Below are 259615 nucleotides of genomic sequence, written 5' to 3'. Positions count from 1 at the left end.
TGCCTCAGAAGGCAGTGGAGGCCAATTCTCTGAATGCATTCAAGAGAGAGCTAGATAGAGCTCTTAAGGATAACGGAGTCAGGGGGTATGGGGAGAAGGCAGGAATGGGGTACTGATTGAGAATGATCAGCCATGATCACATTGAATGGCGGTGCTGGCTCAAAGGGCCGAATGGCCTCCTCCTGCGTCTATTGTCTATTGTCTATTGTATCTAAAGGAACAGGCAACTGATCGACGATCGGTCAAACTGGTCAAAACGTTGCTGGGCTTTTGGACGTTCATTGACTTTCCTTAGGGTGGTTATTTTCAGCATCTGCCTCATTCCAAAACAAAGGCAGAAACCTGAACTTCCCTCATCTCCTCTCGTCCAACTGAGAGCTTGGCAGCTGCCCAATCTCCTTCCAATAACTCACCTCTTTCTATTACTTTGGCGGAAGCGCAGAAGCAAAACCCATTGTTATTAAAAGTGAAATCATAAAAATAACAAATTAATCCTATTTGTACAAGGCTGTGGGGAAGGAACAGTGGGGGGAGGGGGGGGAGTGGGGAGTGGGGGGGACTACATAGATAGTCTATTCAAAGGAAGAAATGCAGGGTTCCATCTGCACCCTGTGAGTTTTTTAAGAAGATAACTGCAGATGCTGGTACAAATCGAAGGCTTTTATTCACAAAATGCTGGAGTAACTCAGCAGGTCAGGCAGCATCTCGGGAGAGAAGGAATGGGTGACGTTTCGGGTCGAGACCCTTCTTCAGACTGATGAGATTTTTGATTGATTAATTTGGGCGGCACGGTGGCGCAGCAGTAGAGTTGCCGCCTTACAGCGAATGCAGCGCCGGAGACTCAGGTTCCATCCCGACTACGGGCGCCGTCTGTACGGAGTTTGTACGTTCTCCCCGTGACCTGCGTTGGGTTTTCTCCGAGATCTTCGGTTTCCTCCCACACTCCAAAGACGTGCAGGTTTGTAGGTTAATTGACTGGGTAAATGTAAAAATTGTCCCTCGTGGGTGTAGGATAGTGTTAGTGTACGGGGATCGCTGGGCGGCGCGGACTCGGTGGGCCGAAGGGCCTGTTTCGGCGCTGTATCTCTAAATCTAAAATCTAAAAAAAATCTAATTTGATTGATAAATAGAGCATGGAAACAGGCCCTTCTGCCCCCTGAGTCCATACTTTCATAAGTTACAGGAGCATAATTTTGGCCTATTTTGCTGCATGACCATTTCAGAAGATAGACACAAAATGCTGGAGTATCTCAGCAAGTCAGGCAGCATCTCTGGAGAGAAGGAATGGGTGACGTTTCGGGTCGAGACCCCTCCTCGGACTTCATGTGTAGGAGGGGACTGCAGATGCTGATTTACAACAAAGATGGCATTGTGTGTCTATCTTCCTCAGTCTTCCTCAGTCTTCCTCAGTTTTCCTCAGGCTTCCGTGCTGGTTGTTTTCTAGATGCTAGGGTAAATCATATGGTAATTACTCACATATTAGCTTCTGCAAAAAATCATAAGTTGACAAATTCATAAGTTACAGGGACAGAATGAGGCCATTTGGGGCCCATTATAACTACTCCGCCATTCAATCATGGCTGATCTATCTGCCCCTCTCATTCTCCTGCCTTCTACCCACTAAAGCCCACGCCGATCAACAATCACCCATTCATAACAGTTCCTTGTTAGTTCCATGTAATCCCACTTTCCCATCCACTCCCTACACTCCAGGGGTAATTTACAAAGGGCCGATTAACCTACAAACCCGCAAGGCCTTTGTGGATGTGGGAGGGAAACCGGAGCACCCGCGGGGGAAACCCACGAGGTCATGGGGAGAATGTGCAAACTCTACACAGACAACACCCGAATTAGGAGGGAGGGGGGAGGGGAAGGGGGATTGTGGGGGATGGAGTGGGGGGGAGGGGAAGGGGGAGGGGAAGGGGCGAGGGGGAGGGGAGGGGGAGGGGGTGGAGGGAGGGGGAGGGGGGGAGGGGGGAGGGAGGAGGGAGGGAGGGGAGAGGAGAGAGGGAGTGGGAGGGGAGGGGGGATGGGTGGGGGAGGGGGAGGAGGGCTGGGGGGGGAGGGTGGGGGGAGAAGGGAGGGGGATGGAGGGAGGGGGAGTGGAGGAGGGAGGAGGGAGGGAGGGGAGGAGAGAGGGATGGGGGAGGGGAGAGGGGGGAGTGGAGGGAGGGGGGAGGAGGGCTGGGGGGGAGGGGAGGGGGAGGGGGTGGAGGGAGGGGATGGGGAAGGGGAGGAGGAGGGAGGGAGGGAGGGGAGAGGAGAGAGGGAGGGGGAGGGGTGGGGGAGGGGGAGGAGGGCTGAGGGGGAGGGTGGGAGGGGAGGGTGCTACACCAATACAGGAGAGGTTTGAGCCGAACAGGTCCACTTGATCTAGTTGTAAATAAAGTCATAGAGTCAAACGGCATGGAAACAGCCCCTTCAGCCCAACATGCCCATACTATCCACAAAGCCCCATCTGGCCCACATCCCTCTAAATTTGGCCCATATCCCTCTAAACCTTTCCCATCCATGTACCTGTCCAAATGTCTTTTAAATGTTGTTATAGCACCTGCCTCAACTACCTCCTCCAGCAGCTCGTTCCATTAACCCACCACCTTTTGTGTGAAAAAGTTGCCTCCCAGGTTCCGACCAAATCTTTCCCTTCTCACCTTAAACCTATGTCCCCTGGTTCTTGATTCCCCAACTCTGGGTATACTTCTGGGTAAAAGCCTCTGTGCATTCACCTTATCTATTCCCCTCGTAGACTTATACACTTTTAAAATATCGCCCTTGATCCTCCTGTGCTTTAAGGAATAAAGTCCCAAGCCTGACCAAACTCTCCCTTTAGCTCAGGCCCTCAAGTCCTGGCAACGTCCTTGTGAACGTTCTCTGAACCCTGTCCAGTTTTGCAATATCCTTCCTATAGCTAAAACTGAACACAATACTCCAAATGCTACCTCACCAACATCTTGCACAACTGTAACATTCTACACTCAATACACTGAAGGACGAAGGCCAATGTATCGAGAGCCTTATTGGCCACACTATCCACCTGTGACACCACTTTCATTGAACTATGCACCTGCACTCCTAGATCCCCCTGCTCTACAACATTTCCCAGGGCCCTGTCATTAACTGTGAAGGTCCTGCCCTTGTTTGACTTCCAAAAATGCAACACCTCGAACTTATCTGTATTAAACTCCATTAGAAACATAGAAAATAGGTGCAGGAGTAGGCCATTCGGCTCTTTGAGCCAGCACCGCCATTCAATATGATCATGGCTGATCATCCAGAATCAGTACCCCGTTCCTGCTTTCTCCCCATATCCCTTGATTCCGTTAGCCCTAAGAGCTCTATCCAACTCTCTTTTGAAAACGTCCAGTGAATTGGCCTCCACTGCCTTCTGTGCCAGAGAATTCCACAGATTCACAACTCTCTGGGTGGAAAAAGTTCCATCCGACAACCCATTTGCCCAGCTGATCAATACTCTGCTGTAATTTTTTAACTCGCTTACCACAAAACCACCGACTTTAGTGTCAACTGCAAACTTAGTAATCATGGACACAAAAATGCTGGAGTAACTCAGCGGGTCAGGCAGCATCTCTGGAGAGAAGGAATGGGATGACGTTTCGGGTCAAGACCCTTCTTCAGACCCATTCCTTCTGTCCAGAGATGCTGCCTGTCCCGCTGAGTTACTCCAGCATTTTTCTGTCTATCTTGGATGTAAACCAGCATCTGCAGTTCATAACATAACATAACATAACATAACATAACATAACATAACAACACTTTATTGTCACTCGGCTTTTTACACCGAACGAAATTTCAGCAGTCACACAAAACACAGCGAAAAAGAAAAGAACACAGGGACACTCGACCCCAACACAAACATCCATCACAGTGACTCCAAACACCCCCTCACTGTGATGGAGGCAACAAAACTTCCCCTCTCTTCCCCCCGCTACATTTGCTAATCAAGCCTTCTGCATTCTCATGCCAGTAGTTGATGGAATCTGGAGGAAAAAAAACAGACAGCCCGAGGTCAGGCAGCATCTGTGAGCGAAAATAAGTGCAGGAGTAGGCCATTCGGCCCTTCGAGCCAGCAGCGCCATTCAGAGGGCAGTGGAGGCCAGTTCTCTGAATACATTCAAGAGAGAGCTAGATAGAGCGCTTAAGGATAGCGGAGTCAGGGGGTATGGGGAGAAGGCAGGAACGGGGTACTGATTGAGAATGATCAGCCATGGTCACGTTGAATGGCAGTGCTGGCTCGAAGGGCCGAATGGCCTTCTCCTGCACCTATTTTCTATTGTCTATTGTCTACAATATGATCATGGCTGATCATCCAGAATCAGTGCCCCGTGAATGTGAATGTGGAACATCTGTACAATCAATGCCACACATTTTAAGATGCCCACTTCTTGGTGAACCATGCTACCTGGAAGATCTAGCCGTGGCAAACGAGAAGGCTGTCCACCGTGCAAGAGCCTGGCCGAACATTTGAAACCTAGATGGTTTGCCCCCTCCCCTGACATCAGTCTGAAGAAGGGTCCCGACCCGAAATGTCACCCATTCCTTCTCTCCTGAGATGCTGCCTGACCCGCTGAGTTACTCCAGAATTTTGTGATACCTTCGATTTGTACCAGCATCTGCAGTTATTTTCCTACTTCATGGGGAACTCTTTTCTTTTGCTAAAATCAGTGCCTTGGCTTGTGTGTATCAGCGAGCAAAGCTGCAAACAAGTCTCTGCATGCTCTGAAGATGCATGTAGGCAATTAAAATAGATGGCTATGTAAACAATGGTCTTTGTTTGTAAGCCAGTGCTGATTTTTATTAAGTTAACTTGTGAAGGGCTTCGTGATAGGATAAACACAATGCCCAGTTAGACATGGGACTACCGGAGATGTCGAAAGTTGTCACCTAATTCCTCGGTGATAATGGGATTAGTCTTTAATTGAATGGAATGGATTTGAAAGATTCATCATGGGAACAGGACCTTGGCCCACTGAGGTCCAGGCTAGATATCGTTACTTTAACTTGAGAGGTACAGTGCAGAAACAGGCCCTTTGGCCCACCGAGCCATAACCGACCAACAATCTCCCTGTACACCAACGATATCCGACACGCGAGGGACAATTTTATCCAAGCCAATTAACCTACAAACACGCACATCTTTGTGATTGGGAGAAAACCAGAGCACCAGAAGAAAACCCACGTGGTCCCAGGGAGAACGTACACACAGACAGCACCCAAGGTCAGGATCGAACCGGGGTCTCTGGCACTGTAAGGCAGAAGCTTGATTTATCCAGAGTAGGTGAATCAGGAACCAGCTTTAAGACAATAGACAACAGACAATAGGTGCAGGAGGAGGCCATTCGGCCCTTCGAGCCAGCACCGCCATTCAATGTGATCATGGTTGATCATTCTCAATCAGTACCCCGTTCCTGCCTTCTCCCCATACCCCCTGACTCCGCTATCCTTAAGAGCTCTATCCAGCTCTCTCTTGAATGCATTCAGAGAATTGGCCTCCATTGCCTTCTGAGGCAGAGAATTCCACAGATTCACAACTCTCTGACTGAAAAAGTTTTTCCTCATCTCAGTTCTAAATGGCCTACCCCTTATTCTTAAACTGCGGCCCCTTAAGGTGAGAGGGGAGAGATTTAATAGGAACCTGAGGGGCAACGTTTTGACATAAAGAATGGTGGGTGTGTGGAACCAGCCACCGGAGGTGGTGGTTGAGGCTGGGACTATTGCAACGTTTAAGAAAACATTAGGCAGGTACACGGATAGGACAGGTTTAGACTTGGGATATGGGCTGGTGGGACTAGTGTAGATGGGGCATGTTGGTCGGTGCAGGGAAGTTTGGTCGAAGGGCCTGTTTCCGCGCTGTACCACTCTATGACTCTCCACTCCACTATCATGATGGCCTCAACAACGGGTCCTTGTACACAGTCTGCACATCGAAACTAACTAAGAAATGGCCTTTACAGTAAATAGCCAGTGGTTCTTTCACTGTTTAGCACTCTTCCCCCCACCCCCACCCCCCCACCCCCCCCCCCCCTCTCCAATAGATATTACCCCCCTCTCCCCTCCAATATCCTTTGTGTAGGAATGCTGGTTCAAACCCAAGATAAACAAATTGTGCGGCACGGTGGCGCAGCGGTAGAGTTGCCGCCTTACAGCGAATGCAGCGCCGGAGACCCGGGTTCGATCCCAACTACGGGCGCCGTCTGTACGGAGTTTGTACGTTCTCCCCGTGACCGTGTGGGTTTTCTCCGAGATCTTCGGTTTCCTCCCACACTCCAAAGACGTACAGGTTTGTATGTTAATTGGCTTGGTGAATGTTTTTAAAAAATTCGTCCCTAGTGGGTGTAGGATAGTGTTAGTGTGCGGGGCTCGCTGGTCGGCGCGGACCCGGTGGGCCGAAGGGCCTGTTTCCGCGCTGTATCTCTAAACTACATCATGCTGGAGTAACTCAGCTGGTCAGGGAGCATCTCTGGAGAAAAGGAATAGGTTTGAGGGACCTGATGAGACCCTGAAAAATATGAGGTCCTTCCCATGTGTGGGGAACGGCTCCTCAATGCAGGTCGGCATCGATGATCAAATTCACCATCGCTTTCAACAACAGCTCCGGCTGTCTCAATGATAGCGTGCCAACCCGAAGCCGGTGTTTCCGGGGCTACGCCGCGCCCGGGCGGCACTAGAAAGGGGCTACACGCTGTCCACGGGCGACTTGGGTGATTTCCGGGACTGCTGGGCGCCGTCAGGGGGGGGGGGTGAATCCTTACCTTGCCTGAGATGCAATTGCGAGTTTGTGGAGTGTCTCCAAGATGGATTCTTACAACAGCTTGTACTGGAGCCTACCAGGGAGAAGGCAATTCTGGATTTAGTGTTGTGTAATATAGAAACATAGAAACATCGAAAATAGGTGCAGGAGTAGGCCATTCGGCCCTTCGAGCCTGCACCGCCATTCAATATAATCATGGCTGATCATGCAACTCAGTATCCCGTACCTGCCTTCTCTCCATACCCCCTGATCCCTTTAGCCACAAGGGCCACATCTAACTCCCTCTTAAATATAGCCAGTGAACTGGCCTCAACTACCCTCTGTGGCAGAGAATTCCACAGATTCACCACTCTCTGTGTGAAAAAAAACGTTCTCATCTCGGTCCTAAAACACTTCCCCCTTATCCTTAAACTGTGACCCCTTGTTCTGGACTTCCCCAACAGCGGGAACAATCTTCCTGCATCTAGCCTGTCCAACCCCTTAAGAATTTTGTAAGTTTCTATAAGATCCCCCCTCAATCTTCTAAATTCCAGCGAGTACAAGCCGACCTTGATCTGATAAGGGGACTCGAGGTAAAAGAGCCATTAGGAGGCAGTGATCACAACATGATAAGTTTTACTCTACAAATTGAGAGGGAGAAGGAAAAATCGGAAGTGTCGGTATTACAGTATAGCAAAGGGGATTACAGAGGCATGAGGCAGGAGCTGGTCAGATTTGACCGGAAGGAGACCCTAGCAGGGAAGATGGTGGAACAGCAATGGCAGGTATTCCTGGGAATAATGCAGAAGTTGAAGGATCAATTTATCCCAAAGAGGAGGAAAGATTTTAAGGGGAGTAAGAGGCACCTGTGGCTGACAAGGGAAGTCAAGGACAGCATAAAAATAAAAGGGAAGAAGTATAACATAGCAAAGAAGAGTGGGAAGCCAGAGGATTGGAACTCTTTTAAAGAGCAACAGAAGATAACTAAAAAGGCAATACGGGGAGAAAAGATGAGGTACGAGGGTAAGCCAGCCAATAATATAAAGGAGGATAGTAAAAGCTTTTTTAGGTACGTGAAGAGGAAAAAAATAGTCAAGGCAAATGTGGGTCCCTTGAAGTCAGAAGCAGGGGAATTTTTAATGGGGATCAAGGAAATGGCAGGCGAGTTGAACCGGTACTTTGGATCTGTCTTCACTAAGGAAGATACAAACAATCTCCCAGATGTTCTAGTGGCCAGAGATCCTAGGGTGATGGAGGAACTGAAGGAAATTCACATTAGGCAGAAAATGGTTTTGGGTAGACTGATGGGAATGAAGGCTGATAAATCCCCAGGGCCTGATGGTTTGCATCCCAGAGTACTTAAGGAGGTGGCTCTAGAAATCGTGGACGCATTGGTGATCATTTTTCAATGTTCTATAGATTCAGGGTCAGTTCCTGTGGATTGGAGGGTAGCTAATGTTATCCCACTTTTTAAGAAAGGAGGGAGAGAGAAAACGGGAAATTATAGACCAGTTAGTCTGACATCAGTGGTGGGGAAGATGCTGGAATCAATTATAAAAGACAAAATTGCAGAGCATTTGGATAGCAGTAACAGGATCGTTCCAAGTCAGCATGGATTTACGAAGAGGAAATCATGCTTGACTAATCTTGTGGAATTTTTTGAGGATGTAACTAGGAAAATTGACAGGGGAGAGCCAGTGGATGTGGTGTACCTTAACTTTCAGAAAGCCTTTGACAAGGTCCCACATAGGAGATTAGTGGGCAAAATTAGAGCACATGGTATTGGGGGTAGGGTACTGACATGGATAGAAAATTGGTTGGCAAACAGAAAGCAAAGAGTGGGGATAAATGGGTCCCTTTCAGAATGGCAGGCAGTGACTAGTGGGGTACCGCAAGGCTCGGTGCTGGGACCGCAGCTATTTACAATATATATTAATGATTTGGATGAAGGGGTTAAAAGTACCATTAGCAAATTTGCAGATAATACAAAGCTGGGTGGTAGTGTCAACTGTGAGGAAGATGCTATGAGGTTGCAGGGTGACTTGGACAGGTTGTGTGAGTGGGCGGCTGCATGGCAGATGCAGTTTAATGTGGATAAGTGTGAGGTTATCCACTTTGGTGGTAAGAATAGGAAGGCAGATTATTATCTGAATGGTGTCAAGTTAGGAAATGGGGACGTACAATGTGATCTGGGTGTCCTAGTGAATCAGTCACTGAAAGGAAGCATGCAGGTACAGCAGGCAGTGAAGAAAGCCAATGGAATGTTGGCCATCATAACAGAGGAGTTGAGTATAGGAGCAAAGAGGGCCTTCTGCAGTTGGAGCGACTGGGCTTGTTTACACTGGAATTTAGAAGGATGAGAGGAGATCTTATTCAAACATATAAGATTATTAAGGGATGGGACACGCTAAAGGCAGGCAACATGTTCCCAATGTTGGGGGAGTCCAGAACCAGGGGCCACACAGTTTAAGAATAAGGGGTAAGCCATTTAGAACGGAGATGAGGAAAAACCTTTTCACTCAGAGAGTTGTGAATCTGTGGATTTCTCTGCCTCAGAAGGCAGTGGAGGCCAAGTCTCTGGATGCTTTCAAGAGAGAGCTAGATAGAGCTCTTAAGGATAGCGGAGTCAGGGGGTATGGGGAGAAGGTAGGAACGGGGTACTGATTGAGAATGATCAGCCATGATCACATTGAATGGCGGAGCTGGCTCGAAGGGCCAAATGGCCTCCTCCTGCACCTATTGTCTATTGTCTATGATTAATAAGGACAGTGAGACACAGTAGTTGTATAATAGTTTATTTAGTATATTTGTTTCAAGTCAAGTTTATTTGTCACGTACACATAAGTGTGCAGTGAAATGATAGATTACCCACAGTCCAACAATAAGGGCAATAAAAATAAGCAATAACACACACAATCACACAAGAAGAAACATCCATCACAGTGAGTCTCCTCCAGTCACCTCCTCACTGTGATGGAAGGCCAGAATGTCTTTTCTCTTCCCTGCCGTCTTCTCCCGCGGTCAGGTTGTGTTGTGGTGGTGGGTTTGTTTTGGTTTATTTCGTACTGTACAGATTGTTGCAAATCGGTGAATAAATTATTTGTGGTAAAAAAACAAAAACAGGATCTTGAGCGGGATTTGAACCCTCGAAGCCCGAGGATCAGAAACCTCACGCGCTGCGCCACGCCCTGAGTACTGTACTGAGAATCAGCGCCAGCGGTCTTCGGAGAAAGGCGGATGGTGTCCAGAAATAATGAGTCTCTGAACTCTGCAAATCAAGTTGTTTTTTCTACCCCCCAGTTTCACATCTCCGTTCGTTGCCCGAGATGTTAAAAAACGTGTGAGAGCGAGCCAGCAAAACGCAGCAGGGAAATAACCCGCACCAACACAGAGAAAGGACAGCCCGAGGCAAGCTCGGCTGGCGAGCTCTCCAAACACGGGCTGAATAGCAGGAAGTATCTGAGTCCTAATTATTTTTTGATTTGCTTTGCCGAACCCGACTCTCAGCATCCACAGGGGCTGGTGGCTCTGCGGTACATTAGGACTCAGAACATTTCCCTGCAAACAGAAAGTGGTCCACAAACAGCCGGCCTGTTTTCATCTGCATTCAGGCACACTGTTCCTGGCATTCAATACAATACAATACAATATATCTTTATTGTCATTGTACAGGGGTACAACGAGATTGGGAATGCGCCTCCCATACGATGCAATAATTTAATTAGCGGATCAGTGTTATTTTAAACAACCCAATGAAACAAATTGGAAACAGTTTTAAAACAGAATAAAGTGCAAGTAGATCTGTGCTGGTTCACTGTACGAAGTGCCCATCCGGCTCAGCAGGACCAGTTCATGGCAACTATGGCCCTGGGGATGAAGCTGTTCCTGAGTCTGGAGGTGCGGGCGTAGAAGGCCTTGTATCGTCTGCCCAATGGTAGAAGTTCGAACTGACTGTTGCAGGGGTGTGAAGAGTCTTTGTGGATGCTGGTGGCTTTTCTGAGGCATCGTGTGTTGTAGATGCCCTCCAAGGCTGCTAGCTGTGTTCCAATGGTCCTCTGAGCTCTATGGACTACCCGCTGAAGAGCACTCCTCTCTGCCTCCGTGCAGCTGAGGAACCACACAGGGATGCCATGCGTTAGGATGCTCTCAATGGTGCAGCGGTAGAATGTCGTCAGCAGCTGTTGGGGTAGACCATGTCTCACTTTATGGCGCGGCAGTAGAGTTGCTGCCTCAAGGCGCCAGGGACCCGGGTTCCATCCCGACTACGGGCGCTGTCTGTCCGGAGTTTGTACGTTCTCCCCGTGACCTGCGTGGGTTTTCTTCGAGATCTTCGGTTTCCTCCCACACCCCAAAGAAGTACAGGTTTATAGGTTAATTGGCTTGGTATAAATGTAAAGATGTAAAAAAACCCTAGTGTGTGCAGGATAGTGTTAATGTGCGGGGATCGCTGGTCGGTGCGGACTCAGTGGGACTGTTTCCATGAGGTATCTCTAAACGAAACTAAACCGTCTCCACAAACCCCAGGCAGTGCCACTCTGAGGCCCAACCTGCTGTTTTAACCACGTTTGAACGGAGAATAGATTCACTGCAATGGGCTTGGGGAGATCCATCTCAAGATGAATAGGAAGCTGTTTGACATACTCCAGAACCAAGGTCATCTCTGGGATGGCGCTATAACCATCAGGCCTTGAGAGACAGAGTTTCAAATCAACATCAACTGACTCGCTGAGGCAGAGAAGCAGATTGGCCTTAGATCTAACATCTGCAAAACAGCACGGTGGCGCAGCAGTCGAGTTACTGCCTTACAGCGCCAGATCCTGGCCACGGAGTTTGTACCTTCTCCCCGTGACCTGCATGGGCTTTCTCCGAGATCTTCCAGCCACACTACCACTGCGCCATTGCGTTACGCCCTGAACATCTTTTTTGATCACATTCACCACGTTTTGCATTTGATACAAATCACCATCAGCATCGTGTGCATCAATAATAGACAATATCCCGTTTCTGGGCAGGACATTCATATTCTTACCTTTTACACACAACAGCTGGTCCTGCTTTCTCACCAGAACGACCCGGCTCACAACTCTTGCCCCGGACTCATCCCCCAGAGATACCTGTGTAGGAAAAGGGGACGTACAACGAGATCTGGGTGTTCTAGTGCATCAGTCACTGAAAGGAAGCATGCAGGTACAGCAGGCAGTGAAGAAAGCCAATGGAATGTTGGCCTTCATAACAAGAGGAGTTGAGTATAGGAGCAAAGAGGTCCTTCTGCAGTTGTACAGGGCCCTAGTGAGACCGCACCTGGAGTACTGTGTGCAGTTTTGGTCTCCAAATTTGAGGAAGGATATTCTTGCTATTGAGGGCGTGCAGCGTAGGTTTACTAGGTTAATTCCCGGAATGGTGGGACTGTCATATGTTGAAAGACTGGATCGACTAGGCTTGTATACACTGAAATTTAGAAGGATAAGAGGAGATCTTATCTAAACGTATAAGATTATTAAGGGGTTGGACACGTTAGAGGCAGGAAACATGTTCCCAACGAGTCCAGAACAAGGGGCCACAGTTTAAGAATAAGGGGTAGGCCATTTAGAACTGAGATGAGGAACAACTTTTTCAGTCAGAGAGTTGTGAATCTGTGGAATTCTCTGCCTCAGAAGGCAGTGGAGGCCAATTCTCTGAATGCATTCAAGAGAGAGCTAGATAGAGCTCGAGGATAGCGGAGTCAGGGGGTATGGGGAGAAGGCAGGAACGGGGTACTGATTGAGAATGATCAGCCATGATCACATTGAATGGCGGTGCTGGCTCGAAGGGCCGAATGGCCTCCTCCTGCACCTATTGTCTATTGTCTATTGAAAGAACAGCAAACGCTGGTTTAAATCAAAGATAAGCACAAAACGCTGGAGTAACTCAACGGGACAGGCAGCATCTCTGGAGAGAAGGAATGGGCGACGTTTCGGGTCGAGACCCATCAGTTTGAAGAAGGGTCTCGACCTAAAACGTCACCCATTCCTTCTCTCCAGAGATGCTGCATCTTGTGGGTACACCAGAGAAACCTGCCAGGTCAAACATCCCTTGTCAGAAGGGAGGGAGAGAGAGAAAAGTTACCTTAAATATCAGATATTCCCCTTGCCTGATCAATCCCTTCTCAAAATTCTCTGCAACTTAAAACTAAACTTTTTCTCACTCCACGTTCTGATGAAGGGTCTTCAACCTAAAATATTAACTATAAATATTAACATGGATAGGACAGGTTTAGGATACTAGACCAAGTGGACCCGTTGGGCCCAAACCTCTCCTGCATTGGTGCAGCACCCTTTCCCCCTCCCCTCCCCCCTCCCTCCCACCTCCCCCCCACCTCCCCCCCCCCCACCTCCCCCTCCCTCTCCCCATCCCCCTTCCCCTCCCCCCACTCTATCCCCCTCAACCCCCCTAATCCTCCCCCTCCCCTCCCTCCCCCTCCCCCCCTCCCCTCCCCTCCCCTCCCCCCACCCCCCCCACTCTATCCCCCTCAACCCCCCTTATCCTCCCTCCTCCCCCCCTCCCCCTCCCCCCTCCCCTTCCCCTCCCCCCATTCCATCCCCCTCAACCTCCTTATCCTCCTCCCTCCCTTCCCCCCCCTCTACCCCCCTCCCTCCCTCCCTCCCTCCCTCCCTAGGAGATAGATTTAAACTTTAAAATGTGAATAACTTTTAAAATATAACACTGATTTCCTTCTCTCCCGAGATGCTGCCTGACCCGCTGAGTTGCTCCAGCATTTTGTGTCTACCATCGATTTGAACCAGCATCTGAAGTTTTTTTTCCTAAACTAAACGCTTCCTAGATTGCCCAAGGCTTTTGGGTGTCTTGACGTTGTGAGAAATGCCACTTCTTTCTCAGTCTCTTGGTATCCCCTCCCCTCCAAGCACTCGTTTCCTATGCGTTTCCCCACACATACACCCCAACTGCCTGCAGTTTGCAACCCAGATTAGAAACTCTTATCAAGTGCGGTCGGAAATCAGACATAACCTCTGGAGCGCAAAGAGACTGTCAGTTCCCCACTTGTGTTTAGCCATGCAAAAACACTTGAAAAAATGTAACTCCGTTTATTTATTTACAGAACTGCATGTTGCTTTGTTTAAACGGAGTCTGATTTTCAGCACAATGGTACATTATCGAGCAGAACAATTCATGGGTTTCAAGTACAAATGGAAACAATGCTAACCATTACAGTGAGAGGAAGCTACACTCATCTGATGACCTAATGCCCAGTTAAGGGCCTGTGTAGCTGGGATTCTAAGACGTTAGCACCATTGAACAATCTTCTGCGGCAAAATTATATATTTATGAGAAACTGGGTTCATCATTCATCAGATGGATTTATGACCAGATGAGCCAAACATTATGGCCACCTGCCTAATATGCTATTGGCCCTCCGTGTGCAGCCCCATACACAGCAGGGTGCGATGCACTGTGTATTGTGACACATTCCTCCCGTGACCACCATTACTATTTTCCGTGACTTGTGCCACAGTTGACCTTCTGTCGGTTCGGACCAGACGGGATAGCCTTCGTTGCCCTCGCGCATCGATGAGCCTTGGGCGCCCAACACCCTGTCTGTCGCCGGTTTGTGGTTTGTCCCTCCTCGGACCACTGTCAGTCGGTACTCACCACTGCTGACCGGGAGCACCCCACAAGCCTTGCCGTTTCAGAGATGCTCTGACCCAGTCATCTGGCCATAACAATTTGGCCCTTGTCAAAGTCGCTCAGGTCTTTACTCCTGCCCATTTCTCCTGCATCCAACACGTCAACTTCAAGAACTGACTGTTCACTTGCTGCCTAATATATCCCACCCCTTGACAGGTGCCATTGTAACAAGATAATCAATGTTATTCACTTCGCCTGTCAGTGATCATAATGTTTTGGCTGATCAGTGTATACAGTGGAGCACCGGGTCCTTTGGCCCATCAAGTCTGCTCATTCACCCTAATCCTACACTAATTCCATTATTTATTACTGAGATGCAAAATATGATGGACGTTGGAATTTTGAGCGGAAAATAAACTGCTGGAGGAACTCAGCGGGCCAGGCGGCATCTGAGGGAATGGACCGAAGAGCGACACGGTGGCGCAGCGGTAGAGTTGCTGCCTCACGGCGCCAGAAACCAGGGTTCGATTCCGACTACGGGCGCCGTCTGTACGGAGTTTGTACGTTCTCCCCGTGACCTGCGTGGGTTTTCTCCGAGATCGTCGGTTTCCTCCCACACTCCAAAGACGTACAGGTTTGTAGGTTAATTAGCTTGGTGTAAATGTAAAACTACACTTAACTAAACACTGTCTGTCCATTTCCCTCCACAGACGCTGCCTGACCTGCTCAGTTCATCCAGCAGTGTGCTTTGTGTTCCTGTTTTTATTCCCTCCACATTCCCATTAACTCTTCCAGGCAGTGAAGAAAGCAAATGGCATGTTGGCCTTCATAACGAGAGGATTTGAGTACAGGAGCAAAGAAGTCCTTCTGCAATTGTATACGGCCCTGGTGAGACCACATCTGGAGTATTTTGTGTGCAGTTTTGATCTCCTAATTTGAGGAATGACGTCCTTGCTATTGAGGCAGTGCAGCATAGGTTCACCAGGTTAAGCTCTGGGATGGAGGGACTGTCATATGAGGAAAGATTAGAAAGACTAGGCTTGTATTCACTGGAGTTTAGAAGGATGAGAGGGGATCTTATAGAAACATATAAAATTATAAAAGGACTGGACAAGCAAGATGCAGGAAAAATGTTCCCAATGTTGGGGGAGTCCAGAAACATGGGACACAGTCTAAGAATAAAGGGGAGGCCATTTAAAACTGAGGTGAGAAGAAACATTTTCCTCCAGAGACAATAGACAATAGGTGCAGGAGGAGGCCATTCGGCCCTTCCAGCCAGCCAGATTCAATGTGATCATGGCTGATCATTCTCAATCAGTAGCCCTTACCTGCCTTCTCCCCATACCCCCGACTCCGCTATCCTTAAGAGTTCTATCTAGCTCTCTCTTGAATGCATTCCGAGAATTGGCCTCCACTGCCTTCTGAGGCAGAGAATTCCACAGAGTTTTGAATTTGTGGAATTCTCTGCCACAGAGGGTAGTGGAGGCCAATTCACTGGATGAATTTAAAAGAGAGTTAGATAGAGCTCGAGGGGCTAGTGGAATCAAGGGATATGGGGAGAAGGCAGGCACAGGTTACTGATTGTGGATGATCAGCCATGATCACAATGAATGGTGGTGCTGGCACGAAGGGCCGAATGGCCTCCTCCTGCACCTATGTTCTATGTTTCTATGTTTCTATGACATAGGTTTGCGCTGCCAGTTACTCCAGCATTGTGTGCCTATCTTCAGTGTAACCAGCATCTGCAGTTTCTTCTTACATAGTTGGTTTTTGGCTTGGAATAACCTGTAAATAAGGTGATCTGGTCAATCACTGAATGGTCGTGAGAAAGTGGAACCATGGACAAGAAGACAATACCGAGTGGGAAGGAAATTCAGAAGCACCTCCACTCCCTGATTACAAATAGGAAGGTTTAAAAGAAAAGAAAATGGAGCTAATATTACAGATGATGCCCGATCTAGACTGAGAAACCAAGTTAAGTGAAGTTGTACATTCGATACAAAGTCCGGAAGTCTGCAACATGCCCGGATGGAACATGGGATGGTGTTTCTCAAGGGTGCATTGGGCCAGACCGTGATGGTGAGCAGACTCTGGGGTCATTCAGCACGGAAACAGGCCCACTGAGTCCATGCCAACTGTCTAACGCCCATTCACGCCAACTCCAAACTAATCCCATCTTATTCTCAAGAGGAAGCATCTTCAAATGTCAAGGCACTCAGAATCTTACAGTCACTGCTCGTGCTACTAAAGTTTCGCCCATCCAATGTTTCCTCACAAGAAAATCCAAGGCAGAAGACAGACACAAAAAGCTGGAGTAACTCAGCGGGACAGGCAGCAACTCTGGAGAGAAGGAATGGGTAAAGGGATGGTTTCGGGTCGAGGCCCTTCTTCAGACTTCTACAACTTCAGGTAACCTGGTTTCTCAGTCTATATCAGGCATCATCTGTAATATTAGCTTAATTTTCTTTACTTTTAAACCTTCCTATTTTTAAACAGTCCTGGAGTGGAGGTGCTTCTGTGTTCATCCTCTGTCTCTGCATTGTCTTTTTGTCCATGGTCCCACTCTCTAACTGACCAGAAACGTCACCCATTCCTTCTCCCCAGAGATGCTGCCTGTTCCGCTGAGTTACTCCAGCATTTTGTGCCTATCTCCAGTTTAAACCAGCATCTGCAGTTCCTTCCTACACAAAATCCAAGATGGACCTGGTAAACATTGCCCAACATTGGAAACATTTTTCCTGCATCTAGCTTGTCCAGTCCTTTTATAATTTTATATGTTTCTATAAGATCCCCTCTCATCCTTCTAAACTCCAGTGAATACAAGCCTAGTCTTTTCCAATCTTTCCTCATATGACAGTCCCGCCATCCCAGGGATCAATCTCGTGAACCTACGCTGCACTGCCTCACTTACAAGGTCCCTGTCTCAATGTCCCTGCCTTGTACACCAATATTTGGCTTCTACATTCTCGCAGAGTCATAGAGAGTCACATCAGGGACCTCCAACCCACTGAGTCTGTGCCAACCATCAACAGTTACTTACACTAATCCTAACGCTGATCCAATTTCATTAGCCCCCCCCCCATGATCTTCAGTCTTGAAGACTGAAGACCAACACGGTTGAAGTAACATGTTGGAAGGAATTGCAGATGCTGGTTTAAACCCAAGATAGACACAAAAATCTGGAGTAACTCAGCGGGACAGGCAGCATCTCTGGAGAGAAGGAATGGGCGACGTTTCGGGTCGAGACCCTTCTTCAGAAACGTCACCCGTTCCTTCTCTCCAGAGATGCTGCTTGACCCGCTGAGTTCCCCCAGCAACAGGCAACAAATTACTGGAGTAGCTCAGCAGGTCGGGCAGCATCCGTGGAGGTAAATGGACAGACGATGCTTTGGGTTGGGACACCTCTTCATCATTCTTTAAATGGGCACCTGACAGGCAAAGCCGGTGACATTATCGTACATGGCTCCCACTGAACGATTACTTTCCCACACTCAGTCCCGGTGTAAAATGCAGGAGTTATTGGTAATCGCGGAGTGATTTATGCTTTTCCCTAGAAGCAGCAATGTTCTAAAGAGCTCCCTTGGGTGCCAAGGTCTTGCCTCATTGTTTCCTGTCTTTTGGTTTCAATGAAGCAATTTCCTTCAGTGGCCTTACCTCACTCGGACAAAATGCAGGACGTTATTGTGGTCCCAACGTGGGACCAAAATGGAGGGTTTTGTCAAAAACAATAGGCGGTTTTTTCACTTCATTTCCAGTTGTGACAATCATCGTTTGCTGCCTCCAGTCTCTGCTGCCCTCTTGGCTGAATCCCCTCTCTGCACTCTCTGCAACCCTGACCTCATCTCACCCTCTGCTTCCTCCCTGTCCATCCACACTCCTATTCAGAGTCAGGGGGTATGGGGAGAAGGCAGGAACGGGGTACTGATTGAGAATGATCAGCCATGATCACATTGAATGGCGATGCTGGCTCGAAGGGCCGAATGGCCTGCCCCTGCACCTATTGTCTATTGTCTATCTTCAGTGACAAATAACTGGAGTAACTCAGCGGGTCAGGCAGCATCTCTGGAGAAAAGGAATGGGTGACGTTTCGGGTCGAGACCCCCCTTCAACCCTGAATGGCCAAATATCCATCAGATAATGTCCATCAAAAACTACATTAAAAAAGATGAACAATCACTGACCTGAAACGTTAACCCTGTTAATCTTCTCCCCGCAGATGCTGCCTGACAGTGGATGTGGTTACTTCTACCGTAGATAGACACAAATAGCTGGAGTAACTCAGCGGGACAGGCAGCATCTATGGAGAGAAGGAATGGGTGACGTTTAGGGTCGAGATCCTTCTTCACCCATTCTTTCTCTCCAGAGATGCTGCCTGTCCCGCTGAGTTACTCCAGCACTTTGTGTCTATCTTCGGTTTAAGCCAGCACCTGCAGTTCCTTCCTACCCATTTCGGCTGCCACCATCTCTCCGTCTCGCTGTCTTAGACTGGCTCCTTAGCTGCGACAGTCTTGATTTTAAAATTCTAGTCTTTGTCTAAGAAAAAACTATTTTAGCCCCCTCTCTCTCTCTCTCTGTAACCTCCTTCAGCGCTGGACATTCAAGCACAGTCTGAAGAAGGGTCTCCACCCAAAACATCACCCATTCCTTCTCTCCAGAGATGCTGCCTGTCCCGCTGAGTTACTCCAGCTATTTGTGTCTATCTACGGTTGAAGTAACCACACCTTCTGTCAGACAGCATCTGCAGAGAGAAGATTTACAGAGTTAACGATTCAGATCAGTGATTGTTCATCTTTTTTTAATGTAGTTTTTGATGGAGATTATCTGCAGGATATTTGGCTAATCAGGGTTGAAGAGGGGTCTCGATCCGAAACGTCACCCATTCCTTCTCTTCAGAGATGCTGCCTGTCCCGCTGAGTTACTCCAGCACTCTGTGTCCATGTACTCCAGAGATGCTGCCTGTCCCGCTGAGTTACTCCAGCACTCTGTGTCCATGTTCTCCAGAGATGCTGCCTGTCCCACTGAGTTAATCCAGCACTCTGTGTCCATGTTCTCCAGAGATGCTGCCTGTCCCGCTGAGTTACTCCAGCACTCTGTGTCCATGTACTCCAGAGATGCTGCCTGACCCGCTGAGTTACTCCAGCACTCTGTGTCCATGTACTCCAGAGATGCTGCCTGTCCCACTGAGTTACTCCAGCACTCTGTGTCCATGTTCTCCAGAGATGCTGCCTGACCCGCTGAGTTACTCCAGCACTCTGTGTCCATGTACTCCAGAGATGCTGCCTGTCCCACTGAGTTACTCCAGCATTTTGTGTGTGTCTATCTTCGGTTTAAACCAGCATCCCAGTTCCTCCCTACACATTACTTCAACCATGTCGGTCTTCAGTCTTCAGTCTTCAAGACTGAAGGCCACTGTGGGGGCGAGTGACATTGGATTAGCGATGGATTAGTGTAAGTAACTGTTGATGGTTGGCACAGACTCGCTGGGCTGAAGGTCCGTGATGTGACTCTCTATGAGAATGTAGGAGCCGGGATTGGAATGGGGAAATGTAGGTGCATAAGGCAGGGACATAACTTCAGCAGCCAAGGGGCGAGGCAGGTGTGTAATGGGGGTGAGAGAGGGTTTTTTTTATTTCAAAAAATAATCTTTGCATAAGAATAAAAAATATATACAAACCGAGAACAACGCAACAACTCTTTCGACATTCTCAGCGCCTGCACATTAATTGGTGATATATTCGGTAGTTTAGTCTAGTTTTAGTTTAGAGATACAGCGCAGATACAGGCCATTCGGCCCACCGGGTCCATGCCGCCCAGCGATCCCCGCACATTAACACTATCTTACACACAATAGACAATAGACAATAGACAATAGGTGCAGGAGTAGGCCATTCAGCCCTTCGAGCCAGCACCGCCATTCAATGCGATCATGGCTGATCACTATCAATCAGTACCCCGTTCCTGCCTTCTCCCCATACCCCCTCACTCCGCTATCCTTAAGAGCTCTATCCAGCTCTCTCTTGAAAGCATCCAACGAACTGGCCTCCACTGCCTTCTGAGGCAGAGAATTCCACACCTTCACCACCCTCTGACTGAAAAAGTTCTTCCTCATCTCCGTTCTAAATGGCCTACCCCTTATTCTCAAACTGTGGCCCCTTGTTCTGGACTCCCCCAACATTGGGAACATGTTATCTGCCTCTAATGTGTCCAATCCCCTAATTATCTTATATGTTTCAATAAGATCCCCCCTCATCCTTCTAAATTCCAGTGTATACAAGCCCAATCGCTCCAGCCTTTCAACATACGACAGTCCCGCCATTCCGGGAATTAATCTAGTGAACCTACGCTGCACGCCCTCCATAGCAAGAATATCCTTCCTCAAATTTGGAGACCAAAACTGCACACAGTACTCCAGGTGCGGTCTCACCAGGGCCCGGTACAACTGTAGAAGGACCTCTTTGCTCCTATACTCAACTCCTCTTGTTACGAAGGCCAACATTCCATTGGCTTTCTTCACTGCCTGCTGAACCTGCATGCTTCCTTTCATTGACTGATGCACTAGGACACCCAGATCTCGTTGAACTCCCCCTCCTCCTAACTTGACACCATTCATATAATAATCTGCCTTTCTATTCTTACTTCCAAAGTGAATAACCTCACACTTATCTACATTAAACTGCATCTGCCATGTATCCGCCCACTCACACAACCTGTCCAGGTCACCCTGCAGCCTTATTGCATCTTCCTCACAATTCACACTACCCCCCAACTTAGTATCATCTGCAAATTTGCTAATGGTACTTTTAATCCCTTCGTCTAAGTCATTAATGTATATCGTAAATAGCTGGGGTCCCAGCACCGAACCTTGCGGTACCCCACTGGTCACTGCCTGCCATTCCGAAAGGGACCCATTTATCCCCACACACTAGGGACAATTTACACACACACCAAGCCAATTTACCTACATACCTGTACGTCTTTGGTAGGAAAATAACTGCTGGTACAAATCGAAGGTATCACAAAATGCTGGAGTAACGCAACGTCTTTGGAGTGTGGGAGGAAACCGAAGATCTCAGGGAAAACCCACGCAGGTCACGGGGAGAACGTACAAACTCCGTACAGACGGCGCCTGGAGTCGGGATGGAACCCGGGTCTCCGGCGCTGCATTCGCTGTAAGGCGGCAACTCTACCGCTGCGCCACCGTGACCGCCGTTCGCAACAATCCTTAAACTAAGCACCCGTTGCCACTCATGTGGCCCCCTGCGGTGATATCCCTTACCTTGTTTGAGGGGTCCCCGGACCCCTAGGCTCGGCTTGTATACACTGGAATTTAGAAGGATGAGAGGGGATCTTATCGAAACGCATAAGATTATTAAGGGGTTGGACACGTTAGAGGCAGGAAACATGTTCCCAATGTTGGGGGAGTCCAGAACCAGGGGCCGCAGTTTAAGAATAAGGGGTAGGCCGTTTAGAACGGAGATGAGGAAAAACCTTTTTCAGTCAGAGAGTTGTGAATCTGTGGAATTCTCTGCCTCAGACGGCAGTGGAGGCCGATTCTCTGAATGCATTCAAGAGAGAGCTGGATAGAGTTCTTAAGGATAGCGGAGTCAGGGGGTATGGGGAGAAGGCAGGAACGGGGTACTGATTGAGAATGATCAGCCATGATCACATTGAATGGCGGTGCTGGCTCGAAGGGCCGATTGGCCTCCTCCTGCACCTATTGTCTATTGTCTATTGTCTATTGAGTCAGGGGAGAGGGAAACTAGGGACGTGAAGAGAATGGTCACCCATTCCCTCTCCCCAGAGACGCTGCCTGTCCCGCTGAGTTACTCCAGCTTTTTGTGTCGATCTTGTCTCGTGTTATTGTAATGGTTCTGACGCGACTTCCTGCTAATCTTTTTCTCACAGACTCTTTCAAATAATTGAGAGCAGCATTGAATCCAGATTCTGCAGGGAGGGAGATTGTGAAATCAGAGCGCACGCACACGGGCAACACGCCAGCATGCACAGAGCCACTCGTACACTCTCACACGCATGCTCCCCGCATATACTATCCTGTTCCCACTCACATGCATACAAACACACACTCACATTGGTACACTCAGAGACACACTTGCAGTGGAAACGCTCTCAAACACATGTAGTCATGAACACAAGATGATGTACACACACACACACACACACACACACACAGGCACACACACACACACACACACACACACACACAGGCACACACACACACACACACACACACACATACACACACACACACACACACACAGGCACACACACACACACACACACACACACAGGCACACACACACACACACACACACACACACACACACACACACACACACAGGCACACACACACACACACACACACACACAGGCACACAAACACAAACACACAGACGCACACACATACACAGCCACACACAACCACACACACACACACACACAAAAACACACACACACACACACACACACACACACACACACATACACACACACACACACACACAGAGACACACACACACACACACACAGAGACACACACACACACACACACAGAGACACACACACACACACACACACACACACACACACACACACACACACACACACACACACACACACACACACACACACAGAGACACACACACAAACACACACAGACACATACAGATAGACACACTGTGGAACAGCTAGCAAAGCACTGGAGACTGGAGAAATGTAGTCTCTGTTTACATCAGTGATACAACATGGAAATAGGCCCTTCGGCCCACCGAGTCGGCCCTGACCAACAATCATCCATACACTAGTTCCACCCTACACACTGGGGACAATTTACAGAATCCAATGATCTTTCCGCTGACGGGTTAGCGTGCAATAAAAGCTGTTCACTGTACCTCAGTACACGTGACAATAAACTAAACTGAATGAGAACAGTGCAGGAGGGAACTACAGACGCTGGTTTAAACCGAAGATAGACACACAATGCTGGAGTAACTCAGCGGGACAGGCAGCGTCTCTGGAGAGAAGGAATGGGTGATGTTTCGAAAGAAGGGTCTCGACCCGAAACGTCACCCATTCCTTTTCTCCAGAGCTGCTGCCTGTCCCGCTGAGTTACTCCAGCATGGTGCGTCTGTCTTTGAATGAGAACAGGCTGGAGTTGGCAAGCCCGCACAGTTTGGGCTGAAGGCCAGTTTCCTTGCTGCAAATTCCATGCAATTAATTCCATGTAATTCCAGCAAATCTCCCCTGCACCTTCTTCAAGGTCTTGGTATCCTTCCTCAGTGTGGCAAGCTGAATGTGGCACATTTCTCTCAGCTGAGGCCTGGCCAGTGATTTATAAACGTTCAGCACCACTTCCTTGTCTTTGTGCTCTATGACTCTATTTATAAAGTCAAGGCTCCTGTGTGCCTTTTTTAGCAAGCTTAAATTACCCAACCAGCTTGACAGATGTACGTACGTACGTATGTAAACTCCGGTTCTCTCTGCTCCCGGTCTCCCTTCGAAATGGTTTCATATCTGTTACCCCCTCCCATTCCTCCTGACTAACGTGACGCTGAATCTTTGGAAACCTTTGACTCAGGGGCTATTCAGCCCATTGTGTTCGTGATTCATAGCAAGAGGATTTGAGTATAGGAGCAGGGAGGTTCTGCTGCAGTTGTACAGGGCCTTGGTGAGACCACACCTGGAGTATTGTGTACAGTTTTGGTCTCCTAATCTGAGGAAAGACATTCTAGCCTTAGAGGGAGTACAGAGAAGGTTCACCAGATTGATTCCTGGGATGGCAGGACTTTCATATGAAGAAAGACTGGATAGACTGGGCTTGTACTCGCTGGAATTTAGAAGACTGAGGGGGGATCTTATAGAAACATATAAAATTCTTAAGGGGTTGGAGAGGCTAGATGCGGGAAGATTGTTCCCGATGTTGGGGAAGTCCAGAACCAGGGGTCACAGCTTAAGGATAAGGGGGAAGTCTTTTAGGACCGAAACATTTCTTCACACAGAGAGTGGTGAGTCTGTGGAATTCTCTGCCACAGAAGGTAGTTGAGGCCAGTTCATTGGCTATATTTAAGAGGGAGTGAGATGTGGCCCTTGTGGCTAAAGGGATCAGGGGGTATGGAGAGAAGGCAGGTACGGGATACTGAGTTGGATGATCAGCCATGATCATATTGAATGGCGGTGCTGGCTCGGAGGGCCGAATAGCCTCCTCCTGAACCTATTGTCTATTGTCTATTGAAAGCTACCCACCTGAGCCAGGACCTGTAATTAAACAAGTCCTCATACCTCAGAAAGCAGTCAACCTCAGAAAGCAGCCAACATAATCAAAGACATGATCAAAGGTCCGTACAGTGGCCCAGCGGTAGAGTTGCTACCTCACAACTCCAGAGACCCGGGTTCGATCCTGACTACGGGTGCCGTCCACACAGAGTTTGTACGTGACCTGCGTGGGTTTTCTCCGAGATCTTCATTCTCCTCCCGCACTCCAAAGACGTACAGGTGTGTCGGTTAATTGGCTTGGTATAAGAGTAAATTGTCCCCAGTGGGTGTTGGATGGTGCTAGTGTGTGGGGATCGCAGGTCGGCAGGGACTTGGTGGGCCGAAGGGCCTGTTTACGCGCGGTGTCTCTGAACTAAACTGGACAGCAAAGGAAGTAGCTTTCACAAAACAATGAAAGGTGGTGAATTTTTACTTTCGGTATGATTTCTCTCCCCTCCATTTGAATGCCCTTCTGCACAACAACATAAATGAATGCCCTTTCTCTGACTGCAGGAAGGTAAAGGTTCAAACAGAAGCAACTCTGCTGTTCAGGACCAGCTGAGTTCATTCTGCTCACGTGATCTGCTGCACACTAAGCAGGGCCTCTATTCTTTTCCTTTGTATGAAACATAAAATAAAACAACAATCATACTTCCTTCCCTTCTCTTCCCAGCTCCAGCTCCCAGAGAAGAGTCTAAATCCAGACCTCTGCTGCCCTCTTAGATCTGCTGACTCCTTGCGGGAACTTTTACGGTTTTCCTCTATTCCTTACTGCCAAGGCTAACGTGGGAGTCTGCATGATGAGGGTTGGCAAAACGGGGCACTCTGGCAGCCGAGACACAAATTGTTGAAGTAGCTCAACGGGACAGGCAGCATCTCCGGAGAGAAGGAATGGGCGACGTTTTGGATCGAGACCCTTCTTCAGATCCTCCTCAGTCTGGAGAAGGGTCTCGATCCGAAACGCCACCCATTCCTTCTCTCCAGAGATGCTGCCTGGCCTGCTGAGTAGGCCATTCGGCCCTTTGAGCCAGCACCGCCATTCAATGTGATCGTGGCTGATCATTCTCAATCAGTACCCCGTTCCTGCCTTCTCCCCATACCCCCTGACTCCGCTATCCTTAAGAGTATCTAACTCTCTCTTGAATGCATTCAGAGAATTGGCCTCCACTGCCTTCTGAGGGAGGGGAGGGAGGGAGGGAGGGAGGGAGGGAGGGAGGGAGGGAGGGAGGGAGGGAGGGAGGGAGGGAGGGAGGGAGGGAGGGAGGGAGGGAGGGAGGGAGGGAGGGAGGGAGGGAGGGAGGGAGGGAGGGAGGGAGGGAGGGAGGGAGGGAGGGAGGGAGGGAGGGAAGGAGGGAGGGAGGGAGGGAGGATGGAGTGGGGGAAGGGGAAGGGGAGAGGAGGAGGGGGAGGGGGAGGGGGAGGAGAGGGGAGAAGGGGGAGGGGAGGGAGGAGGGGGGATGGTGGGGGAGGGGGGAGAGGGAGGGGAGGGGGGAGAGGGAGGGGAGGGATGGGAGGGAGGGGAGGGAGGGGAGGGGGAGGGGGAAGGAGGTGGGGGGGGCAGGGGGGAGGGGGGGAGAGGGTGCTGCACCAATGCAGGAGAGGTTTGGGCCCAACTTGATGATAACATTTGCAGTGCACGCCACACACTTGGCCCTCTGAGGAAAAGAATGTTTGAAGATCTTGGCACAAATCTCACCGTCTACCAGGCAGCTGTGATCCCTGCGTGTCCTGTGTGTTTCTGAGCCTCCCCCCGCAAGGATACAACATCTGAGGAATAAACTGGGAGGCGGGAAAGGAGTCCATTCTGAAATAACCTGTCACACCATTTATTTGTGACAATCTTAATATTTTGTTGGTGATTTGGATCTCATATTGGTGCTGGCTCGAAGGGCCGAATGGCCTACTCCTGCACCTATTGTCTATTGTCTAAACCGCAGGGAGAACATGCGAACTCCACACAGACAGCATCTGGTCAGGGTCCAACCCGGGCTCCCCAGCTGGGAGGGTCGAGTAGCTGAGCCACTGTGCTGCGTTATCTGGTGAGTGTTGGATATAATGGGTGTGGGACATTACTGTGCTGTGGGACGTTTGGACAGGTACATGGATCAGACAGGGTTCAAGGCTTATGGGTCAAATGTCCTGCCATTTGCTGTAAAGTGCAGGAAACAACTGCAGATGCTGGTTTAAATGGTCTACTCCGCCATTCAATCATGGCTGATCTAACTCTCCCTCCTAACCCCATTCTCCTGCCTTCTCCCCGTAACCTATCTCTAAACTAAGCTAAACACAAAGTGGTGGCGTAACTCAGCGGGACAGGCAGCATCTCTGAAAGACATGGATAGGTGAGGTTTCGGGTCAGAACCCTTCTTCAGAAATGTGTGGGAAGGAAGTGCAAATGCTGGTTTAAACCGAGGATAGACACACAACGCTGGAGTAATCCCTGGGATGGCAGGACTTTCATATGAAGAAAGACTGGATAGACTAGGCTTGTACTCGCTGGAATTTAGAAGACTGAGGGGGGATCTTATAGAAACATATAAAATTCTTAAAGGGTTGGAGAGGCTAGATGCGGGAAGATTGTTCCCGATGTTGGGGAAGTCCAGAACCAGGGGTCACAGCTTAAGGATAAGGGGGAAGTGTTTTAGGACCGAGATGAGAAAACATTTCTTCACACAGAGAGTGGTGAGTCTGTGGAATTCTCTGCCACAGAAGGTAGTTGAGGCCAGTTCATTGGCTATATTTAAGAGGGAGTTAGATGTGGCCCTTGTGGCTAAAGGGATCAGGGGGTATGGAGAGAAGACAGGTACAGGTTACTGAGCTGGATGATCAGCCATGATCATATTGAATGGCGGTGCAGGCTCGAAGGGCCGAATGGCCTGCACCTATTTTTTATGTTTCTATGTTTCTATGTAACTCAGTGGGACAGGCAGCATCTCTGGAGAGAAGGAATGGGTGACGTTTCGGGCCGAGATTGGGTTTGAAGAAGGGTCTCGACCCGAGACGTCACCCATTCCTTCCCTCCAGGGATGATGCCTGGCCGGCTGAGTTACTCTCCAGCATTTTTGTGTCTAACTTTCATCAGAAACGGTACCTAGACTTGCCCATGGCATAATTGGTCAAGCCCTCGTGCGCTTTTGCTCTGTCTGCTCTCCTCAAGTTAGGTCTGATGGAGGGTCTCGACCCAAAACGTCACCCATTCCTTTTCTCCGTAGAATGCTGCCTGACCCGCTGGGTTACTCCAGCACTTTGTGTCTACCTTTGCTGTAAAGTGCTTTGCAACAGACCTAGGCCAGTGAGGGGCACCGCGGCAAAGCAAATCCCCCGTCACTTGGAATCAGATTAATTGGTCTTCCGCTCGCTCGCTCGCTCGCTGTTTGTGGAAGCTTTGCTGTGCGGACAGATTCAGCGAGGAGCAGAATCGAACCGTCAGCAGACCAGCAAGCTCCTCCTGTCTGTGGGAAGCAAACAATAATAACAAGGCTCCTGGGCTACTACTGTAAACATGTAAAGGAACAAACAATTTTAACAAGCAGAAATCTCCAAACAAAGCTTCAGGGGGGGAAACAAAACCTGTTAATTCATATTTAGTTATGATGTTGCCTGTGATACATCTCTTGCCTGTGGTGAGCGCCAAGCTGATTGTAGCCCCGGCGTCCTGACAATTAGAGGAAATAGCTGCCCTTCAACTGAGGGCGGCTGAGGCTTTGATGTTGCGGGAACAAACAGGTTGTCAGGCTGAATGAGTGGCCAACACTCCCGGCTTGTCACATTCACGAGGGCCGGCGAGCAGAGGCAGCCAATCGCCTGCTGCAGCGGCCCTCCAAAATAAAAGCCTCTGCTCTCTCATTCATCCGCCAAAAGCAACTTGGACCGAGTTCAAATCTCCCTGTGGTTACACCGCACTTACCCCACCAAAGTACTGAACAAAAGGGGAAGTGCTGGTGGCTGTTTAAACCCTGAGTGGTGGCTCGTGTCCTCTGTTCATCTTCACTCTCAGTTCCAGTACAGCTCCACTCTCCTGGAAAAGCCAGACCCCCCTCCCCCCCCCCCCCCCCACCACCACCACCATCCCCCTCCCCATCTCTCACAGTGGCTTGTTTTCTTTGTCTACGACTTTCCTCCTCTCGCTTGAACTCTTGCCCTCCGAGACAGGCCCCTGGTCTTTTCAGATCAGCTCAAGAGCCTGCTGTTCATATCCTCCATTCACCCACCCGCCGCCAACCACATACAGGGCCGGCCGACCGACCGACTTGCTACCCCCACATCGATCGGTTCCTCTTCTGGCAAAGCATCCGCTGTCACTTCAGGGCACAAAGTAACTCAGCGGGACGGGCGGCATCCCTGGAGAACGGGGACAGGTGACTTTTCAGGTCCCGACCCAAAACATCACCTGTCCACGTTCTCCAGGGATGCTGCCAAATGTGCCATTTTATTCTCCTCATGTTGCCATCAACGTCTGTAGATTTTACCACTCAGCTACACACTGGGGTCAATTTAGTGTGACCTGTTAACTTTCTAGTGCTATAGACAATAGACAATGGGTGCAGGAGGAGGCCATTCGGCCCTTCGTGCCAGCACCGCCATTCAATGTGATCATGGCTGATCATTCTCAATCAGTACCCCGTTCCTGCCCTCTCCCCATACCCCCTGACTCCGCTATCCTTAAGGGCTCTACCTAGCTCTCTCTTGAATGCATTCAAAGAATTGGCCTCCACTGCCTTCTGAGGCAGAGAATTCTACAGATTCACAACTCTGACTGAAAAAGTTTTTCCTCATCTCCGTTCTAAATGGCATACCCCTTATTCTTAAACTGTGGCCCCTGGTTCTGGACTCCCCCAACATTTGGAACATGTTTCCTGCCTCTAACGTGTCCAACCCCTTAATAATCTTATACGTTTCGATAAGATCTCCCTCCTCTCATCCTTCTAAATTCCAGTGTATACAAGCCCAGTCGCTCCAGTCTTTCAGCATATGACAGTCCCGCCATTCCGGGAATTAACCTAGTAAACGTACGCTGCATGCCGTCAATAGCAAGAATATCCTTCCTCAAATTTGGAGACCAAAACTGCACACAGTACTCCAGGTGCGGTCTCACTAGGGCCCTGTACAACTGCACACAGTACTCCAGGTGCGGTATCACTAGGGCCCTGTACAACTGCACACAGTACTCCAGGTGCTGGTGGACAGGGATCGCTGGTTGGCAAAACTCTCCCGGGTGGGCTAAAAGGCCTGTTTCCGTATTCATAAGATCATAAGGGATAGGTGTAGAATTAGGCCATTCGGCCCATCAAGACAACTCCGCCATTCAATCATGGCTGATCTAACTCTCCCTCCTGACTCCTCTCCTGCCTTCTCCCCGTAACCTATCTCTAAACTAAGCTAAACACAAAGTGGTGGCGTAACTCAGCGGGACAGGCAGCATTTCTGAAAGACATGGATAGGTCAGGTTTCAGGGCAGAACCCTTCTTCAGAGATGTGTGGGAAGGAACTTCAGATGCTGGTTTAAAACGAAGATAGACACACAACGCTGGAGCAACTCAGTGGGACAGGCAGCATCTCTGGAGAGAAGGAACGGGTGACGTTTCGGGCCGAGATCGGGTTCGAAGAAGGGTCTCGACCCGAGACGTCACCCATTCCTTCTCTCCAAGGATGATACCTTGTCCCGCTGAGTTACTCTCCAGCATTTTGTGTCTACCCTTCTTCAGAAACGGTACCTAGACTTGCCCATGGCATAATTGGTCAAGCCCTTGTGTATTCTCGCTCAGTCTCCTCTCCTCAAGTTAGGTCTGATGGAGGGTCTCGACCCACAACGTCACCCATTCCTTTTCTCCGTAGAATGCTGCCTGACCCGCTGAGTTTTTTTTAAATAAAAAAAATACTCTATTCAAGAAATAAATATATACAAAACATGTTCCTTCCAAAACTCCATCTGTCATTCTCGGAGGCTTTACACACATTCAAGACAGATATTCAATGCACTAATTACACAAAATGACCCCCCCACCCATGAAACTCATGTGGCCCACTGGAGTGGAATCCCTTCCCTTATTTGGAGGGTTGTCTCCACCACACCCTGCCCCCATGTCCAGCAGAGGAAGGACCCTAGATTGTGCACTTGGCTCCTCAGGTTAGGGCAGCTTTATTTCAAGCGTGTTGAGGGAATTATACACCACTGTATCACATCACCCAAGGTGAGTGCATTCAGGAAGATAATCTGATGAGCAAGCACTTGGTGCGACATGGTGCAAGCCTTGCCTGAAAGCTGGCGGTGGTGCAGCCAATGGCGGCCGCCATTGGTGGAGCGGGAGCACGTGGGTGAGGTCACGTGGGGCGCGGGGCGGCGACGTCACCCTTTGCCCCTTATTTGGGAGTGAGGAAGTTGGCAACCCTACTAATACGGGACAAGGGCGGTCCCGTACGGGACAAACCAATTTAGCCCAAATTACGGGATGTCCCGGTGGCGCAGCGGTAGAATTGCTGCCTTACAGCGAATGCAGAGCCGGAGACCCGGGTTCAATCCTGACACTGTACGGAGTTTGTACGTTCTCCCCGTGACCTGCGTGGGTTTTCTCCGAGATCTTCGGTTTCCTCCCACACTCCAAAGACGTACAGGTATGTAGGTTAATTGGCTGGGCAAATGTAAAAAATTGTCCCTAGTGGGTGTAGGATAGTGTTAGTGTGCGGGGATCGCTGGGCGGCGCGGACCCGGTGGGCCGAAGGGCCTGTTTCCGCGCTATATCTCTAAATCTAAAAAAAATCTAAATCTAAATCTAATACGGGACAGTTGGCAAACCCCTGAGTTAGAGGTGCAGTGAACGAGCTGGACCATTGGTAGCCAGCTCCTAGCCAGAGGTGAGGTACCAGAATAGTCATTCGTTGACTCCAGTGTCTATTTCCTATTCTAAACATAGAAACATAGAAGTCTGAAGAAGGGTCTCGACCCGAAACGTCACCCATTCCTTCTCTCCTGAGATGCTGCCTGACCTGCTGAGTTACTCCAGCATTTTGTGTCTCCCTTCAATTTGAACCAGCATCTGCAGTTATTTTCCTAGAAACATAGAAAATAGGTGCAGGAGGAGGCCTTTTGGCCCTTCGAGCCAGCACCGCCATTCATTGTGATCATGGCTGATCGTCCACAATCAGTAACCCATGCCTGCCTTCTCCCCATATCCCATGATTCCACTAGCCCCTAGAGTTCTATCTAACTCTCTCTTAAATTCATCCAGTGAATTGGCCTCCACTGCCCTCTGTGGCAGAGAATTCCACAGATTCACAACTCTTATGCTCGGGAGAGTTTTGACATTTTCAGCCAGTCTGTATTTAGCCTTGAACATCCTACAGGATGTAGCCAGATCTGCACGGTCCTGGCGTTGGATTCAACGTTGGGGTGACTCAGTCAAAAGATGCTGCAAGGCCGACGAAGGTGACAATTAATTTAACAATGAGTATGAACCATTTTAAACCATAAATCCCCACTTATTATCATACATCATCTCACTACTTTTTCTCAGTGCACTGCATATAGGAAGAGGAGATTGGATTAACCTGGGATCATGTTCGGCATGGATTCAGTGGGCTGAAGGGCCTGTTCCTATTCTGTACTGTGTAGGAAGGAACTGCAATGCTTTTTTTTTAACCGAAGATAGATACAATAGACAATAGGTGCAGGAGGAGGCCATTCGGCCCTTCGAGCCTGTACGCACCGCCATTCAATGTGATCATGGCTGATCATTCTCAATCAGTACCCCGTTCCTGCCTTCTCCCCATACCCCCTGACTCCGCTATCCTTAAGAGCTCTATCTAGCTCTCTCTTGAATGCATTCAGAGAATTGGCCTCCACTGCCTTCTGAGGCAGAGAATTCCACAGATTTACAACTGTCTGACTGAAAAAGGTTTTTCCTCATCTCCGTTCTAAATGGCCTACCCCTTATTCTTAAACTGTGGCCGCTGGTTCTGGAGGCCACAAAATGCTAGAGTAGGTCAGCGAGGCAGGTGGCATCTCTGGAGAGAAGGAATGGGCGACCCTTCGTCAGAGTGAGCTGTTTTATGTTCTTGCAGTGATCCACAGGAAGCAAGAAAGTGGTTCGGTTCCCTGAGTCTTCAGCCATTTCCATTAATCTTCATCTTCCTCCCCTTGTTGTTACATCTCTGAGTTTGAAACCTTAGGGAAGGTTCAGGTTTAGGTTTAGCTTTAGCTGTAGGTTTAGTCAGTTTGAAGAAGGGTCTCGGCCCAAAACATCACCCATTCCTTCTCTCCAGAGATGCTGCCTGACCCGCTGAGTTACTCCAGCTTTTTGTGTCTTTTCATTTTTGATTTTGATTTTAGATACAGCGCAGAAACAGGCCCTTCGGCCCATCGGCCCTTCGGCCCAGCGATCCCCGCACGCTAACACTATCCTACACACACTAGGGACACTTTTTGCATTTACCCAGTCAATTAACCTACACACCTGCACGTCTTTGGAGTGTGGGAGGAAACCGAAGATCTCGGAGAAAACCCACGCAGGTCACGGGGAGAACTTACAAACTCCGTACAGACGGCGCCCATAGTCAGGATCGAACCCGAGTCTCCGGCGCTGCATTCGCTGTAAGGCGGCAACTCTACCGCTGCGCCACCGTCTGTCTTTGATTTTCACATGTTTAAGTTATAATGTTTTATTTTTTAATTGTCTGCTATATATCGTGTTTTTATCCCTTTGTGAGCAAAGCACCAAGGCAAATTCCTGGTATGTGTACATACTTGGCCAATAAAATTCAATTCAATTCAATTCGATTCCCCCATCCTTGAAAGCCATCTCTGGGAGAGAGGTCCAGAGGTGTGGAGGAACGCTCTCAGCATCACCAGTCTACCACATGGCTCCAGCCTAAGGATAACACTTCCTTGTTCCAAACATCCGCATTAAAGAAAGTACAGTAAAATTCCCACAATGTTCGGAAATCCTGAAAATCTAGCATCAGGCCTCTCCAGTCATCTGCCATTAGCTTTCCTCACTGCCTGCTGTACCTGCATGCGTACTTTCAGTGACTGATGTACAAGCACACCCAGGTCTCGTTGCACCTCCCCTTCTCCTAATCTGACACCATTCAGACAATAATTTGCCTTCCTGTTCTTGCCACCAAAGTGGATAACCTCACATTGATCCACATTATACTGCATCTGCCCACTCACCTAACCTGTCCAAGTCACCCTGCAGCCTCATAGCATCCTCCTCGCAGCTCACGCTGCCACCGAGCTTTGTGTCATCCGCAAACCTGGAGGTTACATTTAATTCCCTCGTGCCTATGTTGAAAGACTGGAGCGACTAGGCTTGTATACACTGGAATTTAGAAGAATGAGAGGAGATCTTATCGAAACGTATAAGATTATTAAGGGGTTGGACACGTTAGAGGCAGGAAACATGTTCCCAATGTTGGGGGAGTCCAGAACAAGGGGCCACAGTTTAAGAATAAGGGGTAGGCCATTTAGAACGGAGATGAGGAAAACCTTTTTCAGTCAGAGAGTTGTGAATCTGTGGAATTCTCTGCCTCAGAAGGCAGTGGAGGCCAATTCTCTGAATGCGTTCAAGAGAGAGCTAGATAGAGCTCTTAAGGATAGCGGAGTCAGGGGGTACGGGGAGAAGGCAGGAACTGGGTACTGATTGAGAATGATCAGCCATGATCACATTGAATGGCGGTGCTGGCTCGAAGGGCCGAATGGCCTCCTCCTGCACCTATTGTCTATTGTCTATTGCCTATCTTCAGTGTAAACCAGCATCTGCAGTTCCTTCCTACACCCTTTACCTTGGGCCTTGGCTCCCTAGTTATAAAGACTTTTGCTAGGGGGGCAGGTATCTCACCATCTACTCAATTGATGTCCCTCCTAATTCCCAAAACGTGCAGGTTGGTAGGTTAATGTGTCGCTGCAAATGGTCCCTGGTTTCATGTGTAGAGATACAGCGCAGAAACAGGCCCTTCGGCCCACCGAGTCCACGCCGACCAACGATCCCCGCACACTAACACCATCCTACACCCACTAGGGACAATTTACACACACACACCACGCCATTTAACCTACAAACATGCACGTCTTTGGAGTGTGGGAGGAAACCGAAGATCTCGGGGAAACCCCACGCAGGTCACGGGGAGAACGTACAAACTCCGTACAGACGGCGCCCGTAGTCAGGATCGAACCTGAGTCTCCGGCGCTGCATTCGCTGTAAGGCAGCAACTCTACCGCTGCGCCACCGTGCCGCCTTGTGTGGGTGAGCGATATAATCAGGGAGGTGTTGATGTGAATGAAAGGAGAATAAAAGGGGTTAAGGTATAATCAGTGTAAATAAATAGGTGAATGGTGGTCAGCACGGACTCTATGGGCCGAAGGGCTGTATATCTCCTTGACAGTACATTCAAAGTTTTAACACAAACCGGCATCACAATGGTGAATTTATAGGTTTGCCTCCTGGAAAGTAAACCACCGGTGAGAGAATCTACCAACTTGTTGATTACTGAGCCTCTGTTCAAAGATAACACATCGTGGATTAGCGTGGATAGGATTTAGAAATGGGAGGAGTTGAAGGAGAAGTTGTTGAGGGTGAGGACTAGCTCACAGTGGCGCAGCGGTAGAGTTGCTGCCTTACAGCGAATGCAGCGCCGGAGATTCAGGTTCGATCCTGACTACGGGCGCCGTCTGTACGGAGTTTGTACGTTCTCCCCGTGACCTGCGTGGGTTTTCTCCGAGATCTTCGGTTTCCTCCCACACTCCAAAGACGTACAGGTGTGTAGGTTAATTGACTGGGTAAACTGTTTTTTAAAAATTGTCCCTAGTGTGTGTAGGATAGTGTCAGTGTGCGGGGATCGCTGGGCGGCGCAGACCCGGTGGGCCGAAGGGCCTGTTTCCGCACTGTATCTCTAAATCTAAAAAATCTTTTAAAAAATCGAAATCTAAAAGCTCCGCTAGGCGGAGGAAATTGTCTGGTTCTACCGTCGAGGTAGAAACGAAGGGCTTTAAGGCCTTCCTCGTGGGGATGGAGGTGTAGTGACTGAACGTCCGTCTGAAGAAGGGTCTCGACTTGAAACGTCACCCATTCCTTCTCTCCAGAGATGCCGCCTGACCCGCTGAGTTACTCCAGCATTCTGTGTCTAACATCGTGGATAAGCCTATTTTATTTTAACCAGGGGGATCAAACAGGTGGCTTCCTCCTCAAAACAAATCGCACTGTTGGGAAACAAAGGCCAGAAAGATTAACTAAAGAATCTTTAATAGGGCATTATGTGAATTTCCCCTGTCATGCTTTCTTTGAAAAAAAAACTTTTTCTTAATGCATTCAACCATACAAGCTAATCAATATAATCAAAGAAGTTCTTTGAAGCAAGAATTGATTTTGCATTTCGACTGAAATAAAAGTTCTATTTAAGAACGTTGCAATAGAACGGAGGAGCAAATGTGTCTTGTCTAACGAACACGCTGTATCCCAAATTTCTATTTGAACTCCTAGTTAAACGGAATATACTGAGTAAATCTATAAAAGTGGATTTATCTCCCTATCTGAACATGCTCCAGTAATTGCCTTTGTGTGTTAGATCCTTGCACCTGCTGTCCAGCTGTCATGCACTGGGAACGTGCTCTCCCCCCTTCTATCGATGGACAATGGGGAAATTATTAGTAAATGGAACTCAATCACGATTTCACTGACACAGGAGAGTGTGGAAAGAGGGGAAGGGGGGAATCAGCCAGGAATTACTCTGTTAACGAGTCTTAACAAAGTTTTGTTTAACTCTGCTGAAAGGTCACTTTCATTTGTTCCAGTATTTGTGTGGGGTGCGTGCATGCGTGCGTGTTTGCGTAAGGGTGTGTAGGAACAGGAGTGATGCCTAGAAGGAAAAAAACCATTGTATTGATCAGGAGAGGAATAGATCGGGTAAACACACCGAGTCGCTTGCCCGGAGTAGGGGAGTTGAGAACCAGAGGACTGGGGGAAAGATTTAATGGGAATCTGAGGGGGTAACTTTATTTACACAAAGGGTGGTGGGTGTATGGAACAAGCTGCCGGAGGAGGTAGTTGGGGGGGGTACTATCGCAACGTTTAAGAAACACTAGTCGGGTGTGGACACGTCTTCACGGCCCATATATGTCATATGTCATATGTTGAAAGACTGGAGCGACTAGGCTTGTACACACTGGAATTTAGAAGGATGAGAGGAGATCTTATCGAAACATATAAGATTATTAAGGGGTTGGACACGTCAGAGGCAGGAAACATGTTCCCAATGTTGGGGGAGTCCAGAACAAGGGGCCACAGTTTAAGAATAAGGGGTAGGCCATTTAGAACTGAGATGAGGAAAAACTTTTTCAGTCAGAGAGTTGTGAATCTGTGGAATTCTCTGCCTCAGAAGGCAGTGGAGGCCAATTCTCTGAATGCATTCAAGAGAGAGCTAGATAGAGCTCTTAAGGATAGCGGAGTCAGGGGGTATGGGGAGAAGGCAGGAACGGGGTACTGATTGAGAATGATCAGTCATGATCACATTGAATGGCGGTGCTGGCTCGAAGGGCCGAATGGCCTCCTCCTGCACCTATTGTCTGTTGTCTATTGTCTAAACCTTTCAGGCAACGCTCCCCCAAATGACGACCCGTGGAGCCGTTGCCGGACGGGGTGTCTCTCCCGGGGCCGGGAGCGGGCAAGGGGGGAGAGGAAAGGGGAGCGGGAGACACTCATCCCGGCCCCAGGTGGCCAGCAGCAGGAGAGCTGTCCTCACCCCTCCCCCCTCATTGGCTGCCACTCCCGTTACTCGTTACTCGGGTGGGTCCCGCCCCCCTCCAAGCGGCAACCCTCCCCCAACTGCGCACGTGCGGATCTGGCAGCCATCTTAGCGTTGTGACACAAGGTGCCATTTTCACCATCACAGAGTCGAAATATCGTAAGTCAAAGTTTCTTAAGTCGGGGAGCATCTGTATTAGATCAACGGGCCCCAACTGCACAGGCGTTGTGTTCCCATTGTGACGTCGGACACGGCTGATGGGCAGGGAAAGTGGAAAAGGGATTTATTAAAGTTTAAAAAGTGAATAACTTAAAAAATATAACAACCATTTGAACTGCAGGCCAATGGTGAGTAAGGTGGGGCTAAAATTGTTGCGCTATCGTGTACTGTTTTGGCTGGATTTCGGGTACGTACAAACAAATATATATACAAGATGAGAGTTTTAGTAATATACAGATTTTCACAGGTACATGGATGGGTTAGGTGTAGAGGGATATGGACCAAACGCAGGCAGGTGGGACTAGTGTAGAATGCGGTGTGGGCATGTTGGTCGGTATGGGCAAGTCGGGTCGAAGGCCTGTTTCCATGCTGTAAAACTCTAGGAAGCGTCACAGAGCAGAGGTGAAACGACTTCTATTTCTAAAGGAAGAAAACATTTTGGCATATGAAAAGTGATAGCAAAATCCAACTAAGAAGAGCAAAGTCGCACTTTTACTTAGATTCATGAGGGCGGCACGATGGCGCAGCGGTAGAGCTACTGCCTTACACGACCCAGGTTCGATCCTGACCACGGGTGCTGTCTGCGCGGAGTTTGTACGCTCACCCCGTGACCTGCGTGGGTTTTCTCCGAGATCTTCGGTTTCCTCCCACACTCCAAAGACGTGCAGGTTTACAGGTTAATTAGCGGGGCAAAATTGTAAAATGTCCCTAATGTGCTTAGGGTGGTGTTAATATGTGGGTATTGCTGGTCTGTGTTGACGCAGTGGGCCGAAGGGCTTGTTTCCGCGCTATATCTCTAAACTAAACTAAAGTAAAAAGGGTAGGAAGGAACTGCAGATGCCGGTTTACATCGAAGGTAGACACAAAGCGCTGGAGTAACTCAGCGGGTCAGGCAGCATCTCTGCAGAGAAGGAATGGATGACGTTTCGGGTTGAGACCCTTCTTCAGACTAATCGAAAAATTGTTACTGTGGCACAGGGACATACAAGGATCGCAGGTTTCAGGCCACTCTTTGCTCTGAGAGATGAACGGTGGGTAATCTTGGACTCCTGTTCCCATTTTCTATTTGGTAACCCAGCTAATTCTACAGGAAAACACAACGTTTTTCATACACCCATACACTTGTTAGAGGCAGCAAACATGTTCCCAATGTTGGGGGAGTCCAGAACAAGGGGCCACATTTTAAGAATAAGGGGTAGGCCATTTAGAACGGAGATGAGGAAAAACATTTTCAGTCAGAGAGTTGTGAATCTGTGGAATTCACTGCCTCAGAGGGCAGTGGAGGCGAATTCCCTGGATGCTTTCAAGAGAGAGTTAGATAGAGCTCTTAATGATACCGGAGTCAAGGGGTATGGGGAGAAGGCAGGAACGGGGTACTGATTGCGGATGATCAGCCATGATCACGGTGAATGGCGGTGCTGGCTCGAAGGGCCGAATGGCCTACTCCTGCACCTATTGTCTATCATCAAAGCAGCTTGTTTCATACACCCATCACCCTTTGTGTAAAAAACAGTCACCCCTCAGATTCCCATTAAAACACAAACTCAATGGGTCAGGCAGCATCTGTGAAGGGAACGGACAGGTGACATTTTGGGTCGGGACTGCAATCTGCCTGGTACTTCTAGCACTGTCTGGTCTGATACCTTCTGTCTGGTGACTGGTAGGTATTTGTCTCCTGGACAGTTATATCCTTCATAATTCCACAGACATGAGGATAAGAGAAATCAATGAGCTTTATTAGGTTCAACACTCTTTGGTATTTTGATAGTTTGCTCAGCAGTTCCCAGTTTGAGCAAGATTACCTTCAAAACAAATGCTTAATCTAGGCCATACAGGATTGGTAGGACTTTGCACTGTTGAAGTTGCAATCTTTCTAATAAAATCTTCACAGTTGCAAGTGCAAGATCCGATGCCTCTGTTCAAAAGTGATTAAGGGCTTATTTGTCCTAGAAACATAGAAACATAGAAAATAGGTGCAGGAGGATGCCATTTGGCCCTCAGGACAGCACCACCATTCATTGTGATCATGGCTGATCATCCACAATCAGTAACCCGTGCCTGCCTTCTCCCCATATCCCTTGATTCCACTAGAGCTCTATCTAACTCTCTCTTAAATCCATCCAGTGATTCGGCCTCCACTGCCCTCTGTGGCAGAGAATTCCACAAATTCACAACTCTCTGGGTGAAAAAGTTCCTTCTCACCTCAGTTTTAAATGGCCTCCCCTTTATTCTAAGACTGTGGCCCCTGGTTCTGAACTCGCCCAACATTGGGAACATTTTTCCTGCATCTAGCTTGTCCAGTCCTTTTATAATTTTATATGTTTCTATAAGATCCCCTCTCATCCTTCTAAGCTCCAGTGAATACAAGCCTAGTCTTTTCATTCTTTCCTCATATGACAGTCTCGCCATACCAGGGATCAATCTCGTGAACCTACGCTGCACTGCCTCAATTACAAGGATGTCCTTCCTCAAATTAGGAGACCATTAGCACACAAATTAGGAGACCATTAGCACACAATACTCCAGATGTGGTCTTACCAGGGCCCTATACAACTGCAGAAGAACCTCTTTACTCCTATACTGAAATCCTCTCGTTATGAAGGCCAACATGCCATTTGCTTTCCTAGTTTCCTATTTTCCTCGTCATTTTGGTTTTCTATAATGAAATGGCCTGAGAACATGAAGGATGCTTCATAAATACAGGAAGTTCCATAACCTTTTCGCAGTTGACCACAAAGAAATGCCTCACAATCATTCTCAAGACACAGAAGCCTAACTATCAGAGTAGCTGGCAAACAACTCCAGTGTGTTATGTTCAATCCTGACCTTTAATGTTGCCTGTGTGGAATTTGTATGTCCTTCCGAAGACAGACACAAAAAGCTGGAGTAACTCAGCGGGACAGGCAGCATCTCGGGAGGGAAGGAATGGGTGACGTTTCGGGTCGAGACCATTCTTCAAGGCTGTATGTTCTTCCTGTGATCATATAGGTTTCCTCTGGATGCTCCAGCTATTTCCCACATCGCAAAGATGTGCAGGATGATAGGTTCATAGATCCGCAAATATACAGCCCACATAGACAGGCCCACCTCATCTATGTCGATTGTGATGTCTTTCTGCGCTAATCCCATTTGCTCACATTTGTCATATCCGCTTTCCCGAACTACCTGTCCAAAAGCCTTTTAAAAAGGCCTTCTGCAGTTGTACAGGGCCCTAGTGAGACCGCACCTGGAGTACTGTGTGCAGTTGTACAGGGCCCTAGTGAGACCGCACCTGGAGTACTGTGTGCAGTTTTGGTCTCCAAATTTGAGGAAGGATATTCTTGCCATTGAGGGCGTAGGTTTACTAGGTTAATTCCCGGAATGGCGGGACTGTCATATGTTGAAAGACTGGAGCGACTAGGCTTGTATACACTGGAATTTAAAAGGATGAGAGGAGATCTTATTGAAACATATAAGATTATTAAGGGGTTGTACACGTTAGAGGCAGGAAACATGTTCCCAATGTTGGGGGAGTCCAGAACAAGGGGCCACAGTTTAAGAATAAGGGGTAGACCATTTAGAACGGAGATGAGGAAAAACTTTTTCAGTCAGAGAGTTGTGAACCTGTGGAATTCTCTGCCTCAGAAGGCAGTGTAGGCCAATTCTCTGAATGCATTCAAGAGAAAGCTAGATAGAGCTCTTAAGGATAGCGGAGTCAGGGGGTATGGGGCGAAGGAAGGAATGGGGTACTGATTGAGAATGATCAGCCATGATCACATTGAATGGCGGTGCTGGCTCGAAGGGCTGAATGGCCTACTCCTGCACCTATTGTCTATTGTCTAATTTGTGACTGATATAGAAACATAATGACCAACAATGGGCCATTATGGGCTCCACCCATTCTTGGTCATGTTGCCGGCCCCGATATGCTCTGGCCTTCTCCTACCTCCAGTTCCCTCCCCTCTACTTTCGGACTGAAGAAGCGTTCTGACCCAAAACGTCACCCATCCTTTTTCTCCAGAGAAGACAAGCTGAGTTACTCCAGCGCTTTGTGTCTATCTTCTTCATGAGATTCAACACTCACTAGAGATTAGACAGACTTGGCCTAGTGGTTCCCTTGCATTGGAATCACATTACTATTACCATGTGTGTACAGCCACTGCCTCCACCTGTAGTGAAACAGCTCTGTATGGAGCTTTGACGAATGGCGGACACAAAATGCTGGAGTAACTCAGCGGGACAGGCAGCATCTCGGGAGAGAAGGAATGGGTGACGTTTCAGGTCGAGACCCTTCTTCAGACAAATGCCAAGTGATTTGCAGTTCATAGCAACAGAAATTCTGCGGCACGGTGGCGCAGCGGTAGAGGCCTGGGTTCAATCCTGACTACGGGTGCTGTCTGTACGGAGTTTGTAAGTTCTCCCCGTGACCTGCATGGGTTTTCTCCGGAAGCTTCAGTCTCCTCCCACACACCAAAGACACACAGGTTTATTGGCTTGGTAAAACTGTAAATTTTACAGATGTAGAATACTTAGCTCACGACCAAGATCCAATATGATCAGTCTGAAGAAGGGTCTCGACCCGAAACGTCACCCATTCCTTTTCTCCTGAGATGCTGCCTGACCTGCTGAGTTACTCCAGCATTTTGTGAAATGAATACCTTTGATTTGTACCAGCGTCTGCAGTTATTTACTTACAATATCCAGAGAGGAACTTTGCTGGATCTTTCAGCACATTGAGGCTGTTCTGTGACTCCATTAGATCATAACTGACCATTGAAGTGAAGCCCGCCTGGGCCAATGGAGTCACAGTGGCGATGGTGGTGGTAGAGCCTGGGCGGTGGTGATGGAGCCTCAGCAGCAGTGATGGTGGCGCCTGGGTGGTGGTGGTGGAGACTGGGTGGTGGTGGTGGAGCCTGGGTGGTGGTGGACCCTCAGCAGAAGTGGTGGAGCCTGGGCAGTGGTGGAGTCTCGGCAGAGGTGATGGAGCCTCAGTGGCAGTGATGGAGTCTCGGTGGCGATGGGTGTGGAGCCTCGGTAGTGGTGGTGGAGCCTGGGTGATAGTGGTGGAGCCTCGGTGGCAGTGATGGAGTCTCGGCGGTGGTGGTGGAGTCTGGGGAGTGGTGGTGGAGCCTGGGCGGCGGTTGTTGGGCCTCAGCGGTGATGGTGGAGCCTCGGTGGCGGTGGTAGTGGAGTCTGGGCGCTGGTGGTGGAGCCACAGTGGTGGTGATGGAGTCTGGGCGATGGTGGTGAAGCTTGGGTGGTGGTGGAGCCTGGGTAGTGGTGGAGCCTCGGTAGTGGCGGTGGAGCCATTCAATATGATCATGGCTGATCAACCAACTCAGTATCCCGTACCTGCCTTCTCTCCATACCCCCTGATCCCTTTAGCAAAAAGGGCCGCATCTAACTCCCTCTTAAATATAGCCAATGAACTGGCCTCAACTACCTTCTGTGGCAGAGAATTCCACAGACTCACCACTCTCTGTGTGAAGAAATGTTTTCTCATCTCGGTCCTGAAAGACTTCCTCCTTATCCTTAAGCTGTGACCCCTGGTTCTGGACTCCCCCAACATCGGGAACAATCTTCCCGCATCTAGCCTCTCCAACCCCTTAAGAATTTTATATGTTTCTATAAGATCCCTCCTCAGTCTTCTAAATTCCAGCGAGTACAAGCCCAGTCTATCCAGTCTTTCTTCATATGAAAGTCCTGCCATCCCAGGAATCAATCTGGTGAACCTTCTCTGTACTCCCTCTATGGCAAGAATATCTTTCCTCAGATTAGGAGACCAAAACTGTACGCAATACTCCAGGTGTGGTCTCACCATTGGTCTGTAGATTGAATGGCGGAGTAGAATTGACGGGCCGAATGGCCTAATTCTGATCCTATCAGTTATGAACTTCGGGCCCTAACAGTACAAGATATCCATATCAGGAGGAGTGAGCGAACAGTCCATATGGTGAGCATACCCTGGAATTTATGCTTGAGATTGAGTTCCATGATATCGCAATGGTCCATAAAAGGGTTCTGTAATGAGTCATATTTACAACGAAAAAAGATTGTCAGTTGGACTAAATGAGGAAATCTGTGAGGAGGCTGCCAGACAATGTACACCTGCCCAGATTCTATCGCTGTGTTGTAAACGACAGATGTTGATGAGACTAGATATGCTGAAGGCCATTCCTGACATTTCCAAAGGCAGGATTTAACATTGTGGACACATGTTACCAGGTATTTCTTTCCTGAATTCTGGATGAGAACAGAACTCTGTTCGAAGAACCAGCCATTGATTTTGCTGTGACTGCCAGGATATCACAGTCAAACCCTTTACAAAGCTCGGGTGAACACAGAATGCTGGAGTAACTCAGCGGGTCAGGCAGCATCTCAGGAGAGAAGGAATGGGTGATGTTTCGGGTCGAGACCCTTACAAAAGGAAAATCTTTTTTAGTCAGAGTTGTGAATCTGTGGAATTCTCTGCCTCAGAGGGCAGTGGAGGCCAATTCTCTGAATACATTCAAGAGAGAGCTAGATAGAGCTCTTAAGGATAGCGGAGTCAGGGGGTATGGGGAGAAGGCAGGAACGGGGTACTGATTGAGAATGATCAGCCATGATCACATTGAATGGCGGTGCTGGCTCGAAGGGCCGAATGGCCTTCTCCTGCACCTATTTTCTATTGTCTAAAACACCCCAGCATAAAGAGTATAAGAAAATAACTGCAGATGCTGGTACAAATCGAAGGTATTTATTCACAAAATGCTGGAGTAACTCAGCAGGTCAGGCAGCATCTCAGGAGAGAAGGAATGGGTGACGTTTCGGGTCGAGACCCTTACAAAGCACCCCAGCATAAAGAGTAGTTACCAATTAGGTAATTCCATGCAGAAAACAAAACTAGCAACACTAACATCATTCCCAATCTACTGGCTGTACTTCAGAAACACGAGTACCTTTAATTTTCCAAATAATCATCATTTTACTTTGGGATCATCCCCATGACCACAGCAGTTGAAGGTCGACATCACCAGTCTACTGCTCTGATGCAATAGGACACCAAAGGCGTCAGTACAATCACAATTGTTAAGTACTGCAAAAGAAAAAGAAATAAATCAATAAATCGGAACCTGCCCGAAGGCTCGCTGTTGGCGTGAGATGGAGACGTGGGACGTGGGGAGCAAGGGCCGGTGGGAGGAGGGTGAACCGGGGCAATACCTCCAGCTGCAGGCTTCAAGGTTGGCTGCAGGAGGCGCCACTAGGACACCAAGATGGAGGGGAGGCGAGGGGAGGGGAGGAGGGAGGGAGAGGGGAGGGGAGGGGAGGGGAGGGGAGGGGAGGGGAGGGGAGGGGAGGGGAGGGGAGGGGAGGGGAGGGGAGGGGAGGGGAGGGGAGGGGAGGGGAGGGGAGGGGAGGGGAGGGGAGGGGAGAGGAGGGGAGAGGAGAGGAGAGGAGAGGAGAGGAGAGGAGAGGAGAGGAGAGGAGAGGAGAGGAGAGGAGAGGAGAGGAGAGGAGAGGAGAGGAGAGGAGAGGAGAGGAGAGGAGAGGAGAGGAGAGGAGAGGAGAGGAGAGGAGAGGAGAGGAGAGGAGGACGTTGGTTGGCGGGAACCGCTCCAGTATATTGAGCGCACGGGCCGACTGGACTTTGGACTTTGAATAATGGCGCCAAAACATGGCGGCCCCCACATGTGTGACATACGCAGAAAGAATTTCCCTGTGCGGTTGCATATGTGACAAACACAACACCATTGATCCATTGAACCATTCAAATTAACCCCAGTGATGTTCGCAAATTTACTCCCTGCTCAGTCTCTTACGTAAGGTCTTACACATGGATCTAACAACTCTGTAGTGTTAAAGGCCAATAAATAAATACCGGAAGCACACAGCAGGTAAAGCAGCATTTGTGAAGTGAGAACTGGACCTAGTATTCCAGGTTGATGTGTTTTCATCAAAATAATGCAACGGTAACTCATAGAAACATAGAAAATAGGTGCAGGGGGCCATTCGGCCCTTCGAGCCAGCACCGCCATTCATTGTGATCATGGCTGTGCCTGCATTCTCCCATATCCCCTGAGTCAGGATCGAACCTGAGTCTCCGGTGCTGCATTCGCTGTAAGGCAGCAACTCTACTGCTGCGCCACCGTGCCGCCTTTTGATGCGATGGAGCTTTATTTATACCAGGAGGGGAAAATGGTCAAAATTGGCCATTTGAGAAACTTCAACTAAATGGCTATTGCTGTCACTGCAGCCAGCTATACACTAAAACTCTCGTTTGTTTGTTTGTTCTGACCTACAGCCAAAACGGTACACGATAGCGCGACAATTTTAGGCCCACTTTACTCACCGTCGTCACCTTTGGTGCTAATGGAAGAAGTTCATTGAAATTGGTGTTATATTTGGCCCATGGAGAGTGAAAAACGCCAGGCATAATGCGGAGTATGACATGAAGAAAGACTTGATAGACTCGGCTTGTACTCGCCGGAATTTAGAAGATTGAGGGGGGATCTTATAGAAACTTACAAAATTCTTAAGGGGTTGGACAGGCTAGATGCAGGAAGATTGTTCCCGATGTTGGGGAAATCCAGAACAAGGGGTCACAGTTTAAGGATAAGGGGGAAGTCTTTTAGGACCGAGATGAGAACTTTTTTTTTCCACACAGAGAGGAGGTGATCTGTGGAATTCTCTGCCACAGAAGGTAGTTGAGGCCAGTTCATTGGTTATATTTAAGAGGGAGTTAGATGTGGCCCCTTGTGGCTAAAGGGATCAGGGGGTATGGAGAGAAGGCAGGTACAGGATACTGAGTTGGATGATCAGCCATGATCATATTGATGGCGGTGCAGGATCGAAGGGCCGAATGGCCTACTCCTGCACCTATTTTCTATGTCTATGTTTCTATCATTTAGTGCACACTGTCAATGTGATACCAGTGCTGTAATCTGTAATTTAATGATTTAGTTGGACAAGTATTCAGTGGCAGGATCAGCACTGAGGATGTTACCAACCAGTTGTAGGTTGTTGCTGGCTTTTGTTTTTGCGAGCTTATTGTTAGAATTTTACAAGTGGTTAGTGTGTTTTATTCCCACCATGCCACTCCCTGCCGGAGTTTACAAGGAGTGGTGTCACAGGTGCTGAGAAATGTTTGCTCAGTCAAGCGCTCTGTGTAATCCAATTGTTCACGATATCAGGCAACTCCCTTGCAATGCAGCGCAAGTGTGGCATTGAGCACACGAGGCCAGCCAGGAGTTTTAAAGAGAGGCGAAGGAGAGAAAAGTTCTCAACAGGAGGCCATATCCATCCAGGATTTCAGAGATCAATTCAGAGAGGAACAATGTGTGGTACTGCTGTCCAATAAGGAATCCTAATTGAAATATACCATCTGCTGCGGCTACAATTGACTGCTTTGCAAGTAGCTGGCTAAGATTGCTTGTAGTAATGAACTTTTATGCATCTGGCTCCTTCCCTGCTGCAGCTGGAGTTAATTGTAATCTCTCCCTGTTTGTTGCCCGCTGTTGTACAGGGGAGATCGCTGGCAGTGTATGCCAGAATATTAGCTACATTTGAGTCTTTGGTGCGAGGTTATCGGGCAGGGTGGAATGCTCACCCTTATGGCACAGGTTACCATTCACTGTAAGCATAAGAAAATAACTGCAGATGCTGGTACAAATCGAAGGTATTTATTCACAAAATGCTGGAGTAACTCAGCAGGTCAGGCAGCATCTCAGGAGAGAAGGAATGGGCGGCGTTTCGGGTCGAGACCCTTCTTCGCTTTGTGGGCTCAAAGATTACCTCTGTCTTTTGCCAGAGTTTTAAAGGAAACTAGACCAAGTGGACCCGTTGGGCCCAAACCTCTCCTGCATTGGTGCAGCACCCTCTCCCCCCCCCCTCCCCTCCCCTCCCCTCCCCTCCCCTCCCCCTCCACTCCCCCCCATCCCCTCCATCCCCCCTCCCCCTCCCCCTCCCTCTACCTCCCCACTCCATTGAAAGGCTGGAGCGATTGGGCTTGTATACACTGGAATTTAGAAGGATGAGGGGGGATCTTATTGAAACATATAAGATAATTAGGGGATTGGACACATTAGAGGCAGGAAACATGTTCCCAATGTTGGGGGAGTCCAGAACAAGGGGCCACAGTTTAAGAATAAGGGGTAGGCCATTTAGAACGGAGATGAGGAAGATCTTTTTCAGTTAGAGAGTGGTGAAGGTGTGGAATTCTCTGCCTCAGAAGGCAGTGGAGGCCAGTTCGTTGGATGCTTTCAAGAGAGAGCTGGATAGAGCTCTTAAGGATAGCGGAGTGAGGGGGTATGGGGAGAAGGCAGGAACGGGGTACTGATTGAGAGTGATCAGCCATGATCGCATTGAATGGCGGTGCTGGCTCGAAGGGCTGAATGGCCTACTCCTGCACCTATTGTCTATTGTCTATTGTCTATCCCCTCAACCCCTTATCCCCCTCCCTCCCCCCTCCCTCCCGAGGAGATAGATTTAAACTTTAAAATGTGAATAACTTTAAAAATATAACACCGATTTCAATTAAACTTCTTCCATTAGCACCAAAGGGACGACGGTGAGTAAGGTGGGCCTAAAATTGTCGTGCCATCGTGTACCGTTTTGGCTGTAGTTCAGGAACAAACAAACAAACAAAAGAGAGTTTTAGTATATAACTGGCTGCAGTGACAGCAATAGCCATTTAGTTGAAGTTTCTCAAATGGCCAATTTTGACCATTTTCCCTCCTGGTATAAATAAAGTTCCATCGCATCAAAAGGCGGCACGGTGGCGCAGCAGTAGAGTTGCTGCCTTACAGCGAATGCAGCGGGTTCGATCCTGACTACGGGCGCCGTCTGTACGGAGTTTGTATGTTCTCCCCGTGACCTGCGTGGGTTTTCTCCAAGATCTTCGGTTTCCTCCCACACTCCAAAGACGTACAGGTTTGTAGGTTAATTGACTGGGCAAATGTAAAAATTGTCCCTAGTGTGTGTAGGATAGTGTTAATGTGCGGGGATCGCTGCGCGGCGCAGACCCGGTGGGCCGAAGGGCCTGTTTCCGCGCTGTATCTCTAAATCTAAAAAAAAAACTCACTGAGTGCAGGAAGGGTACTTACTGGTAGAGGATCAGCAAACAGTGAGAATGAGGTCATTCAAGGAGGGAAAAATCAGGAAACGGGCCCTGGTAGCTTAACATCCATTGTTGGCAAGATGTTGGAGTCTAAACTGGAAGGAATAGCTAATCATTGAGAAAACAATATAGATTTTATGAGTGGGAAGTCGTTATTGACAATGTTGTTAGAATTATAGACAATAGACAATAGGTGCAGGAGGAGGCCATTCGGCCCTTCGAGCCAGCACCGCCATTCAATGTGATCATGGCTGATCATTCCCAATCAGTACCCTGTTTCTGCCTTCTCCCCATACCCCCTGACTCCGCTATCCTTAAGAGCTCTATCTAGCTCTCTCTTGAATGCATTCAGAGAATTGAGGCAGAGAATTCCACAGATTCACAACTCTCTGACTGAAAAAGTTTTTCCTCATCTCAGTTCTAAATGGCCTACCCCTTATTCTTAAACTGTGGCCCCTTGTTCTGGACTCCCCCAACATTGGGAACATGTTTCCTGCCTCTAACATGTCCAACCCCTTAATAATCTTATACGTTTCGATAAGATCTCCTCTCATCCTTCTAAATTCCAGTGTATACAAGTCTAGTCGCTCCAGTCTTTCAACATACGACAGTCCCGCCATTCTTTGAAGATATAAATAAATGTGATAGAGGGGAACCTGTAAATGTGATGTTTAGTTTAGTTTAGAGATACAGCGCGGAAACAGTCCCCTCGGCCCACCAAGTCCGCACCGACCACTGATCCCTGTACTCTAGCACTCTCCTACACACACACACATTTACAATTTTTACCAAAGCCAATTAACATACAAACCTGTACGTCTTTGGGGTAAGGGGGAAATTGGAGCATCCGATGCGGCCACAGGGAGAATGTACAATCTCCGTACAGTCAGGATCGAACCCGGATATCTGGCACTGTAAGGTAGCCACTCTACCGCTGTGCCACCGTGATGTATTCTTGCGAGACAATCATTCACGTGTCTCACAAAGGTACACGAGTTCTTGATAACGACTGGTTATAACATAGAAGGCAGAGTTGGAGAAAATTAGGCAACAAAAAAAATAACCAGCTGGAGGAACTCAGCGGGTCAGGCAAAGGGATAGTCGACCTTTTGGATCAAGACCCTGCATTAGGACTGGGAGCGTAGGGGGGAGATAGCCAGCTTAAAGAGTGAGAGGGAGGGGTGAAGCAAGGGATGGCAGGAGATAGGTGGGACAAAGCGAGGAGGGAGATAAAGAGCAGATGAAGCCAAATGGGGCAAGGGAGGGGTGGCGTTCTGAGGAATGGGTGATAGGTGGAAACATATCAGCAGAACAAAAAAAGGGGGCAGATGGAGCCAGGTAGGGGGGAAGTGAGGATGGAGAAAGAAACAGTGGCTCTGAGCTAATACACCGATCAACCAAAACATTACGACCTGATGAGCCAAAACATTATGACCACCTGCCTACCAAAACATTACGACCTGTTGGTCCTCCGTGTGCAGCCCCATACGCAGCAGGGTGCGATGCACTGTGTATTGTGACACATTCCTCCCTTGACCACCATTAAAAGTTTCTGAGACTTGTGCCACAGTCGACCTTCTGTCGGTTCAGACCAGACGGGATAGCCTTCGTTGCCCTCGCGCATCGATGAGCCTTGGGCGCCCAACACCCTGCCTGTCGCTGGTTTGTGGTTTGTCCCTCCTCGGACCACTGTCGGAAGGTACTCACCACTGCTGACCGGGAGCACCCCACAAGCCTTGCCGTTTCAGAGATGCTCTGACCCAGTCGTCTGGCCATAACAATTTGGCCCTTGTCAAAGTCGCTCAAGTCTTTGCTCCTGCCCATTTCTCCTGCATCCAACACGTCAACTTGAAGAACTGACTGTTCACCTGCTGCCTCATATATCCCACCCCTTGACAGGTGCCATTGTAACGAGACAATCAATGTTATTCACTTCACCTGTCAGTGGTCATAATGTTTTGGCTCATGGAGACACAAGAGGCTACACCTGTTGTAATCTGATTTCTAAGGAATGGGGCGCCAAGAATGGGCTGGAATAAATGGGGCTCTTCACATATTGGAAGGACATAACTAAGAGAGCCCAAGGATTTCAATTATTTATATATCTATATTAATGCCTTGGCGGAGGGGACAGTATAAGTCATCCACATTTACTGATCAGATTAAAATAGGTGAGAGGGCATTTAAGCAATAATGATATATGCACAGACACAAGAAGCTGGAGTAACTCCCAGCATCTCTGGAGAAAAGGAATAGGTGAAGTTTTGGGTCGAGACCCTTCTTCAGGCTGATATATGGATTCAGTAAAAGGGCATGTGGAAGGTGAAAAAAAATTAGTCAGTGGCGTTTAATGCTGGAAAATGTGAGGACTTGTATTTCATCAGAAGGAATCAAATGGAGTTGACTGTAAATGAGTGGGTACAGAGGGCTCTATGTCCTCTTGCACACAAAAACATCAGCTGCAGGTGCAGTAAGTAATTAAGAAAGCAAATAGCATATTAGACTTTATTGCAAGGGCGTTGGAGTTTAAAAATAGGGAACCGTTGTTGTAGTTGTACAGGGTGTTGGTGAGGCTGCACCTGGAGTACTGTGCACACTTCTGGTCCACCTATCGATGCATTAGCATTGGAAGCAGCACAGAAGCAAGTTATTAATTCCTGAGATAACGAATTGTCTTATCTAAATGTGTAAAAACAGTAGACATGGACTTAACAAGAACAGGGGGTGTTCTTATTGAAGTATGCGGACTGCTTTATCGAATTTCACATCTTGTACAATTAGTGTGCCTCAATGTCTTAGCAACCCCTCCTCTGGCCTCTGTTTACGGGGATCTAAGTCGTTGGTGAAGTCACACTAATTGTTCAAGACATTGGTGAGGCTGCACTAGGAGTATTGTGTTCAGTTTTGGTCACCCTTCTCCAGGGACGATGCCATTAAGCTGGAAAGAGTGCAGAGTAGATTTATGAGGATGTTGCCAGGACTCAAAAGGCCTGAGCTATAGGGAGAGGTTGGCCAAGTGTGGATTTTATTCCTTGCAGTGCCAGATACTGAGGGGTGATCATATGAAGCCGTGAGGGGAATAATAGGATGAATGCACACAGTCTCTTTCGCAGGATAGGGTTAGTGTTAGCATAGGTTTAGAGTGAGAAGGTAAAGATTTAGTAGGAACCTGAGGAGCAAATTTTTCACACAGTGGTGGGTAAATGGAATGAGCTGCCAATGACGTAGTTGAGGCAGGTACAATAACATTTAAAAGACATTTGGACAGGTAAATAGATAGGAAAGGCTTAGAGGAAAACGGACCAGGGTGTGTGCAAATGGGACTAGCTTGGATGGCATCTGTATTGTAGGACACTAAGGTGTTTCCCTTCATGGGAAGATTTCAGATGAAAGGACATACAAGTTTAAAGTCAGCCATTTAATGCTTGGCTGTAGAAGAATCTATTCTCACAGAGGATGGCGTATCTTTTGATTCTCTACCCCTGAAAGTGGTGGAGGCTAGGACATTGGAGGCATGTAAAATGATGGTAAACACATTTTTGAAGATCAGGGAATTGAGGGGACTGATGCATGAAGAGTTGAGGCCTGGACTAGATCAGTCATGATCAGCTGGAGCGGTGGTGCAGGTCCATTTTCTTGCGTTTTTGTGTTCCTCACATGGGCAGCGGTAGAGTTCCTCACACGGTGGCGCAGCGGTAGAGTTGCCGCCTTACAGCGAACGCAGCGCCGGAGACCCGGGTTCCATCCCGACTACGGGTGCTGTCTGTACGGAGTTTGTACGTTCACCCCGTGACCTGCGTGGGTTTTCTCCGAGATCTTCGGTTTCCTCCCACACTCCAAAGACATGCAGGTATGTAGGTTAATTGGCTTGGTAAATGTAAAAATTGGCCCTGGTGGGTTAATGTGCGGGGATCGCTGGTCGGCGCGGACCTGTGGGCCGAAAGACTGTTTCCACGCTGTATCTCTAAACATATCAAGTGACCATAACCAGTGCAACTTGCTGGATAATGTCACGTAGTGTGTGGCACAACCATAAGGGCGGCACGGTGGCGCAACAGTAGAGTTGCTGCATTGCAGCGCCGGAGACACGGGTTCTACTACGGGTGGCGCCTGTACGGAGTTTGTACGTTCTCCCCGTGACCTGCGTGGGTTTTCTCCGAGATCTTCAGCTTCCTCCCACACTCCAAAGACGTATAGGTGTGTAGGTTAATTGGCTTGGTATAAATGTAAATTGTCCCTAGTGTGTGCAGGATAGTGTTAGTGTGCGGGGATCGCTGGTCGGTGTGGACTCGGTGGGCCGAAGGGCCGGTTTCCGCGCTGAATCTCTAAAGAAAACAGCATACCCCAGTTTTGTGACACTCCACTATGCAAACTGCATTTAGCAGCCGAAACAGCAGACACACACGATGGGCACAATACAACAAAACTACTCTATTAATGAAATGGCTGAGGACTCTTATGCTTCCCCAGCACCCTTGCAAAGGAGAGCCTTGCTCTGATGTAAAATATGGTAAAGCAGTCCTTGCCCTGAAATAACTGCTCCACAGCCTGGAGCTTTTTGGAGGACATGTAGGAAGGAACTGCAGATGCTGGTTTAAACCGAAGACACAAAATGCTGGAGTAACTCAGCGGGACAGGCAGCATCTCTGGAGAAAAGGAATGGGTGAGATTTTGGGTCAAGACCCTTCTTCAGCCTGGTTAGGGAAAGACTGGAGCGGCTAGGCTTGTATACACTGGAATTTAGAAGGATGAGAGGGGGTCTTAAGATTATTAAGGGGTTGGACACGTTAGAGGTAGGAAACATGTTCCCAATGTTGGGGGAGTCCAGAACCAGGGGCCACAGTTTAAGAATAAGGGGTAGGCCATTTAGAACGGAGATGAGGAAAACCTTTTTCAGTCAGAGAGTTGTGAATCTGTGGAATTCTCTGCCTCAGAAGGCAGTGGAGGCCAATTCTCTGAATGCATTCAAGAGAGAGCTAGATAGAGCTCTTAAGAAAAGAGGAATCAGGGGGTATGGGGAGAAGGCAGGAACGGGGTACTGATTGAGAATGATCAGCCATGATCACATTGAATGGTGGTGCTGGCTTGAAGGGCCGAATGGCCTATAGACAATAGACAATAGACAATAGGTGCAGGAGTAGGCCATTCAGCCCTTCGAGCCAGCACCGCCATTCAATGCGATCATGGCTGATCACTCTCAATCAGTACCCCGTTCCTGCCTTCTCCCCATACCCCCTCACTCCGCTATCCTTAAGAGCTCTATCTAGCTCTCTCTTGAAAGCATCCAACGAACTGGCCTCCACTGCCTTCTGAGGCAGAGAATTCCACACCTTCAACACTCTGACTGAAAAAGTTCTTCCTCATCTCCGTTCTAATTGGCCTATCCCTTATTCTTAAACTGTGGCCCCTTGTTCTGGACTCCCCCAACATTGGGAACATGTTTCCTGCCTCTAATGTGTCCAATCCCCTAATTATCTTATATGTTTCAATAAGATCCCCCCTCATCCTTCTAAATTCCAGTGTATACAAGCCTAATTGCTCCAGCCTTTCAACATGCGACAGTCCCGCCATTCCGGGAATTAACCTAGTGAACCTACGCTGCACGCCCTCAATAGCAAGAATATCCTTCCACAAATTTGGAGACCAAAACTGCACACAGTACTCCAGGTGCGGTCTCACCAGGGCCCGGTACAACTGTAGAAGGACCTCTTTGCTCCTGCACCTATTGTCTATTGAAAGGGAAACGAGAGATACAGACAGTGTCTCACCGTCTATATCTCTTATTTCTCTTTTCCCTATATGGAGGAGCCTTGCAATGAGCAGTGGACCAAGCAATAACCTGCAGCATGCTGTATGACCTCGTCAGCATGCCGGGCCTGTTCTTGCTATCAATTGTAGGTCAGGCATCAACAGAACCCGAGTATGCAGAGCAGGCAGAGGTGAACGGCAAGGACTTGCCTTGGGCCCAGATGTGTTGATATGCTATCCGCATGTGAGTCATTGCAAACCTGGTCCCTCATCCTTCAACAACTCCCACACACTTTCCCTCTGTTACATATCAAGCGCATTATCCACTGTAAAAAGAAAAGCAACCACTAAATAAACAATTCCAACCACATTTGTCAACATATATATTTTTTAAAAGTCATCATTCATTCAACATGAATAGCACATCAACACATCTGGGCCCAAACATCTATTGCAAGTCAACAGGCTCCCACTATTTTAACTTTTATTCATCTTACCTCCTGTTAAGACTTATTTTAATTTTCCTTATCTTCCATCTCCATTGTATCTGCTCTTATGATGAAACTGTCGACATAGGTGCCTCAGTCCTGAACTACTATCTACCTCATTGGTGACCCTCAGGCTCTCCTTGCTAGGACTTTGCTGGCTTTACCTTACACTAAATGGGCGGCACGGCGGTAGAGTTGCTGCCTTACAGCGAATGCAGCGCTGGAGACCCAGGTTCAATCCCGACTACGGGGGCTGTCTGTACGAAGTTTGTACGTTCTCCCCTTGACCTGCTTGGGTTTTCTCCGAGATCTTCGGTTTCCCCCCACACTCCAAAGACAGAGGTTTGTAGGTTAATTGGCTTGGTAAATGTAAAAAGAGATTGTCCCTAGTGGGTATCGCATAGTGTTAGTGTGCGGGGATCGCTGGGCTGCACGGACTCGGTGGGCCAAAAGGCCTGTTTCCGCGCTGTGTCTCTAAACTAAACGTTATTCCTTTATCATGTATCTCTACACTGTAAATGGTTCGATTGTAATCATGTATTGTCTTTCAGCTGACTGGATAGCACGCAGCAAAAGCTTTCCACTGTACCTCGCTCGGTACACGTGACAATAAACTAAACGGAAACTGTAGCTCTGCTCTCTTCCTGTCTTATCCTGCTGAGAGCAAAGGTAGTTTCTCCGGTGCTCAGTTCCCACATTCTTTTCCAATTTCCATCAACTTCAATGAGATTCCACCACCTGACACATCTTCCCCTTTCCTCCTATTTCAGCATTTCGAAGGGTTCATTCCCATCATGTTATACGAGCAGAATTAGGCCATTCGGCCCATTAAGTCTACTCCGCCATTCAATCATGGCTGATCTATCTTTCCCTCTCAACCCCCTTCAGAACCCGTGATACCCGTACTAATCAAGAATCTGTCAATCCAATTAGCCCCATTCCTCGTTTCCCTGTAAACCTACAACTTATTCTCTCTCGCACATGCCCATCAGTTTTTCTTACATTCTTTTCCCTTTAACCTACATGATGGGGCAATTTTCTGCAACCCATTAACCTATTAGTAGGTATCACAAAATGCTGGAGTAACTCAGCGGGTCAGGCAGCATCTCTGGAGAGAAGGAATGGGTGCGTTCTGGGTCGAGACCCTTCTTCAGACTGACCATTAGTATATCTTTAGGACATGGAAGAACATCAGAGCATCCGTAGAAATCCAATCACATTACTGGAAGAGTGTAGGAACTCCACAGACATTGTCTGTCAGGGCAAATCTAGTCCCTGGAGCCATGAGGCAGCAGTGCACACATTAACGCCATTGTGTACAATTGCTGCAATGCTCTTTTCCCATTCATGACCATTGCCTTTAGTTTTACAAGGTCCCCTTGATGCCAGTTGGAGAAATGGTGAACAAGTTATTGGAGAGCAAGTGTTGCTTCAACCTTCCACCATCAGAATCTTCCATGACTTTGTATCGTGGAGTTCTCCAGCGCACGAACAAGCCTTTGGACCTACCATGTCCATGCCGACCATTACATCCCTCTGCTCTAGTCCCATTTACGCACAATTGCTAGGTTAATTCCCGGAATGGCGGGACTATCATATGTTGAAAGACTGGAGCGACTAGGCTTGTATACACTGAAATTTAGAAGGATGAGAGGAGATCTTATCGAAACGTATAAGATTATTAAGGGGTTGGACACGTTAGAGGCAGGAAACATGTTCCCAATGTTGGGGGAGTCCAGAACCAGGGGCCGCAGTTTAAGAATAAGGGGTAGGCCATTTAGAACCGAGATGTGGAAAAACCTTTTCAGTCAGAGAGTTGTGAATCTGTGGAATTCTCTGCCTCAGAAGGCAGTGTAGGCCAATTCTCTGAATGCATTCAAGAGAGTGCTAGATAGAGCTCTTAAGGATAGCGGAGTCAGGGGGTATGGGGAGAAGGCAGGAACGGGGTACTGATTGAGAATGATCAGCCATGATCACATTGAATGGCGGTGCTGGCTCAATGGGCCGAATGGCCTCCTCCTGCATCTATTGTTTATTGTCTATAATTGGGAGTCGAATGATTGAACAGTAATTATCCAAATTTGATTTGTCCTGGACAGATAGAACTGAGCATTGTTCCACAAGGGAGTTAGTTAGATTTCGCTCTTAGGATTAAAGGAATCAAGGGATATGGGGAAAAAGCCAGAACGGGGTACTGATTTTGGATGGTCATATTATCATATCATCATATCATATATATACAGCCGGAAACAGGCCTTTTCGGCCCTCCAAGTCCGTGCCGCCCAGCGATCCCCGTACATTAACACTATCCTACACCCACTAGGGACAATTTTTACATTTTACATTTACCCAGCCAATGGCGGTGCTGGCTCGAAGGGCCGAATGGCCTACCCCTGCACCTATTTTCTATGTTTCTATGCCAATGTTGTAACTGGTCTGAAACAGCTTGGCTAAAGTTGTGGTTCTTGTAAACAGAAGATGTTAACTTCCGAGGCTCTGAGGAACAGATTGTGAAGGCAAAAAATCTTAAACCCTTTGATGTAGGTCGAAATATGAAGATGCCTGGCCACATTAAATGCAGTGCAGATATAGGCCAAATCACCCATTTTGATAATTAAGCATAAATTAAGCAAAGAATAAAATAAATAAATAATGAGGCTCAGTGGGTGTACATATAGTTACCAAGATAGGCGAACTAAAAAAAAAGCTGTAGATGGAAATTTGGAATAAAACAGAAAATGCTCTTTCGCGGTTCTGACAAAGGTTCTTAGAGCATAAACATGAACTGTTTTTATCCACAGATCCTGCTTGCCCTGCTGAGTGTTTCCAGCTTTTTCTTAAATAAGAGAATTAGTGAGATCTTTCACCTGGGATCCAATGTGCCGAATATCCTCCTCCTGCGTTGTGATAAGGAAAGTTCATTGGCTGTGCAGTTGTGAATGGAATCGAATATTGTGCATTGTTGTTCATTGGGAACATTTCCTACTGATCTCTTAAAGGAATTTGATGATGAAGAAGTTTGAGTTTGGTTGTTCCTCGGGCTATTGTGGTTGTGTCCTGGGGATGGGGCAATTGACTTTCGACCACCACAACCATCTCCATTCTGCCAGACAACTCCAACAACTATTTCAGTTTCCCCTTGAATGATACACTTTGTCAAGTGTTGCCTTGATGACAGGGGACAGTCACTCCCGCCTTACCTTTGGAGTTCAACACTTTGGTCCATGACTGTGATGAGGTCTGGAACAAAATCCAAACTCAGAGGCATGAGTAAATTCCACTTAAAATCATCAAAACCTTTTATCCCAAGAGAAGATTTGGGTGATAATTCACTGGGTTGGATTTGTCCTGCTAGATGCGGGAAGATTGTTCCCGATGTTGGGGAAGTCCAGAACCAGGAGTCACAGCTTAAGGATAAGGGGGAAGTCTTTTAGGACCGAGATGAGAAAACATTTCTTCACACAGAGAGTGGTGAGTCTGTGGAATTCTCTGCCACAGAAGGTAGTTGAGGCCAGTTCATTGGCTATATTTAAGAGGGAGTTAGATGTGGCCCTTGTGGCTAAAGGGATCAGGGGGTATGGAGAGAAGGCAGGTACAGGTTACTGAGTTGGATGATCAGCCATGATCATATTGAGTGGCGGTGCAGGCTCGAAGGGCCGAATGGCCTACTCCTGCACCTATTTTCTATGTTTCTATGCTTCTTGGAAACAGGTCATTCTGCTGCACATGTGCAGGTTGATAACAATAGTGAAACTGCACTGAATATTTGGATAGAGATGCAGTTTAAAAAGTTCAGGTCTTCGGCAATGTAGCAGTGTGTCGTCTGGTTCCGTGACTTTTGAAGTATTCAGTGCTCAAAAGTATTCAGTAAGCCTCTTTTAATGATCGCATGGAGTGAACTGAATTGACTGAAGACTAGCTTCTGCAACGCTGAAATCTCAGGCCGAAGCTGAAAGGAAGCATCTGCCTGTCACTTTTGCCACAAAGGCTTGAGTTTTAAATCAAACACAGCATATTCAAATTGTAAAGATCAGTGCAGTCTCTCAGTTAGATTAAAGCTGGTTTATTTCTCAACCCATTTTAGCTGCTTCTGACTGGTATCCTTTCATACAGGCTCAGTTCTCTCCAACTCTTTTTGAGTTCCAGAGTTCCTAAACTTGATGGGTCTAATTTTCTACCACCCTTTTCAGTTCTGAACTATCTCAGAGCAAGCAGTTTCTTAAAATATTCAAAACACTAAAATATCAAGACAAATGTTGCTTCCTTCTCCATACTTTTTTTGCTTGTTTCTTCAATCAAGCACTTTTTATCCAATGTACGTATCAATAAATGTAGGTTTGATGTCTAGGTGGACTCGAAGGGCTGAATGGCCTTTTTTCCCGAGCTGTTATCACTCTTTGACTCTATTGACAATCCCTTCAGAAATTTAAGTAGCTTTCCTCACTGAATGATCTTGCTTTCCTCACTGATAATCATAGGTGTGCGATATTGATTCCTGAACAGCAGAAAGAAAGGAATTACATGGCAAATCAAACTAGAAGGGATCCATGAAATTAAGATCATTCCTTTAAAAGTATAGACGAAAAAAATGTGGTAAGTTCTTCAAGCAAATTTCACTTGCCCGATATAGCATATGCTAAACATTAGTCAGTACAAACATAGGCAGTGTGTGTAATAAAATTGTTTAACGGCAAAATTAGGGCTGTTCGAAGCCACGTGAATATGGGACAGGTTCCATACAGACATGCCATTGTCTTAACTGCAATGAAATTTATCTGGAATATAAATTCCCATTTTTGCCTTCATAATTTTATTAAACATTTCACTGAACACACTCTGTTTCATATGCACATCATTCACAGAATGCTCGGGACACATCAACCTGTATTGATTGTACAAAAAACAAAAAGAAAGCTATATTTTGGATGCCATCTTGTAGGCACTGGCTAAAAACCTGTGTGTAGATGTAATACTTGGTAGAGTACAGTCACAATGTTAAGACAATTGGATTTCCCTCTTCCCAGTCCCAGAGTAACGTTTCCACGATTTAACAGTTGGCATATAAAAAATATGAATGCAAAACAAAGTAATGATAGGCGATTGAATCCGACTTTTCTGTTGCATTCCGATTGTGTTGGTACATCCAAAATGGTGGTCAATATCAAGGCATGTAATGGGAGTTAATTATCAGTGCACCATCTCTGTGCTATCTTTCACATCTAACCTTGCCAACTCAAGGCATTGGGTAGTATGAAACTAACTGGACCTCATCTGGTAGTAGCTTTTACTATAGCACAACCCAGGGTGAAGAGGCCATTGCTCACTCCAGCTTGCAGCAATATGCCAGGCTTCTCTGGGTAACTCCGTAACACAGCAAGAGGGTAGGCCTAGATATTTAATCGGCTGATGTTACTGTGGTTTGGACCGATTCCATAGTTTGCTCGTCAAGGATCCAAGGGAGAGGGCAGAGGATTTCTGCTGCAATAGATCACTTATCCGCTGTTTTTCTTCCTGCATTTTGAGAAACAGAAAGCAAATGTTAGTGCTGACACAAACTCTCACTGGCATGACTTAGTCTTCCAGTGAAATCATTATTTAACACACAAAATGGGTCAGACAACTTGCATAAACAAAACTGCTGCAAACAATAATGACAGCAGGGTCAAAGTTTGGTTCGCTGAGTTTTGGACAAATATGCGGAATGTTTTATGTTCACAAATGGACAGACGTGGTCTTAGTTTAACACTACATGCAAAAGGTCAGCTTTGCCAACTAGGTGCCATTTCCTCAGTATTGCCGAGGCGATTCTCAGCCTTCTGACCCACAGGTAAAGAGCTCCACCACTGAGCTCCAGTTGACAACCGCCCACGATGAAACAGAATTCACTGACACCATTGTAAGTTAAAATAAACCTGACAAGCAATCACATAATGTGTAGGAAGGAACTGTAGATGTTGGTTTAAACCATAGACACAAAATGCTGGAGTAACTCAGCTGGACAGGCAGCATCTCTGGAGAGAAGGAACGGGTGACGTTTCGGGTCGAGACTCTTCAGATTGAAGTCTGAAGTAGGGTCTCCACCCGAAAGGTCACCCATTCCTTCTCTCCAGAGATGCTGCCTGTCCTGCTTTTTTCCTCCAGCATTTTGCAATCACACAGCATCTCTGTAATCAAATATATTTATTTTACACAATGTTGTAATGCAAATACATTTCTTAAAATGTATGACATTGGATTGCAATACGATGTGAGAAAAGCTGTTTTACATTCCATGACAATTATCAAACCCATTAATTTGCCAAGTCTTTGACAACGAAACAAAAATAATTTTGACATTTAAAAATATAACTTTTTCACAGTATTTGGGTAAATATTACTCTGCACAAAAAAAACAAATAAATATCTTAGATTAATGACTATGTAACATGTCATAAGTTCCAGTTCAACTTCAACCGAGGGGTTAGAGCAGAATATGCTCGACAGAGCTTGCTCTATTCCTTATTGCTTTATAAAAAAATATGATGTTTGTTGCTTTGATATACACTCTGCACTGAACGAGAGAACCTACAAAAGGAATATCTGGTTAAAGAGGATAAAGACTAGATAAACACTATAAAGGGAAAAGATTTATTTGTCTGAAGAAGGGTCTCGACCCAAAACGTCACCTATTCCTTTTCTCCAGAGATGCTGCCTGTCCCGCTGTTACTCCAGCTCTTTATGTCTATCTTCAGTTTTAATCAGCATCTGGAGTTCCTTTCTATACACAGGATTTATTTTAGGTTGCTCCAGTGAAGTTATTAGAAACTACTTCAATCATTCCCTTTTGATGAATTTATTTAAAGACTGTTGATACAAAGGAATGAGGAATATGAGGGGAAAGGTCAGGAAAGGAACTAAAGGTTTTGGTTTAATCCTGGGAGTTTGTGATGGACTTGTTCTCTGCCAGGTAATGGAGATAGGATGTTATATAATTGGTATTTAAACCTCCAGATTAAGATTTAGTTACGTTTAGTTCGGAGATACAGCAAGGAAATAGGCCCAATGGCCCACCGAGTCCACACCGACCATCGATCACCCTTTCACACTAGTTCTTAGTTATCCCACTTTCTCATCCATTTCCTACAAACAAGGGACAACCTTTACAGAGGCCAATTAATCTACAAGCCCACACATCATCGGAATGTGGGAGGAAACTGGAGGACACCCAGATGGTCACAGGGAGAAGGTGCAAACTCCACACAGACAGCACCAGAGATCAGGATTGAATCCGGGCCTATGGTGCTGTAAGGTAGCAGCTCCACCAGCTCCAAGTGTGGAGGGAGGTATTCAGTAATTATTCAGCGTCTTGTATTTTTATTGGGTCAGGGGTGTACATATCATAGATGGTTAGTGGTGAGTCAGACTCTGGTTGTGAGTCGCTCACAATCAGAAAACCAGCATTCAGTGCTCAACCTCAATTGTATAAGATCACCTTGTGAATGATGAACTCCTGGGGATCCTTCCAAAGACAAACAAAAATCTTCTCAAAGCAGCCCTGTGGTTTATCATAATAGCATCAACAGGGATGCCAGCATAATGGTCACAGTGAAGCTAACAAGGCAGGTACAAGAATGGATGGAACCTTTCCTCGTCGGAGAAAAGAGGTCATATCTGTATGGATGACCCCTCCCAATGTATTGAGAATAGTTGTGACAACAGTGTAACCTTTCAACTGACACATGAAGCAAAGGAAACCAGGGGGAAACAAAAATAAGTGCCGTGAGGATTTCGGAGAAATCTGCTTGAAGTATATAAAATAATGAAGGGTCTGGACAAGAGTGGACAGTGGGAGGCTATACTCGTTGGTGGATGAGGACTATAAGTCACAGGCATAAAGGGGAAGAGAACTAAGAGTGAAATAAGGAAAATAAAATTCCTGAAGCCTGCGGTTGGAATAGGCACAAGGAATACATTGCTGTGAGATGTGGTGAGGTAGGTTCCACTGTGGCCTTCAAGAAGGAAATTAATATATGGTAAGAAAAACATTACAAGGTTACAGAGAAAGTAGTGAGGACCAGACATGATAGTCCAAATGGCCACCCTCTGCTGGAACCACTTTATGATTCCACCTGGAGTGACACAAGTGATTGATAACAAAAGGGTAGCGAGTTGGTAAAGATGAGGGAGTGAGGGCCTGGAAACCGGAAGTTATCGAGGAGATGGAAACCAAACGCAGGCTCGGCGATCGTTTTGCTCAATACCTTTGCTCAGTCCACCTTAACCAACCTGATCTCCCGGTGGCTGAGCACTTCAACTCCCCCTCCCACTCCCAGTCTGACCTTTCTGTCATGGGCCTCCTCCAGTGCCATGGTGAGGCCCACCGGAAATTGGAGGAACAGCACCTCATATTTCACTTGGGCAGCTTGCAGCCCAGCGGTATGAACATTGACTTCTCCAACTTTAGATAGTTCCTCTGTCCCTCTCTTCCCCTCCCCCTTCCCAGTTCTCCCTCTATCTTCCTGTCTCCACCTATATCCTTCCTTTGTCCCGCCCCCCTGACATCAGTCTGAAGAAGGGTCTCGACCCGAAACGTCATCCATTCCTTCTCTCTTGAGATGCTGCCTGACCTGCTGAGTTACTCCAGCATTCTTTGAAATAGATAACAAAGGGGTGATCATCATCATCATCATTCATAATCATACTTTATTAGCCAAGTATGTTTTGCAACATACGAGAAATCTCATTTAGTTTAGTTTAGAGATACAGCGGGGAAACCGGCTCATCGGCCCACCGAGTCCGCACCGACCGGCAATCACTCGTACACGAGTTGTATCATGCACACGAGGGACAATTTACAGAAGCCAATTAACCTACAAATCTGCATGTGGTTGGAATGTGGGAGGAAACCGGAGCACCTGAAGGAAACCCACACGGTCACAGGGAGAACCTTTAAACTCGGTACAGACAGCACCCGTAGTCGGGATCGAACCCGGGTCTCTGGCGCTGTGAGGCAGCGACTCTACCGCTGCGTCGCTGTCAGATTGCTGGTCACAAAAACGTGAGAAACACTATTAATATGAAAAACTCTGTTCACTTTTCACTGTAACATTTAAGTAGGCTGATTTACTGTCAGGAGCAGCTGAACTCTCACCTGCGCTAGTAGTTCTTGCCTTTTTTTAAACGCTTCAATCGGATCATCTTCAAGAGCATAATTCTCCAGGACGGATCGGACATCTTCAACTCCACTCACCGCGATTGCTGCAACACAAAACAATCAGTGAAGTGAAATCATTTATACAATTAGAACAGTAGGACAAAAACTGCAGATGCTGGTTTAAATCGAAGGTAGACACAAAATGCTGGAGTAACTCAGCGGGTCAGGCAGCATCTCTGGAGAGAAGGAATGGATGACGTTTCAGGTCGAGACCCTTCTTCAGACTGATGTCAGGGGAGGGGGTGGGACACAAACCTCTCCTGCCTGTTTACATGCTCCATGGCTCTATGACTATGACAGTTATCGTTGAACTATGGAAGAACAAGAACAGTGGGGAAGTCATTACTCTTCCTTTTACCACAAACAGCCATGTGTACTACATGTGAATATTAACCATACTTAATTTCCTGCAGTGAAAAGTATAATTTACAAATACTTCTGGTCTGCTGCCAACGGCTTTACTTTCAAATAAGTTATGTGCGATAATAATTTTCCAACAATCTTTAAGAACCAAGATTATAAGCTGCAACAATACCAAGAATCCCTCCAACACAGATTCACTCCACAAAACTGCTCCCAACAATTTTCCAGTTTAAATTTGTGTTTTTGTCAAATTGTGTTTCCAAATTAAGGGAAAGAACAAAGGACGGTAAAAGAATGGCGATATGTTTCCAAATGAGCATGGGGGCTGTAAAGTAGAAAAAAATATGTAGATGGTGGTGTTTCCATGAAGTTTTAGAGGTGCTAATTTGAATAGCCGAGGTGAATAACTACAGGGTATTTAGTGGATGGTATGTACTGCAAAGTCAATGTGGCATTCATAGAAGCGATTAACGAACAGTGAACTCCTACAAAGATAGGCACAAAGAGCTGAAGTAATTCAGTAGTTCAGGCAGTATCTCTGGAGCAAAAGGATAGGTGACATTTCGGGTCGGTACCCTTCTTCAGACTGAATTCAAATACAGTCCTGACGTAAACATATAGGACAGTCCTGACCTCTCCTCGGGATTTTAATTCTTTTGTCCACGTTTGATCATGGAGGAATCCAAAATGACTGTGACTGTAGATTTATTGTATAAGAAAATAACGGCAGATGCTGGTACAAATCGAAGGTATTTATTCACAAAATGCTGGAGTAACTCAGCAGGTCAGGCAGCATCTCAGGACAGAAGGAATGGGTGACGTTTCGGGTCGAGACCCTTCTTCAGACTGATGTCAGGGGGGCGGGACAAAGGAAGGATATAGGTGGAGACAGGAAGATAGAGGGAGATCTGGGAAGGAGGAGGTGAAGAGAGGGACAGAGGAACTATCTAAAGTTGGAGAAGTCGATGTTCATACCACTGGGCTGCAAGCTGCCCAGGCGATTTATTATTGTTCAACAGCTTACATCTCTCAGTTGGTTATTGAGAGTAGGTTAATTGGGCGTTAATGAGCTAAATTGGATTCAGCCAGATTTTTGTGAACAATATATTCCTGGGCAAATTCTTCTTCCAAATATTGTCAGTATGGAGTTTATATGTTCTCTCCGTGACCTGCGTGGGTTTTCTCTGAGATCTTGTGAGAGCAGTGACAGGATCGGTCAAAGTCAGCATGGATTTATGAAGGGGAAATCACGGTTGACTAATCTTCTGGAATTTTTTGAGGATGTAACAAGTAGAATGGATAAGGGAGAGCCAGTGGGTGTGGTGTATCTGGACTTTCAAAAAGCCTTTGACAAGGCCCCACACAAGAGAAATGTTCTCGATGTTGGGGGAGTCCAGAACCAGGAGTCAAAGGAACAAGAATAAGGGGTCGGCCATTTAGGAGTGAGATGAGGAAAAACTTCTTCACCCAGAGTGTTGTGAATCTGAGGAATTCTCTGCCACAGGAGGCTGTGGAGGCCAATTCACTGGATGTTTTCAGGAGAGAGTTAGATTTAGCTTTTTGGGCTAAAGGAATTAAGGGATATGGGGGAAAAGCATGAATGGGGTACTGATTTTAGATGATCATATTGAATGGCGGTGCTGGCTTGAAGGACCGAATGGCCTACTCATGCACCTATTTTTCTATGTTTCCTCCCACACTCCAAAGACGTATAGGTTTGTAGGTTAATTGGCTTGGTATAAATGTAAAAACTTGTCCCTGGTATGCGTGTAGGGTAGTGTTGATGTGCTGGGATCGTTGGTCGCTGCGGACTCGGTGGGCCGAAGAGCACGTTTCCATGCTGTATCTCTAAACTAAACTAAACTTGCTGATTATGACCTGGCTTCCGAGATGTAGCTGGTGTGTTAAGAGCTGCTTATTGATTCTTACAGAGGCTTGTACCAGACAATCTCTGGAAGCTCACATCTCCAGATAATGCTACAAGTAAATGCAGGTATAGGAACAGTCAACATGGAGATCTTCCTGTGCTGGGGCAACTGGAACAATACCATGGCCAGAGGCATTGTGCATCACGGGGAGTAAATGCATGTCTAGACAGGAAAGGATAGGCCATAGTGTTTGCAGAGGTTTCTGCAAATTGATGAGGTCAGTGCATGAAGGTCTTTGTCTTTCCTTCATAAAAAGTGCAGCTGCATAGCACCACATTTCCCCCCATTTTAAGTGTAAACAAGTTTGCTTTGCTTTGTGCAATGCACATGGTGTCAGAGTAACTCTTATATATTCCGCTACAGAAGGTATTTGGCTTTGGCAATGAATGTCCATTTTTATAAGCGTTTGTTTTTCCGGAGTGCCACGATTCGGTCTCATCATTTCTATTGAGGACGAGCTATTGATTATCGTTAATTCAAGCTTTTGGTTTAAAATCCACATCTTTAAATTGGACACCAGACACCAATTTAATCCAACTGAAAGCAATTACACTAAACACAACTGAGACCAGTGCATCTACCATCAATAATGTACATTTCCTGCATGAAAGTTTAAAGAAAAGCATCACCTATCCATTGCAAATTAAAGCTGCAATGTGGCAAAGACATTTAAAGTTCTGCCAATACAGAGTATTGGAGGGTAATGACCACGCAGGTGCTGAACAACTCTCCAGTGCTTCAGGCTAGTTGTTATTCGGAATTTAGAAGGATGAGAGGAGATCTTATCGAAACGTATAAGATTATTAAGGGGTTGGACTCGTTAGAGGTAGGAAACATGTTCCCAATGTTGGGGGAGTCCAGAACAAGGGGCCACAGTTTAAGAATAAGGAGTAGGCCATTTAGAACTGAGATGAGGAAAAACTTTTTCAGTCAGAGAGTTGTGAATCTGTGGAATTCTCTGCCTCAGAAGGCAGTGGAGTCCGGTTCTCTGAATGCATTCAAGAGAGAGCTAGATAGAGCTCTTAAGGATAGCGGAGTCAGGGGGTATGGGGAGAACGCAGGAACGGGGTACTGATTGAGAATGATCAGCCATGATCACATTGAATGGCGGTGCTGGCTCGAAAGGCCGAATAGCCTCCTCCTGCACCTATTGTCTATTGTAAGACATTAAATTGCAGCAGAGTATTTGAGGATGGAGAGTATGAGATTAGAGTCCAACGCTGTTTTCTTCCCACAACCACATAGATATTATTTAGGGATCAGAAATGGCTAATCAGCATTATTTTTCATCTCCCTCGTCTAATTTAAATTGGGCGACTGCAGTTTGTTTATGACACCGAACACAGGTAAAGTGTGTCCCACTTTCTGACTCAAGTGCTCCCCGGCTTACGATGCTTTGACTTGCGATATTTCGACTTTGCGAAGGTGTAAACGGCAGTGGCCCTTAGCGAGCCGCAGATCGCTTCCAGCCACGTGATCAGGTGCACTAAATGCATTTCAGGTGTATTAAATGACTTACAATATTTTCGGTTTGCGATGGGTTTCTTGGAACGGAACCCCATCGTTAGCTGAGGAGCACCGTTATAATACATGCAGGGAGGAAAACTGCAGATGCTGGTTTAAATTGAAGGTCGACACAAAATGCTGGAGTAACTCAGCAGGTCAGGCAGCATCTCTGGAGAGAAGGAATGGGTGACGTTTTGGGTCGAGACCCTTCTTCAGACTGATGTCAGGGGAGGGGGCGAGACAAAGATAGGATGTAGTAGGAGACAGGAAGACTAGTGGGAGAACTGGGAAGGGGGAGGGGAAAGAGAGGGACAGGAACTATCTGAAGTTAGAGAACTCCACCCCAGTGGTATGAACATTGACTTCTCTAACTTCATAGTTCCTCTGTCCCTTTCTTTCTCCTCCCCCTTCCCAGTTCTCCCACTAGTCTTCCTGTCTCCTACTACTTCCTATCTTTGTCCCGCCCCCTCCCCTGACATCAGCCTGAAGAGGGGTCGCGGCCCGAAACGTCACCCATTCCTTCTCTCCAGAGATGCTGCCTGACCCACTGAGTTACTCCTGTATAATACATGGTACTTTGGCTTCATTCTCAGCTCTAAATAATAAGTTGTTAAATTTAAGCAAACTCCAGGACTTCAAACATTCTGGGGTGAAACTTCAATGTAGTAGGTGGGGATTGCTGCATTGTCTTCCTGTCTGTTCAGGTGACTGCAAAAAAAATCGAGACACTGCTTGAACAAGAGTAGAAGTTTCTACTATTGTCTAGGCCAACATTTTGTTCTCAACCAAAAAGCAATCAACAGGTAAATTCTCATATTACCTTTTTGAGGGGATATTAATGTGCACAAATTTGTCTCAATCATGGAGCCGTACAGCATAGAAAAAGACTCTTCAGCATTACGAGCCTGCATCAACCATGATGCACTCATTTACACTAGTCCCATTTTTATACTAAAAACAGACCCAAAATGCTGGAGCAACTCAGCAGGACAGAGAGCATCTTTGGACAGAAGGAATGGGTGACGTTTCGGGTCGAGACCTGAAGAAGGGTCTCGACCTGAAACGTCGCCCATTCCTTCTCTCCATAGATGCTGCCTGTCCCGCTGTTACTCCAGCATTTTGTGTCTATCTTCGGTTTAAACCAGCCTCTGCTGTTCCTTCTCCATTGTTATTCTACCTACATTCCCATCTATTTCGTCCAGATTCCACCGCTCACCTACACACTAGGTGCAATACGCAATGGCCAATCAGCCTACAATTTCCAGGTGCTTGGCATGCCTGGAGCACTCACAATGTCACAGGGAGAGCTGGAAACTCCACTGGAAGTCAGACTTTAACCCAGATCACTGGAGTTGTAAGGCAACAGCTCTACTTAGTTGCACCACAGTGCCGCCCATCACTGGTTACACCATTGTGCCACCCGATAATTATCTGTGCCGGCATAATAATAGTAGTTAGATCATAAGCGTAATTCTTTGGCTGTGAAGCATTTTGATACATCCCCAAGACAGGAATGGTACCAGGTAATTGTAGATTTTGCCTTTACATGCTAAGCCATCAAGGAGTTAGCGACATAATTATAATTTCTTTTCTCCAACATTACTGTGATTGTTAAATAAAGTTCCAAAGTTTGGTGAGTTACCAAGGAACGGTGAGAAGAGCATTCGCAATTTGATAATTGCACGAAGGTCTTGGATAGTTAACAGACTGGAGCCAGGCCTCCTCATATTAAATTCAAAGTGAAACTTTAGATTACTCTTGCAGTAATTAATGAAATCCAAGCAGACATTTACATCTCTACAGGGCATACTACTTTAAAAGAGTGTTTCAGTCAGAGGTTGCTTCCACATCTCGTAAGCCACATTTCACGAGAACATTCCAATACAAATTCCTGTAGCAGACCACAGGCATTTCTGTTCTATAGCCACACTTGTAGGTATTCCGTAGCAGCTCATTGTTTCCTGTTCCTGGTTTAATAGCTGAGAGCACCAACCTGTTTGAGGCTGGGAGAACTGCAAAGAATAGTGACCTCAATCAATGCAGGTTCTGTAACCTCTGGTGCTGATATTCCATCATGTACTTCATCAGAAAAGCAGTGTCAATCCATTTACCTGTCACAACCTTTGCAAACAATACCTGATGCCTGTTGGTTCTCCCTTTTTGAGTCAAGAGGCAAATGTCAACGGGAGGGAAGTAATAAAATCGGGCAGGCTCTTCCTTCAATTCTATTAGGGCGTTGGGAGTCCAATGTGTGTGACCCAGAGCCTCACACCTTTTAAAATGGACAGGCTAATATGGGTCTAGCTTTACAATACAATATGATAGAACCTAATTATTCCTGGAGCGAAATTGGTCTACCAATAGCCATGGGGTGGCACGGTGGCGCAGCAGTAGAGTTGCTGCCTTACAGCGAATGCAGCGCCGGAGACTCAGGTTCGATCCTGACTAAGGGGGCCGTCTGTACGGAGTTTGTACGTTCTCCCCGTGACCTGCGTGGGTTTTCTCCGAGATCTTCGGTTTCCTCCCACACTCCAAAGACGTACAGGTATGTAGATTAATTGACTGGGTAAATGTAAAATTTGTCCCTAGTGTGTGTAGGATAGTGTTAATGTGCGGGGATCGCTGGGCGGCACGGACACGTTGGGCCGAAGGGCCTGTTTCCGCGCTGTATCTCTAAATCTAAATCTAAAACACAACAAGACACATGAAACATGAAATTACAGTGTGACGAGTGGAAAGTCCAGGATTGGGGACGTTCAAAGATTGGGGGGGGGGGGAGAGGGAGTCAGTGTACACCATGACAGAAGGGGGAGGAGTTGTACAGTTTGATAGCCACAGGGAAGAAGGATCTCCTGTGGCGTTCTGTGCTGCATCTTGGTGGAGCCAGTCAGTTGCTGGAGGTGCTCCTCAGTTTGACCAGTGTGTCATGGAGGGGGTGAGCTCGTCTGCAGTTTGAGGAGCACCCTGCCCTCCAAGACCACCTCCAATGAATCCAACTGCACTCCCAGGACGGAGCCAGCCTTCCCGATGAGCTTGTTGATTCTTGCACTAAACATTATTCACATTATTCCCTTTCTTATGCATCTGCACATCTGTGGATGCCTTGATTGTAATCATGTATTGTCTTTCTGTTGACTGGTTAGCATGCAACAAAAGCATTTCACAGTACCTCGGTATATGTGGCAATAAAGTAAACTCAACTAAGTTATACATACTTAGAAACAGGCATTCAGCCCACTGCATCTGTGAAGATCATCAAACATTCATCGGCATTAATCTCATTTCTCCACTTGTTCTCTGACGTCCCCCACATTCCAGTTCTGTTATCGGCCCACCTGCACCAGAAGCAAGTTACAATACCAATTCACAAAATGCTGGAGTAACTCAGCAGGTCAGGCAGCATCTCAGGAGAGAAGGAATGGGCGACGTTTCGGCCTATTCCTTCTCTCCTGAGATGCTGCCTGACCTGCTGAGTTACTCCAGCATTTTGTGAATAAATACCTTCGATTTGTATCAGCATCTGCTGTTATTTTCTTACAATACCAATTGATCCATCAAGCCTTTGGTACGTGAGAGGAAACACAGTGCTCCCCAGGAAACCCATGCAGTAACAGGGAGATTGAGCAAACATCATACAGACAGCACAGCAAGATCAAGATCAAATCCAGGTAGCCAGAGTTGTGGCATGCTGCCAGCTGCTTTCTCAATGCCAATCCACTTTAATCTTTGTGAGTGCCTAACACCTTGGCAACTGACAGGAAAGAACATTGCCTTGCCAACCAGCTCTGCCACCTTTCTCCAATGCCTCTTGTCACCCAGTTCACTGGAACAAACCCGACTGTACGGATGTTGTTAATCTAATCTCAAAAATGGATTAACAGACAATAGACAATAGGTGCAGGAGGAGGCCATTCGGCCCTTCGAGCCAGCACCGCCATTCAATGTGATCATGGCTGATCATTCTCAATCAGTACCCCGTTCCTGCCTTCTCCCCATACCCCCTGACTCCGCTATCCTTAAGAGCTCTATCTAGCTCTCTCTTGAATGCATTCAGAGAATCGGCCTCCACTCCCTTCTGAGGCAGAGAATTCCACAGATTCACAACTCTCTGACTGAAAACGTTTTTCCTCATCTCAGTTCTAAATAGCCTACCCCTTATTCTTAAACTGTGGCCCCTGGTTCTGGACTCCCCCAACATTTGGAACATGTTTCCTGCCTCTAACGTGTCCAACCCCTTAATAATCTTATACGTTTCGATAAGATCTCCTCTCATCCTTCTAAATTCCAGTGTATACAAGCCTAGTCGCTCCAGTCTTTCAACATATGACAGTCCCGCCATTCCGGGAATTAACCTAGTAAACCTACGCTGCACGCCCTCAATAGCAAACCATGCTGGTTGTTGCTACAAATGACAGGTAGAAGGGTCTCGACCCGAAATGTCACCCATTCCTTCTCTCCATAGATGCTGCCCGTCCCGCTGAGTTACTCCAGCTTTTTGTGTCTATCTTCGGTTTAAACCAGAATCTGCAGTTCCTTCTTACACATTTCACCAGAGATGGGTAGTACCTGTATTTACAAAATGGAGATTAATCTGCCCATGGGCATCATCAACGCAGATAATTGCAGCAAACGACACACATTTAGTTCTGATACTTTTAGCAAATGGCTTCTTAGAAGGCTTTTGGTGCAAGGCCATCAAGATAGTTCACAACACAGGGTTACATCCAATGGTACATTTTCCAATACAGGCAATAGTTTGATAGAAAAGGACGTAACGGTGCAGTTAAGCTTCCTGACATTAAATTTAACAATATAATGTAGGCCCTCACAATGCAATTTTAAACATGCTCCGAGTCCTTTTCAAACCTTGTGTCACAGCTACTCTTTAGCCCCTGTGACCTTCTAACCTCAGTTCATTCAAAGGCACAACAAATATTTAACTTGTTCATAACTAAAAGGAACCATTTGGCATTGTTCCCCCATGGACCTTGGTCCTAGGAAGATGCCAGATGGCATCTCTGCAGCTGCTAGCAGCAATATGAGCTATAGTAAGTGGCATCACAATGGCAGTGCATGGTGAATGAGTTAATCTACATCAATAGTGAAAAGAGGAGGAAAAAAATACATTAATAAAACACAAAGGACAAATAACCAGATTGTCATAATTGACCCAAAGGTCTCGGACACATATGCCTCTTGGAGCTTTCCTATGATTAACTGTTAACGTACCAGTTCCAGCACTTGTTATGGAAACTTTAAGCTCATATTTGTTCAAGCAGAGAGAGAGAGGCCAGCCATGGTTTGGGGAAGGGTTAAGTTTTAGAGTTACAAAAAAAAAAAGGTGACCCACGCAATTTTAATTAGTGTCACAATGGCTTTGACGGAATCTCTCTCTTTGGGATCCAGCGAACAAAACACGTCACGAGACAGCAGGCAGATGGGAACTTACTTTTCAGGAATGCCGCAAGTTCATATAAGGTTCGGTCATCAGAATTTCCATCCCATTTCCTCAGTGCGATGCCGTTGAATGGCTGGAGACGGAAAGCTTCTTTTTTACAATCTACAATAATAACTTTGGAAGGGTCCCTGTTCAGGCAAGACACGTCCTGTGGGAATGGAAAGAAAGAGTATTCGCATTACACAGATTCATTGACTGTTACAGGTGGCTAGACCATATTAACATTTGATTCACGGTCTATCCGTTCAGACAGTATTGGATGTCAGTAACAAATAGAAATATTGGTGTCAGTAACAAACAGCAAATCAGGCCGCTCTATTGTGCTTCTCCAACACCCCATAAAAATGTTTGCCATCCAAGGGTGGTAAGAACTGGGCTGAATTTTTACATGATTGGCCAACATTCGGTCTACGACAGAACGAACAGCCACATTCGGCAGGGATCGGGCCGAATGCAGTGCCTCTAGCTGCCAGACTTGGAAACATCATGCAGAGGACGAGAGAAAAATTAATCATGAAGAGACCAGAGTAAATTGATTAAAATTTAAAAGAAAATCCAAAACAGTCAGCATCAATTTCATATTAATAAAAATATTAATATTGAAGAGACTGCTGCCACCATCTGTGGATTTAGAATTGCCATATTGTTTAATCTAATTATTGCAAATCCATCTGCTCTCGAGTGGAGTAAATCAGTCATTATTTAACCAGACACAAATACTAATAAAGCTGTTAAGCGTCACCCCTTCATAGTAGCATAACCTTCTAGTTAATTACAATTAAATCTACACTCACTACATGTACACATCCTCCCATATTAAAGGAACAGTTTGATGACTTGCAAGGAAACCTGTCGAAGTTTAACGTTCCAATTTTGCAGATATCTGATATTAAACCACGTTATTATGGCTTGAATGAGAGGGAAACATTAGAGCGCAAAAATAACACTGGGGGATGTCTTTAATAATATTTGCATGGTGCAATAAAAAAAGCAACAGGTTACAGTTATTATCATATTATGAAAACATGAAGTATTCAATAGACAATAGGTGCAGGAGGAGGCCATTCGGCCCTTCGAGCCAGCACCGCCATTCAATGTGATCATGGCTGATCATTCTCAATCAGTACCCCGTTCCTGCTTCTCCAGCTTATTTGTTGACATTTAGTCTGGAAATGAGAGATGTGCAGTTCTTGACTTTATATGTCACACAAGATAGACACACAAAGCTAGAGCAACTCAGCGGGTCAGGCAACATCTCTGGAAAAAAGGAACAGGCAATGTTTCGGGTCGAGACCCTTCTTCAGACTGAGTCTGGGTCTCGACCCAAAACGCTGCCTATTCCTTTACTCCAGAGATGCTGCCTGACCCGCTGAGTTACATTGCACACAAACGCTGCTTGTCCAAGGCCAAAAATATAATTAAAGACCCCACCCATCTCCATCATGGACTGTTCACCCTGCTGCCCTCATGTCAAAGGTACTGCAGCATACGGAGCAGAACAGTCAGGTTCTGCAATACAAAGCTTCTTCCCCCGAGCCATCAGACTCTTGAATTCACAATGATCCGCCACCATCATTTTATGTGCGAGTTACTTATTTATTTATTTTTGTTCAATCAAATTTTATTATTTGGTGTTACATTGAAGCCAGTTGCAACGGAATTTCGTTCAAATGTGCACTCGTCTGTATAGTTTTGAATGACAATAAAGTTATTTTCGTGTCTATCTTCGGTGTAAACCAGCATCTGCAGTTCCTTCCAACACACTTTATATATCACAGGTTATATATTTGGCATGTTATGAATTGGCAAATCAAAGCAGGAATAGCTGTAGCAATGATGCTTCATTTTATCCAAATTACCTGTCTAGTTCTCCCTTTTGCATTCTTTGCAACAGGCGCCTGTCCCACAAATCTGTTGCGGGTAAAATCGCATCACGGGTACCACCAGGACCTGGTGCCTTCACCTTTTTTAATCTTAGCAACCTTTGAACACATTCGCTCGCATTGTGTACTTATCAGTTTTGTTTATTAACCTAACTGTACTCCACAAAATATCAATCCAGTCTCTGACTCCCATCTACTCTATCATGCCTCTTGGAGACATCATCCAGCTTCCACATGTCAGCAAATATTTCCCAGTTTTACCCTCAACCATCATCTCTGATTCCCCAAGAATGGCCACACCTTTCTAACAAAAAGTTCAAAGTAAAGTTGTGTATCAGCTTGAAGCTCCTACATTCATTGGCAAAGATTAAACCTATCTTGTTTAAACCTCAACAGAAATCCCATGTTCATACCCAATTCCTCTAATTTCAAAGGGAGACTTAAATCTGACATCGGAACAAACTCAGCCCATCAAGACTGACCACCACCGCATCTGTCCCAATGTCAATCCTGCAACAACCTTCGTTGAGTCCATGAGGCTCAACGGGAATCTCATTTGCCCCAGAATTCCACCAACAATTTTCCATTTACAGCTTACTCCTGGTGTCCTCGTCAGTCATTTATTGCCCATCTCTCAACAGTGAGTTCAATATGTGCATCTACTCTAATGTAGTACGCTCACTCCACTTTCTTTGCAGCCTCAACCAACGCTATATCCTCATCTAGCTCCGCACCCCAATTCATGTCTTTCTGCTCCTCTGAAACTAGAGAATGTAGAATAATTCTCCATTCAGGTATAATTACAACATGTAAGAGGTATTTAGACATTTAATAGGTATACCTAAGAAGCGTGCCATCCTAATGTGCAAAATAGGATTTACATAGATGGGCCAAACAGTCGGCATGATGTGATGGACTGAACAGCCTGTTTATGAGCTGTACAATTTTCTGACTATGAATCTAAAAGGATGCAAAAATTGCAACAAACATAATTTTGCTTGAGATATTCGAAAATTCACTCCATTGATAAAAAAAAATCATTGCTAACATTGCCCGAGGTCATATGACCTGAATTTTTCCCCTAATTCCTGCTCATTCCTATTCCCAGCTCACCTTGTGAATAATTTTGATTCCTTTGCTTTGGTTAAAGAACATCTTTCAAGAGGGTAGACACAAAAAACTGGAGTAACACAGCGGGACAGGCAGCATCTCTGGAGAGAAGGAATGGATGATGTTCGGGTCAAGACCCTTCTTCACGTCCATCCACACAAAGCATTCTGCCAAAACAGCAGACCCGGACAATTACCAGAGACCTGCGCAAATTGGTTGGAGAATTCAGCGAAATATTTAATCTCTTGCTTCTGTAGTCTGAGGTTCTCCTACCTGTTTCAAAAGGACATCCATCGTTCCATCGTGCTTAAGAGTATGGTGAGCTGCCTCATTATCTGTGAGCATTTACATCCACCACAGTGAAGTGCTTTGAGAGGTTTATTACGGCACAATTCAACTCCAGCCTCACAAGTGACCTGGATTCGCTCCAATTTGCCTTTCGCCACAAACATCAACAGCAGATACTATCTCACTGGCTCTCCGCTCTACTCTGGACCACCTGGATAACAGGAAATCATACGCCAGGCTGCTTGTTCATCGACTACAGCTCACTGTTGAACACATTCATCCCCTCTAAGCTCATCACCGAGCTCCAAGACCTGGGTATCTGCTCCTCCCTTTGTAACTGGATATTTGACTTCCTCATCAGTGTGGATCGGTAACAATACCTCCTCCTCATCGACTATCAATGTAGATACACCTCAAGGTTGTGTAGTTAGCACTCTGCTTACTCTCTATACACCCATGACCGTATGGCTAAGCCCAACTCCAATGCCATCTGGAAATTTGCCAGTGCCAGTAGTTGAATCACAGGTCAACATACAGAAGCGAGATGGAACACCTGGCTAAGTGGTGCGGCAACAACAATCACTCTAGATAATAATATTAAGCAACATTTATCACTGACGCCCAAATCTATACTCATCCAAAATCCATGCAGTCATCATTGGCAAGCAATCTAAGCTGAAACATGGGTGATTTTACAAGCTTTTTTGGCAACACCACCAACTGCTGTGCCATCGTCTGGACTGCCAATGGAGTTTTCCTCTCCTGACATTAACGAATCAATCAAAGCTGGTAAATATGGATAGGGATAGAAGAAGGACAATGAAAATGAAAAAAAACTGCAGATGCTGGAAATCTTGAAATAAAATAAAAAATCTGGAAACAGTCAGGTCAGGCGATACGTGTGGAAAGAGAAAGATAACATTTCAGAGCAAAGACGTTTCTGTAGAATGTCAATTGTTCCCCTTTCTACAGATGCTGCCTGACCTGCTGACTACATCCTGCATTTTCTGATTTTGTGGAAGAACATGTCAGGTTGTTTAGTTCAGAGCTGCAGCATGGAAACATGTCCTTCGACCCATCGAGTTCACTCCAACCATCTTTCAAGTTATCCCACATTCGCATTCACTTCCTACAACGGAGGGTAGTTTTACAGATACCAATTAACTTACAAACCTAAACGTTTTGGGGATGTGGGGGGGAACTGGAGCACCCAAAGGAAACCCACGCGGTCACAAGGAGAATGTGCAAAAAAACTGATGGCGTCCGATGTACTGATGGCGTCCGAGGTCAGGATCGAACCCGGGTCTCTGGCGCTGCGAGGCAATAGCTCTACCAGCTGCGCCACGGTGTTGATACCCGATTGGAGAAAACTCTCTAACGCATGATGCTAAATATGCTCATGACTCCTGAAAATTCTGGCACTGTTAAGAGGTAAAGAAACCGAATTTCAGAAGGTGAGCAACTATTACTGCGGGTGCACTTTAAAGAGTAAGTGACCAGCGCTGAAAAATCTACCTTCAATATCAATGCTGTCATTCACAAAGAATGTCTACTCAGATGACACTATTAAAAAATGAGAGCACGAGTCATTGTGAGGAAAAGGTAGAGGATGGAATGAGGAAACATACCTTAAAGCAATAGAAAATAACTTTACAAAGACGTTGCCAGGACCCGAGGGTGTGAGCTATAGGGAGAGGTCGAGTAGGCTGGAACTCTATTCCTTGCAGCACAGAAAGATGAGGGGTAATCTTATCTATATACTAAAACTCTTGTTTGTTTGTTTGTTTGTTCGTGAACTACAGCCAAAACGGTACACAATAGCACGACAATTTTAGGGCCATCATACTCACCGTCGTCCCTTAGGTGCTAATGGAAGAAGTTTCATTGAAATCGGTGTTATATTTTTAAAGTTATTCCCATTTTAAATCTATCTCCTAGGGAGGGAGGGGGAGGGAGGGGGGAGGGAGGGAGGGGGGTGGAGGGAGGGGGGGAGGATAAGGGGGGTTGAGGGGGATGGAGTGGGGAGAGGAGAGAGGGAGGGAGGAGGGAGGGGGAGGGGGGAGAGGAGGAAGGGGGAGGGGGGAGGAGAGAGGACGGGAGGGGGGAGGAGAGAGGACGGGAGGGGGGAGGAGAGGGTGCTGCACCAATGCAGGAGAAGTTTGGGCCCAACGAGTCCACTTGGTCTAGTAGGAGTATAAAATCATGAGAGGAATAGATCGGGTAGATGCACAGAGTCTCTTGCCCAGAGTAGGTGAATCAAGGATCAGAGGACATATGTTTAAGATGAAGGGGAAAAGATTTAATAGGTATCTGAAGGGTAACTTTTTCACGCAAAGGGTGGTGGGTGTATGGAACATGCTGTCAGAGAAGGTTGAGGCTGGGACTATCCCAACGTTTAAGAAACAGTCAGACAGGTACATGGATAGGACAGGTTTGAAGGGATATGGACCAAATGCAGGCTGGTGGGACCAGTGTAGCTGGAACATGTTGGCCGGTGTGGGCAAGTTGGGCCTGTTTCCACACAGTATCACTTTATGACACTAAATGACCAATGTGCAAAATCTACCTTCAAATCTATGCTGTCATTCATGAAGAATGTTTACTCAGATGACATTGTTTGAAAATGAGAGCATGTCATTATGTGAGAAAAGTCGAGGTTGGATGGAATGATGAAGTAGAGTGAATTCACGTGATATAGCCAGACAGCCAGTCTTTGCGTGTGCGTGTGCGTGTGTGGTTGTGCTGTGGCCAGGAAGAGATTCTAATATCTCAAGCTTGTCCCGGCCACTCTTAGCTTCAGCAGAGGTGCTGGGTGTCTCGGGTTTCTTCCCAGCAACCCAGTCTTGACCACACAGTAGTGCTGGCGATCTTGGGTTTGTCCCAGTGCCTCAGTCTTCCTCAAACCTACGACAGGAGAGCACATCTAGCAGGGAGGCGCTCCACTACCTCCCTCCCCTCTCTTCCTTCTTCCCCTTTCTTCAGTCTTTCTCTTCTGCTTCTTCTCTCATCTTCTCCCTTCTCCCCCTAGCTAGAATGCCTGGACTTCTCCCTTCTCCTCCTAGCTAGAATGCCTGGATATCATAGGGAGTAGACTGACGAGGTTCAAGTGGCCAACTGATATAGGCTAATTATACCGACGTTACCAATAATGCTGAGGATTGGCCTCTCCTGGCCTGTCAGCAATTAAAGGGATCAGAGCAGCATCCAAGGGAGAGAGTGCTGTCTCAACCCTACATCCCTGATGTAACTTGCATTCATCTGGATCTTTCAATTTCATATCATATTGCAAGTTAATTTGGTGACCATAGTTATATATTTTTTAAATTAGTAAACCTAATGGAAGATTCAGATCTGATCAATGCGACTGAAAGCAATAAAACACAGAATCCCACCTGGTAGTTGGTTTGCATTTTGTTCCTGATGTCAGGCAAGCCAGAGGGGGGGAGTGGTGGACATCTCACAGCTGACAACTAAAGCCCACTTTAGTAAGGGTGTAAGATTAGTTAGGGTGTCAAGGGTTATGGGGAGAAGGCAGGAGAATGGGGCTGAGAGGGAAAGATAATCAGCCATAATTGAATGACAGAGTAGACTTGATGGGCCGAATGCCCTAATTCTGCTCCGAGAACTTATGAACTCATCTTTTCATTTTGCAATCAGATCAGTAGAGAGGGAGGAACAAATTCAAAGCTGCATGAACATCAATCCAAAGTATAGTTAAAGAATCATTTGTAAATGTTATTTCCAATTAAATTCTTGTCTTGGCTTTATGATACTAAGCAAGCAATAAAAGTCAGAGTTAAATAGCACGCAGGTGCCATAAAAAAGAGCATGGACTTTACATTAAATATATTTATACAACATTTGATTAAATTATCCTATTTTCAGCTACTATTAAATATAATTTAAAATTCACTGAAGATATTTTTTTCCAGTTAGATGTGGTCAGAAATGATACAATGTAGTAAGATTATGGGTGGCATTTCAAAATTACTATGCAAATGGCCAAGTTTACATGTTAGCCAACACACATGAAAAATTAATCTTCAAAAATGTTTTAAAAGCAATATGCACTTTAAAAAAAAGGTAAATTGAGGCAAATCAAAATATAATCTGTATACGCACACTCCTGGAAGCCTGTCGCTCTCTGACCAAGGGTACAGTCAGCATACAGTCTGTTCATTTGCGTCTCGACAGTGTGGCTTCTTGTTTGATGATTTTATTGGTGCAGGTTGACTTCTGACAGTGCCAGAAAAAAGGTGACAGATTGCGCAGGGCCAGATGCTGCACAGAGAAGGCAGCAGAGCAGCATTTTGTCAGGCGGCAGATGGGCGATGAGATGTTTGAGAAGCCACTGTCGCCTTGTCCCGGATCTAATGAGGGCTTCAGACTATAGCTGTTGAATGCTAGGATTCATAAATGTCAACAACTTTGTTCACGTTATCTGTAGCCTGCAGATAATGGGTGATGTACTATATAAATATATGACCATGTAGATGAAGGTACATGTTTTCAACTATCTTGCTTATGTCAACAGCAAGGATCATAAATCCTGCCTTATGACCAATATACTTAGTCATAATACCAATATAACTTTATACACTTGATCCACACTTCTTACCATCTTACAGTAGAGCACCCAAATGTGTACACATTTGTAAACAGACCCTAGTTGTAAATGCTTTACAAGCAATCATAGTGAGCAAACAAAGCCAAAATGGATCTTTCCCTCATTCAAAGAGCACAAATGCACCTCCTAATGGAGTTCTCTGAATAATGCACATGGCCAGAACTAACTTGAGTTCAAGGCACAACTGTACTACCTTTCTGGTATCAGGGACCAAACCTGGAATCCTTCAGGCCTGCATACCCCTTTCAAGCACTGGGCAGTGCTTTTATTAGTCATACCGATCAAAAACAGTAGAGAAGAAACAAATCTTTGATTAGTGCTGGATTTGTTTCCTTTTTTTCCAAAGTAAATGGTTCAATCTATTCTATATATATTGACTTTTATTTTCTAAAACTTACAGATACCAAAAAAAAATTGACTAATAATTTTTTTAAACAAATTGTTAAAATGTACTGATTATCAGCAAGGTAATGGATTCAACAAAGCGTGCCTGCCAAGAGCCAGTTATACATCAGCCAAAACATTATGACCTGATGAGCCAAACATTATGGCCACCTGCCTAATATGCTGTTGGTCCTCCGTGTGCTGCCCCATACGCAGCAGGGTGCGATGCACTGTGTATTGTGACACATTCCTCCCGTGACCACCATTAACATTTTCTGAGACTTGTGCCACAGTAGACCTTCTGTCGGTTCGGACCAGACGGGATAGCCTTCGTTGCCCTCGCGCATCGATGAGCCTTGGGCGCCCAACACCCTGTCTGTCGCCGGTTTGTGGTTTGTCCCTCCTCGGACCACTGTCGGTCGGTACTCACCACTGCTGACCGGGAGCACCCCACAAGCCTTGCCGTTTCAGAGATGCTCTGACCCAGTCATCTGGCCATAACAATTTGGCCGATGTCAAAGTCGCTCAGATCTTTATTCCTGCCCATTTCCCCTGCATCCAACACATCAACTTCAAGAACTGACTGTTCATCTGCTGCCTAATATATCCCACCCCTTGACAGGTGCCATTGTATCAAGATAATCAATGTTATTCACTCTGCATGTCAGTGGTCATAATGTTTTGGCTGATCGGTCGGTATATGGCTGAAAAAATTGGTTCCATTGTACAAAATGTAAAACCTTAAACTTTGCTACACCCAGTAGTTTTAAAACATAGATGTAAAAAATGAAGCAGTCAATTTGTACATTGTAAGGTCTTGCCAAAAAACAATGTAACAATAAGCAGGAGATTTGTTTAGTTGTGTTGGGTGAGAAATAAATATTGGGCAAGACTCCAAGGAGAAATTTGATGCTCTCCTTCACGTCATGCCATGGGACTTTTGTTTTCATCCTTCTAAGAGGATACTGGGCCTTGATTTAGTATCTCGTTGAATACGTGGCACGTTTGAAGGTACAGCATTCTCTCAGTACTGTCTCAGAGGCTTGTGGATAACCCATTCAAAGACAAAGATATGTCTGGCTTCTCAGTTCCACAATAAGGACATTTTCAAAGCCTCACGAAATGTCAAATAACATTTGACACAAAGCAACAGCGAGACATTAGAATATATGACCAAAAATATGATAGGGTTTCAAGAAAAAGGAAATTGTCTAAGCACATAAGAAAGAATAAATTGCAGAGTTATGGGAGTGGAATTGACGGGATTGCTCTAATAAGACCCAGTTTAAATTCAGCAGAACAATTATTTTCCACTGTGCCATAATAATTTAATGATTCTAAAAACAGAGACAAGAAGGCTGACAGGTTTAGGAAGAAAATTCCAGACTTGAGAACCCAGGCAGCTGACATTAATGGAGCAATTAAAAAATTGGAACAGGCGGGAAATCAGAATTAGAGGAATGCAGAGTCTATCTCAATAATAAGGTAGCACATAGGAAGCGGGGAGAAAGTGAGTGATGGGGGAATAGTGAGAATTGAGAGGGAGTAAAACTGGTTCTGTATTCCAGATCTGTATTAAATTTCCATTCACTGCTGCACTCAGTTGAACCTGATCATTTCTGTTACACTTCAATGAAGATATAACTTCTTGCTTCACGCCACAACCTCTGCATGCATACATCTGCAAGCCACCTCCTCTGCCAGACAAATATATCATATTTTGTTTAAGATGGTGGAAATGTTTGTTAAAATGCAAAAATAATCTGCAAAATGAAATTTCTGTGCAGGCCACCTTACTATTAAACCATTCTGACAGAAAGTGTGTATTTATTACAGGGAATATGAAAAAAATACACATGAGGTAGGACAAAATAAATAGCAAGAGCGCAATCAAGATCAAGGTAAAGACACAGAGGGTGCGATATGTACAACAGAATTTGCCCCAGTCTACATAATTTTCTTAAATGCCACAAACAGTTGTACTGAAGAGACATTGATATGTAATTAAGCACTTGTGGCTATAACTACCCATGTCTTTCATCTGGAAATGAAAAGGTCCTTTGGGGAATCAGTCCCTAACACTGTGGTTATAGTACCAGCAGTCTTTAAACTATCGTAATCTTAAGTGCACAGCAGGTCTGTCACTGCTGTTGCTCTCGGCAAGCCCCAGTCTTTTTCAGGAGGGGATGTTGTGTCCTCAGAAAGGCTCCCTGGGTGCCACAGGCCAACAGATGGGAGGTGGGAAGCGAAGGCAGAAGGCTCGCAATAATGCAGGCCACACATACTATTGTAGAGACATGGTCATTTCAGGGGAGCTCAGATTACGGAACATGGGGCAACCCACAGGCTCCCCTGCCCCCAACACACCCCCTGCCCCCATTCCACCGACAACCCTTTGCTTTGTAAATATTGTGGAACTGAAGCTAGTGGCAACAGACAGATGGGATGCAGAGGATTACTGAGGTCTTTAACCCTTTAAAGACTACTGTAGGTTATAAGAAAAAACAAGATTCTACTTCTCTATTTTCTCATCTCTCCTAATGGTGCTGCCTGTTGCTGCAGTGGCCGATCTTCATGTCTGCATGAGAAAGTCCTTCATCCACATAAATAGCTAGTTTAGAATCAGAAACACAAGTCTACGGGTTTGCTGTTTGCTTAAAATCTTCTGATTCGGAATAAGTTCCCTGGGCTTTTACAGTGTAAGCTTTTACAAAGTGCACGTGATCACCAAAGTAAAATGAAAAAGAGAATTAGCTGTCCCTGAAGGGGAGATAAAAACAAACCAAAAGCACATTTAATTTTTAGTTTAGTTTAGAGATACAGCTTGGAAACGGGCCCTTCGGCCCACCGGGTCCACACCGACCAGCGATCCCCGCACATTAACACCGTCCTACACCCAGTAGAGACATTTTTTACATTCACAAAGCCAATTAACCTACAAACCTGTACGTCTTTGGAGTGTGGGAGGAAACCGAAGATCTCGGAATGAAATGAACTGAAATGTCTCTTTAAAAAAATCTCAAATTAGTTTTAAAATATCTGCAAAGTTTCTCTGCCATCACTCAAAGACAGCAAAGTTCCAATAATCTAGTTCCCTCGGGACTGTAGTAGTGCTCGACTAGCAGTTTTTCTGGACTATGGGATATTATTCTGATTAATAATACACCACACTTTTAATTCACTTAAAGTTACATAGGAGTATAAAAAGTTTCCCAAAGAACCTGGGAGTGTGCAGGAAATGGACAGTTTACAGGGAATGGGATAAGAATGGCCCAGTGACTTTCAATGGAGCATGGAAAATGGGGCTGAGTTTTTAAAAATTGAACAGAGGTATCAGACTACCAGTGAGTTTAAAGGGACTACTGTGTTTAAAATGAACTGGGGAAACAGAGCTCTGGAAAGTATAAAAGAAGTGCAGGAATCAGGAACATGGGAAACATCACCCATTGAGTCAGATGCCAAATCATTTGGAGTTCTGAATATTGGGTGAGCAGATTATTATAATTTACTAGACCAAGTGGACCCGTTGGGCCCAAACCTCTCCTGCATTGGTGCAGCACCCTGTCCTCCCCCACTCCCCTCTCTCCTCAAACCCCCCCCCCTTCTCCCCCACTCCCCCCTCCCTCCCTCCCTCCTCCCCTCCCCTCCCCTCCTTTTAAACTTTAAAATGTGAATAACTTAAAAAATATAAGACCGATTTCAATAAAACTACTTGCATTATCACCAAAGTGACAATGGTGAGTAAGGTGGGCCTAAAATTGTTGCGCTGTCGTGTACCGTTTTGACTGAAGTTCAGTCGCAAACAAGATAACAAACGAGAGTTTTAGTATATAGGTTTGAATCTGTTTATACAACTTTCTAGTTTGATGAATTTTGAGAACGGCTGTGTTGAGGTGGAAGAGCTGTGCTTCGAGTCTAAGTGTGGAGACCCTGATGCATTAAGGCTTTAGTGAGGACGCTGAGTGGTGACAAGGTACGGCAAGCCAAGGTAAGATCTAGTGTGTAGGATAGTGCTGGTGTGCAGGGGTGATCACTGGTTGGTGTGGCTCAGTGGGCCGAAGGGCCTGTTTCCGTGCTATATCTCGAAAGTCTAAAGAGGCAAGTGGGATTGTGACATTATAGCAAGGTGGTGAGCAAGGTATATGGCATGTTGGCCCTCAGCAACCGAGAGAATGAGTGCAGGAAGTGGGATGTCACATCATAGTTATACAAATGTTGGTGAGGCTGCACTTGGAGAATTATGTGCAGTTCTGGTCACCACATTATGGGAACGGTGTAATTAAGCTAGAGATGATGCAGAAAATATATGAACGTTGGACCTGAAGCAAGGCTTTTGGCATAGTAAACTGGTCTGAAGATTAGATCACATCGGATCCAGGGTGAACTAGCGAAGAAAGGTTTGAGTCATAAGAACAGATCGGATAGGCTGGGCCTGTTTTCTCTGAAGCAAAGAAGACTAAGAAATGACGACAGAGGTATATAAAATAATGAGAGGCGTAGACAATATAGAGAGCCATGATAGGGGTGGCCAGAGACCGTAAGGTTGGAGGAGGTTGAAAGGGGATCTATGGAATAACTTTTTCCACACAGAGAAAAGTTGGTGTCCAGAATGGGCTGTCAAATGAGGTGGTGGAGGAACAGGAACAATATTTAAGAGGCATCTGGACAGGTACTTGAATAAACAATGAACAGTGGGATTAATATAGGCAAGTGAGATTAATATAGATAAGCATAATGGTATAGACATGGTGGGCTGAAGGGCCTCTTTCTATGCTGTAAAACTCTGTGGCTTTAATTGGTCTTCTGTTCTTTTACTGAAAAGTAAACCTGCAGGTTAAACAAAAGAACAGAAAATAATAGGTGTAATAAGGGGCCACTTGGACCCTCAATCCTACCCTGTCTTTCAATATAATCATGAGCCAACTCCTCATCCTTCTGAATTCAAGAATAAGATCTAATTCCTTTAGCAGCTTATGATAGGACAACATTTTCACTCCACGAATTAGCTTTAAGCCAAGTGAATATACTTTCAATGCCAGTATATCCTTTCTTAAATAAGGGGATGAAATTAGTGTCCAGTTCTCCAGGTGCAACTTCACCAGTACTCTGTACAATGGTAACAATGCTTCTCTATTTCCCTGTAACATATCTTCAGTCTGAAGAAGGGTCTCGACCCGAAACGTCACCCATTCCCTCTCTCCTAGATGCTGCCTGATCTGCTGAGTTACTCCAGCATTTTGTGAAACCTTCCCTATAACATATGATGAGCGTTTGTCGGCACTGGGCCTGTACTCGCTGGAGTTTAGAAGAATGAGGGGGGGGCCTCATTGAAACTTACAGAATCGTGAAAGGCTTGGATAGAGTAGATGTGGAGAGGATGTTTCCACTAGTGGGAGAGTCTCGGACTAGAGGTCACAGCCTCAGAATTAAAGGAAGTTCTTTTAAGGAGATGAGGAGGAATTTCTTTAGTGGTGAATCTGTGGAATTCTTTGCTACAGAAGGCTGTAGAGGCAAAGTCAGTGGATATATTTAAAGCAGAGATAGATTCTTGATTAGTACGGGTGTCAGAGGCTATGGGGAGAAGGCAGGTGAATGGGGTCAGGAGGGAGAGATAAATCAGTCATGATTGAATTGAGGAGTAGACTTGATGGGCCGAATGGCCCAATGCTGCTCCTATCTCTTATGATCTTATTTCAAAACTCCAACACTCTTGCATAAAAGCCAATATACATTTGCCTTCCCACCCCGTTTCACCTAGCTGCTAACTTTGTGATTTGCTCATCTGCAACCTTTCTCCATTTTGAAAGCTATTCCTTTACACCCCTCTTACCAAAGTGCATGATCACGTTCCTTCCCCATATTTCATGATACTTGCCAGGTTCCCGCCCTCTTGCTTCAACGATCTATATCCTGTTGCAGAGTCCAAATATCTTTGTTGCAACATGCTTTCTTATCAACTTTATGTCATCGGAAACGTGGATACCTCACAATGTGTCCCTTCCGCCAGGGATTGTAAATGATTGAGGGTTGAGAACTGATCCGGGGGGCATTCCGCTTGTTGCATCCTTTCAGATGCAAAGGGCCCACTTGTACTAACTCTCTATTTTCCATGCCATAATCAGTTTTAAATCCATGCTCACACATTTACTCCAATGCCATGAGGATTTGTGCATTATGGAGTCAGAACAACCACCTTGCCCTCAATGTCAGCAAGACAAAATATTTGGCTGTTAACCTGAGGAGTGGGGGATGAACACTATAAATGGTGCCAAAATATGGTGACTTTTGCATGTGTGATCTATGCCAAAAGAATTTCACTGTGCAGTGCACACGTGACCATAAAGAACCATTGAAGCAGTGGAGATGCTGTAAAGATGGGTGACAGCTTTGAGTTCAGATGCATCCATATCACCAGCATCCGAACCCTGTCGCTTCAGACTGATGCTGTGATCAAGAAAGTGCATTAGCATTTTTTACTTTTTTCAATTCCTGGGAAGATTCAGCATGTCCATGAAGATTCTCTTGAACTTCTAAAGATGCACCACAGAAGGCATTCTGAATAGATGCATCTCAGCCTGGTGTGACAACGTCTCTGCTCTGGACCTCCTGAGCCTGCAGAGAGTGGCGGATACAGCCCAGTCCATCACAGGCTCATCACTTCCTTCCATCCAGTCCATCTTCACGGTGAATGGCATCAGGAAAGCTGAAAGTATCGTTAAGGATGCCAGCCACCCTAGCGATTCTCTTTTTCTCTTTTCTACCTTCTGGGAGAAGATACAGGAGCTTGAAAGCTCAGACATCCAGAATGAAGAAAAGTTTCATCCTCACTTCGATTAGACTGCCGAACTAATCACCTCATTCACACGCCCTTTCCCGAGGTGCTGCCATTAACTTTTAACTCTCCCTTTTTTGGTTATTCTGTTACTACACTTCAGTTTGTCATTGCACTACAATCTTTACATCATTCTGTTGTTTTGCTTTCTTCATACTGTTTACTGCATGAACTTCGCGCGAACAAGGAATTTCACTGCACTGTGTGTGTGTGTGTTACTACAAACCAATCTGAAACTCTCTTGCCAAATGCCTTCTGGCAATCCAGATTCACTTTATGCACAGCTTACCCTCTATCAACTCTGTGTCTTACATCCTTCACGAACAGTCTAGAGAAGCGTCACGACCCAAAATGTCACCCATTCCTTTTCTCCAGAGATGCTGCCTGACCCGCTGAGTTACTCCAGCTTTTTGTGTCTGTCTTCAATTTTTCTAAACACGATTTACCTTCCATAAAACCATGTTAACTTGCATTGAAATCATTTTGCTTCTTTAAATGACTAGCGAGTTCTTCCTTAAGTAAAGGCTCCAGCTTCTTTCCAATTGCAGATTTTAAGCTTACGGGCCTAAAGTTACCACCTTTTTGTCTTGTTCCCTTCTTCAACAATGGAGGCACATCTGTGGTTTCTAATCCACTGACACTTCTTGCAAATCAGTGTGTTTAGAAACAAATCCAACTACTGACTCTGCAGCTGCTTCTTCTAAAATCATTGGGTGCTGGCCATCGGGATCTGGTAACGAGGGCCATTAGTCCCATTTCTTACACCTTGCTTCACCACAATCCTCTTCATCCACCTCTATTAGCAATACATGTAATCATGAACAGATGCTCCTCGACTTACGATGCGTCGACTTACGATATTTCAACTTTACAATGGTGCGCAGGGGTAGAGTTGCTGCCTTACAGCGAATGCAGCGCCGGAGACCCGGGTTCGATCCTGACTACAGGCGCTGTCTGTACGGAGTTTGTACGTTCTCCCTGTGACCTGCGTGGGTTTTCTCCGAGATCTTCGGTTTCCTCCCACACTCCAAAGATGTACAGGTATGTAGGTTAATTGGCTTGGTGTATGTGTAAATTGTCCCTAGTGGGTATAGGATAGTGTTAATGTGCGGGGATCGCTGGTCGGTGCGGACCCGGTGGGCCGAAAGGGCCGGTTTCCACACTGTATCTCTAAACTAAACTAAACGGCAGCGAGACACAACTCCCAATGCAGCCACCCGATCAGGTGTGTTAAATGCATTTTTGACTTACGATATTTTCGATTTACGATGGGTTTATCGAAACGTAACCCCATCGTAAGTCGAGGAGCATCTAGTTAGCACGCAACAAAAGCTTTTCATTGTTCCTCAGTACACGTGACAATAAACTAAACTCAACTCCTGTATTCCTTTCTCAAATGCATATCTATTTTCCTTTTAAGTATATCTACACGGTCAGTTTCCAGCACACCTTCTGGTAGAGTGTTTCACACTAACCCATTTACAAGATGAGTGTCTTTTAAATTCCCTAAAATGAACAGAACACGCTGGAAGCACTCAGCAGATCAGGAAGCAATGATGGAGCGAGAAACAGATTTAAAATTGCAGATCAAAGAGGCTTTATCCAATGTTGATGGGGATTTGAGGGGGAAGAGACTGCAGGGAGATAAGCAGGAGAATGGGATTGATGGGTGTGGTCTGAGTGCTGGCACAAACCCTAACGGGCCAAATGGCCTCTTCCTATGTCACAAGAAAATATAAATAAGCGGCTGCCTGAAGTGCAGAATGCTCTGGCGTTCTCTATTTTGTTGTCAGATTTCCAGCTTCTACAATTTTTTGATGTTCAATTTCTTTTGAAATTGAGTACTACTGCATGAGTGGTTATCACATAACAATGGACTGTGATTGATATATATCCCTCTGCCTCACTCTCAACACAGTAGAGTTTCTTCAATGTAAGAAATGGGAATATTCCTTTATTCAAATAGAGAGGTAATAGAGAACATGTTCTTTCACCAGCTAAAGTGCGTTACTTTGTCTCAGCTCTCATGCCAAAATGGCAAGGGGATTCTTGCTTATTGATAAATTAAATGTTTCACACCATCACCTGATAATGACCGAAGACCGGATGCTGGTTTACAAAAATGACACAAAGTGCTGGAGTAGCTCAGCGGATTGAGCAGCATCTCTGGAGAATAGATAATAGACAATAGACGATAGGTGCAGTAGGCCATTTGGCCCTTCGAGCCAGCACCGACCACTCAATGTGATCATGGCTGATCATTCTCAATCAGTACCCCGTTCCTGCCTTCTCCCCATACCCCCTGACTCCGCTATCCTTAAGAGCTCTATCTAGCTCTCTCTTGAATGCACTCAGAGAATTGGCCTCCACTGCCTTCTGAGGCAGTGAATTCCACAGATTCACAACTCTCTGACTGAAAAAGTTTTTCCTCATCTCCGTTCTAAATGGCCTACCCCTTATTCTTAAACTGTGGCCCCTTCTTCTGGTCTCCCCCAACATTGGGAACATGTTTCCTGCCTCTAACGTGTCCAACCCCTTAAGAATGGAGAATGTAGATGATGTTTCGGGGGTCGGGACCCCTTTTCAAGCCGATTGTTGGTGGGAGAAACCTCACTCTCTTTCCACCTTCAGACTTTTCTACTCCCTGGGCCTACCCACCCCGCTCCCTCCACAATCAGTCTGACGAAGGAGCCCGACATGAAACGTGACCTATCTATGTTCTCCAGAGAATGCTGCCTGACTTGCTGAGTTACTCCAGCAGTTTGATTCGTTTCCTGGAAATGACACCTGCTGTACCGACCGGCACGATTAATATTCTACTTAGACAGATTATAAAAGCAGGAATGGGCCAAATACCTTTACATGGTGACCTTCCATATATCGTGTTGCGTCTCTGAACAAACGGTACATGATGAACCCATGTGGATCCACGCTGTCAATGAGTGGATATGCAGTCTGTAAAAGATAAATTTGAAGAGATGTCAACAGTTATCCTAAACATAGATTTAAGTTCAAGTCACATATAAGTCAGAAGTGCGTCAACACGACAATCCCAACACATGTACGCAATCCAACCTGAAACGTAGATGCAGTTCAGATACACACAAAAAGCTGGAGCAACTCAGCGGGTCAGGCAGCATCTCTGGAGAAAAGGAATAGGTGACATTTCAGGTCAAGACTCTTCTTCAGACCGAGAGTCAGGGGAGAGGGAATCTAGAGGTGTGATGACCTCTAGACAAATCGGGACCGATGACCAAGGAAAGGTGGAGCATACAATGCTCCATTGTTGGCTGTGGAAGAGGCGGTAACGCAGGGATATATGGATGTGAACAGTGGAACCAGCAGGACAACTATGCTGGGGGAGGAGTGGACAGAGAGGGAATGCAGGGGCGATCTAAAATTAGAGGAATCAGCAATACCTTTGGGTTATTAGCTGCCCAAGCAACATATGAAGTGCAGTTGCTGGACACAAAGGAATGAAGGTGAGGGAATAGAGTTTGGTATGGAGGAAGTTGTGAATGTCGGTGAAGAGTCAATGCATCAAGTGTCATCACTGTTCGGGAGTTGGGAACATTGGGAGAAAAGGGTGATTGTTAGTTAGGGATGATGTCACTGAATTGGATGGAGATTGATGATGATAAGTGTGGTAACCAGACCTGCACATGGTATTCCAGATGTGAACTAACTGATAATGTGTATATTTGCACCATAACCTTACTGATCTTATATTCAATACCCCAGCTAATACATGTGAATGTCCCTTTTGCTTTAAATGATCAGGAAATCATCCTTAGGTAAGCAGGTAGAAACTTGCCATTAAACATTCATTTTTATCTATTCCAGAGTAAGTGAATCAGTTTTGCATCATTTCATTTGCATTCTTGCCTTGATGAACACAGTTGAAAGTTTAGCAGTGAGCATAGCGAGATTGAATCTGCTGCAAAAGCAGTTTTGTTATTTTTTACTTATCAGTCACATCTCCCATATAATGGTGGCGTGCCAAGCAATGCCAGTCCACAGATCAGTGAACACGACAAAAGACTTACATCTCCCCTTCCAGGACATTACGTAGAGCAGTTCAACACAGGACAGGCCCTTGGCCCATGTCTGTGCCAAACATGATGCCATGTTAAACTAATCTCCTCTGCCTGCATGTAATCTATATCCCTCCATTCCCTGCAGATCCATGTGCCTATCTAAAATCCTCTTAAATGCCACTTGTGTATCTGCCTCTAGCACCACCCCTAGTTTAAAAAAAAAATCCCCTACAGAAGGGTCTCGACCCGAAACATCACCTATTGCTTTTCTCAGGAGAAGCTGTCTGACCGCTGAGTTACTCCAGCTTTTTGTGTCTATCTTTAACTGTTGCTCCTCTCATCTTACAGTTCTGCCTGCTAGTCTTTGATATTTTCACCCTGGGGAAAAAGGCTCTGACTGTCTACCTATCAATGCCTCACATAATTTAATATATTTTTATCAGGTCTCTCATTAACCTCCAAAATTCCAGAGAAAATAATGCAAGTTTGTCCCACCTCTCCTTATACCTAATACTCTCCAATCCAGAGTTCTGGTAAACCTCATCTGCACCCGCTCTAAAGTCTCCCCATCTTTCCTGTAGTCAGAAGTCAATCAGAACTGCACACAATCTTCCAAACTCCTATAAATCTGCAATATGAAACATGTACAAAGATGTACAGGTTTGTAGGTTAATTGGCCCGGGGTAAACGTAAAAAAATGTCCCTCGTGGGTGTAGGATAGTGCTAATATGCGGACCCGGTGGGCCGAAAGGGCCTGTTTCCGCGCTGCATCTCTAAACTAAACTAAACTTCTCAAAAGTAATAAAATCAGAAAATGTCGAGGTTACTCAGCAGGATATGCAGCATCCAGAGGAAGAAACGGGAGTTGATGATTTGGGTCACTGATCTTCCATCAGAAGTAGAAAATTGAAAAAACAGGAATGTTTCAAGTTGCAGAGCACGGGAGGGGCAGGGAAAACACGGGAAACTTCTGACAGGGCAGAGACCAAGACTGACCAGCTCATGCCTTTGCTTTAGTTGCAATCCAAGAGAGGAAAATGACTCACAGCTGATCTGTCTGGAGGATTGTAAATAAAGGAAGATGAAATTGTGAGCTGCAGAACTCAGTGGATATTGGAAATCTAAAATAAAAACAAATGCTGGAACTATTCAACAGATCAAGTTGTATCTGTGGATGACGGAAAGGTGGTTGACCTGTATCAGAACTGACATAAATGTAATGGTTGGATGTCTGAAATTGTGGAATGCAATGAGCTTTGTGGAATTGTGGAATGCATTGGGCTTTGCTGCCAGATGTCAAAACCAGACATCGATAAAGCAAGACCAAGTGAGCTAGAACGGGAACAATAACAGAGAGCGACAATCTGCTGGGCAATTGGAGATATGGATCACTCCTGCAGACTGATGGAGCTATTTAGCAAAGCGGTACAGTCTGCATTATGGTCCTCTATCATAGAGGAGACCAGATCATAAGCCTCAAGTGCAATACACTGAACTGGAATTAGTACAAGGGCAGGACTGTCAGGGCCCCTGAATGGTGGAAAGGGACCCGTTGATCAAACGATGTAAAAAATGCACCCAATTCCTTCCCATCATCATAACCATAAAAATGAAATAATAGCTTTCCAATGTAATCTGCCCGAGAAGATGGTGAAGGAAGGTACTCTGATAACAACTGATTCACTACGATGTAGAAAGCTAGTCCACTCTAGACGACGCTGTACACGTCACAAGATGGGAATCACACCCCATTCTAAAAATTAATCATAAATACTTTTTTTTGTACACAGCCAATTTACCCCTCCAGATCCTAGCTGAGAATAGATCCTGTTCCCTGCATGTTTCTTTAGTTATTCACTGCCTTAAGCAAGGAATAAGGTTTGAGAAAGCACAGAACAGTGCAGCGCAAGAACAGGTGCTTTGGCCCACAATGCCTGTGCTGACATGAATTCTTCACTACCTGTACATAATCCATATCCCCCCATTCCCTGTATATTTATATGCCTATCCAAAAGCCTCTTAAATGTCAGCAACATATCTGTCTCCATGTTCAAGGCACTCACCATTCTCTGTGTAAAAACAATCCTATCTCTGCATATTTTTTTAATCTTTGCTCCAGTCACCATAAAGCTATGCCCTCTAGTATTTGATTTTTTCATCCTTGGGGAAAAAAAGGTTCTGACTGTCTACCTTATCTATGCTTGTCATAATTTTATATACTTTTAATCAGGTGTTCCTGCAACCTCCGGCGTTCCTGAAAAACAATCCAAGTCTCTCCAACCTCTCCCTGTAGCTAATATGGCCGATTCCAGGTATCATTCTGGTAAACCTCCTCTGCACCCTTAAAAAATCTCAACATCCTTCCTGTAATGGGGAAAAAGGTGAACACCAGAATAAAACTAGTTTGAAGGATTATTAACTATGTGCAGTGAATTCACAAATACATGACAAACTCACCATTCCCGTCTCTGTGGTGAAGATAACAATTTCGTACAATGGTGCCAATTGCTGGAAAAGGTAGTCTATTCCTGGCCTCTTCTTAAACCGCCAACCTGTGACTAACTTGAAAAAAAGATAAAAAGAGTGAGTCAATTAAAACACCGCAGCTTAAAAATGTTGAGGTCAAGACCCCATATTCAGTCAGCTAAGAAACCTAATGGTACAATATTGAGACATTTATGGAAGCTTTCCTGGTAACCAGGTCGATATCTCTCAACCCAAAAGAAACATTCTTGATTAGTAAGGGTGTCTAGGGTTCTAGGGAGAAGGCAGGAGAAAGGGGTTGAGACGGAAAGATAAATCAGCCATTGTTGAATGGTGGAGTAGACTCAAATGGCCTACTTCTGCTCCTATGACTTATGAACATCACTAACCTTGCAAAGTTTTAAATAAGAGTTATTTTTTCTTTTAAAATATTGGCATATAGCCATATGATTCAGGAATAATTAATTATACACTTTCAGTTGACTGCTTTACAGTACAGTACAGTACTAGTATCTCCTATAAACTAAGATCCAGGGTCATAAATACCATTACAACACAGAGTCTCAAAGATCTCGGCCTTGACAATGGATCACAAAAGGACAGAAAGTGCTGGAGTAACTCAGCAGGTCAGGCAGCATCTCTGGAGAACATGGACAGCTAACGTTTCGGGATTGCTAACCTTTTCCAACTCGACTTGAAACATCCCCTATTCATTTTCTCCAGAAATGCTGCCTGACCTGGAGTTACTCCAGCACTTTGTGTCCTTTTGTGTAAACCAGCATCTGCAGTTCCTTGTTTCTAGAAATTGATCAAGGCCTGGTGCCATGTTTTATTTATTTTTCTCAGCATGCCACCAGATAATGATTCGGACCAGAAACTTTCTTTTTATTACATATTCCACACTAGGGAGCCACCATCCAAGCAAAGATCAAGTAAAGCTGGACATTTATTGTACTGTTTCCAATATGGAACATAATTAATGGAATAGAATGGAATTGTCTTCATTGGAATACTACAGCAACACTCAGATCTTATTCCATTAAAAAAAAACTCACAGGCATCCGATATTGGATGTATAATGTGTGATGCTCAACTGTTAAAATGATGCACAGAAAACATGCTGAGATTTTTATACTTAGATTCATTTATACTTAATGTTTAATATGTAGGATCAACTCAGCTCTTTAGATAGTATTAAGCTACTGCGTGAAGAGAATTAATCTGAACACTGATGGCACCACCTACTCAAAACTGTTTGTGTTTCTAGAAAGTAATGAAGGGAACCCACAACAACTTTTACAATCTGCAAACTCAGAGACAATACAATAAAGCAGCACTTCCAAGAATATTGAATAAGTTCTCATCAACTAGCCGGAGGACAAGTGCTTTCATTATACCTCCACATTGTTAAAAGGTACGTAATAAATATCACTGCAGTCTCTCCGCACTGAACAGAAGCATACGGGGAATCCACACCTCCCTGCAACCACCTGCTTCATATTCAGGTGCTCATGTTACATCGGACTGCCCACTCAACAGGTGTGGGTTTCAGCAGATACAATGAAACACTTAGGCACACTGACACAAGTAGCCGCTACGCAGTCTGTGAAGTCCGCTGATCCCTGGTTCAACATGGGTTGGTATCAGGGATATGGCAACTCTGCTCAGTACTTTTGTAATCGGGTTTGGAGGAACAAAATCAGGGCGGCACGGTGGCGCAGCGGTAGAGTTGCTGCCTTTACAGCGAATGCAGCGCCGGAGACTCAGGTTCGATCCTGATTACGGGTGCTGTACTGTAGGGAGTTTGTACGTTCTCCCCGTGACCTGCGTGGGTTTTCTCCGAGATCTTCAGTTTCCTCCCACACTCCAAAGACGTACAGGTTTGTAGGTTAATTGGCTGGGCAAATGTAAAAATTGTCCCCAGTGAGTGTAGGATAGTGTTAATGTGCGGGGATCGCTGGGCGGCGCGGAACCGGTGGGCCGAAGGGCCTGTTTCTGCGCTGTATCTCTAAATCTAAATCTAAAATCCTGATTGAAGCCTGTTTCACCGTGTGAAGGTATACATGCACTCGAAAAGGAGGGAAGCATCCTCAACACTGATGTCCTCAACGGCCAACAGACTGGATATATAGAGTGAATAGCTGAACACACAAAGAATCATTCTTGGGGTAATCAGGGATGGTCGAGGATGATAAATGAGTGAAATAATACTTCAGGCTGAAGGCCCAATGAACTGCAGATGTGGAATCTTGTGTAGAACACACAATGTTCTATTGCTGGTCTACCCCAACAGCTGCTGACGACCTTCTACCGCTGCACCATAGAGAGCATCCTAACGCATGGCATCCCTGTGTGGTACCTCAGCTGCACGGAGGCAGAAAGGAAAGCTCTACAGCGGGTAGTCAATAGAGCTCAGAGGGCCATCGGAACACAGCTACCAGACTTGGAGGGCATCTACAACACACGATGCCTCAGAAAAGCCACCAGCATCCACAAAGACTCTTCACACCCCTGCAACAGTCTGTTCGAACTCCTTCCATCGGGCAGACGATACAAGGCCTTCTACGCCCGCACCTCCAGACTCAGGAACAGCTTCATCCCCAGGGCCATAGCTGCTATGAACCGGTCCTGCTGAGCCGGATGGCCACAACGCATAGATCAACTTGCACTTTACCCTGTCTAAAAACTGTTACAATTGTTTCGTTTCGTTGGGTTGCTGTTAATTACTTAAATTGTTGCATCGTATGGGAGGCGCATTCCCAATCTCGTTGTACCCCTGGGTACAATGACAATAAAGATATATTGTATTGTATTGTATTGTATTGTATGTGTTGGAATAACTCAGAGAGTCAGGCAACATTTCTAGAGGACATGGATGTTCAACGTTGCCTGACCCGCTGAGTTACTCCAGCACTGTGTGTTCGACACACTAGGCTGGGAAAGAAAACTGGAAAAGATTACTGTAGACCCTATGCCTATATTTATTTACTCGTTCATGGGCTGTGGATGCTGTTGATGCCAGCATTTATCACCCACCTCTAAATGCATGTGGCTTACTAGGATATTTCAGAGGGCAGTGAAGAGTCAACCTATTTCCTATGGGTCTGGATTCATGTCAGGGTGGGATGCAGGATTCCTTCCCATAAGACATAGGAAAGTGGAGGTCAAGCTCAGAGAACCATCATCCCACTGAATGATAATGCAGCCTCGAGAGCCCAAGTGGTCTATTCTGGTTCCCATTTCTTACATTCATATATGATGGGATTCAAATTCATGTTTCCAAATATATAATTATAGAAATCATAGAATTGAAATAGGAAGCCATTTGGTCTGGTGTGCTTGTGCCAGTCAAGAAACAGCTACCTCAAAGGAACCCGCCTTGTGCATTAGGTCAACATCCCTGCAAACCTTTCCAATACATCCAGAAACATTTTAAAAGCAGTGAAGAATTGCCCTTACTATTCTCTCATATAGTGAGCTCCGCATCTCTCATATCCAAGGGTGAGAGCTTTTTAACTCGTCCCCCCACTATTCTCACCAATTACTTCAAATCAAAGATACTAGAGGAACAAGATTGACCACTCCGTTGAAATCACCTATACTGAAGTGTAGTACGCAAGGGAGCCATTTTAGTAGGCAAAACCCGCCGTCCATTATGCCTCTCGCAGTGTAATCAGTGTTTTGGGGAACAGTATGTGTGATGATACCATTAAAATGCAGAATAAATCTCATCTATCAATTCACAGATTTTTGTTATTTTTCTTTTAAATGTTTCTGCAAGTTTTTGCCTACTAAAATGGCGCCATGGCGTACTACGGTTTTTAAGGTTGAGTGGTCTATGTTCCGCTAGTATCTTTGCTTCAAATCTACATCTCCAAATTTTTGACCCTATTGCTAAGGTAAATAATTAGTTCTGTCTCAGCCCCTGATAAGTTCATAATATTCAACAAAGTTCTCCTCAGCCATCTATGTTTCAAAGAAACATAGTTTCTTTATCTAAAAACAAAGTTTATCTTTATCTAAGATAAACTCATAGCTACAGTGCTTTCCCGTAACGCGGCCCAGGCTTCTGGTTACTAATTGTGCATCCAATTTGCTACAATCCACTTCGTGGATTTTCCCAGCATCTCTCCTTCAACGCTAAATAAATACTCAAAGTAAGAACCAACATCGACACGATGTTTTAATCTGAAAAATAAAAGTAAATGAAAATGGTTCCAAATGTAACTAGATAACCAACAATAAAGTGTTGCAGTGATGGTGGTCAAAGGGGTTTAATAAAAAGGATTTTTTTTAAACTTATATAATGAAACTTTAGTTTAAACAATTTAAACAAAATATTCCATTTGATTTTCCTTCCCCTTTCTTCAACTCGCCAACCATTGCCTGGAGGTGTTGTACAATCAGGTGCTGAGAGACTTACCGACCATTCTGGGTGCAGTAACACATCTGTTAGTTCTAACACAACAGTATACGGTGGCTGGTAATATGGTTCTTTAAGGGGGTCTGGCAGCAGCTTCTGACTGGTGGGCTCAATTATCATCTGGGAAAAAAAGAAATGAAAGAAAAAGGGCAGGATCAAAGAAACGTGCAACAGCTTATGTTACAAGGGCAAATTTGTAAAAAAAAAACAATACTTTGATCAGTCTGAAGAGGCAGGGAAAGGAAAGTTTCTTTTCAGAGCATCCCTCCCATCTATTGATGACAATCTCAATGCTGCTCGTTTTCTATTGTTGCATTCACAGATCTGCTGTGTGAGTCAGCTCCCAGCTGTCAGGGGATTACTACACACCTGAACATTGACGCGTACCACAGGACAATCCACCACAGCATCCACTGACGGTAACACAAGTACTCTTAAAAACCCATTTATTGCAGTTGTGTGTCAGGAACACCACTCAGTCAGCTGGCTTTGCCCGCTGCCCCAAGAGACAGCTGTTCACATTCAGTCGGAGTGGCTGCTCTTTCGCTGGCCTGAGAGGCCAACTTTCAGCACAGCTGCAGTGAACAATCTGATTTCACACAATCTGATTTCATGTACCTTTGCCGGCCCAACATCAGAGAAGCAACGTTATTAGCAGTATTTTGTTTCAATGCTGTAATCAGTGGAATAAGTTATGCAGCAATCATCAAGTTTTAATACCCTTTCAAAGGGCTCCACTATAGATTGCAAATATTATTGCTGAATAATGAATTAAAAGGTTGTGGCCAGCACCTTTCCTTATTTTTAAACAGGAGAGCGTAATAGACATCACAAATATTCATTTCACAAAATGCTGGAGTAACTCAGCCGGTCAGGCAGCATCTCAGGAGAGAAGGAATGGGTGACGTCTCGACCCGAAACTTCACCCATTCCTTCTCTCCTGAGATGCTGCCTGACCTGCTGAGTTACTCCAGCATTTTGTGAAATAAATACCTTTGATTTGTACCAGCATCTGCAGTTATTTTCTTACATCACAAATATTCACCTCATCAGTTCTCTCCCTAATCTAAAAGGACTTCTTGTGCAAGGAGAAATGAGATTTCCAGGTTTCAGCGAAAGGGCTTACTGAAGATGAAAATGGATAGAGGAAAATGACGAGACTCCACAAATGTTAAGGTTGCAGGATGCAATGATTAACAACAGCAGAATTTGAAAGTCTGAGTGTTGTCTGATGTTCCTTTAATTCAGAGAACTGCAAAGCCCAACGGTCCACTACCCTGGTGGCCCGTGGGTGTTCAGTCACAGCATCTATTCAAACGGAGACCAAATGATTTTTTGGGTACTAAAGCATACAGGGATCAGAAAGGAAAAACTAGAGGTGGGGATTTTGTTGAGTTTCAGAGCAGGTCAAACAGAACATATGGCCTAATCCTCCTTCTATTTCTTTTGATCTGACGAGTCCATTTTCCATGTGGCAAATATTTAAAGTAAAGCCTGAAAGTATACAAGTCAATGGCACACATCATCTACAGTTTTTGTTATTTGCTGTTTACTTGCAAGGAACCTAGTCATAGATATACCATCAATTGCACCCAAGTTTACTGAATACATGTTGTACGTTCAGCTTGATGGGACAAGGATCTTTTGCATGTTGTTAATACACCCACCTGTCTGTAATCTTTGAAGTAACGATATGTTCTTCGTAACTGCTGTACCACTGGGGGATCTGCAAGATATAATAGCACTCTTTAAACCAATAATTTCTTATTCACTACCACCATTAAATGGATGCAACGCTCCCACTAAGTGACTTGCAAATGATTTCCCAATAAAGATCGAGAAAAGAATGAACAAGCTATACCTTGAGAAAATGGCACATTCAAATCATGATATAAACGTGCACATAATTTAAAATTAACCACTTTATTTGCTCCACTTGGTGCTTTGTGTTAAGCTATTTAAACTATTTTACATGAAGAGCAGTTGAGGCAAACAAACATAGAAATGAATAATGGAACCCGATAAACACACAGGGGAGAAAATAACAGAAGGGTATACTGCAAAAAGTTTAGTTTAGTTTAGAGATACGGTGCAAAATAGGCCCTTCGTCCCACTGATTCAGTGCCAACCAGCGATCACCTGTTCACTAGCACTATCCTACATGAGGGACAATTTACAATTCTTACTAAAGCTAATTGACGTATAAACCTGCACTTCTTTGGAATGTGAGAGGAAACCGGAGCTTCCGGAGAAAACCCACGCAGAGAATGTACTAACTCCGTACAGACATCACCCGGAGTGCCATTTTTGATTTTTTTTTTTTGCCTTTATTCATTTCTACCATATATTTTATATATATATATATATTACTACCATATATATATATACACACATTTCGGGTCGAGACCCCTCTTCAGACTGAGGGTTCTCGACCCGAAACGTCGCTCATTCCTTCTCTCCAGAGATACTGCCTGTCCCGCTGAGTTGCTCCAGTATTTTGTGTCTACCTTCGATTTAATAATAATAATAATAATAATGCATTACATTTATATAGCGCTTTTCAAACACTCAAAGACGCTTTACAGGGATTACTAGGACATAGAGAAGAAAATAAATAGATAAATAAGTAAACGAACAGAAAAAGGAGACAGAAGGTGAGGTGACGGTCAGTGGTTGAAGGCAGTGCTGAACAGTGATTTAAACTATCATCTGCAGTTCTTTCCTACACATAAAAGGATTCAAACTAGTTTATTTAGATAATGAGTCCGTCTATGAATTCTAGTATGTTAAATAACAATTATATTACCACAACCTTGTTTGGCCTCAAAATGTAAGCATTTGGAATGTTCCAAGGCTCTGACAGGTATTATGTGATGTGCTTTAAGACTTTAAGTTCATTCTTTTATAACAATGAGCCACAGACCAATTGGGCTTAAATGATATTTCTGTTTGTTTTGTATGTGAAGATATTGGTGAACACAGAAATAGCTAGTGAATATTCTTCACAGCTGACTTAATGGACCTGCGAACCTTATTTCAGGGTTTTCAATGGCTGTATGGCTTATTAGAGGCTCATAGCACTAGGTATTCACCATTGGCAATTGCCATTTCAGTAGAACATGGGACAGGGCGGCAGTTAAACTTGACAAGATGAAAATCAAAATTAAGTGACTGTTATGCACTGGAATGTACAACAATTTGGAGAAAGATTGGTATATATGATCAATGTGTAATTATTGGTGTCGTGCATTTCTTATACATATGTCCATGAAGTAAAGGCTGAGTAACTATGTTACTCCTAGAACCTCTTACTACCATTTTTTTTTAAAAATTAAATTTCAAAGTATACTTTATTCGAGAAATAAATATATACAAAACATGTTCCTTCCAAAACTCCATCCGACATTCTCAGAGGCTGTTGTTGTTGTTGTTGTTCGTCCTTCGGGTTCGAAGATGACCATGACTTCACTTTCAGTTGGAGGATTGGTGACTGTGGGTCCGAAAGTGACTGGTGAGGCCAAGGTGTTGAATGAGGCGGTTGAGCAGGATGAGAGCCAAGATCTTCCCAGCTATGGACAGGAGGGAGATGCCTCGATGATTGTCGCAAGACTGGCGGTTGCCTTTCCTCTTGTAGATGTGGACTATGCTGGCATCTTTCAGCTGTTGTGGGACCTTCCCTTCATTCCACATGGACTGGAAGAGTTCAGTCAGCTTCTGCATCATGACAGGGCCTCCTGCTTTGTACACTTCAGCTGGAATTGCATCTGATCCTGGTGCTTTGCCACAGGAAAGTTGCTTGATGGCCTTTGTGACTTCTTATTCTGTCGGGAGGTTATCAAGGTCCTGGTTGATCTCCATCTGAGGTAGGCGAGTGATGGCCTTGTCGTTGATACTAGCAGGGCGATTGAGGACCTGGATGAAATGTTCAGCCCATCTCTCCAGAATCTGCTTCTTCTCTGTCAGCAACCTGGGTCCCGTCTGCACTGAGGAGGGGAGAGGAGCCAGAGGACTGGGGTCCATACACAGCCTTCAATGCGTCGTAGAAACGCTTGGTGTCGTGACTGTCTGCGTAGCCCTGGATTTCATCGGCCTTCTTGCATCCTGCATCTCACGGAGTTTCTTCTGCACTTTTTCTCTTGTGCTGGCAAAGGCATCTTCCTTCGCTTGTGACGTGAGGTCGTTCTGGTGTGCTCTGAACAGTTGGTGTTTCTCTAATAGCAGTGTCTGTATCTCTTCATGGTTCTCGTCGAACCAGTCCTGGTTTCTGCGGGATGCTGGCCCGAGGTGTTCGAGGGCGATGGAGTAGACTGCATCTCTAAAGGCCACCCACTGTTCGTCAGTGCTGTCCTGGTCATCATGGGGTGTGTCCACCAGCTTGCCATCAAGGTCTCTGGAGATTTCTTCTGCAACTTTGCTGCTCTTCAGCTTGGAGACGTTGAGCCTCTTTGCAGTCTTCTGACCTTGGGGTCTTCTCATGGGCACGATGCGAAGCTTGAGTTTGGACACGATGAGGCGATGATCAGTCCAGCAATCGGCACCACACATGGCCTTTGTCACTCTCACGTCCTGCCTGTCCCTCTTCCTGGTGATGACATAATCAATCAGATGCCATTGCCTGGAGCGTGGGTGCATCCAAGATGTCTTTTTACGGGTGGGGAGGTGGAAGAGTGTGTTGGTGATGACTAGGTCATGTGAGGCACACATCTTCAGGAGTAGAACGCCGTTGCTGTTGCACTTGCCAGTGCCGTGTCTTCCAATGATCCCTTCCCAAGTCTGGTGATCTGTCCCCACTCTGGCGTTGAAGTCCCCGAGGACAATAAGCTTCTCTGACTGTGGGACTGCTGTAATGAGGGCGTCAAGATCTTCACACATACATTCAATACACCAATTACATAAAATTACCCTCCACCCATGCCACTCATGTGGCCCACTGGCGTGGAATCCCTTCCCCTATTTGAAGGGGCGTCTCCACCACACCCTGCCCCCATGTGCAGCAGCGGAAGGACCCTAGACTCTGGTCCTCCCCCACAGAGCCTTGGCGTTGGCTGAACCAAGCTTCAGTGCGTCCCTCAGCACGTACTCCTGCAGTGTGCAGTGGTTCACAAAGGCAAACACCACCATTGGAAACTAATAGTAGACTGTAGCCCAAGGCAGTTTTAAGAGTTTAAAATAATTATGCAGTACTTATACTAATGAGACCATAACGAATTAGTGCCCAACTTGAATGCAGGTGAGAAAGGCAGCTGATCCCAAACACGACCAATGTGTCACATCACTGGAGCTGGAGCTTAGACAACAGTTCAATAAAAAGTTATTCATTTTAACAAGCACCTGAACATTCTGTTTACTCTAATAGCCCATTCTCATTTTTAAAAAAAGGTATAATTTCCAGTATCAAGCTTTGTACAGCTTTAACTCATTTACACCAAATGTGTAATCATCCACTTCTATGCATCAGTCTGAAGAGGGGTCTCGACCCGAAACGTCACCCATTCCTTCTCTCCAGAGATGCTGCCTGTCCCCGCTGAGTTCCTCCAGCATTTTGTGTCCGCCTTCTATGCATCAATCTCCATAATAGTGCATTTAGGAAATCAAATCCAGTGCAAAGTAGTAATACACTAAATCTCAGATACCATTTCTGAATCATCAACTACTTCTCTGACATGCTGTGACATGATCTACTATCCTTGTTTAGAAAGAGCTTCCAATAACTATTATAGGCCTGTCTTTAGGTGAATGAAGACATCTTGAACTTGTAATATTTAAATGCTGTCCAACCTTCTACAACCCATTAAAATTGGAAGTATTTCTCAGTTTCACTCATGAACGGCCCAGTTTCAATTTTTGGCTAATGCTCACTCACCTGGTCCTAAACTAGTCAGCAGATAGCGGCACGGTGAAACAGCGATAGAGTTGCTGCTTTACAGCGCCAGAGACCTAGGTTTAATCCTGACTAAGGGGGATGTCTGTACGTAGTTTGCACGTTCTCCCTGTGACCGTGTGGGTTTTCCCCGGGTGCTCCGGTTTCCTCCCACACACCAAAGACGTACAGGCTTGTAGGTTAATTATGGTAAATGTTATAAATCGCCGAGAGTGTGTAGGATAGCGGTAGTGTACGGTGATCGCTGATCGGTGCTGACTCGGTGGACCGAAGTGCCTGTTTCTGCGCTGTATCCCTAAACAAAACTAAAGAAAAAGTTTCCTCTCATCACCTCATGCATTCTATACAGTACCTTAAAAACTTTCAAAAAAAGAGGCTCCTTAGACTAAATTTCAGAAGTTACAATATTTGTTTTTATTTTACTTTCAAAATTAGAGGAAAACAAAGCAGGTTTGTGTGAGCATTTCAATAGACAATAGATAGACAATAGACAATAGACAATAGGTGCAGGAGGAGGCCATTCGGCCCTTAGAGCCAGCACCGCCATTCAATGTGATCATGGCTGATCATTCTCAATCAGTACCTCGTTCCTGCCTTCTCCCCATACCCCCTGACTCCGTTATCCTTAAGAGCTCTATCTAGCTCTCTCTTGAATGCATTCAGAGAATTGGCCTCCACTGCCTTCTGAGGCAGAGAATTCCACAGATTCACAACTCTCAGACTGAGAAAGTTTTTCCTCATCTCCGTTCTAAATGGCCTACCCCTTATTCTTAAACTGTGGCCCCTGGTTCTGGACTCCCCCAACATTGGGAACATGTTTCCTGTCTCTAACGTGTCCAACCCCTTAATAATCTTATACGTTTCGATAAGATCCCCTCTCATCCTTCTCAAGAGTGGGAGTGAATGATTAGCCTCGTGCAAAGTAGCAAATCTGATGCCCAAGTGAGAGAGAGGCTGGCCAGAATGGCAGAGAAATTTTAAGTGAATTCAATCAGTGGATGAAGTTAGAATAGATTATTTGGAGAGGGTGAAAGTGGACCTTGTTGATTACTAGATAAGAGAAAGACCAAGTTTTGAATGACAGATACCTTAGTTATTACCAGTTGTGCTAGCAAAGTTCATAGAAGTGATTGGTCAGCTAATTTCTTCAGATGAATATTGGGAATGCAGTGATAAACAGGGCACAAGATTTAATTTGAGTTGTGGTTTGAGTTAAATGAGAATGCTAACAGATATCGGCAAATGTGCTGGAGTAACTAGTGGGTTAGGCAGCATCTCTAGAGAACATGGATAGGTGATGTTTTGGGTTGGGACCCTTCTTCAAACACATATATGTGGCAAATGTACACGTGTGTAACTATTTTCAACAGTGAAGCATTCTTGATTAAACAGTCAGCTATCAATCACATATCGGAATAGAATACAATGGATAGCCAGATTTAAAAAAAAATCTACCAGGAATGCCAGCATCCCTGGAAAATTAGCTCAATCCTGGTTACCATCATCGATAGATAAGGAAAGAAAATTGTTTTCAGACAAAGACGTACAGGTATGTAGGTAAATTGGCTTGGTTAATGTAAAAATTGTCCCTAGTGTGTCTAGGATAGTGTTAATATGCGGGGATCTCTGGTCGGCGCGGACCCGGTGGGCCGAAGGGCCTGTTTCTGCGCTGTATCTCTAACCTAAACTAAAAAAACTAAGCAAGGAAATACGGAGGGGGTTCAAGGCACAAGTTAAGGGTTAAACTGTCTGGGCAAATGGGACTGAATTTTATTTGATTGTTTACGTCAGACAATAGAGAACAGTATACTGCTAATCTAGGTACAGCTGGCGACTCATGTGCCATTCTCTTCCTCCATGTGCGGCTGGGAGGAGGAGCCAGTTTGGCAGTGCTGACTGCGCAGTGATTACTAAACGCTCCTCTGAGAGAGAGTATTAGCATTTTGGTGCCTGATATTCAAACAAAAAAGGAGTGTTAATCAATCGTTCGGAGTCCTGCTGAATGATCCCCGATTTGTTTTTTATTCTGATGTTAATGCAGAGGAACAGCTGAAACAGATGACTGCTTAATGATTTCAAATGTGCTTTCAGGTGTTAACCTGGGTGAAGGAGTGAGGGAAAGCATGTGAAAGTACGAGATTGGGAGCACGAGTGGAGGGAGGGGAAAAAAATCCACATCGGATGCACATGATGGCATGTATTGGAACATAGATCATAATGACGTCCAGCACAGAAACCCACCCTTCGGCCCACGTCTGTGCTGAATATGATGCCAAATTAAACTAATCCCTTTTGCCTGCACATGATCTTTATCCCCATATTCATGTGCCTATCTAAAAGCCTCTTAAATGCTTTATCTTAACTCCTTCCACCATCACCCCAGGATTCTAGGGACCCATCTCTCTATATATAAAAACACCCCGCTCTTCTCCTTTAAACCTTCCTCATCTCACCTTATAACTATGCCATCATGTATTTAACATTTGCACCCTGGGAAAAATATTCTAACTGTCTGCCGTATCAATGCCCCTCAGTTTTATAAACTTCTATCAGGTCTCTCCTCAGTCTCCGATGCTCCACATAAAACAATCTCATTTTGTCCAACCTCTCCTTATGGTTTATATTCTCAAATCCAGGCAGCAAGATCCATCAGTCTGAAGAAGGGTCTCGACCCAAAACGTCACCCATTCCTTCTCCCCGAGATGCTGCCTGACATGCTGAGTTACTCCAGCATTTTGTGAATAAAAACCCATCTACCTTTTATCTCCCTGTTATTTATTATTATCACAAACTGATTTCTGCATAACAGTGCTGGTCAGACCAAAAAGGGACGGGTCGATGGCACAAATCGAAGCTAAAGGAAATGAGAATGCGAGGGACAAGGGAAATGCAAAGTAGAAAAATAAGAAGTAATTTGCACAGGAAAGAAAAAGATGAACAAAGTGAAAGGCAAAATTGTGATCAAGAGTATATTGGAGACTGAGTGTAAAATTCCAGTTCTGGACACAGGCTTTCTGAGCTTTTAACCAAACTATGCTTCACCTGAAGAAAATATACAGACGGAATGATACCGCAGTTATAATACTGCAATTACCAATAAATCAGGAAATACACCAAGTTTTGAAGTTAACATAATTGCGAGGTATCTTTTTTTAAGAGTGTGTCACATACCCAGCAGAATATGACTATGTAAAGGTGATATTTTGGCACAGGTCAGAATATGGGCAATGGGATTGATCAGGTTTTGGTGTGGAGGAGAGAAAATACAAAATACAAATTTGTTGGAAAAAATGTAAATGCTGTATACACTACCCAACTTAAATGACGTTTCTAAACTTGACCTAATATTAACAAAGATGCTAAAACCAGAAAATACAGATAACATTTTGCAGCAGATCATTCAAGAAATAAAGGGCGAATGCTTGAATGGACAGCGCACAATGATTCATTAATGCCTCATGGTCAGTGCAACATATGCTGACCTTGTCATACTTAGCAGGTAAAGCAACTCCCTTTCATACTTCAAACATTCACAAAACAGCCTTAGATCACTCCACTCTGCAAAACCAGTTGCTTTTACATCTCTAATGCCTTTAGTGCAGCCTCGGAGCCCAGTTCTATACAGCGTTTGGACTCCTGTGGGAGAATGTTTCAAAATTTGCGTTTCTGCTGTGCAATATGTTGCGGCAAAGCAGCTGGGAGGCCTGAGCTCTGAGTCCTTGGGGACAGCCATTTTATCTCAGCCCCCAAAGGTCCTCATTATGCTTCATTACACCATTTGCCACCATGCTCCCTGTAGCCATGCCTAAAGGGCAATGTGGAGCCACGGTAGGCCTATCCTCTCACCCTGACCTGCTGTCCTTACACAGGGTCAAGCGCTGGTAATGCAGAACTACAGCTGTTCCCTCAGCCCAGTGCAAACAGCTCCTTTATCCAATGTTTCGCAAATCTTATTAGAATTGTAAAGCGCATTTCTCTGCTCTGGCTCTCTTGTGCTGGTTACTTACCATGAGAAAGCCTTTGAACACATACACCAGAAGGTTCATTTAAGCATGGAAGGTATTTTGCATTTACAGTGCATGCTCAAACTAGACAGTGAATTATCTTCAGAATGAATTCTAATGTTCCTTGAATAAAAATTAAGTTTTCTTGAAACATTTAAAATGCATAAGAAAAACCTCCTGCACACCTCCTGTTACACATCAGATGTCCAAGGGTCACAGGTTCACATCGTAGTTAACAGGTACGGAAACCCAGTGTGTTTGTTATCAGAGCTTTGTTTATATCCTCATACCTGTTTGGACATCAACACTAGTTACCTGAAGTTTTATCACTTGAGTCCTTAGCTTCTCCCGTTTACTGAGACTGGTGAATTAAGCTTTCTGCTGTTCTGCTGGAAATGGGATTAAAGACTGCCTTCACCCCCTGTGTAAATACCATAAATCGAACCCGGGACCCCTGCAGTGAGTTTTTGTCCATTTCACAAAAGAATATAATGGGATGGTTATATCGAGACCAGGAGGTGTAATGCAGACCCAGTATCTTAAATTTGCATAGACAGATTGAGCAGAACTGACCCTGTTAATTTGTTCACACTCAGTGGGGCAGCTCGGCTGTAGAAATATTTTTGGCCATACACAATGCAAATATTCAGATGGGCTGATTTTTTCCCATCCAAAGTTTTCCCCCTTCCTGTTCTGAAGCCAATAACTCAACCTTGCCACAAATATAGGGACACCTGGCCAAGTACCCAATTTTTTCAGGCATGTCTAGACAGTGAGTATCAGCAGGTCACCCCACTGCAAGACACGGCTCAAACACAATCTCACTCACCCGACTCTCAGGCATCGGTTCATAGCATATTCAGAAACAAGGAATCCGAGCTGATTTATACAGCATCAAGAAACAGCAGTGGCGAATTCAAGACAAAGAAACAAAAAGCGAAGCCTCCATAACGTCAGAATATCACAGTGCTTTCCCATCAAATAAATATTTTTAAAGTTTGGTCTATATTCCATATTTTGGAATAATGTCGGAGGCCATTTCAACCCATCAAGTCAATGCTGGCTCTCAAGACTAATTCAGTTTCATTCCCCTAATAATTTTCTCTGTAACCGATTCTCCCCACCTTCCCATCAACTGCCCAAGACTCTATCATCCACTGACATTTGGGGGAATTTAGAGTGGCCATTTAAGACACTAGCTAGTACATCTTTGGGATGTGGGAGGAAACCAGAGCATGCAGGCGAAACCTAAGCAGTCATAGGGAGGACAGGCAAACTCCACACAGACAGCAACATAGAAAATACAGCAGCCAATTTGAAAGTAATGAGGTCTAAGAGGCAACAACGTGAAAATGACCAGATAATCTGCTCTTTAACTATGTTATTGGTGCAAGAATATTAGCCAAGACAATAGTGAGATCCCTCCTGCTCTCTCCCATTCAAATTTCCTTTTACCGCCATCTGAGAAAATAGGCGAGGCCTATTTATTTTACTAAAATATCTTACCTCTGAAAACTAGTACTCTTCTGAATTATTCACTTAAACCACTGGACTGGGATTTGAATTCAAATGAGCCAAAGCCTTAGGGCCCAAGAATTGGTTCCCAGGTGCATAATTTAAACTGAGTAAATCATGTGTTCTACAGAAAGCATTAATACAAACAACAGGTCACTGCAGTTGAGGTTGGACAAATAGTGTACAACCATAGTGGCATGGAGATGAGTCCCAACCCAAAACGTCGCCTATCCATGTCCTTCAGTGATGCTGCCTGACCCGCTGAGATACCCCAGCAATTTGTGTTCTACACAAGATTCCAACATCTACAATCCCTTGTGTCTTTGTGGTCTGGTTCCAATTCAATGCCTTGACGACTTTGAATGCATTAAACATCTTCTTGATACATCACTTTTTTGAGGACCGATGTTTGAGAACCGAGAACAGAGAGAAACTTCAAATAGAGGAACAGAAGTTCAAGATAACTTTGGTGATATCTTGAAATAATGTAACAGAAGTTTAAGTTTTTTTTTGTTAGTTCTCTAGTGAACTACAGGAGTAGTATACAGGTACATCCTGACTGACGCATGTTTGACCTATGGTCACCCCATACATGAGACTATTGGGATAGATGAGGATGGATCTACTGGCCATGGTAGGACTGCTGGCAATGGGTGGGAAATGGGTATTTTCATGTGTCTTTCTCAATTCCTGCCCCAACACCACATCCAATGTGCGGCACAATTCCTGACCACGTTGAGCTGAGTCGACTCACTCACCAAACCCTTGAAAACGGCTGGTGGCCACACTTCCCATACCCTTGCTCTCTCATTCACAACTGTTCCAGTGATCCTTTCCCACACATTAATTTTGTTCATTTCCAGCTCATGAACAGTTCTCAGAAATGGAACCCTGGCATAATATGGGGAAATCCTGTACCCCATAATAAAGGGTAAGAAAAGGGAAGAACAATCCAAGAATGCTGCAGCAATTATAGGCATTAACATTATGTGTTGTTACCTACAATGATACATGAATATTTCAAAAGTGGCTGGTTTCATGGTTGATGGTCAGAGCAAATTCAGAGGACCAGTTTCAGTGCTGTAACTCTCCGTGACTTTATTGCCTCTATTTTAAAACAGAACTACGGGAACTTCAAATTCTATCTTTTTTCAACCATCTTGGCAGAGATCAGCTTGTACGACACTTAAGACAAAGGGACATTTCAATCAGTAGTTCTGAAACTGCTGAATCTGACCTGCTAGTGGTAATGGCAGGTAAAGCAATGGCTGAACATTGGATGTCCAGAATGTGTCAGTGTGTAGGATGAAAGTTATTTTGGTCAAGGATGTCTATATTTGGCTGATACAAGGAGTGCCAGCATTTACCTTTCTACCGATTTATTCACAAAATGCTGGAGTAACTCAGCAGACCAGGCAGCATCTCGGGAGAGAAGGAATGGGTGACGTTTCGGGTCGAGACCCTTCTTCAGACTGATTGACCCTTCTTCAGACTCCAGCATTTTGTGAATAAATCGATTTGTACCAGCATCTGCAGTTATTTTCTTATTTTACCTTTCTACCTGCTGACTTTGACAGTGACAGCCCTCATATAGAAGAATATTTGCTTCCTACAACTTTCTTGTCTCAGAAGCAGCCTTGTGCAGCAAATATAATCTCTTTAGTATTTATTGGTTTATGAATTTAAGATCTTGGTGACTACGCAGTTCTGTACTACATCAGGTAATGGCTTAATATGTAAATTCACCAGTGGACGTACTCCTTACATAAAAACACCTGAAAGTCTGCTGCTCATTACTGTAAAACTATTCTGTGGGCGGCATATCATATATCATATATCATATATATACAGCCGGAAACAGGCCTTTTCGGCCCTCCAAGTCCGTGCCGCCCAGCGATCCCCGTACATTAACACTATCCTACACCCACTAGGGACAATTTTTACATTTACCCAGCCAATTAACCTACATACCTGTACGTCTTTGGAGTGTGGGAGGAAACCGAAGATCTCGGAGAAAACCCACGCAGGTCACGGGGAGAACGTACAAACTCCTTACAGTGCAGCACCCGTAGTCAGGATCGAACCTGAGTCTCCGGTGCTGCATTCGCTGTAAAGCAGCAACTCTACCGCTGCGCTACCGTGCATAGTGGAGTTGCTGCTTGACAGCTCCGGAGACCCGGGTTCGATCCTGACTATGGGTGCTGTCTGTACGGAGTTTGTACCTGTGACCTGCTTGGGTTTTCTCCGGGATCTCCAGTTTCCCCCCACACTCCAAAGACGGACAGGTTTGTCGGTTAATTGGCTTGGTACAATTGTGAATTATCCCTAGTGTGCGTGAGATAGTGTTAGTGTGCGGGGATTGTGGTCAGCGCAGACTCGGTGGGCAAAAGGGCCTGTTTCCGTGCTGTATCTCTAAACTAAACATTTCTCTTGCGACATTGAATTATTTAATTCAGAGTTCCTGGGATTATCAGCTTTACCAAGCGAGCATCTGAAAACCAAGGAACCTCTTTGTATTCCTGCAGCCAGCTCTAACTGATTAACTGAGTTTCTCCAACTCAGACTCCACCTGTAGCATAGATGTCACAGCTTGAATGCCTATTCTGAACAACAAATCTAAAATATTTGTCTGCTATGTTTAGGCCCTCCAGTCACACATGACAACATTTATCGTACAATGATTAAGCACCATGCAGACAGACACACATCTGAGTTTGATCATTTCATGTTAATCTATTAAACCCAATTCATCTCGTTTTAATCATAGTATTAATCTGCAGCTAATTAATATGCAAATTGAAAGGATTTTGGTAACAATGAGGGAGTGATTAATTAGTTGGGTGGTTTTGTTCTGCGGCCAGTTAAATTTTATTTATGAGCATTTTTTCTTGTCTGGTTGTTAACCGTAAGGAAATTGAGTCTCCAAATAGTAGCCAGAATGCTTCAGCCCGTGTGTGCCAATAATTATTACCGTCAGAAGAGAAACAAAAATAACACATGGCAATTCTGTCCTTTTCTGAAGTCAAGCTGCTTGAAACACTTTGTTATTACTTGTGGTGATCGCAGAGCAGCTTTTTATCCTCGACATCAGAGCAACCATTTCTCTGCAAACAGAAGTCGAACAAAAAAGGTGTCAGGTACAGATGCTGCCTCTGCGTCAACAGAACGAGACTGCTCGGCTCAAGTCACTATTGTGGCTTTAATCCAGACATTGATAAAAGCCATGAATTAGTGAGGCGAGGTGAGAGTGACTGACATTGGCATAAGACACAAGAAATAAAACAGCAGTAGCATCCATTCGTCCGCTCATGCCTGCTCTGGCATTCAATGCAATCATGCCGATCCTTTTCCTTAGTGTCACTTTCTTTCATTAAACTCATATTGCTTCATTCCCTTAATATCCAAAATCCTGACTACGGGTGTTTGTCCTTGCGGAGTTTGTACGTTCTCTTCGTGATCTGCATTGGGTTTCTCCGAGATTTCCGGTTTCCTCCCACACTCCAAAGGCGTACAGGTTTGTAGGTTCATTGGCTTGGTGTGTATGTAGTGTAGTGTTAATGTGCAGGGATCGCTGGTCGGTGCAGACACGGGGGGCTGAAGGGCCTATTTACACGCCATATCTCTCAACTAAACTAATCCACCAGTCGTTGTCTTAAAAATATTCAGTGAATAAAGGTCCAGAACCCTCCTGATGGATGAAGAAATTTCTCCTCACCTCAGATTGGTAAATCCCTATTCTGATGTTGTGGCCCAGGTTCTATTTACCACCATTAGGGGAAATCGAAGGTATTTATTTCACAAAATGCTGGAGTAACTCAGCATGTCAGGCAGCATCTCAGGAGAGAAGGAATGGGTGACGTTTCGGGTCGAGACCCTTCTTCAGACCCAAAGCGTCACCCATTCCTTCTCTCCTGAGATGCTGCCTGACCTGCTGAGTTACTCCAGCATTTTGTGAAATAAATACTTTCGATTTGAACCAGCATCTGCAGTAATTTTCTTACACCATTAGGGGAAATATTATTCCTGGACATACTTTGTGAAGTCCCTTAAAAATCGTGTTACAAAGTGCTGAAACCTGATACGATGTATCCAAGCACTGCAAGAGAATTGATAGTAGAGGCATTTTAAATTATATTTAAATATTTGATTGAAATTTTTCTCAGCGGACACTCATTATAAAAGTCATATTCATTAATAAAAAACATAATTTACAAACTGGCTGGTTTGATATTAATTATATCAAGTTCTGGAATTTGTAATTGAACAAGAAAATTGCTGTAAGTTTAAAAAGAGTAAAAGGGGACCACCGATTTCAGACAGCAAGACCGCCTAAGTTCTTTGAGGTGGCGATAGACATGGTGAGTAAATGCAGCAGATGCAGCAAACTCCTAGAAAACCCATGACAAATTATCACAGAGGAGACTGTTGGGGAATAAGAGATGTGAAATTTTAAGGGATGGGTTGCAAATTGGATTAAAGCTTGGTGTGAAGGCAGGAAACAGAGGAGAGTTAGTGCAGTTTCTCAGAGTGGGACGAAATGATAAACTATCCCACAAGACTTTGCTATATCTCTTCCATTATAGCGTGCATGAATGTCTTTGACATGTGGATATAAAGACGTGTCAACGTTGACATACAATTCTTAAATAAGGAAAATGGAAAAGTTTGTTGATGGAAAATTGACTAAAACTTAATCAGAGTGCTAGATTGGTTACATCTTTTTTTACTAACTATATTTTGATTTGGGGAAAGGCTAGTAATGTTGAAGAGCAAAGGCACTCTAAATTCAGTCATAAATCAGTAACCCAGTCGCTCAAGTTGATGTATTTGAGGGCCAGTTAGATCAACACATACAAGATAAAGGAATAGGTGATTAAAATATAGATATATATATATAAATTATCTAAATACATAGTAAATATAATCAGGACTCGTCTTTCTCTACATTCGTTCGACTATCATTTTATGGTGAATGGACTTCAGTGCAACCCTTGGCAGCTCTTCCTGCACTGTGGAATGTACCAGTCAGCAGCATTTACTCGTGTGCAAATTATATTGCAAGATGAACAAGTTTCATGCACACCAAACCAGCAATCGATATTTGTCTCAATATGAAGGTATTTATTCACAAAATGCTGGAGTAACTCAGCAGGTCAGGCAGCATCTCGGGAGAGAAGGAATGGGCGACGTTTCGGGTCGAGACCCTTCTTCAGACTGATGTCAGGGGGGCGGGACAAAGGAAGGATATAGGTGGAGACAGGAAGATAGAGGGAGATCTGGGAAGGGGGAAGGGAAGAGAGGGACAGAGGAACTATCTAAAGTTGGAGAAGTCGATGTTCATACCGCTGGGCTGCAAGCTGCCCAGGCGAAATATGAGGTGCTGTTCCTCCAATTTCCGGTGGGCCTCACTATGGCACTGGAGGAGGCCCATGACAGAAAGGTCAGACTGGGAGTGGGAGGGGGAGTTGAAGTGCTCAGCCACCGGGAGATCAGCGATCGCCGAGCCTGCGTTTGTTTTCGCCGATGTATGCATATGAGGTATGCATATGAGGTTGTCTCAATATGCATCCTTGGGAGCAGCCCACGGACCACAGAACCGAATGACTTAGACGAAGGGATTAAAAGTACCATTAGCAAATTTGCAGATGATACTAAGTTGGGGGGTAGTGTGAATTGTGAGGAAGATGCAATAAGGCTGCAGGGTGACCTGGACAGGTTGTGTGAGTGGGCGGATACATGGCAGATGCAGTTTAATGTAGATAAGTGTGAGGTTATTCACTTTGGAAGTAAGAATAGAAAGGCAGATTATTATCTGAATGGTGCCAAGTTAGGAGGAGGGGGAGTTCAACGAGATCTGGGTGTCCTAGTGCATCAGTCAATGAAAGGAAGCATGCAGGTTCAGCAGGCAGTGAAGAAAGCCAATGGAATGTTGGCCTTCGTAACAAGAGGAGTTGAGTATAGGAGCAAAGAGGTCCTTCTACAGTTGTACCGGGCCCTGGTGAGACCGCACCTGGAGTACTGTGTGCAGTTTTGGTCTCCAAATTTGAGGAAGGATATTCTTGCTATGGAGGGCGTGCAGCGTAGGTTCACTAGATTAATTCCCGGAATGGCGGGACTGTCGTATGTTGAAAGGCTGGAGCGATTGGGCTTGTATACACTGGAATTTAGAAGGATGAGGGGGGATCTTATTGAAACATATAAGATAATTAGGGGATTGGACACATTAGAGGCAGATAACATGTTCCCAATGTTGGGGGAGTCCAGAACAAGGGGCCACAGTTTGAGAATAAGGAGTAGGCCATTTAGAACGGAGATGAGGAAGAACTTTTTCAGTCAGAGGGTGGTGAAGGTGTGGAATTCTCTGCCTCAGAAGGCAGTGGAGGCCAGTTCGTTGGATGCTTTCAAGAGAGAGCTGGATAGAGCTCTTAAGGATAGCGGAGTGAGGGGGTATGGGGAGAAGGCAGGAACGGGGTACTGATTGATAGTGATCAGCCATGATCGCATTGAATGGCAGTGCTGGCTCGAAGGGCTGAATGGCCTACTCCTGCACCTATTGTCTATTGTCTATTGTCTATAACCCTGTGTTTAGCAGCTGCATGGGGTGAACCTCACCAAGGGCCCCTGCATCCTTTCCTGGTTCTTTTTGGCAAACGCACAGTCCAGATTGAGGTAGATGATCATTTCATCCACAGCCTTTTTGGGGGCAATGTGTGGTGGGATTGAGGCCTGACTGTTCAGGAATAATATGGGAAAGTCTCTCCCACTGTCAGCCAAGGTCTTTGTGCTTAATCCTGAGCTCTGGCGATGAGGCATTATGCCATATGACTTTGACAAAGTGCTTGGGGTACCATTCCATGGGATTCACCATCTCCATTTCCCTTTAGGCCTGCAGAACAATCTGTGCTGACCACAGCCTGATGGTCTTGTGGTCAAACGCGTTTATTCGCAGAAACGTTCTATCAAGGGCAGGTAGTGCACCAAGGTGCAATTGAATGGAACAGTGCACGGCAACAAGACCAGTCCCACCCTGTGCATTGGGGTAAGTGAGTCATAGTCACACAGCATGGAAACAGGGTTTTTGGCTCGACTTGTCCATGCTGATCATGATGCCCCATCTAAACTAGTCCCATTTGTTCAATCAATGGCGGGTGGAACCTCAGCATACCATGAAGCTTGCTGGTTGCATGCTGAGGGCTCTATGCACAGCCTTGTGCAGTCATGATCAAACTTGGCCATCAGAGTAAACGCGATGTTGGGAATGTTTTTCCCCTTTCTCAGGAGACTTGTGCATCACAATCCGACAGATACGATCCATTCTGGATCTCCAGATGAAGATGGCTTGGATGACTGCTGAGCACAGGAGTGGGTTTGAACCATACCTGCACCGCACCCCGCAACATAAAGACCACCTTGCACCCAATGGCCAGAGTCTTACAATCGAGAAGTAGCAACGCTCCAAAATTCCCAATTTCTATTTCACGTTGGGTATTCACCAGACAATTCTTGCTCCAAGTTCTAGCTCCTCGGAACCAGATTTCCAGCACCTTTAGGATGTTGGATTTGACAATAAAGGGAACAGAAGGTTTGTTGGGCCAACTACCAAAGAATATGACCTCACTCTTGCTGTGGTTGACTTGGCCAGAGGCCAAACTTGCTGCAGATGCTAGTCTGACCTATCTGCAGTCCGAACATGGGTGCAAGCAAAACTCATTAACATCAAAGTAAAAGCTTTGACCTGAGTTCCCAGGGCCTGGCATTATTACCCACTGAAGTCCATCCTTTTGGATCGGCACTGGACATAAAATAGATAGAGAAATGAGCAGCCTTGCCAGATTCCTAAATTAGCTTTTCATTTCCCAATCTTTAAATTGGACTGCTTTACTAGTACCTGGGCAGAGCACACATGTAGAGCAGTCCTTCTACATATTCATTTTACATCTCCAATCCTTTGCCTGCAGGAATGCCTGAAGGCCTTTAGCCGCCTCCCTGGATGATATCCCAACCAGTTCCGAACTGCTACAACCCTAACATTCTAGCCAGACTTGTTAGGATTTAAATGCACCAAACAGGCATTTATAAAAACACAAACTAATTGATTGTTACTTGTCCCATCCTCACAACCTGCATTGAGTTTGCTCATCTTGTCTTCACCTTCAAATCTGTTTACTTCAAATCATTCCCAAGACTGGGATCACCCCTAGACTCAGGTGCATCTTTCCCTTTTCACCAGAAACCTCATGACACACCCCATCTCTAATTCAGATCTTGTAACTATTTCTTCATTCACTGCATCCTTACTTTCCAAAACCTTTGTTCCAGTTCTGATAAAAGAATATCAACCTGAAATGCTACCTTTATTTTTCTCTCCACAGATGCTATTTTAATTGTAGTTTAGAGATACAGCGTGGAAACAGCCCTTCGGCCCACTGGGTCTGCACCGACCAGCGATCCCCGCACATTAACGCTTTCCTATACCCACTAGGGACAATTTTTTTTCACATTTACCAAGCCAATTAACCTACAAACCTGTATGTCTTCGGAATGTGGGAGGAAACCCACGCAGGTCACGGGGAGAACATATGAACTCCGTACAGACAGCGCCCGTAGTCGGGATCGACCCGGATCTCCGGCGCAGCATTCGCTGTCAGGCAGCAACTCAACCTCTGCGCCCATGGTATCTGACCTTCTGGATTTTCCAACAATTTCTGCTTTTGTTTCAGATTTCTAGCATCTTCAATAATTAATTTTTGTGCCCTCTTGTGTGACACAGTGGTAAATTTTACCTGATAATGCTCTTATGAAACGGGACAGTGACATTCTTTTAAAAAAGGATCCGCGAGAGCAAAAATTATTGCTGTTTTGACTGACTTTGAAGATGTAACAGGCTCAATGAATCTTCCCTCTGAAGAGTTGCAACTAGATTCTTAATAACAACTAGACTCTTAAAATTAAATCACAATGCAGCACTGTAAGTGTGGTCATGCAGTACCTCGAGCATGCATTTTCAAAAAAATGTCATCATGTTGTCTAGATTTCCAGGTAGCAGTTGAGCATCCAGCCACTCAGCACAACATAAGTCCATCAGATTGAGGGTTTATGTTCACCACATCTGGTGCAAGCAGGTATATACTATTAATATAATTCTCATTAAAAAGCTTCTGATAGGTACCCACTATTATATCTTCGTTGGCCAAAGAAAACATCAAATGGGGCCAGGACAATCAGAGGTTAATTCCAAACTGTGTCAAACTGATCTGCTGAAAGGAATATCATTGAGTTTAGTTTGAAGATACAGAGCGGAAACAGGTCCTTCGACCCACCGAGTTCGTGCTGACCAGTGATCACCACACACTAACATTATCCTACACACACTAGGGACAAGTTATAATTTTACCGAAGCTAATTAACCTACAAACATGCACGTCTTTGAAGTGTGGAAGGAAACCGGAGCACCCGGAGAAAACCCACGCAAGTCACGGGGAAAACTACAAACTCTGCACAGACAACAACCGTAGTTGAGATCGAACGCGAGTATCTGGCGCTGTAAGGCAGCAACTCTACTGCTGCTGCCTGTTCTTTGTTTGAGTCCTGAGTATTATCAGGTATCTACGGATGTGTGCAGCCTGGGTGGGAGAACCTGCCTTCACCATTAAATAAACAATGTGCAGAACGAGAGAAGATCATTAGTAGGGCGTAAACATACAAAAAATCTTGATAAGTACATAATGGGGACCCTGGCCAATTTTCATTTTTTATAGAAAATGCTAATAAATATGCACTCCAGGATGTAAAGGGCCAGTGTCTATATTTGCTGATCAGCTGCCATAAAATTATAATAATTAAAAATACAGTTGAAACTTAGATTTTCCAAGGATAGCCAAACCTGAAGAGAAGATACGGGCTCTCTCGGAAATTTATTGTAGAAGTTTCTCGATTACTAAGGGTAATGAAGGGACTGCCCTCATGGGCAAAGCAAAAGAGCCAAGTAACCACAACAGTCCATCCATAATAATTGTGAGTGGCTCCCCAGTGTCCAGCACCCCATGCACCTACTTTCAATGCACAGTAACTCTTCAGCTGCCTCGCCTTGCTACAGATCCATTTGAAGACCCTACATTTGGACAGGTCTGGACAAGTAAATGTCTAAAACTCGAAGGCATAGGGTTGGTCTAAAGTGCAAAACGTTCAGACGAATTCCGAAGAAGAATTTTTCATCTTGAGGATGTTTGGAATCTGAAAGGAATTGAGTGCGTGATGGGAGGCAGATACTCTAACAAAATGTAGGACATTTTTCGAAAAGCAGTTGAATTGCCACAGCATAAAAGGCTACAGACCAAATGCTGCTTAATGGGATTAGTATTGAAGGGCCTGGTTCTGTGTTATATGACTCTATGATTCCAAGGCTACACGCACTCCCCGACTTACACAAGGGTAACATTCCCTTTCATCACATTCTACCCTCTCCTGTTCTTTATTTGCTCTCTGAAGATTGGCATATTTTACAAGTACAAAATCTTTCAGTTTCACTTTTTGGCAGGTGAAACTAAAAGCAATTACTCTGACAGATCACACAATTCTATGAGCCAATTTTATTACATTGTTGAAATGAAAATGTCAACATAAAATGTGGAAGAAAAGTCATGTTCAATCGGTATTCTCCGACATAAATTCTCTGAATTTCTCATAATTAATAACCACAATTAAGCGTTCACAAATTACTACGCAAAGTGGTGAGATGGGAGAAAGAACAAAGTGCTGGAAGTAGGTCAGGCAGCATCAGAGGAGGGTTGGGACTCTACTTCAGACTGCTGGAGTGGGGGAAGAAAGCTGGAATAGAGAGATGGGAGTGGGGCAAAGTCTGGGGTGAGGTTGGCAGCGGGGAGTAGTGATTGGAGAAATTGCTAGTGAACCAATCAATCCTTTCTACACTTAACAGCAATTAAGTATTTCCCACTGCAGCCCTGAGGCACAGTCAGTGAAAGAGCAGGGAAATGAAGCAGTTCAAATCAGCAAAAAATAATTGAATTGCAATAACACACCCTGCCGGTATTGGGGAATTGAGGGCAGAGGGCTGTTGGAAGGTTTCAAACGGTGCCAACTTCAATTCCCTGTTTAAGTCCAGATAAGGAGTCCGCCTGATTTATTATTGCATATTTGTTTCTTGCAAAACAAAACCTCAAGTAAATCCACTAATAAATCCACCAACAATTTTGTAGCATTTGTTCTGAATGATATCTTTCATCTTAAATGGAGAAAGGATATCAATAAGCAATGCCGGAAGAACTCAGTGGGTCAGGCAGCACCTGCGGGGAGAAATGGATAGATGATTTTTGATGTCTGCCCATTTCCCTCCACAGATGCTGCCTGATCCACTGAGTTCCTTCAACATTTTGATTTTGTTCCAGTATCTGCAGCATCTTGGTTTACATCAGTAGCTAAATCTGCAAACACTTACAAGAACTCGTTGATCAAGTCTCAACAGCAAAATTTTACTTCAATGCTAACTGGCAATACTTGTCAGTCAGAAATGACAGTCGTGCACACAGACAATAAAAACATAAATCATCTTAGTAAAATATTACAAGCAGCATTCTGCATATCATGTGCTTTCCTGCCAGTTTTTTTCCTTGCCATGACTTCCTTCAAATGCAACATACCCGGAGGTATGTGGAAACAAAGATCTGCAGGTGCTGGTTAGTGCACAAAAGGACACAAAGTGCTGGAGTAACTCAGCAGGTCAGGCAGCAAGTATCTCTGGAGAACATGGATAGGTGATGTTTCAGGTCCAGACCCTTCATCAGACTGATCGTGGGGGCTGGGGGTGAGGAATGCTAGAAAAGGGGAGTGGCGGGACAAAGTGCGGCAAGCTGTAGGTGGACATAGGTGGGGAGGGGGTTTGATAAGGGGATGGTTGGAACAAAGACCAGAGATAAGAACAGAAAATGTTAGACAGGATTGAAGAGTTGTGGACTGTGGAAGACAAAGGAAGGAGAGTAGCTGGGGGTGGGGGCGGGGGTGGGAGATGTGGGTGATGGGGAGTGCGAATAGGTGGGAGTCCAGGTGGGGCACTGGGTTCGGGGGTAAATCTAGTTAAGCTACCAAAGCGGAATACAAGGTGCGGTCCCCCCAGTTTGCATGTGGCCTCACTCTCGCAATGAAGGAGGCCCATGACAGAAAGGTCAGTGTGGGACTGGGAAAGAGAATTAAAATGGTCAGCAACCAGGAGAACAGTAGGCGATGGCAGACTGAGCGCAAGTGCTCAGCGAAACGGTTGCCGAGTCTTCGCTTGGTCTCGCCAATGTACAGGACACCATACCAGTACACCCGATGCAGTAGATAAGGTTAGAGGAGGTGCAAGTGAACCTCGGTTTCACCTGGAATGACTGCTGGGCGTCCCTGGATGGACGCAAGGGAGAAGGTATCGGGACAGGTGTTTCATCTCCTGTGGCTGCAGGGGAAAGCAACTGGGGAGTGGTTGGGTGGGAAGGGAAGAGTGAACTACGGAGTTGCGGAGGGAGTATTCTCTGCAGAAGGCGGAAAGGGGTGTAGATGGGAAGATGTGACTCGTGGTGGTATCCTGTTGGAAGTGCCAAAAATGTCGGCGTATGATGTTTTGGTTGTGGCAGCTGGTTAAAGGCGGGGACCATGGGAACTCCATCCTTGTTCCATCTAAGGGGGAGAGGGACCAAGAGCAGAACTCATTGACACCGAGGAGACACGGGTGAGGGATCCATCTATGACAGAAGGGGGAAACCCATGTTTAATAATGAAAGAGGACATCTCAGATATACTAATATACTAAAGAAAGAGGACATCACAGATGCCCAATGAACATAATCTAGTGTTCTGGCAAAATACCTTCTTTGGCATGCATGCTTTGAAAATAAATGTTACGTTGTATTTGATGTAGATAGGCCTACACAGCCAAGCTAATTTAGTCTTCATTGGAATTGTCCAATGTTCACTATACAAGATTTGTACCATGCAAGTGCCAGCCAAAGAGCATCTCCCAACAAGAGAAAATCTAAATGCTCTCCTTGACAAATATTTTACAATATTTCTGTTGCTTAGTTTCTCATTGCACTGGGATGATCTCTACTAAAAGGAAATTTAACTGAAAGAGCTACTGTGGGTGCAAGAGCAGATGAATAATATACTAACTTTTACAATATTCATAAGTCACAAGTGTAATGGAATATTATCCACTTGCCTGGAGGAGTGCAAATCCAATAAGATTCAAGAAGCTCCACAACATCTTGGACAATGCAGACTGCCTGGATGGTATTCCATCCATTACGTTCACTCCATCACTGATGTATCAAGAACACAGGATGCACTGCAGTAACTCATTAAGGCTACTCTTTCTGACCTTTCTGTCATGGGCCTCCTCCAGTGCCATAGTGAGGCCCACCGGAAATTGGAGGAACAGCACCTCATATTTCGCCTGGGCAGCTTGCAGCCCAGTGGTATGAACATCGACTTCTCCCACTTTAGATAGTTCCTCTGTCCCTCTCTTCCCCTCCCCACTCCCAGATCTCCCTCTATCTTCCTGTCTCCACATATATCCTTCCTTTGTCCCGCCTCCCTGACATCAGTCTGAAGAAGGGTCTCGACCCGAAACGTCGCCCATTCCTTCTCTCCTGAGATGCTGCCTGACCTGCTGAGTTACTCCAGCATTTTGTGAATAGATACCTTCGATTTGTACCAGCATCTGCAGTTATTTTCTTATACATTAAGGCTACTCTGATCACATCAATTGCATATGTAACCACATCAATTGGACATACCACCAAGAAGGGCAAACACAGTAGGCATTTGGATTGCTGCTGTTTGCAGGCACCCTTACAATTCGCCTACCACTCTGGCTTCAAAATATATCACCATATATTTCAGCTGGGTTGCATCCTAGAACTTCAAAACATTGTGGTAATATCGTCACTACCTTCTCAAGATCAATTAGGAATGCATTGCCTGTGAACTCCACATCCCAGAAATTAATAAACAAACACACAGAATTTGTGCATCGTGATAAAGAGTGTGAACCCTCATCATATTTCCCTTCAGTGTATGTGCGCTAAAGCTAATGTTACCAGTCAGTTAAAATCAGTGATAGCATGCTTCTGTATTAAATTTGACTACTCCATCGTATTACTAAGCTACCTTTCTCAGAAGTAACTACAACTTCAAAAGTTCAATTGCAGATCAGTAAGCTCTGTTATATACAATGTTGTCCTCTGAAGCTATGCCTACCAACAACTTTGAAAGTTTATTTCTCAATACAAAAATCGACACAAGATTGGTTGATTCCCACTGCTTTGAAGGTCACACTGTGACTAAGAGCAGCATTGAAGTGGTGTGCTACATTGGGAATAATATCTATAAAGTTACAGGGAGCAGAAACTTCAGACATATGGCCGCATTCTCTCCCAAGCTCACAAAGCACTTTTTACTTGATATTCCTCGGATGTAGCTGTCCTGCAAACTGTTCATTTTGAAAAGTTTAGAATTTTAAATGTAGGACAGAAGGAGACCCAATTTCTATCGTACATAAATCCCACTTCAGTATAGAGGACCATCTGTGATCAGAAATAACATTTTGAGTATTTATTAAATAATAGAGGCCATTTTGTCCAGATTGTGCCACTTAGAAAACTTGCTTCCACACGCCAACACCGAGTAGTGCAAACAATTCCAAATTGATTTTACTCACCATTATCAAATTCATCTGGAATCTGTGGAGAAAGAAAGAGGAAAAAAAGTGATCAGTTTATGCAGGCTGCTTATCAGCAGGTTGAGAGCGCGCTACACCACAATCCCATTCTCCCAATTAAGATAGAAATTAATCTCCAAACATATGAATATTCAAATACATCTGTCAATGGTTGGGGAAGCAGCTGGTCCCCAAATCACAGTCAACACCCACACTGTAGCTGGAGTCAGGTCTGCTGCTAGGCCGAGATTTTATTAGCAGCAGGCAGTAGAAGTCAATCCACATATTTATTCCCTAAACCCATTCTATCCTAAAGGCTTAGGCTCTCGCTGGGTTTACAAGCTACTCATACAAGTGGATGTTCTTTGCTTTAAACATTGACTGCCCAAGGGCTATTTGTGGGCATGATTGCCAAGCCCAATCCTGCCTTCGCCCACCGGCGAAACAGGAGCAAACACCGAATAACAATTAGGGGGCGCGAGAGCACGAGCTGATTTTATCAGCACCTCCCTCAAGCACGGGCCAATTGTAATGGTCCATCTACAGCAGTGGATAAAATGAGCTATTATCGCAGCACAGACAGGAATTAAACAGCTCCTTCTGGTTTGCATGCTTCATGTGTTAGGCAGTCACCAAACCATCAGCAGCTGTACTCCTGTATTTTAAAAGCCAAACACTAAAAGTAATCATGATCAAGAAAAGTTAGCACCTCAGAGGCAGAGATAAGAAATGATATAGGCAGTTAGGTGACAGTAAAATTATTAGAAAAAACTTCACAGGTCTTCATCGCAGAAAAGAGAAATATATCAGAAATACGGGAAATAATGGCTCTCTGAGAGTGAATAACTGACTTGACATACAAAGTGCTGCAAAGATAGTGAAAGATAGCTGCAACCCATTGGATTTTTAAACATGTGAATTAAAAGACAACAAATGGTGCTCTTATAATAGACAAAATGGGGAGCAGGAAAATGCTCAAATCTATTAGTGGTGTGGCAACTAAAAAAATCATATGATCAGTCATAGTCAGTGCAGGCTTACACAAGGGAATGGTGTTTGGCAAATCTACTAATATTTAAAGGTTTGGACAGCGGGGTAGATAAAGAGCCATGGGTGTAACATCTTTAGTTTTTTGAGAGCATTTATTCAGTAAAAATAAAGATTAGAGATGTGTAGGAAAGAACAGCAGATCGAAGGTAGTTTAAATCGAAGGTAGTCACAAAATGCTGGAGTAACTCAGCGGGATAGGCATCACCTCCGGAGAGAAGGAATGGGTGATGTTTCAGTTCAAGACCCTTCTTCAGTCTGAAGAAGGATCTCGACCCAAAATGTCATCCATAAAACTCTCCTAAACCCGTGACCTCTAATCTTTAGATAGACACAAAATGCTGGAGTAACTCAGCGGGACATGCAATCATCTCTGGAGAGAAGGAATGGATGACGTTTCGGATCGAAACTTTAGACTGAAGAAGGGTCTCGACCCGAAACGTCACCAATTCCTTCTCTCCAGAGATGCTGCCCGCTAAGTTACTCCGGCATTTTGTGTCTATCTAAAGATTAGAGATCACGGGTTTAGGAGAGTTTACTGGTGTGAATCTAGGACTAATTGGTGGACAGATAAAAAGAGAGTAGAAATAAATGAGTCAAAACCAACATGAAAGAAATCTCTTCAGTCACAGGTTTGCAAATCTTTTGGAATTCTCAAACCTAAAATGGCTCTGTTCATTGAATCAACCACAATTTTTGGACACTAAGGGAATCAGAAGATCAAAGGGCTAGGTCAGGAAAACAGAGTTGAGGAAACACAGCCTATGTTAGCTGGCAGGACAAGTTCATCTTTTAAATGGAGAACTTCACCAGATACTGCCTTCCCCATCACTGATATGGACAGTAAAGGTGTTCCACTGTAGTTACATAGATAATACTCTTGCTTTGGAGATAGGAGCTTGCTTAGGTCACACAAGCACAAATTCTAGGCCGACAGACTGCTGCACATCAGATGATAAACCTTATCGGATCTGTATAGCCGCAAGAAAAAGCATTCGCAAATCTTTTGCCTAACAACAATACAGATCCCATAAGGCCAGTTAAAGAGCACAAAGTTCCCTCAAATAATCTGCCCAAAATGTATCTTTTAACTACCATCGTTAAAATTGCTTACAATCTCATTGCTGAGTTTGGGATTGCATGCAAATTAGTCATCGTACCTACATCATAACAGTGTCAAGAATTCAAAATGACTTCTTGTCTGGATGTTTTTGGGATGCTTTGAAAAGCCCAACAAAAATACATGTCCTTCTTTCTTTAAGGTGATCAGTAGCATTACTCACTGGTCTATCTCCCCTAATTTGTTCTGTGATGACACTGATTTTTGACAGGTTTTTGAATAATAATGATTAATGAAAACATTTATTCATGAGAGCAACTGGTGAGGAATGTACAGTAGCGCAGTGGTACATTTGCTGCCTTACAGCGCCAGAGACCCTGGTTCGATTCTGACTCTGGGTGCTATGTGTACGGAGATTGCACCTTCTCCCTGTGACCTGCGTGGGTTTTCTCCAAAGGCGTACAGGTTTGCAGGTTAATTCCCTTGGTGTAATTGTAAATTGTCCCTAGTAGTTTTAATGTGTGGGGATTGCTGGTTGGCGAGGACTCGGTGGGCCGAAGGGCCTGTTTCCATGTTGTATCTCTAAACTAAATAAATGGATGTAGTTATGAGAGATTGAAATGCTGAAAGTAAGCAGCAACGTTGCACCAGATCATTATAGAAGTAATCCAAGCATACTTACTCGGGTCCTGTTGCCATCAGTGGACATCTAGGTACTTTGTATTCTCCACAGTAATCTAGAAAAAGGTAATTACCCAGTTCTAATGAAAGGTGCTGGATCGGAAATAATAACCATTTCTCTTTCCATAGATGTTGGCTGTTTTGAGTGTTTGCAGCGTTTTCTGTTTTTATGTCAAAACACAAGTCTTGGGAAGATTTTGACTCACAAAATGTTAATACTGTTTGAACCATTGTTCAAATGTGACAAGATTTAAATTTGTTCAGAAAGATTTTATCATTCAGGTAGATTTAGTTATTAATAATATAGCTTGCTTTACTATTACTTGCTGTGCTATACTACAACTGGGACTTGAAAATGGCGCCAAATCCGGCAACTCTTGTCATCTGTCTCAGTGTACTATTTCTATACATTGACATCTGTCTCAGTGTACTATTTCTATACACTTGTATTATACGTAAGATATGCTTAGCTATAGTAATACTTGTACTGAACTGTAGCAAAAATAAATTTCACTGTACCTCAGTACACGTGGCATTAAAGTACCATTGAGCCATTGAACATTGCTATGCATTTTTTGAAGAAGTAACCAAGAGGGTTGATGAGGGCAGGTACATGAACATAATTTCCATCAGCAAAGCCTTGATAAGGTTCTGTATGGCAGCTGCTCCGGAAGGCTAGATCGCATGGCATCCAGGGAGAGCTAAGTAACTGGATACAGAGTTGTCTTCACAGAAAGAAGCAGAGGGTTACGGAGGGATGTCATTTTTCAGACTGGAGGCCTATGCTCGGTTCATTGATGTTTGTCATCTATATCAACGATTTAGATGAGCATGTACAAGGCATGATTAGTAAGATGGCAGATGACACTAAAATAGATGGTATGATAGATAGTGAAGATGCTTATCAAAAATTACAGCAGAATCCACTTAGCAAATGGGCTGAGGAATGGCAACATTTCTTATAAGACTTATTTCAGATTAGTGTGACATGTTGCATTTTGGGAAGTTACACCAGAGTGGGACCCTCAAGGTGAATAGTAGTTCTAGAGCAGAAGCTCCAAAGTAGCATCACAGGTAGAGATGTGTTGAAGTGTCCCGGCGAGCCGTGCACGCCCGTACCACCCGCCAAACAACCACGCCGCCGACCAGAATGACGTCCGAAGACCGGAACACGCCGCCGGTAGGCCCGACTCACCCCACAGGCCTTCCAGGGGATTGCAGAGAAGCCGGGCGACGAGGTCCGTCTGGGCCGAAGGAGCCTCAGCGGTGGTGGCGATGGGAGCCTCGGCGGTGGCAGCGGGAGACTCACCAGCTACGTGGGCCTCGGCAGCAATGTGCGCCTCGGTGGCGGTGCGGCCTCGCGGTCGACGAGCGTGAGGGGGGAGGGAAAGATAATGGGGTCCCAGAGTGGGGGGAACCACCATGAAGAACAATGGGGGACCCGGCCTGGGGGAGGGCACTCTAGTTTAGAATCCTCTGCTCAGGGGATAAGTCTGTGTTTGTTTGTTATGACAGTATGGCAAATGACATTCCTCGTATGTTGCAAAACATGCTTGGAGAATAAAGTATGATAGCGATTGCGATTGAATGTGATTGTTTAGTGTAAGAAAATAACTGCAGATGCTGGTACAAATCGGAGGTATTTATTCACAAAATGCTGGAGTAACTCAGCAGGTCAGGCAGCATCTCAGGAGAGAAGGAATGGGCAACGTTTCGGGTCGACACCCTTCTTCAGACTGTGATTGTTTGTTCATTTGTTCCGGTGAAGGCGCTGTGCACACGGCAGCCAGCCAACAGTTGCTTGTCTTTTTCTTTTTGTTTTCACTTTTAATTTCAAGTTTTTGTGTACCTTGTGTGTTGTGACTGACGGCAGACAAATTTCCCGCCGGGGATAGACAATAGACAATAGACAATAGGTGCAGGAGTAGGCCATTCAGCCCTTCGAGCCAGCACCGCCATTCAATGCGATCATGGCTGATCACTCTCAATCAGTACCCCGTTCCTGCCTTCTCCCCATACCCCCTCACTCCGCTATCCTTAAGAGCTCTATCCAGCTCTCTCTTGAAAGCATCCAACGAACTGGCCTCCACTGCCCTCTGAGGCAGAGAATTCCACACCTTCACCACTCTCTGACTGAAAAAGTTCTTCCTCATCTCCGTTCTAAATGGCCTACCCCTTATTCTCAAACTGTGGCCCCTTGTTCTGGACTCCCCCAACATTGGGAACATGTTATCTGCCTCTAATGTGTCCAATCCCCTAATTATCTTATATGTTTCAATAAGATCCCCCCTCATCCTTCTAAATTCCAGATGAATAAAGTTTTATCGTATCGTCTCATAAGTGGCTTTTGGGACGCTGGCCTTCATCAGTCAGGATATTGAATATAGAAGTATAGATGCTGGAGTAACTCAGCGGGACAGACAACATCTCTCAATAGAAATAGATGATGTTTCGGGTCGACACACTTCTTCAGTCTGAATGGGTCTCGATCCGAAACGTCACTCATTCCTTCTATCCAGAGATGCTGCCAGTCCTGCTGAGTTACTCCAGCATTTTGTGTCTATCGTTGGTTTAAACCAACATCTGCAGTTCCTACAACATATAGAAGTTGGGATGTTATGTCATAGTTGTACAATACATTGCTGAGGCTGCACTTTGAGGAATGTGTTCAGTTATATCACCCTTCTAATAGCAAGATGCCATTAAGCTGGAAAGAGTGAAGAGAAGATTTACAATGATGTTGGCAGGACTCGATGGCCCAAGCTAGAGTGAAATGCTAGGACTCTATTCCTTGTTGTGCAGGAGACCAATGGGCGACCTTATGAAGGTGCACATTGTTTTCTTTTACAAGGTAATAGAATCAAGAATTAGAGGAGCTAGATTTAAAGTGAGAGTGGAATGATTTAACCAGAACCCGAGGGGCAACCTTTTCACACTGAGGGTGATGTGGCTATGGAATGAGTTGTCAGAGGAGATTGTTGAGGCAGTTAAAATAATATTTGAACGGCATTTGGATAGGTATATGGATAGGAAAAGTTTAGAGTGATATGGGCCAGACGTAGGCAAATGGGACTAGCTTAGATGGAGCATTTTGGTGTGGATGAATTGGGCTGAAGGACCACTTTTCCACGCTGTAGGACTCTAAATAACACCCCATAGTTACAAATAAATACTTCAGATTGGAGATTCATCGAAGCTCTCCCACAGACTGCCATAAACTGCACACCCAGATGTACGAATCATCTTATACTGATCTTTTAAACTGTTTTCAACTTTTGTTCTATAATGATTTTGGATAACAGCAAGATTTGTCACATATAGAAACATAGAAAATAGGTGCAGGAGTAGGCCATTCGGCCCTTCGAGCCTGCACTGCCATTCAATATGATCATGGCTGATCATCCAACTCAGTATCCCGTACCTGCCTTCTCTCCATACCCCTGATCCCTTTAGCCACAAGGGCCACATCAAATCCCTCTTAAATATAGCCAATGAACTGGCCTCAACTACCTTCTGTGGCAGAGAATTCCACAGATTCACCACTCTCTGTGTGAAAAAAAACTTTCTCATCTCGGTCCTAAAAGACTTCCCCCTTATCCTTAAACTGCGACCCCTTGTTCTGGACTTCCCCAACATCGGGAACAATCTTTCTGCATCTAGCCTGTCCAACCCCTTAAGAATTTTGTAAGTTTCTATAAGATCCCCCCTCAATCTTCTAAATTCCAGCGAGTACAAGCCGAGTCTATCCAGTCTTTCTTCATATGAAAGTCCTGCCATCCCAGGAATCAATCTGGTGAACCTTCTCTGTACTCCCTCCATGGCAAGAATGTCTTTCCTCAGATTAGGAGACCAAAACTGTACGCAATACTCCAGGTGTGGTCTCACCAATGCCCTGTACAACTGCAGCAGAACCTCCCTGCTCCTATACTCAAATCCCCTCGCTATGAATGCCAACATACCATTCGCTTTCTTCACTGCCTGCTGCACCTGCATGCCTACTTTCAATGACTGGTGTACCACGACACCCAGGTCTCGTTGCATCTCCCCTTCTCCTAATCGGCCACCATTCAGGTAATAGTCTGCTTTCCTGTTCTTGCCACCAAAGTGGATAACCTCACATTTATCCACATTATACTGCATCTGCCATGCATTTGCCCACTTACCTAACCTATCCAAGTCACATTGCAGCCTCCTAGCATCCTCCTCACAGCTAACACTGCCCCCCAGCTTCGTGTCATCCGCAAACTTGGAGATGTTGCATTCAATTCCCTCGTCCAAATCATTAATATATATTGTAAATAGCTGGGGTCTCAGCACTGAGCCTTGCGGTACCCCACTAGTCACTGCCTGTCATTCTGAAAAGGACCCGTTTATTCCTACTCTTTGCTTCCTGTCTGCCAGCCAGTTCTCTATCCACATCAATACTGAACCCATAATACCGTGTGCTTTAAGTTTGCATACTAATCTCTTATGTGGGACCTTGCCGAAAGCCTTCTGGAAGTCCAGATATAACACATCCACTGGTTCTCCCTTATCCACTCTACTAGTTACATCCTCGAAAAATTCTATAAGATTCGTCAGACATAAATCCATGCTGACTTTGTCCAATGATTTCACCACTTTCCAAATGTGCTGCTATCCCATCTTTAATAACTGACTCTAGCATTTCCCCCACTACCGATGTTAGACTAACTGGTCTGTAATTCCCCGTTTTCTCTCTCCCTCCCTTTTTGAAAAGTGGGGTTTCCTTAGCTACCCTCCAATCCTCAGGAACTACTCCAGAATCTAAAGAGTTTTGAAAGATTATCACTAATGCATCCACTATTTCTGGGGCTACCTCCTTAAGCACTCTATCCATGATGGTTTCCAAATATAATGTCAAAAAGTTTAAATGTCAAACAAAAATATTATGTTTGTATCCCAAAAAGTAAACTATCTTTTTTGGGAGTGAGATACAAGGAACTGCAGAAGCTGCTTTACAAAAATAGACATGAAGTGTTGGAGTAACTCAGCGGGATTACCAGAGATGCTGCCTGGCCCAATGAGTTATTCCAGCAAATTGCTCTTTTAGATTTTTATCTTTTTTAGAGATTTAGAGATACAGCGCGGAAACAGGCCCTTCGGCCCACCGGGTCCGCACCGCCCAGCGATCCCCGCACATTAACACTATCCTACACCCACTAGGGACAATTTTTACATTTGCCCAGCCAATTAACCTACATACCTGTACGTCTTTGGAGTGTGGGAGGAAACCGAAGATCTCGGAGAAAACCCACGCAGGTCACGGGGAGAAAGTACAAACTCAGTACAGATGGCGCCCGTAGTCAGGATCGAACCTGAGTCTCCGGCGCTGCATTCGCTGTAAGGCAGCAACTCTACCGCTGCGCCACCGTGCCGCACAAGTTACTCCCAAGTTACTCCCAATAAAAGACACAAAGAAGTTTTATTACGAATTAGTAAGACTACATCGGGAACGTTGTGTATAGTTTTCTTCTTTAATAAAAAATATACTTTCCTGAAATGCAGGTTATTATTTACCAGTTTGATTCCAAGAATCAGGCTTTTGTCTTACGAGAATATAGAAGAAATGGCCTGTCATTTGTGTCATGATCTCATTGAAACATGCAAAAATTCTGAAGATGAACAAGGTAGAAACTGAGTGGCATTTATCCCCAGCCGGCAAGTCTGGAACTGTAATATTCTCTAGGTGTGAAGTTAGCCAGTTAGGAATGAGATGTGATGATTTGTTTCCTGGATGCAAGATGTTGAAATTCTCTACTCTCGAGATGTGGTTGCTCAATTATTACATGGAAAATTATAATGTATATTTCAGACAGATTTAAAGATACTTGAGGAAATTAAGGGAATGAACGCCTGTGGGGATATGGCAGGAAGGCTGAGGATGCGGTAGGAAAATTGAACCAATGTAAGATTTAGCCGAACGGCAAAAAGAATTTGAACAACCATATTGCCTCCAACTGCTTCTATTGATTGCAAATTGTGTCATTTTCTAAATCAAGAAACAAATGACTGTCATGTGATTGAGGTAGTGTAATTATCAAAAATGCAACAGCATTCATCTCATTCCCAAATGCAGATAAATGATTGAGATGTTGTTCCATGCGTAGAGTGGAATGAGGGCAATGAAGCAATCTCGTTGTACCCCTGTACAATGACAATAACGATATATTGTATTGTATTGTAATAGCCTGAAAGTGCTTTCCCAAAAGTCAGCGTGTTGAACCATTTTGGCCACAATTCTTCACAGCAATTTTCATCTTTAATTCAGCACAGATGCATAGTTAAACTTTCTTTATTCATTCTAGGCAATGAGATGGAATGACAATTGCTGTGGTTAAAACTCCAGAAAACACTAATCCATGTTCAATCACTGCCGAAATAAATGTAATCATTCCTGGGAATTCATCAATGTGAAAATGTATGTTCATGTGCTAACTGTGTGCTCTTTTGGAGATTTGATGTAGGGATTAAAAAGAAGAGCTTAAACAATTACTATTTGGTCTACATCTGTCAAGTTTGCTTTGTTTTTAACAATGTTAAAAGTTTTCCATATGAAATTAAGAAAGCTATTAAATGAGAGATGACAGGACATGTTGTCAGTTTAGCATGCAGATCCTAGGTTTCATACCGTGGCATCGAATATTACTGAGCGCAATGGTTATGTCGAATATTTATAAAACACTGGTTAGACTACAAATGGAGTATTAATTTCAATTATGAAAGGATGCGAAGGTTGGGTTTCTAGAGAGGTTTAAAAGACATTTATGTGGTCCAGGAATGGTTCCAAAGAATGAAGAATTTCAGCAACAGGGTTAAACTAGAAAGCCTGAGCCTGTTCTCTTTGCAGCAAGGAACATTGAGGTAAGTTGAGAGTGGTGAACGGGATGAAGAGTTTGCCTCGAGGGAAAAGGGAGTAGTTTGAGGCTACATTCTCCTATTAAAACGTAGACGGTTCTGAAGGACTAGTTGCTATGAGAAGGTTTCTCCTGAAGTAGTATAAAAATAGGAATCAGTGTAAAGGGATGGCCATTTAAGTCAGGTGATGATTATTTACTGTGTAGAAAGGAACTGCAGATGCTGGTTTAAACTGAAGATAGACACAAAAAGCTGGAGAAACTCAGCTGGACAGGCAGCATCTCTGGAGAGAAGGAATGGGTGACATTTTGGATCGAGACCCTTCTTCTGACTGGTTAGGGATAAGGGAAACAAGAGATATAGACGGTAATGTGGAGAGATAAAGAACAATGAATGAAAGATATGCAAAAAAGTAACGATGATAAAGAAAACGGGCCATTGTAAGCTGTTTGTAGGGTGAAAATGAGAAGCTACTGTGACTTGGGTGGGGGAGGGATGGAGAGAGAGGGAATGCCGGGGCTACCTGAAGTGAGAGAAATCAATATTCATACCACTGGGCTTTAAGCTGCCCAATCGAAATATGAGATGCTGTTCCTCCATTATTTACTGCTCTTGTATGATTGTGAATTTTTGGAATGTTATTGGTGAGCACACATTGTGGCAAAGCTGACAAACCACTTCTATCACTTTCCCTGTGAACAGTCAGTAAATCAGGCAGCATCATTTGCATCCTGACCTGCTGGGTATTTCCAGCATTTTCTGATTTTATCTCACATTTCCAGCAGATCTAGTTTTTTTTTATTTTCACTGTTATCACTTTGCTGATGTGGACTAAAGCAGAATTAAATTCAATTTGTTCTACTTTTTAAGATACTGAAAGATATTAAAAGAAAATAAATAATTTGGTCGGGAAAGTATGTAAAATATGCAGCTGTTTTGTAAAACCTAAAAGAAAATGGTGTTTAAATTTGTATTTAAAAGCCACTGAATTATTCTCTTGGTTAATTAACAAACTGGTAGATAAACAATGTTGATATTACAAAAGGATAGTATCATAAATGTTTAAAGGAAACATTTCTGTTCTTCACTCAAGGATATTGAATTGTTGGAACTTTCCACCCAAGAAGACTCAATTGCCGAATAGTCATAATGTAGGAAACATTATGACCATAATGTCGGAAATCTACCCATGGATATTAGAACATGACAAAATACAGGAGGGATGAAAATTTTGAATGCACTCCCGCCACAACAGTTTTGAATATCTATGTAAAGTGTGTTAGCTGGCACAAGCCTCCATTTGACACATTAAGCTCTCCACATTAAACACAAAGGGAATGCTTCTTCATGAAAGTGCTAAGTACCTTTCATCACAGTCTTGCCACGACCTACACGGTGGGAATTTGTGTTCCCACAAACCAAGTGTTAAGTTCCTAGACTCGGTGGCAAATTATATTAGATAGTTTTAGATATCTTCCCTCGCACAGCAACCTGTATCATACCATATTAACGAAAGGTTACAACTGACAGAAATTCCATCTCAAAATGTGAACATAATCTTCACAAATGCAAAAGGGTGCCAAATGCAGCATTTTACATTGCCAGATAGACGAGGTGTATTGCAAAGATAGACACAAAATGTTGGAGTAACTCAACAGGACAGGCAGCATCTCTGGAGAGAAGGAATGGCTGGCGTTTCGGGTCGAGACCCTTCTTCAGACACCTTTCATAGGTATATTGCAATATTTTCAATTGTATTAACACTATAGACCATTCAAGAGATTTATTCTTGATTTCAACTTTTTGTGCCACCACTATAATGTGTGACCAAGAAAATAAACCTCATCATAAATCCATGATTTATTAAGTAATTCATTTCAACTCATGATTTCATAAAGCTGCAATTTACTATGAGCCAGGTTGTCATAAAACGTTTGATTGTCTTGTTTGTAAAAGTGAGCTTCAACTTTTGTGTCATTGTCACGTTGGCTCAAAACTCACAAGCTTCAAGGTAAGTTTCAGCACAGCACAAATGCTGAGCCATGTACACTGCATTTGAGCAGCAGAGCTGGAGGTTAGAGTTCAGATTTCTACTCGGCAATGCATGGGCGCAGAAGTCAGCAATGTGCTGAACCGCAGTGAGGAACTCACCATTGGTTCTCTTCCACAATAATCACAAAGACATGTTTCAACCCATTGATTTTTGCCTGAAGGGAACCAATTATATATTGTGTCTCAGGGATGTTGGATCAGTCACTCCAAGAGCAGCAGGGCAAGGTTAGAAGGAATGATTTACAAATATCAACAGCCTCATACACTTCATGTATCATCACGCACATAAACTGATGACTGGAACCACAAAAAAAGATAGCATGTTTATAACCTTTCCAAACCAAAGCTGACAGTAGTGCCTGTAGTTCATATACAGTTATCAACATTTCAACAAATATTTCTCAGTTCGGAAGGCAATAATTATTGGTTACGTGCAGTGCCATGAAGATTCTGGTCCATGCTGGAATACTGTTTAATGGTGTCATCGCCAGTCCGATACCTCATCTAACTGGGCATCCCCTTAATTCCTCTCATAAAGAATTGTGTAGGAAGGAACTGCAGATGCTGGTTTAAAACCAAAGATAGACACAAAAAGCTGTAGTAACTCAGCGGGGCAGGCAGCATCTCTGGAGAGAAGGAATGGGTGACGTTTCGGGTTGTGACCCGTCTTCAGGCTCAAAGAATTGTCAGATTAGCCATGCAAAGTAATGAAGTACACGAAGGCTGGGTGAAAACAGAACCGATTAATGGCAACTACCAACCATCAAACACCAACAATGCTCACACAAGACCTGCATGCTTACATAAGACAATGGAGGAACCTTGCTTAGAACGAACCAGCAAATAAATAATTGTGGGCTCGGGAAGTGCTAATCTTCCTTCAGAGATATAAAATTCTGAACCCAACAAATGGTCTTCAAAAGAAGTTACTTTTCATAGTTCCACGTGCATGTAGCTTTGTTGTAATGCCTTTGCTGATCTTAAAAGACATCCTTTTTGATCAACAAATGCAGGTTCAAAGTAGTGGGATGTGTTCACATTACCTTGCAAGAAGTGTGCTTCAACACCACATACACTTGCTCTTCAACTATTCGTATTCAATGTGTGGGGATGAGACTGCAGAATCAAGGAGTTTCCCAGGGAGACTCACAATTTGAAGATTCTCACACAGTAAAACTATAAAATGCACCATGTACAAAGGAAGCTTTGCAAGTCATTAAGAAAGACACTCTCACAGGTCATTGTTAAGAGACATTGGTCAGTGCTTAAATCAGGCTTAGGTACAAAAGGGAGGGTTGGTAACAGAGTAAAAGACAAACAGAGGAAAGTAAGCTCTTGATTCAATGATCCAAATCACTTATATTCACTTTCTATTTATTGTGTCTAATTGTGAATTATTTGCAATTGTGAAAAATGCATGATCAAGAATCAAGGGATCATAAGTAGACTGATGACATGAAAGCAAATCATTAGCGTAACATTATATTTTCTGTAATATTGATAATGTACTTTGATCAAAAGGCTACCAACTAGCATATCAAAGGGTTAATGTATATACAGTGCCCTCCATGATGTTTGTGACAAAGACCCATCATTTATTTATTTGCCTCTGCACTCCACAATTTGAGATTTGTAATGGTCTCCAAGGGTCTCGACCCAAAACGTCACCCATTCCTTCTCTCCTGAGATGCTGCCTGACCCGCTGAGTTACTCCAGCATATTGTGTCTACTTTCAGTGAAGAGATATCGTTGAAACTATTTAGTGTGATTATCTCTCCACAAATATGTACAAGCATTGAAGAGAAGGAGATATTGGAAATAGCGGATCCCAGAATCTTGAGCAAAAAAAGTGCTGGAGGAACTCAGTGGGTCAGGCAGCATCCGTGGAGGGAAATGGACAGTTGATGTTTCAGGTAGAGACCAGACTTGAAGTAGAGTCCCTCGTAGACAGCCATTGGACTCAACAGCTCACTCCTCACTGATCCACGCAATGGCGAGATCATTTGAATCATTGCATTATCGCTGGTGCATCAGCCGAGGATTGAGCCTCAACCTGATTCATACCAGAGCTGCTGGCAGTTGTGTGTAAAATGGGCTCGTCCCAAGTTTGCAGATTAGCAGCAGTATCTTGAACACTTCTCTCTCACTATAAAATGCAGTCATGACCTCTTATGGCACTGATTCCATTTGCACTCTACTGGAAATGCACATTGAACAGTGTCAAATAAGCTGTGAAATAATCTATTTCATCATCTTAGTTATGGAAAAGAAAGGCTGAGTCAAGACTTTCACTTGCTGAAAGATCACTCCAACTTTGATTATACTTTGTGAGGGACCTTCCGAATCAGTCCTAAATTTGTTTGCATGTACTTGAGCCTGAACCATTATTCTATTCCTATACAAGATCCATGTTCAGAAGCTGCAACTTACTCAGGAGATCACAAACAGCTAGGTCAGAGTAGGGCTAGGAGTGGAATGTGGCCTCATCTTATCTTGTCCTATCCATCGCCTCCGCCCACCTCTCTGCACTTAAACCTAACGTGGACAGGCAGACTCCTACAGCAGAGAAACAGGCCCTTCAGCCCATTGAATCCATGCCAGCCATCAAGCATCCATGTACACAAATCCCACATTCCCGTCAAATCCCCTCAATTTCTACCATTATCACTACACGCATCTACATATTAACGGCAATCTACAGTGGCTAATTAACCGCTGGTCACCTTTGAGGGAGGAAACCTGAGCAGCCGAAGTCACAGGGAGAACACGCAGCACCAGAAGGCCAGGACTGAACCCGGGTCACTGGACTGTGAAGCAGTCGCACTACTCGTTATGCCACCAAAGCCCTCTCACCTTTCCAATTCATATTAAGGATCTTTCATCCGAAATGTTAACAAAATATTTTCTTCCCCACTGATGCTGACCAATCTGTTGAATGTTTCTGTCATTTTCTCTTTTCAATCACAGGTTGCTTTGTAAAATGTCCTCTCAAATCATTACACAAACCTCTAATGTCAGGAACAAATCTTCTCTGCATTGCTTCTGATGTATGAAATTTGGGAAATATTTTTTTTATTTCTCCAAGGTTTCCTTCCTCTGTGTCTTCAGCAAACTCAAGTACACGGAGTTCCTCTTCCCAATCAGGTGCAACGTTAATGCACTGGGATCCATTATCTTTCATTTCTTATCCTCCGCACACTCACTGAATTTATTTTGCTGTCACTGGGCTGCTTCAGTACTGCCGCTCCTTGTTTAACACAGATCCATAGAACAAGTCACAATGTACGTTGGTAATTACGGCTAAGACTAAGTAACTCCTCACAATTCTCCTTCAGACTCTGACATGACAGATGAGAAATTATTCAGCATCTCTTGAATTAAGTTGAATTGCCTTCATTAATTCACAGAGGAAATTAAGTTTACATTGTGCTCACATGAACAAATGGGTACACAGATTATCTAAGTGGGTCAATTATGCTGGATGAATTCTGCAGAACTGTGTTCCTGGGATGCTTCCCAACAAATAATGCTATTGCCTGCCATTCTGGCTGCAGCTCCCTGCTCTGTTGAAATCGCTATCTTTTTTGCCAAGTCTTTTCTACCGAATCCACATTAACAACAGTAACACTGCGGGCACTTATGAGCAACTAATCTTATCACTTGGGTTAAAGAAGATTCAGACAGTGAAACTGTCTTTTCACTCTCTTTGCTGGACAGTGATCAAGAAAACAGGCATCAATGCTGCATTAAATAGGAGATTTAATGCAGCAAGGAACTGCAGATGCTGATTTATACGAAAAAGGCAAAGTGCTGGAGTAACTCAGCAGGTCAGGCAGCATCTCTGGAGAACACGAATAGGTGACTTTTCGATTTGGGACCGTTTTTCAGGCTGATTGTGGTGGGGAGGGGTTGGAAGCTGGCCAATTACAAGCCAGGCTTTACCCTGACCCCACCGCCCTTCCAGCTTTCTCCCTCCTCCACCACTATCAGTCTGAAGAAGGGTCCCGACCTGAAACATTATCTGTCCATGCTCTTCAAAGATCCCGCTGAGTTACTCCAGCCGTGTGTCTTTTTTTTAAAATGCGGCTTTATTAAGCGACTTCATACAGCTGACAGGGCAAGGAATCTCACAGTGGCAGCAAGTTCAAACTAAGTAGTCAGTTTGCAATGTAATGCAAGCAGCAATGCAATGAATAAATTGAGAACATTTTAGGGAACTCACTGATGGAGCAAATGCCCATATATCTGCAGGAAATAGATCATGAAAATTAAAGATGATCCCTTCCCTTCCTTCCTCTCCCCCCCCCCCTAACCCCCCCGCCCTCCCCCCACCACCACCAACAACCACACACACACTCAAAGGTTCACCCAGCTTCCAAATGTTCCAGGCGACATCACATATATTCTCAACATTAAACTAATCGTCAGAAAACATGGCCAACTCTGCCAACGTGGTTACATATGCCATTGTATCCCACAAGCTAGCTTCATCTCATTCAGTAATGCCCGAGCTGCAGGGCTGCCAGAGCAGAAAAAGTAGAGCATTGACTCCAGCTGACATGTGGGCAATTAACAAGGCATGAGACCGAGGAGCATGAATTAGACTTTAGCGTCAATCTCTTCACCTTATGTCCCACGCAGAACACGGGAAGAAGTGTGCTGCATGCTAAAAGGCCATTGCCCATTTGTAAAATACAGATGGCATGAGGTTACGCCAAAGATCAAAAGAGAAACTTTCACATCCAAATGTGAACGTGTGTACATTCACATCAAGCTCCTTGTTCAGCTCCCAACAAACGAACAAGGGCTGTGAAGTGATATACCTCTAAGAGATTTACCTGCATACAAATAGATCCCTTGCTTCAAACACTAATAGCTTAAAGGTGCTGGTATTATCACTTCTGTGGATTCTAAGCCTTACACTCAAAAGTGATGAGGAAACCTCCCAGAACACATCTCCATCAGAGTTTTCCCACCCTGTCTGACTTTCTTACAACAGCCATGTGCCCCATATCGAGCACACTTGACTAATAAAGTTGACATAAAAACAAGCAAAGCAGGCTGCAAATGATTAGACAGCTATGGAAATTCAAACACTAAGCAGGAGCATTGCAAACAGCGTCAGTTCTTTCTCTGACAATAGGTAATTAGAACAGTCATCTCTGCCAATTGCCAAAAGAATTCTGAGATCATCTGCGGCAAGGCTTAAAGAATTAATTTTAGTTTCAATTTAGTTACTGGCAACAAACCGCACATCTGCTGACATAAACCGGTTGTGGCTTACATCATTAAAATTGCTCAATTAGGGTTTCTGCTGCTGAATGTTAACAGCTTTAGCCTCATTCCAAAAGTTTGATGAGAACATAGCTCCTCAGTGCTGAACTAACCAGGCTTGCTTCTTTAATGATATTTTTTTTCAGGAAGTGAGCATCACTGGCAAGGCTGGATGCCATTGAGAAGAAGGTAGTCAGCTGCCTTCTTGAACCACTGCAGTCCATCTGGTGAAGGTACTTTCAGTGTTGATGGATTGATAATTCTAGAATTAAAGTCTTTCATCAAAGAACCAATAGTTATATATTCCTGGTCCACTCGTCCCTTCCTACCCAAACCACCCCATCCCCGGGCACTTTCCCCTGCAACCGCACGAGATGCAACACCTGTCCCTTTACCTCCCCCCTCAACTCCATCCAAGGACCCAAACAGTCTTTCCAGGTGAGACAGAGGTTCACATGCAACCTCATCTATTGCATCCGCTGCTCCAGATGTCAGCTTATTTACATCGGCGAGACCAAACGCATGTTCGGCGATCGCTTCGCTCAACACATGCGCTCGGTCCGCGTTGGCCAATCTGATCTCCCGTTGGCCAATCACTTCAACTCCCCCTCCCATTCCCAGTCTGACCTTTCTGATTTGTACCAGCATCTGCAGTTATTTTCTTATAATAATAATAATAATATATTTATTTTATATAGCGCCTTAACACATGCACAAAGCGCTTTACAAATACAATTAACATAGAAACAAACAGACAAACAGACAAACTATCCTGACGGAAAAGCGGCGAATAATCAACGCCAGCGTCCTCTCACGTCAGGGTCCGGCAGTAGACATTAAAGAACACAAGACACACAGATACAATTTTTTACACAAAACAGCCATCACAGTGATTGCTCTAGGCATACCCTCACTGTGATGGAAGGCAAAGTCTTATCTCCTCCTCGTTCTTCTCCCGTGGCGCCACGAGGCGATCGAGGCTCCCAACCCCTTGAAGCCCCCACCGGGCGATGGAAAGTCCCAGGGTCGAGCCGAGCAGGCCGATGAAAGTCCTGAGCCCCCACCGGGCGATGGAAAATGCAGCGGCCGAGCCACGCAGGGCGATGAGAGTCCTGAGCCCCCACCGGGCGATGTAAAGTGCTGCGGCCGAGCCACGCAGGGTGATGAAGGGCCTGCGGGCGGGTTGATCGTGCCTCGTGCTTCGGGGCGGTCGAAGCTGCTACGGCTGGAGCTCCCAAAAGCCGGTCGCCAGCCAGGGACCTGCGAGCTCCCGATGTTGCGGTCTGCAGGGCCCACGGCCGAAGCCTCCGAGATGGTAAGTCCAGGCCCTGCGACCGGAGTCTTCGAGGTCGATCCCAGCTGGAGGCCGCCGACTCCACGATGTTGGCCGTTGCGCGAACGGAGATACGACACGGTAAAGGTCGCATCTCCGTTGAGGAGGAGATTTAAAAAAAGGTTTCCCCCAACCCCCCCCACCACCCCCCTACATACACAGAATTAAAAATAAAACAAAACGTACATTTAACATCAACAATGACAAAAAAACACAAACAAAAAAAACGGAGAGACTGCCGGTGAGCCGCAGCTGCAGAACACAGCCACGCCCCTTATACTATCCATTATATATTCCTAACTCAGTGTGATGCGAAACTTGAAGAGGAACCTGCTGGAGGTAGTTTCCCAGCATATTTGCTATCTTTGTCCTTCTTGGTTGTAGAGATTGTGGTTGGGGAGATGTTCTGGGAGGAATGCTGGCAAGTAAATACAGTACATTTTATATAATGTAAACACCATTTCCACTCAGCACTGGTGGTGGGGAAATTGAATGCCTCGGTTGGTGAATAGGGAAGCAAACAAGTTGACTGCTTTGGCCTGGATGATAAGATTCTTGAGTTTTGTTGGATATATAAAGAGAGCTTGCTATCACACTTCTTTCATGCCTTGTAGATGTCATGGAGAGTCACATGCTGCAGGATCTTCCATTTTACCACCATTTTATTTTGGTTGTCCAGCTGAGTTGAGTTAAGAGTGACCCCTCCCCATCGCGTTGATTCTGGGAAAATAAGCAGCAGTGGCGCAGCGGTAGAGTTGCCGCCTTACAGCGAATGCAGCGCCGGAGACTCAGGTTCAATCCTGACTACGGGCGCCGTCTGGACGGAGTTTGTACGTTCTCCCCGTGACCTGCGTGGGTTTTCTCCGAGATCTTCGGTTTCCTCCCACACTCCAAAGACGTACAGGTTTGTAGGTTAATTGGCTGGGCAAATGTAAAGATTGTCCCTAGTGGGTGTAGGATAGTGTTAGTGTGCGGGGATCGCTGGACCCGGTGGGCCGAAGGGCCTGTTTCTGCGCTGTATCTCTAAATCTAAATCTAATGCTACTGAAGTCAAGGGTAGGTGTTGGACCTTATTTTGGAGGAAATATGCCAAGCAATTTTATTGCATGAACATTTCTTGCCAGTTATCAACTCACAACTGAATGCTTTGAGTCTTGATGCATGCAATCAAGCACTGGTTCATTTGCTGAAAGGTAGTTAATGGAATTAAACATCATGCAATCATCAACAATGCCTCCATAATCTAATCTCTTGATGGAAGACAGACCAATGATCAAGTAAGTCAAACAGTGAGGAATAGGCCCCAAGAAACTCCTGATGTAATTAACCTCAAGCTTAGATAATTGACTTCTAATAACTATAAGCATCTTTTTTTCTGCATGGTATGGCTCCAACAGATGGAACGTTTTCCCCTTGATGTTAACAGAGTTCAGTTTTATCAGGCTCTTTGATGTCATACACACTCAAATGCCACACCGATGTCAAGGGCAATCACTCTCTCCGCACCTTTTGAATTGCCTTTTTGGTCAATGATTGGACAAAGCTATAATGAAGTCTGGAGCTAAGTGGTCCAAGCAAAATCCAAACTGAGCAACAGTGAGCAGGTTATTAGTCACTAGTGTCTGTTGATGACACCATCATTGATAAGTTCTATCACCTTGCTGATGAATGAGAATCGATAGTCTGCTAATTATCCAGGATTGGTTCAGACTTGCTGTTCGCGAACTGACATAAACGGGCAATTTTACACATTGTCAGGTCGATGTCAGTATCGTGATGGTAACTGAATAGCTGGGTTAGAGATGGTGCTAGTTCTAGAGCTCATGTCTTCAATACTACAACTGGGATATTGTCAGGTCTTTCTTGTATCCATTGCTCGTGGCCACTTCCTGTTTTCTCATGGAGCAAATCAAAATGGCTGGACCTATATTGTCTCACCTGCTGCTGCCAAAACTGGAATGAGTGAAAACATTATGAACAGCCTACCAATTTTACCATTGTGAATAAATGAACTGCATAATGATACCATGCAGACAGTAAATCTCAGGTTCATTTATTCAGCCTGAATTGTCAGCTGGCTAAGCAATAGGGGTGTTTAAATTGGTCTGCTTGCCCTGGGCTAGTGGCAATTTTTAAAACAAAATCTGTCAGCTGAGGCCTCCAATTCCAATTGTTTTCAGCAAGGCCACATCAAAATTAGGTATATGTTCATGCCAAGTATCTACAAGCACGGTGGCACAGAGGTAGAGTTGTTGCCTTGCAGCGCCAGAGACCCAAGATCGATCCTGACTACGGGTGCTGCCTGTATGGAGTTTGTACGTTCTCCCTGTAACCGTGTGGGTTTTCTTCAGATGCTCCGGATTCCTCCCACTCTCCAAAGATATACGTCTCAAGGCAGGGATCGATGGTCGGCGCGGACTTAGTGGCAGAAGGGCCTGTTTCTGCACTGTATCTCTAAACTAAACTGTGAAATATACCCCAGTGACAGTGTACACCTGTGAAACTGTAGTCCAGAAACAGTCTACATGTGGGAAAACATGCCAGAGTCATACTTCACATGGTATAATGATATTCCAATAAGTACCTACACTAGGTGTCTCAATTTTTTACAGTATAAAATAATAATAAGGAATCAATGTCTTTAGTTCAGTAGTTTGGGATAATAAACATTGATTAAGGTTCATCCAAAAAGAAATCCCCCAAAATCAGATGCTTAATATTTCAAACCACAATTTTTGCATTTTAGTCAACAAGATTTCCTTGCTCCGTGCATCTTCAATTCTTGCACCTTTGTCAGGGTTTGATCCTCTGCCACGCAGCTATGCAAGTTTTCAGCTGGCAGCAAGTGAACAATCCAAGCAACATGTCTAGGCTACAGCTCAATGTTCATTTGGCACCAACCCACTGCTGCACAGTGAATAGCGAATAAACATGGACAAGTTTGCAGCCAATTCCTTACAAATAGATTTTTTTTCAAATTAAAATTCTTTCCTTATACCATGTCAGATTGGCTCAGTTGATAGTACACTCAGCATTAAGGATCATGATGCCAGCATTAGATACAAAATGCTGGAGCAACTCAGCGGGACAGGCAGCATCTCTGGAGAGAAGGAATGGGTGATGTTTCGGGTCGAGACCCTTCCTTCCGTCTGAGGAAGAATCTCGACCCGAAAAGTAGCCCATTCCTTCTCTCCAGAGATGCTACCTGTCCCGCTGAGTTACTATAGCATTTTGTGTCTATCTTCGGTTTAAACCAGCATCTGCAGTTCCTTCCTACACATGAAGCCAGCATTGCTTAACCAACACCTTTCAAGTGTTTTGTATACTATCATAGCTGCTCCTGTAATAAAGCCCGTTACGAGATAGTGGCACGTTCCACAAACAACATTTGCCAGACTTCAGCATTTTACTCCTCCATCTTTCTAAAGATGGCAAGTAGTTAAGTATTACAAAATTAATGCCATATTTTATTTAGAATGTCTGCAGCTTTCTCAAAGAGCCAAATCTAATTAATGAAGAGGTTAGATTCACAAGTTTACATCTGATCCACAATGATTAGTATGTATAATGTTTCACTAAAGGCAGTTAACTGGATTGTGCGCAATTTCTACAGAAACAAAAACAACTTCAATTTAGTTTTGAGGCCAATTGAGAATCAGTGAATTGGAATATTAGAATTTGACAATTTATCAAACTATTTCCAAAAACAGACCACTTTTAAGAAAAAACAACTCTTTCACACAAAGCTCTTCCTTAAAATTTAACTAAAGGACATGAGCTCAGAACTCGACTCCTTAATTTTGTCACATTATCACCTTTATCTCCTCTGCTAATCTAGCTGAGTGCAGCCTCACTGGCACTGAGACATCGCCTCACTGGCACTGAGACATCCTGTTTTACATTAGGCAATACTTTTTCTCCCAAGTCTGATCATGGTCCAGAAATGCTGTTAAAATCTTGCTGTCTCGAACCTTACTTATCCCGATGCCAAGAAAACTCTCCTGAAAATCATCCTCTGTGACTTAAGACTCCACTCATATTCAGCCCAACCATCTTCTGGGCCTTTCTTAGTCATGTGTGTGACCAAAAATGTGAAAAATTGTGGAATACATCTCTTCTAATTCTGAAAGCATTACAGGTACATTGTTTTGTACAGTTTATGTGACTTATGTATGTCGAAGTTTATCAAGTGAAATTTTTATATGTTATGCTGACAATGTTTGTTTATTCACAAAATGCTGGAGTAACTCAGCAGGTCGGGCAGCATCTCAGGAGAGAAGGAATGGGTGACGTTTCGGGTCGAGACCCTTCTTCAGACTGAAGAAGTTATTTTCTTATACTACATGTTTGTTTATGGTCAGAGATCAACTACAACTGGTCACATGTGTGACCTCATGAGGTCACAAACATTGTCAGCGTAACATATATAATTTTCACGTGATAAACTTCGACATACATAATAAGTCACTTATACAATACAAAACAATGTACCTGTAATGCTTTCAGAATTAGAAGAGATGTATTCCACAATCTTTCACATTTTAGGTCACACACGTGACTAAGAATGGCCCTTCTACTTTGCCTCTTCATCTCAGGCCAAGCATTCACTATCAAACTGCAAAGATTTTCACATTCTCAGAGATCACTATGGAAGCAGGAGGATTTTGTTATGTAGGTTAGATTAAATTAGTCCGGTGTCATGTACACAAGGGTGCAATGAAATCCCTAGTTCACATGAACTCACAATGTAAACAGTATATGTGTACAGTAATAAGTACTGTAGGAGCCATTTATGCTTAATTTAGCTACTGTCATTGTATTATGGCTATGTTTAATATTTCTAGTTTATGTCCTTTTTGCATGCTTGTGTGTGTGACTTAATACGTAATGGGGAGTGTCTAGATGGGAGGAGGCTAGCATCTTGAGGAGGCTAGAGGCTAGCAACAGAGGTTGTGGGTCAGTTTAGTCTCGGAGGATGGAGAGAATACAGTTCTTTACCACACGGTAATAATCACAAGAATTTTATTGTATTGTCTGAAGAAGAAACAGTTGATAAGAACAAAAAGTTATGAATTACTCTTTCATTTGTGCTACTTTAATAAAGACCAATTAATCAAGAAACAGCGTTTGGAAGATTCGTTTTGTTATATTAGGGTGCGGTGTGTGCGTAAGCTATACCTCCATTCCATCCCCGAGCAGTAATGGCTATCGAAGTTGGACTTTAAGAAGGTATAGAAACTGCCATCACAAGGACAATAATAAATTTAATGCTCAGTGCAATTGGTACAAGGTTGTTTTGCAATTTCGGAGTTATGCTGCTGCTCAGCCATCAACACTGCAATAGTGAGTAAGGTCATCCCTAAATTTCTGGACCTTGGCCTTTGGGCCTCCATCTGCAATTAGCTTCTGGACTTCTTGACCGGCACTTCTTACAATGTCAAGGATCTCAAATTCAATTAGACATAAAATGTTGGAGGAACCTCAGCGGGTCAGGCAGCATCTCAGCAGAATATGGAAAGGTGACGTTTCGGGTTGGGACCCTTCTTCAGACTTAAATTAAATTGGAGGTATCACAAAATGCTGGAGTAACTCAGCAGGTCAGACAGCAGGTCTAGGAAAAGAGGAATGGGTGATGTTTCAGGTCGAAACCCTTCTTCAGACTTAAATTAAATTGGAAGTCTCTGTCAGTTTTAACGAACATAAAATATAAATAAGGAATTTTCATGAAATCAAGATTTACTGCAATATGACAGCAAAGACGTTTTATAGAAACTATAACATTATGGATGAAGCTATTTTGCACAATTGGGCAAGACACCAAAGAGCATCCAACATCTGTGGGATTGCAACCCAGCAAAGAGCCAATAACTCTGGCAGCAGATGGAGATATAGAATTGGTTGTGGCGACTCCTGAGAGTTAGGCCGAACTCTCGGCACTGAGACTGCAGCACCCTCGTCCACGCTGCAGCACCTCCGTGAGAAGGTGGGCATGCTCTCTCCTGCCCCGAAGTCTCGCCGTGGGGTGATTCATCCCCACGTCCCGTCTGCTCTCCAGGACTGTCCGTACGTGTTCCTGCGTGGTGACGCTCATCGGACGCCGGCCTCTGCAGCGACCGTATGAGGGCCCTTTCCAGGTGCTGCAGACTGGGCTTGCCACGTTCGTTTTGGACATAGGAGCCGACGTGAGACTTTGTCGGTGGCTCGCCCTAAACCGGCCCATTTGGACATCAGTCAACACATGCAGGTGGCCCAGCCTCGTTGTCGGGGGCGTCCTCAATCCCGGCCGCTCCCGCCTGTGCCTACAACACAGGAATGGGCCCTACAACACAGGAATGGGCCCTTCGACCACAATGTTTGTGCCAAACATAGTGCCTCGCTGAACTGATCTCATCTGCCTGCAAATGATCCATATCCCTCCATTCCCTGCAAATCCAAGAGTCTATCTAAAAGCTTCTTAAACGCCACTATTGTATCTGCCTCTGCCTCCACCACCAACCTTGGCGATGCATTCCAGGCCGACCATCTTCTGTGTAAAAAAATAACTTGCTCTGCACATCTCCACTGTATTTTCTCCCTCTCACCTTATAGCTCAGCCCTCCAGTTTTGGAAATTGCCACCCTGGGAAAAAGGACCTATCTATGCCTCTCATAATTTAATATACTTCTCTCAAGTCTCCCGACTCCCCCCCCCCCCCCCCCCCCCGCCCCAACCTCCGACGTTCCAGAGAAAACAATCCAAGTCTATTCAACCTCTCCCTGTAGCTGAAACTCTCTAATCCAGATAGCATTCTGGTAAAAATGTGTGGGGCAAATATATATATATTTTTGTTGGGTGCCTGGAACACGCTGCCAGTATGGAGGCAAATGTGATAGTGGCAGTAAAGAGGCTTTTAGAAAGGCACATGGATATGCAGGGAATGGTGGGTTATGGATCACGTGCAGGTAGAGGCAATTAGTTTGACTTGGCAGCAGGTACAATGCAGACATTGTAGGCCGAAGGGCCTGTTTCTGTACTGTACTGTTCTATGTTAACCTTTGGATTTGGTTCCCCAGATCCATTGGTGACAGGAATACAAACCCAAATCAATTATTTTCACAAAACTGGAGGACTGTACGACAGAGCATGGGGAAAGAAAACGAGATAAAAGGTGTTCAAATAAGTTAGAAGGGTCCATTGATATGGTGGGCATGAACAAACCTTTACTGACACTGCAACTCTGCAGAAGTCTATTATTTGAATGATGTCAACCAATGCTGTATTCCCAGGGTAAACACCAAAGATCAATATATCCTTTTACAAAAGAACAAGCTCTTGGGAAACTCTTTCAGTGATGGGAACTCCTTGTAATTATGGCCAGTGGGAATCAAAGCACTCCCTTTGATGGCTGGTCAGCATTTCAAAGTGTCTGTATATCAAAGGGCTGCCCAATAGCAGCACTTCCAAATCTTAGGTAGCACCAAGGTTCACAGGCGCACCGAATGGTGTGTTTCTGGCATGTGCTGAGGATAATGTAGCACTGTGAATTGGGTGTTAACATTCTCACCCCAGGCACATGTGAAATACAAGCTGCAGGTGAACCTATGAGAACTTTTAGTTTTCACTCAAGTCAACAAAATCATGCTTTAAGCAGATTCTAAGTGATCTTTAAATGCCCTAATTCTGCTGGCATAAAGTTGCTAGGTGCTTAGTGCATCCTGCCAATAGCTTCACCTTCAACAAGCGTTAAACATTTTTGTCTGTGCAGGATGCAATACTGCAAACCTTTTAACCGGTGCAAGTGGGATCAAGAACCCCGTTTGACTTTTGCAATCCCTAGCCCAAAGGAGCTCAAGCTAGGGATTGCAAAACTGACTAGGCTTGTATACACTGGAATTTAGAAGGATGAGAGGGGATCTTATCGAAACGTATAAGATTATTAAGGTGTTGGACACATTACAGGCAGAAAACATGTTCCCAATGTTGGGGGAGTCCAGAACAAGGGGTCACCGTTTAAGAATAAGGGGTAGGCCATTTAGAACGGAGATGAGGAAAAGCCTTTTCAGTCAGAGGGTTGTGAATCTGTGGAATTCTCTGCCTCAGAAGGCAGTGGAAACCAATTCTCTGAATGCATTCAAGAGAGCGCTAGATAGAGCTCTTAAGGATAGCGGAGTCAGGGGGTATAGGGAGAAGGCAGGAACGGGGTACTGATTGAGAATGATCAGCCATGATCACATTGAATGGCAGTGCTGGCTCGAAGGGCCGAATGGCCTACTCCTGCACCTATTGTCTAAGCCACGTGCTCCCCAGGTAACCTCAGCAGCTGGGATCAACACATGCATGTTTTTTGGCTCCCTGGCAAATCTTTCTTTCCTAAAAGGTACATAACGGAAATATATTTATTTTCCTTTTTCATAAAGCAGTCCATTAATAATGTTGCTGAAGTTTTCAAAATAAAACAAGCCTACATGTTGTCTGTTCACAATAGAAGAAACCTGCTAAATACAAAAGTGGAAACTACACTGTATTTAGTTAAATACCAAATTCAATAGCCCTGCTTTTAATAAATAACCCGATAAAATTCTTCAGTTTACAGCAGTCGATTCACACCAATCTGCATTAACTAGAACCTTCACAGAATCAGCAAATCCATTGCGATACAGCAGTTACTGAAGAACAGCCTGATTCAGAGCACAACAGCAACTTGTATTTCAATAATGATTTTAGTAATGCAAAATTACCCAAGGTACTTGCAGGACAAACATAATTTAACATTGACCCAAAGAGGAACTCTGAGGCAGCTGTTATGTACCAACCCAGTAAATGCTTCAAGTTAAGTATCTCCAATTATCAGAATGACATTTCCAAGATAAAATAACTTAACATTACCCGCTGCTTTTTCCTCCTTTAAACCACTGTCAGGTACAACACCAATAGAATTTTATGCAAAGGGTGCAGGGCAGTAAGGTATCTGCAGTGCATTCCTGGAACTACCTCCGCACATAACGGTAGCAAATCTTCAAACTAAGTTTATTATTTTTAATATTTTTAAAGATCCAGTGCAAAAGAAAAGTACTGACATGAAAGACAGGGATAGCTCTTGAGGGGATGCCACTATTTGATGCCAAATATCTCTATTGGCATCAATTCTATTTCGCAGTCCTTTTCTTGCATCATGTTTGCTGAACTTGCAAAGTTCAATTTCTATGCCAGTGCACAATTCGCCAAAAATCTAGAGCTTGCTTTAGTGTAAAATCCCAAAGATTCACAATAACACAAGTGAGAAAACCTTTCAGAGGAGTGGAATTGTAAACTCTCAGAAAGCTAATAAGAGTATGATGAGGTGAATGGCTTCCTATGCTCCATTACAAATATCTCCTCATTACCTATTATGGGATAAATGAAAGGTTGCGGCATGGGTCTATGGGAAACTCTCTCAAGTTGAATCCCAGCAGAGTGGTGGACAAGGTGACAGCACTGCAAAAGTTCAGTCAAACTTTCACCTAAGATTGCTACCGGTGAAACTGTGGGGAATGTGCTATAAGCCTGTGAACTACTGGATGATAAAGGGAATTTGATGTTTCCTGTCTGTTTGCACCAGCTTGCAAACTACTGCTGATGATTTGCGCTAACTCAAAAGGAAAAAGCTGTTTTTCACAGTGCTATGAAGAGTGTGCCAGAAGCCACACTTCTCACAGTGTGCATCTGATCTTTTCTGACCAGCAAAGATAATTAAACCCTAAGTGTCAAAGCACTGCAAGTCTTAATAAGAAGGCTTAGCACAATGCATTATTATGTAGCGACAATCTGTAAGTGTACCGTAGAGCGAACTAGGTTAATTTAGTTTGATAGACTCTGTTCCCACAAGTCACAGTGTCCTGGTTGTCTTCAAAATAGCTGTGTAATGATTTATGTCTTATGAAGATTTTTGAAAAATATGCTGTTTGCATTTGCTTTTGAAACAGGGATCAAATGATAGTAAAAAAGTTGATTCCAGCTTCCATAGTTATAGTAATAAATAGATCAAGCGGACCCGTTGGGCCCAAACCTCTCCTGCATTGGTGCAGCACCCTCTCCTCCCCCACTCCCACCCCCCCCCCTCCCCTCCCTCCCTCCCTCCTCCCTCCCCACCCCCCTCCCCTCCTCTCTTCCCCTCCATCCCTCTCAACCCCCCTCATCCTCCCCCCTCCCTCCTCCTTCTCTCCCTAGGAGATAGATTTAAACTTTAAAATGTGAATAACTTAAAAAATATAACACCAATTTCAATGAAACTTCTTCCATTAGCACCAAAGGGATGACGGTGAGTAAGGTGGGCCTAAAATTGTCACGCTATCGTGTACCGTTTTGGCTGCAGTTCAGGAACAAACAAACAAATGAGAGATTACAAACAAACAAATTACCTGGACTATCTCTGACATCTCCCTCCCGTTTCTGGACCTCACCATCTCCATCACAGGAGAAAAATTAGTGACGGACATTTATTACAAGCCCACCGACTCGCACAGCTATCTGGACTACACTTCTTCCCACCCGGTCCCCTGCAAAAAGTCTATCCCCTACTCCCAATTCCTCCGTCTACGCCGCATCTGTGCCCGGGATGAGGTGTTTCAGACTAGGGCTTCCGAGATGTCCTCGTTTTTCAGAAAACGGGGCTTCCCCTCCTCCATTATAGATGAGGCTCTCACTAGGGTCTCTTCTACATCCCGCAGCTCCGCTCTTGCTCCCCATCCCCCCACTCGCAACAAGGACAGGATCCCCCTCGTTCTCACCTTCCACCCCACCAGCCAGCAGATCCAACATATCATCCACCAACATTTCCGTCACCTACAACAGGACCCCACCACTGGCCATATCTTCCCATCCCCTCCCCTCTCTGCATTCCGCAGAGACCATTCCCTCCGCAACTCCCTGGTCCACTCGTCCCTTCCTACCCAAACCACCCTAACCCCGGGCACTTTCCCTTGCAACCGCACGAGATGCAACACCTGTCCCTTTACCTCCCCCCTCAACTCCATCAAAGGACCCAAACATTCTTTCCAGGTGAGACAGAGGTTCACCTGCACCTCCTCCAACCTCATCTATTGCATCCGCTGCTCTAGATGTCAACTCATCTATATCGGCGAAACCAAGCGCAGGCTCGGCGATCGCTTCGCTGAACACCTGCGCTCGGTCCGCATTAACGCCACTGATCTCCCGGTGGCCCAGCACTTCAACTCCCCCTCCCATTCCCAGTCTGACCTCTCTGTCATGGGCCTCCTCCAGTGCCATAGTGAGGCCCGCCGGAAATTGGAGGAGCAGCACCTCATATTTCGCCTGGGCAGTTTGCGGCCCGGTGGTATGAACGTCGACTTCTCCAACTTCAGATAGCTCCTCTGTCCCTCCCTTCCCCTCCTCCTTCCCAGATCTCCCTCTATCTTCCTGTCTCCACCTATATCCTTCCTTTGTCCCACCCCCGACATCAGTCTGAAGAAGGGTCTCGACCCGAAACGTCACCCATTCCTTCTCTCCCGAGATGCTGCCTGACCTGCTGAGTTACTCCAGCATTTTGTGAATAAACAAATGAGAGCTTTAGTATATGGATTGTCCTAATTCATTATTAGTTCATTGCACCCTAATAGACATCAAGTCCCATTCACCCATTACCCCTGTGTTTTCGCCACGACCACTCTTTATTGAATAGCTTCAACTTTAAAATTCTGTCTTGTTTTCAGTCCCTCCAAGGTCTCAATTCTCTCACTCTATTATCTTCCAACCTAAATCACACTTAGATACCTGTGCTCCTGACAGAATAAACAAATGCAACAATTGGCTCCACTACTTCTTGAGCCTACTCCACCTTCAGTAACACCACGATCAATCCTACACTTTGCCCACTTTCCTACCTGATGATCCTCATTTGCCATCCTTAACTCAGCATCTAAATTATCCATCAAGCCTGCTGCTCATCCCTGAATTTATTCAATTCTCCTCCTGTGATCATGCCTCCAGTTACCAAGACCCGAGTTCTCAAAATTCCAACCCAAACCTCCACATTTCTTACTTTGAAACCTCTATCCTCAAACAGATTTTTAGTCATCTGCTGGAAAGCTTCTTCACAAAGCTGAGATTTTTTGTCCGAAACCCCTACCCTGCTTTAGTTTGAAGGTGATAAAAAAAACATAAGAAATAGAGCAGCAGCCAGCCTCTGTTTCTTGTGCCTGCTTCACCTCTCAAAAAGATCATGGCTGATTTTTTTTCTGCCTTTTCAGCAATAAACTTGATTCTCATCAAATCCAAATATCTCTCTCCGCCTTCAGAGACATACTCCATAGCATTCTTGGGTTGAGAATTCTAGATGTACGAGTAAGTTCAAGGTAAAGAAATTTCATTTAATTTCCGTCTTGAATGACTATCCTTTATTTTGAATTTCACCCTGCCCCTCTCCCCTCCCCTCCATCCCAAGAATCAATTTATTCTATTTTTTTCTATCGTATGTTCATCCTTACACAGGTCGCAACCTGTATATCATACTCCAGGCATGTCCTCACCAGAACCCTAGGTAATTGGTGTGCTACATCTTTATGCTTGTATGTAAATCACAAAGGAATGAACTGCAACATACTGCTTACCTCACTGTGTAGGAAGGAACTGTAAATGCTGGTTCAAACCGAAGATAGACACAAAATGCTGGAGTAACTTAGTGGGACATGCAGCATCTCTGGATAGAAGGAATGGGTGATGTTTCGGGTCGAGACTCTTCTTCAGAGTCTGAAGAAGGATCTCGACACAAAACGTCACCCATTCCTTCTATTCAGAGATGCTGCCTGCCCCACTGAGAAACTCCAGCATTTTGTGTCTATCTTCTGCTTACCTTACGGTTTCTCTTACCTACCTGTTAACTTCCAATGATTCATATGCAAGGACACTCACTTTCTAATCTAATTTGATACGCTGCGTTTCTTCCTTTTACCAATTCGTCCTACTTAAGAAAAAGAGGGGGAACATTCACCAATGAATTGGAAAGCCAACTGTGCCAGAACCACATGTTTTATCTTCGAAGACACGATAAATCCAGTCTGCAGCTACTGCCAGCTGATCAAAGAGAAGAGATGGCATTAGAGCAGACTTGCATCTGTGCAATCATCACCAAAGATAAGAGCCTACGTGGTAGAAACACCCTGAAGGGATTGGTTGGTGGGTCAGAAAGAAAAGGCAAAAGTAGATAGTGAAAATGATTTTAATTATATCTCTTAATGCCCTGATTCTCACAGCTTGCCTTATGAAATGGAAGTGACTCATCTCCTGCCAGACAGTAATCTCATCTATTGCAATATATAATCAGAAGTTCTAAGGATAACAGCATATTCTTGGGCACAGAATTCCCAGCAGCCCTTCACTCAATGTTATCAAACAATGAAAGGTTTCCTACCTTATTTCCAACTTCATCCGTTGAATTACTACCTGTAAAAGAGGGTTGTGGTTGTTGGAAAGGGAGGGGAAAGAGAGAAAAAGGAAAAATTATTTTTAATAATTGACAATAGTACCAAACAATTAAAGTTTGAAAAATTCAACTGAAAAGATATTCACATATTTAAGTAGGAAAATAACTGCAGATGCTGGTACAAACCGAAGGTATCACAAAAAGCTGGAGCAACTCAGCGGGTCAGACAGCATCTCAGGTGAGAAGGAATGGGTCGAGACCCTTCTTCAGCCATCTGAAGTAGGGTCTCGACCCAGGGTGTCACCCATTCCTTCTCTCCTGAGATGCTGCCTGATCCGCTGAGTTGATCCAGCTTTTTGTGATACCTTCACATATTTAAGTATTTTTGATTGGTACTCATCAAGAACAAAATTCATCAAGATATTTCATTCAAAGGAATCTTGCTTTCTTTTGGGACAATCGCATCTTGTATTCCCTTTTAATTTAAACCTTACCATCAACTGGAATTCTTCTTTTATTTTGCATTTGTCATTTATATTTTAAGCCCACTTTAGTTTGTCCGTAGAAAAAGATTCATGGAAATTTACAGCACAGAAGGAGGCCCAGTGTATCCTTTCCAGCCGAACATTGAACTTCCTGGGTAACTTCCACTTGGCTTATTGCCTTGTAAGTTGAGGCTCTTCCAGATGATGTTTAATCTACAATGAGGGTGAATGCCTTAACCCTGTCAATTTGAGTTGAAGATTGCACTATTTTTCAGGTGAAACCATTTCCCCTCAGCTCTTCTCTAATCCTTCCCAATGAATTTATCTACAATTATCAAGTTTCTCTCAAGTGAAACACACTCTTCCTAAGCACTCGTGTCAAGGCATCTCAATTTTACATGATTAATTCTCCATTTAGTGTGCTTGATTCTTCATATCCTTGGCCTAGTCGTTCTCTCCTCACAATTACACTAGAGTCATAGAGTCTTACAACGTTGTCCCATCCACACTTGTCCCACCTGCCTGCGTTTGGTCCATATCCCTCTAAACCTGTCCTTTCCATGTACCTGTCCAAATGTTTTTTAAAAGGCACAATTGTTCCTGCCTCAACGACCTCCTCCAGCAGCTTGTTCCATGTTCCACCATCCTTTGTGTGAACTAATTTGTCATTACACACCAGAAATACGGCATAGACCCCCATGGATGACAAATAACTTGTACACCGCCAAATAAATTTGTACACCCCCAAATAAATATTAGTGTCTCCTAAAAGGTTCTAGATGAATAGAGGGGCATTAATAAAAGCATTAAAATGTTCAAATATCATCTAATACATTTCATTCATTGATTGTGATGAGTTTGAAATCACAAGGTACAGCTGCATAAACAAAGATTACTTTATTAGAACAGCACACAGCAGGGAGCCACTGGGCAAAAGTGGTCTGGATGGGGAATGAGTTGGCTAGGTATTCCGAACAGCTCCGTCACAGAGGACTCTGTGATTTAGGGACTGTTCCCAGGGATGCATTCAGAGACTGACATTGAGTGCTCGTGGAAGGTCATCAACTCGGTGAAAGACGCTCTTTGGTCTGCCCGAGCTTTGTTGACCTCCCAGCGGAGCAAGATGTCCGTCGGGGAATGTTGCCGACTGGCCCGCTGCAGACTGCAGGAGTACGTGCTGAGGGACGCACTGAAGCTTGGTGCAGCCAACGCCAAGGCTCTGTGGAGATGGGCGATAGACCAGGGTCCTTCCGCTGCTGGATATTGGGGGCAGGGTGTGGTGGAGACGCCCCTCCAAATAAGGGATGGGATTCCACGCCAGTGGGCCACGTGAGTGGTAAGGGTGTGGGTTAAAATCGGGATTTGGAGAAACTGTATTGTATGTGTGGCCTCCGAGAATGTCGGGTGGAGTTTTGTAAGGATCATGTATTGTATATATATTTATTTCTCGAATAAAGTCTATTTTGAAATTTAATTTTTTTTTAAATTTACAACAGACTGGGGATCTTCACTGAAAAGCATGACGTTGGATAAAAAATGGCTAACATTTAGGAATGAATTTAGAATTAGATCTAAAGTGGAGGATAATTGGGAGCTGTGATCCCCAATCACTCCAGTGAATACAGAACCTAGTTGACCCAACCTTTCTTCATACAATAGTTCTGCCATCTCAGCAAACATTAGCTACTACTAGCTGGGTTTGCTGCTATTAGTTTCAAAGCTAATGCTGTGTACAGCAGGATATACACAAATACAAGCAGATTTCTGCTCCATGTCACTATCTGCATTGGATAAAATGGAGAAACAGTAATTTATTTTAGTTGATAAGTGAGGGGGGGGGGATGCAGTATGATAACATGCGTGAAGAAATCTGTTCAAGATCTCCCAATCTTAATTGCATCTTGAATTTAGGTTACATATCCCAGATCACATTGAAACGGAAGACTCGGATGTTAGAGTGCCACATTCTGCACCTTTTCTTTGCACTCGTTGTGAGGCACACACATGAACTGCAGCCCCTTCAGGCAGGGTACCTGGCTCTTGGCAGCACAGATCTGCTCCCAGCATGAATCAGTTGCTTCAGGAGACAAAGGGAGGGGGCAAAGAATCGTTCGAGAATGGCCCTGATGTCAACATTAAGAGTAACAGGTTGCCTTTCACTGCAAAGATTAATTGACTCCCTGGCGTTGTTGTAAAGCAATATTTACACGACACATTTTTTACTGCAAAATAGAGAAAAAGAAACACACATGTCCAAGTGACAAAACTAATTATATTACAGCTTTCCTGACGATGCTGCCAAAACTTGTTTTTTTAAAAGCAAAGTGTTAAACCAAAACAAATTGAATGCTGGAAAACAGCTCAGTCGCAGGGTCTCAAATGGCAAGAGCTTTTTCAAAACATACACCAACCACCCTGCCACTTAAAAAAGTTATTTAAAATAATTTATTTGTGCAATATTGGATAATCTCATTTTAATGAAAAGAACATTTTTAGATTTTCCTCCATCGAATCCTTATCCTGGAATCTACCGGAATCACTGTGTGGATGTGGATGGTGATAAGATCTCTTACCTTGCAACCAAATAATCTGCTACTTATTATTGTCAAAGCTCGTATTCAAATAGCTGTTTGACAGCAATCGCAAGGGCACTCATCACCAATAAAAACGTAATCACGCAAGGAGCAGTTGCCATCACGAGAAAGACAAAAGGGGACAAATGGCCCACAACAGAAAATTGGTGGCACAAGATAAGACTCAAATGTCTATGAAAAACAACAGCTTTATATTGCAGTAAAATTGTAGAATTCAGCGGAGAAGCAAAGTTGTCAGGATGACTCTCAATAGCTCTTTTATGTTTAGGAAGGAACTGCAGATGCTGGCTTACACCGAAGATAGACACAGAATGCTGGAGTAACTCAGCGGAACAGGCAGCATCTCTGGAGAGAAAGAATGGGTGACGTTTCAGGTCTGAAGAAGGTTGTCGACCCGAAACATCACCCGCTCTCCAGCTCTTCTATGTTGACACTTTCATCAGGCAGCAATGCATGGTATAGATATTCTCCGATTTATTTTCCCTATCATTGGTACAATTCTCCTCCCCAAACTTGTCATTTTAATATTGTATGGGGACTCAATGGTTCCCACAAATCAGACATGCTAAAATGGGGGGCCAAACCATGTAGTGGTTCAATGACAGCAGAAATTGAATAAGACCAAATCCAATTTTTAGTCAATGGTAACTTGTACCCAGGTCATTACTTAACCTTAAACCAACATCAATAAAACAATTCATCTGTTCTTCGACATTTGGCTGTTGAAGGCAGCTTGCTCAATTCAATTTCCTGCATTAATAAAATTGACCAAATTGAATAAATACTTCACATCCTGCAAGATACTTTGAAATCCCCCAAAGTTGTGATGGGAACAAAGTAAATACAAACATCTCTTCCTTCTTTTCATTTTGTCATCAGTGATGAAAACCACCCACGTTCTTTATCATCTAACCATTATATCTCGTCACTTTGTCCTTTCTGCTACCTTTTTAAACGTGGATGTAGTTCTGCACTGTGGAGTAGGATCTGTGACTTAGTTTTCCGCTCTTGCCGCCAATACATTGCATTTTTATTCTTAAACTGAGAGAGCTTGGCATAGGGCCAAGACCAATAACTCTGGAGCATTAACTCAAACAGCTTCCTCCCTTCTGTCCAGTAGAGTTTGCGACCTTTGGGCAAATCTCCGTTTCTCACAGCTACCAAGAATGCAAAATTCTTAACGAGCAGTTTTAGTTTTTTGAAGAAGCAATCAAAAAGGTTAATGAGGGCAAAGCTGTAGACATTGTTCAGGTGGACTTCAGCAAGGCATTTGATAAGGTTCCACATGGTAGGCTATTCAAGAAGATTAGACCACACGGGATCCAGGAGGAGACTGCTGACAGCATAGATTATTTGCTTCATGGGAGGAAGCAGAGGGTGATGGTGGAGGGATGTTTTTCAGACGAGAGGCCTGTGACTAGTAGTGTGCCCTCAGGTGCTGGGCCCAATGTTGTTTGTGGTGTATATCAACAATCTGAATGAAAATGTACAAGGTATGATTAGTAAACTGAACCCAAAGTGGGTGGAATCGTAGATAATAAAGATGGTTATCAAAAAATAACAGCAGGATCTTGATCAGCTGGGCAAGTGGACTGGGGAATGACTAATGCTGTTTATAGATAATAGACAATAGGTGTAGGAGTAGGCCATTCGGCCCTTCAAGCCAGCACCACCATTCAATGTGATCATGGCTGATCATTCTCAATTAATGCAGATAAGTGCGAGGTGTTGCATTTTAGGAAGTCAAACCAAGGCAGAACCTTCACGGTGACTGGCAGGGCCCTGGGAAGTATTGTAGAGCAGAGGGTTCTAGGAGTGCAGGTACATTATTCCCTGAAAGTAGCGCCACAGATTGAAAGGATGGTCAAGACGGCTTTTGGTGCTTTGGCCTTCTTCAGTCAGAGCATTGAGTATAGAAGTCAGGATGTTATATTACAGTTGTACAACATGTCAATGAGGCCATATTTGGAGTATTGTGTTCAGTTTTGCTCACCCTGCCAGAGGAAGGATGTCGTTAAGCTGGAAAGAGTACAGAGAAGATTTACGAGAATGTCACCAGGATTCAAAGGCCTGAACTATAGGGAGAGGTTGAACAGATTATGACTTTATTCCTTGAAGCGGATGAGGCTGAAGGGTGACTTTATGCAAGAGTTTACTAGTGAAATGCATACAAGTGTATAAAATCACGAGGGGAAAAGATGGGGTTAATGCACAGAGTCCTTTACCCAGAACAAGACAATCAAGAACCAGGGGACATAAGTTTAGGGTGAGAGGGGAAAGATTTTAAAGAATCCTGAGGGGCAACTTTTTCACACAGTGGGTGGTGGATATATGAAATGAGCTGCCGGAGGAGGTAGTTGAAGCAGGTATGATAACAACATTTAAAAGAAGTTTGAATAGGTACATGGCTAGGAAAGGTTTAGAGAGATATGGGCCAAATGTAGGCAGAGGGTTGGCATAGACAAGTTGGGCCGAAGGGCTTGTTTCTGTGCTGCATGACTAACAAGCAGGGTTTTTTTAATACAACTTTTCATACTTTGTCACATTTAGACACAGGTGATGAAGCAAACCAAACTTTGGTAAATCAGCAACAGAATGTCAGAAAATAATTCAAGTTAAGTTGAAGGTAGATACAAAATGCTGGAGTAACTCAGCGGGACAGGCAACATCACTGGAGAAAAGGAATGGGTGACGTTTCAGGTCGAGACCCTTCTTCAGACTGATGTCAGGGGAGTGGGCGATATAGAATAAAATGTAGTCGAAGACAGTGGAAGGGGGAGGGGATGGAGAGAGAGGGAAAGCAAGGGCTATTTGAAGTTAGAAAAGTCAATGCTCATACCACTGGGGTGTAAGCTACCCAAGCGAAATATCCAATTGCTGTTCCTCCAATTTGCGCTGGGCCTCACTCTGACAATGTAGGAGGTCCAGGACAGAATGGTCAGTGTGGGAATGGGAGGGGGAGTTAAAGTGCTGAGCAGCCGGGAGATCAGGTAAGTTTAGGTGGACTGGGCGGAGGTGTTCAACGAAACGATCGCCGAGCCTGTGCTTGGTCTCGCCGATATACAGGAGTCGGCACCTGGAACAGCAGATACAGTAGATGAGGTTCAAGTTAAGTTGAGATCCTTGTCATCTGCACAAGTACAATGATGTACAGGTACAAATCTTGCTTACAGCAGCATCATAGACACACAGACAACACAAAAAAAACAAATTTAACAGGATTGCGGTAACAGTGAAAAGAAGACATTAGCATAAAATATAATTTAAAAATAAAGCCATGGTAATGCAAGAGGTGGTCCACAGTGTTTGATTGCCAAGGTAGGATTATGGTTATGCAGGTTAGTTCAATTATCTGATGGTTATAGGAAAGTAGCTGTTCCTGAACCTGGTGGTGTTGGACTTCAGGTTTCTGTAGCCCCTGCCTGATGGAGCAGTGAGATGGCCCCAATAGTGGTGATCCTGATGACAGATGCCACCTTCTTGAGGTAGAAACCTCATGTAAATGCTTTTGATGGTGGGAAGGTTACATTAACAAGACTGAATGTGCCATTGGAATTGGGCCAGCAACAGAACTTTTACCGAACCTGGCTTCAAGCATACATATCTGTTTAGATGCCATGTGTTATTTGGAAAAAAAGTTATTCTGGACAAACATTTAGTTACTTAAGAGAAAGTTAAAAAAGCTAAGAAAACTTGACTTAAGTTTGATGCTATATGAAATAAGGGCAGACCCATTATAGATCGCTGAGAGGCAGGGAAGAGCACAGCTTAGAGTAAGTTTTGTGCTCTTACAAGTCTCCGTGATGCAAAGGAGCTTTGTTGCATGTAAATGGTAAGACAATTCAATCTGATAAATGTAGTTAACAGAAAGTCAAGTCTGGAGACTATTCTAAGGCAGTACTATGCTTGCATTTTCAGGTTATTGCTGGAATATTTCATTGTTATACATGTCACATCTGAATAAAACTATAAATGGTAACATGAATTTGAATACATTGTATATTAACTGTCCAGCTTGCTAAATTTCGAACTAGATAAAACTGATTTTCCTTTCCTTTTGGGTCAACAAGGACTCAATTAACAATTGAAACTCTCCTGTGGGTTATTGTTTACCTTCCTGACAAATAATCACATGTGTTATATCTTTAGAGCAAAAAATGTTACAGCAGTTCTCAAAGGGGTTAATGACAGGGAAGGATTTTTATTCCTCAACAAAAATGTAAAACAAAAGGAACCAATTAAGTTAGTTGGTGAAGCAGATGGGGCCGCAGGGCAGCAGCAGGGGAGCAGACAGAGTGCCACATGCAGGGGTGCTAATACTTCTGTTAGCTTTAACTGCTGGCACTCGCACACTAACACATGGCAGCAAGCCTTTGGCAGATTTGTCATCAAACTCATTTAGATGAAACACAAACTGTTTGTTCCTCGATTGAAAAGGTCAAGAAATCCACAAATTCACAACTCATTGGAAAAGCGGGAGCAGGCCAAGGATTAGGATACTTACTGCGGCAGCAAGATAATGCTACTTTGGCAGCTTGCAGGAATAACCTGCTCTTTTCGCTACCAGCTCCCAATTGAAACAAATTATATTCTCCTTGGCAGTAATGATTTTTGTTTAAACTAACATTCAGGTATCACTGTAAAATGTATGATAGTTTTCACAAATATACAAGGCAAAGACAATTACAAGGGTAAATGAAAACTAGAAAAATTATGCTTTGAGATTTTCAAGAGGCTCGAAAGTTTCAGTTTAGTTTAGTTTAGTTAAAGGTAGCAAAGTTTGGGGAGCTTCCAAGAACGATCAACATAAGTTAAAGGTACAATTAAAGGTACAATGAATAAAAATACAGAAGCAAAGTAATTTAATTTCCTGTATAGAATAGAAGGAATCAAACGATTACAGAGAATTAGTTTAAATTAGTTTAGTTTAGAGATACAGCACTGAAACAGGCCCTTCGGCCCACCAAATCTGTACTAGCCACTGAGCCCTGCACGCTAACACTATCATACACACAAGGGATGATTTACAATTAGACCAAGTCGATTAGCCTACAAACCTGTACGTGTTGGGAGTGTGGGAAGAAACCGGAGATCCCGGAGAAAAACCCACGCGGGGCACGGGGAGAACGTACAATCTCCGCACAGACAACCGCCTGTGGTCAGGATCGAACCAGGGTCTCTGGTGGCAAATGTACCGCTGCACCAGCGTGCCACTGCATGGATGCACACATAAAAACAATAGTTCAGAAACAGGAAGTCAGCAAAGATGAGCAAGATAATATAACGCAGGATATATATTACAGAATGTTGGATAAGTTTCACCTTGTGTCCAGAGTTGCCTTGGGCACTGTGAAATATAACGATGCACACTACTTATTTGGCAAAGGAGAGTCTTAGACAACAAAGGTACAGAACGCTGCTGAGATGGAAGCATGTGATCTTAGTGGTGTCGCTCAAGATGTGGAAGTATAATTTATACCTCAGCTCGGGATTGAATTGGTTTCATAATTGCAAAATATTTTGTTCAATCTGAGCTGATGGTTAGGAAGGTAATCCTGGCAGAAAAGCAAAGCTTTCTGGCAGTGACTGAAGATAATGGCTTCACTTGTCACTGTGAATCATCTTGGACAAACGTTACATAGGACATATGTGATGGAGGTTAAGATGGTGGAGATGAATGATATCACAGCGCACCTGGAAATCTACCCTGCACCAGCAAAGGACACCGACCGTAGCGGTGATGTTCGAGAGGAAAACAAGAACACAAAAACACCTTTACGGGATTCTGGGTATGCCAGCGGATGGGCAAAGCCAAACATGAAGGTGACATGGTCCCGTGAAGCCGATGATAAGCAGGAAATGTTGAGTGAAGATGGCACGATCAGCTGAGGGGAGTTTAGAAAACTAATCGTTTCCCTGCAATCTCTTCTTTCCTTGTACGGACTTGTCTCTATATTGGCTCTGAATTAAGGTATGCAAATGTCTGCAACCAGTGGTGACGAGCTGTAAACAAAATCTGATATGGAGAGGGGCACAAAACAACAAGTATTGCAGCGCCCTGACTGATCCCTATTTAAGCTAGTGTCCAGCTCTTTATCATTAATTTAACGGGAGATATGTAGTCTTCTTAAAAGGTTTCAGAATCAGTTACACTAAAGGTGACATTGCTATCTGCTGGAATGGAAGAATCCCTGTTATAACCTTGATATAGGTTATTATCACCCACAATCTCATTACACAGATTCATGGCATGGTAGAGCTGAAACGAAGATTCAATGTCAAATTTAAAAAGGAAGCTAGCGGCACACAAAGAAATAAAACAGCAGGATAAATAGAAATATAGCACCGCAGCATTATTTCTAGCTGGGGCTTGTAGTCTACTGTAACTTCTCCAAGTGGATATGAACTGCTTAGCTAAATGATGTTCAACATCTTGCACGTACAGAATTGTACAATTGCTTTCACACAATTGCCAGAGAGTGTAGCAGCAAGTTGAAAACCTGCTGCCATCTCATTTCATAAATCATCCACGTGGATCACAGTGCATCACGATTTAGAGAAACTCTATGCATTCTACTTGTTTCCATCTGCCAACGATTAACAATGACTCCCTTTGAACTTAGACAAGGCAGCGATGAAGCGAACAGTGCATTCATTGAAGGTGGCTGATCACAAATACAGCATTGATGTAAGCATAGGAAGGATACTGGGTTGCTACGATATCTGTGACCAAACACAAGGTATGTACTACCACCCAGTGGACAACTGAGGTCTTAAAAAAGACCTTGGAAATAAATTACTCGTCCTTCCTCATCAATGTGGCTAAATCCTGCAACTCCATCCTCAGAAGCTCTGTGGGACACTTTTACCTGAAGGACACCCATCTTTCAAGGAGACACCTTCTCAAACACAATTAGGGATGGACACGACCCTTTGCTCTTTCCAGTAATGAGTAAATATATGTTATCGTTGCTCATTTTTAAGTGCGCTGAACGTTTGGTGTTTTTTAATGTACGAGATGGTTATTTCAATCATCAACAGTGATGATCAATCAGAAATCAACAGTATGGTCTCCACGATGCTCATCTTTGGTGATAGGCACGATAGAAAGTCTGTCCTGCATGTTCCTGTAGCTGCAATGGATGCCTTCTGAATTAAGCTGCAGGAGTAATACAATACATTACAATATATCTTTATTGTCATTGTACAGGGGTACGAGATTGGGAATGCGCCTCCCATACGATGCAATAATTTAATTAGCTAGTCAGTATTAATTTAAACAACCCAATGAAACAAATTGTAACAGTTTTAAAACAGAATAAAGTGCAAGTAGATAAAGCCATTCTCTTCACCGACTCGTCTCCGGAGGCTCCGGCGCGGGCCGCGTGGACGTCGGAAGCCCGCAGGCCCCTGGATGGGGGCCGACATCGGGAGCTCCGGCAGCGGCAGAGGCAACGTGTTCGCCCGCCCCGAATCGCGGGGCTTGGGTCGGCCCACCGCGGACCTTTCACCGTCCGGCGCGGCCTGAAATAGGCCGTTGACCTTTCACCGTCCAGCGGGGGCTTCAATATCGGGAGCCCCGACCGCCCCGACGTGGCAACTCCAACAGCCTGACCGCGGGAGAAGACGGCAGGGAAGAGAAAAATACATTTTTGGCCTTCCATCACAGTGAGGAGGGACTGGAGGAGACTCACTGTGATGGATGTTTCTTTTTGTTTGGTGTTAGTTGTGATTGTATGTGTTATTGCATTGTTATTGATTATTCTTATTGGTCTTATTGTTTAACTGCGGGTAATGTTTCATTTCACTACACATTTATGTGTATGTGACAAATAAACGACTATTGACTATTGACTATTGACTACAATACCTGAGACTATTTGAGTTAGACACAAAATGCTGGAGTAACTCAGTGGGACAGCATCTCTGGAAAGAAGGATTAGGCGACGTTTCGGGTCGAGACCCTTCTTCAGACTGATGTCAGGGTAGTGGGCAGTACAGAGATAAAATGTAGTCAGAGACAGTAAGACTGGTCGGAGAACTGGGAAGGGGGAGGGGATGGAGAGAGAGTGAAAGCAAGAGCTACTACCCTCTGCCTTCTACCACCATCTACGACCACTTTTAACCCAGACCCGCTACCACAGCCACGTTTGTTTTCTCGGTACTTGCCTGCGCCTAGAAGGGTCTCGACCAAACCCATTCCTTCTCTCCAGAGATGCTGCCTGTCCCGCTGAGTTTCTCTAACGTTTTGTGTCTATGATGGAAACCAGCAACTGCAGTTCTTTCCAACACAAGTCGGGAAACTTTACATATCACAGTATAGGAATTTAGCTGTTTCTTATTGATGCAAGGAACACTGGTAATTCTCTCTTCCACACCAGCATTTTCCTCCGCCACAAAAGTATTTACATCACTTCCGTTTAGTAGCACTTATAGAATCTCAGAATTACTGCACAAAAGGAGCCAACCTGACTTGAAAATTCATAATGGCTCTATGTGAGAGCAATCCAGTTGATCTGAAACCCAGTTCTCTCGCCATAGCCCTGCAAATTCTTTCCTCTGAGAGCATTTTTAAACATTGCAAATGAATCTGCTTCCATCAGCAACAGTGGCTCTGCATTTCAGACTCTAACTATCCACTGTTTAAATGAAAAATACTTACTTGCAATATACTGGGGTTTTTTGGACAATCATCTTTATCTGTCTGTCATTTTTTGACCCCTACAATAATGGAAAAGGATTCTCCATCCACACTGTATAAACCCATTAATTTAAATACCTCCATCAGATTGTCTGGCAACTTCTTCCAATAAGCTCAGCTTCTCCCACCCTTTGGCACCAATACTTGACCAGTGCTCTGGACAATTTTAGTGCAAAGGTGAAACTTTTTTTGCCAGCAATTTGGAACAAAAGTACCAACAAGCTCATCTTTGTGGATCACCACATCCCCAAGTTTTGTACCTACTTTGCGGTCCACTCTTGAACTCAGCTCAGGGACCAGAGATGGAGCTCAATCAAGGGGGTGGTTGCACTCTGCATCAGTCGCATTACTTTTGTCAGCCATTCCTAAAATGCGGAGCATGCGGCCATTCACAGGAAAGGCAAGTGTAGGTAACCGCTTTATTTTTCCTTTCATTAACATTACCGTTTTAGTTGCTTTTGTATTAGTTAAATACATTTTTTTAAAAACTATTTTTACTTTTTTTTTTAGAAATTATAAACCATTTTCAACTCTTTGTAGATTTTCAGATTCTTTTAGTAACAGTTAAAACGCCTTTGTCAGTATTAACTGTCAAAGAGCCTTGACGGCTGTCTAAATGAAGAATTTGTCACCCACTGACCTGAAGCCTAGTTCTCCTACACAGATCACTCCTACTGTGGGATAATCAGAGCAGAGACCTGGAATTCAAATAGACCTGCGAAGCTTCAAACGTTCTTACAATTACAGGGATCACGTGGAAAGCACAAATAAGAAGTGTGGGCCAGCTCAAGATAAATCAATCTCTTATGTTTTACACACATAATTTCCCATCAAAAGGGCCACCTGCTTCCTTCTGCGTCTTACTTCCAGGTTTTGCCCCTTCTCAAAAGCTTTGTTGATGTTTGGTTTTCCCCTGGCTCTTTGAATGCTCCAGACAACAGTTCCCACGCAACACAAGCTCCAGTTCACCCAGTGCAGGTAAGATACCCTGAATGGCTTCTGACTGTGCTCTGATGAAATGCACCATGCCCACATACATCCATGTACTGACCTGTTATTCCACGGTAACTTCACTGACCTTTTAAGTTCCTGGTCACTCGACATCTAAAATGTTTAATTTTCCGTTTTTTAAAATGAACACTTCAGTCTCCTTCGTTGTATCTCTGCTTGCCAGAGAAACCAAATCCTACTAACATTTCTGAGCAGGTTTCTTTGCTGTACCTGCTCCCAACCCCCACTGTCACCTTCATTCATCACGCCAATGGTGGCTGTGGTAACACTTGAAGCTCTGAGCTTCACACTTCTCTCCCAATCCTCATCCTTCGGAACCAATTCCAAAAAAATCCTATCACCATTGCACCGGAAGCAGAAGACAGTTAAGATTGAATGATAAATGGTGGCTTTATTAGTGAGCAGCACTTCCCCAATTTTTTTAAAAATTAAACATCTCTTTTGCACTCCAAATAAACAAAGCAATATGAATGCTGGAAGTCTGAAAAATAACTGACAGTAATCAACTGACTGGGCAAAATCAATGGGAAGAGAACACAGTTAATGTTTCAGGTCAATCACCTATCAGTTTACTTTACATCGAGAGTGGCACGGAGGCAGAGAGGAGAGCTCTTCAGCGGGTAGTCCATAGAGCTCAGAGGACCATCGGAACACAGCTACCAGCCTTGGAGGGCGTCTACAACACACGATGCCTCAGAAAAGCCACCAGCATCTGCAAAGACTCTTCACACCCCTGCAACAGTCTGTTCGAACTTCTACCATCGGGCAGACGATACAAGGCCTTCTAAGCCCGCACCACCAGACTCAGGAACAGCTTCATCCCCAGGGCCATAGCTGCTATGAACCGGTCCAGCTGAGCCGGATGGTCACATCGCAAAGTGAACTGGCACAGACCTACTTGCACTTTATTCTGTTTTAAAACTGTTCCAATTTGTTTCATTGGGTTGTTTAAATTAATACTGACTAGCTAATTCATTTATTGCATCGTATGGGAGGTACATTCCCAATCTCGTTGTACCCCTGTACAATGACAATAAAGATATATTGTACTTTCATGTTCTAATTCTGACGAAAGCTCATGAGCCTTACATATTCATTGTCTCTTGACACCTTCCCTGACTTGCTAAATATTTCCAATTTTTGTTGTATTTCATACATCTTTACTGATGGTACTTTTTAAATCCCTAAATTGCCAGTGGATGCTCTTATATAAGACATTAATGAAATGGGTAAATCTAAGCCAATGCTTATTGCTCCTACTTGCACCATTCTTCACCTGCCCATATATCTCCTTACGTAGTTTAGTCAAAGTTGTTCATAGAAGTATTTGGTATTGGGATTGATGTCGGCTTACTATTATTACATGCACCAAGATACAGTAAAAAATGTGTGGGTGATCAGTCAAATCATACCCTACACAAGTACAATCAAGCCATACGTAAATACAAAAGGCAGTGCAATTAAAAAATAACTAGAGCGCAGAATTTAGAGCTACAACATTATAGCTATGGAGAAAGTGCAGATAAGAAAAAGTGCAAGGTCCACAATGAGGTAGTTTGGAAGGTCAGGACTAGATCTTTGGCTTATGAGAATTTGAGATGCTTTGCTAGTTCTAAATATAACCTATAAATGTGTTATTGTGCCAGGGTTCCATCAGTTATTATCTTTGAAATTATTATTGAAAAGCAGCTATCCAAGAACAGCGGAAATCCATGGAAAGCATATCCTCTTCCATTCTTAGCAGTACTACCCATCATCTTACAAGATTCACCAGTCACACTCATCACATGACTTCAAGTATTCACAATGAAACTAAATTTATTGGTTAAACAAACAAAATATCTAATATGGCAACAAAAAAAAAGAGACATAAATGCCACTATAATCAATTAAATTGTTCTTATCTGAAGACCTCAAAGGCCTCTTAGAAATGTAAACATGAAAACAGAGAAGTCCATGAAACTGGCTTATTGGGTGGCAAACACAGGCAATTTCATTTTGCTGTATAGGGGATTGTTTAAACATTCAATGGCCTTGCCTGGTACTATCTCTGGGGAGTTTGGGGAGAATCAGATCGTTTAGATTGATAGACGCAGACAGGTGGGATTGCCTGACAAGAAGCACCAGCCTGTTGAAAGCACCACTCATTAAGTGGATTTACTGCTGGCAAAACATATCAAATACAGCTCATAGACAATAGGTGCAGGAGGAGGCCATTCGGCCATTCAATCTGATCATAGCTGATCATTCTCAATCAGTACCCCGTTCCTGCCTTCTGCCCATACCCTTTGACTCCGCTATCCTTAAGAGCTCTATCCAGCTCTCTCCTGAATGCATTCAGAGAATTGGCCTCCACTGCCTTCTGAGGCAGAGAATTCCACAGATTCACAACTCTGACTGAAATTTTTTTTCCTCATCTCAGTTCTAAATGGCCTACCCCTTATTCTTAAACTGTGGCCCATTGTTCTGGAGTCCCCCAACATTGGGAACATGTTTCCTGCCTCTAACGTGTCCCTCCCCTTAATAATCTTATACGTTTTGATAAGATCTCCTCTCATCCTTCTAAATTCCAGTGTATACAAGCCTAGTCACTCCAGTCTTTCAACTGCCTCAATGCAGGTCATCATCTTAACCAAAATCTTTGAATTTTATGTTAAGGCAATACTGCAAATTTGCATCCCATACGTTTAACAGGAGAATTAATTGTTTCAATCAATTGATTGATGAATTTGCAGGAATCTAGATAAAGTCAAAAATATGTTATAAGAAAAATGAAGCAAGTTTAATCTCCTAAAGGTTGGCTTGTCCCAAGAGTGTTTAACAGTCTTGATACTTGCCTAACTATAGGTCATGAGGTTATTCTACGAGTTTATAGCGTTTCTCCCTGTTCGTTACTCCCGCTACATAAACTCACTGACTGCCAGTAAGTTCTCCGAGGCTCTCATAGCTGCCCCCAACATCTGCACTATTGAGGCTTCTCCCCCCCCCCCCCCATCTCAACACTGAGGATCTCATCTCTTTATTTAATACCACTTGCTCTTCCATCCTGGATTCTGTTGCTCCTCTTAAAATGAAAAAGCCTAAGCTCAAAGGTCGGCCTTGGCTCAATGACACCACCAGAGCCCTCAGAAGGGAGTGTAGAAAATCAGAACGGAGGTGGAAATGTGATACGCTTCAAATTGCCTTCGAAATTCTGAGAAACAATCTTCTCAAATACCAGGAAGCAGTAAAGTCTGCGAGCACAATACTTTTCCGACCTTATTTCCAAAAACTCTCATAATTCCAAGGTCCCATTTAGCACAATTACCTTTGTCATATGTCCCGCCCCCAGTACTAGCTTAGTTGGGTCCCCTGCTAAGTGCGAAGAATTCTCTACATTTTTGACTAGCAAAGTTAAGAACATTAGAACGAATATTTCCCCTTCCACCCGTGACCTAGCTGTCTCACTGGTCTCTTCATCTAAATTGGACTGTTTCCAACCCGTCACTCTATCCTCCCTTGCAAAGCTTGTCTCCACTATGAAACCTGCAACCTGCCCCCTTGACACTGTCCCCACTGCCCTTCTGAAGGATGTCATTGCAATAGCCAGTCCCAGCATCCTCTCTATCATCAACAGTTCTCTGGCCACTGGCACTGTTCCAACCTGTTCCAAGCACGCGGTGGTCCAGCCCCTCCTGAAAAAACCTAACCTAGACCCCACCTTGCTTAGCAACTACAGACCCATTTCCAAACTGCCATTCCTGTCAAAAGTCATTGAAAAAGTCATTCTAAATCAACTACTGCCTTACCTACACCAAAATACCATCCTGGAAAGTTTCCAGTCAGGTTTCAGGGCCCACCACAGCACAGAGTCTGCCTTGTTGAAGGTACACAACGACCTGCTTCTCGCCATCGACACCGGCGACAGTGCAATCTTGCTCCTTCCCGACCTCAGCGCAACGTTCGAAACAGTGGACCACAGCATCCTTATTGACCGTCTCCGGTACGGCGTTGGCGTTGATGGCACTGCCCTGAGCTGGTTCGTTCCCTACCTCAAAAATAGGAGTTTCTCGATCAACATAGGCAGTTATTCCTGTTCCCCAGCTAGCCTCTCCTGCAGGGTTCCACAAGGCTCCATCCTAGGCCCCATTCTCTTCTCTCTATACATGCTCCCCATTGGCCAAATCATTCAAAGGCACGGCATTTCTTTCCACTGCTATGCGGATGACACACAGCTTTATCTCCCCCTGAAACCCAACAACCGGTCAAATTTTATCAGCCTCATGCACTGCCTTGAGGACATAAAATGTTGGATGGTACAGAACTTCCTTCAACTAAACGAGAGCAAGTCTGAGGTCATCCTATTCCCCCCCCCCCCCCCGGACTCCATCAAAACGATAACAGGCGGCCTTGGAAGCCTATCCTCCCTAGCTCCCTAGTCAAACCGCATGTCAAAAACCTTGGCGTGATATTTGACTCTGCATTAAAGTTTGACAAGCAATAGACAATAGACAATAGGTGCAGGAGTAGGCCATTCTGCCCTTCGAGCCAGCACCGCCATTCAATGCGATCCTGGCTGATCACTCTCAATCAGTACCCCGTTCCTGCCTTCTCCCCATACCCCCTCACTCCGCTATCCTTAAGAGCTCTATCCAGCTCTCTCTTGAAAGCATCCAACGAACTGGCCTCCACTGCCTTCTGAGGCAGAGAATTCCACACCTTCACCACTCTCTGACTGAAAAAGTTCTTCCTCATCTCCGTTCTAAATGGCCTACCCCTTATTCTTAAACTGTGGCCCCTTGTTCTGGACTCCCCCAACATTGGGAACATGTTTCCTGCCTCTAATGTGTCCAATCCCCTAATTATCTTATATGTTTCAATAAGATCAAGTCAACGTTGTGGTAAAAGCCAGCTTCTTCCAGCTTCGTACCATAGCTAAAATCAAACCATTCCTCCAATTTGACGACATTGAAAAAATCATCCACTCATTCATTTCCTCCCGCCTAGACTACTGCAACTCCCTATACACTGGGATCAGCCAATCATCCCTGTCCCGCCTGCAATTGGTCCAAAACGCTGCAGCGAGACTCCTGACGGGTACCCGTAAAAGGGACCACATCACCCCGATTCTGCCCTCTCTCCACTGGCTCCCAGTACAGTACAGAATCAACTTCAAGCTCCTCCTATTCACATACAAAGCCCTAAACGGGCTTGCCCCCCAACCCCCATCACATCAAAAATCTTCTAACCCACCTCTCTATTTCCAGGTCCCTCAGGTCGGCCGACTTGGGGCTACTGACTATCCCGCGGTCTTTGCAAGCTCAGGGGTGACCGCGCTTTTGCGGTTGCAGCTCCTAGACTGTGGAAAAGCATCCCTCTCCCCATCAGAACTGCCCCCTCCATCGATTCCTTTAAGTCTAGGCTCAAAACCTATTTCTACTCCCTAGCGTTTGAGGCCCTCTGAGGGGGCGCTGTGAACTGTTTATGTATGTTCGTTCTTAGTACCTGAACTGATGTACAGCACTTTGGTCAACGTGGGTTGTTTTTAAATGTGCTATACAAATAAAATTGACTTGACTTGACTTGACCTCTATGTAAAAAGAGCACCAGAATGAGGACAGCTTCGGGAGTTCAATGTGAGGTTTCTGGAAAATCACAATAGCATTGATGCTGCCATGTTATTTAGTCACTGAAGATAAACAGCAGAACCGATCGCAACCTTCAGACTTTGTTCTGCAACCCGAGGGAGTTCCAGCTTGGTTGCTCTCTGGGAACCTCTTGTGGCAGAAACAGAAATAAGAACCAGCCTCTCTCTTATATGTGCAGGGAGGAAATGCAGATGCTAAAGACAGACACAAAAGGCTGGAGTAACACAGGGGATCAGGCAGCATCCCTGGAGAATAGGCGATGTTTCAGGTCGAGACCTTCAGACTCTCTTGTATGGTTCCTCTCATGTCCTGTTAACATCCCAACAAACCCCAATCAGTGAGGATAGGGGACAAATTATCCTCTAAGATAATTCTCAAAGCTGGTGCTCTGGAAGGATGTGTCCTCAGCCCCCTGCTCAACTCCTTGTACACCCTCAACTGTGCAGCCAAGTACAAATCCAATTCAATTGACTAATTTGCAGACGGCACCACCGTTGTGGTGATGAGACAGAGTACAGGAAGGAGATTTAAAACTTCGTGACCTGGTGTCAAGACAACAACCTTTCTCTCAATGTCAGCAAGACAAAGGAGATAGTGATTGACTTCAGGGAATTAAGTCTTCACACACATCTTCATCCAGTTTGCATTGATGGCGCCGAAGTAGAGATAGTTGAAAGCTTCAAATTCCTAGCAGTAAATAACACCAGCATCTTGTCCTGAACTACCCATACTGAAGCAACGGCGGAGAAAGCACACCAACGCCTCTACTTCCTTAGAAGGCTTAGGACGTTTGGCATGTCCCCAACAACTCTCATCAACTTCTACAGATGTGCCGTAGAAAACATTTTATCTGGGTGCATCAATGCATGGTTTGAGAAGAACTCCGTCCAAGACCTCAAGAAATTGCACAGAATTGTGGACATAGCCCAGACCATCACACAAACCAACCTCCCTTCCACCGACTCCATTTACACCTCATGCTGCCTTAGCAAGGCCACCAGCATAATCAAGGCCCAGTCTCACCCCAGTCACTCCCTCTTCTCGCCTCTCCCATCAGGCAAGATGGGTGATCAAACCCAAACCTATCAGGGGTAGACGAGGGCATTCGATTCAATTTGAGATACCAGCTATCAAGACAGATGTGCATAGCAATTCATTCTTCCCTCGCACAATTAAAGCATGGAATAGTTTTCACCCTACTATAGTTACTCCACCGGACGCAACTAAATTTAAGGCAGCTCTTCTTCTCCAAGAAGCCCTTCTTGCTTAAGTCCATACTCCCCCACCTCCAGTTTAAAATCCATTTGGAATATTTTGGAGGACCAAGAACCAAGAGGGAAAGAAGTGTGAAAACGCACACCTCCAGATTCAGGGACAGTTTCTTCCCAACTGTATCAGGCAATTGAACCATCCTACCAACAATTAGAGAGCAGTCCTGAGCTACTAACTACCTCATTGGAGACCCTCAGATCTGTTTCTATGCTGTATCTCTAAACCAAGCTAAGTACACCGACACCGCTGTCATCTACGTCAGAAAGCAGAGTAGATTACACACACCAGTTTGTATCAATGATGCTGAAGTGGAGATGATTGAGAGCTTCAGGTCTTAGGACCAGCACATTGCTTCAACTTTCAAGAGAGCACACAATACTTCCTCAGAATTATTTTAAAATCATGTTGAACACCTTCATCAATCTATTCTTTTGGTCTTCCTTAAAACCAAAAAGGGCAAACTCTTCCAGCTCTTCAGTGTTTATCACAAAGCCAGGGAACCAGCTTTAAATTCCCACTGTGAGAAACTAAATCTCTCCATTAATGGTCTGAGGTAGGAAAATGACCAAAGCTTGTGAAAGTCTGACTTGTCCAAGGACTTCCAGAGAACTTGCCATCTCTACCCATTCTGGACCCGATGCTATACCAATCACATACAACGCGATTGATCAAAGCACTCAATTGTTTTTCCTATTCATTTATGGGATATGCTGGCATTTCTTGTCCATTCTTCATTGCCTCAAACTGTCAGGCACAATGGTGGGTGTGAAGACACAAATAGGCCAGACCAGTAAAGGATTTCCTTCCCTGAAGAATATCACTGAACCAAATAGATTATTACAATAAGCCTGAAAGCATTGTGTTTAGCAATGAAACCAGCAATTTTATTTAACTAATTCTAGATTTATTTAATTTCTGGTTAAAATAATCCAGCCAATGGAAACAATATCCTGTGCATCTATCCTCGTATGACAAACCTAACATCTCCAGAATCAGACACAAAATGCTGGGGTAACTCAGCGGGACAGGCAGCATCTGAATAGAAGGAATGGGTGACATTTCGGGTGGAGACCCTCCTTCTGAAGAAGGGTCTCGACCCGAAACCGCCCATTCCTTCTATCCAGAGATGCTGCCTGTCCCGCTGAGTTACTCCTGCATTTTGTGTCTATCTTCTGTGTAAACTAGCATCTGCAGTTCCTTCCTAAACATCTCTGGAAACAGATTGATGACTCTTTGCTCTATCACAGATGTCAACTTATTAACATCGGCGAAACCAAGCGCAAGCTCGGCGATCGCTTCGCTCAACACCTGTGCTCGGTCCGCGTTGGCCAAACTGGTCTCCCGGTGGCCGAGCACCAACTCCCCCTCCCATTCCCAGTCTGACCTTTCTGTCATGGGCCTCCTCAGTGCCATAGTGAGGCCCAACGGAAATTGGAGGAACAGCACCTCATATTTCGCCTGGGCAGCTTGCAGCCCAGTGGTATGAACATCAACTTCTCCCACTTTAGATAGTTCCTGTGTTCCTCTCTTCCCCTCCCCCTTCCCAGATCTCCCTCTATCTTCCTGTCTCCACCTATATCCCCCCTGACATCAGTCTGAAGAAGGGTCTCGACCCGAAAGGTCACCCATTCCTTCTCTCTTGAGATGCTGCTTGACCTGCTGAGTTACTCCAGCCTTTTGTGAATAATTGCTCTATCACATATATCTTTCCTTAGATAGGGTCACAAGACTGTCTCATAGTATTCCAGAAGCAGTCTCACCAGAATTGAAGCAATATCTATGAACCCATGATCACATTGAATGGTGGTGCTGGCTCGAAGGGCCGAATGGCCTACTCCTGCACCTATTGTCTATAATATATCTCGTTCTCAAATTCTCTTTCAATAAAGACTAACATATTACTTGCCGTGATTGTTGATGACCGAAATGTTAACTTCAGTGCTTTGGCTGAGTATCCATAACTGAACCGCCATGCTACTATTCAAGAATGTCTACTGGTATCCCATGTCCATTTGGAATGGAAAATAAGGCAGCTTTGATTAGATAACATGTATTCTAAATCAAAAGACATGTAGTACGTCCTGTGTGTAGGAAGGAACTGTTTTAATTGGAGACACTTCGGAATGTTGACAAGGTCTTCCGTAGTCATGATCTGGCAGAGAGCATTAGGGCATTCTCAGACTCAGACTCTGAAGAAGGGTCTCAACCCGAAAAGTCACCCATTCCTTTTCTCCAGAGGTATTGTCTGACCCGCTGAGTTACTCCAGCTCTTTGTGTCTATCTGCAGTATATCCAGTGTTCTGGCTGGCATTTCCCCAACTGTTTCACAAGCTATTCAATTCACTGGCTACTTATGAGATCTCACTGTGAGCAAATTTCCAGAAAACCCCAATCCATTTGAAATGCTTGTAGAATGTAGCAATGGCTACATGGAGAAAAACACTCTTTCTCCAGGCTATGAAAGTAACTGGGGCCTCAATGTCAGGGATGTTGGACTGGGAAAAGATGCGGACATAGGTTTACTTGTACTTCCAATAAATTTGAAAGGTTTTACAGAGACAGCACTGGTGGAATTTCTTCACTGTCTGCTTCTGTCTCAGAAACACGTCAGAGGGCAGGGATCATGCTGCCCAATAGACTATCAGTTTTGTGCCAGCAATGAGGTATTCTTTTCATCAGCCTGCTCTACTGGCCTTCATCTCTGACGAAGGGTCCTAACCAGAAACATTACATATTCATTTTCTCCAGATGCCGCCTGTCCCACTGAGTTACTCCAGCATTTTGTGTCCACCTAATTCACTCTGTTATGTTTATCAACCTGGTCCTGAAACAGTGTCAACTAAAATATGTCCAAGCTCTCAAGGATCCCACAAAGGCAGCTCTTCTCAAAGATCAGCTCACAGGCAACCTGTCAATTCCAGATGCAAGGAGTGCAGATGCTAAATCTTGATCAAAACGCAAAGGGCTGAAGGAACAATAGACAATAGGTGCAGGAGGAGGTCATTCGGCCCTTCGAGCCAGCACCACCATTCAATGTGATCATGGCTGATCATTCTCAATCAGTACCCCGTTCCTGCCTTCTCCCCATACCCCCTGACTCCTCTATCCTTAAGAGCTCTATCTAGCTCTCTCTTGAATACATTCAGAGAATTGGCCTACACTGCCTTCTGAGGCAGAGAATTGCACAGATTCACAACTCTCTGACTGAAAAAGTTTTTCCTCATCTCAGTTCTAAATGGCCTACCCCTTATTCTTAAACTGTGGCCCCTTGTTCTGGACTCCCCCCACATTGGGAACATGTTTCCTGCCTCTAACGTGTCCAACCCCTTAATAATCTTATACGTTTCGATAAGATCTCCTCTCATCCTTCTAAATTCCAGTGTATACAAGCCTAGTCTTTCAACATGACAGTCCCACCATTCCGGGAATTAACCTAGTAACCGAGAATTCAGCGAATCCAGCAGCATCTGTGGAGGGAATGGGGAAGGGCCCCTGAAACGACACCTGTCCATTCAAGAACAGACAGTGGATGGTGTGACAGAAGCTCAGAAATGTACTGAGTTGTGATATGCACCTATTCTTCAGCTACAATTATGCTCCAAACACCAAAGGCCCTATCCAACTGAAAACAAAGAACCAGAGTGAATGGAACAGGGGCAGACAGAGGCTGTCAACACCCCTTTGACTGTCATAGAGTCATACAGCGTGGAAACAGGCCCTTCGGCCCAACACACCAACCAACATGTTCCATCTACATTAGTCCCACTTAACTGCATTTGGTCCATATACCTCTACAGGGTAGTCCCATATCCCTCTAAAGGACCTCTCCACATCCTCAATTCCATCCCAATGTCAAGACTTCGGGAGCAGACAAGCATCCCTGCTTGCTGATGAGGCACTTCCGTCACAATCCAATCTTATTTTTCCACATGTGGGAAGTGGAAAATATACCAGGGATTTCAAAGATTTGACAATCAAGACCATCTTCAAGAAAGGGGATAGGTCCAGCGGTGGCTACAACAGAAAGGTCACCTTGCTGTGAGCCATACAGAGGTTACCACCTTGATAAAGGAGTAAGCATGCATTTCCAAATTGGTATGCGACTTGGATGGGAACTTGGAGCTGGTGGGTGGAGGTAGTAGCATCCCTATGCTGTCACTAACCTTTTCATTCAGACAATCAAGTTACCCTCTGAAGAAGGGTCTCGACCCGAAACGTCACCCATTCCTCCTCTCCCGAGATGCTGCCTGACCTGCCGAGTTACTCCAGCATTTTGTGAATAAATCAAGTTACCCTCTGAAACTGATTTTGAATACAAAATGAGTGAAGCTCAGCAGCTGTACAATTGCTTACTGAATAATAGGTGATCAACATACTATTTGTGGCTGTCAAAAGCCATTCTATCCTATATTTAAAGCTTGTCATGATCCTTAAAATGCATCTAATTCTTTTAAAGAACCTTTTGTTGAAATATCTCCAATTCAAAAGGCTGCCTGGCCTGAAGACCCCAACATTTTAACTTGCTTAACATGATTGTATCATCAGGATACAAGGCAGCAGCTTCATAAACCCACAGCAGTGACCAAGACTCGTCTGCATCGCACCGTGACTGTTGACATAGAAAATCTGAATGGGCCGCAGAGGTGACACTGGTGAAGGGGACGAGACCGATCTGCTCCCACTCACCGAAGACGGACACCACCCCGAGGGCACTGCCCGCGCCCAGCAGCCCCATCAGCCTCAACACCATCTTCTTGGCATAGGCCGTATTCTGCTTCTGTTTCTGCTCCTGCTCGGTGCCGGCGTCGCCGCTGCCGCTGCCGCTGCCGCTGCCAGCCCCATGCTCGCCGCTGCCCGCCGCCTCCTCCTCCTTGGCCCGTTCCCGCTGCTGCTGCTGCAGCTTCTCCTGCAGGATGGCCTGAGCCAGACCGCCGGTGGCGGGGCCGCCTTTCTCCGTCGACAGCGCCCGGCACGCCGGCGACGAATTGGACTTTACCTCATAACTTTGCAGCGCGAGTCTTTTGCGGCCGGTTGCGGGCCGATTGCGCAGAATTTTCCCGCAAAGGTTCAGTCCCGACCGGCTACACATGCAGCTGAGAGACGCCGCCATCTTGGACGAGCCTCCCGCCCACTTCTCACCGTCCGTCAATCTAACCGCCGCTCGCATTTATTGATGGCGCAGCCGAACAATGAAACGCGGCGATACTCACACACTCCGAGCTCCTCTTTGCCAATCAGGGCACAAATTGGAACAGACTGCCATCCAACAAACTTGAGGGGGTTTGGTCTCGACGCGACTCTGCCAAAGGTCAGGACAGCAAGGAAAGAGGGACAAACTAAACTTGAAAGAAAGCATAGCCTCGGCAACTCAAAATACAAGCAAAAAAAGTCATTTGATTAAAATAAGAATGACAATAGACAATAGGTGCAGGAGTAGGCCATTAGGCCCTTCGAGCCAGCACCGCCATTCAATGTGGGTCTCGCCCATTCATTCTCTCCAGTGATGCTGCCTGACCTGCTGAGTTACTCAATAGTCAATAGTCGTTTATTTGTTACATACACATAAATGTGTAGTAAAATGAAACATTACCCGCAGTTGAACAATAAGACCAATAAGATTAATCAATAAAAATGCAATAACACATACAATCACAACTAACACCAAACAAAAAGAAACATCCATCACAGTGAGTCTCCTCCAGTCCCTCCTCACTGTGATGGAAGGCCAAAATGTCTTTTTCTCTTCCCTTCCGTCTTGTCCCGCGGTCAGGCTGTTGGATTTGCCTCGTCGGGGCGGTCGGGGCTCCCGATATTGAAGCCGCCGCTGGACGGTGAAAGGTCAACGGCCTATTTCAGGCCGCGCCGGACGGTGAATAAATACCTGCATTTTGTGAATAAATACCTTCGATTTGTACCAGCATCTGCAGTTATTTACTTACTCCACCATTCAATGTGATCGTGGCTGATCATTCTCAATCAGTACCCCGTTCCTGCCCTCTCCCTATACCCCCTGACTCCACTATCATTAAGAGCTCTATCTAGTGCAATGCAAACAACTTCAGCGTCTAATGAATGAATGAATGAATATAACTTCATTGTCATTCAAAACTATACAGGCGAGTGCATATTTGAACGACATTCCGTTGCAACTGGCTTCAATGTAACAACGCCAAATAATAAAATTTGATTAAAGAAAAATAAAATAAATAAGTAACTCGCACATAAAATAATGGTGGCAGATAATTGTGAATTCAAGAGTCTGATGGCTCGGGGGAAGAAGCTTTGTATTGCAGAACCTGGCTGTTCTGCTCCGTATGCTGCAGTGCCTTTGACCAGAGGGCAGCAGGGTGAACAGTCCATGATGGCGTGTAAGAAAATAACTGTAGATGCTGGTACAAATCGAAGGTATTTATTCACAAAATGCTGGAGTAACTCAGCAGGTCAGGCAGCATCTCAGGAGAGAAGGAATGGGTGATGTTTCGGGTCGAGACCCTTCTTCAGACTGAGGAAGGGTCTCGACCCAAAACGTCACCCATGAATGGAGAATGATCAGCCATGATCACATTGAATAGTGGTGCTGGCTCGAAGGGCCTAATGGCCTACTCCTGCACTATTGACTCCTGTCTATTGTCTTTAATGATATTTTTGACCTTGGACAAGCAGTGATATTATTGATTAGTGATATTCTGCTAGTGAAACTCTTACGGTAAACTATGATAACGAACGACAAAGTGTCTTAGTTACAAAAAGGATTTCAGGCTATTTGTCACCAATATTTTTTTAATTTATGATGTTTATTTTGCGTATTATGTGATCTATGAGTATCGTATTTACAGACCTTTTATGCTGCTGCAAGTAAGAAATTCATTGTGAAAAAAAAGACACAAAGTGCTGGAGTAACTTAGCAGGTCAGGCTGATGTTTCTTTACATCTTGCCCACTATTGAGGAGAGCCAAGGGTTAGGAGGATAATTTGAGTAACTTGGAGTTAGGAGGAAAATAATTATTAGAAGGTAGCACAAGCAAATTTAGAAGCAATGGACTACAGATGCTGGTTTAAACAAAACACTAAGTGCTGGAGTAGCTCGGGTGGTCAGGTGGCAACTCTGGAGACCATGGCTCGGTGACAGTTCAGGTCGCCACCCTTCTTCTGACTCAGAGTAGAGGTCAGTCTGCCAGAATACAATGGCACCTCACTTGTCGGAGGGTTTCATAACAATGTTGTCATTGTTGCTGAGTGAGCAGATGGCTGACCATTCAGAGGGGGTGAGATCAGAGTGGTTCAGGGGTATGGGGAACTTAAGATGGTTGATGTCACATAGGTAGCTGGAAATAAGAATGTCCAATGAGGGTAGAAAGCCAGCAGAGGACTGAAGAAGAGTTCCAACCCAAACCCGAGAATCTATATTCTCCAGAAATGCTGCCTGGCCCGCTGAATTGCTGAAGCACTTTGTGTCTTTTTTTGTAAACCAGTAACTGCAGTTCTTTGTTTCGACATTCTAAGAATTTCATTGTTCCATTCTGGACTCTTTCCTAAAGAATTAAACAGAAAAACTTTCCACTTGTCAGTGAATTAGAAATTAAATAACATCGACGTCAGTTTTTATTCCGAAAGATGTCATGCATATCAAACACATTGAATTTTCATCAATTGCAAAGCCAATGATAAGGTGTTGTTTAGTTTAGACTTTCGGCGCAGAAAATGGCCCTTCAGCCCACCGTGTCAGCTCCAAACAGCGATCCCCGCACTATCCTACACACACTAGGAACAATTTACAATTATACCGAGCCAATTAGCATACAAACCTGTACATCTTTGGAGTGTGGAAGGAAACCGGAGATCCCAAAGAAAACCCACGCAGGTCATGAGGAGAACGTACAAACTCCATACAGACAGCCCCCGTAGTCAGGATCGAATGCTCTGATGCTGTAAGGCAGCAACTCTACCGCTGCGCTACCGTGCAACCCAGAGGTTGTAATAGGTTTGCGCAGTTCCTATCTCTAAACAGCATGCATTTGTCCAGGTTCTCACAATGCAATTCCAGGAAATCCAACAGTAGAGTGGCACAGCGGTAGAGTTGATGCCTTGCAGCGCCACACACCCGAATCAATCCTGACCTTGGGTGCTGTGTGTATGTACTCCCTGTGACCACATGGGTTTTTTCCAGGTGCTCCGGTTTCCTCGTACATTCCAGACATAAAGGCTTATTTGTTAATTGGCCTCTGTAAATTGTCCAGTGTTAAATAGAACTAGCGTACGAGTGATCGCTGGTCTGCGTGGGGGGGGGGGGGGGGGGGGGGTGTCAAAGGACCTGTACCTACACCGTATCTCTAAAAAAAACTAAAAACATTGTTCTTGCTGGTTAAATGGTCTTTTGTCATTTTGCAGTTGCAAACTCATGCAGTGAGCAAATTGGCTATAGAAACATAGAAACATAGAAAATAGGTGCAGGAGTAGGCCATTCGGCCCTTCGAGCCTGCACCGCCATTCAATATGATCATGGCTGATCATCCAGCTCAGCAACCTGTACCTGCCTTCTCTCCATACCCCCTGATCCCTTTAGCCACAAGGGCCACATCTAACTCCCTCTTAAATATAGCCAATGAACTGGCCTCAACTACCTTCTCTTCCTATTGCTGGGTATCACTCAGCATTGATGTTGGATGGGCCACATCATTCACAAGACCAGATCGTTGAGGACTCTATTCCGAGTTCTGTTAAAGGACCAGATCACGAAAGACACAGATGAAGAGATTCAATGAGACTATCAAAGCCTTTTTGAAAAAAAAATCAACATCCACTCCTGGGAATGTTTAGCCTATGCCTGCTTGAAGTGGAGGGGAAGTGCTAGGAATGAGAGAGAACTTTGAGCTTAGAGAAGACAATAGACAGGAGGATCCAGCTACCTATTTGCCCCATCGGGAGCCTCAAGTCCCTGGAGTTACCTGGAGTTCCTACTTGGGCCTCATCAACCACCTCAGACCCCACAGAACCAAAGGTCAAGTACACTTGTTTAAACTGTCTATAAAGATAAAGTGATTAACTAATTGAATACATCCACCTGCCTTTCTCCATAGCACTTCGTCGCCTCATTCTCCATATCTGTAATCACCATTCCCATGATAATTTTACTTTATGATCATCTATTTTACTTTAGATCATCAGTGCCCAAGGAGAGACCTTATAGAAGTATATAAAATTAAGAGACATAAAGAGGGCGGCACGGTGGCACAGCAGTAGAGTTGCTGCTTTATAGTGCCAGACACCACGGTTCAATCTCGACTAGGGGTGCTGTCTGTCGAGATCTTGGGTTTCCTTCCACACTCCAAAGACGTACTGGTTTGCAGGTTAATTGGCTTGGTACAAGTGTAAAGTGCCTCGCGAGTGTAGGATAATGTTAATTTGCGAGGATTGCTGGTCAGTGCTGACTCAGTGGGCCTGTTTCCACGCTGTATCTCTAAACTAAACTATATATGGTAGACAATCAGAACCTAATTGTCAGGGTGAAAATGTCGAAGACTACAGGGCAGTTTTAAAGGTTAGTGGAGGAAAGTTTAAAGGAGATATGTGGGGCAAGTTTTTATTTAAACACTGTGATGGGCATCAGCAATGCACGACCAGCACCAGTGGTGGAAGTAGCGATGAAAGTGGTTTTAGAGGCTTTTAGATTGGCACAGGGATATGCAGGGAATGAAAGGATATGGATCACATGCAGGCAGAGACGAGTTTATTTTGGCACAATATTCAGCAGTGTGTGCTGAAGGGTTTGTTCCTGTGCTATACTATTCTATGTTCTTCAGTCCTGAACTATTGCCTATACCACATCCTGAAGGCTGAATCTGGTGCCACAATTATCCTTAAATTTTCCCTTCTCCATGATTGTGCTTAAAACTTACCGCTCTGACCATGTTTTGGTTACTTATCTCACTTCATTGGACATGGTTGCTTTGTTGGCAGGGAAAGGCAGAGCAAACCAATGCTCTTAATACAGGACATGATGTCAACACCTCAGCCATTTTACTGGTGCAAGGACAAGAAAAACTCTCGTTCCAGAAGTAGTAGATGTAGTATTTTTCCTTTGCCTACTTCAGTTTCCCACTAATTTTGAAACATTTGTAAATGAGATGGACTGCAGTTCTAATGTGAGCACACAGATTGCATTAGAATCCCCACCTTGGTCTCACCCAAGAGTAAGTAAAAACATCACCGAACCAGCAGAGTTGAGTCAGAGGCTAAAACCAATTTATTCTGCAGCATTTCCAATTAGTTAACCTCACTTGTAATTACGTCCAAGTATTCAGTTTTTTAATTGATTCCATGTCTGCAGGTTAGAAACTGCTTCTACTTATGTCAGGCAAGATACTTGTCCAGTGATTAGGACTGAGAGAAGGGAGATTTCTTCAATCCAATGGTTGGGAATCTTCTGAATGTTCTACCTTGGAGGGCTGTAATACCTAGAAGATTAGGAAATGCAAAGCAAGGAAATAGGTTGGAGACACAAGAGGCTGCAGATGCTGGAATCGTGAATACAAAACAAACCAATTTAGCCTAAAACTAGAAGAGGATGGAGCATGGAAGAATGAGACTCCATCAGTCTGAAGATGGGCTCTGATCCAAATTGTCATCTGTCCATTTCCTTCCAAAGATGCTGCCTGACCCGCTGAGTTTCTCCAGCAGTTTGTCTTTAACTCGGAGAAATAAATGTATGGATGCAAAGGGATCAAGAAATATGTGGGAGTGGGGAGCATGGGAAGCTCTGCTCCAACCTTTCTAAAGAGCAGAGTAAGCTCAGGGGGCCATCTGGTCCTAATCCAGGTTTAAATTCTCATCCTACGAATGGGATAAAAAATGCATACATTTCAACAATTTGTTACCCGCTGTCAAAGCCCACATTGGCATCGGTATCAGGAGGCTACCACCCCAATTAGAACAACCACTACTGAAAAACAGTAAGTCATCTTAAAGAGCAGCCTTCTCCACAAGTACAACACAATACCTTAAGATCTGCAAGTCTTTTTTATTGACTCTATTTGGAGCAAATGGGTTTACAAGCTCAAATATTGGCCATACGAATGGTATTCCCAAACCACAGAAATACATTTTACATTAGGTAACATTTAGTAAACAAGTCAGCAGAAGCAGATCCTAGCAGTGGTCATTGTTCAATAAAATTAACCTGGAGGTCTAATGGTTGAATAAAACTGGGTTTATCATTTGCAACTTTTCCAATTGATATTGTTTCAAAATTGTACACCAGCCCAAAATGGAAATTTTAGGGCAGATGTTTTCCCAAGTTAACTTTTGTTTTAATAATATATTTATGGAATATATATGCAATAAAATTAGAATTAAGGTTCTGAGATCTCGTCGAAACAAGGAACTGCAGATGCTGGTTTACAAAAAAAGACGCTAAATGCTGGAGTAACTTAGCAGGTCAGGCAGCATCTCTGGAGAACATGGATAGAAGATGTTTCCAGTCAGGACTCTTCTTCAGGGTCCGAAGAAGGGTCTCGACTTGAAATGTCTCCGATCGATGTTCTCTAGAGATACAGACTGACCCGTTGCGGTACTCCAAGTCTTTTTTCTGAGATCTCTTTAAGCTTTGGACTATATTTCCATGATGCTAACTGACATGGGGAAGGAAGCTGCAGAAACTTCATGTATTAATCAAACAGTAATCTTGAAACCTTAAAAGCACAATTGTTGGAGAAATCGCAAGCAGATTCGAGCCTACTGGAAATGGCCTGTCACGTTATCTTGTCTGACATCTGCAGATACCTCACAAAATTACCTCTGGCCACAAAGCACAGAATCTGTCCACTGGATCTGGGGCAAAACCTCATCTGTGCTAGGCCTTTTAAAAGCTACAACCATTGACACCTGCACTTTCTGCATGGGCAACTCAATAATAACAGCCTCTCATTGCTGGCTGTTGAGACATCGCTCAGTGCCTCCTGACACTGATAAGATCACAGATAGAAAATCATAAGCAATACTGGAACACTGATGTGGCCCAAATTTTGTTTTGTGACTTTTTGCAAAATGAATGCAATCCAAAGAAATCTGGAGAATTAGGAACTAAGGTATGAGGAATAATCTGGGATTTCTGTCATTTAACCCCGTCTAACCTCCATATAACCTCCAGATGTTGCCTTGTCTCCAATTATGCAGGTCAGATGAAAAGTTAACTCAATTTCTCTCCCCACAGACGCTACCCGACCTGCCGAGTGTTTCCAACATTTCGTTCTTATTTCTAAAGCTGCTCCAAACGTCTGGAGATTTACTCTTGAAAATTGAATATCCAACGTGGTTTTCAAAACATCTTCAAATCTTTTGAAAACAAGTGGCAACATATAAAGCTTTAAATTTACACAAACAACGATTTTGAATTATCTTGTTTAAAAAATAATTGTAGCATTCTTTTGTCAAAATTGTCTATTTTTTCATGTGCCCTCTCTCATCTACTCAAGTGCTCTTATTACAAAAATAGGTTTTAGCATGTTCCTGAAGTACCATTCCATTGCTACAAAAAGTATTTTTCTTCACTGTCAAATGGTAAACTCTTTTTACCCCTTTCACGCATAAACTGCCTTATGCAACAAAAAAATAGTCACTATTTACCCATTTAAGTCTCAAACAGGTTTCGGTTTTCGCCATACGAATGGTATTCCCAAACCACAGAAACACATTTTACATTAGGTAACATTTAGTAAACAAGTCAGCAGAAGCAGATCCTAGCAATGGGCATTGTTCAATAAAATTAGCCTGGAGATCTAATGGTTGAATAAAACTGGGTTTATCATTTGCAACATTTCCAATTGATGGTGTTTCAAAACTGTACACCAGCCCAAAATGGAAATTTTAGGGCAGATGTTTTCCCAAGTTAACTTTTGTTTTAATAATATATTTATGGAATATGTATGCAATAAAATTAGAATTAAGGTTCTGAGATCTCTTGTCGAAACAAGGAACTGCAGATGCTGGTTACAAAAAAAGACGCTAAATGCTGGAGTAACTTAGCAGGTCAGGCAGCATCTCTGGAGAACATGGATAGATGATGTTTCGAGTCAGGACTCTTCTTCAGGGTCCGAAGAAGGGTCTCGACCTGAAATGTCTCCGATTCATTTTCTCTGGAGATACACTGACCCGTTGCGGTACTCCAAGTCTTTTTTTCTGAGATCTCTTTAAGCTTTGGACTATATTTCCATGATGCTAACTGACATGGGGAAGGAAGCTGCAGAAACTTAATGTATTAATCAAACAGTAATTTTGAAACCTTAAAAGCACAATTGCTGGAGAAATAGCAAGCAGATTCGAGCCTTCTGGAAACGATCTGTCAGTTTATCTTGTCTGACATATGCAGATACCTCACAAAATTACCTCTGGCCACAAAGCACAGAATCTGTCCACAGGATCTGGGGCAAAACCTCATCTGTGCTAGGCCTTTTAAAAGCTACAACCATTGACACCTGCACTTTCTGCACGGGCAACTCAATAATAACAGCCTCTCTGAAAATTCTTCATTGCTGGCCGTTGAGACATCGCTCAGTGCCTCTTGACACTGATAAGACCACAGATGGAAAATCATAAGCAATACTGGAACACTGATGTGGCCCAAATTTTGTATTGTGACTTTTTACAAAATGAATGCAATCCAAAGAAATCCGGAGAATTAGGAACTGAGGTGTGAGGAATAAACTGGGATTTCTGTCATTTAATCCCGTCTAACCTCCATATAACCTCCAGATGTTGCCTTGTCTCCAACTTTATGCAGTTCCGATGAAAAGTTAACTCAATTTCTCTCTCCACAGACGCTACCCGACCTGCCTAGTGTTTCTTAAAACATTTCGTTCTTATTTCTAAAGCTGCTCCAAACGTCTGGAGATTTATTCTTGAAAATGGAATATCCAACGTGGTTTTCAAAGCATCTTCAAATCTTTTGAAAACAAGTGGCAACATATAAAGCTTTAAATTTACACAAACAACGATTTTGAACTATCTTGTTTAAAAAATAATTGTAGCATTCTTTTGTCAAAATTGTCTATTTTTTCATGTGCCCTCTCTCATCTACTCAAGTGCTCTTATTACAAAAATAGGTTTTAGCATGTTCCTGAAGTACTATTCCATTGCTACAAAAAGTATTTATCTTCAGTCAAACGGTAAACTCTTTTTACCCCTTTCACGCAAACTGCCTTATGCAACAAAAAAATAATCACTATTTACCCATTTAAGTCTCAAACAGGTTTCTTATAAAATGTACGGCCACTTTTCTTTGCACTATCAATTTAAATGCATTATTCCATTTACTCAAATAACTAATTGTTGCTATTTTTGGTCTTTTTTGACAACCACTGCTAAAATCTGCCCACAATAAGCAAGACATTATCAAAGCAAAAACACAAGAATAGAAGGAAACCTAAAAATCTGAACAAAACTTCACAGAAGAGAGTTCTATTACTTCCGACTATATACATCTTTTCCAGATGACGCTGTTCCTTCTTCATTCAGGATCCCAAGAAATCTCAGGTTGAGGATCTTCAGCTGCTCATCCAGTTCCATGCGGACAATCCCATCCTCACCGTCAATACTCAATAGCATGCCTGTAGCCTCCCGATCTTCACCCAGAATCACCTTCACCTGTGGGTAGACAAATGATTACATAGGCAGTCAGCAAGATCCTGTTGGAATTGTACTTTTAAACCCTGCCCTGACATGGAGAATCTCCCAGAGATCCGATCCGTAGCATTTAGTGCTCGTTGTTCTGCTGCCGATCAGACACTCTTCATTGTCAAGAGTCACGAGTGTTTTATTGTCATGGGTTCCAGATAGAACAATGAAATTCTTACTTGTTGCAGCACTACAGAATATGTAAACATAGTACACTGTAAAGAATATGATAAACGAGAGAAAAAGTTCAGTGTGTATATATACACTTATTCACAAGTACATATATATATGCATATATACACACACACACACACACACACACATACACACAATACCTGGTATCTCAATAACGTACCCAGTATTTCAGCCAAGGTACCAAATTACTTTGGGAATTAGCAGAGGGACCAAATATATAACTGACTCTTCCATCTAACATTTTTTGTAAGGTTCCAAACTCTTAGAATAAGTCCACTGGAAAAGAGAGCTCTTGGTAACCTGACTAATGTCCATCTCCAATAAACTTTTTCTGGGCGGTCCCATCAATTATTTACAGTGCCCTCCATAATGTTTGGGACAAAGACCCATCATTTCTTTATTTGCCTCCGTACTCCACAATTTGAGATTTGTAACAGAAAAAAATCACATGCGGTTAAAGTGCACATTGTCAGATATTAATTAAGGCCATTTTTATACATTTTGGTTTCACCATGTAGAAATTACAGCAGTGTTTATACTGAGTCCCCCCCATTTCAGGGCACCATAATGTTTGGGGCATAGCAATGTCATGTAAATGAAAGTAGTCATGTTTAGTATTTTGTTGCATACCCTTTGCATGCAATGACTGCTTGAAGTCTGCGATTCATGGGCGTCACCAGTTGCTGGGTGTCTTCTCTGGTGATGCTCTACCAGGCCTGTATTGCAGCCATCTTTAGCTTATGCTTGTTTTGGGGGCTAGTCCCCTTCAGTTTTCTCTTCAGCATATAAAAGGCATGCTCAATTGGGTTCAGATCTGGTAAATTGACTTGACCACTTAAGAAGTGACCATATTTTAGCTTTGAAAAACACCTTTGTTGCTTTAGCAATGTTTGGGATCATTGTCTTGCTGTAGAATGAACTGCTGGCCAATGAGTTTTGAAGCATTTGTTTGAACTTGAGCAGATAGGATGTGTCTATACACTTCAGAATTTATTATGCTACTACCATCAGCAGTTGTATCATCAATTGATAAGTGAGCCAGTACCTTCAGCAGCCATACACGCGCAGGCCATAACACCCCCACCACCGTGTTTCACAGATGTGGTGGTATGCTTTGGATCTTGGGCAGTTCCTTCTCTCCTCCATACTTTGCTTTTGCCATCACTCTGATATAAGTTCATCTTCATCCCATCTGTCCACAAGACCTTTTTCCAAAACTGTGGTTGCTCTTTTCAGTACTTCTTGGCAAACTGTAACCTGGCCATCCTATTTTTGCGGCTAACCAGTGGTTTGCATCTTGCAGTGTTGCCTCTGTATTTCTGTTCATGAAGTCTTCTGCGGACAGTGGTCATTGACAAATCCACACCTGAAGAGTGTTTCTGATCTGTCGGACAGGTGTTTGGGGATTTTTCTTTATTATAGAGAGAATTCTTCTGTCATCAGCTGTGGAGGTCTTCCTTGGCCTGCCTGTCCCTTTGCGATTAGTAAGCTCACCAGTGCTTTCTTTCTTCTTAATGATGTTCCAAACAGTTGATTTTGGTAAGCCTAAGGATTGGCTGATGTCTCTAACCGTTTTATTCTTGTTTCTCAGTCTCATAATGGCTTCTTTAACTTTCATTGGCACAACTTTGGTCCTCATGTTTATAAACAGCAATAAAAGTTTCCAAAGGTGATGGAAAGACTGGAGGAAAGATTAGGTGCTGAGAGCTCTTTTATACCTGCATTGAGGCAATTGAACACACCTGAGCAATTACAATTGTCCCGTGAAGCCATGTGTCCCAAACATTATGGTGCCCTGAAATGGGGGGACGATGTATAAACACTGCTGTAAATCCTACATGGTGAAACCAAAATGTATAAAAATGACCTTTAATAAAATCTGACAATATGCACTTTAACCATGTGATTTTTTTCTATTACAAATCTCAAATTGTGGAGTACAGAGGCAAATAAATAAATGATGGGTCTTTGTCCATTTGTTCGACTGTCCCGACCACAGAAGGATAAAGAAGAAGATTGGACTTTTTTGCCTTCCATCAGTGAGGAATGTGGGGAACCCGCTATAGGTGGATGTTTATGTTAACTTTTATCTAGTGTATCTTTAGCTTTTTTTTTTCTCCGTATGGCTGTATGGTAATGCAAATATCACTGTACCTTAATTGGTGCATGTGACAATAAAAGACCGTTGAAACCTTTGATCTAAATAGGGACTTGGTCAGCGTGGATGCCTCTGACTCCAACTAATTGGCTCTTACCTTATCATTTTTCACAGGAGTGACTGGTTCAAGGTGCTCGCCCGAGATGCTGACAACCTTGTCAGTGGCCGATAAATATACAGAGCACAGTCCACCCTGCAGGGGTAAAAATGATCCAAGCTTTCATCAAACTCATTTCAGCAAATGCATTGCAGTGAACATTCCCCTCCCCTACCACTTGAGTACGGCTTTTCACTGCACGAGTCAATGGAGGTGGGTATATGGAATGAGCTACCAGAGGAGATAGTTGGGATGGGTAAAATAACAGAATTTGCAAGGCATAGTGTGTCGGAAAAAAACACTGCAGATGCTGGATTAAATCGAAGGTAGACACAAAATGCTGGAGTAACTCAGCGGGACAGGCAGCATCTCGGGAGAAGGAATGGGTGCCGTTTCGGGTCGAGACCCTTCTTCAGACGGGTCTCGACCCAAAACTTCTCTTCAGAGATGCTGCCTGACCCGCTGAGTTACTCCAGCATTTTGTGTCTATCTGCATTTACAAGGCATATGGATAGGAAAGGTTTGGAGGGATATGGCAATAGGGACTAGCTCAGATGGGGCAACTTGGCCAGCAAGGACGAGTTGGGCTGAAAGACCTGTTGCCACACTGTATGGCTCTATGAACATTTAAATAAGTATCTGGAAGAGCACTTGAAATGAAAATACATAAAAAGTTACAGTCTAAGTGTCGGTAAAAGGGATTAGTATAAATGGTACTTCATGGTCAGCCTGGATATAGTGGGCTGAAGGGCCTGCTCTTGTGCTCCAAGACAACGATACAGAATAGTACGTACCGACACACTGCGGATGACGCCCGTCTGCCCTACAACCTGTGCGTCCAGGTATGTGTCGCGGACTTTCACCATGATATCTGTTGTTACCCAGTCGTTCGAGCCCTGATCGATGTTGGAACCTGGGGTATGAGGATTGTATGCACCAGGAGATGGGGCTCCAGGTGTCATTGGACTGTACCCGACAGGGCTTGGACTTGGACTTGCCTGGAACACAAAACATACTTTAAGAATACAAGTAGAAAAACTCTGTGTTCTTCATGTTATTTACACTACCTTCGAAACAATAATTTAACTCCATCAACCATCAGTGCCCCTTCAAAATGAAAACTATTTTTTAAAAACTACCTCTTCGAGTAGGCGCATTATATAAAGCATAGAATAGTGTCTCATCACAGGTATAAATGAGCAACAGAGCATGTGAGTTTTTCTCTTGGGTCTTCAAGCATGTCTCTCAGATCATTAAGCATTTAAGATGGAGGTACATAAATTGCTAGAATATCATGGATCTGAGGTCTACAGAGAACTGGCGCAATGGAGCACTTGAAGCCAGCATAGCTCATCCACGATCAGACTGAATGACCGGGCAGGCGTGAGAGGCTTAGTGGCTTAACACTGCTCCTATTCTTGTAATGTTGGTTGCTCACAGCCACAAGTGTGGCATAATGAATGCCTCAAATACTTAGGAGGGGAGGAAGAAAATGGAGACTCATATTGTGTTCATTCAAAGATTGATACATTTCTGGACATTCAAGGGTTATGGGGGTAGTGCTGGTGGAAGATTAGCCATGACAATTAATGGCAGAATAATATTAAAGGGACATATAATCTACGCCTGCTCCTATTTCTTTCATGTAATGTAAGAAAATAACTGCAGATGCTGGTACAAATCGAAGGTATTTATTCACAAAATGCTGGAGTAACTAGCAGGCCAGGCAGCATCTCAGGAGAGAAGGAATGGGCGACGTTTCGGGTCGAGACCCTTCTTCAGACTGAATTGTCCCTGTTGACATACAAGTGCTGACAAACCAGTTACAGAATCCTAGCGTCTGTACAGTTAAGCGAACCCAACACAGTCAAAACTGTTCTGATTAGTAGACGTGCACAAGATGCACAAACGTTCTGACTCAAGATGTACCTGGTATGCCATGGGTGAAGGTGTTGGGTGGTAGCTGGCGGGTGAGTGAGTATTCTGATAGCCCACTGGACTCGGTGCAACCTGGTGATAACTCTGCGGACTGGGGCTGGGCTGATAAGATCCTTGGGGGGAAGGAGCTGCATAGGGAGAGAACTGGTCGGTGTTATACCTGAAAAATAAACAGGTGATAGACCTCATTAATTCATATGAACAACCTTTTCATACAAGTAACAGTCAGCAGTATTTCAACTGAAATCATTCTAAAATTAAAGGTAGACACAAAATGCTAGAGTAACTCAGCAGGACAGGGAGCATCTTGGGAGAGAAGAAATGGGTGACGTTTCGGGTCGAGACCCTTCTTCAGACTAAAATTACTTCCCCAATTCACCCACCAGCTCCTCGAAAGGGAGCTTGCTCATTAACAGACAGGAAAGAATTATCGGGAGACACACAGAACTGCCTCTCCCTATTATTCCTTCCTGTCTAATTTATTTAGCAAGCTTCTAGTTAACTTCCAGATGCTGGAATTTTTAGCAAAGCACAAAGCACTGGAGTAACTTAGCGGGTCAAGCAGTATCTCTGGAGAACATGGATAGGTGATATTATGGAACCTTCCTTAATGGAGGTACACATGGAAAATAATACTAGCATAGATCAATGGACAAATGGCCCGTTTCTCTGTTGTAAATTCTCCATGGTCTACTTCTGCATATGTATTAATCTCAGTAGCCCCTATAGATACATCCAGGGATATAAAGAGATAAAACGTCCCATCTTTGAAACCAATACTATAATTGATTAATCAATAATGGAATTTTCAAGTGCTTACATTGCTGGTGTTCCAGGGGTTTGAGGGTTGTATTGAGGATTAACCTGTGGAGATGGAACATCTGTATAGCCGGGAGTTTGTGGGTTGGGTGTTCCACCGTATGCCTGCGGAGACGGCGTGGGTTCATCATCGTAAGGGAAATCGTAATCTTCATCGTTCCTGCAAGATCAATTAAAAAATATATAATGGCTAATTGCAGCAGTGGCAGAAAAGCAAACAAAATAAGCTGCATTTACAAAGAATTAAAATGCACGTAAATCACGTGAAAAGATAAAATCAGTACATGCTGTTCTGCTATAATGCTTGTTTCTATAACACGAATTGGATCTAACACGATTGGTGAACTAGGGAACACCATTGTATTAATCAGGCCAAATTAATTATAACACAATTTCAATCAGGAAGTAGAGAACCACTGTAATTTGGCAAATTAACAAGCAGAAAAAAAACAAGTTTCCTTGCAACCTCCCTGCAGTAATGACCATGGTCAGGGTGTGTCAGTTAATTGATGGTGTCATTGAAATTGTCAAGCAATTACTTTTATTGATACTTGTGTAATGATACTCTATTAAATATTGTATCGTACAGCCTTTAATATTTTAATATCCCGCTGCCAGGCTGTTGAAATTGCCACGTTCCAGGACGGTGAAAGGTCCCCTTACCCCCTTTTTCCCCATTTATGTGATTTTTTTATAATACAAGATTTCGTAGGAATGCAACTATAGCAGAACTACCTGTAATTCAATTTGTACAGTTTTAATATTAATTTGTTTTGTAAGTCAAATTGTACAGTGCCATTAATGTCTCCAGAGTTGCTAACCTGGAGGGTGTGTTGGGATTGTTAGGATCCCAAGCACCGCTCTGTCCCGGTGTTCTGCTGCCATCGTGAACTGGTGTCTGGGAACCATAATGAGGGGTTCGACTCCCTGGAAAAAAACAGAAAATTAGTCTGAGACAGCATGATCTTCAAGGACATTTTCTCTGCAGTTATTTTGGATTCTGTAGCTCTGAAGATTCTGCATCAATTCTAGCGGGAATACAATGAAGTGGTCAGAATGGAGCTCCGAGACAAAGACCATTACAAAGTACAACCAATGTGGAGGCCATTCAGCCCAGTGCATTGTTTATTGTCTTCCTTTGCGAATAGGGGAATGCACATCCTGACCTGCCAGGCATGTCTTCCTGCTCTGCGTTTCACAGCGGCCACGTTCTTTTAGAACATAGAACAGTACAGCACAGGAACAGGCCCTTCTGCCCACTGTGTCTGTACTGAACATGATGGCAAGATAAACTGCCTGTACATAATCCATATCCCTCCATTCCCTGTGCCTATCGGAAAGACACTTGAATGCCACTATTGTATCGGCCTCCACCACCACCTCCTATAGCATGTTCCAGGCACGATACTTGGAAGATTTTACAGAGACAACATTGGAAGTAGCAGCTGGATCAAGTTTCAGAAGCCTCAAGAGGAACGCTATCACCGCTGCATAACAACTTGGTGCTGGGTTTGAGGTTTGAACATTCTGTGGCGTGTCGAAAAAGGCCCGAAATAAAGGCGAGGAGCCGGGTATTTCGGGAGGTTTGGTTTTATTACGGTTGTCAGACCGGTCAAGTCTGCTGGAATAACTTTGCGCCCAAAACCTCGCCCTTTATATCCGTAGCAAAGGGCCGCCCCCCTGGACCGGTCCATTCCCGTGCCGAGGGGTCGGTAGTGGTATGGCCCGACCCTTGGGACTTGACCAGTCTGACAACCGTAATAAAACCAAACCTCCCGAAATACCCGGCTCCTCGCCTTTATTTCGGGCCTTTCTCGACGCGCCACAATTCAATCATTCTTTTCTCTCATGCCTGAAACTTGATCCTCAGTCAGCCGGCATGTGACAGTAAAGTATTCATTCATTCTTTCAGTGATTAAGATCACGGCTTGATGTAAACATGCAGTAGGTGTTTGTGGGCTGTGAAATTTGATACACAGCTACCATATCCATCAGTCTGAAGAAGGCTCTCGACCCAAAACGTCACCCATTCCTTCTCTCCTGAGATGCTACCTGACCTGCTGAGTTACTCCAGCATTTTGTGAAATAAATACCTTCGATTTGTACCAGCATCTGCAGTTATTTTCTTACACTACCATATCCATGGATTGTCTGCAGATCCTGGTTTATACCAAAGATAGATACAAAATGCTGGAGTAACTCAGCGAGTCAGGCAGCATCTCTGAAGAAAAATGATTGGTTACGTTGCTGGTCGGAAACCTTCTTCACGCTCAATATGTTTCAGACTCAATATCTTTCTGAAAAGCCAAATCCCTAGTTAATGATGACAAGTATTTACTACAATAATCCACTGACAAGAATGGTTGGAAACCCCCATCTTACCATCGTGCAAGGGTGTTTGGGAGCCGTACATCGGCGTCCGCGATCCGGAGCCATATAGTGGGGTTTGGGAGCCATACAGAGGGGTACGACCATAAGCAGATGTCAAGCCACCCTTCTTCTTTGAGTCTCTATAGAATTCAAACAATAAATCATTTAATAGTTACTAAACAAATGCCATGAGAAATCATTTATTTCACTGCCTTTGGAATTAATGGTGATATTAAATATAAAATATTAAATATCAAAGTATATAAATAAATGGTAAAATATATAATTTGTATACACACTGTATCTCAACCTTGCAGATCTCAGAATGGTCATAAAATGTCAGATTAGCCAAGATCAGTCTGAACAATTCTCAGTTCCACATACAAATTAGGAGCAGGGGAAAACTACTCAGCCCTTGCTATTTACTTTACCAATACTCCTCAATCCTGTGAAATTCATTCTGTGTCTTGGATTAGTTTCACCAGTATATTACTCCAAACAGTCACCCTCCATTTTGAGCCCATCAATGAGGATCAGCTAGCTATTCTAGTCTGTCCCATGGGGAGGCCTCACAGATAAACCCCATGCTGGAGACGTACGTCTAGAACCACTGATGGTCGCACTCTCATTCTGGGCACAATGAGCATTAGGATTAGGATTCAGCAAATTTGATTTAGTGCATTCCTATGTATATTAGGCGCATTCATCTGACTCAATACTTTGAAATTCTTTCAGAGACATCCCATACTTACACTGTAGTGAGGCGTTGGCGATCGACGGAAATGGTCTGGCAAGTGGAATGAAGCTCAACTCGAGCAGTAGATTCTGTTGCATCCTTTACCACACCAATGTAACCTGTGAAAACAAGGAGATTTGCTTGGAGCATTCGGTGGAGTGTGGCATCAAGGTGCCCTGGTAAAACTGAAGTCAATGGACATCAAGGGGAAGGGACTCAAGTGGTTGCAGTCACACCGAGCACAAGATAAGAGTATGTACGGTAGCGCAGCGGTAGAGTTGCTGCTTTACAGCGAATGCAGCGCCGGAGACTCAGGTTCGATCCTGACTACGGGTGCTGCACTGTAAGGAGTTTGTACGTTCTCCCCGTGACCTGCGTGGGTTTTCTCCGAGATCTTCGGTTTCCTCCCACACTCCAAAGACGTACAGGTATGTAGGTTAATTGGCTGGGTAAATGTAAAAATTGTCCCTAGTGGGTGTAGGATAGTGTTAATGTACGGGGATCGCTGGGCGGCACGGACTTGGAGGGCCGAAAAGGCCTGTTTCCGGCTGTATATATATGATATGATATGATATGATATGATATGATATGATATGATATGATATGATATGATATGATATGATATGTAGGAGGTCAAACATCTCAGCCCAGAACATCACTGCTGGTGCTCCTCAGGGCAGTGTTATTAATGACCTCTTTTCAACCAAGAACTGAAGTAAGATTATTCATTTTACACTTTACTTTAGACATACAATGAGAAAACAGCCCCTTCAGTCCACCGGGCCTGCGCCGACCAACGATCACACTAGCACCATCCTACACACTAGCGACGTTTCACAATTTTTACCAAAGCCAATTAACCTACAAACCTGCACGTCTTTGGAGTGTGGGAGGAAACCGGAACACACGGAGAAAACCCACATGGTCACAGGGAGAAAGAACGCACAAACTGTACAGACAGCACCGGGATTGAACCCGGGTTCCTGCCGCTGCAAGGCAGCAACTCTAGTGCTATGCCACCGTGGCGCCCCCTATGATTGATGACTGAACTTTCACTGAAGTTCAATTCCGTGCGCAGCTACGGTAAATCTAATCTACAGTCAGATCTAGTCCACATTCAGGTGTAGAGTGATACCTGGCAAATAACAATCAAACAACTAAAGTATATGGCAATGAAAACTTCCAACAAAAAAACGTCACCATTAACCCTTGAAATTAACCCTCCAAAGACGTACAGGTACGTAGGTTAATTGGCTTGGTAAATGTAAAAATTGTCCATAGTGGGTATAGGATAGTGTTAATGTGCGGGGATCGCTGGGCGGCGCAGACCCGGTGGGCCGAAGGGCCTGTTTCTGCACTGTATCTCGAAATCTAAATCGAAAATCTAAAAAAATTCACACTACTGCCACTCGAGGGGAAACAGATCTAGCCTCTCCAATCTCTCATCACAGCCGAACCATCTGAGTTTCAATTTTTTTTATTCATCAACATCTTAACCCAAAGTGAAATTTGGCCCCAACAGGAGTGGAAGAATTCTGTACCACATTCCATTCCCAAAGAAAATTCAGGCCAATGGCCAAACTAAAGTCTTAGAACTGAGACTGGTGAATTTTGCTCAATAATGGTACCAAAGGTTACAAACTCTTTAGAAGATGGGAGAAGAAGGAGGTTCATGCACATTTTATCAAAAGGCAGAATAGACCAAGAGGATATAGAGCTAGCTACCATCTTATGTTCCCCCTTTCATGACAATTGCCTATACTGTTGCCCTGCAACAGGGTCATTATTCAATGAGTTAATAGAAAACAATTTCAGCTTCATTCATTATGATACAGTGCTGGCCTAGCAGTCAACATGATCTTCAATTATCAACAAATATATTGGCTAATAATTATTCCCATTTTTATACTGCAATTATTGAGTTGTTAATTTTTTGTTTTTAAAAATTGATGCACACTTTAAAAACCTGACATGGGAGAGACAGTGAACACACATTTGTCCTTCAGGAACAGTTATTGTTCGCAGGTTTTGTGGTACTCAATATCTTTACCAGGCAGTGTTCAGAAGTTGAACACTGCCTGGTCAAGATGTTGAGTACCACAAAACCTGCAAACAATAACACTAACTGTTATTTTAAGTCTCTGGTGCAGCGTAGGTTTACTAGGTTAATTCCCGGAATGGCGGGACTGTCATATGTTGAAAGACTGGAGCGACTAGGCTTGTATACACTGGAATTTAGAAGGATGAGAGGGGACCTTATCGAAACATATAAGATTATTAAGGGGTTGGACATGTTAGAGGCAGGAAACATGTTCCCAATGTTGGGGGAGTCCAGAACCAGGGGCCACAGTTTAAGAATAAGAGGTAGGCCATTTAGAACGGAGATGAGGAAAAACATTTTCAGTCAGAGTTGTGAATCTGTGGAATTCTCTGCCTCAGAAGGCGGTGGAGGCCAATTCTCTGAATGCATTCAAGAGAGAGCTAGATACTCTTAAGGATAGCGGAGTCAGGGGGTATGGGGAGAAGGCAGGAACGGGGTACTGATTGAGAATGATCAGCCATGATCATATTGAATGGTGGTGCTGGCTCGAAGGGCCGAATGGCCTACTCCTGCACCTGTTGTCTATTATCAGACATACCTTTATATGGTCCTTGTGAGATACGAACCGTCTGTCCAATCAAATCGTTATCTCTGCGTCCTCGACCACGGCCCATTCCCCCTTGTCCTCCAAACCCACCACCTCGAGGAGCTGCAGGATAAACAATTATTTGACTGCACAGTGGGAAATAAAAACTCTTTAATATATAATCACCCTAAACGTCCAATGCACACAAAGCCACAATTACAGATGAAACGTCAGCATGGAAATAGGGTAAATGCACGCAAAGCAAGATACAATTGAAATAAAACAAATTATGACTTCCAAGACATTTAAAATACGCAGCAATTTTTAATTTACATTTCACGCTAGTCCCGTGAAACTACTCACAAAAATGCCCAATGTTAAATTGGACCTCGGATCATTCATTAGTAATTGCAGGTTTCGGTGTCCACACAGATTTATTTATTGACTTGCAATTAAATATTAAATTTCTGAACTTTGTAAGCGTGTTTTAAACATGTTACTGGGTCACAATCAGGTTCCTGGATTATTAGCCCAATAAATTAACTGTTGTGTCACCTTAACCCCAATTGTATGGTGCTGATGGAAGCATAGTTCTCAGGTAAGACAGGAAGAGAGCATAGTGCCTTGACAGCTTATACGAACACCGTGTGTTGGACCATAACAAGTTTAAGACCCTATTAGACCAAGTGGACCCGTTGGGCCCAAACCTCTCCTGCATTGGTGCAGCACCCTCTCCTCCCCCTCCCTCCCTGCCACTCCATCCCCCTCAACCACCTTATCCTCCCATCTCCCTAGGAGATGGATTTAAACTTTAAAATGTGAATAACTTTAAAAATATAACACCGATTTCAATGAAACGTCTTCCATTAGCACCAAAGGGACGACGGAGAGTAAGATGGGCCTAGAAGTGTGTGCTATCGTGTACCATTTTAGCTGTAGTTCAGGAACAAACAAACAAACGAGAGTTTTAGTATATAGATATAGATATAGATGGTGACAATGTACACTCACCACCGCCACTGGGGTGCATTGGACTGCTGATTCGGGGGCTCATAGGAGCAAAACCACCCACTGTGAAATTTGTGACGTCCCTTGGCTGTAATAGAAACAATGAATTTGATGAATTATACCAAAAAAAAACTGATGCTCGAAATCCAAAAGAAAACATAAGATGCCGGAAGCATAGAGCACAAGGGAGTACGTTTGGCCTGAAATGCCAACTGTTTTTCTCCAATATATGCTGCTTCCAACGTTTTAGAGCTCAGAGGACCATCGGAACACAGCTACCATCGGGCAGACGATACAAGGCCTTCTACACCCGCACCTCCAGACTCAGGAACAGCTTCATCCCCAGGGCCATAGCTGCTATGAACCGGTCCTGCTGAGCCGGATGGTCACATCGTACAGTAAACCGGCACAGACCTACTTGCACTTTATTCTGTCTTAAAACTGTTACAATTTGTTTCGTTGGGTTGTTGTTGTTTAAATTAATTAAATTATTGCATCGTATGGGAGGCGCATTCCCAATCTCGTTGTACCCCTGTACAATGACAATAAAGATATATTGTATTGTATTGTATTGTATTTATGTTTTCTGGTAAACAATTGATCCATGTCGATTTTCGTGCAAGATCAAGAGTAAGGTCCAGTTTAAAGTAAATGGAATATGTTTTCACAACCACAGTTCGGGAACAAGAAAGTTTGAATCCTGCCGGCTACGGGCTGCTGTCTGTTCAGAGTTTGCACGTTCTCCCTGTGACCCCATGCATTTTCTCCATAAAGTTTAAAGGAGATTTACGAGACCATTTTGTTTTGGACACAGAGTTGTACGTGGCTTTTCAACTCGCCTTAGGAAATATACGCTTGATATTTTAATTTGCTTACCTTCGCACCGCCAGCAAGCACCAAGTGACGAGTTTTGCAAACAAACATGCCACCATTTTCCACCAACTTCTTACAATGTAGAAAGGCAAACCCACGATACAAGTGTCTAATTTCACCTTCACGGCCCTGAAAATTAATTTAGTTTGCAGGTTTACACACATTCGGTTAAATTCAACTTGCCCGTATATTTTGGCCAAAGTTACGCATTTATTTCACTTATAGAAACTGGGTGACTACATGAACTCTGTGTGAAAATGAGTGAACTAAGCATGGGAGAACGACAATATTTACAAAAAGAACACCAATAAAGTGCATAACATACACAATAAATCCACTAGTATCCAAGAAAGATAAATTAAGAAAATCATTAATGACATCGAAGATGAGAAAATTATCTCCAAATAAATTTCGTTTATTGTCACGTGTTTCAAAGTACAGTGAAAAGCTTTTATTACGCACTAACTAGTCAGCGGAAAGATTATTCACAAAATGCTGGAATAACTCAGCAGGTCAGGCAACATCTCAGGAGAGAAGGAATGGGTGGCGTTTCGGGTCGAGACCCTTCTTCTCGACCCGAAACGTCACCCATTCCTTCTCTCCTGAGATGCTGCCTGACCTGCTGAGTTACTCCAGCATTTTATGAATAAATACCTTCGATTTGTACCAGCATCTGCAGTTATTTTCTTAGTCAGCGGAAAGACTATACATGATTGCAATCAAGCCATCCAGTGTACAGAGACATGAGAACAGTTGGAATACCACTTAACGTGATAAAGGGAATAACGTTTAGTTAAGTGTAATATATTATACCTCGGTACATGTAACAGTAAACTAATCTTGTTAACCATGCTGAGAATCAAACATTTATGGTGCCAAAATAAAGATGACCAATTGTTTCTTCAAGTTTGCACTAGAATGTTTTTCTGTATCTATACAACAAATGCATGGTACTGCTGCTTACTTTGAATGCTTTGTTCAGTATTGCTGCAAGTGGCTGTAAATTCTCACTTAGTATTAATTCAAACTGCAAATTGAATTAATTTACTACAGCTTTTACACTTCCAGATCTCTGTTGTCTTTTCTATTGTATTTTGAGTATGGACGTTGGATGAAGTTCCAGTGGTAGAGCTTCTACTTCATGTGCATTTGGCAAACCAGGCACAGAGGTGCAACCGATAAAGCTGCTGCCTCACAATGCCAACTATCCAGATACAACTATGACCTCAGGTGCGGTATGTGTAGCATGTTCACATTCCCCAAGTGACCCTGTGGGTTTTCTCCCACATCTCAAAGACGTCCAAGTTGGTCTACCACTAGTTTGTATGCGAGTGGTAGAATCTATGGTTGATGAGATGTGGGGAGAATTACAAACGAGATCAACGTTCACAGGATTCGTGTAAATGGGTGATTAATGGTCGCTGTGGACTTTTTTTAAAAGATTTTTTTTTTTTTTTTAGATTTAGAGATACAGCGCGGAAACAGGCCCTTCGGCCCACCGAGTCCGCGCCGCCCAGCGATCCCCGCACACTAACACTATCCTACACACACTAGGGACAATTTTTACCTTTTACCCAGCCAATTAACCTACATACCTGTACGTCCTTGGAGTGTGGGAGGAAACCGAAGATCTCGGAGAAAACCCACACAGGTCACGGGGAGAATGTACAAACTCCGTACAGACGGCGCCCGTAGTCAGGATCGAACCTGAGTCTGTATTCGCTGTAAGGCAGCAACTCTACCGCTGCGCCACCGTGCCGCACAAATAAAATGGGCGGTTGAAGGCTGAAGGGCCGCTGAGTGCTGTTTTGCTCTTTATGAATCTATGACTCAACTATTTCAATTACTATTCTTGTAGACCTACGGAAAAAACAACAAAACTTACAGAGTGCGGTCCATCAATGACTTTGACGATGTCTTTCACATGAATATTGTTTTGCTCAGAGTCCAGAGCCACAGCAAAGCGATTGTCCTTTTTCCGCGTTATTGCCTGGTGTCGTACTGTGATAACCTTCCCGTACATATTAAGAACCTGCAAAAGCCAAACATTGCATGACCGGAGAGCTTGCACTTCCCGGCCCACGTTTATGAGGTCCTAAACGACAGATTATTGGAGGAAGGAATGCCCGAGTCCCAACAACTTGCCATCAACTATGATACACAACAGTTTCTTCAAAACAGTCAAGGCCATCAACAGCTCACACATAAAATGCCCCAAAGTAAGAAATAGAATCAGACTTAATGTTGTTAGAGATCAGTGTAATGGTATAAAATTGCAGATGAATTGGATTTACAGCCAGCTGCCTGGACTAAGAAAGAAATATCTGCAGGTGACAAGTAGAAATTACTTGGTCCAAGAACAAGGAATGGTTTTACTTTTAACAGCCAGTATTTTCAACTGCTTAAGAAATTTCTGCATTAAAAGGTCACAAAACAATCATTGAACGTACTGCCTCTATAAATTATATATGTAGCATGCTTCCAAGATAGCCATTAACTAGTTAGCTATGCATTTGGATAATGCATCCTAAAAAAAACAATTTCTATCGTCTGAAAACAAAATGTCGTACCTGAAATGTCTCTCTTTCCAAGCGGACAATGACGCCCATAGTCTGTGGATCGAGTTGCACCAGTTCACCCCACTCGTGCTGACCCCCTGCATCCACACCGGATGCAGTTTCCGAACACAGCTGCAAGTCCCTCGGGAGCACTTTCAGCTGAAAGACAGCGGGATTGGATCGCTTGAAACTGTGCATCATAAAGCCACGTGACCACGCAAACCGCCTTGATGCACAAGGTGTATATTTTCTTACAGAATAAAACAGATGAGCATTGACCAGGGTCTGGGAAGCCGATGAGGTGTTGTGACTGATCGCAAGTACTCCCATTAAGAAAATATTATGAAGAACTAGACCAAGTGGACCCGTTGGGCCCAAACCTCTTCTTCCCCCCCTCCACTCCCCTCTCCTCCCCCCCTTCCCCTCCACCCCCCTTATCCTCCCTTCCACCCTCCGCCCCTCCCTCCACCCCCCTCCCTCCCTTGGAGATAGATTTAAACTTTAAAATATAAATACATTTTAAAATATAACACCAATTTCAATGAAACTTCTTCCATTAGCACCAAAGGGACGGTGAGTAAGGTGGGCCTAAAATTGTCTCGCTATCATGTACCGTTTTGGCTGCAGTTCAGGAACAATTAAACAAACGAGAGTTTCAGTGTATAGATACCATATTCCAGGATCACCTTCGATATTGCAGGAGGTGCGAAAAAAAGTTGCACGCCACTTTATAACTTTAAGTGAATAGTGGTAACCTGGAGAGAATGCAATGGAGTATCTGCTAGTAACTGAGGTGAGAAAAAACCTTTTCACCCAGAGAGTTGTGAATTTGTGGAATTCTCTGCCACAGAAGGCAGTAGAGCCCAATTCATTGGATGAATTTAAAAGAGTTAGATAGAGCTCCCGGGGCTAGTGGAATCAAGGGATATGGGGAGAAGGCAGGCATGGGTTACTGATTGTGGATGATCAGCCATGATCACAATGAATGGCGGTGCTGGCTCAAAGGGCCAAATGGCCTCCTCCTGCACCTATTTCTAGGTTTCTAGCCAGTGCCACTAAACCCAGGAATTACCAGTAACTTAAGATAGTTTGGGATGGAGACAAAACTGGAACCAGGCAAAAGGCTTTTTCAATTAGACAAGATGTGATTTGCCATCAGAAAAGTTAGGAAGAGGGGATGTTCAACGAGATCTGGGTGTCCTAGTGCATCAGTCACTGAAAGGAAGCATGCAGGTACAGCAGGCAGTGAAGAAAGCCAATGGAATGTTGGCCTTCATAACAAGAGGAGTTGAGTATAGGAGCAAAGTTGTACCGGGCCCTGGTGAGACCGCACCTGGAGTACTGTGTGCAGTTTTGGTCTCCAAATTTGAGGAAGGATATTCTTGCTATTGAGGGCGTGCAGCGTAGGTTCACTAGGTTAATTCCCGGAATGGCGGGACTGTCGTATGTTGAAAGGCTGGAGCAATTAGGCTTGTATACACTGGAATTTAGAAGGATGAGGGGGGATCTTATTGAAACATATAAGATAATTAGGGGATTGGACACATTAGAGGCAGGAAACATGTTCCCAATGTTGGGGGAGTCCAGAACAAGGGGCCACAGTTTAAGAATAAGGGGTAGGCCATTTAGAACGGAGATGAGGAAGAACTTTTTCAGTCAGAGAGTGGTGAAGGTGTGGAATTCTCTGCCTCAGAAGGCAGTGGAGGCCAGTTCGTTGGATGCTTTCAAGAGAGAGCTGGATTGAGCTCTTAAGGATAGCAGAGTGAGGGGGTATGGGGAGAAGGCAGGAACGGGGTACTGATTGAGAGTCAGTGGATGTGGTGTACCTCGACTTTCAGAAAGCCTTCAACAAGGTCCCACATAGGAGATTAGTGGGCAAAATTAGGGCACATGGTATTGGGGGTAGGGTACTGACATGGATAGAAAATTGGTTGACAGACAGAAAGCAAAGAGTGGGGATAAATGGGTCCCTTTCGGAATGGGAGGCAGTGACCAGTGGGGTACCGCAAGGTTCGGTGCTGGGACCCCAGCTATTTACGATATACATTAATGACTTAGACGAAGGGATTAAAAGTACCATTAGCAAATTTGCAGATGATACTAAGCTGGGGGGTAGTGTGAATTGTGAGGAAGATGCAATAAGGCTGCAGGGTGACTTGGACAGGTTGTGTGAGTGGGCGGATACATGGCAGATGCAGTTTAATGTAGATAAGTGTGAGGTTATTCACTTTGGAAGTAAGAATAGAAAGGCAGATTATTATCTGAATGGTGTCAAGTTAGGAGGAGGGGGAGTTCAACGAGATCTGGGTGTCCTAGTGCATCAGTCAATGAAAGGAAGCATGCAGGTACAGCAGGCAGTGAAAAAAGCCAATGGAATGTTGGCCTTCGTAACAAGAGGAGTTGAGTATAGGAGCAAAGAGGTCCTTCTACAGTTGTACCGGGCCCTGGTGAGACCGCACCTGGAGTACTGTGTGCAGTTTTGGTCTCCGAATTTGAGGAAGGATATTCTTGCTATGGAGGGCGTGCAGCGTAGGTTCACTAGGTTAATTCCCGGAATGGCGGGACTGTCGTATGTTGAAAGGCTGGAGCGATTGGGCTTGTATACACTGGAATTTAGAAGGATGAGGGGGGATCTTATTGAAACATGTAAGATAATTAGGGGATTGGACACATTAGAGGCAGGAAACATGTTCCCAATGTTGGGGGAGTCCAGAACAAGGGGCCACAGTTTAAGAATAAGGGGTAGGCCATTTAGAACGGAGATGAGGAAGAACTTTTTCAGTCAGAGAGTGGTGAAGGTGTGGAATTCTCTGCCTCAGAAGGCAGTGGAGGCCAGTTCGTTGGATGCTTTCAAGAGAGAGCTGGATTGAGCTCTTAAGGATAGCGGAGTGAGGGGGTATGGGGAGAAGGCAGGAACGGGGTACTGATTGAGAGTGATCAGTCATGATCGCATTGAATGGCGGTGCTGGCTCGAAGGGCTGAATGGCCTACTCCTGCACCTATTGTCTATTGTCTATTGTCTATTGCCATGATCGCATTGAATGGCGGTGCTGGCTCGAAGGGCTGAATGGCCTACTCCTGCACCTATTGTCTATTGTCTATTGTCTATTGTCTAAAAGCAAGAGGTGTTACAAACAAATACAGGATGTGAAATTTTCGGTGAACATCATATCGCTGAACAATTCGTTTTATTCACAAAATGCTGGAGTAACTCAGCAGGTCAGGCAGCATCTCGGGAGAGAAGGAATGGGTGACGTTTCGGGTCGAGACCCTTCTTCAGACTGAAGAGGGGTCTCGACCCGAAATGTCACCCATTCCTTCTCTCATGAGATGCTGCCTGACCCGCTGAGTTACTCCAGCATTTTGTGATACCTTCATCTGCAGTTATTTTCCTACATTACTGTTCACCATAAATCATGATTTCTTTAAAATAGGATGCAATTTCAGAATATGTCGTGTACAAAATATTACCTCGTGCATGGTCAGGTCTGAGAATAGAATGACAAAATTCTCCTCGACGCGTACAATCAGTCCTGTATCTCCCTCGTACCGCCCTGCTATCACCTTCACATGGTCTCCCATTTTGAAATATTTACGCAATTCATGGGCTGGAAACTCTAAAGGATCCTGGAAATAAACAAATATCAAAGTGAAAACCCCCCCAAAAAACTGTAGACAAAGCAAATCTGAAATAAATAAATCAGAAAATGCTGGAAGCACTCAGCAGCATAAGTGAGGAGAGAGGGTTAATGCTTTAGGTTGAAAATCTTTTCACAAATGTTAAAACTGTTTCACTCTTCACAGATGCTACTTGAAGTATTTCCAGCATTTTTTTGTTTCAACATGTTAAGTTGAATCACTTTTCTTGAAGTCAGTGCCCATTTTGGCCTGACACGATTTACCAATAACATCCTTGCAAAAGATAGCAATCACTTTGAGGTTAGATTTTTTTCTACATGATTTTTCACCCTCCCAATGCACTGACATTCAGCTAAGAGATCACCAGTATATCTAAGATTTATGCAAGGAACTTAACAGAAAAGTTCCTGAACTAAAATGGGTTTTACAATATTACTGGTCTCTCCAGAGTCATCCTTTCAGGAGGAGTTCAGTTTTACTTAGTTTGCCAGCTACAGTTAATAAGATCATGTATCTTATGTGCTGTGACTGTTGGCAGATCAATTTCCCTCCTAGGATAAAGTTCTATCGTATCATATCGTAAACAAATGTATTTCTCCTATTTAAATATGCAAGTGATAAAAACAATCTATTACTACTTTCAATATATACACATACAAACTATCATTTATTTTTGGACAATCTGGTTCAGTTTAAAACCTGGACACAAAATGCTAGGTTACTCCTGCATTTTGTGTCTATCTTTGATATAAATGAGCATCTGCAGTTCCTTTTTATTATATTTCCTTTTAAAAGCTGGTGCTACAAGTAACTGAACAGATTGCATTGGACACAAATACAAGCATCTATTGTTAATAAACAGTCAGTGCTCATTCACAAGTAGAGACGAGTTGCTCTTAAATACGTCTCGGCTAAATTATTAGTACCTTCAGATCCTCGTGTTTGGGAAGAATTGTAATCTTATTGCCTTCCACACTCAAAACTTTCCCTTGTAGGTTTATCAATTCACCCTCGCAAACCTCCACATTATCTCCAGGTTGCAAATTGTGTTCTCTTTCTTTACCTGAAAAAAAGTCACAACGTTTGAGTCAAGATGCAATTCAGAAACTGAAAATTCAAGTAATGGCAAAAAACCACAACTAGCCTGTGACACGGGACAGGATTCCTCCACTACAGTACTTGGAGGGTTTGAGCACTAACAACCCATTTGCCCAAATAATCTGTATATTTCTGTCACCGGTTTAACCATTCACCTTCAAGGAATTAGGGAGTAGGGATAAAAGGGTCATTTCCAAGTTGGCAGGGAGTGCCTGGTGGGATGCTTCATCAATGCTGAAGTCCCAGGTCTAAGTTTACTGACCATAAAGGGTGGCACAATTGGCCAAGAGGAGGATGAAGAGAACCTTTGTGAAGAAGCAGACAGGTTAAGAAAACGGAAAGGGGGGAACTGCAGATGCTGGTTTATACCAAAGATTCACACAAAATGCTGGAGTTACTCAGCACGTCAGTCAGCAATCTCTGGAGAAAAGGAATAGGCGACGTTTAGGTTCGGACACAAAACATCACCTAATCCCTTTCTCCAGAGATGCTGCCTGACCTGTTGAGTTACTCCAGCATTTTGTCCCTATCTTAAGTGAATGGATATTGGGAATTTAATGAATAGAAAGATGAAGTTGTGCAGAAAAATCTGAAAGGCAATTATTTTTTAAATAGTGCGAGATTAAAAGGTATTAGTCATTAGAGAAATCTGGGTGTACATGCATAAAGATTATTGGCTATTAATATGCAGGCAAAGCAAGTAATTTGGAAGAAAATGATACATTGTTCTTTATTGGAAGAGGTTTGTCAGTGTTTTAGAGGAAGAGCATTTTTGGAACAGTCAAAACAATCCATAGATTTTTAGTTGTGAACAAGGGTAAGTATGGATCTTGGGGGAAGGTACTAAATTGGAGTTTATAGCATTATTAGACAGGAACTAGGGAGAGTAAATTGGGAGTTGTTATTGGGCAAGTTCACTTCTGACATGGCACTAGCGAGCCATGTTTTCTGTTTTGTAGTTTAGCACAATCCACAGGAGTAGCCACTTTCATTTCACTGCACATCTGGTATATGTATGTGACAAATAAACTTCTCAGGAGAAAAGGAATGGGTGACGTTTCGGGTCGAGACCCTTCATCAGACTGAAGAAGGGTCTCGACCCGAAACGTCACCCATTCCTTCTCTCCTGAGATGCTGCCTGACCTGCTGTTACTCCAGCATTTTGTGAAATAAATACCATCGATTTGTACCAGCATCTGCAGTTATTTTCTTACACTGACAAATAAACTTGACTTGACTCTTCACCCACTGCACGGTCCGGTTGACACGGCTGTTGTTGCGGCTCATAGTGTGGTCCCTGGCCAGCAGCGCTGTCTCCAAGCCACCAACAGGATGTGCTCAGTCATTATAGGGGACCCTCCCCTCTCACCAGCTTTTGCTTCTACCTGTCGGCTGCCGCTTTATCCACTTCCCGCTCCAACGCCGCCTCCTCCACCTTCTTTCCCGCTATAACCAACAGCTTCCAAGGTGGAGCACGTCGGTGACTCAGAGTCAGAGAGTGATAGAATGTAGAAACAGGCCCTTTGGCCCAACTTGCCCACACGGCGGCCATAGGAGGAGGAAGCGGCAGAAGGGGGGGAGAGGACAAGAGGATGAGTGGACAGAGCAACAGGAGAAGGAGGAGGCCAGTAAGATTCTGCTGAAGGGCACTCTCATGTTGTCAATGAGTTGTAGCAGTTATTCTGTGAGTGTTAAGTACCTATAAACAATGATGATTAAGTAATCTTTTAAATGATACAGACCAAGTGATAATTATTGCTCAGGACACCATCATCGTCAAACTCGGACAAGATATTTTAAACTATCTAAATGAACAGATGAAACTCAATTTAATATTTTACCCAAAATTTGGCATCTGACAATGCACTGTATTGAGTGTCAACCTTCAGTATTGTTTAGTTTAGAGATATAGCGCGGAAACTGGCCCTTCGGCCCACCGAGTCCGTGCCGACCAGCAATCCCCGCACATTAACACTATCCTATACACACCAGGGATATTTTTTACATTTACCAAGCCAATTAACCTACAAACCTGTATGTCTTTGGAGTGTGGGAGGAAACCGAAGATTGTGCTCTGGGGGTGCTCCTTGAACTCACAAACCTTCTGATTCATGTTGAAAACTTTTCCAATTGAATCACAGCTGACACCCAAAGTATTTATTCACAAAATGCTGGAGTAACTCAACAGGTCAAGAAGCATCTCAGGAGAGAAGGAAAGGGTGACGTTTTGGGTCGAGACCCGACTTCGGACTGAAGAAGGGTCTCAACCCGAAAGTCACCCATTCCTTCTCTCCTGAGATGCTGCCTGACCTGCTGAGTTACTCCAGCATTTTGTGAATAAATACCTTTGATTTGTACCAGCATCTGCAGTTATTTTCTTACACAGCTGACACCCAATATCATTGAGTGACAGAGTGTAGTTTCATTGCGTTCTCACCAACAGCTGCCACTTTCAACTTTCAGTCAGATGGAAATCGGCAAAGTTATTCCTCTCCCTAATGCAACGGCACTTAGACAACATAGCAGAACATATTTCGCACCTCAACCTAATCAGGCAGGAACAGTGAACTTATTAACAGTTGGCACACAGTCAAATGTTGCGAGTGCTAACACAGATGTTGAAAAAGATTAAACTAAAAACCATTTGCAGAAAAATGAAAACCAATATGCAAAATCCCCAGAGTGCAGCTCTGCAAGCTCCACCTTTACAGCAAATCACATACCTGCTGATTCAGTAACCACTTCCAGATCAATGCCCTCTGGCTGGTCCTCAAACTTTTCCAATTCAGAAAGCGTGGGCTTAACTCCTTCTGTAATCTGTAATACGCAAAGCACCAGAGTCAGGGGGTGTGGGGAGAGGGCAGGAACGGGGCACTGATTGTGGATGATCAGCCATGATCACAATGAATGATCATTGAATGGTCCTGTCACCTCCAACGGGACCCCACCACTGGCCACATCTTCCCATCCCCTCCCCTTTCTGCGTTCTGCAGAGACCGTTCCCTCCGTAATTCCCTGGTCCACTCGTCCCTTCCTACCCAAACCACCCCATCCCCGGGCACTTTCCCCTGCAACCGCAGGAGATGCAACACCTTTACCTCCCCCCTCAACTCCATCCAAGGACCCAAACAGTCTTTCCAGGTGAGACAGAGGTTCACCTGCACCTCCTCCAACCTCATCTATTGTATCCGTCCGCTGCTCTAGATGTCAACTTATTTACATCGGCGAAACCAAACGCCGGCTCGGCGATCGTTTCGCTCAACACCTTCGCTCAACCAACCTAATCTCCCGGTGGCTGAGCACTTCAACTCCCCCTCCCACTCCCTGTCTGACCTTTCTGTCATGGGCCTCCTCCAGTGCCATAGTGAGTCCCACCGGAAATTGGAGGAACAGCGCCTCATATTTCGCTTGGGCAGCTTGCAGCCCAGCGGTATGAACATTGTCTTATCCAACTTTAGATAGTTCCTCTGTCCCTCTCTTCCCCTCCTCCTTCCCAGTTCTCACTCTATCTTTCTGTCTCCACCTATATCCTTCCTTTGTCCCGCCCACCTGACATCAGTCTGAAGAAGGATCTCAACCCGAAACGTCACCCATTCCTTCTCTCCTGAGATGCTGCCTGACCTGCTGAGTTACTTTGGCATTTTGTGAAATAAATACCTTCGATTTGTACCAGCATCTGCAGTTATTTTCTTACACATTGAATGGCGGTGCTGGCTCAAAGGGCCGAATGGCCTCCTCCTGCACCTATTGTCTATTGTCAAACAAATTGTAGAATACAGGAGGCTCCTTTACTCTGCTATTACATGAAGACTTTTCTGTTTGACGCTGCCTTTTATTACATCAAATAATTATTCATTTCTTACACTGCACTGTAACTTTTATTCTTGTATTTTATACCTGTCTTATTTTAGCTTGTTTTTATTTTCTATTCTCTTAAATTACTGTTTTTTATTGCTTTTAACTGCTGTTTAATGTTTTATATAAAGCACTTTGAATTGCCCTGTTGCTGAAATATGCTATATAAATAAACTTGCCTTGCCTATTACATGGTGTTAATTGAACAGAGGATCCCAGTGGCGTCCCTTAGTTAGAGTGCAGTTAACGACAAAACCTGGTACCTCAAGGTAACTACAATATAACATGGCTCCCCAGAGAAAGGACAGTATATCCAACCAGCCTGCTCACATTCTCGAATCTTATTCAGTGAGGAAATAGCGGAAAGCTTGACATGCAGGTCGTTCTGCTATAACACGATAGTTGTATTCCTATGAGGCCTTGCATTGTAGAAAATCAGGTTACAAAAACAATTATGATAATGGGGTTAGCAGCTGGCGAGCTCGACTCACAATAACCATCTTTATTTTTCCCCGAAGATTTTCAAATACACAGGTCTTTTAACAGCTGTAATTTTATGTTTGTTACTGCAAGATAAAAATACTAAACGTTCCACATTACATTGTTGAACTATCTATTGTTGCACATGTGTCAATAGAAGCGATCACTTGTTCATGTTAATGGCCATCTGCAGCCAAACTGATAAACTGTGTTCTGAAAAGACATTGCTGTCTGGTTACTCTGGGGAGGTTACATGGAAACAATTTATTTTACCAAAACAGGTTTATTTTCCAGGGCAGACTTTTTACTGATTGTCAATTTCCAAGGAAATTTTAAACAGTTAATAGACAATAGGTGCAGGAGTAGGCCATTCGGCCCTTCGAGTCCTTCTAGATAAGACGAGGAGCCAGGTGGATTCCACAAGGGTTCTTTAATAGATTCAAAACGACTACCATTCGCTTCAGCGGGAGACTGAACAAAGGTGTCGCGCCAAAATCCCAGCTACTCATCTCCGTAGCTGGGAGCTCCCCCCGGACCAGTCCATCACCGTGTCGAGGGGGATAACCCCCAGGGACCACCACATTATAACCAATTCAGCCTGTACTATACAGGCTGTTCCCTATTCCCCAATTCATGAATCGCATTATATCTAATTCACATTGCAAAAATGCACATTATAACAGAATTGCCTGGACATTACAGCCAACTGACCTTGAGGAAGTGCAAATTGCACTGTTTTATTTGGCAGTTAATCTAACTTGGACAAATGTTTAATGGGGAATGAAGTGCATGATAATTAAAGTTATTCAAATAGGTGATGCAGCATTTTATTAAGCAATGATAAAGGACATTCTAAATAATATATTTTCAAAGATAACTACTAGATAAGTTAAAAGATTAAGGGACTTGGACTGCACAAACCCAGGCCCAGGTAAAGTTATCATTTAATGTGACAGGAAGAACATGGTGCATTTGGAGTGTGCGAAATCTTCACTCAAGACCATTTCTACTTTTTACAGCAAATACTGGAACTACACTCCACCAGCATCCTTTGAAGGCTGGAGATACAATGTGATCTCCCTGGATTGGGCTAATTTTGTTTTTCATGATCTTACTTCTTAATGCCAGCAGCATGTTTGTGAAGCAAGTACCCACAGCTAGAAAGCAGCTTGGATAACGTGGGGGAAAATGCACTTTTATACAAAATTTCAAACCATGGGGTCACATTAAAAAAAGACTCTACTGAAGTCATCACTTACAACTGCAGACATGGCGAAGCTTTTGAACAAAAATCCCTTTCGGCTGTAACGATTGCCCTCAAATATGAGGAAGTCTCCGTCGGTGGTAACGTCACCACCCAGCGATCTGTGAATTATTGGGACATTTTAAATACATGAATAGCATGAGCCCGTCAGAAAATACAGCGAATAGTTGAGGTCACCCTGCAGTCAAAGCAAAAAGATTCCATGTGTGGGAAGGAACTGCAGATGTTGGTTTATACTGAAGATAGACACCAAAAAGCTGGTGTAACTCAGCGGCTCAGCGGCTCAGGCAGCATCTCTGGAGAAAAACAATACGTGACGTTTTGGGGGGGAACCCAGCCTGAAGAAAGGTTTAAATCCAAAAAGTCACCTACTCTTTTTCTCCAGAGATGTTGCCTGACCCAGTTACACCAGCCTTTTGTGTCTAGCAACTGAATTCATCATGTGCAGCTTTTATACAGTCTTATTCTTTTGATCCAGACACTATTTATACAGATAATTAAAAAAGACCAAACCAATGTATCACCAAGCCATTTCCATGTATCTATTTTCAAGTGTTGAAATATTTTCAACTAGGTGCATAATCCTGAGACAGGCATTTTTTGCAATGTTATTAAACTGGCCTTATGAAACTTACAGTTACAGTTGAAATGACACAATGGTTGTGTTGAAGCTATTTCAATGGAGTTAATTTCATTTTGGTGGTCTCAAACTCTTCCAAGTTCACTGTCACCTACTATACAAATACCACCACTCAGTGGATTCTGACATTACCAGCACAAAGAAAGGAAGCTCTCTTTATGAAAGATGTTGTTGATATACAATAATGTTACGGTCCAAGCAAGCTACTGAAGGCAGAAAATCAGCCAGAAATCAGTGACCAACTAGATTCTAAAAGGAGCGTACTGGTACCACACATTAGTAGGAAGGAACTGCAGATGCTGATTAAACGGAAGATAGACACAAAATGCTGGAGTAACTCAGCGGGACAGGCAGCATCTCTGGAGAGAAGGCATGGGTGACGTTTTGGGTCGAGACCCTTCTTCAGACTGATGTCAGGGGAGAGGGAGATACATAGATAAGGAAGTGTAAGGTGTGAAAACAGGACAAAGGGAATGTGGCTCAAGGAAAATGTAGAATAGATCATTGTTACCTGGGAGAAGGTTACAACAAAGCAAACAGAGATAAAATGTAGTCGGAGACAGCAAGACTGGTCGGAGAACAAGGAAGGGGGGGTGGAGAGAGAAGGAAAGCAAGGGTTACTTGAAGTTAGAGAAGCCTTAAATTAGTGTAAGGTCTCATGATTTACTCACACTATTTGTGATTTGTCTTTTGTAAATTCCCTGAAACCACTGTTTAGCATTTGGTTTATATCTAAATAAACTGTGCCATACCATTCTAAAGTAGATAAATGTTAAATCCTACCTGATTTTTTCTGGATCAAAGAGTCTTTGAAGTGGCCTCTTAAACCTTTTCCTTTTGGCAAACCAGTCTTTCTATAAATCAAAATTGTAATTATAAACACTTGGTAATTGTGGTAGATAATTAATTCCATTTCAAACTGAAACAGCAATTAAACAATGTAAGCTAAATCTTCTGTGGCAATTATTAATAGAATCGTGGAAATTTCATTCAAAAGACAAAGTTAGCTTGAACATAATTCCTGCAATTCACAATTATTTTGCTTGGATAATGCCAAGTACATATGGATTTTTTTTTCAATGATATATGATATACAGATTACTCAGAAGCAACCTCATTAGATTGTTGAGAAGGGTATTGAAAGTAGGTTCTTACCAAACTCATCCGAGCTTTGATTCGTTCGTAATCAATCCTTGGGATCAGTTTCAGTGAAATGGTGTTTTGGCTTGGCTCAACATAGTCCACCTGAAAAGGAAAAGCGAGTCTCTGATTGTCCATTAGATGAAGCAGAACACGGTACTCCAGTGGTGGACTCATCAGTATCCTGTGCAATTGTACCAACACTTTACTTTTGAACTCTAACCCTCTTGCAATAAAAGCCAACATCACTGCCTTCCTTGCACTTGCGACATCTGTCTGCTAACTTTGTGTTATGTGTATAAGAGCACATGTAGTTTTCTCATCTGCAATCTTTTTCCAATAATAATAGACATAAAGTGCTGGAGTAACTCAGGGGGGGGGGGGGGGGGGGGGGGTAAGCAGCATCTCTGGAGAAAAATAATGGGTGACCTTTCGGGTAGAAACTCTTCTTCAGACCTGACCCGAAACACCACCCATCCTTTTCCTCCAGATACTGCCTGTAGGAGCCATTTTGCAGTTATTTGTTATTTTTGCTTATTAATATCATTACCTTGTATTCTGCTGTAGTTTGGACACTATAGAGTTAATGCAATGCTTACGTAGGGGCTGGGCGGAGCCAGAGTACCAGTTGGGTACGTGCTGGCAGAGTGTGTGAGCTGGGAGGTGCTGACAGAGGGTCAGCTAGAAGCTCCGCCAAAAGATTTATCAGCCATGATGTAATCGCCTGTAAGTTTTATTAACAAGAAGATTAATATAAACTGTGTCGAAGTAATATCTGCCAACCAGTATCGATCGCATAGACTGTGGTAAGATATGGGATTTTGCCTAGCAATTAATAATCAGTCGATGACAAGAGATATGCCAATATGTTTATTGCACCTTCAAATAAAGAAGACTATTAAACGTCAAGGAGGATCTCTGTTATTATTGATTGAGTCATTACGCTTATCGCTGACCCGGTCTATGCAAGTGGCAGCTTGGGAGCTAATTGATATGGACGAGAAGCTGGCCGCTACACTGCCTGACCCACAAAGTTATTCCAGGACTTTGTGTCTATCTTTGGTGTAAACCAGCATCTACAGCTCTTTGTTATTGCCATATCTTTTTCCAATTGTCTTCCCTCCTCTCTCCTCAGTACTTAAGCTCGCATTCAACACTATTTGCCAAGTTTTCATGCACCTGCTCATCTACCTATACCTTGTTGCAACAAGCGCCTCAACCATTTTCTGGTCACCAGCAAACTTGAATACTTACACCCTGCCCCAACCTCATTAACATAAGTCATAATTGATTGAGGTCTAAGAACTGATCTTCGGGGCATTCTATAAATTGCATTTTTAAATCCAACTCTATTATTGATCTCAACGCATGGTCACAAGCTTCCTCTAATATCATGAGCTCTTATCTTGTGCACAAGTCCTTTATGTGGCACCTGACAAAATGTTGATTAAACTTTAACATTTTAGGTCTTCAAAATAAATGTTTTCAGTCTTTTGCAAAACATTTTTAATTAGTATTTTTCAGTTCCACTAAAGAAAAGATTAGAATTTATATCTGATGCATTGATTTTTGACTTGCCGTAAATATCATTGTGAATTATAACTCTTACACCACCATCATCATTATATAGGGGAACTCAGTAATATGAATATACACCGATAAGCCAAAACATTATGACCTGATGAGCAAAAACATTATGACCACCTGCCTAATATGCTGTTGGTCCTCCGTGTGCAGCCCCATACACAGCAGGGTGCGATGCACTGTGTATTGTGACACATTCCTCCCATGAGCATCATTAAAATTTTCTGTGACTTGTGCCACAGTAGACCTTCTATCGGTTCAGACCAGACGGGATAGCCTTCGCTGCCCTCGCGCATCGATGAGCCTCGGGCGCCCAACACCCTGTCGCCGGTTTGTGGTTGGTCCCTCCTCGGACCACTGTCGGTAGGTACTCACCACTGCTGACCGTTGCCGTTTCAGAGATGCTCTGACCCAGTCGTCTGGCCATAACAATTTGGCCCTTGTCAAAGTCGCTCAGGTCTTTACTCCTGCCCATTTCTCCTGCATCCAACACAACAACTTCAAGAACTGACTGCTCACTTGCTGCCTAATATATCCCACCCCTTGACAGGTGCCATTGTAACAAGATAATCAATGTTATTCACTTCACCAGTCAATGGTCATAATGTTTTGGCTGATCGGTGTAAATATTATCTGCTGCAGTTGAAATGCAGAACATTATTACAGCAGACCTCCAGAGTGACTGGAAAGTGGTATCAGTCTAGTTGCTTGGCAAAAATGCTTCTGCATTTGAAAACCATTGCAATAACTTTACAATTCAAAAGCAGCTTGGATTCAGGCAAATTATACCAATATTTTTCAAATAATAAACAGAAATTAAACTATAACAGAGAGTAAATATTCAAAAAAAATAGTGATAACAATGCATCATTAAATATATTAAGACATAAAATGCACAACATGGTGGCACAACTTTCATATGAAGAAAGACTGGATAGACTAGGCTTGTACTCGCTGGAATTTAGAAGACTGAGGGGGGATCTTATTGAAACATATAAAATTCTTAAGGGGTTGGAGAGGCTAGATGCGGGAAGATTGTTCCCGATGTTGGGGAAGTCCAGAACCAGGGGCCACAGCTTAAGGATAAGGGGGAAGTCTTTTAGGACCGAGATGAGAAAACATTTCTTCACACAGAGAGTGGTGAGTCTGTGGAATTCTCTGCCACAGAAGGTAGTTGAGGCCAGTTCATTGGTTATATTTAAGAGGGAGTTAAATGTGGCCCTTGTGGCTAAAGGGATCAGGGGGTATGGAGAGAAGGCAGGTACAGGTTACTGAGCTGGATGATCAGCCATGATCATATTGAATGGCGGTGCAGGCTCGAAGGGCCGAATGGCCTACTCCTGCACCTATTTTCTATGTTTCTAACAGTAGAGTTGCTGGAGACGAGAGTTCGATCCCGACTACAATTGTGCTGTCTGTACGGAGTTTGTACGTTCTCCCCGAGACCTACGGGCGTTTTCTCCGGGAACTCCGGTTTCCTCCCACACTCCAAAGACGTGCAGGGTTGTAGGTTGATTGGCATGGTATAATTATAAATAGTCCCCAGAGTGTAGGATAGCGCTGATTGGCGTGGACTTGGTGGACCGAAGGGCCTATTTCTACGCTGTATCTCTAAACTAAACAGTTGAACTGGACAGCAAACAAACTTATAAAACAGAGTAACTGAAACAGCAGAGGAAACAAACTACAATAGACAATGGACAATAGGTGCAGGAGTAGGTCATTCGGCCCTTCGAGCCAGCACCGCCATTCAATGTGATCATGGCTGACCATTCTCAATCAGTACCCCGTTCCTGCCTTCTCCCCATACCCTCTGACTCCGCTATCCTTAAGAGCTCTATCTAGCTCTCTCTTGAATGCATTCAGAGAATTAACCTCCACTGCCTTCTGAGGCAGAGAATTCCACAGATTCACAACTCTGACTGGAAAAGTTTTTCCTCATCTCTGTTCTAAATGGCCTACCCCTTATTCGTAAACTGTGGCCCCTGGTTCTGGACTCCCCCAACATTGGGAACATGTTTCCTGCCTCTAACGTGTCCAACCCCTTAATAATCTTATACGTTTCGATAAGAGCCCCTCTCATCCTTCTAAATTCCAGTGTATACAAGCCTAGTCGCTCCAGTCTTTCAACATACGACAGTCACAATGACGTAGTTAAATTAATTTTTGCACAATGTTATACAAACAGCATAGGAGTACACTTTACCTGTGCAATGTCATCCTTGTAGAGACCTCTCTTTAGACGGACCCAAGACTTGGGTTTCAAGTTGGTCACTTCCTTCACCACCTTTAGCACATCAGTCATTTCCTTGATGGGGACCATCTGCTGGTTCCAGAACCCTATCCTCAGGTTCCCCACACCCTCAATGGCCTGCTTCACGTGAGTCTGCTTGTACGCCTCAACATAAATATACCCCTTAACATGCTCGGGAGAAATAATAGACTTGATCTGGAGGGGCTAGAGGTCGGAAAAAAAAAAGGGGGGAAAAAATTTATGAAAACTCTTGCATCTCTTTCCAAACACTAAACTCATAATGGTAGACAACAACAATATTATCAAGAAACATTCAATGCAAAACAAGTTTCCGACGCCTGGGATGTGCCCCTCAAGGATCTGCAAAGATTTTTTAATGAATAAGAAAAACTGAGAAGTTCTACAAGATGTGGAAAAGCAGAGATAATTTCGGAAATTTCATGCAATGCAACAAAAAAATGCTAGCTAAATATTTTCTATTTTAGAGGTGATATTGCATATGATACTAATGATTACAGAGGAGGTCTGGCGATTTTTGTTATTTTCTAGTCCTTCACCACTGAAGTAATGATTGCAGCAACAAACAATCTCCTTGAGGAACTCAGTGGGTCAAGCAGCCAGAGACCCAGGTTCCATCCTGAGTACAGGTGTTTGTCCGTACAGAGTGTGTACGTTCGCCCCGTGACCCGCGTGGGTTTTCCCCAGGAGCTACGGTTTCCTACTACACTCCAATGACGTACAGGTTTGCAGGTTAAATGGCTTGGTAAAATTGTAAATTGTCCTAATGTGTGTAGGATACTGAATGTGCGGGGATCGCTGTGTTAGCACGGACTCGCTGGGCCGAAGGGCCCATTTCCACGCTGCATCTCTAAACTAAACGCCAATTAAATGCGAAAATGCTCTGAGCAAGGCCCTATAACCAACAAGGCCATCGCTGAGTGAACAGCCTGCTTTCTTTGAACGGGTAGTATAGAGGCACAGCCAGTAGAGCCTCTGCCTCAACCAGCGAACTGGGTCAAACCTAGATCTTAGTTGCTGTCTGTGTGGAGTTTGCACAGCTATTACCACAAAGGTTTCTTCGCACATTCTAAAGAATCACCGATTGATAGGTTAATTGGCCAATGTAAATAGTCTGGTATGGAGGCGATTAGTAGAATGTTGAGGGGCAGATAGAGAAAACAGGATTAGCATGGATGGAATTTAATGGTTGGCGTGGATTCAGTAGGCTGAAGGCTCTCGCTTCCATGTTGTATGTGCCGATTTCTATGTAAGTGCCAATTGACCTTTTATATCCCAGCTAAGAGTGAAAACCAGAGTTCAGTTTATAATTGCATCCAAAACAGTGCTTCAATCATTATGGACTGTGATGAAATTTCAAACAGTGCAGAAATCCCTCAGTACTAAACTGATTATGAATGCTTTGAACTAATGCTGGCCGCTAATTCACAACCTTCTACCTGAGATCTTGAGATGCAAGATACGAGTTAGCATGAACATGGAGACACTAGAGGAGAGCATCAGTGCTTTCGAACGAAAATGGAGAAGCAACTGAAGAGAAAACTAAATTGAACAACTTATTATAGACAATAGACAACTTATTGATGTATTTGAGCCCATGAACTGTCAGATATAATGTGCATGACTTCAAAAGCACAGTTATGGTCAACACCAAACAGAAGCCTCATCTCACCTAGTTTAATAAGCATGAACATCTACATCTTTATCAGGTGGCTTCACAGTACTTTTGAGAAGCCTATGGTAATAACGGGCTCACTTCTTCATTATGAAAGACAACATAAGATTCACTTTCCAAGCATCTAGTAATTAATTGATATCCCAAGCCAACAACTACATAAACTGAACTATTTTGGGAAATGGGAGAGATCAAATATGCCCTATCATGTTAAGAGAGTCGAGCGTTTGTCGTACGTACCGAAACGGAACAATTAAATTCTTAATTTCAGCAGCACAACAGGTTTGTAAACAGTGTTCAATAGATGACATAATAAACAAACAAAAAAACAGTTTAATAAATAAAAAGACCCAAGACAAAAAGCCCAAAGTCCCAAGTGCAACCAAGATAGTTTGGAGTTCAAAGTTTAGTTGGGGTTCATAATGTTCAATAGACAATAGGTGCAGGAGGCCATTCGGCCCTTCGAGCCAGCACCGCCATTCAATGTGATCATGGCTGATCATTCTCAATCAGTACCCCGTTCCTGCCTTCTCCCCATACCCCCTGACTCCGCTATCCTTAAGAGCTCTATCTAGCTCTCTCCTGAATGCATTCAGAGAATTGGCCTCCACTGCCTTCTGAGGCAGAGAATTCCACAGATTCATAACTCTCTGACTGAAAAGGTTTTTCCTCATCTCCGTTCTAAATGGCCTACCCCTTATTCTTAAACTGTGGCCCCTGGTTCTGGACTCCCCCAACATTGGGAACATGTTTCCTGCCTCCAACGTGTCCAACCCCTTAATAATCTTAGACGTTTCGATAAGATCCCCTCTCATCCTTCTAAATTCCATGCATACTAGCCTAGTCGCTCCAGTCTTTCAACATATGACAGTCCCGCCATTCCGGGTATTAACCTAGTAAAACTACGCTGCACGCCCTCAATAGCAAGAATATCCTTCCTCAAATTTGGAGACCAAAACTGCACACAATACTCCAGGTGAGGTCTCACTAGGGCCCTGCACAACTGCAGAAGGATCTCTTTGCTTCTATACTCAACTCCTCTTGTTCTGAAGGCCAACACATTCCATTGGCTTTCTTCACTGCCTACTGTACCTGCATGCTTCCTTTCAGTGACTGATGCACTTGGACACCCAGATCTCATTGTACGTCCCCTTTTCCTAACTTGACACCATTCAGATAATAATCTGCCTTCATATTCTTACCACCAAAGTGGATAACCTCACACTTATCCACATTAAACTGCATCTGCCATGCATCCGCCCAAGTCACCCTGCAACCTCATAGCATCTTCCTCACAGTTCACACTGCCACCCAGCTTTGTATCATCTACAAATTTGTTAATGCCTGACAGTTGTTGGGAAGAAGCTGATCCTGAACCTAGGCGTCAGTTTTTAAGACTCCTGTACCTTCTTCACGATGGCAGGAGTGAAATGAGAACATGGTTTGGATCCTTGATGAAGCTGGCAGCCTTTTTTAAGGCTATGCCTCCCACAGATCATGTCTAACTTGAATTTAGCAGCTTGCTTCATCAGCAGTTAAATTTGGCTCAATAATGTTGAAAGGATACCTACTGACTCTGTCAACTGATAGGCGACATACTTCCTCATCAAAGAAATGGCAGTTCCCCTTTCCTCACCAATCTGGAAAAGGAAAAGAGAAATCAGGTACAAAAAAAATATTACCAATAGCAATCCACCATTAAAGGCATACTTTTATTTAGAAATGGAAGCCTTTCATAGGTGATATGATTACCAGCACTGACCACTGATATTCAAACACGGCAGCAAATATGAAATAAAGAACAAAAACTGTTGGAAATACTCAACAGGTCAGACACATCAATGCAGAGATAAACAGACTTTACGCTTTAAATCCTTGACCTTGATCAGAACTGAGAAATTGTGTAGGTTTTAAATTATAGCTAAAACAACAAACAGTGGAGTCAGCGTGCGAAATGCTGAAATTGTGTTAGGCTTCCTAATTATAATGGATCCAACCGAGAAGATGTAGAGAGATGAATGGGAACAGAAGAAAGCAGAACTATAAAACATGAGAACTGGCTAACATTGCAATGTTAGAAACCAGAAACTAAACAGGTTGCAAGAAATATTCTGCAGATTACACAATATCCAATACAGGTTGATGACCTTCCAGCAGAACTGATAAGACTAGTTATCCAAAATGGTTAAATTAAGTGAAGTGGCCCAAGTACTGCGACATGTCAAGTCAGGAGGTAAGATATTGAGCATTGTTGGCACTCTGCGAGGGAGATCAGGGTGGGAGTGGAAGAAGCAACTGAAAAATCAAAGTTATCTTTGCAGACTGAATAGCGGTGTTCTGCAAAGCGGTCACCTGATTCGCATTTGATTTCTCCATCAGAGGGAAGACCAAATTGTGGGCTCTGAATGTGGTAATTAAAATGGAAGCAATACAAGTGCGCCACTATTTCACAAATACTATGTGGAAGAGAAGGGTTTTTGGTGGGGAAGGAAGGATGCATTAGAGAGTTACAGAGGGAACGATGCTTTTGGAATGCTGAAAGAGGGGAGGGAATATGAATCTTGTGGTGCGATCACGTTAAAGGTGACGGAAATTGTGGAAGATGATCTTTGGAATGTGGAAGCCGGTCGGATGGAAGAAGGGACAAGGCAAGGGAAACATTATCCTAGCTCTCCGTGGAAAGAGAAAGGGCGAGACCAGAAGTGAAGGAAATGAGAAATTACATGGTGAAGAACCCCATGGAGAAGAAATGATGGTTTAGGAAAAAGGAAGCCATCAGTATGTATTCATAAGAATAATTAAAACAACAACCAGTTGTCGCTAGATGTTTGTGCAATTTTATTGGTATTTCCGGCAATTTGTATTATTTTGACCCGATATTTTCATACTGTTCAGAAATGTACAAAGCATATAGGTTTAGGCATTCAATACACCCATTTGTAAACAGTCATACCTTACACTTCACAGTCCATAAATTGGGATCCCTGTGTGAATGAAGTAGAAAACATAGGATTAGACCAGATACATTTTATTTTGGCAAATGTTGAAAAGATATAATATAAAAACAAAGCTTTTGAAGGATGACTTACTTACTTTACACCAGGCAGTAACTGCTGTTGTGTGATATCATCAGAGAGTTCATCTGAAGCACCATAGAAGCTAAAATTACAAGAGATTAGTTTATATCCAAAGTATAAGTCTTCAAGTTCTATGTTTGTTTTGAAGTCTTACACTGCAATGAGTATATAGAATAACAAGAATTGTCAAATTTGATTAAAGAACATACTTACTGGTCACCTGCAGTTGGCTTGGCATATTTATTCATGTAATATTCCCCAAGTTCCTCTTCTCTTTTGTCTCTGCAAAATACAATGAATTTGTGGCTGTGGCATCATATTATATGTAACAATAGCATCAATAAGTACAAACCATCATAATTTCATTTTCAGTTACATTTGTAACTAATCATAGCTCTTTGGGGCTGCGTTTTACAAGTTTGTAAGGATGGAGATTTAATCTAGTTGTACCCCCAACGTTCATTGAGCAGTCCTTATTAACTGTGCACACCAATTTAGTTTGCTTTAGTTTAGAGATACAGCATGGAAACAGGCCCTTTGGCCTATCGAGTCTACACCAATCATCGGTCACCCATTTGCACTACTTGGGTTGCTTTCTCTAGAATATCAGAGGTTGAGGGGTAACCTGAATGTATATAAAATTATGAGAGGGATTGACAATTAGCACCTCCCCCCCCCCCCCCCCCCCCCCCCCCCAAGGTTGAAGGAGATATATAGAGCAAGATTCTTTTTTTAAACAGAGAGTGGTGTCTTTTTTTTAAATCCAGTAATGTTGAAAGTTAGGTGATGGAAATGGCGGTGGTGTGGACAGAGAGATGTGCTGATACAGGAAGGTTTTATCCATTACCCAAGGGAAATGGGAAAAGTTACCTCCAATGATTCATCAATCTTCTCGCTCCTGAATGGTCATCGTTAAGGACTAGGTTGTCAATGTTGGAGGCTACAAAATACAAAAAAAATAGGATAAACGGGTAAGATTTTAATTGACATGTCAATCCTGGTTTCATTAACGACCTATGGTTCGACCTTTCCCTTTTTAAGTATTGATTTACTTCACAAAGTTTGAAAATTTCAAATGTCAGACAGAACAACATGTCAAGCATAAACATGGGCTCCAAATACTGGGGAGCTCAATCATATCGTTAGTTCTAGTAGAACGTGTTTATGACATAGAAACAGTGTTAATTGTAAATTAGATCTGAGAAATCCTAAATTAAAATCTCATTCCTAGACTGTGCAGAACAATTTGCAATTTGTTATAGCTTTCAATTTAAATAGCATACGTGTTAAAAGCATGGCTCGATTCCAAATCAACTGTTATTATCACTCCCTGCTTTTCTAAAGTACTTAGGAATTAGTAGCTGAATTAGATCACTGCCAAAATAGGTCATAAACATAGAAACATAGAAAAATAGGTGCAGGAGTAGGCCATTCGCCCTTCGAGCCAGCACCGCCATTCAATATGATCATCTAAAATCAGTACCCCATTTCCTGCTTTTTCTCCATATCCCTTGATTCCTTTAACCCTAAGAGCTAGATCTAACTCTCTCTTGAAAACATCCACAGCTTACTGTGATATCATGGACACATTCACTCCCAGAAGCTTGGCATCATGTGCATTTAGCAATAAAAAATGTTTTTAAATCTCGCCTTTGGCAAATACTAAGAATGAATTGGCTTTGTGACTTGAATCCCATTTCCAAATTTGTGCAAATGACATTTGCATGGTATCAGCCTGTTCTTGATGGCATTGTTTCCAATGTCCCGATAATATTAAGACTTTCATATTTGGTGGGCAAAATCTCTTGATCAATGACTACGCAGCACCCAACCAGTTTTCAGCAACTCCTTCCTCAAATAACACACCAAAACAGTAACTAATTCCCAATTCAATTAACTTCTCGTACAAATAAACGCGATCCTGCTAAGTTTTACTACAAAGGAAGTAAAGAGACAAATTATCCTAGGCTGCAAACACAGCAGATTATGGGTGGAAGATCTTTGAGCACAGTGCCCGACATTTATTTGAATTCAGAATGTGGCAAAGGGATAATTTTTAATAAAATAATGCTGCATATCTGAAAATCCTACCAATTATCTGTGAGAAAGTCAAGATCAAGAACATTTCTAATGTATTCTGTTATTTAACCTAAAAACTATTTCTTTTTGGGAATAGCTGCGGGAAAGTAAGCGCATTTCAGACACTAAATGAGATGATGAGAAAGGACCAACAAACGATAAACACCATTTTCAGTCCCTCATCATTATACCCAATTCTTGATGAAGATGAACTGACTATTGAAACTCGATCCAATTAACAGACATTTGTGGACCTTGATCACGCAAACAAAATTTTTAAAAAATAGATGAAAGGTTAGGTCAAAACAAAAATAAACAATTTAGTAATTACATAATTATAACTCACAAATCAACCAAAGCTTGCATTGATCATAATAGAGCTTACAAATTACTCTGTGCAAAATATTATTAACAAAATGTGTTATTATTGCGCATGTATTTGTAATCATGTAAATTTCCCCCTAAATAAATGCTTAACGTCAGCCCAATTAAGTTTCTGCTTTTACTGAAATGATCAATAATCTATTAAAGGAAAATAATGTGTAGGAAAGAACTGCAGATGATAGACACAAAAAGCTGGAGTAACTCAGCAGGAGTTTTTTGTCCCGCAAAGGAAAATAATGGATGTGTGATAATATTCATACACCATAATTTCTAAGCCCTAAATTATGATCCACAAACCAAGAAGTGTTAAGCTTTGAAACAAAAAAAAAGAATTGGGTACATACCTTCAAATTCTTCTGTTCACAAGGCAACACAGTAAAGAGCCAAATTTATACCACCAAAATCACATGGTCAATGGGAAACAAAAGTGAATGGATAAAAATTAAGACATGGCATGTAAGCAGTAATGTATGATGTTTTAAATGCAAAATAAAATACACACAAGCAAAATGATTATGCCCATAAAGAGCACTCCCAGAAACTAGTCTTACACTCACTCTTTATTAAAGGTCAGGTCCAACTAAACACCTCTTTGATTTCCAACCGCATTTGATCAGTTACCAGAATGTTGATACCCAAGGTGCTCCTGGTGACATTGTCAATATATTTCATTCAGTGGGAAAACAAAAGTGAAGACGTCCTTGTTGACACTAAACATAGCCCCTTTTTGAGCTGTGTGAGTAAATTGCCCACAATATTGGTCAGTAGGTTCATTAAGACTGAATTTTATATGCAAAATGGCTGCTGAATTCAGTCAGATTTCCCAGAGTTACACTGTACCCAAGCTTGCCACTGTCTTCAAAAGACCGATAGAAACGTTGACAAAACAATTTGCAATCGGAAATGTTAATGTAGCAGACTTAGGATTTAATGGAAGTTGTATACTTGCAAGATATATTGCATAAAACAGTGACATTTATTTGACATCTCCACACCACATTAGTTCCAAATTGCTAGCCCGTGTGGAAACTAGATATTGAACACTGAGGTCATGAAATTAATTAACTTTTTTGAAAAGAGTAATGACAGAATAGATTCAAACCTGAAGTTCACAAATTCTGAAATTGTGCTTCAGTACAAAGAAAAATATTGTTAATTAATATATTTTGCTATAGAATTTATAAATTAGATATTTGTCACTGATCACTGATCACTGGGCGGCACGGACTTGGAGGGCCGAAAAGGCCTGTTTCCGGCTGTAGATATATGATATGATATGATATGATATGATAATCATTCACTGTGCAAAATCAGTTTGCCTCCGTTCTTTTCTGCTATTATTTCCACTTTTGGTATCGGCACAAAAATAGTAAGAATTTCTATTCAGTGATTTTTCTGCAGATATATTCTATGATAAATCATGAAATTATGCCTTTTAACTTCATTTACGTGCTTTAATTGAATTATGTTGCAATCACAAGTATCTTGATATGAAATTAGATACATCCTACATAAATCCTATACACACACGTGTTATGCATTAAATAAATACATTAGTAATTTTGAATATGTTCAATTGAGTGTATCAGGAAAACCTGTGGAAGGGCTAACAGTAGTACACCACTGCATTTCTTATCCATGCCTGGGAATAAATTAAATAACTGCACATCAAGATTCCAATAGTTCAAGTCAGCCCAAAATAAAGAAACAATTGAGGCAATCTCTGAATGCTCCCTCATTGTAGCAAGCTTAGATTGCAAAGATACCAAAAGAGGGCATAGGAAGCAAACTTAATGCTTCAAAGAGCAACAATGTTTTTTAGGTTGAATAGGTTGGGTCTTTATTCTTTGGAGCATAGAAGGTTGAGGGGGGAATTGATAGAGGTTTTTAAAATTTTGAGAGGGACGGACAGAGTTGACGTGGGTAGGCTTTTCCCTTTGAGAGTGGGGAAGATTCCAACAAGGGGACATAGCTTCAGAATTGAGGGACAAAGGTTTAGGGGTAACATGAGGGGGAACTTCTTTACTCAGAGGGTTGTGGCTGTATGGAATGGGCTTCCGGTGGAAGTGGTGGAGGCTGGCTCGATTTTATTATTTAAGAGTAAATTGGATAGGTATATGGATAGGAGGGGATTGGAGGGTTATGGTCTGAGTGCAGGTAGATGAGACTAGGTCAGGGAGAATGGTCGGCGTGGACTGGTAGGGCCGGACAGGCCTGTTTCCATGCTGTAGTTGTTATATGTTATATGTTATAAACAATAGTCCAGTATAGAGCACTATTTTGACTTCCAGTCTAAACGAGAGGTTCAGATGGATACTCATCAAACATGGCAGGGTTTGCACATCTTCACTTCTGACAAGATGAAACAGTAACTCAAGTGGGAGGAGCTCAAAGCTCAAGTCAAAAGGGAGAACAATGGACCTTCACAAGCTCGACCCCCCCCCCCCCCCCCATGACATTGCGATGTCAGACTCCCAAGGTCGATGTTAGAAGATCTTTCCTCATGGTAAACCATCAGAGCATCCGGCCCTGACGGTAAACCTGGCCAAGTACTGGCTGGTGTTCTCGTAGCCATATTCAAACTTTCACCATTGTGGTCGAAGGTCCACAGCTGCTTTAAAAGAACAGCCATAAGACAGATGGCCAACAAAGGGCACGGCGATATGCCTCAACAACTACTGACCGGTGGCACTCAGGTCCGTTATGAAGAGTCCTTTGAGAGGTTGGTTATGATGTAAATCAACTCCTGTCTCAGTATTAATTTGGACCCACTTCAATTTGCCTCCTGCAACAGGTCGACAGTAGATCTCACTGGCTCTTTATTCTGCACTGGACGACTTGGACAAAAGGAACACATAAATTAGGCTGAAGTTCATCGTCTGCAGCGTCATCCTTTCAAAACTCATCGTCAAACTCAGGGAATCCCTGCTCCTCCATCTGCAACTGTATCCTTGACCTCCTCATCGGCAGACTTCAATCAGTATAAATTGATGACCGTACCTCCCCCTTGCTGGCCATGAGCACGGAACACCTGAAGGTTGCTTCCCCCGTCCCCTGCTCTTCTTTCTCTACAATCTTAAATGTGTAGCTAGACACAACTCCAATGCAATCTTTAAATTCACTCACGATTTCACGGTCATTGGCCAAATAACGGGTAACGCTGAATCAGATTGCTGGTGATATAATGATACTCTGGTTAAATGTATCGAGCCAACCATCTTGCTCTCAACGTTAGCAAAATCAAGAACCCAAGCAGCCGATTCCTAAGAAACCACTCCAAAGATGCTGCCTGTCCCGCTGAGTTACTCCAGCTTTTTGTGTCTATCTTTGGTTTAAACCAGCATCTGCACTTCCTTCATACACAAGCCGATTGTTGACTTCAGGAAGGGAAAACCAAAGGGCAATGCACTTTCGTCTTCATCGACAGGACGGCATTGGAGTCAGCAGCTTTAGGTTCCTGCACAAATATATCCCCAAAGGTCTGTCCTGGATGCCATCACAAAGAAAGCACATCCACACCTCATATTTTGCTTGGGCAGCTTGCAGCCCAGCGGCATGAACATTGACTTCTCCAACTTTAGACAGTTCCTCTGTCCCTCTCTTCCCCTCCCCAGTTCTCCCTCTATCTTCCTGTCTCCACCTATATTCTTCCATTGTCCCGCCCCCCTGACATCAGTCTGAAGAAGGGTCTCGACCCGAAACGTCACCCATTCCTTCTCTCCTGAGATGCTGCCTGACCTGTTGAGTTACTCCAGCATTTTGTGAAATAAATACCTTCGATTTGTACCAGCATCTGCAGTTATTTTCTTACATCCACACCTCTTCTACCTCAGACATTTAAGATGATTCGGCAATTTGCTGAATACAATATGAAATTTCTACAGATGTATGGAAGAGAGCCAACTGACTTGGTCACATCATGTCTTGGGTGGGCATTGGTTGGCAACATGAATGCTCAGGAATGAAGGCGGCTGCAGAAAGTGGCGGACTTTGCCAGGCCCATCGCAGGTATCAGCTCCCCACCACCGAAAGGATCTCACAGGAAATGCTACCTCAAAGAGACAGCTAATATCCAACGTCCACACCACCCTGGCCACATTCTCATGGTGCTGGTAATATCGGGAGGAAGGTACAGAGCCCGAGAATTGTCCCACGGTTCAAGAACAGCTTCTTCCTATCAATTATCAGCTCTTGTACCACCGTGCAAATCCCATAACCACAGCCTACCTCCAGCAGAAAACTATTATGGACTTTGCAGTACTAAGATTGCACTATAATTCTTTGGCTTGCATACCATGGGCTGGTTTACCTAGAATAGCTGATCATTTATCCTGTAGTGGGTCTGGACGCAGCAGGAATCAGGCAAGACGCCAGGTAAGGATTAACAGTAACTTTAATGTAGCATCAGAACATCCACTCTCTTCAGTTTCCCGCACGAGTAAACTCTAGCCCCTTCAGGCAAACCCCGTCGCTCCAGACCCCTCCCCAGCCCTGTCCACTCAGTGCCGAAGGGGATGACCCAGGGAGTGGCCTAATCCCCGGGCACCGCCACAATCCTATATTTATTTGATATGTTAACATGCCCACAAAGCTGCAGCAAATAAGAATGTGATTATTGTGGTCCTGGTTCAAATGATAATTAAACGCCATTGACTCGATGTTCTTGAACACCTGAACATGTATCATTGTCACCTTCACAATGCGCAGGTGCGTAGCACCAGCAGCCAATATCATGAATAGGTTCAGCATTTGTAAACAAAAGGAAATTCCTCCCCAATGCCATTAAAAACCTAAACTCGTATTCTTAATTTCATGTTTTGATTTCTCTTTCATTAATGTCAACTGTCGATCACCAGACTTATAGAACCACCACCATACATTGAAGGAATCCTGAACCAAAATGCGTGCAAGTTGATTGAAAACTTTTTCCAAGTTGAATATCACCAGGAAAACGAAGGATAAAATTAAATCATTCCCACCACCTCCTACTTTCACTTCCCACAAATATACTAACTATCCGGGGATCGGTCCCATAAGTGCTGGGAAACAACTGCGAACCACACACAAATAGGGATTACTGATGTGTGGGAAGGAACTGCAGATGCTGGTTTACACTGTAGACACAAAATGCTGGAGTAACTCAGTAGATCAGGCAGCATCTCGGGAGAGAAGGAACGGGTGACGTTTCGGGTTTTGACCCAAACCGTCACCCATTCCTTCTCTCCCGAGATGCTGCCTGATCCGCTGAGTTACTCCAGCATTTTGTGTCTACCTTCGATTTATACCAACATCTGCAGGGTTTTTTTTCACACACACAAGAGTATCTGGGGTTTAATTGTCCTCAGCACAGTAACTAAAAGAAAGCAAGCAACAACGTTAAACTAATAATTCAATAAAAAGGTCACAAAGCCGACAAGATGCAATCACCCATTCCCATGTCAACTCAGAATTCATCATCTGCTCCACAACTTAGACATTACCGTCTATTCAATCTTCTACTTTCTCTTCTCCCAGCTCCACTACATGCCAATATAAAACAAAGCCACGACTTTGCATTGCAGTTCATCTGCTCTCTATTCCTGCCCCGTCCCTCACAACATTTTGTGTTCCGTGAAAGTAATGCAAAAATATGAGACAGGAAATAACACAGAAGAGGAAAGGAAATACATGAAAGGTAAAGAGGATGGGGACAGACAAGAGTGGGAAGCAAATAAATCACCTCTCTTTAAGGCTGCCATTTTCCCCATCGTAAATTATGACTCCCAGGAAATTCCTCCAAATCCCATTTCCTATACTCTCTCATTTGCTCATCACGGTGGCGCAGCGGTAGAGTTGCTGCTTTACAGCGAATACAGCGCCGGAGACTCAGGTTCGATCCTGACTACGGGTGCTGTACTGTAAGGAGTTTGTACGTTCTCCCCGTGACCTGCGTGGGTTTTCTCCGAGATCTTCGGTTTCCTCCCACACTCCAAAGACGTACGGGTATGTAGGTTAATTTGACTGGGTAAATGTAAAAAATTGTCCCTAGTGTGTGTAGGATAGTGTTAATGTGCGGGGATCGCTGGGCGGCGCGGACTTGGTGGGCCGAAAAGGCCTGTTTCCGCGCTGTATATATATGATGATATGATGATAATTCCCTCTGATGCTTCTGCCACCCTATGTGAGAGGTGGTACTCAATACACCTACCGACAAGTCTCTGGAACGCGAGAAAAAAAAGAGCACCAGGGTGAAACTCACAGTCACAGGGAGAACCTGCAAACTCCACACAGACTGTACCAAGGATCGGACCACAGGTTGCTGGAGCTGTGTGTCAGCAACACTAACTGCTGTGCTATCCTGCTGCCTGATTACACAAAAAGGGATGGAAATGCAACTGTAGGAAACTAACCTCATTAAAAACGAGAAAATCTTGCCCATTTGGAATCTTAAAGGGATCAATTGGATACCAATAAAGGTGTACCTGGCAAACCTAGCCCAGGATGGCAAGCAAATAATGAATGGGAGGTTGGATCTGCAAATAGGGTGATGCATGCTTCAGACATACATTGCTAAAATATACATTTGTATATTTTAACATAACCACAGAAATTAATAACACTACATGAATTCATGTAACTCTTGAATCATGTAACTCTTGAATCATGTAACTCTTGAATCATGTAACTCATGTATTATTGAAGGTCTAGGTTTAAAAAACAGAGAGGGATACAATGTGGAAACAGGCTCTTAAGCCCATCCACATCCATCCAAACCTATCCTATCCATGTACCTGTCCAACCGTTTCTTAAATGTTGGAATAGTCCCTGCTTCAACTATCTCCTCTGGCAGCTTGTTCCATACACCCACCACCCTTGTGTGAAAATGTTACCCCTCAGATTCCTATTAAATCTTTCCCCTTCACCTCAAACTTATGTCCTCTGGTCCGCGATTCACCTACTCTGGGCAAGAGACTCTGTGCATCTACCCGATCTATTCCTCTTGATTTTATATACAGCAATAAGATCACCCCTCATCCTCTTGCGCTCCAAGGAATAGAGTCCCAGCCAACTCAACTTCTTCCTGTAGCTCAGACCCTCTGGCCCAGGCAACATCCTTGTAAATCTTCTCTGTACCCTTCGATTTATTCACAAAATGCTGGAGTAACTGCAGGGGCCACAGTTTAAGAATAAGGGGTAGGCTGAAGGTCAGACTGAATAAGGGGTAGGTCAGACTGAAGAAGGGTCTCAACCCGAAACGTCACCCATTCCTTGTCTCCCGAGATGCTGCCTGACCTGCTGAGTTACTCCAGCATTTTGTGAATAAATCGATTTGTACCAACATCTGCAGTTATTTTCTTATACTTCTCTGTACCCTTTCCAGCTTACAATTCCAAGTTACAATTTGACCAAAAAAGTACATTTTGGTCAACTGATACATTTTTATGTGATAAAAACATATAGATGAAGGATGAAAGCACAAAATCATTATTGTATAAATTTTGTTGGTGTCACAGGGCCCAAAACTCAAACACAAAGAGGTGATAAAAGTCACTGCACACCAAGGCATTTTTCAGAATGCCAAGGTAATTAATGTTACCACTGGACAAACCTTTCTCAAGAATGTCTTCCGCTCCTTCCTCCCACTGATCTTCATCTTCATATTCATCATCCACATCTTTAAAAGAAAAGGTTCAACGTTTTAGATATTGATTTGGCTAAAACAAAGAAAAATAAATGCTCTCATTTTCAGAACCAATGATTGCTTAGACAATCAATTTTAGGCTGACAAATGGTGTTGAATTCAATAGACAATAGGTGCAGGAGTAGGCCATTTGGCCCTTCGAGCCAGCACCGCCATTCAATGTGATCATGGCTGATCATTCTCAATCAGTACCCCATTCCTGCCTTCTCCCCACACCCCCTGACTCCGCTATCCTTAAGAGCCCTATCTAGCTCTCTCTTGAATGTATTCAGAGAATTGGCCTCCACTGCCCTCTGAGGCAGAGAATTCCACAGATTCACAACCCTCTGACTGAAAAAGTTTTTCCTCATCTCTGTTCTAAATGGCCTACCCCTTATTCTTAAACTGTGGCCCCTGGTTCTGGACTCCCCCAACATTGGGAACATGTTTCCTGCCTCTAATGTGTCCAATCCCTTAATAATCTTATACGTTTCGATAAGATCCCCTCTCATCCTTCTAAACTCCAGTGTATACAAGCCTAGTCGCTCCAATCTTTCAACATATGACAGTCCCACCATTCCGGGAATTAACCTAGTAAACCTACGCTGCACACCCTCAATAGCAAGAATATCCTTCCTCAAATTTGGAGACCAAAACTGCACACAGTACTCCAGGTGCGGTCTCACTAGGGCCCTGTACAATTCCAGAGGTGTCAGCAGCACAGCCCAGAATTGCTGCGATTTTCTAGCATTATAACAGCGGGAGAAAAAAAACCACCTTCAGATCGCGTGCCAAGTTAGATGCCATTGTGATTCTCTTCATGGGGCTGCAGGTAAGGAGGCAAAACGGACTGCAAGTTACCTATTTTTCATGAATTATGTTATATTTTACCTAATTTCATTTTGGAATTTTTTTAATGTTTAATAAGAAAAATTAATTTAATATTTACTTCAAATTTAAGTAACTTAAATATGAATAAAAGAGACATTTGAAACCAATTAATGAGCTCTCACGTAGAAAAACTAGGGGCAGGCCTTTTTGTCAGCTTGTAAGGGCAAGGCTTCCGCTTACTTTGACTCGGCAAGTCTAGCTCTTCCTCGCAAGCAGGTGCAAGTAATTCAAGGCAGAGGAACCTCATCAGCAAGATCTCATCCACTACCTTTTGAGAAAATGTGGGTGGTCATATCTTACATGCACTCATTGAAGTGGCTGTCAGGGAGATGTTATTTCCAGCACCAAAGTTTTAAAATTAGACAATAGGTGCAGGAGTAGGCCATTCGGCCCTTCGAGCCAGCACCACCATTCAATGTGATCATGGCTGATCATTCTCAATCAGTACCCCGTTCCTGCCTTCTCCCCATACCCTGCTATCCTTAAGACCTCTATCTAAAACTATATGAATCAATTTCAAATGAAAATACTCGCCAGAGTACTGCAGGAATAGCAGACTGAAGTTCCATCACCAGCGCTTCTTAATCAACTCTCATGGTTTTGTGACTAGTCAGAACCTTGCTCGCAGCCATCTTATAAGACAGATGTTCAGAGAACACAAACTTGCTCCTCACATTAAATTATAAAGAAATTTTAAAGGACCATATGAAATTTCCCTTTCTGCAGAAATGCAGTCGTAATAGTGAAAGCCCAAAGTAGCAGACAGCAGCTTCCTGGCAGTTTTACCCATTCCTCGGACAAGGTATATTTTGACTACTTCATCTCAATGCGTTCACGTCAGGGAAAAAGTCACTTCAGCATTTCAGTAAAATCAAAAGTAGGCACATTAGGAAGTGGTGCAAATTCTAGAAAATTAATTTCAAAGAGGCATTCTAAGGTGCAATTAATTTCAGAAAGTTTAGCAATTAATTTCAGAAAATTTCAAGCACCAAGCAAGTCATTAAGAAAAACACCAAACAAAAATAATCCTGAAGTACGTTTCACCCAGTTTTAACAATGTAAATCGTTACAAATCTGCAGCAAGCAAATATTCATAGTAAGTTATGTAATTTAACAATCAGCAATTGCAATCCAGGTACAAAGCCACATAAAAATATGAATTAAGTTTCATACCAGCTTCGTCCAAGATGAACCCGCCATGTCGCGGTTTTTTTTTGGGTCGATCATCTTCTTCCTCATCGTACTCTTCCTCTTCTTCCTCCTCCTCTTCCTCCTCCTCCTCTTCCTCTTCCTCCTCATCAACTTCCTCTGCCTCTTCTACCTCTCTTTCTACCTCTGCTTTCTCGCTGCCACCCCTACTGGCACGCTCTTCCTCCTCCTGCGTTACAGAAAAGCATACACATTAATGAAGCGATCAAGATTCATAAAATTAAAGGTAACTAGAAACAGTTGACATTGCATCGTTATCGTATAAGAAAATAACTGCAGATGCTGGGACAAATCAAAGGTATTTATTCACAAAATGCTGGAGTAACTCAGCAGGTCAGGCAGCATCTCAGGAGAGAAAGAATGGGTGACGTTTCGGGTCGAGACCCTTCTTCAGACAGATGTCAGGGGGCGGGACAAAGGAAGGATATAGGTGGAGACAGGAAGATAGAGGGAGATCTGGGAAGGGGGAGAGGAAGAGAGTGACACAGGAACTATCTAAAGTTGGAGAAGTCGATGTTCATACCACTGGGCTGCAAGCTGCCCAGGTGAAATATGAGGTGCTGTTCCTCCAATTTCCGATGGGCCTCACTATGGCACTGGAGGAGGCCCATGACAGAAAGGTCAGACTGGGAATGGGAGGGGGAGTTGAAGTGCTGGGCCACCGAGAGATCAGGTTGGTTAAGGCGGACCGAGCGCAGGCTCGGCGATCGCTTCGCTCAACACCTGCACTCGGTCCGCGTTAACCAATCTCCTTGTACCACCGCCCTCCCCCCCAGCCTTCCCACCAAACAAACCTTCAACAAGCTTTACCATTCACAACTAACATAGCACAAAAAGTAAGGAAATTTGTGTTTGGTAGATTATCTCTTTGTTGTAACAATGCTTCTTGGCAATAAATCTTATACCGTTGGAAAGCCTGTTTATTTCCCTTTTAAATGGTGCCACATTTGTAAGGAACATGCATTTGTGGGATGAGCAGCAGAGCTGAGTATGTGGGTTGCGCCCATGAAAAATCTGCCAAATCTTCTCTGCCAATGCCAAACAGCTTATTCTGCCATTGACTCTTGTTCGGTGTTGTTTGGTGGATTGGATGATTGAAGTCTGAAGAAACAAGACATATTGGCAATTTAACAATTTATTCATTTAATAAACAGGAGCCTCAGTAGCGTGTGGAAGAACCATACACAGCCACAACAGCCTGGCACCTCCTCCTCATGCTGGTCACCAGCCTGGTCACACACTGTTGTGGGATGGCATCCCATTCTTCAACCAGCATTTGTCGCAAGTCAGCCAACATGGTTGTGTTGGTCACTCTGGCACGAACAGCACGCCCAAGCTGATCCCACAAGTGTTCAATGGGGTTGAGGTCAGGACTGCTGGCAGGCCATTCCATCCTCTCCACTCCCAAATTCTGGAGGTAGTCTCTGAGAAACCCTGCTCTGTGGGGGCGAGCATTGTCATCTTGGAGGATAGAGTTCGGTCCCAGACTGTGGAGATATGGGATTGCCACTGGTTGCAGAATCTCATCTCGATATCTCTCTGCATTGAGATTGCCTCCAATGATGACAAGCCTCGTTTTTCCAGTGAGGGAGATGCCGCCCCACACCATCACACTGCCTCCACCAAAAGATATTACTCTATCGGTGCAGCAATCAGCATAGCGTTCTCCGCGTCTTCTCCACACTTTGACCCTATGATCCAACTGCCGTAGGCAGAATCTGGACTCATCGCTGAACATAACGTTCCTCCACATGTTCAGGTTCCAGTGCACGTGTTGCCGACACCAGCGCAAAGGGGCCTGATGGTGAAGGGCAGTCATGGCAGGCCTCCTGGCAGCCCTATGAGACCGGAGATCGGCTGCGTGCAGTCTGTTCCGAATTGTCTGGGCAGAGAGCTGTCGGCCATATCGTCCTGCAAACCTTGACTGCAAATCTGTAGAAGACAGCCTACGGTTCCTAAGTGCTGACAGGGTGAGGAAACGGTCTTCTTCGGGTGTCATCTTCTTGGGACGCTCACTTCGCGGCCTGTCTCTGACATCCCCCATTATATGGAACTTGGCCTTCACTTTGGAGATGGTACTAGGGCTCACTCCAAATAATGCCTCAACTTGGTTTCGCGGAACACCAGCTTGAAGTTGCCCTATCGCACGGGCCCTATCCAGATCAGTCAAACGTGGCATGCCGATTCTTGGAGCAGACACCTACTGACCACTGTAGCAGGGCCCATGCTCACAGATGCTGCCAATCAGGTGCCAATCAGGCACCTGATTGTCAGCACCTGGTGGTACCAGAAGCTCAAAACAAGAGTCAATAGCAACAGCAGAATAAGCTGTTTGGCATTGGCAGAGAAGATTTGGCAAATTTTTCATGGGCGCAACCCATATACTCAGCTCTGCTGCTCATCCCACAAATGCATGTTCCTTACAAATGTGGCACCATTTAAAAGGGGGAATAAACAGGCTTTCCAACGGTATAAGATTTATTGCCAAGAAGCATTGTTACAACAAAGAAATAATCTACCAAACACAAATTTCCTTACTTTTTGGGCTATGTTTATATATTTAATTTGGGTGCACAACTGTTTCCATCCAACAATCTGTCCATCAGGGTACCCCCTCACCGGAGGTCTTTTGTTGCCAGCCGTGATTTGTATGCTCCCCAACCCCATCTTCTCATGCAATTTATTTTCCATTCCCCCTTGCAAGAAAGGTCCCAACCCGAAATATCACCTATCCATTTTCTCCAGGGATCCTGCCTGACCCGCTGAGTTACTCCAGCATTTTGCTTCTATCTTTGGTATAAACCAGCAACCAGTTCCTTGGTATTTAAAGTTGAAAGAGCTGGAAAACCATTGCATGGGTCTACATTTCAAGTACCTCATTTTCCTCTTGCTCTTCTTCCTCACTGCTGCGGGAACTCTCATCATCAGTAAAGTTACTCGCATCACTGTCTGACATCTTGTGAACTTGGTTAAAGACTGAAATGAAAAGAGTTCAGTTAAGGCCGGGTACTTGGAATTTTCAATGTGGATATTTGATGAGTATTACATTCAATATTCGAGTTGAGCTTAGGTGTACAAAAGTTAAGCTTGACATTTGAAGACTCCTTTATACAATTTACATCATTTAAGTATACACACATAAAATAAATATATCAGATCATCCATAAAATATGGAATTTGAACCAGAACCAAGGGATATAATAAAACATGCCATGCAAAATAATGGCCAATTTATTTTGGTTTAGGTAAAACAAAATATCACTTTTGAGCAAGATATTTTGGCAATACACCACAAACTAAATAAAAGCTTAAAAAATACGAAAACAAATTCCACCACCAAAGCAGGATGAAACTGTGAGACTTAGTTTAACATCTTGACACTATGCAACAAAATGTTGCCAATCTAACCATCAATAAATAGCACACTGCATTTCTCAGTTATCTCTTAGAATGTTATGCTCAAAAGATAATTAATTGGTTTTAAATCAATTTGAGATATCATGTTCTTTCCAATTCCAGTTTTAAATGGGTAAATCAATAGATCAATCATAAATACACGTAGATCTCATTGCTACAAATGGGACATTTGTAAATTACTACAAATAACATAATGGGTTAATAAGTAACAAAGTATAGGTGTTCCTGTCCAAAGAAATTGTTGAAAAGTAGAGTGATTGGAGACACAAGACACGACAGTTGCTAGAATCATGAGCAAAGAAAACTGCTGCAGGAACGCAGCGGGACAGGCAGCATCTATGGGAGGAAATGGACAGACAATATTATGGGTCGGGACCCTTCTTCAGACTGAGATAAATGGTTAGGAAGGAACTACACATGCTGGTTTACACGGAAGATAGACACACAATGCTGGAGTAACTCAGCAGGACAAGCAGCATCTCTAGAGAGAAGGAATGGGTGACGTTTTGGGTTGAGACCCTTCTTCAGACTGAGAGTCAGGAGAGAGGGAGACAGAGATAGGGAAGGGTAAAGTATGAAAACACAGATTAAATGGGACGATGACCAAGGAAATGTAGAATGATACATTGTCAGCTATAGGGGTAGGTGACAATGAGGCATACAAGTAGTAATATTTAATCAAGAGGACATTGAAACTAGTCAGATTACTAGGATGGGGGAAGAGACAGAAAGCAAAGGTTACTTGAAGTTAGAGAAATCAATATTCATACTGCTGGGTTGTAAACTGCCCAAGCGAAATATGAGGTGCTGTTCCTCCAATTTGTGTTGAACCTCACTGACAATGGAGGAGGCCCAGGACAGAAAGGCCAGTGTGTGAATAGGAGGGGGAGTTAAAGTGTTTAGCAACCGGGAAACTGGGTAAGCAGAGATGTTCAGCGAAACAATTGTCAAGCCTATGCTAAGTGTCACCAATATATAGGAGATATAAATTGTTACACTTGTATAGCATCTTGGTTGGGCCACACTCAGGACATGGCAAGCTATTCTGGTATCTACATTGTGAAAAATGAAAAGAGAAACAAAAAGGTGCAAATTCCAAAAGTTCATTTTACACATACACATTATTCTTGAACAACTCAGATCTTACTGTCAGAATTTAACACAAGATTAATTTTAAACCAAATCAGAATTTTCTGCAAAAAAATTAGAAACTGGGAATAATTGGTCATTTCTGTGCCAAAGGCTCCAATAGCATTGTGATATGTTTTTCATACTATTATTTCATATGTATTTCATACTATTACATTTTCATGTAATTTTAGATTGGATTTTAATCCAACCTTAATCGACAGAATTAACATTTATCTTCAGAAGCCAAAAACTCCAATCCTGTCCCAGATGCTCAAAAGGGTTGTTTCAACATAGATGGCAAGTTTGCTCAGGCTTTATATTCAGAAACATCACACTGCTGCTCATAAGCTTGAAGTTGAGGCATCTTAGGTGCCAATGAAATCAGCTGCGACAATCAAGACCACTTTGGCCTCCATCCGCTCAGAGTCAATTCTTTTGCTCGCTCTATAACTTATTCCCTTGCTTTTCCAATTCAAAGGAAGCACCTCAAATCTGAAACGGTAATGGTTTTTCTCTCTCCACATATACTACCCAACCTAAAGCATATCCCCATATATTGTAGACTTGCAAATTGCAATGTAAATATATATGATCTTCCCTTTCTGAATAGTTATGTACGTCAGCTGTCAGTTAACCCTTAATATTACAGCACACCTTTAAGACCATACCTCATCCCAGTCTACGTCCTGGGAAGGGCTATCAACCACAGAACCATTATAGCACAACCTGCTTCGTTCCATGCACATCCTTTTTACTAGATCACATGGAAATCCTGAGGCCATGTGCATAGTTGCTGTTACAACTGACCCTGAAATGGAGTTACGGTCATTTAACAGGGCAATCAAGGCAAATTCTCCAACTGGTTTCACTGTCCTCCTGATTAATTTTACTGTTTGTGTGTCTCGTTGTCACCTTCCCCATAGCCAACAATGAACCATTCTACATTTCCTTCCATTCTACATTACACATCTTCCCACCCAGTCTCCTGCAGAAAGTCTATCCCCTACTCCCAATTCCTCTGTCTACGACGCATCTGCGCCCAGGATGAGGTGTCCTCATTCTTCAGGAAACGGGGCTTCCCCTCTTCCATTATAGATGAGGCTCTCACAAGGGCCTCTTCTACATCCCGCAGCTCCGCTCTTGCTCCCCCTCCCCCCATTCGTAACAAGGACAGAATCCCCCTCGTTCTCACCTTCCACCCCACCAGCCAGCGTATCCAACAAATCATCCGCCAACATTTCCGTCACCTACAACGGGACCCCACCACTGGCCATATCTTCCCATCCCCTCCCCTCCCCTTTCTGCGTTCCGCAGAAACCGTTCCCTCCGTAACTCCCTGGTCCACTCGTCCCTTCCTACCCAAACCACCCATCCCCGGGAACTTTCCCCTGCAACCGCAGGAGATGCAACACCTGTCCCTTTACCTCCCCCTCAACTCCATCCAAGGACCCAAACAGTCTTTCCAGGTGAGACAGAGGTTCACCTGCACCTCCTCCAACCTCATCTATTGCATCCGCTGCTCTAGATGTCAACTTCTTTACATCGGCGAAACCAAACGCAGGCTCGGCAATCGCTTCGCTCAACACCTGCGCTCAGTCCGCCTTAACCAATCTGATCTTCCTGTAGCTGAGCACTTCAACTCCCCCTCCCATTCCCAGTCTGACCTTTCTGTCATCGGCCTCCTCCAGTGCCATAGTGAGGCCCACCGGAAATTGGAGGAACAGCACCTCATATTTCGCCTGGGCGACTTACAGCCCAGTGGTATGAACATTGACTTCTCCAACTTTAGATAGTTCCTCCGTCCCTCTCTTCCCCTCCCCCTTCCCAGATCTCCCACTCTCTCCACCTATATCCTTCCTTTGTCCCGCCCCCCTGACATGTCTGAAGAAGGGTCTCGACCCGGAACGTCGCCCATTCCTTCTCTCCTGAGATGCTGCCTGACCTGCTGAGTTACTCCAACATTTTGTGAATAAATACCTTCGATTTGTACCAGCATCTGCAGTTATTTTCTTACATTACATTTCCTTGATCATCATCTGCTTTGATCTGTTGTTTCCACAACGACCCTTCGATATCTCCAGTTTCCCTCGCTCCTGACAGTCTAAAGAGGGGTCTCAACCCAAAATGTCATCTCTCCATAGATGCTGCCTACCCCCCTGAGTTACTCCAGCATTTTGTGCTATCCGGTGTAAACCAGCATCTGCAATATCTTCCTACGCACTACTTCCACCTTCAGTGGACTGTCAGATTCTATCTTGCCCTCAGATGATCCTTGCTGAAATCGTCATACAATCTCCTTATTATCTCTTTGTCCAATTGTTGCACGTTATTCCATCTGGACTCAAATCTTACACTCTTTGCCATTCTAAGGTCATCGAAAACTCTACTGTTCTCATCCCAACACTCACTCGTTCACAATCATGCCTGCTCCATTGTCTCTTACTCTTGTTTTCAAACCGCTCAATGGTTGTAACCCTCTTGTAACCTGCTTAGATGTGTGCTCCTTCATTCCAGTCTCTCTTCCAAGCTCTGCACTGTGCTTTCGGCTACCTGGCCCTAAGAGTGCTGGTATTTTCTGCTTAAACCTTCCCCCTCTTACCTTGCATAAAAATCTTAAAACTAATGCTTTGTCATAAAAACTAGAAAGTGACCATTCAATTATGTCCACGTGAGCTATTTTAAAGGTATATCCCATTTGTCCCATTCTGCAGCTCTTCCCCATATAGTCTTCCATTTATTATACTTTTCAGGTAAACATTCAATCCCAAACCACCTTCCCAAATCATCTTACACCACCTTTCCACTGAGAAAAGATATGAAAAAAAGAGTGACAAATGACGAGGCAAGCTCTTTCAACTGACTACACATTTTCTGGAAACACAGAAACCTCAGCAAAGCAAAATGGGATAGGCGAGAGACTTCCAAGGCAATGAATGTGCTTTGACAACTCACTTATTCATGGTTCAATCATGACCTGAATATTTGCCTATCATGGTTGTGGATTATTTTGTGAGCTTGCCCTACAGTAGGGTTTTGTGCAAAATGACCAGGCCTGCGCATGGCTGGTCCAGTACAACTAATGGTGTCAGTTAATTATATAACCAAAACCAATAATTACTCCTCAGAACTTATCTAGTAAGGTATTGCCTGAAATGACAAACCAAAAACTGCTAGAGGACCTAAGTAGATTAGGTTGCATCTGTGGAGGGACATGGATAAATGACATTGTGGGTCAGATCACTCATCAGATTGACCCGAGAAAAGGCCTGTAGATAACATCGATGAATAGCAGAAAGGGCAAAGCAGACGGCAGAGTGGGAAATGGTGGGTGCAGTGATGAATGAAGCATAGGTATCTGAGATAGACGCAAAATGCTGGATCAACTCTGCTGGTCAGGCAGCATCTCTGGAGAAAAGGAATAGGTGACCCTTCCAGTCAAGACCCTTCTTCAGACTGGCTCTTTAGACTGGCTTCAGTCTCAAGAAGAGTCTCAACCTGAAACGTCACCTATTCCTTTTCTCCAGATATGCTGCCTGACCCACTGAGTTACTCTGACAGTCTATCCTCAGTGTAAACCAGCATCTGCAATTCTTTCGTTCACATAGGTAACCGAGATCCCGGCTGGGACTGAACTGGGAGGCCTAGAAACAGAGCTAGTATCCACACTGAACAAAATGACAGCAATGACAAATTTTGAGGAAGGATTGTGGTTGCGGGTCTGGGTAAGAACATGGTGGAAGAACCGTTAAAGATACTGCCTGATCTCCAAAGTTCCCCAAGCAATTGCTTTTTTGGGTGAGACCCTGCTTGAAGGGCCTCCGCAGACACCAGAGATCCGCCAGCAATTTGTTTAATTGCTCAAGAACCCGGTATCTGCATGTTGTGCGGGAATTTTGACAGGCAAGAAACCACCCCACCACCCCCTTTCCTCCACCCCACCACCCTAGATTTTCATTTGTTGACCAATATCAAAACAAACAACATGGTCGTTATCACACCAGTGTTTGTGAAAGCTCACCCTCAATGTTTCAAGAACTTCGAGATAGGCAAGTTTCAATGATGATTTCAATTGGTACTTTAAATGACCCAAATGCTTGATAGCTGCTGGTTGAAATTCCAAAGCCAACAAGCCCTCCTTTATCCAACCACAAAAAATCAAAAAAATTATCTAAAAAATGATTTCTCAACAAGAAAAATCATGGAAATGCAATGATTAGTAATTATCAAAACTTCTTCCCCAACTACATGAAAATATTGAAGAGATCTAATTGTCAGCCATAGCTTAAACCAAACCTTGCAGTTTGTTTTAGAGAAATTAAAATCACAAAACTGTCATCACATAATTACACAGCACAAAGACAAGCCTTCTCTCATTCGACCAACATGCCCATTAAAAAAAAATCTTTATATCGGCGAAACCAAACGCAGGCTCGGCGATCGTTTCGCTCAGCACCTTCGCTCAGTCCGCCTTAACCAACCTGATCTCCCGGTAGCTGAGCACTTCAACTCCCCCTCCCACTCCCAGTCTGACCTTTCTGTCATGGGCCTCCTCCAGTGCCATAGTGAGGCCCACCGGAAATTGGAGGAACAACACCTCATATTTTGCTTGGGCAGCTTGCAGCCCAGCGGTATGAACATTGACTTCTCCAACTTTAGATAGTTCCTCTGTCCCTCTCTTCCCCTCCCCCTTCCCAGTTCTCCCTCTATCTTCCTGTCTCCACCTATATCCTTCCATTGTCCTGTCCCCCTGACATCAGTCTGAAGGGTCTCGACCTGAAACGTCACCCATTCCTTCTCTCCTGAGATGCTGCCTGACCTGCTGAGTTTCTCCAGCATTTTGTGAATAAATGCCCATTAAAACTGGTTCCATATGCCTGCATTTGACCCATGGGGGAGGGGAGGGGGGGGGGGGTTGTATTCACCCTATCTACGTTTCTTATGATTTTATATTTCTCTTTAAGATCATCTCTCATTCTCTAAGGTATAAAGTTCTAGTTTGCCCAACATCTCCCTATAGCTGAGCTGGCAACATCATCTGCAAATGTCCTATTGATGCCTTTAATATTCTCTTCCAAGTCGGTGATGTCAATGACAAATAATTCCCCAGTGGGGGCCAGCATTATACAGAAGATAGACAAAAAAAAGCTGGAGTAACTCAGCAGGACAGGCAGCATCTCTGGAGAGAAGGAATGGGTGACATTTTGAGTCAAGACCCTTCTTCAGACTCAACCCGGATTAAAAAGTTCTGCAACTTCCAGCATAATACACTCACTTTAACAGAGGCTGGGGTAGCAAAGATAAATAATTTCAGTGTATTAGAGAATTTCTGTATATTATACAGAAACAGGCCATTCAGCTCTTCCATGCAGACATAAATGTCTCACCTAAGACAGTCCCAAATGCCCGCATTTGGTACATAAACCTTTCTTATCCATGTACCTATGCAACTGTATTTTATTATTATTGTTACACGGTGGCGCAGCGGTAAAGTTGCTGCCTTACAGCGAATGCAGCGCCGGAGACTCAGGTTCGATCCTGACTACGGGCGCCGTCTGTACAGGTATGTAGGTTAATTGGCTGGGCAAATGTAAAAATTGTCCCTAATGGGTGTAGGATAGTGTTAGTGTGCGGGGATTGATGGGCGGCACGGACCCGGTTGGATGTATCTGCGCCGTATCTCTAAATCTCTAAAAAAAAATACATTTTCTGAGATCTAATCTAGTTATTTCCAGTTCAAGAGATCAACTTGTAGTCTCAAAATGAAGAGAAGCTCCCACGTTTGGAATGAAAATCCCAGGATTTAAATAAAATTGGAAAAAGTCCAGACAAGAGGCAGAAGATGACTGCATCACCCCATCAATGGGTCGCTTCTTCACACCTGGAGTTTCATCTCAGGTGAGTAAACCCTGGTGGCTGCAAATATCTAACTGAAACTCTCCAGGTGTGAATAGACAATAGGTGCAGGAAGCCATTCAATGTGATCATGGCTGATCATTCTCAATCAGTACCCCGTTCCTGCCTTCTCCCCATACCCCCTGACTCCGCTATCCTTAAGAGCTCTATCTAGAAGAAGCGATCCATTGATGGGGTGATGCAGTCATCTTCCACCTCTCTTGTCTGGACTTTTTCCAATTTTATTTAAATCTTGGGATTTTCATTCCAAAGCTTCGCTTTTTCATTTTGAGATTAAAGTTGATTTCTTGAACTTGGAAATGTGCAATTAGATCTCAGAAAATGTATTTGAGGCAGATATAATAACAGTGTAACAGTGTATTGTTAATAACAATAATAATAAAATGCAGTTGCACAGGTACATGGTTAAGATAGGTTTATGTACCAAATGTCTAACTGTCCCGAGCAGAGGCCAGGCGCGGGTGGCAGCAGCAGCAGCAGCTCCAGCGTGAGTTGTGGGGTGGTGCAGCAGGCAACCCGGGGACAGCGCTGCGGCCTAGCCCTTGTCCCTCAAGCCTGGGACTCAATTTGAGGCAGCGCGGCTAATCCGTTCCACCGCCACGCAACCCGAGAGTGTGGAGGATCGCAGGCCTGGCTTGTGAAAGACAACTGCCCGCCGCTCGGGGGCGAAAAAGGAGTCGCTCGTTTACATACCGGAGCCCGAACCGGTCCAGCCGTCACCGTCGCCTCCGTCGCCTCCACCGCCCTGAACTCGCGTGAACGGGGCTCGACGCCAAGCGTGCGCAGACTTGCGTGCCCGCGCCCGTGTACGTCCGTCAGCGCGTGCGCGTGCACGTGCTCAGCCGGCGGCGCGCAGCGCGTGACCTGACCTGGCCTGACCCAGCCAGGCTCAGGTAGTATAAGAAAATAACTGCAGATGCTGGTACAAATCGATTTATTCAGGTGTCAGGTTCAGAAAAGCAGCCACGTCCGACGTCATTTTAGATTTTTTTAGATTTAGATTTAGAGATACAGCGCAGAAACAGGCCCTTCGGCCCACCTGGTCCGCCCCGCCCAGCGATCCCCGCACACTAACACTATCCTACACCCACTAGGGACAATTTGTACATTTGCCCAGCCAATTAACCTACGTACCTGCCCGTCTTTGGAGTGTGGGAGGAAACCGAAGATCTCGGAGAAAACCCACGCAGGTCACGGGGAGAACGTACAAACTCCGTAAAGACGGCGCCTGTAGTCAGGATCGAACCTGGGTCTCCGGCGCTGCATTCGCTCTAAGGCAGCAACTCTACCGCTGTGCCACCTTGATGCCACTATTACTCTTGCCCCCCCCCCCCCCCCCCCATATCAAAAATCTTCTAACCCACCACTCAATCTCCAGGTCCCTCAGGTCGGCCGACTTGGGGCTACTGACTATCCCGCGGTCTAGGCTTAAGCTCAGGGGTGACCGCGCTTTTGCGGTTGCAGCTCCTAGACTGTGGAACAGCATCCCTCTCCCCATCAGAACTGCCCCCTCCATCAACCTCTTTAAGTCCAGGCTCAAAACCTATTTCTACTCCCTAGCGTTTCAGGCCCTCTGAGGGGGCGCTGTGAACTGTTTATGTATGTGCTGTTATGTTTGTGTGCCTTTGTATGTTCGTTCTTAGTACCCGAACTGATGTACAGAATTTTGGTCAACGTGAGTTGTTTTTAAATGTGCTATACAAATAAAATTGACTTGACTTGATTATTACCCTCCCTTTCCAACATTCCCAAGGGATCACTCCCTCTGTCCTTATACTACCTGGAAAGCCCTAAAGCGCCTCCACACTGGAGTGGGACATTGCGGACTCAACCTGAAGAAGTGGGGCTTCTCGGACTCTGATAAATGCAACTGTGGAGAGGTACAGGCAAATGGCCCGCCTGATGACTTGCGCCGGAGAGGCAATGCACTGCGGACGATCTCCGCAGAGAGAGGCATAGATGCGGCACTGGCTGTGGCAGAACGTCGCCTGAAAAAAAACTCCCTCTGTGACTCCCTTGTTCGTTGTTCCATCTCTGCTGAATACCCACTCCACTTCTCAATCCCCTACCAATATTCCCCAGTATCATTTATGACGGAGTGTCGGAAGGAACTGCAGATGATAGCTTAAGAACAATTAGTTCTCTGCAATAAGAGGCAGCTCAGTTTTGAGAACTAATGTAAACAAAAATCTACATTCCTTTTTCCGAAAGATAGACACAAAAAGCTGGAGTAACTCAGCGGGTCAGACAGCGTCTCTGGAGAAAAGGAATAGGGGACGTTTCGGGTCGAGACCCTTCTTTAGACTGCTTCAGACCCAGTCTGAAGAAGGGTCTCGACCCAAAACGTCACCTATTCCTTTTCTCCAGAGATGCTGCCTGACCCGCTGAGTTACTCCAGCTTTTTGTGTCCATTATTTGTGATTGTGTTGCCTGTTACCTTCATTTTGTGTGCCTTAGTTCTTGACGTATCTGGCAATGTGAATGTTTAAGTCAGGATAGACACAAAATGCAGGCAGCATCTCTGGAGAGAAGGAATGGGTGACATTTCGGGTCGAGACCCTTCTTCAGACTGGGAGTCAGGGAAGAGGAAGACTAGAGATATGGAAGGGCAAGGTGTGAAAACAACAGATCAAGGCGGACCCTGTCAATACCCTTCATGATTTCAAATATCTCTCAATCTCCTCTTCCAAATACCTTTTATATCTAAAGCTTTTTATGAGAGTTCATCATGATATCCTTGCTCTTGTACTTTGTGCCTGGATCTATAAAGAACAGTCCCATATATTTTTTATCCATTTTCCCAACCTGCCGAGCCATTTTCAATTAATAATGCACATTAACCCACAGATCTCACCATCTTTCTATCCCTTCTATAATTATGCCCTCCCTATTGCCTCTTATTATTCTTCCTACCATCATGTAACACGTCATGTAACCATCGTGTAACATCTCAGTATTAAAATTCATGTAAAGCTCTGGAAAGTGTGTACTGAATTAATGTGTATTCTCCGCTAATAAAGTACTTTGTGGTTATGTGGGAAACAAGGACGTTGATTTGTTTTTACATTAGTTCTCAAAATGTGAGCTGCCACTTATTGCATAGTCCTAATTGTTCTTGAACTAAATGGTATTTAAGAATCATCTTCAATCCTCTGGATCTGGCCATACATATTCACCACACTGGGGGCTAGCAGACTTTATCCTGACGAAAGGTCCCAGACCTGAAACTTTAACAATTTCTCTTTCCACAGATGCTGACATGTCTTCTGAGCATTTCCAGTATTTTCTGGTTTTATCTCAGTTCTAGTTTTTTGATTTTCATTCGCAGGTTTTGGTGCCTGCAAATATCTGTGAACCAGATGGGATTTTATGAGTTTGGTTGTTTCACCAGATACTGATTTTAGTTTTATTACTCCCAATCCATTTAATGAACTTGATAAATTATTCAGCTGCATTTCTGGGTTTTGAACACATTTCCAGATATCAGTCCAATAATTTATTCATCATGATAACATAACCCATAATTTCAAATAATTCAAGATTATACAATCGGCAGTCATAACAAATAAAATCTATTTTATTTTGGTAATAAGTGAGGGGCATGAAATATTGGTCATGAAACTAAAGAAAATGGCTGAGTATTTTCTGAATTTATGATTTATCTATTCTTATCAAACAATATAGTATTGCAGTGCCTTGCCAATTTGACAGTGTAACGGGAGCATTGTAGTGGAAGCTATTGTTTATGGGGTCCAATCCAAATGTTTCAGTTGTAAACAAAAGCAAAAAACTATGACTGCAAAAATTGTTTAAAATCTTTCCAGACCAAATATCATCTGTGGATTAACATTTCACATCGATAATTCTTTGACATAACTACTTGATTTTAAATCTCCTGCCTTGTTGATTTTACTGTTTACATTCGTTAAATATACACTGCAAGTATAAAATCCAAAATATTTAACTGCTTGTAATTTGGCATTGAATTTATCAGTATATAAAGTTCACCTATTGAGCCAAGACTAGCATCTCGAATTCTGAAGACGTACAGGTATGTAGGTTAATTGGCTGGGTAACTGTAAAAATTGTCCCTAGTGGGTGTAGGGTAGTGTTAATGTACGGGGATCGCTGGGCGGCACGGACTTGGAGGGCCGAAAAGGCCTGTTTCCGGCTGTATATATATGATGATATGATGATGAAGTGGTGAACAGATGGGATTTAAATTTAACAAATTGGCAGGCAATGGTTTAAATAAAAGTTTAATGGTAAGCTAGATAGTGCATTTGAAATTTTTATTTTAGTATGCATAAAAGATGGGGTTCAGTTTATGACATTTGGGAGGGACAAGTTGCAATACAACAAATTGACACAAGAGGCAACAGATGCTGGAATCTGGAGCAAAAAGCAAAGTGCTGGAGGAACAGCAGGTCAGGCAGCATCTGTGGAGGCAAAGGGATGGTCGACGTTTCAGATCCAGGCCCTGCATCAGGACTTTGAGTTGAGAGGGAAGATAGCCAGTCTAAAGAGATGAAAGGGAGGGGTGAGACAGGGACTGGTAGATAATAGGTGGAACCAAAATATAATAAAAAGGAACTGCAGATGCTGGTTTATACCAAATATAGACACAAAGTGCTGGAGTAACTCAATGGGTTAGGTGGCATCTGTGGATAAAATGAATAGGTGGCATTTCGGGTCAGGATTCTTCTTCAGACATGTTTCGAGTTGGGACCCTTCTACACCTATCCATTTTCTCCAGAGATGCTGCGTGATGCGCTGGGTACTCCATTATTTCGTGTCTGTGATAGGTGGAAACTGGTGGGATGGTGTCTAGATTTGAGACAGAGGCTGGTAGGTGGATGATAGATGGAAATAGATTCTGAAAACAAATGTGGGCAGACAGATCCCTGCTCAGGGTAGAAGGTAATCAGTGAAACCAGATAAGCGAATGACAATGGACTGGATGGAAGTGAAGGGTTGGAAAAGGGAGAAGAAATCCAGGTGGGTAGATGATTGGGTTATGGGCAGGTGGAACTAGGTGGTGGGAGATGAATCCGGATATTAGGAAGGGCAAAATGGAAAAGGTGAACAAATGGAGAGAGAACCTCAGTGGACCTGTAGGAGCAGAAAGGAACACAAGAAGTGTAAATGACCTTAAAACGGAAAATTCAGTGTATAATAATATTGGATTCTAGGTTACCCAAGTGAGAAATGTGGCCTTGTAAAATTACAGATTATCCCTTCGATCTTGAATACCTGATTTCAAATGGTTTTATCTCACATTCATGTCGTTATTTCTGATATGGCTGATTTGGTGATGATATTCAGTCAAAAATGAAACCTCACTGATACCCGAGATGAACTGAAAAGTAGTTATTAATACTGTATCCTGACATGTCTTTAATTAGCAGCAGGACTCTCTGATTAATTCTTAGAGATTAATTCTTGATCTCTATTAGCAAAGCACCTCTCAGCTAGGGACAAGTTGTGATGCTTCAATTAATTTCAGAGTCTTTAAGCTGGGGATGAGAAAAAACTGCCAGCTACCTGCTTCAACTTTGCTTCCAATTGGTAGCTGAAGATTCTTGCTAGACGATGGATATCAGAAAAGGGAGAGTAGGATTGGACTACCTTGCTAAACACCTTTTCTAATTACTTTTCGGACCATTTAAAAAAAAAGAAGCTTTTTCAGCCTTTCCTCTTCTATTTAAAAATATATTTAATTGACAGTATAATGCACTTAGAGCCATTAAAGGGAATACAAAACTTCCAAGCTTTGCTTTGGACTTAAGGTGGTAAGAAACAGGAAATGACATTGTATTCAACGGGAGGAGAGACATTTTAATGACTGCTTGTTTAATTGGCATTGTTGTTCATAGATTTTCAGAACTGATATGTAATAAGTAACAATTTATAAATAAAACAATAAAATACAAAAGTAGGCAAGAAAACTTTATTTTATGTGTCTGGCCAATTCCAGGATTCGTCCAGTTTTCCATGTTAGTTCATATTTTCTTACAAGATAGGAGATGATTCGGCCACAGACTGCCGGCCCTCAAAGCAATCCAGTACACCCTCTCATTTTCCCTATTAACTATTCTCTCTCACATGCCAACTATCAAAGCAGAAAAGTTATGTTTTTTCAGTAAAATTGCATATGCCTTGAAGGCGAGGAAGGCTACTCCAAAAGCCTTTTTAATATACATTTAAAATTGAATTAATACATTTCTGCATTACCAGTGTATTGAAATAAAGACGGGTAGTTTTATTCTGACACGGAGAGTAAAATGTATAAAATAAACATTTACTATAGAGAATAAAGGAAATTAACGTTCAAAACGCTGCAGACACATGACACAGCAGGTGCTGGAATCTGGAGTAAAACACAAATTGCTGCAGAAACTCAGCAGGTGGAGCAGTGTGCGTCTGGAAGGGACAGGAATGGTTTAAGATCAAGGCCCTGTACCATGTCCTGATGCAAACACTTGACCCGCGACGTCAATTCCTCGCCCCACAGAAGCTGCTCAACCTGAAAAATCTGAAATTAAAACAGAAAACAGGCTAGGCAACTTTCGTGGATATTGAAAATAACATACATTTCATTTTTTTAAAAAATCACTTTCTTATAAAATAGTAACATGAGTATTTGAGACACAAGAAACTGCAGATGCTGGAATATTGAGTAAAATACGGTGTTGTAAGAATTCAGTGGGTCAGGCAGGGAGGCAGCATCTGTGGAGGGTAAGCACCGACGAAATTACAGTGAGAGACTATTCTTCAGACTGATGCATTAAGACGCTTTTCTATTATTTCACACTCAATCGTAGACACAAGGAATTGTAGATACTGGTTTGTAAAATAAAAAGGACAAAATGCTAGAGTAGCGGAGCAACGTTTCGGGTCGTTTCTGAACAAGGGTCCCGACCGAAATATCACCTATCCATGTTCTCCAGAAATGCTGTCTAACCCGCTGAGTTAATCCAGCACTTTGTGTCTTCTTTTTCTGTTCATTGAATCGCTCAGCTCAAAAGGACATAAAGTGCTGGAGTGTGTCAAGTCAATTTTATTTGTAGAGCACATTTAAAAACAACCCACGTTGACCAAAGTGCTGTACATCAGTTCAGGTACTAAGAACAAACATACATACATAACACAAACATAACAGCACATACATAAACAGTTCACAGCGCCCCCTCAGAGGGCCTCAAACGCTAGGGAATAGAAATAGGTTTTGAGCCTAGACTTAAAGGAGTCGATGGAGGGGGCAGTTCTGATGGGGAGATGCTGTTCCACAGTCTAGGAGCTGCAACCGCAAAAGCGCGGTCACCCCTGAGCTTAAGCCTAGACCGCGGGATAGTCAGTAGCAGTTCCTTAGCGGGAGCCCGCTGACTAGTTGTCGTGCCTATCTTCGGTTTCAACCAGCATTTGCAGTTTGTTTATGTATGTTTATGTAATTTGTTACATGTAATTTATGCAGTTTGTTATGTATGTTTATGTGAACTGTTTATGTCTGTGCTGTTATGTTTGTGTGCCATTGTATGTTCGTTCGTATGTGCTATACAAATAAAATTGATTTGACTTGCGTTCCTTCCCACACATTCGCAGTTCCTTGTTGCTACAATCGTTGGGCTCGGCACCTTTCGCTCTGCGGCTTCGTGCATTTCCGTACAGTGAGGTGACACGTGGGCAGCCCCATTCGGGTCACTGCGTACGAAAGACAATCGGCGGGTGCAGCTTCGACTACCTTCGGGGGTTCAGGAACACGTGGTCACTCGGGCAGCAAGCCGTTCGGGTAACTCCGTGCCAAAGGCAATCGGCGGCTGCAGCTTCGGCTACCTTCGGGGGGTCAGGAACACGTGGTCACTCGGGCAGCAAGCCATTCGGGTAACTCCGTGCCAAAGGCAATCGGCGGCTGCAGCTTCGGGTGTCCGGAACGCCCCTGCTGGTCGGAAGACGCGACGCTTCGGCAATTTCCGGCAACGTCCGTGAGTGGGGATTTTTTTTTTCCTCTCTCTCTGCCGTGCGTCACGCCGTCGACGGGCGCCATGTTGTCGAGGTGTTTTGTTCAGTCATTGTGTAATGGAGAGAAACTCGGGGGTTGGATCCGCACAGAAAAGCACCGAGAAAATACCAAAACGCTTAAACAGTACCAACAGAGACGGTTTATTTCCTATCTCTAGAGTCAATGAGAGCCTAATTGCTGTGCCCGGTGGTAATTTTAAAAGCCTTTAGAGAAAGACAAAAGGGAGAGAGAGAGAGAGAGCGAGCGAGAGAAAATGTCTCTCGAAAGCCTCAGCCTCACCACCTCCAACAAGCAGTCCCCCCAAAACGAACACAACATCAACCTTACTGAATCAGGAGACGAAAGGTCGAGTAAAAACAACCTTTTATCCTACATTTCGATATTTTAAATATTTTATTTATAAAACAAACCAACAACAACCAAAAAAAATACAACAATTCACCAAGGTTTTTTCTGAAAGAGAAAGGAAACCTTGGAAACGGAAGGTAGAGGAATGTATCTTTGGATTAATATTTTTTTTCTTTTTAATCTCATTTAAAAATCCTCTGGAAAAGTATTCGCTCGATATTTAAAAAATATATTTATATATGAAAATAAACCATGAATTGGAGGAGGAGGGGGAGGGGGGGGGGTTGAGGCCTATTTGCATGCTTGGGTGGCAGAGAGCATGTGAATGTGTCTTTAATGCAGAGGAATTATTAACAGGAGAGCCTGTTTCTGTTATTGCATTCGAGTTTAATTACATTAATGCTTATTTTCGATCTAAATCCTCCAATAAATGGAACCTGTTTAAAGGACATCGGGAAGTGACCTTTGAACTTTATTATTTTTTTACCCAGCGTCCCCATGAAACATGTAAATAAGAGAAACATTTATAATTTATTTTATCCCCTCTATTGTGATGTGTTTGTGATGCGTTTCCTTTAAATATGCATGGTCTATTAAAAAACCTAGCCCTTTTACAAAAGCATTATAACATGTATTTTATTCTGGTGGCTTCAAAAATGTGTTAGTATCCACAACAAAAGCAAATCACCTGTGTACAATAATTTGTACAATAATTACTCGATACTGTGAAACATTGATACTGTGAGCACTCCTTTTTTTTAAGAAACCAAAACTGCAATTATTTTAATTATTTTCACTTGCATTCAATGCATAACTGACCCCCTTGCTCTAAATTTTTGAATCTAATTTTCTGGGTA

General features: G+C 44.1%; 2 protein-coding genes across 2 annotated transcripts; both read right to left on the bottom strand.

The window, feature by feature from the left end:
• Positions 1–59170: 59170 nt before the first annotated feature.
• Positions 59171–182056, bottom strand: timm50 (translocase of inner mitochondrial membrane 50 homolog (S. cerevisiae)). Its single transcript, XM_078430904.1, has 10 exons — positions 181623–182056; positions 157235–157266; positions 125528–125549; positions 101085–101143; positions 99418–99537; positions 94968–95072; positions 91330–91428; positions 73341–73497; positions 64032–64138; positions 59171–60412 (listed from the first exon to the last, which is right to left on the bottom strand). The coding sequence occupies exons 1-10, from the start codon at positions 182044–182046 to the stop codon at positions 60311–60313; spliced, it is 1227 nt and encodes a 408-aa protein (XP_078287030.1). The 5' UTR covers positions 182047–182056; the 3' UTR covers positions 59171–60310.
• Positions 182057–187816: 5760 nt separating this feature from the next.
• On the bottom strand, positions 187817–251193 carry supt5h (SPT5 homolog, DSIF elongation factor subunit). The gene is made up of 29 exons (XM_078431205.1): positions 251084–251193; positions 242805–242905; positions 239894–240098; positions 237758–237823; positions 228577–228646; positions 227920–227988; positions 227723–227788; positions 227583–227613; positions 226201–226269; positions 222889–223140; positions 219114–219203; positions 218742–218812; positions 217314–217419; positions 214443–214536; positions 211548–211684; positions 210454–210609; positions 206995–207141; positions 206310–206456; positions 204428–204553; positions 203555–203639; positions 202556–202666; positions 199933–200035; positions 199193–199320; positions 197632–197737; positions 196812–196970; positions 195983–196151; positions 194848–195051; positions 194054–194149; positions 187817–191573 (listed from the first exon to the last, which is right to left on the bottom strand). The coding sequence occupies exons 2-29, from the start codon at positions 242883–242885 to the stop codon at positions 191391–191393; spliced, it is 3327 nt and encodes a 1108-aa protein (XP_078287331.1). The 5' UTR covers positions 242886–242905; positions 251084–251193; the 3' UTR covers positions 187817–191390.
• Between the last annotated feature and the right edge of the window lie 8422 nt (positions 251194–259615).

This window comes from Rhinoraja longicauda, chromosome 41, assembly GCF_053455715.1.
Source record: "Rhinoraja longicauda isolate Sanriku21f chromosome 41, sRhiLon1.1, whole genome shotgun sequence".
In the NCBI taxonomy this organism is placed as follows: domain Eukaryota; kingdom Metazoa; phylum Chordata; class Chondrichthyes; order Rajiformes; family Arhynchobatidae; genus Rhinoraja; species Rhinoraja longicauda.
The sequence above is the reverse complement of the archived record's forward strand: the minus strand, read 5'-3'. Positions and strand labels throughout refer to the sequence as shown.

Coding starts and splice junctions, on each gene's coding strand:
- timm50 (XM_078430904.1), bottom strand. CDS start 182,046: ATGGCGGCGTCTCTCAGCTGCATGTGTAGCCGGTCGGGACTGAACCTT. Junction 125,550..157,234: donor CGGATGAAGTTGGAAATAAG/GTAGGAAACCTT, acceptor CTTTCTCCACAG/ATTCCAGATGAATTTGATAA. Junction 64,139..73,340: donor ACTTGCGGCATTCCTGAAAA/GTAAGTTCCCAT, acceptor TTTGTGTTGCAG/CAATCGCGGTGAGTGGAGTT.
- supt5h (XM_078431205.1), bottom strand. CDS start 242,885: ATGTCAGACAGTGATGCGAGTAACTTTACTGATGATGAGAGTTCCCGC. Junction 204,554..206,309: donor TCATTGATGGACCGCACTCT/GTAAGTTTTGTT, acceptor ATTAATTTTCAG/GGCCGTGAAGGTGAAATTAG. Junction 199,321..199,932: donor CGCCAACGCCTCACTACAGT/GTAAGTATGGGA, acceptor TGAATTCTATAG/AGACTCAAAGAAGAAGGGTG.